Source organism: Athene noctua, chromosome 2 (assembly GCF_965140245.1).
Source record: "Athene noctua chromosome 2, bAthNoc1.hap1.1, whole genome shotgun sequence".
In the NCBI taxonomy this organism is placed as follows: domain Eukaryota; kingdom Metazoa; phylum Chordata; class Aves; order Strigiformes; family Strigidae; genus Athene; species Athene noctua.
Window position 1 is genome coordinate 91,296,947 of NC_134038.1, and position 288,358 is coordinate 91,585,304.

General features: G+C 41.3%; 4 protein-coding genes across 11 annotated transcripts in view; 2 read left to right on the forward strand and 2 right to left on the reverse strand.

The window, feature by feature from the left end:
• Positions 1-210: 210 nt before the first annotated feature.
• Positions 211-44,865, forward strand: ZCCHC2 (zinc finger CCHC-type containing 2). Of its 4 annotated transcripts, none has more exons than XM_074899570.1 (14): positions 211-1,475; positions 15,118-15,229; positions 18,510-18,586; positions 21,067-21,138; positions 24,357-24,469; positions 26,406-26,500; positions 29,827-29,910; positions 31,651-31,708; positions 34,361-34,499; positions 35,999-36,063; positions 36,940-37,034; positions 39,535-39,663; positions 40,352-41,860; positions 42,881-44,865. In XM_074899570.1, exons 1-14 carry the CDS (start codon positions 540-542, stop codon positions 42,946-42,948), a joined length of 3,552 nt encoding a protein of 1,183 aa, XP_074755671.1. In that variant the 5' UTR covers positions 211-539; the 3' UTR covers positions 42,949-44,865. The 4 variants fall into 4 exon arrangements, with proteins under 4 accessions (XP_074755671.1, XP_074755672.1, XP_074755673.1 ...); XM_074899571.1 differs by having other exon boundaries at positions 34,364-34,499; XM_074899572.1 differs by lacking the exon at positions 29,827-29,910.
• Positions 44,866-81,617: 36,752 nt separating this feature from the next.
• PHLPP1 (PH domain and leucine rich repeat protein phosphatase 1) lies at positions 81,618-221,534 on the forward strand. The gene is made up of 17 exons (XM_074899575.1): positions 81,618-83,235; positions 155,674-155,870; positions 157,847-157,972; positions 172,349-172,515; positions 184,803-184,949; positions 185,485-185,715; positions 187,665-187,867; positions 189,503-189,563; positions 191,432-191,527; positions 195,401-195,556; positions 204,414-204,614; positions 205,625-205,787; positions 210,300-210,430; positions 213,892-213,996; positions 214,932-215,126; positions 217,336-217,564; positions 219,468-221,534. The coding sequence occupies exons 1-17, from the start codon at positions 81,870-81,872 to the stop codon at positions 220,590-220,592; spliced, it is 4,899 nt and encodes a 1,632-aa protein (XP_074755676.1). The 5' UTR covers positions 81,618-81,869; the 3' UTR covers positions 220,593-221,534.
• Positions 221,535-234,061: 12,527 nt separating this feature from the next.
• LOC141956961 (MARVEL domain-containing protein 3-like) lies at positions 234,062-255,059 on the reverse strand. 4 transcript variants are annotated; one of them, XM_074897871.1, is made up of 5 exons: positions 254,437-254,503; positions 253,717-253,850; positions 253,063-253,218; positions 249,437-249,606; positions 234,062-234,893 (listed from the first exon to the last, which is right to left on the reverse strand). In XM_074897871.1, the coding sequence occupies exons 3-5, from the start codon at positions 253,176-253,178 to the stop codon at positions 234,187-234,189; spliced, it is 993 nt and encodes a 330-aa protein (XP_074753972.1). In that variant the 5' UTR covers positions 253,179-253,218; positions 253,717-253,850; positions 254,437-254,503; the 3' UTR covers positions 234,062-234,186. The 4 variants fall into 4 exon arrangements, with proteins under 4 accessions (XP_074753972.1, XP_074753975.1, XP_074753973.1 ...); XM_074897874.1 differs by lacking the exons at positions 253,717-253,850; positions 254,437-254,503 and adding an exon at positions 254,976-255,059; XM_074897872.1 differs by lacking the exon at positions 253,717-253,850 and having other exon boundaries at positions 254,437-254,475.
• A 22,357-nt stretch (positions 255,060-277,416) lies between these two features.
• The window catches only part of BCL2 (BCL2 apoptosis regulator), a 92,373-nt gene continuing 81,431 nt past the window's right edge, over positions 277,417-288,358 (reverse strand). The window contains exons 3-4 of one of the 2 annotated variants that reach the window (XM_074899577.1): positions 285,437-285,446; positions 277,417-278,810 (exon numbers count right to left, since the gene is read on the reverse strand). In XM_074899577.1, the coding sequence (XP_074755678.1) occupies positions 278,764-278,810; positions 285,437-285,446 (57 nt within the window). In that variant the 3' untranslated portion in view covers positions 277,417-278,763. The remainder of the gene's footprint in view (positions 278,811-285,436; positions 285,447-288,358) is intronic. The other variant, XM_074899576.1, reaches the window with a different exon arrangement.

The window sequence follows — 288,358 nt, forward strand, 5'->3', positions numbered from 1 at the left end:
AGCACCACCCTTCCCGGCCGCGCCGGGCCGGGCCGGGCCGCGGCGGCGGGCGCCGCGCACGCCGGCGGGCGCCGCGCACGCTGGCGTGCGCGCTGACGTCGTGGCCGCCGATAGGCGGAGAGTCGCGCTGCGCCCGCCCCCTGGCGGCCGTGCCGCCCCGCTCTGCCCCCCGCCGGGCGCTGGGGCTCAGTCCGCGCCAGCCGGGGCCGCGAGAGCCAACGGCCGCCTCCGGCTCTGCGCGCGCACGCGCGAGGGCCGCCGGGGGCGCGCACGGCCGCCGGGGGAGGGGGAACCGCTGCGGGAGCCGCAGCCGCCGCCGCGAGCGAGGCCCGCCCTTCCCCCACCCTCCGCCCACTCCCCACGCGCGCACACGCCGGGACCGTTGCCCCTGCGCGCGCCTCTCCCGCGCCGGCAGGGCCGCGGCAGCATGAGCGGCTCCCCCTGACCGCCGGCCGCGCCGCGCCGCGTCCGCCCCGGCCCGTCCCTCCCCGCCGCCGGGCCGGGCCCCGTCGGATGCTCGCGTCCCCCCCGTGCCGAGGATGCTGAAGATGAAGCTGCCCCTGAAGCAGACGAGCCACAAGGCGGCGGCGGAAGAGGCGGCGGCAGCCGCGGGGCTGGGGCTGAAGGAGCCCGGCGGCGCCCTGGACTGTCACCTCCAGCTGCAGCAGGTGCCCCGGGCGCCGGCCCGCGGGGGCGCCGCCGCGGGGAGGGGGTGCGGGCTGGAGAGACCGAGCCAGCTGCACGGCTTGGGACCGGGGCCGGGGCCGGGGCCTGGCCCGCCGCCCCCCCCCGCCGCGCTCGGCGCTCCGGGCGGCGGCGGCTGCGGGCCCGGCTCGGCGGCGGCCCGCACCGACAAGGAGACGGTGTACGAGTGGTTCGGGCTGGTGCTGGGCTCGGCGCAGCGGCTGGAGTTCATGGTGGGGCTGCTGGACCTGTGCAACCCGCTGGAGCTGCGGTTCCTGGGCTCCTGCCTGGAAGACCTGGCCCGCAAGGACTACCACTGCCTCCGCGACTCGGAGGCGAAGGCCAACGGGCTCAGCGACCCCGGGCAGCTCGGCGACTTCCGCGACCCGGCCGTGCGCTCCAAGCTCATCGTCTACCTGGCCCTGCTGGGCTCCGAGAACCGCGAGGCCGCCGGCCGCCTCCACCGCCTCCTGCCCCAGGTGGACTCCATCCTGCAGAGCTGCCCGGCGCGGCGGCCCCAGGCCGGCGCCGCCGAGGAGGAGGGGGCCGAGGAGGAGGACGTGGTGGTGGTGATGGACGGAGCTGGGGAAAACGGGCAGGCCAGCCTCCCCGCCGCCCAGGGCCTGGGCTTCGGCGCGCAGGAGGAGCTGCTCCTCCTCTTCACCATGGCCTCGCTGCACCCGGCCTTTTCCTTCCACCAGCGGGTCACCCTGCGGGAGCACCTGGAGCGGCTGCGGAGGGCCTTATGTGGGGACCAGGAAGAGGAGGGGTTCGGCCGCCACCAAGCCCAGGTAACGCCGCGACCTGGTCTCTTCCCGCTGCGCCATCTCATCGGGCGGTTTCCTTCGCCTTCCCTCGCCCCCTCCCGATTTTCTAGTTGCTGAGGGCGGCCGCCTGCCTTTTCCCGAAGCCCCCCCATCGGGATGGGGCCCCTCCCGTCTTGCCTCCTTGCTCGTCCTATCTCCCCTCCCCCCGCGGGCAGTATAGGCCCCCGCCACCCCCACGAGCTGCTGGAGGGTGTCTAGTACGAATTTCTTCTTGTAATGTTAACAGTGTCTGACTGTGACGTGGTAGAATCGGGGAGGGAGGGAGGACTTCTTTTTCTAGCCTGCCATGCTTTCTGGAGCACTGCTTTTTGAATCCTGCCTTGCTGGAGCGCAGCGTGCAGGGGACGGCTACAGCTTGACCGGCTGCCTCGTATGCTGTAGGCCACTGAAGTTGTACGATGCAGAAGTACAAGCGACAGCTTGCCTGAACTTCTAAAAATAATAATAATGCTAGATAGAAACCATACGGTCTGAGAGAGTGTTCTCTAGGGGCTTTAAACAATAGAACGCGTTGAGATAATTTTTATATGGAACCTACCCCCCCGCCCCCCTTTCGGAATGAGACTTTGGCTTGGACTTGGCGAGGATCAGGGCAGCAGTCAGGGGTCAGCGGTTCTGAGGCTGGTTCTCTAAAAAGCCATGTTCAGTAAGGTGGCTGAAGACGTTTGGGAAGGGGTGGTAATCATTCTACTAGAGCAGCAAATTAAAATGTCACAACTGGAGCTTCTGTTCGGAGAAAAGCTGATTTTCTGGATGACTGTTGGGAAACAGCAGAGCACATCTTGAAGGCAGATGTGCCACTTGTTGCTAGAAGGTGGCTGTCACCCGGAATGATGACTTTCAGTGAGTGGCACTGAACATTCTCCTGTGCAGTAGCTATGTTTAAGGTTTTCCTCCAGTGCCATTCATTGCTGCTCTCTTAACGAGCATTGCCTTTAAAATCTGCCCCATATTTATGCAACCAAGCTATCATGTTGGAGCTCTGCAGTTTTTGGTCTATAGATGGCCTCTCATGCAAAGGGGAAGAAAGGGCTGGAAGAGAGGTGTTTGTAATGCTGTTCAGCTGAACACATCAGGTTTTCATCGGGTACTTAACAGAAAAAGGTGCAAAACAGTAAGGGTTGGGGTTTGGGGATTTTGTTTCCAAGTTTACTTGCAGTGTTATCCAATTCGGCCACTCCTAGAAACTGTGTTACGTGTCCTGCCGCGCAAAAGGAGTGGCTCCTTTTTCTATTTGGTAAAGACGAGATATGCTCTTGAGGAGTACTCCGAGGAGATGGAGATGAATTTCTAAGCCCTCAAATACGTTTAAGTAAATAAGCACATTTGGCGGGTCAGAAACTAGTGGGTAGATGTTATGGGTCTGAAATCATAATGAATTCCTAGCATAAGTTCAAAAAGTGTTTATTTTGGCTCACTCACCTGCATCAAGTTTAGCTTTATCCCAAAATGAATCCTGGAATGCCATCCTTAGGGGAAGAAGATCGAGTTGCAGAAAGTGGTAAGACTGGACACTGTTCTTGCTGGGTTTAAAGTGCTAATAACTGGAAACATACTTCCTGCCGGAAACTGGCCTATCATTTGCAGCTGTTCAGTGTGTCCCACCAAATGCATGAGGAGATTAGGCTCTCGTGAACTACTGGAATTGATGTTTTGTGCAGCGTTCTGGCTTCAGCATAAAAGCAGCCTTCCAAGTTGTGGTGGTTTTGTTTACTCAGGGAACACTGAGAGACCCGAGTCAGCTTGGCTGAACACGCACATCACATAGTCCCGAGTCCACACAGGACTGAAACAGCATCCCTTCCGTAGGCTCTTCTTCCTTTCTTAATGGTTAAATTGTAAATACAGTGCAGCCTCTTCTGGGAAATAATGGCTGGCAGGGAACGGAGGGATCAGTGGGTTTATGCTGAGGTTTTTCAGTTCAAGTTCGCAGGGCCTGTGGGACTTTTGCAGACACCGGAGGAAATGGAGTTGGTAGAACGGTTGGTGTTGGTAGCACAGTTTAAGACTTCCCTGACAAAATGCAGCTGCACTGTTAAATTGGACTTGATTTAAAATCCTGTCAGGTGTCCACAGGCTATTTATCCTCCTTTAATCACTGAAATTTAAGTGCCTTCAGGGCTCTGCATCTGTGAACTAAAACGGGTCATAAAGACCTCTTTGAATTTTATTTCGCTGGCCTCGGGTCAGGAGGGCAGGGCTCGCTTTGGTTCTAGCCTGCTCTGTGGCCATGTAGGCAGCAGCCGCGCAGCAGGACCAGTTTTACCGCCCGCCTTTGGGGCGTTCGCGGTGCCCTGCAGCCCCCCCCTGGCCCGGGCCGTACCCCCAGGCCCGGCCCGCCGGTCGCCTTGCCGCCGCGCCTCACGGCCGCGGGGGAACTGCCCGGAGCAGGCGGTTTCCGTCGCGTTTTGCAATGGCTGCACCTGGAAGGGGGACTTGAACTTTCTCCTCCCCCGTTAAACAGGGGCAGCCAGATTCTGCGAGGACACAAGAACCGATAAGGGGAGGCGGGGGGGCACGGGACGGAACCCCAACCCGAAGGGCACCGGAAGGGCCCGGCGGACTCTCCCCGGAGAGCGGCCGGGGGGAGGGGGTGACCTCTCGCTTTGTTTGCGGGGAGGACGGATCGATCATGGCGCCTCCCCGCCCCGTGAGGCCGCAGCCCCCGTTCCTCTCCGCCCTCCTCCGCCGTGCCGGTGGCGGGGGCGAAGGGCCCTGTCCCCGGCGAGGCCTCTCCGCGGGTAGGGACGCGGTGACTAATGGTCACCGGGGCTTCCCGCCCCCATTCAAGATGGCGGCGGCGGAGCCTGCGCTCCTGGTCACGTGCCCGCAGGGCGGTTTCCCCTCCGTCCGTCCCGCCGAGGGGGTGGGGGGGAGGCGCCCTCCGTTGCATAACGGGAAGGGTCTCGGTTGTGCCGCACCGACGGCGCGGCGCGTGGGCCCAATCACGCGCCGGCCCCGCCGCCCCCGGACGCCGGAGGGGGCCCGCGCTCCCGGGCGCCCGATGGGAGGGCCTGAAGCGCCCCGCTGGCCCTGCCCGCGCCCCCCTCCGGACACCACCCCCCACCCCCCGTCAGGGCGCTGCCGGCGCGCCGCCGAGCCGGCTCGGGCCTTGGACCGAGGAGTTGTCCCTGCCCGGAACGCCGGGGACTCCGCGGCCCGTCCGTCTCCCGAAGAGAGATCGGCGGGCGACGGGAAGCCTAGGGCGTGGGAAGGCTCCGGGGGCTTTGCGGGAAGGCTTTGCCGCAAGCACGGGCTGTCCCGGGAGGGGCTGTGGTGTGCCTGGTTTGTAGAGCAGATAAACCACAAGAGAAGTTTTGTGCTGAGAGGCAGCTAGCTCAGCTCTGATCTTCCCTTCCTTAGCACTCCCCAGCTTTCTCAGCTTAGGTCTTCTGAACAGTCTGAAGGTGGTAGGAGGAGCTGTTCATATCACCCGTGAAATACTAGGAACCTACGGCAAACAAGGGTGATGGGATATCAACCTACAGAGGTGATGGAGTTCAGACCTGGAACTGAACCAGGTAGTTTATTTGTCAAGTTTAGATTCTGAATTCCTTTGGGCAAGGACTATGTTACTGCACGTGGCACATCTTACAAAATGGCTTGGTTTGAAGGTTTCAGGGAGCTATAACATTTAGCTACAATGAGCATCGGAACTTGAGAAGTTCACCTACAAAGAATTTGTGGGTCATTTACTAGAACATAAAGCAGTTTGCTCTTTCCCCTGACTGGGATTATATTTTTTGCATATGAACTATGCCCACTGGTAAGATTGAGCTCACATTAAAGTGGCTTCTTGACAAAGTATTAATAGGATTGCTGCTCTTTTTGGTCTCCTATTTTAATCATCCTTCAAGAACTTAACATTTCTTAGTGATACATTTTAACAAATTGAAATGGCTGATAAATTCAAAAGTTGCAGGAGATAGAACTGTAGGAGTTGTAGGAGTGGGATGGGCAGAGGTAGGATTGCTTTCTAACTGCATAAACCTTGTTTCTTTAAGAAAGTGTTCTGAAATGCTTTTTTTAACTTAAGGTAGAATCAGTTGATACTATTTGCAGATTTTTAAAGGGTGTAGTTTATAATAATACCTTTTGGAAAAAAGTCATTGGTACATTAAGCTGTGCAGAATATGAACTTTGAAACTAAAGTATAAGAGTATATTGGCAGCGTTCATATCTGTAGTCATAAAACAAGCATTAGTGTGCAAATAGTCTGCTGATACCTCTTTATATATTGGTTTAAGTAACAGAACACATACCTTAATTCTTTTGTTGATTATATCTAATAAGTTCATCAGTTTCAAAGCTGTTTGACTTTGTTGCTTATCTTGCTCCATCCCATCCAGGATCTGAGATCAGAATGCTGAAGTATTGAAGGAGGTCTGAATATGTGCTAACATAATAAATGTGGCTTACGTTAGACACTGGAACATTTAATCAGGCATACTTGACAGTAATAGAACTAAGGTTCTGTTGAAATAAGCAATCTGCTGGAGATAATGGTTTGCTGAATAGTATTATAATTAGCTGGCTGGAGGATTCTTTACAGAAAAAGTCTCTACTTACAAACAAAGGGAAGGTTTCTATTTGCAGAGTATTTTTCTTAGTAGGCTATTTATAGTGTATTTTGTCTGCAAATTAGAAGAGTGCTTTTATAATTGATCTTCAGTGACTTGCAGCAGAACAAGGTAGTAGAACTTAATTTTAGAATCTAAGAGCTCTGTGGGAACAAAAATACAGGCAATCCCATTTTGAAGCTGCAGTGTACTCTTTTTAGCGTCACAGAGTTGAGTATAAAGAAAAGTGTGTCTTCAGAGTCTGGTTTAAATAAGAGATGGAAAGATAAAAAATGTTGATTTACTCTTGGGAAAGATCTTTTAAATGGTGGTATGCTCCAGGAAAATACGAATGTTTTACAAGTTTTGCATACTGAGGAAAAAAAGTATTCCAGCTACCTCAGTGAACCTAACACCCTTGTCTCTGAACAGGAATTTCTCAGACTCCAAGCAGGAGTTAAGCATTTCCAGAAACATTACTGGAAGTCTTCTGGAAAGGAAGTCATGACTAGATAAAAGACAATGCCTAAAATGAAAGACTTCTGTCTAAATGCATGCTAATGCTTCAGGAAATTGCAGAGTAAAAACTTTCACTGCTCTCAGTTGTTTTGGTCCTTTAGTTCTAAATATGAGGTGTTAGAACAAGACAAGTCTGTAGCCTTGCCCAGTCTCTTTATACCAGGGTTACTCAGCCTCTCCCTGTTTTCCATGCCAGTTTCTGGTCCAACATACTAAATGAGCACCGAGGGCACTAAAAATACAACCATGGCTTCCTGATGCTTGCACTTAGATCACTGTTAAGCTGTGGTCCAGCTTTCAGTGTGGCTCAGTGTTGACTTATATATAGCAGGATCTCACTGGGCTCATAGTACTGAGGACACTCTGTTTTCTAAAGGGCTGCAGAAAAGGATGCAGAGAGCAACATTAAGATGGCTGTATCCGTGAAACCACTGAAGTCTGGAGGATTCTGTCTACTTAAATCTCTGTCACCTCATTTACTTGCCAATATCAGTGTCTAGCCATAGCTGCCCTAGAAAATGCTACAGTTGATTCTTCATTAACTATAATTAGTACTAAATGTCTACTTTTCCTCCAAGACTTGGTGAATTTCTGCAGTATTCTCCAAGTCTAAGGGTTTATACTTTCAGAGGCCAAAGCCTGCAGAGGACAAGCTCAGAGATCTGGCTGGAAACTGCATTCCTTCATGAGTTTCTTGCCTTTCCTCAGCCTCTTAAACTTGTCCTTTTTGGGAGAAGAAAATGAAAATACTTTTAATAATGAAAAGAGATTTAATGCCTTGGGAAGTGTCTTAAGAGTGAAGTAAGAATATGACAGTTTTTCTATTACTCAAAACTGTCATACACAAAAGAATACTTTTAAACTATGCTGCTTAGACCTCTTGGGTTCAAGAATTGGACAAAATGACATAGTACCCTTTGCTGGTATTTAAAAGTAGTAATGAAGGCATCGTCTCTTCTCAGTACATCATTGAACCACTCTTAAGGGGCAATGTCTTTTAAATCTTTCTGTCACTCTAGGCCATTGTGAGAATAATTTTTTGTATCAGTCTGAATTAATATATTCAAGTAATTTTCTTCCTATTCACTCAACAGACAATTGCAACAGTACTGAAATTAAACAAAGTTGTTGGGAAGAGCAACCATCTGGCGATGCAGTAACATCTGAACTGTTGCATTGCTGGCTTTACCTTCAAGTTCTGTACTTTGTCATGGGCTAACTAGGCTGTACTGAAACTGTGGTTTAAGTCCAGTTAAAGGCTCAGGTGCACATTAGACTTAGAGAAAGAATGCGCTCTGTTTCTGGCAAACCCCAGCACTGTAAATCATTGCTGTAGCTGTACTTTGGGTGTAATTGCCACAGGCCTTGATACCTGAACTTGTTAATGCTGCATAAGAGGTTGGTATGCCTTTGTCTCAAAATTGTCATGATTTCACAGTGCTACAAGTTAGTCAGTATGTGATTGCTGAAGCTGTCATATGGTGTACTTTTCCTCCCTGAATCAGCTGATGTTTTTTCAGAAGGTTTCTGCCTCTCTCCTATCATTTTGTTTCTGCCTCTTACATGTGAGCTCTTAAAATAGTTTCACTAAACAAATATGTTGTACTCTTGGCCACCTGTGTGTTCTCTATATGCAGTCCAGCTTACTAGGTAGGTGTTAATAGGGCAGTTGCACAGTATCTGTTTGAACCATACATTCAGCCAGTCAGGCTTTTGTTTCTCATATTGTGGGATTTTATGTCTGATCACAGAACCACAAAATGACTGAGGTTGACGGGGACCTCTGGAGGTCATCTTGTCCACCATCTCCCCCTGCTTAAGCAGAGCCACCTACAGCCAGTTGCCCAGGACCATGTCCAGATGGCTTTTGAGTATCTCCAAGGATGGAGATTCCACAGCCTCTCTGGGCAACCTGTGCCAGTGCTTGGCCACCCTCACAGTGAAAAAGTGTTTCCTGATGTTCAGAGGGAACATCCTGTGTTTCAGTTTGCGCCCATTGCCTCTGGTCCCGTCACTGGGCACCACTGAGAAGAGCCTGGCTCCATCTTCTTTGCACCCTCCTTTCAGATATGTATGTGTATATATATACATTTTTATATCTGTAGGTCCTTTTCTGCCAAGCTGCTTTCTATCAGGTTAGGCCCCAGCTTGTGTGGTGCCTGTAGTTGTTCCTACCCAGGTGCAGGACTTTGCATTTCCCCTTGTTGAACTTCATGAGGTTCCTGTTAGCCCATTTCTTCAGCCTGTGATCATGTGGAATAAGTGTTGTTGTTCTGAAGGTTGATCCTGCACGTGAAAAGTTAACAAGGATCTATTAAATGGTTTGTTGGCTGTGATCAAAAGAGAGATCATAAAGGTAGATCTTTGTGATCCTAGATGTTGAGGCCAATTCTGTTCTTGTAGGACAGCTCTCTACTTCTCAAATCAGTCGGACAGTGTCAAAGCTTGCAAACTGGAGCATAACTTAGCAACAATGTCAGTTGGGCAGTTGTATTCATTGTTTGGCTAGTAACTTGTCCAAGACAGTAGTGGATTTTTTGCATGGGAGACAGTCTGTTGCATGGGTAGCTGTCAACATAAAACAGCTTTTGAAGCATTGCTGCCCTGTATGTTTGCGTTTGTGAGTATTAACTTCATGTGCTGGATTTGGACTTAAGTATAAGAGGGCATGAATGTTCTTTCCCTATATCCAAGCAACAGCAAGAATTAGGTGGTAGGGTGCAGGTATAGTTGCACAGTCTTGAGTAAGGCTTCCTCTTTGCTGCTCTTGCCATCAAGAAGAGGGTTCAGCAGCACACAAGTACAGGTGCAATTTCAGGTGATTGTTTCTTCTTAAGAGGTGATGCCTTTATGCTAATGTAGCTGCATAGCTATGCATCTGTGTATCACAGTTGTGAAGCAGTAAGGGTGGTAGCTTGTAAGGATTGTTTTAAGCGAATCACAGCTTTGGTTTTGTAACTAGCACCACATCCGTCAATGATTATTCTGACATCACTCAAATTTCTCTAAGGTACAGATGCTGTAGTTGATAACTCATGATCAGAGTTAGACCTTGATTCCTTCAAGATGCCTTCTTTCATCTGGTTTTGTTTGCTAGTTCCCACTTGTACATGAATGAGTGTGCTGTGCCAGTGTACATCTGCACAGCCTGCAAGGCTAAGTAGTGCTGTCCCTAACAGCGCGTTTACTGAAGTCTTGCAGAAAAATAAGCTTTCATATTTGGGCATGTAGAACTAATCAAGCTGTCCAGCTGCTTTAAGCAGGTTTCCCTTGTTAGTGCTCATCAGAGCTGATGCATGAATCGTTCTTTTATGAAAGTGCAGTGCTAACATCGGAAGACTTATGTGCATCATTTACTTGCACATGATGATTAGTAGGCTATCCAATAACAGATTTCATTACATATTGCCAAACCAATACCAGCATGACATTTTTTGATCAACCATTTACGTTAGTCTGGACATCTGTCATGTGTAGACTAGCTGAGATTTGCTCAGCTCACATATGTTACTTAAACAGAGCAACATCCGAGCAGGATGGCTCTTCACTTTATAGACATTTGGTGCTTCTCTTGAGAGTCCCAGGAAACATCTCATGTGATGGGTGTGGGTTTTTAATATGGTACTCACGTTTAGCCGTATGAGGAAAGATGCCTTGGATAAAAACCTCTGGTCTAGATTGTGAAAGCAGACAATTTTTAGAGCATTCTCTTAGCTCATTTCACTTTCAAGGAGAAATGTAGTTAATCCTCTGTCCTGTCACAAAGGTCTGTGCAATTATCAAATTAATTATCTGGCAACCGGTTTGGGGCCACCCACATTTCTTGCTTCACTGTACTTTAATCATTAACAGCAGCACTATGAGCTGCAGTGGATCCTTGCATGTGAAAGCCTTAGTGACAAAGGCTTATGCAAGAATTAACCTTACACTTGCATGTGTTGTGTGAATACATTTTGTTCATTGACAGGAGATGACTAGCACAATTATCGCTATACAGTCTGACCATTCAGGGGACCTCCTCAGCAGTGTACCCAGTTTTAAAGGACTTGTGTTTGTGGTGTGACTGACACCAGGTAGCAACTCACGATGTCACTCTTAATATTCACTGGCCCCCAAGACTGCCTCGACTTTCCAGTCATGCTGGAGTTATCTGCTCTGACAATGCTACTTGTAGTTACTTGTGAGTATTTGATGTATGACTGTCACAGGAGCTAACACCAAATGTGAAGAGTTGTAATGCAGCTTAAGATATGATCTGGAGCTGGCACAGAAACAACCCTTGCAGGCTGTAAGTTGTAAGGTAAAGCTATGACTGCCCTGGATTACCCTACTGTCTGCCTCCTGCGTTCCACTAGTGTCGTGGTTTAAACCCAGCCAGCAGCCAAACACCACGCAGCCACTCACTTGTCCTCCTCCACCCCCAGGGAATGGGGGACAGAGTTGGAAGGGTAAGGAGACTCATAGATTGAGATAAAAACAATTTAATAATTGAAATAAAATTAAAATAATTATAATAACAGTAATAGTAGAAGATACAATTGATTAATGCACAATGTGTTTGGTCACCACCCGCCAACCACTGCCCAGCCCGTTCCCAGCTAGTGATCCCAGAGAAGAGAGAATCCCAAAACCGCAATCCTGGAAGCGAGAGTGAGCTTCCCAATCAACCTGTATCTATATACTGAGCATGACTTAGATGATATGGAATATTCCAATTGGGTCCGTTGCTCTGGCTCTGTTCCCCCCCCCCCAGCTTCTTGTGTACCTGCCCAATAGCAGGGCATGGGGAGTTGGAAAGTCCTTGATTTCTTAGCAACAACTGAAAGCATCAATGCATTGTCAACATTCATATATCAAGTCCCACACTGATTCCAAACACAGCACTGTTCTAGCTACTAAGAAGAAGAAAAATTAGCTCTATCCTAGCTGAAACCAGGACAACTAGGTATTGTAAAAGCTGTCATACACAGAATACACACAGTACATACTACTGGTTTAACCTTCTAGGTGAAGAATTTTTCAAGTGAATAAATTATAAACTTTTGAATGGTTATGATTTATAAAGTAATTGATATCAGGACTTGTTTAAGTACAGGTTGGGACCATGTAATATTTTTCAATTTAGAGGGAGCCTTCAAATGTGCATGTAGTTTGCCTGGTACAGAACACTGCCACAGATAGAAAAGTAACCATTCTGGAATAATTGTCTGAAAAAATATTTGAACACCATTATAAAGATGATGTGTATGGTAGGTGAGAAGCAGTTTTCTGTTATTAGGAGTTATAGCAACAATATTTAATGCTTCTTTGACATGAGCTGAGCAGAATATATCTTTGAAGTAAATCTTATTTCCACACCTCTCTTCTAAAAATGCTCACAGCTTCCTTAATTTCTTAACTAGCAATTATTTATTAGAATAGACTGTAATTTATTTTTCCATTAATCAAAACAAGTAGCCTGACTTTGAATGCAAAAGAAGGCCTGACTTTAAATTTGATTTGTTTTATATCCATTTGTGAATTTAAAAAAAAAAAGTAATTGATTAGGTAGAAGTCTGAGGAAGTCTGAGCTTGTTCCTTAAAATGAATGAAGCACTGCCTTCAGCTCTTAAGATGGTAATTTCACAGGTGGAAAAAGACATCTTGGAAAAGTAAAACAAATGGAATAGTTTGAGAGCCTCTGTTAGGGTTAATCCAAATGTCTGTCATTTTCTGTATGTAGTGTGGAAGAAAGATATCACAGCTGCTTTTGGCAAAGCACGTGGCTGTAGTTTAAGGAAGACCTTAACACTGCCAGAGAATTGACATTGATCTTCACCAGAAATCTTGGTTCAATTATTTGATTTCATGTCAGGAAGACATTCACTCTTGTACCAAAACACATGCTAAACTTGTTAGTTTATATAGTTTGGACACAGCCAGTTAATTTGTAGTAGTAGTGTTCTTTATGGACAGTCTTAAATGAATCACAGTTTTAACAGGGTAACTTTAATGTTCAAATGCCAGTAGTTTTGCAAATAATGCATGACCAGGAGTTAACACTGAAAGAGCAAAGTGCTTGGGTTTGGTTGTGTCCACACTTGTTACCAAATGTCTGACAAAACAGTATCAATGGGAGTATTAAGGACATCTGAAAGTGGCTCTCTCTAGAATATGCCTGTGGGTTGTTTTTTATTAAATTAAACTTGGAAATTTGCTAAAGCTGTTAAAATGCAATCTTGTTGATATACAGCTGTTTTCCTTTCTTATTCCATGTCTGACATTGTGCTCATAATTTATTAGATGTTTGAAGGATGAAATAGTTTGGATCAGTTAAGTTTGCCGAGATTGTTTACTGAGTTGACTAGGGTCTGGTGTGAGTTTTATCTAGAGGAAACAAAGCATACTCTATACTTTAAACCTGACTGCTTTGAGACCTGAAATTACTGACACTCAGTATAGAACACAAACCGAACACTGATTTAGATGAAACAACTGAAATGTCTTTCAGTTCCTCAGACCATCTGTAGTGCAGTCTGAAGGCACATAGATGTTCACTTGCTATTTGTGTACTAATGTTGATGTGACTGATGAAAGTTAGATTAACAGTACGCCCAGGGCAAGCTTGATGCTTACTTAGTCCTAAATGAGTTGAATCTATTGTTAGGAGTTGCCACAGTTTGTACCCACGCTATAGATGATGCAAAGCTGGTTTAGTAAGATGAAGCCAGCTTTAGTTGGTGCGTCTGTCAAATCTGAAGAAGTTCATTGAAGAATTCACAAACTGCAAGGAGCTTCTGATGTCTTTTGACACTTCAGTGCTTCCTCATTCTGGTCTGCCTGTTGAGACACTCGAGGTCCTCTTTACCAAACAAGGTAGCTAGTCTTGGCTGCTGGCTTGTTCCATCATGTTGCACAAGTCCTTCAGGAAAAAAAAAAATCATATATACTCCAGCACTTATTTTCAGAATCTTATGCTTCCTATATTTAAAAATAAGACTACTGTCTGAAGATTTGTATTTTTCCTTTACACATATTTTATGAAGGTCTTTCAGTTCTTCATCCTGAATGAGAGGAACAGTCTTTAAACTTTCAATATACATGTACTCCAAAATGTATCCATTTCTCTCAGGAATTTTGTTTTATAGAGCTACTAATAAGATACATATTTATTTACCTTCTAGTTTTCATGCAAACCAGTTGTTAAATATTTGTGGTGCATCAAATGTCCTCCATTTAATTTGCTTCTTTTGAAAGCTTTCCCAAGAAACCTACCCTCTGTTTTAGCTTCCAGTGCTTAATAAAAACCAGTATTTCGTTGATTTGTGGTGCTAAACAGAGAACCACCTTCTCTCCTCCTCTGCACTGCTGCCACTGCTGCTTCTGCAATTTGCATACTGATGGCATTTATGTACTTGCTAAGATCATATGTTATACTACTTGTTACAGATAAATAGAGGTACCTCACTTAAATTAATCTCGAAACTTGCTAGTAACTTCCAGTATTTATTAGTTCTTTGTGGATGTATCTTTTTGAGGCAATGTATCATTTCCTTAGAACATGGAATTACGCTGGTCAATTGGCAAAAACAGTTACATCTAAAGTAATTGGACATTTAAAAACATTTCTGAATTTTAGCTTGGTTGGTCAGTTTGGATTTTTTTAACAAGACCTTGAAGAGCATGTAAATCTGTAAAATTCATCTTCAAGGTCCTTCCCAACCTAGTTGATTCTGTGATACATTAATATTTTATCTTAATTTGGGAAAAATTATATAGGCTTTTATTACCCTAGAGGAACCATTTAAAGTCCATGCTCATCCCATACTTTATCATTTTTAGCCTAGTTTGTTCTTTTTTCTCCTGCTAATCTGTCCATGTTATGTCTTGGATGATTTCCTGTTCTGTCTCTCCTTGTGCACTGTAGTCAAACAGTAGTAATTCTTGGCATATAATTTTGAAGTCCACATGAAAGCGTCGAGGGAGATGAACTTTCAGTCTGTCCTATGGAAGAGAGTGTTGGTGGCAACTGGTTGCATTCTGAATGTTTAGTTATTAAGAGGTGCACGGATTTAGCTGTTAGGACCATATGTCCTGACAGACTGTCCAAACAGTTATTCATGATGTCCTGTATAGAAGAGGTAGCAGACTGGACATGAATATAATTGAGGAGAATATGTTTGAGAGTGTAGCAAGTAGATGACTTCACAGGTTAGTAGTTGAAAGAGTTGCTACTAACAGTAAATTAGCACTGAAGTTCTGAGCTAATGATCTTAAATTGTCCAGCTTGAGATACCCAAAAGGCACATGATCTGTCCTCCTGCTTTTAAAATAAGGTCAGTCGAACATTGGAGGTTATAGCTGACATTTAATTTAAAAAAAAAATCTGAAATGGCTAATGGCCATCTTTTTGCCACTGTCAAGAACTTCAGGTTTTTCTCCTGTAGAACCAGAAAGGAACTTCGCTTTTGTAATTTCTGTTGTTTAGGGTAAGTTTTGATAATATACATTTTATTGACACTTCCTTTTTTTTTTTCTTCTTAATTTAGAATGACTTTTCCCATAGTGACTGCATGTCAAGTAATGAGAGCAGTTTGCTAGAACGAACCGCAGCACCTCATGATGGACTACCAATGGCTTCCCATAGACCTCAGCGAGAAGGTAAGTTGTCTGAGGTTTCTTTTGAGGAACACTTTAAGGTTTTTTTGAATGCTAAACTGCCTGGAGTTGTAGAAATCTTGCATCTGTCTTGCTGTTCATCTGAATGAGAACTGGTAAGTATAATAGCTTCTCTGCTGCCTGCTTGGACTTATCTTTATTATAACAAGTTGTCATTCTTGTTAGCTGCTAACTACTAGTGACTGCATGCATGGAAATTGATTGCAAATGGGCTTCCCCATTAAAAAAAGAGGTGGGATTTGGGAGAGAACAAGAACATTTAATACAATTGTATTAACGGTGTTTAGATTTTTGAAGCAAAACTAAACGTGAAGATACTTTGAAACAGTCGATAGCTTTTGCTACTTGGTTCAGTTGTATGGGATTAGTCTTAAAGAACAAAGAAGAAAAAAACACATTAGGAGGTTTCACAGAAGTGGTAGTTTGGAGAAGTGAGAGGCTTTTGGTAGAAGTCATTCTTCTTTTGGTTCTGTTGGGGAGAATGAGGCTTCAGAGTGTAAACAGAACTCTTCTGTGCAATTGCCAGCACAGTTTCTTCTCTTTGAAGAAATGAACATTATTGAAAACAGATTTATTCTTACCCTTTATTCTCCAGCAAGATTAGCAAATCACTTGTCTACTCAAAATTAGTCTATACTATCCTGCAGATAGTGAAGAGCTGGCAGTCTGGGAAAACTATTGCTATTGCTTTTGTCCTCACAAATGTCCTTTTGTCTCTACTGTGGAGATATAATTACACTTTGAAGGCAGGCAATTTGAGAGTTTTAATTCCTTGAAAAAAAACCAGAGAAAGATTATGGCAGATTACAGACAACAAACCTGTTTCAAATCCTTTTATGGAGTTCAGAGTTTTCATATTCACAAATTAGAAACACAAAAGGGAGACTCCCTTTAACAATGCTTTTGAATTAAGTAACAGAAGCACAGAAAAGTTGAATAATTGAATCTAGTGAAGATCTTAAATATTTCTCAGCATTTGTGTTGTCATAGTTAGAAACTACAGTGAAGGATCAAACTAATTTTGTGATATTAGTCATTTGATAGAGAGTCCCCGCTACAGAAATCTCCTTACTGAGTTAGAATTAGCACTGATAATAAAATATTATTTTTATTCTCACCTGTGATGAATATGGGTTTTAGAAATCTGGACTTGAAATGGAAGCAGTGTCATGTGTACATGCTTGACTTAATCATCCTGAATGCGTGCATTTTGTCCAAAATAGATGTAGAGATGTAACATGCCTCATTGGCTTGTATATTCAAATATTTCTTCTTGGTCTAGCCATTTAGAATATTTAAAATGTGATTGTGGAAACAGAATTTTAAAGCATTCTGATGAAACTGGAGCTAAAGCTGTGCATAAAAACTGTAATTACCTGTTGTATCACTTACTACAATGAAGTATGCAACAGCAACAAAGAGAAGGAAGCTCAAGGTACTACATTGTGTAATAAAATTTCTTTATACATGAGGACAAATATATTTAGCATTGAGAACATTCAGTAGTTTAAAATAAACACAATCTCATTAGAAAAGAAGCTTGTGTATGAATGTTAATGGTGTTAGTTTCCATAATTATGTATGCTAAATATATGCATGTAGTGAAATGTAATTTAAACCACTATTCTCTGTTCCAGTCATGGGAATCAACTTTTTAATTAACTTAAGAATGTAAATTCAGCTGATGGTATCAATTTTAACCTTGTCCAGTAAGAAACTTTACTGCAACAAAACTCATATTAGGCCATAGTCCTTCTAACAGTACTTTTATCTCTACTGAACAGGTAAAAATTCAGGTCACTAAACATTTTGGCTTTTCATGGTATATTGATGTGTGTTATTGTCTGGCATCATTAGCTCATCTCAGATTGCTTTGTAATAATTAATCTTCAGTAACTGATAAAAATGAACTGATCATCTAGTGTGCTAACTCCCAGGTAGAGGGTTAAAACCAACGTACACCAGCACACTCCGTATTTGTCTGCCTTTCTACCACAAGGATTGGAGCCTGTAACATATCATTAAGCTTATCTACTGGCTTATTCCTTTAAGGAAACTGCCAGTACTTAGTTGTCTTAGAAATGGCATGTTTGATGGGGATGATACTTTAATTGTAACTTTAACAAAATTAATTTAAGTGAAATGGTAATTAGCTAATCTCTAGGAATAAGCTTTGAAACATACACTTGTTGGAGGTTGATTTTTTTTTTTTTTTATTTATTTTTTAAATTGATATGAGTAGTTCCCAATATATCCCATTTAAACATGCAGTTAAACATTTAAAGGAAGGTGCTAGCTGGTAACACCACCCTCCTGCCACCTCCCCCCAAAAAAGAAAAAGTTTCAAAAGCATTGATGGTGTAGGACTGGTTGAGCTGATTTTTAAGTAAACTTTTTTACATGTAAAGATATGTTCATGCTTGTAAAGGAGTAAAATTCTGTTTAATTCTTAGACCAGCATAGCAGGAAAAGTGAAAAGCCCATCAGCTACATAAGGATTTTTATATAGAATATTGAAGAATGTTATGTGCCCCCAAGAAAATCTCCAGGCCCTGAAAGCTATACGGTACTGCTGCTTACCAGGTCACAACCAGAACTTGTCTATTCCTGAATACAGTAGACTATGGGGAAGAAATGTTAAAGTAGCAAGTACTTTAACCTACCTTTCTTCCTTTTCAGTTCAATTTAATGATACTCCTTACAGTACAATTGTAGCAGCCTTCTGCTTCTCCTCTTCATTTTATGTTTGCTAACACTCATTTCTGTCTCCCTCAGGCCTTCCCCAAGTGTTTCCTTCCACTTTCAGAAGTGCCTTTCAGAAATGTGTGGTTCTTCTGCCTTAGTTTGCTCTCATTACTTACTTGATATTTCAATAACGTGGATGTGGAAGGCACTGTCATTGGCTTTTATCAGCGCTTGTTACTTCTTGGAGTAAAGATGCACTTTGACATCCTTTTATTGTCTTTTCACTTTTAATGGTTATATGGTTGTATTTATGTGTCTTTTGGTCTAAATAAGCTCTTGGGTAATGCTCGGATTTCCATGATCTGTAATGAAGGGGTTGTGGTCAGGCCAGGGAAGTGCTTTGTAGAGAACAAGGCTCCACCTGCCCCCTGCAGTTTGCTATAGTAAAATAGCATCTGAGCGAGAGGGGTTTGTGTGAGTCACTAAGTACCACACGGTGATTCTCAGAGTGGCTAGGTAAGTAGATACATTTTCAAATTGTAATTTTGGCATGTACAGTAAGGTGTTTTTCTTTCAGCTGTACACATTGAGAAGATAACCCTGAAAGGAGTACCAAGAAAAAGGGCTGACAAACATTTGGAGTACACATTCAAAGTAAGTGAATAACCACCAGAATATTAAAGTAACTGTCTTCATTATATCTGTGTATTGTAGATATATATGGCTTGTTTCAAATACCTGCTCAGAAGGGAATTTTGAATTACATTAGGGTCTTCAGAGAGTCTTGGAATTATCCTATAATTTCATGAATTTTGTATGCAGATCAGGTGTGCTGTGTAATTGTGGGCATAAGATGGCAAGGTGTAAAACACCAGCCATAGAGTTGGTGTGTGACATCACTTCAGGGAACTTGGCTTTGGCTTTTGCTAATCTGTGGTAAACATTACAAAGAATTCTAAAACTAGTTGATTGTTTGCTCAAGTGGCATAGGAGCACGGTTCTTGTGTCTGCAGCTATATATTGCTTGGAGTCATATGGTTGTCTTGGATCTCTTCCGTGAATGTTTACCATAAGAGGATGGCTCCTGTGTTTTTTGACAAAACTGAGGATTGGTGTTTGTTTGTTAAGGTTTGTTTGTTTGTGGGTTGGTTTGTTTGTTAAGGTAGAAACAAACAAGCTAAAAAAAGTCAACAACCTTGAAGGCCTAACCTAGTATAGTCTTCATGTAGAATAGTAGCCAGATGCAACATGTTAACCAATTACGTGAGTGAATTTTAAACAGAACTGAAACACTGTTTCTTCCTACTTTGGATGAGAATCTCTCCGTATTGAGGTCTGGTATTAAAGGCTGTAGGTGTTAAATAATAGCTGCTAAGGCTGTTGGTGGTGATGTTCTAATTGAATCAAAGTCGTAACTTTCTTAGGAAGGACTGACTAACATGATGTGTTGTTTGGCAAATCTATACTAGATTTAAAGAGTTAAATTTTACCCTTTTTTCCAAACAAAAGAATGTTTTAGATCAAATATTATAACTGGCCATTTGACATGGGTCATGGGAGCTCTTTGAAGAAGCAGACTTTAAAAAAATGCCATTTTGAGCTGAGAACTGATGTGTGGATCCCAAAGTTTGATACTGTATTCTCTAAATGGATGTGAATTACAGTTTTGTCTGTTCTGGTATTTCTAGAAGCTTAAAATTAGAGTTAAATGGACATGTATAGTATTTCTGGTTTAAGAGTAAAGTAGTGGCAACAGATATTTTGTTGTTGATCTTGTCTGAAGGTGTCATTTGCAAAAAAAGTTCTGCAGTCTTCTTTTGCTGAGGACTAATGTGGAATGTAGCCTTCCAAGTCTTAAATGTTAACTTGCCCAAGTATTTCAACCCTGTCATAGATCTTTTTGGTCAGAATAGTCTGTGAACTGAGTACTAGGTAAAATACAATAGTAGATAGATTTGTACAGAATGCCCATATGGATTATTAATATTTGAAGTCACAAAATGTTTTGAAAATTCAGCACATAGATGGATTTGACAGTGGTTTTGAATTTCTTTGTCGAAGGGGGAATGTGGAGATATTCTGGGAAGTATTTGAGTAAGCTTGAAACTCCTCCACCTCAGTTCTTTTAGGAAAGAGTTTCCTCTCCTCATCTGTGCAGGTATATACTGTGCTCCTCACTGCAGATCATTTTGTGCTTGTCCAGACACTGCTTTTTTAAGGTTATAACAGCAGTTACAGTCATGGCTTATCAACTGAGGGCACCAAGAGTAGTTGGCATTTCTGGGGACTAAGTTGAAGGCAGTTGGTGGTTGACATTATCCTATCAACTCTTGGGAGTAAATGAATGTTTATAATTGTCATGTCCACTCCCATTACTCAGAATCTTCCCATGCACGTAATGGGAATCTGAAGCCCAGAAGTGGGCTTAAAGCCAGGCACCACTCATCTAACCAAGCTTCTCTTTTTTCTCAAAATATGCATGTGAAGGTGCTGTTTTACTACTTGCATGTTGTATCAGAACAATAAGCTACTGAAATTTTATACAAGCATATACCAAAATGCTGTCTGATTCTCGAGTAACTTCTTTAGTAACTTGGAGTACTTTTTATGAATTGTACCCTACAACAACTTCTATATAACCATGTACGATTCAAATCAAAGGCAGATAAAATTATTCTATAAGTAATATAAACAGATTTTTATTTTTTTTTTTTGTTTTGACTTATGATAATGGCAGTGAGGGCTCAATCCAGTGTATCTGACCTGAAGTCCTTTTCTCTGGTACCTGGTTTTTGCAGTTAATGATGTCTGATACAAGTCCTGTAATTACAGAGCCTTCTGCCTGGCTTCTTTCTGAGTCAGTAAGACAGTAATCTTCAGGGACTTCATTGCATTCGCCTGAATTTGTTCATATTCTCTTTAGCCACAAATAACATGAAGGTGATCTTAAAATGTACACTGAAAATATGTATTTTAAAAAGTACACCATTATCCCAGTTTTGCCTGGTATTTACTTATCCACAAGTGTAACTCTTATACTGAGATTGTCAGATTGATGGAAATGTTAAGATCAGCTAACTGGTACGATATTTGGAAAAAGAAACTTTCCTCATTCTTTTTTCTTTCCTTACTAGGTAACCTGGTCCGATCTTTCAGTAACATGTGTAACAAAAACACACCAGGAGCTTCAGGAATTCCTACTAAAAGTATGTATTGAAATACAAAAGTAGTGTTTACACATCAGGTTTATAACTTCACAAGCATTCTGGAAGAGCTGTGATTTCTGGGATGTAATTGCAGAAAAAAACCCATGCTACCAGATTTTTGTACTTTGCAATTGTATTAGCAGTTTAAATCATGTATGTTGTGGTGGAGCGGTTTGACAGATTGAGAAGCTCAGCAGAGTGCTTGAGGAGTTTCCTGGGAGGAAATAATTTGTCTCATCTGAAATTGCTCTTATAGTTTTAATTGAACTACTGTAAAACTACCAGATGAGTTTTTAATATTTGCCATAGAGTTAATGTATAGGTACAAGCACTACTCATTCGCTTATTGGTGTCTCTGTTAGAATGACCTGAAAGGGTATCATTTGTTGGTTTTAATTAATGACGCAGAGCCATGAGCATAATAGTTCTTAATTTTACTGTTGTATTCTTCAGTAGAACAAAGGCAGGGGCATATTCTTTGTTGCAGAGGGTTAAATTTGAGGAGAATCTAGAAACTATTTTGGTGTGTGTGTTTAAAAAAAGTGAAAGTTCTCCAAATTGTTCTCCTCAATGCCCCAAGCAGAGAATGCATTTGTGTGCATAGGCTACATGTAGAGTGTGATGACCTCAAACTGTGTGTTTCATTGTCAGTGTCTAAGATTTTGGGTTCCACCTATTCTGGGAAATTCTACATTTAAACTCCTCACTGGTCAGAGCACTGTAATGGAAGATCTGATTTGGGCATGTTTTGATGGCATCTGGTGTTCTTAACTGCAGTGTTAATTGCAAGTGGAAAGCCAGTTACTGTACAAAGGTCATTGTCTTGTTCGCTGTTTCAGTTATGTTTTCCAGTGTTATAGAAATGAAGCAGTGAGTATTCACTGTTGCTTTAATCTAGTCGGAATGTCTAGCTCCCAGAGCTTGATTTGTGAGGATTCGAATTATGGATAGCATGACAGGTTGCAGATGGGGTGTCCCACTACATAGGGTACATGCATCTGCTCTAAGCAGGACTGTCATACAGGATCCTGTGTAGCTCTGGGTTGAGTGTTCAACTGCATGCCTCCTGTTCTTCTACCTGTAAAGTAAAGATGAACAGTGTTTTCTGAAGTGGACCCTAGTACCTACTTGCTGCCAGGAGGAGGAGGAGCCAAGAAAACAGACAGGATTCAAGAAGTTGCAGAGCTGTCCCGTTTGATGGCAGCTCTTCAGATGTGGAGTGTTCCATGTGCTGGCTTGACTTCTCCAGCAGAGTCTAGGTATATAAAAGATGGCAGGCCAAGAAGGAGACAATCACAGGCTGCTACAAGATTTCTGAGGTGTTCTGTGGAGAATGTGCACAGCTGAAAAATATATTTGGTTTGTCTTGGTTTGATAGCCGTAAGTAGAGAAGAAAGAGAGAATTGTTAAATAAATAAAGCAGCATAAAACTTCTACAGTTCTTTTTAAAGCAAGGTATAATTACAAACGCTGTCCAGTTCATAGGCACTTGTATTTTCGCTTTTTGTTATTCCCAGTCTGCATGGCATTGTTATGTACTACACTCAGTTTCTTAGGGACAGAAAAGAATGGTCAGAATACTTGATAGGAAATTCCAAGGCTGGGGGTGATAGGAGTAAGATAACTGTAAAAACTCTTTCAGAAGCATCGATGGGAAAAACTAAGGTAGTAAATGGGTGGAGCACCTTCTGTTAGGTGAAAAGCATAAAAAGTTTTTTGCATGTAGGAAATTACCCATATATGTAGAAGGACTAATAAGCTTGTAAGTAACTTAAGATAAACACTTAATCTTGGGTTTGTATAACTGAATGTTTAACTACAGAAGGAATTTAATACATTTTAATGAAAGTTTTAAAGAAAAAAAGTTGTGGCTCTTTCCAGAGTCAAATTTAAATATAAAACACGAGGACACGAGGTTTGCTCATCCCCATGCTTTTGCAGTAGCTTTTTGATGCCTTTTGGGTTAATACTGACTAATTCTTCAGTCAGAGTTCCTCAGCAGCTCATATTAAAGCCAAAGCGTTCAGTTAAGAACAGCTGTTTTGAGCACTTCTTTCTGGTTTTATATTTTAACACATTTCAGGTGCTGTAGCACTGTACTAATCTAATACTAACAGCACCTGTCTGTCTGGATTCCAGAAGTTCCTTTTACATATGTTACCAAGCAATTATCTACATTAGACATAGTGTCTATTAGTAGCACTTCATTCATGTAGGAATTACTTAGTGCTTTGTTGTTGCACCACTAGCAGGATGTAATGTCCAGCTGGCACTCTGGATTGAGTGTATTCCAGACATGCAAGAGGAAGGTACTGCTTTAGTGTAAATTACTTAGTGCTGTTGATCATAGCTGATGGCAGATGTTAACCAGATTAGCAGTAGCTTTTAACTAGGAAAAAGCATTTTTGTTATGGCAGCTTGCTTTTAATTGCCCCCAAATTAAAGGACTTTTAAAAAATATAATTTTTTAATATAATTTTTAAAATATAAAGTAACGAATTTGAGCAGCTTTAATGTACTTAAGTACGTTATTTTGGAAGTTGTATATGTGAAAAAATCTTTGCTTTAGGGAATACTTTTCATTTAAAATAGATACACTGTTCAGTAGCAAGAATTTTGCCTTCTGAACTAGAACATCAGAAGACCTCACTTTGTAATACTGGCACTGAGAACAGTTACAGTGAATTTTTGTAAGAAGTTAATAGCAACTGGAGAAGGACTTGATAGTGATTAATCTCAATATTGCCTACTGATGTCTAGCATGTTATAGAACTGAAACAGTCTCTACCCCTGTTTCTTTAAAATAATTGAATCTAGCTAAGTGATGACAGTAAATACAGTGTATCACTCCCCCCAGTAATTTTTTAATGTTCTTTTCAGATCTACTTTTCTGTGTGTGAAAGATTTAAATAAATAAATAAATAAAGGCTGTACATTACTGTGGAAAAGAACAGTGTTGGCAAAGTTCTGAATGTAGTTCTTTCAAATAGAGCTTTCAACCATCTTACACTTGGATTTGATGTGAGGTTTTACAGCAAAGTGTGTCTCTAGCAAAACTAAATTATGATGATTTGTTGTACCTTTGGTTTGTAAATTACCTTACTCAAACTAGAACAATAGATTTTCTTGTTGATACCCAAAGGTATAAAGGCTGGTGGTGAACAAATACAGTCTTTAGAATGTCAGCTACTCATTTTTCACATTAACCTTTTTCTCAGCTCCCAAAGGAACTGTCTTCTGAAGCATTTGACAAGACTATCTTAAGAGCACTAAATCAGGGTTTTCAGAAGAGGGAAGAACGAAGGCATGCTGATCTTGAGCCCATAATAAGGTAAATATTTTAGCAAATAACCTGAAATGCATCACATGAAAAGTGCTTGAAGTCAAACTAGATGACTTTTAGAGATAGTGGAAATTCTGCTGCCTAAACACAATTTGTAAAGAAAATGGGAAGGCAGTGATGAAATAGATACTCTTGACTCATTTTTCTTTAAATTGAGACTCTTACTAAACTTTAAGGGCTTACTTCTTTAGAAGTAATCATACAATTATGAAAGTATTTGTCCTGAGCAGCATTGTATAGCAATTATTTGCCCTTCTGTGAGGGTCTTACCTGCATTATACAACGGTATATTTAGAAATATTAGTAACAGAGCACATATTTTCTAATTTTATAATAGGATAGAATGAGAGACAGAACATAATTTGGAAAGAATAAATAAATAGTAGTAGTGAAGCATGTATTTACAATTAAATGTGGCTCACACATTTGTAAGAAAATGGCCCATACCTCATAACCCACTGTTTAGTAATGGGAATGTTTGCTGAGATGTGAGATGTGTTGGTCAAATCCTGTAACTCAGAACAACAATATGAATTTGGGTGTGCATCTCTGTTCTTTTTGTTTGATACAGGTATCTTGTTACATTTGTTCTTTTCTGTCAGGGTTGTTCAACCTTGTTCAAAATAACTTAAATTATTCATCAGGTTAGGCAGTGTCTCTTGTGTTAGGGTGCTTGTTGAAGAATCAGACACTGCTTTTCAAGCTCCTGCTCAGAATGTATTACAGGTCCAAGTATATCAGACCTTTGGGATATGCTTTAATAGCTTAGCTAGAGAAGAAATGGACCTGCTGTGTGCCTCAACCTCCCCCTTCCCAATTTTATTTTATTTTGATCTGTTAATATTATTTGTCTTTATTGACTTGATTGTCAAGCCAAAAACTTAACCTGTGCAAACAGTTTTGGCTAATAAACTTTCTGGTTTTAGATGAACAAACTTGTTTAATAGAGGTTGATTGAAGAGAATGTATTGTAATACAGAAAGGTTGTGAAGCCTCACTGCACAGTAATTACAAACCCAAGAGATTCAGTTTGAGGGTAGCTTTCAAACATACCCAATCGTGTTATAGTATGGAACTGTCATTACAATTTGCAAGTTATGTTGTGACTATACTAGAATACTACATGAATAATCTCACGATAATATCATTACTGTATACAAATTTCGTTTTCTTACAGTGTTAGTTTAGCATAAATATATACTTATTTGGGGGTCTTAAGTATGTGCCCAGTTGCCAAAAATGGCTCTCCCCACCCCTTTTCCAAAAAACTGGAAGTGTGTGGTGCTTCCTGGCAAGCAGTAACTGAAACCTTGGTGTGAGATGTAAAAACACCATTATTCTTGGCCTTTTTTCTTGGCTGAAGCTAATACAGTTTGTCACTGACCTCTTGGGAACAGACTCAGACCAGTGAGGAGCAATATCAAGATTCCTACAGTTTGCTCTTGGAGATAATTATGAAATTCAAATACTAATCTTACAGATTAATTCAACTTTGCATTTAACCAAATGAGTGTATTTAAAGAAGAGACGCATTGTTTTGGGAAATTAAATGTGTTCTCAGTTAAAAAAAAAAAAAAAAAAAAAAAAAAAAGTTAAAATTACAGTCCAGTGCTTTTTGACTCTGTCCAAACTCCTCTTTGATAAAATGTTACAGGTGGCTAAAATGTCTGAATTGGGATGTCTCAAAAGCATGTACCTTTTAAATTATAAAAAATTCATCATACCAATTTCTTGTACTGGCTGTACTCTGACCTTATACTAGCACTGAACAACAAAGCTCAAAAGTAGCATTCAACATGCAGTTTGAAGTGTTTGTACTTCTTAAAAACTGCCTCCTTTGCTCTTAAATGGTACTGTAGTAAGTTTTTGTATTCTTCCTATGGAATATTACTTACAGTTTAACAAACTCTCACTTAAATTTCAGGCAGCTATTTTCAAATACATCGCAAGCTTTTCTGCAGAATCAGAGAGTATACAACTTCTTCCAGTCAATTTCATCAGAATCTTTGCACACTCACAGTAAGAAATATGCTAATACTGTTTTATATAACAAAATGTCTATAAAAAGTTATTCTTCCTATCGTCCCTAATTACAGTTTTATAATTACGTATTCACGTTACATTGTATTCCACTGGTTGTATTTGAACTCTCTGCCGATGAATAGTTGCTTCAGCCAGATACTCATGCTTTTGACAGTGGGAACATGCTATGTAGCATCATTTCGTATTCTTTTCTTTCCTCCTTCTCCTCTGTACCATCACACTATTAAAATAGGTAGTTATGGATTGAATATGTGCAACAGTTTGGGACTTTTTCCTTTTAAGAAATCTTAAACTTTGGAACAAAATGCTTGAACTGACACAAAAAATAACATCTGGGTTTTATTTGGTTTCTATTGTAGATGAAGCATTTGTCTTGATACTTGAACTAAAATTCGTTTTGGGCACATTAATTTTGTGATGGCCCAGATTTCAGAACACACAGAATCTTGTTCAGAGCATCTGCGTTGCAGAGATTTCCTTGGTTGGACCTCTTACCTACTTGCTGTTAGAAATTGTTTGTGTGACCTAAACTTAGCTTCTCTGTATGGATGTCTTAGGATGTGGTCTTTGTTTCTGCTGAACCTTTTCTTCTTTCGGTGCATGTTCTCTGTCATAACAGTTAAAGCACTGACTGTGAGGCCACTGCCTCAAAAGTTGCAGATGATCTTAGTAAGGAATGGAATAAGTTGGAGTTTTCAAACAGGCTGCTCGTATGTGCTTGGAAGAAAATAGAGGAAAGACATCTGACTTTCATTTGAAATGATGTGTGTGATCTGTGACAAATGTATTCTTTCCATGATGAGATAGAGGCATTGTGATTAGGGTAGAAGCTGTAGGTCATTTTGCGACTGTTTTTTTAGTGACACTTAGGCCATTCTTACATGGCAGTTTCATGAAAATGTTAAGCTAATGAGATCCGGGATGGTTGTGAAACTGACTGGAATTTTTACTGTTGTGAAAATTCTGATAACTCTTGTTGTATTGAAAGGCTGCATGGGGAGGAGAAAGTTTCCAAACTCAGAAAGATTGATGTTGATAATATGCACACTGCACAGGGTATGCATATTTTAGTCTGTAGACTACATATAGGTGGGAAAGACTTGCAAAAGCATTCTTGTATGTGATTATAATTTGAAATGGTCTGAAAAAGAATCAGTGCCTTGTTCCATCTCGACAGACTTGACTGGAGGTAGATCAGAAGGGTAGAATGGACAGGTCAGTTCTACAGGAAGTCTTACAGGTTCTAATGTGATCGTAAATGGGAGGTAACTTTTATAATAATAAAAAATTGGGTACATGAAAGTGTATGAGGATTTCTTGGATCTAGAATGCATGACAGATAGGATGAGGAACTTCATTGTTTAGCAGAGAGGAGTAAAACTCCAATGGAAGATGACTTAAGTCTTCAAATACCAAAGAGTCATAATATAAAGAGGATGATCTGTTCTCTCTGATGGATAAGACAGAAAGCACTGAGCTTAACTTGCTGTGAGGAAGATTAGGACCAGGGATAGGCAAGAATCTGGTGATTACCAGACAGGTCCAAAGCAGTGAGGCAAGTCTGAGGTCAAGGCAGAAAAACAAATCAGTAGGTCAGGGTTAAGAACAGGATCAGCAAGGTATGTGGCCAGGCACAGGCATGGCTGCAGTGCACCCCAGACAAGGGCCTGAGCTCAAATGTGGCTCCCAAACCAAAGGATGGGGGCCCTGGCTGAGGCTTCTGCCAGTTCTTTTCCCAACAGTCTTACTCAAAATTGCAAAACTGCACTGTGTCAGATTGGACCTTGAGCACGGGCAGGGGAAGAGGTTGCAAAGCCCTTTGGTGTGTTTCAGGGCTCTGACATTGAGTTAGATGTTAAGGAAAATTTGGTGAAAACAAATAGTGTGATGAATTTAAGCACAGTTGTCTTTGAGAAGGGGGACTGGATGATTTGTCTGGAGTAGCTAGCAATCACTTTTCCTATGGTGCAGGCTAATAGATGCTGTACTAAGACAAAAGCACTCACCATATTCATTGCCCAAATCATGACAAATTAAGTGGCTCATGAGTTTTTTTTATTATTGGTGGCCTCTGTGTATGTCTAGATTTCCTGTTTGGTTTCCTGGAATCCTACTAATACTTGCAATTGCAAGTTAGCCCATGGTGGCATATTTCGAATGTGGTGATAGTGTTGGGTGAGGGGGAGGAAGCATATATTTGAGAAAAAAATCTCATCATAGTTCTCAATGTATGTACAGAATTAACTGGCAGACAAAGCATTTGTGGTTTAAATTGGTCTCCAGTTGCTTCTTAGAGTTCGGGATAAAAATAATCTTTTTGTGGAAGTACAAAAATACTCTTTCTGAAGGATATGGTTTTAGTAAAACCTATGTGAAAATAAATTCTATGTTCAGTTAAGGGTCTTTATACCTTAAATAATGTTTGGGATTTCACACTGAATAATATGTTCAGTAAGAGTAATTACGCCACCATGGTTACATTAAGGAGGAAATAAATTAGCTCCCTCCTGGTTCATACCATCAGTTATTTTAGACACTTTTTCAGGTTGGAGTAGACACTCGATTCCAACAGACACTATTAGAGCATGATCTCTGGGGACTTAGTGCCTTCAATGCAGATGATATTCAGAAGGATCTTCCTATCAGTGTTCCAAGATCTTCAGCAACAGCTTTCAGATGCTTTTACCTGCACTAACTTGAAACTTTTGGAGAAGGAAAAAGTAGACTCCTAGATTCGCTACCAAACTAAGTCCTTTTTCAGAGCATGATAGTGGTATTTTTGCACCAAAACTGTTAATATTATTGCCACTCCTTTTTCTGTTCCATCTGGCATAAAAAAGGCAAAAATTGTGCATGAAGACTGTGTTAACAGCAGTAGAAGACTTTAGCTCAAATTAAGTCTCTTTGGCAGGTGAATGATTTGATAATGGAGAAATGTAACTTGTAGAAGAATTCTAGTAACTGTTGTTGGTCTCCTCCCATTTCCTGCTGTAACACAAAATGATTAGTAAAAAAAATCTGAATCGCAGGATAATACGTATATTTCTAACACTATAATCACAATCCCAACCTTTTGAAATTGCACCATAATTTAAAAATTGTGTTGTACACTCTTTTCTTCAAAATAAAAGTATCTCTGTAGAGCCTTTACAGATGAAGGAGATGATGTTCAAATTATTGCCACGTGCAAACCAGTAAGTTCAGTCTTCCATTTCCCTAGCTTCCAGTTTAGTGCAAGCATTCAGGAACTGTCTAGTTGTTCAAGATCTATAAAGTTATTTCGTGAACTTTATTCTCTGCAGGTAACTTACAACCCTCTTTGAAGACGGTTAAGGCACCAGAACACTTCAAGGAGGACAGTTCAGAAGCTTCAAGTCAGGAGGAAGGTAGTTGTGTACCCAAAGGTGGTTCTTCTCTGAGAAATTTTACCACACTCAGTTCTGGAAATCATACAGTTGACTGATTTCTTCATTGGTACAAAGCTGAGAGATTTGAATGAAGTCTGCCATGTAAATGAAGAATTTTTATGTACTTTCAGCAGTTTCCTTAGGTTACTATATAATTAGAGGAGTGGAAGTGTTCATGGGCAGCTCAGAGGCAGAAGTTCAGAGCTGTGTTGAGCAACAGTTTACTTGAGCCAATATTGTTTGTAGCTTTTGATGTCTTTACCTATTCTCCAGTTAGCAAGGCTTGAAGTTGAGTGCAGCATTTCAAGAGTTGCAGACTGTTCTGCATTAAATGTGCCAAATTTGTCTAGCTTTCAGTTTTACACAGAAAGGATGTCCGTGTTTTCCTCTTTTTACTCTTAACGTGTGCTGCTTTTATACTCTGGACTGTTAATAAGGACTGTTTGGGACTGCAGTGAGTATTGATTAGAGTCTGAAAGCTGGTGTTTTCCAAATACCTCAAAAACAGTTCATATGTGAAAGCAGCAGCCTGGTGACTGGTCAGTCATTTCATTCTGAGAGGAATGGTAAGCCAGTTTTGCATTGTTTTTGGTAGCAAAAAGTATAAGCTTCTGGTAGGTGGAAAGGATGAGAAATGGGACAGACAGGTGAACACGGACCACTGAACACTTAGACTAGTTTTCACAGAATGACGCCACTCTTATCCTGTTACACATTAATAACCAACAAGAAGCTTGCAGTTGGTCTTATGTGCAATCAGTAATCCACATATGCAGTTGAGACAGCTTTTTCTTATTTAAAAGAATCATTACCATATTCTTGTTTAGATTTCATAACACACCAAGTAAATTTACAGTATATTTGGAAATTGTTCAAATAGTGTTTTATAGACTGTCCTTAAAAGAAAAATGTCTGTTTACCTGATGAAACTACAGATGCATTTCAGAACACCTTTGTGCTGTTTTAGTGAAGTGCTACCAGAAGTTTAAAAACAGTGATTAAAAAATATTTTTTTTCAAATCACAATTTAGACTTATGTGTAACAGTTCAAGCAAAATGATAGCTACCAAGAAGGCTAAGATCATCAACAGCTGGAATTAAGAAAAGTTGCTTTTGTTGAAATTTAATGTTTGCCTTAAAGAAAAGGGTAGACCATGTCTCTAAAGTTGTTGTTTCTTGTTTGAGGCAGTATCTTTCTTTATGTCAAATGTAATTTGTAAAGCTTTACTTGCATAGTGAATTTTGAGGTTCAGAATGCGATACTTCTGTGTAAGATTTGTCTTCACTGTTTAGAAAGTGTGACATAGTTTTGAGGTGAACTTTAGCCAGAAAAAATTACAAAGTTCTGTACTTTTCTGACTGAATCCTTTTTTCTCTCTCCGTTCTTTCATACTGGGTGAAACTCAGTCATACATTTAGTCCTTATGATTGAATATAGAGGTGAGCAAACATAAATGGTTTCTATAGTTCCCATTTTTCTGTTTGATTCTTCTGTGAAATGGAAGGTAAAGAGTCTTGATTATACTGTCTGTACAAACTGATCTGCCCTCTCTTGCAACACCTGTTAATTTCAGCACTGTAAATGAAGCTTAGCCTATTTAATGGAGATGTCTTCTGCTAGGTGTCTGGTAGTGATGGAAGGATGAGTTTGTGGGATTGATCTAAAAGAGGAAATAGGAATTGCTATTGAAATTAATGCTTTTGTTTATTTTTTTCCAGATGTAATGCAACATACAGCAGTTCACAAGAAACATAATGGAAAAAGTCCTGTTGCCAAGTAGGTACTAGGTTGTAATGGGACCACGTTACATTTCTAAACTGAAGTTGTTGGTGCTTTGAGAGTATATGTTTCCTTCTAGATTAAAGCTTGTTTGTGGGGTTTTTGTTTGGCTGGGTTGGGGTGTTCTTGTTTTGTTTCTTCTTGTTTGAGGGGGCTTTATTAACTTAATCTGTATTAGAAACATATTTCTAAATCTGTAGGTCTTGGTCATTTGGAACTCTTCTTTCCCAAATTTTGTGACTCTTTGCTACTTGAATTGATGGTTTGATTTGTGTTTATAAACTGAGTAACATAAATTCATATTGCATGCATTTTTCCCATGTGCACACACACCCATGCATATGTTGAAAATTTCCAGTGCTGTTGATTTTTAGCTTTTCTTCAGTAGCTTCAAAGATGACCTTACAGGAGACAGTAGTGCATTTTTTCTCTTGCTTAGTAGCAAAAGCATGCTGGTTTATGTCCGTTGTAAGTGGAAGCACTTCTTAACCACATTAAAGTAGTTTAAATATGCTTTCAGATATATGAATTATGTAATATGAATTCACCCGTTAATGTATTTTGCCCAGAAACTTTGGATATGTTTGCACATAGTTGTGCAATACTTGAACTATATTAAGAGAAAAAATGGATACAAAATTTATTGTGGTTTACAGTTTTGTTCTATGTCATTTTATGTGTAAAATGTATTTATCTTGGGGGGCAGGGGGAGGGGGGAGAATTGCCTGTAATTGGAATAATTAGAATATAAACATAGCATGAAACAATGTTGGTTGATGCTCACAGATCTTTAACAGACAAGATCCTTGTGAAATTACCAATTGGACAACTTAGTGGTTTGTTTCTGTTTCACTATTTAAGCCTCCTACTTACTCTCAACTTGCATTTCTTCAAGAAGAGAATGTCATCTTGACAAAATCTCTGATTATACCAGTTGATATACAGCCTACTATGAAGTCATAAGGGAAGGATCCAAACTTATTAGCATATAGTTGTTAATACTGTCTTTTCCTTATTCATTGTATAATAAAGTACTCTAAAGCTGACTGTAGTTTAGGATCTATCTTTCAGGTAGGAAAGACAGGAACAGACCTTTCCACAAACTTCTGTGATATAAACTCCTTCTGCTAGCTTTTTTTTTTCTTCTGTTTAAGAGGGGAAAATGTGTTTACTATTGACTGCTAGAGGTCTGTTAGTCCTCTCCTGTTCATGTTATCTGTCTGTTTTAAAATCTGTGCCTGCTATTTATGGGTTCTAAAGAAATGGCTGAATGAAACTTTCTTCTTTTAAATATGTATAAAACTGTCTAGAGCCAAGAGCAGTTCATCTCAAATAAATAGCATTGGTACATTTCAGGAAAGTATCTGTCTACTTTTTGTTTTTATTCAGTATGACAGCCTTACTCTTGAAAAGGTCCAAAAATTTACTGATGGGAATGAGATCAGACATATGAAATAAAAAATTTAATAGTATCACATGTATACATGAAATGACTGCAAATATGACAGCAGATTAACTTAACTCCATTCAGCAGATGTTTCTGAAATGACCTTGCATATTATCTCTGCAGTCAGGGGCTCATGTCTGTATTTTGGGACGTTAAAATATTTTTTTAAATATGCTATTTGTACATCTTTTAAGTCGCTTGAACACTGATTTCCAGAGGTATTTGGTAAGTAGCTGCTGGAACTTCAGAATGTCTTGTGCTTTGGAGTGAGCTAGATTTCTGCCATCATGGGAACTGAGTAACATTTCATATTCCAGTAACCTTCATGGAACAGCTTGCCAACAGCACTGAATTAAAAGGCACTTTCAATTATCAGCATTTTTATAAGAATTTAAGTGTTAACTCTTTTTGCATCCTGTCAGTAGTAGGGCATGGTTTTGTACAATAGATGAAAAACTTATAGGTCCGTGTGCCCTACTGATTTTGTCAGAACCCTGACTGTTTTTTCAGCAGTCTTTGTTGACCAGTGCTCTCAGACCTAGTTAAACATCGTTTCTGACCAGTTACTGTTAAGAGAAGCTTCTCTGAAAGGCGTTCTAAGGTCCAAAGTAAATGCCAAATGCAACTCCCTTTTCCCAGCACTCCAAACTAGCAATCCTGAAGGTAAAAATACAAAGCAAGACAACTACTTTGAAATTCAGACAAACACAGCTGCAGTGTGATCTGTAAGTAGCCATGCACTCCTTTTCTTAAATGTCTCATGAATTCCGAAATAGAGATTAGAAAGCAATTCCAGCTTTGTCATTAACAATAAGGAAGAAAGAAGATTAATTCAGAAAACATTTGGAAAATCTGGAAAATTTCCCCATGTCTGGTATGAAAAAGCAAACAAAACAACTTTGTGTGCAGAAATATCTATGGAAACTTTTCTCTCAAGGACTGTTTTGTACAAATTCTGTTCTGAATTTTGCATCAAATTATAGTAGACAAATGAGAAAGGAACTCCGGTTATGTTCAAATCATTAATACAACTTCAGAGCACAAGAACTCCTGTAATTTGCATCTTTTCAATCTCTTGAGAATTTCTAGGGTTTTCTGAAAGCAAAATACCATGGTTTCCCAACATGATGCTAATATGTATGTTGGTAAGAAAAGCCTGCAAGTTTGTTCCTAGCGGCATAACTTTTGCTTTTTCCTTTCAGCAGCACTAACAGTGCAAAATGTTCTTCACTGGATAGCCTTAACATACAGCACTCTGAGCAAAATGGGGTAATGGACTGGAGAAGAAAAAGCTGTATTGTCCAGCAGCACCCAGAGCACTGTACAAACCTACTTGACCAGGTATGTTGCTGTTTTTTCTTAAAAGCAATATTCTGAGACACTTGAGAAGACTGTCCACTACACATAATTAGATTTAGCTTTAAAAGATGAAGAGCCCTGCTAAAGTTGTACAAATAAGTGTTGAAGTTCAAGTTGCTACTCACTTATCTTGATGAGAAAAACCCTCATAATTACTTACCACTGTCTCATAAAGTTGCATATTTTGTTTATGAATTTGTAAATAAAATTTCTGAGTAGGATATAAGTAAACAGAAAAGTCTAATGTTCATTTCTAGTCAGACACTTCCCTGTTGCTGTAATGTATTGTCATCAGAGAGAATTTCAGAACATCTGAGGAATTTTTGTGTTACTGCAAGGAACAAACTAGAAGCTGTATTAATAATACTAAACCATATTAGTGCTACAGTAGGGATAACAGGTTAAACATATTCTTCCTGCTTTACCTGCATTGTGTAAGTAGCTTAAGTATTAATCTTTGTTGAAAAAAGTTAACAGCTAGATGCATATACGCTTTTTGTGAGATTTGTGTTTCTTCAGTGGTCAATTTTGGTGTGAGTATAGTTGAGAAGAATAATTATTTATAAATAAAATCATTTACTGAAATTGGGGGAAGGTAGGTTGTTCACTACTTATATCTGAAAAACCTTGAATGTTAGAGTTGCTTAATATTATTCTTGCTCTACATGCAGAATTTGGCTATTGATTATTATGTGAGGAATAGCAAGCCAAACAACCAGTTTCCTTATTTTGCAAAGCAGAGTAACAAATTGTTATTTGCTTCTAAAGATGAAATGGTAGACTGCATCAAAGCTTGAAATACTGCAAACTTGAGGCAAGAAAAAAGCAATATACTAAAGCAGAGGAAAAGCTACGTAAAGGATGTCCAAATACAGTGTAATTGGACAGAGATATATCTGAGTTTTAATAAGTACTACTGCTTTGACAATTACGAGATATTACTAGCAACTAGTAATAGTATACTTAAAGAATTATGCAGATGCTGTGTTTTTTCTTATGTTCTTCTATGTTGTATTCTAGAGTTTAGTTTAGCAGCAACCTCCAGTTTAAGGCTGCTTCATCAATATGTAAAAATAATTGCCACATGTACTTCACACCCCCCAACTATGAAATAATTCCACTTAAGTCAATAAATTCTGTAGTGCCTTAAGCCTTGTGATTATCCTTTTTAGCAGGTATGTGATGAAACACATTGGTTTTTATTCTCACGAGGAAAGATAGCATGCAAACAATAATTTGATTTATGTCTTTGGAATATTTACTGGTAGTAATTTGCTGAGTGTTTTGGCATAAACACAAGACAAGATGCACTATTCTAAAGGCCTGAATGCATTGTACAAGTAGTTATTTGTATGGTTGTAGCACCTGTGAGTGCACTAGTCTTGGACTCACCAACCTGTTACTCTAGAAGGGATTTTTTTTCTTTGCTTTCATGATACAAATTCCCCTGTTGAACTGGTGTCTTTGTATTTTCTGTCTAGCATACAGCAGAAAAACGAAGTCTATCTACAGTAAGCAAGAAGAAAGGAAAGCCACAGCTGGAAAAGTAGGTTTCCAATGTAATCAGTAATCCAGAAACAAAGTGTAATGTACTCACTCTGATAAACAGAGTCTACAATCAATTGGGTACTTTGTTTTGCTGTTGTGGAACAAGAGCTAGCATAGTGTGAAGACAGTCCGCATAAAAAAACCTTACTTTATCTCTGAAGTAACTTGAAAAGTAAAATGTAACTGTATGCATTCATTTCTCAAAATATTAGTAGTTATTTAGTAAAAAGGTGAAGGAGCAGAAGTAGGTTCTTAATCAATACCAAAATGTCTTTTATCCCTTTATATTTATTCGAAAGTTAAAATGTGTAAAGCTGTCCGGAAATTACTGGAAGTCAAGTAAGGATTGACAGCGACCTTTAACATTATGCAGTGGGTGGTAACTCGCTGAGATGTTTTACCAAAGATAATTTGCACGTCAGAGGGCTTCAGAACTTCCTGTGGGCTACACAGTCCTGCACTGTGGGGAAATGAAAACATTTTCACCCTTACCTGATACCCTGCCTACTTCCAAGTTGACTTTCTGTCATTTTGTTACTCTGTAGCCAGATGCTTTTATGCTAGTCTGCTGTAGGGCTGCATTACACACATCAGCTTTCAAAGACTACTTTAGTATCAGCTGTACTGGGTTTTTTTGGTGTGTTTTTCTTTTTTAGATCTTTATTCATAGTGTTTAGTAACACTGCTTCCAGTTTAGTTCCTTGTATATTGCACTAACAGCCTTTACTTATTTATTACCTTTATTATATCTTTTAAATATGCATTTCTGGCATGGAGCCGCTGCCTTTGTTTGTAGCGGCATTTTGTGTTCATTTGTGGTTGGTTATTCGTGCCCGTGCATTTGGAAGAAAAACAATGGAAATTATTTACACAGGGAGAAAGCAAAGAAAACCGACTGCCGGTTGAATAACAGGACTAATGGAGTTAGAGTTGCAGCATCACAGCACATCCATACAGGGACAGCAAAAGGTAAGATATTTTTTCCCGGTCTGTTTGTAAGAAACAGAATTTCAAGCTTTGCTGATTTATTTATTTTTCTGCTGTAAAAGGGAAATCACAAGTGTGAAATTGTTTTGGTGCAATTCAGTGTGTTGGCTGTCTAGTCAGTGCTTTGACTTGCTGTACAGAACATGCTAGACTCAGTCTTCTGTATGCAGTTGCTTAGGGTATGTCTCTTTTCATGCACAGCTGGAGAAACACTAGTAAAGTCTCCATAAGTTACCTTATGTGGAGCAGTAGTTGCAGAAACAGTCACTACTGGGCCACTTCTATATGAAATACAGCAGTCCAAGTGTGTGGATGTCCACCATCTTGTCTGTAGTGTTTTCTTTGCAGCTCAGTAGTTTCATCAGCTGCTGTGGAACGGCCCATGAGGAACCTGCATAAAAACCCTCTTGTGCAAACCACCGATGAACTATAGTGTGTAAACCACGAGACTGCTGAGCTACACACAGAACTCTGTATGATGCCCTAACAGGGTTTTCAAGTTTGGGTAATCCAGAAAAATCTAGTGTCTAGGCCAAGACTTGTGTGCATCAGTCAGTTATAAGGCAAAATTATATTTGTGTTCCTTTAGTAAATTGAATTTCCAAGCTTTATTACAAATTTCTGAAGGTCTGTATTACCCATTGACTTTGCCATCTTGATGTTTTCTAAACACTCAATATCAGTTGCAGCCTTGCCCCTTTTATACAACAGAAAGTTGAGAAAGAATTTGGCTTTTTCTACACCACCTAATTGACATAAGTGTTGAAAGGACTCTTACAAATTGCCTTGTCTTGTTCTTGCTTCCACTTGAGGTACAGTTTTGATTAAATTTTCATTCTTTTCTCACCACTTCTCACCTTTGAGAGTTCCAGGTAGATAGGCGGTTTTTGTTACATTCTACAAACGGTATTTGACTAAAACTTTTAAGAATTCACAGTTCACAAATTTAGCAAAACCAGGACAATTTAGAAAGCTATAGCTAAGGGCTGTACAAGCAGAAAATATACTCTACAGGACAGCTTTGCTGCATACATTTCTGACTGATTGCTCTCCTTGTCAGACAAAACGCACTGAGCTTTTATGAACTGATGATAATTTTAAGAGATGGTGAAATTTTGTGTGATGTAGTGCAAAGTTAAATAGGGAATGCTTTGCCATAGGAGTTCTGTCCTCTCATTACCCATGACTGTACAGATTTGAAACTGTATGCCTGACACCGTGGGCTAGTCCAGGTCACTTCAGGAAGAAACTGCAGCCCATGTCCTGCTCAGAGATGAACTTTCTACCTGTGCGTTTGTGTACAAACATCAAAATGTCTTTTGAGATACCCTGTTGGAGACGCAATCCAAAGAAAAAAAATCACGTTGCAGTCTTGAGTGTGTGTCTAGTTTTATATATCCAGGCTTGATTTGAAATGCTCTATTTTGGGTCAGTAACTCTAAACTGTGTCGTGTTTTCTTCCAACTTTTCCTCCCTAGTTTTAACTTTTCTGAGGTATGGGTTAGCTGCACTTGTAACTTTGAAGACCTGATACTTTGTGACTAGCACTTTAGACTCTTGCTTTGGGTGTTGTGAGGTTGTCACTGCTGCTACACATTCGATACTCATTTGTTAAAATAATTTGACCAATTACAGGTTTAATCCAGGAAATTATTTCAAGCATTGAAGCATTAAGGCAGCTTTTTGATGACTTGTTCCAACCTGTTAAAGTTGCAGTAGCAATAATTAATTAATAATTTAGAAATAAAATATTTATTAGAATTAATAAAATAAATAATAGGGCTCTAACTTTTGTCCTGGAGTCAACTGAGGTTTTAGGGGTTGGGGCTTCCTTGAAGCTCATGTCTGGCATACATTCTAAGAGACTGAACTTGAAAGCCAGAGCATGCTAGCTACCTACTTGATTTCACTAAGAGGAGCTGAATCCACCCTGAAAGCTGATTTCCAGCAAATGAGTTTCCCATGATCTCATTCAGAATTTAGAAAACTATAGTACACTTTTTTAGTACACCTCTTTAACAGGTTTTGTTGATACAGTTTGCTTAAAGCCTGTTCTGGAAGAGGTAACTGTAAAAAGGTGTATTTTTTTGATGTTGCCTGCTGAGTTAGCTTTCTGCCTTGGCTACTGTGAGTGAGGAGTATTGCATCTCTTTGAATGGAAATGTTTGATTGCTACCATTCGGAGAAAGGATTATTGTAGTACAGTTTGCTATAAGCTATTTATTAGGGATGATCATTCTTTTCACTTCTCTGCATAAATATCAGTTTTCAATGTCACCTTCTTTAACACCAAGGATTCAGTCATCACAAATTTAGGGACTAGTCCTGAACACTGGGAGTGGAAGTTCTAGGAATATAGGGGACAGATGCAATTAAGTAGGAACCAACAAAAATCTGAAATAACATGAGATGTGAGCAGACTGAAATAACCTCACTTCCATATACTGACATTAAAAATAAAAATGCCAATTTTTATTTTTAGATCTGAATTTGGATGCTGGATCTGGTCATGAAACATGTGGAGAAACATCATCTGAAAGTTACAGTTCTCCTTCTAGTCCACGGCATGATGGGAGGGAAAGCTTTGATAGCGAAGAAGAAAAAGACAGAGGTTGTATTTATGGAGAATGTGCATGAACGACTTTATTCTTAGACTAATCTCTTTCTTATATTAGTTTTAATTAGTTTCTCACTTTTATTAGCTGCTTTTATTTCTGAACTATCCACAGAACATATTTTTCTTTGTGAGTTTCGTGACTACAGTTTGAAGGCCTCTAGGAAATAGCAGGACTGTTTAAAGAGCACTGAGTTTTAGATTACTACATACATGTAGTAATTTTCTGACCTTAGTGGCATAGCTCTCCTGAGAAATTTCAGCAGTACAGTAGTGGGAAAAGCTGTGGCATGAAAGGGACTGGTTTTATATCATTTACATATTGCATGTCTGAGAAGTCCTTCTTTTTGTATTGACAGTTTAGTTCGCCACTCCTTCCCAATTTGTGTAAGCTGTGTTAATGTCTGTCTAGGTAGATGCAAATTCCTAATTTGGTCTGTGTCCTACTCTTCACATTTGCAGATAAACACAGCAGCTAGTTGGGCATTTTGATATAGGCAAGTGGTGGAGATTGACCTAGCTTGATTTGGATGAATGAAAATCATCTCAAAGTTGTTATAATTTGGGAAGACATTATCTGTGGCATCAAACTTAAGAAGTTTTATGTGGTTAAATGAGTCCAGGGCGTGACTCTGTATTGTTTCAGATTCGTTCTTCTGACTGACAAATGCTTTTGTCTCCACAGATACAGACAGCAATTCTGAGGACTCTGGGAATCAAAATACAACCAGGTTTACAGGCTACAGTGCTGTCAGTTCATCAAATATGAACAAATCATCCGCTCAGATCTCTTCGGTGAATAATGAAAATGGAAGCCTTTCAGAAGATCCTTTGAATGCAAAGTTTCAACATATTTCCTTCATGCCTGCCTTACACTGTGTGATGCACAGCGCTGCCCAAAAGCCTGAAGCAGTTGTCCCACCACCCATATCTGCAGATGGTAAAACAATGGGAATGCTTGTTACCACGCCTGTTGCTGTCTCGCCAGTGAGAGAGTCTGCAAATTCCCCTCCTGGTGGAATGGGCCCGGTGACCTCTGGTGAACCTGAGAAACGCCTTGAGCTGATGGCTTCCCCTTTGCCAGTCCCATCCACTTTCCTTCCACATTCTGTCCAGCCTGGTAGCCCTGCTTTGCATTTGGCAATACACAGATTGAAAATGCCCTCTCCGCAGGGATCATCGGAAAGTTGCACAGTCAATGGACCACAGCAGCCGACAGGAAACTTAAGTATTGGATCACCAAATACTGCCTTTATCCCAGTCCACAATCCAGGTAGTTTCCCAGGATCCCCAGTTCCTACTACAGATCCCATCACAAAACCTGCATCCCAGGTGGTAGGACTGAATCAAATGGTGCCTCACATTGAGGGAAACCCAGGAGCAATCCCTCAGCCTACCAATCTAAAGGTAGTTCTTCCAGCAGCTGGTCTCTCCACAGCAGCACCGCCACCTCCACCAGCTTCCTATGCTTTGCCAGGCAGTCCTCATGCTACCAGTGTGTTGCCCAACCAGAATACAAACGTGCTAAACACTGTAGCAACTTCCTCACCACCTCAGTCAGCTGGTTTAGGTGTTGGCCAGGTCCAGTCCACTGTTCCTCCTGCAATACCTACACATACGCCAGGTCCTGCCCCTAGCCCAAGCCCTGCTTTAACACACAGCACTGCACAGAGTGACAGCACATCCTACATAAACGCTGTTGGAAATAATAACACTAACGGGACAATGTTACCTCCGCAGCAGTTGGGATCTGGTCCTTGTGGTTCTTGCGGACGTAGGTGTAGCTGTGGGACCAATGGAAGCCTTCAGATTAATAGTTATTTTTATCATAACCCACTTCATGGACAAGTCTACAGAGTTCCATCTTTCTTCACTCTGCCATCACTTTGCAATGGCAGCTACCTCAATCAAGCACATCAAAGCAATGGAACACAACTTCCTTTCTTCCTGCCTCAGTCTCCGTATGCAAACGGGCTTATGCATGACCCAGTGATGGGGAGCCAAGCCAACTATGGTATGCAGCAGATGGCAGGATTTGGGAGGTTCTATCCTGTATATCCAGCACCTAACGTAGTTGCCAACACAAATGGGTCGGGACCCAAGAAGAATGGGAACGTTTCATGTTACAATTGTGGTGTAAGTGGACACTATGCGCAGGACTGTAAGCAGTCATCCATGGAGGCCAGTCAACAAGGTAATCATGATAACTCCCAGCGGACTTGCTTTTGAGTTTAGCAGTTTCTCTTTACCTTTCTGAATGTGCTGTTTCTGGTCTTGCAGAAAGGCGTGCGTGCGTGTGTATGTTTTGTGTAAATGGTTGTGCACTAGTGACCTGCTCTAAAACTGCAAAGTATCTTATCTCTGCCTGAAAATTTTGTAGAACAGTGCAAGGGAACGGGGTTCACAGCGTGAAGTTGAAAATGGCTATGATTCAGAGCTGGGAAGTCAAACTATATCAGTCCTAAATTGTCATTCTTTTTTCACTGGTTTGGTTTTGACGTTATGTTGAGACTTGCATGTTGTTTCAACTTTTCCATTCCTATTCAGTGTTTTTTTGGAGACAATTCATTGACAAAAAGTGGGAGATATCAATTAACTGTCTATGATACAAACTTGGATTCTTAAAACTTGTGAGAAATTCAAAACCCATCAGACTGGCCATTTGATAATTTAACTTTTCTAAAGCTTACCTTTGCGCAATCAGCCATCCTTCTGTGCCCCATCATGCCATACATAAATGAAACATGCTTTAACTTTTCAGACAAGTTGCGGCAAAAAGGCAGAAACCAATTGGAACTAAAAATCAAAGGAATGGCTTCAGTCTTACGTGCCATTTCTCTCTCCATGCAGAAGAATGGGGAAAACGCAGTGTTTGCATAGAGCATGAACTGTTTTTGATTCTTGGCCTGTGCTCATTCTGGCTTTACTTGTTTGGTCAGACTGGAACAGGAAAGACGAACCTTGATGGGGGTCGTCTTTTCTTTGCATTTTTCCAATAAGGGTAAAGTCCTAGATCTACCGTCTATATATTTTTTAAACTTACAGTTTTAGCAAGCAGATGAAAGAAAATAGTATAAAATCTTAGGACCTACTTTAAAAGGACTGGAGGATGATAGTGCCTTTTGAAGAGCATGTCCATTTTGATACCTTGTAGTGGTTTTGTAATCCATTTTAATTGTGAGCAGTGACTTAGTAGTTCTCTTTCCTGTTTTAGGCACTTACAGACTGAGATACGCACCTCCCCCTCCCCCTTCCAATGATACCTTGGATTCTGCAGACTGAAACAAGTAAACATTGCCTACTTAAACTGAAGCTTGGGGAATTGGGGGAAGGTGTGTGGGGAGGGTGGGGGGGTGGTCTTGTGTTTTGGGACATTCCCGGTTCTATATTCTTTTGGAATTTTTCATTGCTTTTGCACCTCTGTTCCATACAAAAGAAGAAAGCTGAGTCCCTGGTCTCCTCCTGGTTCTACAAAAGGCTTGCGTAATGCATGTAATTCAAACACACAGCCAAACAATCAAAAAGAGCATTCGAACCATGCTTTTGCACTGAAGACTTGAGACATGTGCAATGTTTACTGCATTTTTTTAAAAAAAGTCCTCTGACCTCTGACATCACTGGTGGAGCAGCCATATGGTGAAAGAAGAAACTTGGTCATGTTCCCCACCACAATCTTCTTCCCTCCCTCCCTGTTCTCCTTATGCTGCTGTTTTATTTTCTTTCCCTGTTTGTCCACGTGGATTCGTTGGACTTGCATGAGTGTTTAGCAGTTCATACAGACCCTACCCGTACTCTAAATTAATGCTCATGAATTGAGGGGAGATGGTCAAACGTCCTATTAGGAGAGTCCAAAGGAACACACAATACTGTATGTGTACTATATCCGATAATAATACATAGACACAGCTCTTGAGAGACCCAAATACATGAAAACACATAGAGCAGGAAGGGGCTGAAACTGTGTGGACTGGAACAGATTTAGAAAAATGAATGAGCTTAAATTGACAGATTTTTCTTCCATTGTAGCTTTTTAGCCTGTATGTTCAGCAACAAAGGTGAAAAAAATGGTATGAATGTTGTACTCAGTGTGTTTGCATTTGTAATGAAAGTTGACAGCATTTTTTCCTTTTTTAAAGCTATTCTACATCGTGTCAACACAGAATGAGCATTACTTGATTGAATATTTTTTTCCTAAACTATTACAGTGTTGCATTGTACTTAGAATGTAAATGTTTTATTTCAAACTGAACAAAAGCTATGGTTTTCTACAAAATAGTCAGGTATTAGTATTAGAACCTGTCTACCAAATAGCAAAGTCACTATTTTATAACAATTTACCACTATGCGTAATTACGGTATAATGTGAAAGACTGAAATGAGTGTTAAGATGGTATTAATCATGTCAGTATCATGAGTAAGTAAGTTTAATGCTGCTGTATTTTTTATTTTATTTTTAAAAGCCAATATATGTACTAAATTGCTTCCAGGTAATATTTGATTTCCTAAAGTGCACTGAGGTTATCTGGAAGATGAGTGTATTTTTTGACTGCTGCATTCAACACCGATGAACAACTACCACTGTATATCCATAGGGTTTGGCATTCCTCACAGTTCATGGCAGAAATGTTTTTTCTTAAAATCAGACCTGGTGTCCGGTAGAGGGATGAAATAAAATCAATCTTTGGTTCAGCCGTCTAATAAATTGCTAAACAAACAAAAAACTTGAAGAAAAAAAAAAAGCTTGATTACTACATTTCTTCATAGGTAGCGTTTATATTTATAGCACCAGTGTACATTTTGAAACTTTTTTCTTGGAGGGGGGGAATGGGGAGGGAGGTAGATGAAAGCTTTAATTTAAAAAAAAAAAAAAGTTTAAGTAGTAAATGAAAATTATTTTGATTAAAATTTTTATTTGATCTGGGTATTTTTGGACCACTTGAAATGAATGAACTGCGTTTGAGTTGAAGTGAGGGTGTTAAACCACCAATGGACTTGTATTGTGAATTACCTGCCAGTTGTACTTTATGGAACTTATTTTATGATTTAAAATACTGTACTGTAAATAGGAGGTATGTTACCTTCTCTTTATTTGTATGTTTACCATATACTTTGATATTTGAAATGTACTGGAAAGGTCACTTATATTTCTAGAAGAGATTGGATTTTATGCAACCTTTTTCCTTGAATTAACAGCAATAAAAAAATGAAAAAAAAGAAACTACGTGTGTGCAAGTACTGTCCTTTATCACTGAGAACAACAAAGTAAGTGTGATGCTCTGAGTATAGGTATAAGATCCTGGAAGATTTCAGCAATCCAGCTCCAGTTTGGTTGGGATCTGTTGCTTTTAAGACAAAGCTGAGAATACTTAAGGTAACGTCAGTCTTGTCTCTGAAGTCTGTTGATTTAAACATCTTTAAGATAGATAGATCTCTTGGGAGAAAGAGGATGACCTTGCATGATAGACACAGGACTTCGACCTAAGCCCTTGCAGAACAGTTAAGCCTGTTTTATATTCTGAGAGCTCCTGTATTTGGGCTAAAACCCACTTTTTACATGCTTTTTTTTGACTGCAGTGTCAAATGTGTGTGCCAGTCATGAGTAACTAGACAGTGAGATCTTTCTTCCATCTGCTAAAATAGATTGAAGGACAACAGGAGTTGCTGGGAGTAGAAAAGCAGCTTAGAAATGTGCAGATTACAGCTGAAGGGTCTGGTGTGGATGTGCTCAGGTAGTGCTGAGAAAGAGAAGGATACTAATGACTCTGTCACCTCGCTTTACTGTACAGTCACTGCTTCTAATTCTGACTGCTTACAACAGCTTATCTACAGAGCTGAGGACCACAGACTGTCTTAGATCTTTATCCCAGCTTACTCCCCAGAACAACCTACTTCCCAAGAAACCAACTAATGGGATGAGAAGGCTCAAAGCTGCCAGTGAACCCAACCTCTTTTCTTCAGGCAACTCCCATAATAATGGGGGGGGGGGGGTGTGTGTGTGTTGAACCCGTGTGTCATGCAGACGTCATCATACAGCTTCCATTTCTGCACATGTTTTCTGTCCCTTTCCTGGATGCGGGGAAGTGCATACACCTGTATGAGGAATTTGTGTATTAATGTAGTACTCTGAAAATACAATCTGCTACTTGCTGTGCCATCCAGCTTGCTGATGCTCTCATTTGCCTCCCTGCTGCAAGCAACCCTGACTTTAATAGATCCTTGTTGGATCTATCAATTAAAAAATTTAAAAATGCATACCCTCTGGCACAGCAAACGGTATAAAACCCCTCATTCTTCTGATGCTAGTTTTGCTGGAGGCCTAGCAGCACTCACACCTAGCTGTTTTCTCTGGCTGCACCACTACTATCTGGGCCATCAGGTTCAGCTACAACTGCTGTTCAGAGAGAGCTGCTCTTTCCCACTGAGTGGCTTGGAAACAGTCAAGTGCCCTAAAAATACATGAGAAACTGCCCCTAGCTGCTTGGCCCGGGCAGCTGTCCAAGCTGTCCAGGAGTGACTCCAGAGTACTGCACTGCTGCTTTGTATTGCCTGCTGCAATGCTGCTGTGGGTGGAAACCTATTTGTACAGACCATTTGGTTCCTAAAACTGGAAGGAAAAAAAATGAATGATGAGGCAGGCACAGGCAGGATTGGAAAGATGAGAGCATAAGGGAGTGCAATGATGCACACTGCTTGCTTATGGGTGAACAGATGGCCTCATTTTCCCAGCTAAGCCACCCTAGGATGGCAGTGGTGGCCTAACACCGAGGTCTTGATTTAGCTGTTACTACTGGAGAGGTGAAGGAACAGAGGGCATATGTGTTGTGCCAAGGTAGACAGAAAGGGAAAGGTGTGGAAAGGTGCATTAAGAACTGTGAAACTGGACCAGTGCTGAGCTACTTCAGTTGTAGAGAGATGGAAGTACCATCATCATTTACTCCAGTTTTGCTAATGGCTGCCTCTAGAGGTCTGCTGAGCTGGGCCTCCTGCAGAATGCTCTCCCGAAATAAGTTTGCCTAAGTTCTGTGCACGCAAAAAACCAGCCTTGTGCAATAGTGCTTCCTGCTCAGGGCTGGTAACTATGGCTGCTAGGATTAGGCACAGTACATATGAAGGGTGTGTGCACTGCACTTGTGCTTGGGAGGAAGAAGAAGAGGTGTCCTAAAGACGTAGTCCTGAGTTTATACTAGGGCTCAAAGGCTGCCTCAGTTACAGGGCCAGGCCACATGTACTAACCTACCCTTCTGTGTTCCCCTCGCAAGGGAGGAAGGAAAAGCACATCTCAAAGCATTACTGCAGGGACATTGTGGGCGGCCTCTCTACCCATGGCTGTTGTGTGTCTCTGTTGCTAGTCGGGGTAGAGAAATGGAGTTCTAGTTTTGATCCAGCCACTGAGCTGACCGCTGCAGGCAGTCGAGTTCTGTACGTTGCTGTACATTGGAGTCGCTTAGAGATCAAAATATATGAACATCTGTATTTGGTCAAGCTGAAAGTCCACCTATACCTGCATCCCATCTCCAGCAATGAACAGTAGCAGATATTCTGGAAGAAAGCACTCTGAATTTAAAAAAAAAAAAAAAAGACAAGCGGTAATCCTTACAGATGTGTCACCTAGCAGAAGGAAATAAGTCTCTTAAATTCATCTTCACAATAGGTGGCAGCATAACTCTACCAGTGGAATATTTGAGAGCCTCCGAGGTACCAGGTAAGATGCTTCAGTTTTATTTAGTTATAGCATCTTTGTGCTATCAAAGTAAGCTTATTTGCAGGATTTCTTTGACTTGTAATTTTGTAACGTTAGTTTCTGTATATTTTTCTCATGTTTATATGCTTTCTCACATGAAGAGCATACTAATTGTTGGCTCTCCAAAAATTAAGCATGCTAAATGCACATCTGAAGTATTAATTACGTAGAGCTAAAATAGCCCAGGTCTCATAGCAAACATTGAAAACCTAGAGAACTGCAGCCAAATGTGAAAACTGTATCTTAAGAATTACTGAGTATTAAAGTGGTTCTAGATACTTGTATTCATACAGTGAGGAATGCTTTCTGAAGACCATATAGGTTTTTTTGCAAACTAGGATAATTCCTGAGGGAGTCTGGTTATCTTTCAGGATAATGACTCTCTACTCAGTCTGAAGGTCCACAGATCAGATACTTATCTGGAATATCTCATGCTCAGGAACATGTTGCCCAAGAGATTGACCACAATAAACCCATTATTTTTAATATTGATATATGCTCCCTGACTAGTGTAAAGGGTCACTGTTTTATGAATGGCTCAATAAAACAATGTACAAAAGCCCAGCCTGAAAAAAAATTGCTGAACTTGGCAAAAGGATAGAACAGCTGTATCTTAACCAGTATTTCATTCATTTTAGAACTCTCCTCTTTGATCTGAAATGGCCATTTTTTTATTGATTTCTCGGATATGTTTTTGCCTGAGATGGAGGATGCTGATGACTGATACAGAGTTAAGAATTAACTCCTATGGTGCTTTGGTGTGACTAAGGAAAGATGGGGATCGTTGCCTAAAAAACTTATTTACCATTCAAGTTTGATTTTAAAGTACTGGTTAGAGACTCCTTAGAAAAATCACTACTATATATAATAAAATATTATTTAAATAATAAAATATTACATTAAAATAGTCTTATTTTACATCATTTGTCATTTGAAAGTTTAAACCATGGCAATTTCAACAACTTCAGATCTTGTTTTGGCTGAAACTCAGTTTTGAAACTAATGGCATGTCTAGGTAGAGCAGTCACTGTAATGTATAAAATTAATTGTGTTGCTATCAAAATGCTCTTTTCCTTTTTTAAAAAAATTTTTTACAGGATATGCACATGCCCCAGCAAAAGAGCAGACAGCTTGGCAGTGGCAAGACTTCTGGATGAAAACATCATAGGACTTACTTTAATTGCCCTTAAAGACCAGATCAGCTCTGAGGTGCATATTGACAAGGATTTCTAGGTATTTCAAATAACTGAAAATTATTTGAATTAAAAAATAATTGATATACATGATAACAAAATAATTTATATAAATAATAAAAAATAATTTCAAAATAATTTCAAAAAATTGAGGATGCAAATCCTGACCTCTGTCAACATAAGAAATAAAAATCTCAAATGAAAAGATCAGTAGCATGTAAGAAGGGGAGGAGAAAGCAACCGCAAAACTAAAACATTACCAACAGGCTTTGGGGTGTGCTTGAGATGAGACAATTCTCACACATCACTCGATTTCTTAACGCAGCTCCTATCTGTTTCATAGCAAAGAACTTCAGAAAGTTCTTTGCATTTGTTTGGTACAAAACCGGCTGAATTCTGCATTTCACCACAGTGCAGCTGACCATACAAGATACATACAGAGGAGATGGATGCTCTCGTCAACCTACACAAGGCTAATTTACGTGGACTTAGAACAGACTCTAATATATTTTAAATCTTACTGCGTTCATAATTCTTACAGCTATACAAAGTTATCAGATAGCCAGATAGCTAACGCCCTTTAGTGTCATCTCCCTTTGATTTGTTTTCCATTTTAATTTATGTGTTTGCCTTTTTTTTTTTTTTTTTTTTGTCTTGTCATCTTGCTTTTGCCCTGATTAGCCTTTTAATGCATGCTAGAACCATGCACATAATGGAGGGCCATTTGAAATGCTTTAATCTATGGTATGCAAACTCCCAAGCAGTAATATTGGAAACTTGCTAATCCAAAATAAAATAACCTGTGCAAGGGGATAACTATTTCAGTGCAGGCCTGTGCCAGTACCTGCCATTGTGAAAGCAGCTAAATGGAAGCTGGGACTTACCATTGCAGTTTGAAACATTTTTTCTTCCTTTCTAAGGAAGGATATCTCATTTCTAGCTTGTTCTCAGGCAGCAGAGGCAAAGAACAGGATGTTAATTTAGAGTTAGACAGGAAAACAAATGTGCTTGGCTGCTCTACAGCTGAAGCGTGATGCCCAAAGGCTGTCACGCCTCCAGCGCCACCGGAGAGAGCAGCTACCCTGAGACGTGAGGTAGCTGTCACTTTGTCCACGCCAGAGCTGTCTAGACAAGTTACTAGAGACTTATGATAGTGCTTTCCTAAATTTTGTTCTTGATCGTGGAAGAGAATACTCTAATGCTTTTATTGCCAGCAGGTTCCTAATGCCAGGGCCTGCATGGGAGAAACGGAAGGATAGTGCCCTGCTTCTCCAACGCCTAGCGCAGACCTGGCAGGTTTGCAGAAGCAGGGCAGTAGCATCCTGACCAGCACTCTGCCTTCTGGTTAAGGACAAGGGGACTGCTGCCCAAAACCTGGCACAGGATTTTAAAGAAGGAGGATGCTGATCAATTTCTGAAGTTCTTTTTTTTTTTTTCAGGCACCTGTGTGACCTGTGTTCTCATTTGCACCGACAGCCTCATCATTTCTGGCAGAGACAACAGAAGCAGGAGGTGTTTAGGGGTTGGAAGATTAGTTCACTTCAGCAGTGACCATCCCATGGCTTACAGGTTACATCTCAGCCTGCATTTACCTGGTGACCTGTCCTTACCTCCCTGCTCTTCCCAGAGCACCTCAGATCCCTGATCACCACCTCCTGGCCAGGGGCAGGTGACAGGCACTGCAGCTAGATAGGTTTAAAGCAGGTTTTGATTTGTGCATGGGTGGTGGTATGTAACATGCCACAGACGATGGCACAGGAGTGGGTGCTGGGATCAGGCGGCACAGAGGGCCCAGGACTGCTCAGTGGTGGTCTGTGCTGCAGAAGCTTAATTTCTGAACTTCAATTGGGTTTGCTTTTTTTTTTTTTTTTTTAATTTTAAAAGCGAAACCTTCCTTCTCACAAGCAAGCACAGCGAGAGTTGGGACAGAGTAGGTCAAGCCAGCCCAACAGTACCGACGGTGTGTATAGGCAGAGTGTGGGCACTTAGGAAGTTTAATCACTTATTTGGGCCCTTGCTATTTTTTTTCCAAAAAAACCCCCTTCTTGGTTAATGCCTTAAAGTTTCATCTTTCAGCTCTTCAGTGCACATCTTTGACCAGTTTTAGACAACTTCCATATTCAAAATAAAATCAGGCCTTCAGGCTTACTCAGGCAGGGGGAAGGCTATGTGAGCCCTCTCCTCTTCCCTCCCCACTGTGCATTGTCACTCACCCCCTGTTTTTCAGCCTTTGTTTGGAAATGTATCTAGTTTCCTTCTGAACTCTTTAAAGCTCCTTACTCCTATGACAGACGTGGGTAACATATTCCATATGCTGGCTTTTCTTTGGTCGGCGTGCTCTTCCCGTCTTTGTCTCTGATGGAGGGACATGCCAGGCTTCTCTTGTTGCCACTTGAAAGCTGGGAAGAGCCTTTGGTTCTTTAATAAAATTAATTTAGCTTCAAACGCTCTTTCTCTTGAGCTGTACACTGCATTGCTTTGCTCTGCTTAGGTGTTTGCATATTGTGTCGTAATTGTTTCATCCGTGCCAGGATATTATTTTTACAGCTGGTCATGCCTTTGATACAAGGAAAGTTTAAAGGCAGGAGAGGGAGCGATGGTGGGGAAGCCACCGCAAGCTGTCTGTGCCGTCCCCAAGTTGGGAGCCGTGCTTCACCAACCCACCATGCACAGCACCAGTGGGATGTTTTCAATAAAGGATGAGGAAAAAACAAGCCAAAGCTAATGCAGAAATAAACAGCTGGCATCATCAGGGTCTTGGGAGCACTAATAGGCCTTAATGAGCCTGCCCAGTCTCCCGTGGGGCTTCCACCCACCCCACCCTGGCCCAGCAGCCTGGTTCAGCTCATCTGGGGCCTTTGGTGCCTGCTAGAGTGATGCTGTCTTGGGTGCCTCATCCCAGTTTAGGGATGGACAGGTCTTCCTGGGTGGGTCTCAGACCTGTGTTAGAGGTGTCCCCCCTCTCCTGCTTCTTGTGGACCCTGGACCCGCCCCATCACAGCACCTGGTCCAGTGCTGTTTATGGACATATGCCCAGCTGCTGGCTCTGCTGGGGATTGGCGGGGTGGCCAGGGTCACTCTCCCTCATGGGGCAGCCTCTCTCTTCATCTGCAACATAATGTCTGAAAACCCCTTCCAGGTAGGTAATGGTTCCCTTCTTACTGGTTCTGTACCAGCCATGGGCCAAAGGACAGTGGATAGCAAGTAGAGATGGAGATCATCCAGTTTGCAGAAGACACCATTTTAAGTGCTTGATAATTGCAGTAAAACTGAGGAGCAAAACACAGCTAGGGAGGGGGAGGAAGGGATGGAAAAAATCAGATTAAAATGTAGCTATTAGAGTGACTAAATATTGTTTATTTAAGGCTGGTTCAGGTTCAAATTCAGTCTCAGGTACTCTTGAACTAATTTCTGTCATGCAATAAATGGAAAGCCAAAGCAAAGCACTGCTGATTGAGCCAGCTGTGTCTCTCCAGTGAAGCAAAAAGGGCCTTTGCAGCTACACTTTTATGCAAGTATTTTTGCAGCAGTGCGGAAGCCATTAAACTGTGTGGTTATGGATTTCACCACTCATTTGAGTCCTATTAAAATAAGGTATTACATAGGGTGCCTGAGGCAGCAGGGACAGGTGAAAGAGGGCAGATTTTGCACCAGACCACCATTGCCTTATCAAAGAAAGCAAAATACATTTCTCTAATTTACAGATACCGTAGTCTCAGTTAAAAACTCATTTGCCAGTGCTTGTCAGCACTCAGGGTCTAAAATGTCACTTCTCCTTCCCTGAGACAAAGAGCAGCAGTAATCCTGTGGCACTGCCTTACAAATGCGAATGCAAATGAATTTTGAGTGAGGGTTGTTTTATTGACTGAAAGGTTTCAAGCCTATGGGCTGCTTATTCCCAGCATACGGCTTTGCCTGCCCTATGTTTTATCTGTTAAGAGCAGAGCAGCCCCAGCTGGGCTCTCACAGGTGGGGTGTGTAGAGAGCACTTCCTAGGAGCAATTTGGGCTCAGCTGGGCACAGTTATCCAAATGAGAGAACAGGCAGTTTGTTCCCTTCATCTCTATTTCCATTGCACTGCCTCTGTTGGGTCTTCTCTCATCTTTCCGATTTGGTCTTAAACCCTACTGTGGTACCATCTCCCATGTTCTTCCTTCCACCTGTTTGCTTCTAGTGAGGCAATGGGGTCAGCCATAAAATCCCCCTTTCCAGGCTTGCTGCTAGGTGTGTTGGACAACATTTTCCCTTCTCTGGTTATGCTGTTTTCCTGTGGTTTCCTTCTGTTTCATCCCCTTGTAAATGCTGTACTCTGCTGTTTGCCTGCCTCAGTGCATCCACAAGGAACCCTGCTCTATCCTGGTTTTTTGGATTTCACTGGCTGTAAGTTATTTCTCAGAGCTATCTTTTCATTCGTTTGTGTATCTTCTGTGTTGCGTTATGTTAGGATGATGTCATGTTTTGGGTTGAAGAGCTTTAAAAGTTCAAAAAATGTAATAAGGATCAAGCTCGCTCTCTGGATTCATTTTGGCCTGAGGATCAAGAAGATTGGCCTTGCCTCCTCACACGTTGTAAGCATCAGTTACAGTGGGGAGTCAAGGCCTGCTTGTGTCCAACATGGGACGGTGGACAGGAGCATAGGTGTAGTTTCTGCGCCTTTCAGGATTTAAGGGAAAACTCGGGCACAGGTGAGGTGATGACTTGGGTGGTCCCTGGAGCTAGGTGGGTGGCAGGAGGCCAGCAGACCTGTAGACTAGTGTGGCACGAGGTGGAAGTACATGTGTATTCAGGATTCTTCTGCATCCAACATTCAACAGGCCAAACCAGAGCTGAACTTGTCTGTGGGAAATGCAAGGCTTAGACACGAGCAGCAGTGGAAATCTCACCCAGCATAACAGGCAGATCTTGGTGGCTCTGCTGTCCCCTTGTCCTGCTTCCTCTGCCTGGAAACTGGATGGTTCTCCTCCCCAAGGTGCTTGGGGCAAAGGACCTCTGAAGCCACCATCAGTGGTGGGGGTTGAGGGTCTCCTCCCTTGACAGTGTTTCTCTCTTCTATTGAAAACAAAACCAACAGCTTGTTTTTTGAAGACAGGCTGAGAGTGCTTCTCCTTTCCTACGAATTTTTCTGTCCTCATGCTGAAGTGCCAGCCAAAAACACAACAGCAGTAAAAACCTTTCAGATGAACGTATGCAAATGAATTGCAGGCTAAGAAAAGGGGTTCACTTTTTCCCTGCCATGCCTTTAAGGCGCTGAATGGCTTTTGCTCCTGTACCTCTTGCAGGTCCTACTGCCAGGCTCAGCAGCTCCTGGTGAACACCTGTGAGGTGGGAGCATGTTTCCATCTCCTGCCCCGATCCACCCAGTTCTGTGAAACCCACAGGTCTCAGATGTCCCCCAGGACTATGCTTCAGCTTATGGCCACTCATTCCCATCACTGATATATCCAAGTGCCATCTGTAAGCATGCAAAACAAGATCTGTGGAACATCCCCCTTCTAGATTCATCATGACAATTCCTTAATGAGCTACTATCTCCTGTCCTACGGTGTCTGTTATCACTGTAGACAGGGGGCTTGATTCAGTAGCCTATGTGTAGATGTCTAGTGTTGCTTGAGAAAGCTTGGCACACCTCAGGGGGCCTCCAGCTGCCTCTCCAGACATGTGCATGTCTCCTGTGTGTCTTGAACCTTATTTTCTATCCCTGTCTTGCTGCCGCAACTAGCTGTAGGTGACTCAGACAGCAATGAGACACCCCAGTGCAGGCAGCTGAAGGAGGCTCTTTCTGCATGCCCTTTACAGCGGGAGCAATGGGCAAAATTAACAATTATCAGTCGATTATCAATTTTTCCTCTCTGTTGTGCTAGCTACAAGTGGAAGTGCATCTGAATGAAGATGCACGTGCTGGAGTCTGATAGCTGAGCTTGGCACCAGTGCTTCTGATGGGACTCCTTTCTCTGTCTGGTGCTGTGTGTTCAAGCCCTTCTGTTTCTCTTGTCTTTTCCTCTGCTCTGAACATGTCTTGTCCCCTGTGAGGATGGTGTACGCAGCCATGTACCTCGCTCCCTGTCCTGCTCAGAGGGAAGGCTGTCCTGTTCTGTGTCCTGACAGTATCCAGTTGTGGGGAAGTATGTGGCATGGGGCTTTTTTCCTTCTCTTTTTAAGCCTCAAGGACGTAGCTACAGAGTGTAGAGGAGTCCTAAAAATCAAGTTATCCGAGAGTGTAGAGGAGTCCTAAAAATCAAGTTATCTGAGCACTTAGGAATTCTTTCTATAATTAATTCCATCCCTCTGTGAGACACAGAGTTGCTTTTGTCCCCTGATTGTAAACAGAGGTACAAAGCTGAAGGCATAAACCACATTGTGTGCAGCAGGCATTGGCTTCAGGAGAAATGCAGGCAGCTGTTGTTAGGAGCCCAGGGCTATGTCCACGCTCCTAAATCAGGCCTGTTCCCTGACTGGGATGGGGTGCACAGCGTTGCTTGACCCCAGGCAGCTGACCCCTCTGCTCCAAGGTGCACGGTGGCCTCCCTGTGCTGCCTCCTGGGCATCTGCCCACCCTGCTCTTGGGACCACTGATGGAAGGGCACAGCTGGGCTCTGGCAGGGTGATGCTGCAGCATGCACTGGTGGGGGACCCGAGTCCCCTGTGCACCTCCCAGACCCGCGTAGGTACATCTCTGCATCCTCGATGTAGTCAGAGGCGTGGGAAAGTCAGGAAAGGAAAGCTGGGGGATGAGACCACCTGAGTTATATGCCAAATGTGAGTTTAAGAAAGAGTGTGAATCCCCTCTCTCAGAGAACAAAAAAAATAAAAAGAAGAAAGAAAAGCACTGATGAGTCATTCTGTAATCAATTAGGAGAAATTTCTGGATTGGTAGCCCTTGTCCTTACGGTAGATTACAATTTCTCAGACATCAGCTGAGAATATCATGCTTCTCTGATGAGCAGGTCTTGGAAATTCTTGAAGTTTGTAGGAGATAACTTCTTGTCACAGGTGCTCAGTGAGCCATCTAGGAAAGATGCCTTCCTAGAGTCGTTATTTGTGAATAGAGAATGACTTGTGGGGAATGTGATGGTAGGCGGCTGTCTCGGCCACAGTGACCATGAAATGGTTGAGTTTAAATTTTTCAGCATATTGAGAAAAAAGGACAACGGATTTGCTACCCTGGACTTCAGAAGAGTGAACTATTTAACAGGGTGCCCTGCGAATCTGCTTCTGAGGGCTTAGGAGCCCACAAATGCTGGTCAGTCTTTAAGAAACACCTTTGAGAATCACAGGAGCAGGCAATTCCACTGTGTTGTAGATGCCTGTGCAGGAAGAGGCTGGAAAGCAGATGAAGTAGGGGGGGATGGAGGGCCATCTGCCCTGGAGCTTGCAGGTTGTTTGACACTGTGTGAGCTGCTTTTGCTCATCCTGGTGAGGTTTCCCCTCAGAAATCTGAGACAGGTGTTTAAAACACCAAAACAAATTACTTCCCTACCTTAGACCCATTACATTAACTTTCTCCCCTGTCACTATATGCATTGACACAGCTGCCAAGAGAGGGTCAGTGTACCCGCTTCAGCTGTATCGTGGGTAACAAATACAGTACTCTTTCCCCCAAACGTAGTCCTCTCTTCCCCTCTTTGAAACCTGAAATGAGAAAAGATCCTTTAAGTGACAAAATAAAAAAAATGAGAAAATAGCTGTTTTGTAGACAAAACTGGCTGCTCTCTAAGAGTTGGTGGTGGCTTCTGCAAAGGCTTCCAAAATCTATAGAATATAGAGGCAGCTCCGCTGTGCACTTAGTCCGAGGTGCAGCACAGGCTGCGTAAGCTTGGTTGGCCAGAAATAGAGGGCAAAGTTATCCCTCCTTGTGTGCAGCCTTTCTGAACGGGGAAACAAGTACAATAGTAACTGGCTTAATTTCCGTAATGCTTCCAGTTTGCCTTGCAGAGGGGTTTTAATGCTTTTACTCATGGCAATTGCTCCTGTAAGTGCTGGGTTGGTGATTTTGTGAGCGAGAGACTTGGCTTTCATTTGCTTCCCACTCAGGGTCCCTTCACCAGCATAACCCCCTCTGCTGCCAGTGCCGCTTCCTTGGCTGCGTGTGGTCCTTTTGCCGAATCCTGACATTTTTTATTTTTGGTTAACATCAGAATGGAGCTGCAGAATAATTGCTTTTTCACTTTCCTCTTAAATAGGCCATGCTGCTCGTCTGCATGAATGTTCTCTTCATGCATTTTGTCACTCTGCCTCGCAGGCTTCCTTGGAGGGGAAAAAAAAACCAACCCAGTTTATTTTTTTAAAAAGATGCCTTTTCTTCCTCGTGAATTGCCCTTGCTCTGTATGATAGCCAGCAATTGGCCCCAAAGGATGAATACTAAGCAGCTTTGCCAAGGTGCAATTCAGCTATAAGACATCCCATATATCCGGGGCTGTCCTGGAAGACCTTGAGGGCAGGGGGATTGAAGCCGGGGAGGAAGGCCACCTTGGCAGCTCCACCCTGCTAAAGCACTCGACCTAAAGCCAAAGCCAGGTTTTAGCCACTGGTGTGCAAATCCTGGTGACATGGGGGGGGGGGTGCGACACAAGCTGCGAGCTGCGGATGCAAGTCAGTCTTCTCCAGCATGAAAGCTTTTGCTGTCAAGCTATTCAAAGGGAAACATCCTGAGGCTGAAATCTGCTGGTGTGCACTGGCTCCTGCTCTGGAGGCCGGCCGCGTGCCTCGGCTTGCCTCAAACCTTCAGGGATGGAGGGACCCTGGGGGGAAGGGTAGAGAGGAGCAAGACAGGCTTTGCAAAGCTGGCTGCACTGCCTCTGCCCTGCTTCTCCTTGCCTGCCTGCCCAGAGGCAAATGTGATCATCTTAAATGCGATAGGATTTGGCCACAGACCATGCTCTAGCACAAAGCATAGTACCAAGGAGTTTTTCCTCCTTGCTGAAGTACTCGCCTCAAGAGTTCACACACTGATTGTGTCTAATAATGTTTATGCGACCTGATTATTTATCAGAATAAAAGCCTGCTCATCCTTCAATGCTGGTTAGCTTCTAACACGATGTTTTCCCAATGCACAGATGTCACCCTGAAAGAAAGGCATAGGGAAGACCAGACCATGTGCTATGCTGTGCTGAGGCCCATGTCATTCCTCAAAGACGAAGTGGAGCTTGTTACCCCTCCAAAAACAGGTCTAAGTCAGGGTAAAATGAAGCATGTGGAAGAGGAAGGGTGCACATGGGAGCAGCACCTATGCCTGGAGGGGTGAGGAAAGTGGGGTGCCAGAAGTTGCTTGTCTTGCCTTGCAAGACTGCATATTCGGAGAAAAAAGGAGTGGCACAAAAGCATGACCTAAGACAGCTGCTGTAGGATATGCCTTACTTTACAGGGATTGAGGTAAGGGCAAGCATGGGTTTTGCATTTTAAAATGGTGAAGAGGAATGTAGGGGCTTAATAGACATCCTGAGACTCCAGGCCAAGACTGCAACCCCTACCATCACCCACAGATCACTGTAGACTTCTGTTCCAGACTGCCCTAGCTCCATTACAGAGGCTGGATTTTGTCCTTCTGCTCTTAGTAAAAGGTTGTTCTGGAGCCTCCTTGCTCTGATGATTAGAAGCCAGATAAGAAGACGAGAGCAGCCACGTGGGGTCAGCTGAAGGATCCTTCTGAGTATCATATGTCCAGTGTTAGTCAGTGCTGTATTTAAACAGGAAAAGCAAAATCTCTTAAATTAAGATAAGTTAGAATACAGCCAAACCAAACAAACTATTGGCCTCTCTGGAAGAAAACACATAGTATTTGTGAGGCCACATCTAAGTGTGCCGTGCCCAGTTGTAGGGTCATTGGTACAAGAGGAGCATTGACATACTGGAGCAAGTCCAACAGAAGGACGTGGTGTACCAGGAGAGGACAAGAGAGCTGCGTTTGCCCAGCCTGAAGAAGAGGCTGAGAGGACACCATGCTGCTGTCTGCAACTACCTTACAGGAAATACAGAACCAGGGTCGTCTTGGAAGTGCACAGTGAAAGGATGAGGGGTACCAAACAGAAGTCATATACAAGGAAATCCCCATTAGGCATTAGGAAACAATTTTCACAGGGTTGGTGCTCAAACCATCTCTTGCAGAGATGTGCAAAACTCTCCAAGACAAAGGTTTGCTCTGACTTTGAAGTTGGCTGTGCTTTGGGTAAGGTGGGCCAGACAGTCCCTTCCAACCTAAATTATTGTGCGATTCTACGTTTTGTTTATAGGTACACCTGATTTTATTTTTTCATTTATATGTATACCTGTAGTTCAGGCAACTATGAGTGTAATCACCATTGTCCAACACCTCCCATAATAAGACCTCATTTTCACTTTCTTGTAGTGTTACCAAATGGCATTCGTTTAGGTTGAAATTGTCGGAGAAGCGCTTTGCACAGCATCTTTTCTTTCAGTAGGTCCATCTCTTTCCCTTTGCTGTCTGAGTTTAGGTGCCCTCACCATTTCAAAGAACAAGATTTCTGAAAAAGTCATGACCAAGGGCCATGTGGTGGCTTGGAAACCAGGCAGCATGTCCAGCAGGTGTGGCTTACAGGGTTATCAGATGACTGACACTCCAGCTATGCGGATAATCAAGGTCCATGCCTGAGCTCAGCTCCTGGGTCTCCTTTCTGTAGTAGTCCTCTTCTCTGGAGGGTGGCACCAACAGCTGTGTGCAGGTGTTTCTGAGTACCAGCTGGTGTTGGTGGGAGCCCTGCTCCACCACCTCCAAAATCTGTCCCCAGCCCAGAGGATTTGGTGCCCAGAGGATGTCTGTGGACACCAGGTCCAAAAGAAAGTAGGTTCTTCCCCTCTGCTACCTGCAGTAGGCCAATTGCTCTGAAATCACTGCTCTTTGAACTCAGCTGCACTGTGCTAGGTTAAAATGGTTATGACCTCCACACAGCCCTCTCTGTGCTGCTTTAACTACATCAGGTGAAAACCAGATTTCAGATGAAACTGGTGGGCTTTGGGGCATAAGCAAGCCCTCCGGCATAACTGTCCATATCGTTCTAACACTTCAATGCAGGAGGTGGCACTTAAAATGGACAGTCATACCCGAAGGACCATCACTCTCACTTGTGAACCCTTCATGAACCCAGAAAAAAAATCAATAAGGGGTTTAGAAAACCCAACAAAATCATATTTCATCTCTTCTGTGTCAGCAGATCTGCAGAGCAGGTTTAGGGTCGTTGTGCATCTAGGATAAAAAAAAAATATAATTGTAGTGTAGGGTTCCCTGTAGGGGATTAGGTTTTGTTTTAAAACTTTAAACAAACACAGAAATCTTAGCATAAGCTTCTCAAAGATTAAGCGTTCTGGCATGAATTTAGGAAGAAAGAGCATAAGGCTGGGACTTAGGAGACTTTAGGATTACTGTCTTCTCTACCACCATGCAAACATGTTGTGGCCACCTCCTGCTTCATTTAAGCCGATCTTCCAGGCTAATTTCTGCCTTCTGATTTCAGTGAGAGCTGACGACTTAAATACTGATAGAAGATCTGCTTGCTCAGTTTTCTCTCTTTCATTGCTGCTTGCTCGTCTTTGAGGTGTTGCAAGAGCTTTAGGGTGAGGAGTGGTCCCTACATGTTCGTAAAATGATGAACTCTGATTGTTATTGCTCTTCTCTGAGGGATATTATAAGGAGTTGAGTTGTGACATGCTGGTGTCCTCACTTCAGCTGTGTCCAGCATTACTGACCACAGCTTGAGGTCTGTGGCTGTAAAGAGCAACATCGGTGTTAATGACCCTGGGGTGGGCTATGGTGAATTGTAACCAAGGGCTGCAGCAAGGCTGAAACACTTCATCATGTTTGTGACCAGTGCTGGAGCCCTGAGCCTGCTGGGAGCCACTGGCAGCAGCACCCGTCCCTGGCATGCGCAGCCCTGCTCCTTGCACAGCTCCGCATCCTCACATGCGTGTCCACAAAAATTAGGTCACCTCTTTTTTTTTTTTTTTTTTTCCCACGAAAAAAAAAAAATTATTGAGTTAAGCTTGACTAGGATAAAAAAACCACCTTATTATATCAGATCATGGGTTACCACCCCACCACCAACGGCCCCAGCAAAGTTGACACTCACTTGGTCCCCCAGCCAGGGCCAGCACTGGTGATCCCCACGTGCTTTTGTAGAGCAGTGCCTGACTTGCTCCCTTCCCTGGATCAAGCAAAACATCTTGCATGGCTATACCTCCTCTTCTGGCCCCGGGTACAAAGGTTGGCCAATGCATGTGCGTAGGCAGGAGGAGCAGGTTTCTCCTCCTCTTTGATATGACATAAATGGGAATGACCCAGGGAATGACCCAGGGTTTATGAATCCCAGGTGGAAAAAAGATGGGGGTGGAAAGCAGAACCGGTCCCAAAGTCACAGACCCGACAGGCAATTTGTATTTTCTTTTGCAAGACTCATTTTGGGCATGTGAGGCGTGGGGTTTCGGTACTTCAGGGCAAGGGCCAGTTGTCTCTCCTGCACGTAAAATGGCATCCACCCATGCAGTTCAAATACAAAATCAAGGTGGTCATGGACCTACTTCAGCTGCTGACCTCATTTTCCTCCTGCTTTGCAGGAGAAAGGGGATTGTTCTCTGTTTGTCCAAACGAGCAAGCGATGTTTGGTGTGTGTGTACCTATACACAGTTGGGCAGGGAGAGGTGTGTATGGTGTACAAATATGCTCGTGCTCACAGTACATCTTTGATTGCATAGTTGTATCGCAGATGGAGGTGACACCAAATAATATTGTGTAACAACAGAAGGTTTTTCCAGAGTTACACAATGTTTAGATCCTGTACTGGAAATCAAGAAACTCCAACTAACTGATTTTAGGTAATGAAGCATGCCAAAGGCACTGGAAACTTCGCACATTACATACACCGCCACCACGACCCCCTGAAACTGTCCCAATATTTTAATTTGTTTTGCATCAAGATTAATGTGCTTGGCATAATTGAGGGAACAAAGATAACACTTCTGAACTTGGTGTCTACTACAGTGGAAAATGCAAGGTGTCTTAATAGCCTTTCACAGAGCCTTTCCCCATCTGTGAGCAATAGGGAAAAAAAGTTGAAGCAGCAGCAAAATCTTGGCTAAGTTCATCAGATGGATGGTGACATCTTGACAAAGCACACTTTTATATGTGGTCACAGTGAAGCCTAGATTTCCCTCTTTGACTAGCCAGGGGAAGCAATCCCTGTCAAACCTGGCTTTTCCAAGATATATCAGCCATATGCAGAGCTGCACATGCTGCCACAGGAGCATGTCCTAGGCAACAAAAAAAAAAAAAAAAAAAAAGGGAGAAAATAAATGAAAAGTATTAGCTGTTCCTATTTATCTGGCTTATAGAAAGAGGGACATTTCTGAAGCAGCGTCCAGGTGAGCTCTGGCTTTGAATCCTTTTCCCATCGCTTCTAGAAAAATCCTGCTGTAAATCCCTTGCAGTTGCAGTATCTTGATTATTTCTGGGGGAAGATGAAGTTGCCATCTTCTGACGTGTCCCAAGTAGACTCTCTTCTAGAGGACAACCATCTCCAGGCAGATAGGTTCGGCTGGGAGCCCCAAAAGACCAGAGTAGGAATGCTAAAGACTTTTCTCTGCATAACACACATTTGCAAGGCTTTTAGCAAATGCGCCATAGCTGCCACAGCCAGTGTTGGCAGCCTCTCCCCTGCTGCAGTAACACCCCTGCAAGGCAGCACTGGTGGCAAATATAGATTTGGCAATATAGCAAAAAAACCCCACACACCTAAAGAACAAAGGTAGGGTTATCACAGAGACCCAAGTTACTGACAATTCCAGGAAAATCAGAAAATTATTTCTACTGTACATGGGAAGCCAGGGAGAGTCAGGTGGGAAAAATGGCCAAGAAAGAGGCCATGCTCCCAAGTGAAGCCTTCAGCCATCAAATACCCTGCTAAGGAGGTGAGGTTCACAAAGATGAGGAAGGCCGCTATTGTGATACAAGGTTTATTTGCCCCTGGAGCTGTAGCATGAAACATGTGCAGATATTATTAATTGAAAATGTGTGTCAGGACTTATACGTTATGGCAGTAAAAGCCAAAGTCAGGAGTTGTCCTCCGTCACAAGAGAGGGTTCACGTGAAGTCATGAGATTTCACCTTTTGTTTGCAGTGTGTGCATTTTATATCAACTCTCTGTGACCAAACTAAGCATACAGCATGGTTTTACGGGACAGCCTGAGCTTTTCATAAAATGTCTTGGCAAGACAGAATTTTTCTGAAGACATACAGTGGAATCAGCAAGGGTTTTTTCCGTAACCACAAAATAATTGTTCTAGATATATTACTGTACCGAACAGAACTGTTCTCTTTATATCTTTTGTTTCTTGGTAAACACAGTGCTCACTGCAATGAGGAACATTTGAAAGGCAAAATATTGAGATAGATGTTATCCGAGGTATTTTTGTGTTCACAGGGCACATTACTGACAGTTGCTCTGTGCTTCATGACAAGCTCAGAGAATAATAAATTACCAGGAAAAATGTTTCTATTCCAAAAAACAGTGTTTATGCCCCTCAGCCAGAACCTGGATGTACTTACTAAAGCTGGTCAAAAGAAATATTTTTCTGCATATTTTGTAAAACTTTGAATCATTTTTACTTCCCTGCATTTTTTTTAACTTTTCTTAGAATCTTTCAAAAAACCCTTTCCAAATCCTGTGATCTAATTTTTTTTTTTTTTTAGAAGAAGCACCAAATGCCAGAGGAGGATGTTACCAGGACTTACAACGGACCAGTCCAAATCTGTGCTCTGCCTCAGGCAAGCCAAATTCCCATTAGCACTTGAGGTTCAGCCAGCGATGCTTTTCTTATTTTCCTTTTTGTCCTTTTTTTGGAACTGATTCACCACCCTTGTCATCCCCACACACCAGGTCAGCTTAAGGATTGTGCCAAAGGAAAACAGTAAATCTCTGAGCTGATACCCAGAGGAACAGCTTAGTCTGTTCTGACAGGAGTGGGAAGCATCACTCCTGCTACAAAAGAAGTTATATGATTGCATGTGTTACAACTGGGATACAGAGGTTAGAAAACCACTTTCAGACAGCGATTGTTGCATGGGTACAGTGTATGTGGAAGAAGGTAAAACCCCTTGTGTTATAATTTCTTGTCTCCCTCATTTTCTTCTTTTCAAATCCTAAATGACCCAGAAGGAAAGAAAAGTGCCTGTGCTTCGCTCACCCATAATTAGGGAGGAAACAAGTTTAAACAGTGCATGCTTGTGTGTGGCAAAGGGAGGGCTCATGCTCCCCAGTCTGTCCCCAAAATTACTCCTAATAGGACTAAATAACGTTTTGCAACAGGGCTCTCGGCAAGCAATAAGCTGCCATCAGAAGGCACGCCTGCATACTACTACCAAAACACCAGCGTGCTTTTGCATGTATCATGCTATTGTTATTATAATGGAAAATAACTAGCTGTAAACAAATCATATGACTTGATACAGCCCTTTAATGAGTTTAGCTGCATACCTAGTGGTAGGTAAAAGGTAAACCAACAGCACTAGACAAGTAATTTCTGGACCCATTACAAGTAATTTGCAAGCACAGGCATCCCAGTTTCACAATCTCCCTCATCTTCGTTTCCTTTGAACCCTGTGTCCTCTTGCCAGCATCAGTGTGCTCTGGCTTCTTTTTTGAAAAGGATTGCCTTTACTCAGCTCTCTTGCTCTGGCTGTGCTTGCGCAAGCGTTGATAAATGTTTAACTCCATTGATACTTATAGCACGGAGTAAAAGAGAGAAGAAAGTCTTCTATGGACAGGGATTAATATTTTCCCCTAAATTTTGCCCTTTTAATTATTAAGTGGAGAAATTAGGGTTATGTTTGCCTAAAGGTGCTACTTTTGCTACCTGCTTTGCAAGTGCCTGACATCTTTGCTCTAGTCTTCACCGGGCAATTTTAGCAAATCAGAGCATGTTTCTGAGCCCATGCCTCACTACTTATCCCCCTGCCTCGCGTTTTCGTAATCTCCCCTACACGTAGGGAACTCCCTAGCAGACAGCTGCAGTACATGGGGATCCTGACAAACAAAAAATGAAAGCAAAGGGATGTACTCAGCTTGTAGCTGTTGTGCAAGATCCGTTGAGTTTGGGTTGAGGAAGCCAAAAGGTGTATGGGTTCCTGGGAGGCAGTTTGATGAGGGGGGGAATAAGGGCATGAAGACAAACTGCGGAAGCCGTCAGGACCCCCAGTCTTACCGTAAAGAAAGAGGAATCCACATGCTGGCAAGCAGTCGCCAAATAAAGCAGTACACCTATACCTAGGATGCTGGGGAAAAAAGCCTGGCTGTGGAAAGGGTACGCTGTGCGGTTTAAGGGGTGAGGCAAGGCAGTTGTTTTGCCCCAGGTCCTTATATCTATGGGCTCAGGACAGGTACAGGTCTTTGCATCACAACACAGCCCAGTGTAAGAAGGGTCCTGGCTCCATCTGTCATGGTCACCCCGGGGACCCCAGTGCGGAGGCACGGCAAGCCCTGAGCACGCTGTGGCTTGCTGGGGGTGGCATGACAAAGCCTGGTGTGACAGTGTTCACTGGCTTCGCCTCCCTGGGAATCTTAAAGCGTTTTTGAATCACTAACCCATTCCCTGGCCTTTACAGAATATTTTCTTAGTGTTTTTCCTGATGTTCTGGGAAAAAAAAGCCCAACACAAAACAAACCCGGCTAAAGCCAACCTTCCAGCTTAGGAAAACTACACCGGCTTAGCTGATCTTAAGACCAGGAAACACTGGCTTCTCCCAGAGTGGTGTCTGCTTTAAGAGTCAAAACTAGAATAAGGAAAGGGTGGAATAAGAATAGAGAAACCACACAGACTGTTTTGCAATAAGAGTTTATGAACGTTTACCTACAACAGCAGTGCGCGCACCAGCCCACAGCACGGCCAGGGCGAGCAGGGACCATCTGCCAGGTCTCTGCTTGCGCACAGCTGCAGGCGCCTTGAAACAGGAGTGAAACCCTCTCCAAAACCTGGCTTTGCTGTCTGGGGAAAGACAGGTGCACACGCCATGCAAAATGTAGGTCAGGGCCACAGGTAAGTCTGGGGTGCTCTGCAGGGACTTGAGAGATGGACTAGCCAAGTTGCACAAAGAGAAAACATATCAAGATCTCGTATAGCTGGTGTCTGTTTGTATAACTTATTTAATATTTGATGAATGCTAACTGCCTAACCTACTTTACCCCTTTTACCTACCATGGCGCTGACTGGCTTCTCCATTTTTCTCTATTATTGGTGCATTTTGAGGAAAAGAGTATCTCACGACGAAACAATCATCTTAGATGTGAGGAATGAAAAAAAAAGGAGATAGAAAAAAGGAATGTAAACCAGAGACAACCTTAGGAATAGGAAAGTGATGTGTGGGCAAAAGAAAATATAGATTGAGTGGCAGGACACTGTATCACCAGTTTACAGTAGAGAGGAACTAGCAGTGTCTGGGGATGTAAGTGTATGGAGAATTACATTCATTTTCTATTCTCTCCTAAAAAAAATTTGGATTTCACCCTGGGAACTGCATGTCCATTGATTTTATTGATACAAATATACAGAATTGCAGAGGAACTTCATTTTGTATGAAATTACTCATTGTAAAATTTTAAATTCTGTACTAATTCAGAGTATATGTAGTTTTGCTACTATAAATATTCATGAAGGAGAGAAAAAAGGGGGTGCAGGAGGGTTTTTATGTGACAGGCACCTCAGTAAGGTCAGTCATTGTTCTCGTACCACTGAGAACAGAGATCGCTGCTCCAAGGCACTCTCTGGCCTTGTCAACATCAGGGAAAACAGATGAGGAGCAATAAAAAATAACCCAGAGTTACATTGGATGAAGCCCCACAGCAATCCTTGCTTTAGTATTTCTCAAGTCAGGGTTCAGTTTAATCAAGTGTAGGTCTCCTGAGCGGAGCCACTTGTGGCACATCTGAGTAGCTGCGGCTCCATCCCCAAAGTGCCATTTTTCTGCATTATAACAAAACATGGTTGGTTTTTGTTTGGGTTTTTTTTTTTTTTTTTGTCAGCCAAAGAGAAGAAAGAAATGGTGCTTAAGTGACAAAGAGCCACTAGCCTTTTCCAATGATGATATAAAATATCTGTACATTGGCATTCCTGTTACCTGATCCCTGTGTGCTGCCTTGGGGATGTCCCTGCTCCCAAGTTCAAAACAGCAGAACAGCTCTGGCATTAATCATACAGCCGAGTGTCAGGTTTCCTTAGGGCTGATTTACACTCATGTAGAAGACTGTTTTTCACTTTGAACCAACTCCTTTCAATGCAAATGGCACTGAAAAATCAGCCTCGTCAGTCCTGGGACAACTACATTTATGCAGATCTGTGGATCTGTGTATCTGTTGCTCTGGTTCTGTGAGCAAAGCCTGGGCCATGTGGTTTCCATGAAACCTGCTGATTTATTGCTTTATTTTTAGTGATAGGTTCTAGGGCATGATTCACTCATTTGTTGTCTAAAAGCTCCACCTTTTACTCTTTAATTGTCGTTGTCTTCCATCCCCAGCACAAGAGGGATGTGGCCAGGAAGAGAAGACTTGGTGAGCTGACAGGCAGCACATACAAAGCAACACCCCAGCGTGCAGGGTGGGCCAAGGAGTAAACCCAGATGAGATTAGCAAAGGACAGCAGGAAGGCCAGGTATCGTTCTGTGGGTGCAGTGAAATAAGAAAGTTTTCATTGCTTTCCTTCCTGTAGGCAAAGTGTTTAGTGCCTTTTAGTTTCTACTTCTCTTCCCCAAAACACCGGTTGCACATGGGTGGAATGCAAATACCAGCAGTGCCAAAGGGTAAGATAAGTGCCTCTAATAAGGAAGGGACAGGAGAAAGAGTTCATGCAGAAGTTAATTATTTGCAAATTGGCAGCTATACTTTGATCTCAGATACCTGAAGACCTGACTAATGACATCTCTGTGCCATGAGTAGCTGGTTGTCTGTAAGACTTGATGGAGGATGAGTCAAACTGTGATGGTCAGGAAGCACAAATAGTGTGGCTGCCTTTAAAACTGGGGGAAAGGAGAAGACTGGCCAACTTCATTTCAATGCCCAGGCAAATATCGGAGCAAATAATCAAATGGACTTGTTCACACTTGATAAAAAGAGCAAGCACTAAATGAGCAAAAGCAAGTTTACCTCCTTTTCTAGCCAGTCACTGGTCTTACAGAAAGGAGAGAGGCAGTAAATGTCATGTATCGTGGCTTCTGAGTACTTTTGACAGTGTCTCTGATGTCATTCTCATCATAAGTAAGCTCAGAAGAGAGATTTATGAGTGTGATGCAAAGGTTGTTGGGAAACCGTAGCAAGAGAGTGAGCAGCAGCGGGCATGGTGGTGAGATGTACCAGGAAGAGCAGGACAGGCTGGTGCCAGGGCTGGCACCACTCTGTGTCATCACTGGTGCTGCCAGGGCAGCAGGGATGCTACGGTGGTCTGCACCCCCACCCTATGGGGTGGGACAGGGAGAAACAGAGGGTGCAATTCAGAGCAGGGGTAAATGCATATGAGATGGTGTTATCAGGCAGGAACAATGGACAAATCCAGCTGGGCAGTAGCCTGGCTGGCAGATGGCTGGGCAGGACCCTGGCTTGTGAGCCACAGCGTGGGAGCACCGGGCTTCCGAGAAAAAGACAAACGCCATGCTGGGACGTACAAACAAGGACACAGCTTGCAAGGTAGGGACAGAAGACCTTGTGCTCTACCCTGCAGGGGCAGAGATGCAGCTGGAGGTCAGGCCATTGGTTTTGGGGTATGGCAACCCAGAAAAAGTGCACCCCGGTTGGACACGGTGTGGGGGTAGCCATGGGGCTGACAGGGGGCCTGGAGAACGTCATCTATGAGGGAAGACCAAATGCACTGAAGTTGTTTGGCCTGAAGAAGGAAAGAAGAGTATTTCAACATGTGGGGCTGCAAAGCAAAAGGGAATTACTCTACTCTCTGCCTGTGGGGCAGCAAGGAAGTTTCTGGTTAGTCACTGTGAAATAATTATAGCTGGTAAGGGCAGTGAGGCAGAGGGCAGATGACAGCAATGGACGCAATGGAGCCTCCATCACTGCATATCTTCAAAGACAATCTGTTGGAACAATGTGGGTGCAGTTTATATATTATTATTTGCATTATACTATAAGTAATATTTTTGTGTGGTATCACCCACGCAGAGCTCAGCATGAATGCCAAGTGGGAAGTAAATGCCACTGCAGTGCACTAGCCCATGCTCTCCAGGCACAGGACACATCCAGCTTTGGGCTATCTGTCAGAGACTTCAGCCAGTCAAGGTTTGTAGAGAGTGAACTGCAGCAGGGCAAAATCTGAACCACCCCTAAGTACTAAAGCAGCACAGGCCAGGGACCTTGCACAAATATTTGCCTATGGATCAGGGAGGTATCGTTTTGGGTTTGGAGCTCTTAGGGCAAGCTTTGCACACATTTTCAAATGCATCCCCCTTTCTTAACAAGAAAACACAAAGTTTAAGTCCTTACCTAATCACAGGACTCCAGGAGCTGGAGCTTTAAGAGAAACAAAGTGATTTGTGACTCTTGCCATAGATATGGCTGCTGGACATGTCTGTGGTTGTCTCTTCTCTTGCCCGTGTGCCCAGGGCAGCCCAAATTGGAAACTTGATTTGGAGGGTGGTTGCAGATGCTCCGGTTTGCTTATAAGGGGCTGCCATCAAGAAGAAATAAGTTGAAAATCTTTCTAGCTGTGGCTGCATAGCTGGCCTGTGTCGCTCTGATTTGTATGCCACTACAGTGAACTACATTCTAGGAATTACGCTTTGAGCTGTAACGTTTCCACCAGCTAATGAAAGGCATTTTGATAATTACGTCAAGCATAAGGGAAACATCTCTATAGTTACTCAGTAACTAAGATACTTTGTCAACAGAAAAGTGACAGCGTTCTTATTGTCTGGTTAGTTACTCAGAAAAATTGAACTATTTACAACAGAGGCATCCAATATATTGTATTTGCTAATGCTGCATTTCAGTGGTACAGCCATGGAAATCAAGATGCCTTAATAGCCTACAGTTTGTCATGTTTGAATCACGGTGGAGCCCCTTTAGAAAAAAAGTAATGCTTGCAGGGAATATTTTATAGATACAAAGTGAATTTTATTGAATGGAGAATTAAACTGACATAGTGAATCAGAGGCCATTGATATTGTGAAGTTACTGATCTTCAGCTCCCAAATTATTTCTGAAGACATGCAACACTGTGCAGTAATGTGTACCACTAGGGACATTTGAAGGCCCCTGAGTTTATTCAAGTCCGGGTAAAGAAAGAAATTTCTGGTAAATAGGGCAGAAGAAAGAGTAAAGGTTATTCACAGAGGCCACCTTCTGTCTGTGGGTCAGTGAAGTTGCCTTCTCCTAAGCATCAAGAAAATGGAAGCTGAGCTTTGAGAAAACAGTGATTTAGGAGGATCCTTTTAAACATGGATGTGGCATACTGCTGGGAGGTTGGCTTTTTTTCGTTACTGTTTCACTACTTCCTTTTGATTTATTATACATACTATTCTCTCTCCCCTCTCTGTTTCAAAATGAGTGAAAGAGATGTGACAAGTAGTATGGGGAAAGCACGCAGGAAAGAGGTGAACCTTTAAAGTATAAAATAAATCACAGTATTCAATATTCAGCAGTTGGATTTCATTAGGATAATTAATTGTTGCTCTTTTGCAAGTGGAATGAAGTGTGCAAAGCCACAGGCCAAAGACAAGTGGTTTGATGGGGCTGGCAGAAGGGAGAGAAAGCCACCAGCTCCACCACAGGCCGGCAAGAAGAGCTCCCCTCGCTGCAGAGGGTGGCAGAAATCATCGCTGCCTTTGCTCAGCTTGCCATAACCGTATATTCCTCAGGCCAACCTGCTGGGCTGGGCCTGGTCCGCAGCTTCCTGAGCTCACACACACCTTCCTCCGCCCCATCGACTCCCAAATCACAGGCACTGCCTTCAGCCACCAGTCCTGGCAGCAGCTCGCCCCTTCAGAGGGATGAGGGGGGGCTCCCTTCATTAAAGCTCTCTCTAATTGGCAGCGAGCGTGGAGCATTTTGCAAACAAATTTCACTGAAAACAGGGAAAAGAGGAAACCATAGGAAAAGAAATTACAAGGTCCCCTGCTGCTCTGAAGCAACTCCCCTGCTTTTTCTAAAGTAGGCTGCATAAATATTGATCTAGCCGGGATATGCCCTACATTCATTTGCACAGGCATTATAAATGTGCTTAAGAATGAGAAATCAATCTCGTTTTCCTGCATGGTAAACATGTACAGCCAAAAATGCGCACAGATAATGCAAATCACAGCTCTCAGGCTTGCCACTTACACATCGAGTTGGAAAAGGTGTCCTTGGGGAATGCATGAAAAAAAGATCTTCTTACCTGTTTGTTTATTTTCAGGTATTTCCATTAATCCCTATACAGACCATGTAAAACACACTCCCACTCCAATTCTAGTTATAATCTATCATCTAACTAGTTTTCTGCATTTTGCCTGTTGAATTTGTTTAGGTTACTTTTTCATAACCTTCTCCAAGCAAGGTGACATATAACCTTAGGCATCCCTGTAACTTTATTGCTCCCTCTGCCATTAGCCTTCCATCTGGTTGAGCTTTGCAACACTGCAACTGGGGAAATCATATCATTAGGTTGCAAAAGCTGTAGAGTTCCTGCACTAAAGAGCCACAGGCTGGCTTCTGAATCACTAGGCTATTAATAATTAATATGTAATTGTTGGATAATCTGTTTAGACAGTCACAGTGTAGGAAATTTATTAGTATTTTCTCTGGAGAACACTGCTACTAAAATAATACAATTTTAACAAGTCCCTTCTCATTATAATGCTACTGAATTACCAAAATAGTGCAGAGCTGCCTCATCTTGCTTCTGGGGAGAAGACAGCATCCAACCACTGTAGTTTTGAGAAAAGATTTCTGAGGCTGGTTATCTCACACCATCTACCATCACAGTTCTTGCATCTTTCCTTGAAGTGTGAACCATTTTGCAGCAGAACTCTATCTAGGAGGACCGGTGGTCTAATCCACTTATATTCCTGAAAAGATGTAGGTAGGAAATCTTACAAATTATTTACAGATAATTTCTACATCTCTACTCTTGCAAAAAAAGAGCCGTTGGTCAGGTATTTGACAATCTGCCATTACACTTGTTTGACATTGGCCACATTGACAACCAATTTCTTGCTGCGTGACTCAGACCGTTAATTGCAGCCTGTCAAGTCTTGCCTCACTTGGGTTTTGTGCATGACAAGGCCCTGAGCGATGTGATCTCACTTTGACATTTGCCCTGCTCTGAGAAGAATGACTTCCAGAGGAGGTCCAGGGGTCATCCACCATAATGCATGTTACTTAGCAATACTTCCCCTCTGTAATGAGATGTATTCATTGTAAGTCTCGCACAGAGGCCTTCCAAATTCCTTGGCTTCCTTCAGTCCATGCATCCCTCCACAGTTACACATTGGTCATGGAGCAGCCTGCCTTTGGGCCTCCCTGGCTTCTATTGCTCCACGGTGACTCCGGAGCAGTGTGATAGCTGGTCCGCTCCCTGACAACGAGAATCGGCAGAGCCTTTCTAGCCACTGCTTTCTGCATGTTCTGCACAGCTCCCCTGAGAGCTCCTGAGCCTGGTTGCTGGTTTTGGAGAGCTACATGGTCCATCTGATTTGGAAGAGCATTCATTCTCAGAGTAAGCAGGCATGTCTGAAGGTAAATGTTCCCTCGAGGCAGCAGAGGTCAGGGGCTAAAGCACCTGAAAACAAAGTGTCACACACTGGGAATGAACAGATACTTTTTGCAAGCAATGCCACCATGTGGGGGGAATGATGTAAATGGTTTTCCGTCAGTCACCTAAGAATCCACTGCAGGTTCCTTGTGCACCACAGTATCTGATACAGAGAAAATACGAAAGGGCAGCCAAGAATGGTAGGACACAAAATATTTGGCTATCGCACAGAAATGCATGCAGCCCAGCTGTGCTAAGTCATGATTTGATGTGAGCCCTGCCAGCAGCCCATCTGCAAACGCTGTGGAGAAAAGCTCTAAGGCTAGGTCTTATCTGCTATACTATAGACCAAACGCATGGAAATAACATCACCGCTTTGGGTTTTTTTTCAAAAGCCTGATTGCTCATGGTCACAGGTACCAAGCTGGGTCCCTCCCTCTGCCTCTTCAACGCTGGGAGAAAAACCTTCAGCATATGCTCCAGGCGACACCTTTGTCAGAAAATGCATGCTTGAAAGCTTCGGTGCCTGGCAGTATTGAATCCCAGACCCGCTTCCAGAGCAGGACTGATCTGTTTGGTGTGGCAAAGAAATACATCAGGTAGCTGGAAGCTGAAGTTTGTGATACTATTATGAAAACAGCTTATCGGTATCTGTTGGCAGAAGAAATGTTCCTAAAAATCCAGCTGACTTTCAAAGCACAGCATTTCCCAACTGCACGGGGGCCATTGATGGGTTTTCACATGTTCATCGCCTGTCTTCTCAAGAGGCCAATGAATATTTTAACCACAGGGCAGGTCTTGATCTGTGGAAAAGGTAGGTCACAGGCACTGAATATCCTGGAGAGTATGCTACCAGCCAGGGCATTTATGTGCTTGGGAAAACTAAGACTTTATTCTGCTCTAGCAATGAGAATTCACATCAGTTTGGAGAACCTGGTTTATCCTTGCTCTGACTGGAGCAGGTGGAGTCCCACAGAGCATTCAGCTCTGTTCTTGGCACTTACAGAACAGCAGAGGACACCTTTGGAAAGGCAGCATGATGCCTCTGAAACAGCTTGGATGCCAAATAAATGCACACGACTGTAGTTTGCTGTGCCCTGGCCAACATCTGCAAAGCTAATGATGCAGAAAGTGAAATCTGGACGCTAAAATATTAGCTGTTTCCCCTTTCCTATGTCTTCCCTTCCCTCTCTTCCCAGGCCAGCTTCTGCACGGACTGACAGAGAGCACGGAGCAGAGCCTTATAGTGACCTGGGTTACTGAAGGGGAGCCATATGATCTACTGGTGAAATGGTGGACTTGTTTTCCTGGAAGTTTTGTCTGGCCTCACCCATGAATACTGGGCTCATTCCCACCGTTCCAGTGTCTTACTAAGAGCTCTCTTAATCTTATGCAACAGCGTGGCACAGCCCTGTGACTACACACTCATACCTGAAATGACTGAGTGACCGATCAAGGGAGGGGTGAAGATTTTAAGCCAAGGCATCTTTGGTAGGCACGCTCATGTGCCGTTGACATGGCACAGGAGGGTGATTCTGCACAATGGTACATGGCCGTCTGCCTAGAAGTCAATGGGCATTTTGTCACTGTAGTAGCTAATGAAAAAATTACCTGCTCTCCTAGATTTAACTCCTTGTCCTTTTCACCAAAGACAGCTCAGATATGTTCCCTACTGATTTTCTGAAAGCCCTTCTGTGAGGTCTTCTTGGTGAGCTGCAGATGCGACAGTGAGCTATTTTAGTATTAACTTCTGGGCTGATCCTGGCAATATTTTAATTGTATAAGGCTTTATTTTATTAATCTCCTCAGAGGATTTCTATGTTTACTCCTAACAAGATACACTTTTGGTGTTGAAGAAATAAAAAAGGCTCCTTCAAAGGGCACGACGTTTATACTTCCACTAAATAACTGTAGATGCAGCTGTTGATAGCACTCTGTACTAGGATAAATCACCAATAACACATATTTTGAGAGTTTAGCTTCCACTATGCTATTCTCACTTCAGTGCTTATGCCACTCAAATAAATAACATGTATTTATGTGATAGATTTTTACCGTATTAAAGCAATACCTGAGATTCTTAAAGCATAATTCATTTTAATGGAGAGTATTTCCATTACCTGGCTGACAGTGCAGCTCCAGTCATACTGGCACACTGGAGTGGGCAACACACTGTGCAGAAGCGGCAAATACAAGTGAGTACGGGCATTAACTTTCTAAGCCAACTTTCTTGCCAAATCTGCTGTATGGCAAAAACGTATCTCCAGTCTTGCATGAAAGGCTTTTATGTACAGCCTTTTAACACCAGACAGTACCCTCTAAGATATTTACAAGGGAATTAATGGGATATGACTAACCTCATGAAAAGCTAATACCAAAAATGTCTGAATCTCTTGGGTCACTTCAAATAAGCCAGCCATGCTATTTAGGGCTATATATTATGTAAACCCATTGCATTCAAGTCACTGTGTTGGCTGCAGCTTAATGAATCCACATTAATCCATCTCTATCAGTAGTGATGAATACTGTACCTCGAGGAGTTGTAGGGCTCTAAAACAAAAAGGGCTTAAACCAACATATGAATATGAAAGATAAAAAGAAATAATTACAAGGAATGACTTATAAAGTTCTGGAAGAGAATCTTTTAGTGCATTGATAGCTAACAGGCAATGAAACTCTCTTCAAAAAAAAAAAAATCACTAACAAAACACATAGCTTAAAATGGAAGAGCCAAAGACACAGTAAGAGGATTATCGTATAGGGGTTGCTGAGTCTACTGGCAATTACAAGGTCTGGCTTTGCAATTAGTATCAATAGAAATTAAAAACAAAATCTGTAAAATACTGATTTAACTTTAATACAGGGTTTAATATAACACTAGAATATATTATATATATAAAATATTTAAAAAATATATCATATAATACTGTAATCAATCAGATAACAAAGTGGGTGTTTGTTTTTCTCAAATTTGTTTCCTCTGGTCGTGGCTTCCATTCATATGGTTAACTCAGTGTCAGCTACTCATTACCTTGAGCAGCAAAGGAGATGTTGCTATTTACTTCTGGAAATTGCCTGCTTCATATGTGATGGGAACAAAAAGTTTGTGCTGGAGGAGAAATTTCGAAGTTTGCTAAGGAAGCTGTACCTCCCAACTGCAATGCTAACACAACTCAGCCTGTGCGTGTCACAACGGGAAACACTGGTGTAATCGAAGGATCTCCACAACGCGCTGCTGCTGCTGGCTTAGGAAAATCTTACCTTGCTGAAGACAATACAAGTTAGCTTTACAAGAAAATGAAATTCAAGTGGCCAGTGTGTAAACTGCATGTCAGTGTGAACAACCTAACAGCATGATTCTGCACCCCACTCCAGCCCCTCCACCCAGAAGAAGTTGGTACAGGACTTTCATTCAGCAAGAAGGGACCTTCACAGTCTGGTGCTCCACTTCTGGGACACAGGGACCTGACTTCTGTCCAGCACCTTGAGAGGGGTTTAATGTGCAACCAAGTGGGAACTTACCTCTTTTCTCCTCTCTCTGTGTTATGGAAATAATCACACTTACTCACATTCATAAAGTGCTTTGAGGTGCACTGCTGAAGAGCATGTAGTATAGCAGTGTCAATATTACTTGTATGGAAGTGGTTCTGGAATCAGAAATACAGATCCATCTTTGCTGAAAATTATTTAGGGGGATGTAGGTACAAACTACCTTCTGGGTAATGCAAGTCCAGTATTCCTGAATATATAAACACAAGAGCAACTGTTAAGATAATTTACAACCCGATTCTATTTCAGGAGTCAGTTAACAGAAACTTCCCAGTTCGAGAATAGTTCTTAATCGTATGCTCAATCTAAGGACATATTTAAACTCAAGAGTTTCCCTGAATAAGCACCATCTTAAATGCTTTACTACAGGCCTTACATGCCAAGATAAGCACAACAAGCACAGAATGCATACACACTGTTGTGCTCAAACTCACAGCTGGAGCAGCAATCAACATAAATTTTCAGTTCCTTGTTATCTGCATATCCAATTTGCTCCTACAGTTGTGACAATTGCACATATGGATGAGGGATACAGGTGCATACCTTGCATTTTAAAAAATGAAATTAATCCCTACTGATAAAATTAAGTATTATTTTGAGAACAGCTTCCATATAATGACATTCAGCTTATCTTTACAAAGAAAGGCATTATTGTATTGTTTAATTTGAAATGGTCCCTTTGCTCATCCATCTCCTGGTCCCTGAATTACTTGTACAGTGGCAAATGTTTTGTCTTTTGCTCCAGCATCTTGATATTGAAATCAGTCTCTTGCTTCCTTGTCTGTAAGGAAATTCTCCCTTACAAAAAAAACATGCTACTAAAGAAGAGAGCTGAATAAGCTCCCTAATATTTTGCAGGGTTGAAGGACATTAAGTTCCTTCTTTCTAAGCTCCCTCCCCACCTTTACATGTTAACTGGAATCACTGAAGTGATTCATACCTTCTGAAAGCAGGGATGAACATTTAACAGCACCATTGATGATGACTTACAGCAGAGAAAGTGTAAATATAATCTTTCCCACACTAGTATTTCTCAGCATTCATCTCAGCTTTTGATCCAGAACTGACTTGTCAGTCAAGTTTTCTGTAGTGAAGGACTGGGGATTAAACAGTTCCTTAAAAAGGAGGGCATATTATTCTGAAAAAATATCTCTGAAAGCAAAAACCAATCTGGGTAATCATTGCATATTTTATATAATTAAAAAATTATCTGTGAGTATAATTCATGGTAAAACCACGTCTAAAAAGCCTGTGTGCTGTTTTTACTATCCCATGGCAGCAGACATTTCAGAAAAATTAAGACAGTACTAATAAGCCATTGTTGAATTGCCCAGCAAAATATTAACTGTAGCTAAACCAAGGGGTTGCACGAAGTGAAATGGTATAATGTTAATGAAGAACAGAACAGAGCTGGCAGTAATATGAATTGAAGCTGGACCTGGTCCTCTCTTCTGCATTCACAATGAAAGAGTAAGGAAAACCACAGACATCAGATGATGCTCATAATCTGTCCCTCCCCTTGTAGAAACATCTACTAACAGCACAGAGTATCCCTGAGGGCTCTGCAGGAATTTGTGAGAATTGGGGGAGGCAGATTTCAGAAGGAGCTGAACAGGAGTTAACATCCTCCAAGTACCACTGCAGTTACTCAGTCAGCTCCACGGTTGTGTACGGCAGTCTGATGCCTCCTGCCGTAGCTGTAGTAGCTGCCAGCAGGGGTGTACGCAGTGAAGATCACAACAGCACCGACCTCTGCGAGGATTTCAGCTAAGCTTTGGTCTGCTCTGTCACTCAGAGAACCCTCTAGCTCTGATAACTCTAGATATAAGATCATCCACAAAAGTAATCTTGTCGTTTCAAGATCTTTTGGCATTTTCCTGCCACCAGTCTCTGGGAGTTTATGATTTCTTCATTCAGTATAAAGAGTTTTGGTATGGAGTCATTTATAGTAATCTGTGATAAATTGCCTTTTATTCCCTTAGTTTTTGTTGACAACTCCTATAATGAGAAAACTCTTCTTCGGGATTGCCAGATTCTGGTTGGAAAAGTGCAGATTGCAAACCATCCTGTTTCATTTCACCTGTCTTCCAAACAGCTGTCATCAATCAAACTTTAGAAAAGGGAAATCTGTATTTCAGCCTTCCACTTCCTCCTGGCAAACATCAATTTCATAAACTTCGTTCCCATGTCTCACAACAGCAGGTAATCCTTATCAAAATTCACAATTCCAGGAGAGTTTAAAAGTATCCATCAGTTACTGGGAAATGGAGAATAGCTTCGTTTTCTCATAAATCTGAGAGTTCAATGTAAATATGCATACACTTACAGATTTCAAGTGCACTTCCCTGCATAAAGCAAAAATAACCAGGCTTGGTACCACTAACATTTGGAGACGCTGGGTCACTACAGAATCTGCTGCCTTCATGTTTGGGAAACTATGAAAAGTGACAGTCCCCTTTTTTACTGGTGGTGCAAATCAGGGCTCACAGAATGCTGGGAGCCTTATTTGCATCCCCCAAATTTCACAGGGCAGTGATAAATCCAAACATTTTTCCACCCTCAGGACTTCAGTACTGCTACTTCGGTTTTTAATTGCATAAAGCTCTTCGTTAGTAAGGCCGCTGGTAGTGGTGAGTTAGCCTGGCAAGAGGGAGAGCAAGGTCAGCTCAGTCCCCGGCCAATTTTCCGAGTTGTATCACAGACGGGGGCTGCTCCATGTGGACTCAGAAAGCTGCGGCGTAAATCCAGAGCTGGAGCTATACCAGTCCACCCCACCAAGGATCTGACCCAAGGCTATTTAAATGACCTTAACTGCATGTTCCTACACTATGTGGACTATCTCACCAGAGGAGACAAAGAGAGCATGTTTAGTCTATCAGAGAGAGAATATGAAGTCTGCAGGAGATATCATTGCTGCCTATAAGTCCCTTGGGGGTAAACACTCTGGAGTTTAAAAAAAAGACCTCTTTGAGTCAAAGGCCGATGCAATGCTGGCATGTGAGCAAATGGATGTAGACTACCCGTGTGCAAAATTCACATTGAAAATTGGAAGTTCCCACCAGCGAGGGCCCAGTGGCCCTGGGACAGTCTTCCACTTAGCACGGAGGAGAAACCAGCTCAGCTCCTTTCAGAATTATGTTCAACTTGTTTATCTACTGTGTTAGGGGGACCTCACTAACATGTAGGATGCACTCTGTCCAGTTACAAGGGAGAAAACTGAATGTCCCAGGAGACTGCTCTGGTTCCATGTTCCTAAGTAACACTGAAGAATCTCCGTGTTCTGCATTTTTTTCCATGTGTGCATGAACATACAAGTATTTGAACCATTTGGGAAAAGTACAGTTTCTCCCTCTCTACTCCCTCCAAAGAAGAGAAGGGCTGGAAAGTGTTTTCTAGAAACTCTTTTATTTCAAGTACTACTGTTAACAATAATGTCCCTAGACCTGGCTGTCTCCTTCTGAGTGTATCTGTGTGTGTGTCAGCACACAGAATATTTCTCACACATTTAAATCAGGAGACCTGGTTAAATCAGTAACCTTCATGAAGTAGGTGGCATGAGGGTGGTGCAAAGCAGTAGAAATAAACCAGAACCAGAGCTTAGTATACTCAGGGCTGCGTTTCCGCTGTGCACTACTACTGTCAAAGGAGGGTTTGGGCACCAGGTTAAGCCTTTAACGGCCAAGTGCTGCCGTCATCGTCTGTCAGTCCATGCTGTGGACGTGGTGCTGGCTCTCTCGCGCAGCAGGAATTCCAAAGATGCTCTTGCTGGTGATTGCAACTCCAGATATGGGCCAGTGAAATGCACAGTCAGACCGTAGTTAATTTACAAATTGTGCTGTTCACAAAGTGGGTGGTTTCCATATAAAGATAAAACACCAGTTTCGTTGTTACAAAAACTTAAAAGGTAGTCACATATTTCCACTGAAAGCTCCTTGGAGAATACCTCTGTTTTCTGTGATGCATTTCAGCTGCTGGCGTGGGGCATGAAGACAGTAACGTGGAAGCGTGGAGGAATGTTTTATTAGGAGAGGTAAAGTTTAGTTTTATTATGGTTCTGGTTTATTTCTGGTTCATGTACTGTACGTATGCACTACCCCCCCCCCCCCCCAAAATAGTGTTTCACTAAGAGTTTTTCTTGGGGTTCTCAGCGATGGTTTATCTCCCCCAACATTGATGTAACCAGTTAATTGCCCAGAACTCCGACTTTACTGCAGTCTATAGAACTTCTGATGAATGTCTGGCAAGGTGTTTCACTGTGATTTTCGAAAAGATATTAAAAAGGAAAGATCTCAGGCAGTTACAGCCCTATCCAATGGGCATTACTTAGCTAAAACATCCCCAGGAGCGTGAGATTTCTCTGAATAAATACTGTAGTATGGTCTCCTTACAGTAAGAAAATTCATGCTTTCACACTGCTAACTGTATTATTCAATTTGTAATATTGTAATATATTACAATTGTAATTTTCCTCTTCAGTAATTCATTTAAAATTACATTTGGGGGTAAAAATGTTGCTATTTAATGGCTGCTTCTAAGCAATTTTAAGAAGCATTTTCAGTAATTTTAGTCCCTGAAATACAGCGACAGATTAATAGCCCTGAAACTTTCTCTGTGAGTCTACTCAAAAAGCAAGTCTTTCTCAGTGTGTGCGCGTATATATCTATATATATGTGTGTGTATTTCCCACACTCACATCCATGTCTCTCTCCATCTTGGGTCTGAAGAGATCATCTCTCTCCTCAGAAAAAAAGATTGCCTGGGTTCAGAGCTCAGGTTCTGCACTGAGACAGCCAACGTGGAGAATGTGTCAGTTTGGAGTGGAATGGTACAGTCACTGAACGTGTAAAATCTTTCCGTGCGTGCTGCCAGGTGGCTATTAGCCAGCAATTACTGCTAAGCACTGACATTCCCACTGAGGCGCAGCACAAGGGTGACCATACCCAGGTCTCATTATCAGCGCTCCAGGCCGCCCTTTTCCCTTCATTAGCCATTTCTGTAAAACCTTCCGGTAAGACTTAAGGAATACAACCAAAGTCCTGGGAATATTTTAAAATGGATTCACCATCATGCCGCAAAGGGTGGCAGCACACTACGCCTGCCCGGGCCAGCGAGGAGAAGCGGTGTGACTTCCAGCACATTCCAGGCTCTCGCCCTCGTGCTTGGCTGGCCAGCGGGCTATGGCTCTGGAGGCTGCTCGGCCCTTGTGGGTGGTGCGGGTGGGAATCTGGCCGGCAGATCACGGCCACGGTCACGGTCAGGGCAGCAGTAACGCACGGCGGGACGCGGGCCGCCCAGAGCTGCCCCCCGGGCCTCCGCACCGGCGCGGGCAGCGGCCGTTACGGAGGGGCCGCAAGGCACCATGTGGCGCACCGTGGGGTGGGTGGGCCTCGGTCACTCAAGGCAGCGACCCCCCCCGCCTCCCCTTCTAGGAAAAAGGCCGGGGACACCCGCCTGAGGGAAGGGAACCCGCCACCCCCCTCCGCGGCCAACGGCCGGACCGCCGGGCGCGGCGGGGAACCGGGCAGCGGGGGCTGCCGGGACTTGTAGTCGGGGGTAAGAGAAGGAGGGGCGCTCCTCGGGACTACACTTCCCGGCAGCCCCCGCGTCCCAGCCCCGGGCGCGGTCACGTTGTGTTTATCGGCGAGGCCCCGCCCCGCCGCGCGAGCGGTGGCGTCACCCTCGCGAGCCTCCCTCGCTCGGCGGCTCTAGTCAGCGGCCAGGCGGGGGCTGCTTAATATTCATGAGGCGCGGCGAGCGGGCGGGCGCGCGGCGCGCGGCGGGCTCACTCGCTCTCGGCCGCCCTAATGGCGCTCGCGACAGCTGGGGAGCGGGGCTGAGCCGGGCGCGCGGCGCGAGGGCACCGGCGGAATGCGCCCCGCTGCTACGTAACCCCCCCCGGGACGCGGCGCCGCGCCCCGCTCGGCCCCCCCCGCGCCGCGCCGGGCCGCCGAGCGGCGCTCCCAGCAGGGCGGCGGCGGCATCCCCGGCCCCGCGGGCAATGGAGCCCGCGCAGCAGCGAGCGAGAGAAGCCCCGGCGGCGGGCGGCGGGCCGGGGGAGCCGGAGAGCGGCTCCCCGGGCAGGAGGAGCCGGGCAGCGCCCGGCGCGGAGAGCGGCGTGGAGCCGTCGGGCGGCGGCGGCGGGCAGCTGGACGGCAGAGGAGCCGGCGGCCCGCGGCGGAGGCGAGGGGTCGCCGGCGGCTTCGCGCCCCCGGCGGCCGGCGGGACTCCGGCGGCCCCCGGCGGGGTCGGCAGCGCCAACTCCCTGCTCCTGCGGCGGGGGAGGCTGAAGAGGAACCTCTCGGCCGCCGCCTCCTCGGCCGCCGCTGCCCCCGCCGCCGCGCTGGGCACCCGCAGCCTGGACAGGAAGGCGCTGCTGGCGAAGCCGCCGCGGCAGCTGCAGCCCCTGCAGCCCCCGGAGCGGGACTGGGTGCGGCGGGACCTGCAGCGGGGCTGCGTCCACGTCTACGAGCGCCACATGAACTGCTACCTGCGCCCGGTGCTCTGCACCCTGGAGACCACGGCGGCCGAGGTGGCGGCCCGGCTGCAGCAGCTCGGCCACCGGGGCGGCAGCAGCGTGGTGCGGGTGCTGGGCAAGGCGGGCGCGCCGCCGCAGCCCCCGCCCGAGCCGCCGGCGGCCCCCGCCGAGGCGCCGCCCGAGCCCACGGCGGAGGGGCAGCGGCCGCAGCCCGAGGAGAGGCCGAGGAGCCGGCGGGGGACGCGGAGCGGGCCGGCCGGAGGAGACTGCGGGGAAGCGGCGCGGCCCGGCCGCTTGCCGCTGGGCGGCAGCGCCGAGGAGAGGGACGCGGCCGGCGGCCGGCCGAGCCCGGCGCCCTCCGACCTCAGCCCCGGGGCGCCGCCGGCCGAGCTGTACCTGGCGGGGCCGCCGCTCTCCTGCCCCTCCCTGCTGGGGGAGCTGGGGCCGGCCGGCTCCGACAGCGAGAGCTTCAGCCCCAGCGCCGAGAGCGTCTCCGACCGGCTGGATCCCTACAGCAGCGGCGGCGGCGGCGGCTCGTCCTCCTCGGAGGAGCTGGAGGTGGAGCCGGTGCCCCCCGACGGCGCGGAAGCAGGTGCGGGGCCGGGCCGGGCCCCCCTCCCCTGCCCGGGGGAGCTGCCCCCGGGGCGGGCGGGGGGGGCGCCGGCGGGCGCGGCCGGCGGGCGGGAGCCGTTGGCGGGGGCCGCGCCGCCGGGGCCGCCCGCCCTGTACGTGCAGCTCCACGGGGAGACCAGCCGGCGGCTGGAGGCCCACGAGAAGCCGCTGCAGATCCAGAACGACTACCTCTCCCAGCTGGGCTTCCGGGACCTGTGGCGGGTGCAGGAGGAGGGCATGGACTCGGAGACCGGCTGCCTCATCCGCTTCTACGCCGGTGAGCGGGGCGGGGGCGACCGGAGGACGGGGGGGGGTGCGGTGGGGGGCGACCCTTCCACCCGCCCGCTGGGCGCCCGGGCTGAGGGGAGGGCGTGGGGGCGAGCGGGCGCTGTCCCTCCGCCGGGGCCGGCCCCGGGGCCGTCTCCCCGCCCGGGAAAGGTGGCCCGCGGGCGTCGCCGCGCCGGGGAGGGGCCGTGCGGGGAGGTCCCCGCCACCGGCGGCGGTGGTGGCGGGCAGCGCTGCCCCGGGCCGGCTGCCGGGGAAGCCGGGGTGTGCGAGCGGCGCTCGGAAGCCGCGGGCTGCCCCGGAGCTGCCGCTGTGCCAGGGCAGCCCCCCCGCCCTTCCACGCGTGGGTAATGGAGGTCGCTCCTCTGTTGTTCCCCGCTTCCAGCAGCGGCACTGGGCGTGCGGGGTTAAATCAGCCTTCGTCTGCTGCTTTCCCTGGCGACTGGAGACGCTTCGGTGCCGCTGCTGGGGAGGGAGGGAGGGTCGGGGGCCGTTTCGGGGCTTTGCGGGGTGCCGGCAGCTCGCTGGCGGGGTGCGCCGAGACAGCGGGGCCGGGGCAAGGCGGGCTTGTGCGGGAGGGGAAGGCTCCGCGCAGTTTTGCTCCTGAAATAGGCTGCAACTGTGCAGGGCGCGCAGATTCCTGAGCTGAGGACGGGGCGTTCCCGCAAACAGAATCCCAGACTTACTTTCCCGTGGTGTCAGCGCTTGCCATCAATCTTCCCTTTTGGTAGAGTAGCGAGACTTCACGGGGAGGCTGAGGCAGTAAGCGAGGAAAATGGGCAAGTACACGACACAGCCTTTGAGAGCAGGGTGCTCAAAACCTTGGTAATAAAAAGGTAGAAGCTTTTTAGTGCAGCTTTGCTCTTACAACTTACAGTATAGAATTTGGGGAGTACTGGGTGGAAAAGTTAGCTCCCACGTTGTAATTATGCAACCTTCTGCAGTTTTGGAGAGGTTTAAAAATAACTTGTGTGTCAGTTGAATTAGTCTGTAGAAAATACATTCTAATCTTGGAACTCTTTGGGGTTTAACTGTTCTGCCCATCTCTCCAAGGAGAGACTGTTTAATGTCCCAAGTAAGCGTTCAGATAACTAGTAACGTGGAATGGGTAAAGGGTGGTATCCAAAGATAAGGTCCTGATAGCAAAGTAGCAAATGCCATCCATCGCCTTGCCAGGTTGGCTGAGCTGAGTGGTCCTTCACTGAACCGTGAGAATTCAGAGCTTGAACTCTGAGAAATACAGAGATTCTTCCCTCGAGTGAATTCCACTGAATGCCAAATAAAGGCGGTAATGGTGGGGTGGGAAGGAGAGCAATACACTAGATAAGTGCCCTTCTTTATTCAGAAGAGAATGTGGGAGTGGTGGCGAGTGGTCAATTCAGCTTTTCTTCAGATTTCGCGGTCGGTTTTATAATGACCCTGTCATAAAGAGTGCAGAAGTAGTATTTGTTCAAGGAATTGACAGAAATACGTTGGGTATATTTGGGTTAGAAAGGAGCTAAAGTATTTTTTTCAGGTGATTGATGGTGTTCTGCATGTTTCTCCACTGCACTGCTGAAGGTGGAAGTCAGCAGGTGATGCTGGAAGGGTTGTTGCTTTCTTTATTTCCAGTCCCACCATCAAAAGGGGTTGCACAGACACGTTTTAAAATGGGACAGCCGTATGCCTCCTTTCCCAACAGGATGTGTTCTAAAGAAAACACAATCAGAAAGCGTAGCTAAGTCTTATGCACAGTTAAGCCTGTTTGCATTTAGTTTTTATGCATTAAATAATTAATTCTATATGTTAAATGCGGATGTTCCAACTCTGTTTTATTTCAGTGTCTCAACTTGATTGCTAGCTTGTACTGATTTACGAGCTTGTACATTTTGGACTTCCTTGTACAAAACTGCTAAATAGAAGTGCATTTCTATAAGTGTACATAGGAGTAAATTAATGCAAATTTCTTATGCAAGTTCATATGCTAAGAAGTATGCCTCTGTACTTCAAAAGTGCAGTGGTTTTTTTTTTTTTGAAATCCTTATCTCTTTGAGGGGATCTGTGATCAACATCTGCAACACCTGTGATCAGGTGCTTGTAGCAGAATGGTTGCAGCATCTAATGTACCAGACCGGCCAAAAACAGCTAAGAAAATATTACTGACATGTAATCAAACTGATTTTATGTAACTGTCTTGGCAAGTTATCCCTGCTTCCTTATTTTAAATATCCCTCCCCCCAGAGATGAAAGGGAGGGAAGGAGAGACACTTAAAAAGAATACACATCAAATTAAACTGGAAAGGGGAGTGGGTTTTGGCCCCAAAGTTAGGGTGTTTTGTTTAGGAGAAGTGCCTTTTTTATAAATGATCCTCCAGGACCGTACCCTAAGGAAAGCTTTGAAACAGTGATTTCCTGTTTGCCTGGGTCTTCATTGGTTTAAGCAGCCTGGCTTGTCCCAGTGGGTAGAGAACCACTAGCATCTCTATCCCTGTAATTTCCTGCGAGCTGTCTCAGTGGGATTTGGCTATCATGGTCTTGTACTGATGTAAAATGGCATAAACCTAGGCTGGATTTATTGCATTGCTTCTAAAAAGAATTCTTTCACCTAATCCCCTTGGACTGGGGAGAGAAGAGAGCACAGTGGTGACTTTCAGGCTTTTTTATTTCTGGGGAGAGACAGTTTTAAGACTGGAAGATTACTGTACTGAAACTTAACATTGCAAATTCCAAATAAGATGATACAGCCAATGATTTTAGTGATTACTGTAGGTTGGTAATTTCTCTAGTTCTGGAGCCTGGGAAATACAGATTAAAAAAAAATTGCTAGGAGAACTGCAGAGAATCAGGATTTTTTTACTATGACAAAACAGCTTTCTTAGTAAGTAGTAGTCCGCAAACAGTCTATAAATGAAGTATCTGCTCTTTTAACGCAGAATTCCAAATTTAAAAGCCCTCCAAACCAAAATGTGACACTAGAAATGTAAAAGTGCTCCCGGTACATTGCCTTGGTTTGTTTCAGAATGTGGTTAGTGCATCTTCATTTTGGTATCTCCTCTCCTTTTCTTACTTAGGGTGTGGGTGTGGTCCATTTCTTCAATCTCTTGACTGAGCATTAAACAGATAATGCTGTTGCTAAAACAAAGACCCTTACAGCTTTAAGGGTCTGATCCTACTCCCTGTAACATCAGTTGGAGCTGAATTGGGCATTAGTCAACTTTTCTCTCTGTTGAAATCTATCTCAACAACAGATACTGTCCTCAAAGTTTCAAATACCTAATCTCTATTTAAAAGGATATGGTTAAATAGCTTTCTGCTGAGATACTGTGTTACTGAGTTATGGAATTGTATAGGAATCCATAGTGCAATTACAGTCATGATATTGTCTCTGGGAGACCGATTAGGTCAGACTTAGTAAACTATTCCTAAAACCATGAGTGGCTGTAATCCAGAAGGCTTCTCACAAACAAGTTACAATATTCCTTACTGCTCTGTAAAAATCATTTTTGTTAAACATAAGTTATCTCAGTGGCCTTGACTTCTCTATAATTTGCATGTAGAAGGAAAAATAGACTAATACATCAGTCTCGTCATTTAAGAACTGCAAAAAACCATCCTGCTTATTTTGAGATTTTAGATCAAAAATAAGCACAGAATCATATGCAGTACTGTGTTCTGGAGCATCTGCATGGCAAGGAGCACAAGTAACATGATCTTGGTCTTGAAGACTGGTTCAGTACAATGGGTGTTTGAGGCTTTTTTGTTTTACTAGTGAAAGGTGATGTTGTTTGTAATTCTGGCACTTGGCCACCATTAAATTCTCTGCTCTTTGATGTGACATAGGGCTTCTGCACCTGCTGGTGTCATCAAATATATCACTTTTTGGTAGATCATTGCCTATAAGCAGACTATTAAGAAGTGTCAGATGTAATTAGGGGTGTTAATTTTGCAACTGGCTGTCAGATTTTTGGGGGGAAGAGAGGCTTTTTGCTCATGTGACCTTTTAGAAAGCTGTGAGGAGAAATAAATCCAGCTTTGTGTTAAAGTTCATTACAAGAAATGTTGGTCTGTCCAGTATGAAGATAAGGATGCGAAGATCTAGTGTCAGGTCAGTTGCAGTGATCTAAGTAATTGGCTGGGTTTTTTTAAAAAGTGCACTTGGTAGTTGGGGTCACGCTAAGACTTCAGCTGTATGGATGGAAACATGGTTTTAGAAGCTTACTCTTCCATGAAAACACCGAAGGCCTGGTAGTGCTGAGCTTTGTGAAATGTGACACGTATTGAATCGCTAGCTGCTTGTTGTGCTACTTGGTGAATAACTCTGTTCAGCTATTTAATACATTGGTAAACTCGATTTAAGATGACTAAGTGCCGTTTAAGTGGGGAAAACGTGCCAAAGACAGATGTGCTTCTTAACTGAGGGTAGAAGAACAGCCGTGCTTTAAAGAGCTGCCTTTGGAACACTGACTTTGTTCTGAAATCCAGTATCTTTATTTAATGTGAAAGAAATTAATTCACATTAATGTGAATAGAAATATTTTTACAGATGTGATTGGACAGGAGAGGTCTCTGTGACCTTGTCTGAAACCAAAAGGAAAAACAACTTCTGCCTAGGGCTGCCATGATCTTGGATATTTTTTTTTTTTTCCTTCCTGATGTGACTTGGATGTACATTCTTTAACCTTGTAATCATTTTTTTGTTGGCATCTCTTGCAAAGACCAGTAATACCTGAAACTTGCAACTTTGGGAAACTATCTCATTTCAGTTACAGTGTGTTTAAATCCAAGCTTGGTCCTTGGGGGGACCAAAGTAGTGAAATTTCTAGTTCTGTTCTGCAAGAAAGTTTAAAATGGCTGCAGTGCCTTTGGCTTGCTCCACCTGTTCATGTGCATAGGCCTTTGTTTATCTCCTCGCAGTTGGAATGGGGTCTTTTGAAGGTAGGCAGCTTTCTGGGGCTCTGAGAGCACAGTGGCCTCTCCTCCTGAGCAGGAGGAGCCCTGCAGATAATGCTGGAATGCTGGTGAAACCGCAGCTGAGCGTTGGTATGTGACAGCTGTTAAGTACAATGGTTTTTGCAACTTTTAAATCTGTTGTACTCCTGGCTATCATCCATAATTTAAGTACGTGTGAAGTACCAACACAGGAGATTTCAGTGTGATGTACATAAGAGTTACTATATATACTAAATATGTAGTACCTAAATTGGTACATCCAGGAGCTGAATTTTATCACTGCTGCAGTATGGAATGCAGCATTCTTTTTTTTTTATTCTTTTCTCTGTATGTATTTTGATACCTGTCTTTCTATATTTCACCAGCTATTTCCTTAAATTATTATTTTATTTAAACTGCATAAACATTCTCTTGGTGATGGAACTGCTGATACACCTAAAACTCCTTGTGCAATTAAAACATCCATCTGTTCTGTCAGGACACTGACAGACTGCTCTGCATCTAAAGCGACGATACTACTTAATAGTACAAAAAAAAGAGAAACATTCATTCGAAACAGTGTTAGCAACCGGTATGTGCTGATTTACTACCAAAACCTACTCTGTAGTTTTAGAAAACAATATAAAGAGAGATTTCTTTGTTGTTGAAGTGATCCTTTGGAAAAGAAGCAAGTATAAAACACCATGTCTGAGAGGGTCAGTCTAAAAAGTATATGTGTACAGAATTCCATAGAATAGAAGCTTAGAGGTAGAAATCGTGAAGGGTGCTGCTTGTTACACACAGCTTTTTAATTTGGAGTGAACCTGTACCTCGCATGCTTACAGCAGTATTTTCCTCTGCATTTAAGGGGTGGTCACTTTGAATTAACCGCTTAAGCGGTTAGTACCTTGATATAGGGAAAAAAGCCAAAACAACAAAGACTTTCTATTTGCCTTGGACAGTAGAAGCAAAGACACTGACTTAATCTTCAGTGTTTCATTATTTCATTGCTGGTAGAATGGGCCACGCTGGTATTTTAGATCAGATAAATCTGTGTGTGTACTTGTTTTCAGCTTCCCTTGACTCAATTTTATTGTTCTATTTTAGAACTTTCACTCAAATGAGGATTTGCACTGCGGGAAGCTGTATGTCTGAAATAGCCCTGTAATAACTTTTTTCTTTGACCCAGAGAGCAGAGTGTTGCGTTTACCTTTGAGGTTTGGGGTTTTTTTTTGGTAAGGTTTCTTTTTTTATTTTTGGTGTGGATTCAAATGGAATAGACTTTGATGCTTGGAGTCAGTTGTAGTTTGCGTGGAGAAACTAACTCAGGTAGAAGGGACAGGGTGGGGTGTACTAAAGCCTCATGTTTTTAAAAGCTTCACTATTTTGGCCCTGTGATTCCAGTTTATTTTTTCCTTCTCAAAGATGTTTAAGAGAAATTCAACCAACCTTTGTAAACAACTAAAAAGTTTTAAACTCGCTGAAAAGTTATGTCTTAAGTTTTTCTAGATTTGGCTGTAAGACAGGAATTCTGAAACACTGAGCTCTTCAGAAGATATTTAAGAAACTTCACAGGAAGACAGTGCCCTCACTTTTAAAGTAATAATGTCTTGCTTACAATAATAATCTGTGAGATTGGAAACATAAGTTAAAATTCCAACTGTATGGTAATGATAGTTATGTATAGATTTGAGGTAACCCTATATATTTTATGTCAAACTTTGTGTGAAAATTCTGGATTTTCAGCTTGATGCTTCATTTAAAAGTGCCTCATTTTATTCTTTAACTTCTGTCCTCCAAATGGCTTTTCTGGACAACTGCGTTAGCTGCAGCATTACCTTTTTGTAGAGAATAATTTTTACAGTTTTCACTATAAAATAATTTGTATCTGTTGTAGAATATTTTTTTTTTCCAATTAATCTGGCATTTGTCCAGTATGCTATGTTAACATAGATAGCATTTTCCAAAAATAACTGGTGGCAAATTCTAATTCAACGCTTTCCCACTGATTGCTGTTAAATACTGGAGCCATCTTGGGTATTAGAGAATATTAAAGTTAAGTCTTTTTATTTATGATATATTTTAATTGACTTTTAATTTTTATCGTATGTATGCTAGGTGATAAAATGTTACATGCAAGGAATAGACATCACTTTCCTGTTGGAATGCAGCAGCAGTCCTAGCAGCACGGAGGGATGTATGCGGGTTGTAAATGAATAGCAATATTGTGTCCTGCTGAAATTCCCTTCAGGATTTCATGTAGGGAAAATTAATAGTAAAATCAGTTTTCTGTGGTGTCCATGCTGGCACACACACTTTGGTATCTGCTTTTTTTTTTTTTTTAAAAAAAGCACTGTTAGTAATGGCCATTTGGTGTCCTGTCTGTAAGTTACTGTGGTTGTGGTCACCCCCTCTTTACCCTCTGCCACTGTCACATAAAATCATTTAGTTATGTAAGTTGATAGTCCAAGTTCTTTATGCCAGTTGCCACAATCAGGATTCCTCTTGCTTCCCTGTTTAGCTAGCTAGTACTGACCCTTTGGGTCTGATGGCTGAGACCTTCTGCTCCTCTGGTTGTGGTTAAAATATGTTGAAGAATGGGAGTGTTGCTGAATCTTTCTTTTTGGGCTTTTGCACACACACCCCCCACCCCCATTATTTAAGGGGCAAAAATTGTTCTTTAAAGAACATTGCATTTAAAAATGACAACTGTTAAATCAGGAAGAAAGACCTCCTGGAGTGAAGAGTCATTTAATTTCACAACATAGCATACTATTCTTTGAAGCTTTTTCTGTTGATGTGGAAGTAAAATTTCTTCCAGCTGGCTTTGACTTATTTGGAGGGATGCTGAAAATACTCATTGCCCAACTAACTGTGTGTTCCTCGGTTTGACAGCTAAGAATAACTATTTACATATTGATGTAAAATAACTGAGTTTCAGGGGATTTTTCTCGCCAATTTTATCTAGCTTAGTTCTCAGTGTTGAAGGAAATTGAAATTGTGTAAGTGGAGAAGATTTTTAAAGTTTAACTCAACATTTTTTTTGGTGGGCTAGAGGTACGTTTGGCCCTCTGCAGGGTATTAATTGTTCCTGGTCTTGTCCAATGGCAACGGGAATTTTCAAACCAACTTCACTAGGCTCTGAATTGTATTCATAATTCTCAAAACCCCATAATAGCCACTTGAACCGGTTCCTCTCATCTGCAAGCACTCCAAGTTCCATGCCAACTTATTTAAATAAAGACAAAACAATGGGCCTTGGTCCAAGGGGTAACGAGGAGCTGGAATGCCTTTGAAGTTCAGGACCCTAGGCTGTAGGTGCGATTTACATAAACCTCATTATGTAATCTGAATGCAGTTTCTCTTCCTGTTTGTTGAATTCATGAAGCTTTGTGTCCAAAGAGAAAGAGATAGCAAGACCTGTAATTAAGATAAGTAGTAGGCCACTCCTTTTCTGAATGCATGCTCTGGTGAGGAGAGAATTTTAGATGCAGCATTAGGGGTAGGACAAAACCTGTGATTCAGGCACCTTCAGTTGATGAGAATAATACCAACTCCTTTCCTTTGAAAAAAGCTGCATGCTTCTTTAAACAATAACTATGCGTAGATTCGACCTATTCTTTGCTTTAAAATAAATGGTACAGAAAAGCTTAATGTTCTTACTAGCAATGATTTTGTTTTTATGTAAACCATAGATGGTTCTTATCTAAGTAGCTCTCATCAGTTTAAAAGCTACCTTGAAACTAGTAGGTTTCTAAGTGGACAGTGAGTTTTCTGATCAGAATTGCACACAATGACATGTTGTTGTTCTTCATCAAACACTTGCTTTTTCTTCCTGTCTGATCCTAACTTTTTTTTAAAAGCAGATAATAATTAGTAGCACTGGATTTGGGGTAAGAGTCCTGCAAGCAGCAAAGCTAACTATATATGTAGTCTACTTGCTCATAACATAATTGGTCAGATCTACCAGTGACTTCTTATCATGTTATTTTATGATTATTGACTCAAATTGTAAGCGATGGAGGAATGTATTTTTCCTTCCACTCTGTGTTCCTTAGTGGGATAGACAGACCTCTAGGGGACAACAGTCTCCATTAGCAGTCATTTTATTTATGAAACTTAATTATGCCTGAGACAACCTAATACTATTTGTCGTCATTGGCTTTCTGCATCTACATATATTTTTCTTTCCTGCTATAAAGCTTGCCTGTTGGAATAAAAAAAAAGCTAATGACAAAAACTATTATGAATGGATTGGTGGAACACCTGGAAGAAGGCTAGCATGTATAATGTACTGAAGTTAACAGGCTAGGAGCTCTTGATCTCTTCTGGTATCAGTACTACCTGGCTACAAATATAAAGGCAAGATAGTTTGCGGGTTGCAAATGGGATGTTTCTCAAAGTGAATTTTATCACATGTGTGGGAGATGCAATTTAACATTTCAGAAATACCAACAGGAGCTTGTTGAAAGCTGTGTAATATGTAATTATGTGAAAGGGTTTTTTTTCCCTGTTTCAGTCTTAGAGTTGAGGATATTTAATGTACTGTCTTGGTAAAAGCATGGAGCTCACAGTGTGGCTGTGTGGATTAAAATTTCAGTGGTTAGAGGTAGACCTGAGTTTATATCCTTTCAGGAGCAAAGGACTAGCTGAGAATGAGAATCCGAACTCTTTGAAGTGTCCAAACTCTGTGAAGTGGCTGTGGACATGTCTTACGTTTGGGTTTTTTTTTTTTTTTTGGTGACATTAATATCAAGTCTCTTGTGTATATCAACCAAAATAGTATCTGCAGTCTGTATATTCCATGTGAATAAACCCAAGATTAATGTGATACATTTCAGACTATTAAATACAGAGTTTTTCCGTTTCATAACTTCTAGAACAATGGTATCATCTGTATTCGTTTCCCTTAAGATTAGACCATAGATAGCACTCAGAACTCCTTGGTTTGTGTCTCTTTAATCTTCTTAATCAAATGACAACATTAATTCCTGCTAATATGAGAAGACTAAAATATTTTACTTTATTTTGCTTTACATATTCCATGTTGGAAGTGTCTCTTGTAAGAAAAATGTTTCTGAATGTTTCTTTTCCAAATCTGTGATAAAAGATCTTAGTTTATTTTGCAACTTCCAGCTCCTTTTGTTTTTCCTAGAATGAAAATATGTTGGTCAGTATCGCTAGATATCATAGTACAAAGATTAAGACACTTTGTAGCCTGCAGTGGACTAACTCATATTCCTTCTGTCAGTGTCAGAGTAAGTGTTTCTCTGGAGAAAATGGTCTACTAGTGCCTGGGGTATATAATATATTTAATTTGCAACAATGGGTGGGGTATGATCCTTTGTATAGTGCTCCACTGGAGTGTGAGCAGTTTCAGCACCTCATGTGGCCTCGGTTTTGCATTAGTAGGAGGTGTATTTTGAGTTCCTGGCAAATAACTGATATTACTTACTTACACTGTGGAAATGGGAGAATGCAGATTTGACACCTTAGTTGTGAACAGCATGTCTTGAGACTGTCAGCAGATCGCAAAGCATAGATCAACTGTAGATCCTTCTAGCCTAGAATATGCAGCCAAAATTTTTCCCCTTTTTTTCTTTTAATTTTTCTTTTTTCCCCTTTTTCCATCGTTCCTTCCGTCCATCTTTTCTTAAGTCCCAGGTCACATGTATGTTCTTCACCCATCACTACATCTCTTGCAGATGTAGGAGTTTAAGATAATGAAAGAAAGGGAAAAGTCTAATGTGGCATAGTAAGAATTATGGCTGACAGTAGAAGAGTTCATGCTGTTACAGCCTTTGAACCTAAAATTGAGTGTACTGAATTTTGTAACATTGGACTGACTTGTAAACAGTGGTATTACAGGTGGCACGTACATAAGGCTTGTGCTTTTTAGGAATGTGTACAGCAAATGTGGAGGAGACTCAGCGTTTGGCACTGCTCTCTTGCTTGCTCTCACCAGCAAAGCTAGGCATTGATCAACTGGTCAAGTTGAAAAAAATGCACTTAGCAATCATTGACCTTTCTGAATTGTGAAGGAAGGTGCTGCTGAGGAATATGGTACAGGGCAAGTCTAGTGTCCTCTTGTAGCCCTGAAAGAGGATGGCTTCCAGATAAACAGGTTCTGGGAACACGGTGTGTAGACTTCTGTCCAGGAGAGGATTGCATAGGTGTACTCATCAGCTTACTTAAAACAGGTGTAATTTTGATAGGGGTGCACTGTTCTTGTGCCTAAATATTGTCTTCATTCTCTGAGGTTCTTAACCATATTATGCTTAAAGAATAGGTAAGTTGTCTTTCCAGATGTGGTATTGTTACTTCAAGTTTCTTTGGATGCTGTGCATAGTGGCAAGCCTTAATCAACAGATGTTATATGACAGGCCCTTCAATAAGTCTTTGGCCGTTGTGCCTTGGTGCTGTATGGGTTTTTGGTTGCACTGGCTTTTTTTCACGTTCAGGTTTCACTTTTGCACAGCTCTTTATTGTACATACCCACTAATTTTTCTAAACATGTAAGGCATGTACTGAGCTGAAAATCCTTTCTCCATAGATAAGGCTATACTGCTTTTCAGCAAAATGTGTAGTTGCTCAAAGGTGGTTGGAGGATAATATCTAACCATCATACCTAATGTAGATACTGCCCCTACTAAAGCAAATGCCATGACATAAAGCTAATGCCCACTAACCTTTTCTTAGCAGAAATGTCTGAATATAGTGGTGTCTTCATCCACAGTAGAAAGGCAATAGCACAAGATCCTTATTTCCCTAATGAAAGATTAGGCAAACCTTGTCTTATAATTTATACATAAGCATCCTATTTTGTCTTTTTGGATTCTCTTGAAGATTTGCTTCTCGGCACTGGAGTTACTGTTGTCCTTTTGGCAATTCATGCTTAGGAGAATGTACCCCGTGGGACTGTCTGCAGGCAGGCATGCCTGGCTTCTTTGCTTTGAATGTGAACATTTGTTTGCTTCCTTTCATGTTAGTGAAAAGCATGGTGGTAGCTAGTTATCAGTCTCATTAAGCCATGTCGGCATGGCCACTAATCTGAGCATTTCGCTGAGGTTTGGATTGATGGAGGGCTCTCACCTTTCTGGCAAGGCACAGGGATGAGGTGCTCTTATCAGTAGAGGTGTCACATGTAACAGGCTGAGCTTCCCAATTGTAAGCAGGGGTAGCTGAACTGTAAAAATTAGTATACTGTGCTCTAGGTCACTTCAATCTTCCCTGCTCTTTGCTATTCTGACCCTATCCATTTTTCTTGCATGTATGTGAGGCTGTTGAGAGATTTGGTGAGCAGCAGAGTCCTCTGCAAGAGGAAGCTGCTTTGATTTTGTTTCCTAATGACCTGTAAGGCAATTTGCTGAGTGCATTCGTTCCTTGCTAGTTATAAAGGGAGGGAATGTAGCACATGATTGGAAAAAAAGTAGAGGTTTTGGCAACTCACTATTTGCTGGCTGTAGTTACTCTTATTAATGTCTGCACTTTAATTTTTACTGGAAGTAGTTGAAGTGAAAAGAGGATTTGAATGCTGACCTATGAGTGCATCTAGTCAGGGGTTGAAGGTACAGAGGTAAATACGGTTGTAGCTTGCTTGCAAGTGTCACGAGTTTCCCAAGTGAATGAAGAGCAAAGGTTAAAAAAACCCCAAAACGTTAAGGAAGCGGGGTTTGTCTCAAAACTTGCTGGTGAAGGCTCTTGCCTGCAGGTAGAGCAGTGCTCTGTCACCATCGCCAGCTCTGAGCAGAAGCGTGGTGGTGACATTGCCCTGGGGAGAGAGAGAAGGTTAGGCAGAGTCACTGGGGCTGCTTGTTCTGCACAGGCATTTGGGAAAGGGTTTCTTTCGTGTGCTGTCTAATAGATTCAGCCTTTTATTTTATAATATAATTAAATAACTAAGCCTTTGTGAGGCTCCTGAATTCCTTTAATTTAGCGGCAGCACAGAAGCTGAATTCAGAGCATTCATGGGCCTGTACTATCTCCCTGACTACTTGCCAGGTCTATTCATGCTGTTCTGAGTGCAGGAAGTTCTCACATTCATTCAGGGTTGGGGGGGTGGGGGTGAGAGGCGTTGTGTGGTTGGCTTTTTTTTTTTAAGCAAGGGAAATGGTTATAAGGAAAATTCTTCAGCGATTCCCTGGGACCAATTTACCAACTGTTAATCTGTGAGTAAATAATGGGAACAGTTTATACACTTGGCAGCTCTTGAGAAAGAGCAAAGAATCATGAGAAGTTCACAGTCCACAGCCCCAAGATAGCTGAATACTTTGGTATGTTAGGATTTGTCTGAACAGGGATAGACCAGTACTTTTTTGTTAGTACATGTAATCTTATATATTCTGAAGTACTGAGTTTGATGAGGAAGACTTTAGTCTGGCATGTGGTAGCTGACTCCTTATACTTAATTTGCTCAAGTTAAATAATTCTTTCTCTACTCGAGTTCTAATGTTCTAGCCAATGTTTGTGTTCTTTTACAGACTGTTACTAATGCCCTTTTACAGACTGTTACTAATGTCGAGGAGGGGATGAGGAAGTGTATTTGCTGCCTGGTTGAAGGGGGAAAGCTGGTAACAAGTGGCTTTCCCTTGGTTCAAGGAAAAGGTAGAGATAGGACAACAAGGTGAAACAAAACTGAGAAAGCAATGAGTAAATCAAAGTGAGTAGACAGGAAGTACAAAATGCTTTGCAAATTTAAGCATTAATTTCAATGCTTTGCAAATTGAAGCATTCATTTCACTTCCTAGGAGCTGTCCCACATCTGTAGTCTGTGGTATCTAATCTTTATAACTAGATACCACAGTGGTAGACATAATTGACTTGTGTAAAGTGCACAGGAGAAAGGAAAGTGACTTCTCAGTGGGGGTTTTATGCTGCTACAACTGATGCATTGTAGGAAGTGCACAGCTATCTATACTCATGTATAGCAGGTATTGGACAGTTGCATTTTCACCAAAACAGAATTGAAGTAGCACAGACTCTGCTGCAGAGGTGGTGCTTGCTTGTAAAGTTCTGTGTCTGGATCCTCTGTTTCAAAATGGAAAGGAGGAGTGCTTAACAGAACAGTGGGTATATACCATTTGGTAACTGTGAAAGAGCAGGAAAGTCCATAGCTGAAAACCTTTTTATGTAAGCAGGGTAAGTTATATAAAACATGTTCCATCTGGAAAACAAATTGGAGTTGGGGATCCCAGAGTGTGTGTCTCTGGCTTATAGGATGCCCTGAAGTACGTATTTTTATGCTGGGTTATAAAACTTGCAAGCCTTACAAATAGTATTTTAAACTGATTACCTTAAGGCTAAGTAATCACCTTTGTAAGATTCCACCTTTATTGGGATTCTGGCGTGCATAGAACTTAATGATTCCCCTGCTAGGAGACTTAATTTGCTACTGTGATGTTGTGCTACAACTTCCTCTTCCCCTGAAAACTGAAATGAGTTTTTGAGTTGCATTCCTTTCCTTTGTAATTTCCATAAGGAAAAGCATTGATCTATATACTCTGACAGTGAGTATTCGGGCTCTTTTCTTTTTCCATCCTCTAGCTTGCAGGTTTTAGAGATCAGTCTGAATTCCTCTTCATGAAATTAAGTGTTGTGAGTGAAGTAGTTTTCTTAAGGTGCTGTAGTTTCTGGAGTTGTGGTCTGTAAAAAACATTTACATATGGATTATGTCACGTGTTGCCACATGTGCAACTGTGTGAAAGTAATGCCAAATGTCTGGATTATTCTAGCAAAAACAAAGAAACAAGGAGTGTAAAATTACTGCCACTGGATAGCCTCTTTATATTGCTCATTTTTTCTTTAGAACTATGAGTTTTGATTTCTGTTTTACATTACAAGTAATGGTGCTGAATATCTATGGCAGCTTTTTCCTTTTAAAACAGCTTAACATTTTAAGCTATAAAAGTACTGTGACAACTTTGCTTTTTACAGATTTATATTAAAAATCTTCTGCTTGCCTGTATGTATAAAATTATATATAAGTTTTTAGTCTCCTCAGAGTTTACAAGACCATTACTTAAACTTATTTTGTGAACCTAATTTCATAACAAGACTAAAAAGTGCATGGAAGAACACATTTGCTTCAAGGTTGGTTTTCTGGTATTTTTTTAACAGCTTGTGAAAGTCTTTAGCAAAATGAGGATAAATAGCATCAGCTATTCGACATGTTCTTGAGTAGTGGAGGAGGGTAGTATGTCACTTGAGGGAAGGTTTACAAGTTAAAACTCCTGTTGCCAGGCAGCCCAAGAAATGAGTTGGCATCACTTAGAAATGAGAGCAAATGATGGGGTTGATGTTGGAGCAGAGTGGACAATGGAGAAATAGAGAAAATGAAGAGGAACTGGACTGTCTTTAAATTAGCTTGTTTCTGCTTCCAGAATACAAAATATTAAAGAGAAGGTAACTATCTTTGAAAGTCTAACTGTATTGTGAGTAAGAGGAGAGCTGGGCTATGCTGGAAGTGTAATTCGCTTCCCTTTTTTATTATTGTAGTATGTTATGGTGAGTTAATGACTGCTGTTACAAAATGGGGTGTTTGAACATGTGTAATTATACTATTGCTCCTCCTAGCTGCAAGAGTTGTGAGTAGATGAATTCTAAGAGTCACCCTTTCTCCTGTAATGCCAAGTCTTTTTATCTAGCTTCTGGTTTATCTAAGTGAGTTTAGCATTTGTCACAAGATGCTTTGTGCAAGATACTACCACCTCTAAATACCAGTCTCCATAGGATTGTGTTGTTCCCTCTGCCTTCGTAATCTTGTATTAGGGACCCATCACACAGGTAAACTAGCAGTCAAAGATTTACTGTGTGGATGAGCTTTACGTGTAAAAATGTCTTGTTTTTTAATGAAAGCCACTTCTTGCATGTCTCTTCACCGTCAGTGGTGTAGGATTTGCTCTGTTGAAACATATGCCTTTGTAAGATTAAACTTGTCAGTGTGCATGTGTTTAACAGAATGTTGTAAGATAGTAATTAATGCTGTAGCCATCATGTGAATGGAAAATACTTCTGCAAACATGTCTATGTATCTAGATACTTAAGAGGATAAAATTAGGCTTTGGAATTTCCCTCTGATCCTGTTTAACTTAGTCAACTCTTAGACACATTTTATTATGGCGATAATGGTTATCTGCCATAGTTTTATTTTTAATGTCAACGTTGCACTGTCCTTTGCAGGAGTGTGATGTACAAACCAGTAGTAGTTGTTGTAAATCAGGACAGTCAGATGGGGGTTATGTTGTTATCTTCCATCATCTGGAAAGTTTTTGTCACTTCTTCAGTTCCTTTGTGAGTTTAAAAACTTGTGATTGTTGTATAGCACCTTTCTTGAAAAGGTTTTAATATTTCTACTTCAAACCTTGAAAGTTGGAAAGTACAATATTATAGAAATATATACATTCACTAGTCCTCAGTGTTTGCATTTTATAATGAGAGTAAGACACTGATTTAGCGGGGACTGTAACTTTTCCTAGGATTCTTGCATCCATACAGGATAAAACGTAACTGTATAATCTTATTGATACAACAGTGCTGTGTTCTTCTTTTGGTCTGCATTTTTTTGTGGGTAGTAAAACCTGTGTAGGCAACTCTTGTTGGTGCACCATGACTTCTGCTTTTTTTTTTTTTTTAAAATTATGTTTAACTTTTGCTTAAGTATTTTTAGATAAATTATTTAGGAAAGCTTTGAGCTAGATGATGGAATTGATGACACCTGGTCCTCCATATTGCTGAAAATTGTGAACAATGTTGTTTTAGCACATATATATATTACATAGTTCTGATCCTAAAACTATGGGGGGAAAGTGATGAATTACTTATTTTTGTCTTCCCTTTCATTTTGCTACTTCATCTCAAGCAGTAAGCATTCCTCAAAATAAAAAGGGGTAATGCTATCTTCTTGAGCAATTCAATAGTAGAAAAAATGAGGTGACAAGGTAGTGGTTTTTGATGGCTGCCTATGAAAGGAAACATGGTCGTTTGACAGAGCAGTGGCAGCCACAAGCAAGGTAGGTTCCAGATGGCATTGGTAAAGCATGTGTGTGATGAGAGAATAGTCTCTCAAGGCTATACACGCTATTCAGCTTTGATTGCTGCAAATAACAAGCACTGAAATCCTGTGTCCCAGGAGTGCTCAAGTGCAAAGTTCATTCTGTACTGAAGCTTTTCACCCAAGTATCTGTGATGTGTCTTTCTGCCTATAGCAAGCATTCCTGCAAGTAGGAGGAATGCTAACGGAAAGCTAACTTCCTCGCTGCACATGGAGGAGCTTTCCTCACAGGAGGAAAACATGTACTAGATGCATGTTACTCCTTAGCTAACTTGCCTTTTGCAAGCAATCTTTGCATGGGAGGGTTTCCTTTCATCACATTCAATGCAGTTGCCTGTTGCATCACTGCTCCTGCTTGCCCCTGAGCCCTCCCCAGGCTTCTCCTGGCTAGGGTTTTCTGTAGCACATTCAGAAACCTCTGGGCTCCTGTCCTTCTGTTGGGAGTTCTGTGTTGGATATTGGGGGAGCAAACATTTGCAAGGTGGAGATCTTTCTTTTCTTTTTCCCCCTTGCAGTGGTATGACTTGTGACATGATGGACAGTCACAAGAGCAGCAGCCTTTTGGTTTCTGCAGTGTGAGGGTGGGCAGTGCTGCAAGCAACAGCGTTCACCTATCTTCTGAATAAACCTTCCAACAAATTGGCTGGGAACTGTGCTGTGCTGCTGCATGGTTGTCTAAAGCAGTCAAGCATTCTTCCATTTTAACTGATGTCTGTCCAGAGCAGCGTTTGGGTTGTGGGTATTAACACAGATGTTAGACGGGGCCCTGATTTTGGAACTTATAATAGTTTGCATTAGTGAGTTGCTAGGCTAAATCATCTAAAACTTCAGGGCTTAATCATCTAAAACTTCAGTGGCTGCAAATCTCTTATTTTAATAAAACTTCCTGTTAGCTTCTAATCCACTGTGTGATTAGTTGCAAGAAGTCATTGGAGCGCTTTTCCAGCGTCTTAGTTTTCTGAGGAATCAAGTTGTCCGAAGGACTCAGGTCTTCCTTTTCCTTCACTTCTGCTTAAAAAACATTTAGATGTGCAAGCTTAAAGATTCTAAATGTAAAATTCAGAATTAAAAATGGAGGAGGTGGGAGGGGTTTGAAATTCAGAAATTGCTTCAGGTCCCTAAAAAAACAGAAAGAAAATGTCTTTTAACATATTTAAACTTTATTTCTCCCTAGCTTCATAACAGGCTAGGTAAACACTACTGATCAAGTATGTTATTATAATTTTTGTACGCTTTAAACCTTAATCAGACTTCAGAGTGTTGTTTTCAAGCTCAGAGGCAATTATCTAGATTACTGAGATTAAATATTTGTGATTGTTGGAGTTTTACGCAGCTTTTTTTTGGCTGTGAGTACTTTGTACTGCAGAAGAAAAAAAAATGCAGTCATAGGCAAGGGCATTGCCACTGTAGTGGCTTTAGGGTCAGAGAAGGGGGGGTTGCAGAGAGCAGATACAGAATTTCCTGGGGGGGGGGGCAGTGCAAGCTGCTCTGCCATCTCGATTGCTCTGTTGCCTCTTAAAAATTACTCGTTTTTAATTAAATAGAAGATCATCCTTTTTAAAATAATGCAGCTTGGTTTACAGCAAGGGAAGGGTTCTTGAGTGTGGGGGTTTTTTTTTCAGTTATTTCTGAAGAGATCTTGTGCGCTGTCCTGAACCACTGCTCTTGGAGGCTCTGGGGAGTCTGTCACTGTTTGCACAGCTTCAGGGAAATCTGACCCTTGAGTGCCAAAGGGTTGGTCTGGGCTGAATGAGAATGAAATCCGTTTCCTTTCAAGGGATTTCTTTACTGAAGGCAGTGCTGCTACATTTCTTCTAGAAAGCTTCTTGAGGCAGTTGCTTTCCGAAGGCCTGGGTTTAGGTGGGGCTTTTTGCTCAACTCTTCTGGATATCCATTAGGAGAACACACTGTCTTGTGCTTACTAGACTGCTGGGCATGGTTAAGTAAAATGTATATGGTCTGTGACTTGAAGAATCTTGTTATTGTTATTTCTTTCAATCTGTAGAAATACAGGGGGATGGGATAAACCTTTGGGATCTCGCTTTGTCTGAGTGGTGTATGTGGTGGCTGGCTTTGTATTTTTTTCTGAAGTTGGCCAATCTTTATAATGGATGATATCAGAATTTTTGTATCAAGGAATCTTTTTTTCCCTTTTAAAAATTTTCTTTATTCCTTATCTTTGGTTGCAGTAACAAGGTCTTACTTTGAAATTGCTTAGAAGTGGTTCCTGTTGTTGAGTTTCATGCAGTTGATCTTATGTGTTTTCGTGGGCCTGATGCTGCTCACTAAGACGTGCCACTTGTAGGTTGCCTTCCATAGGCAAGTTCATCCACCCTAATGTCTGAAAGACCCTGAGACTGAAAAGCATGTTTCAGGGGGTCAGATATGTAGTGTTCATCGGGCAGTGCTTCTCATCATCTCCTTTTTTTCAGTATTGGTACTTGGGGGTTACAGAGAAATCTTAAAATAAGGTAAATAAGTGTGATTTAGGATTAGACCCGGGGGGGCGGGTGGTGGTGCAGAGAGCAAATACAGAATTTCTGGGGGGAGGGGAGGCAGTGTGGGCTGCTCTGCCATCTTGATTGCCCTTTTGCCTCTTAAAAATTACTCATTTTGAATTAAATAGAAGAACAGATCATCCTTTTTTAGATAATGCAGCTTGGTTTGTAGCAAGAGAAGGGTTCTTGATTGTTGTTTTTGTATTGTCACTTGGGCCTGTGGACATCTTTTGCATAGCTGAACAGGGAGTGGTGGTGTCTAACCGTGCCCTCTTGTGCATGTGCATTTTGTTCTTAAAAAGGCTCTGCATAATGAGGACTGCAAAATCAGATGGTACTGATGTGACATTGCTTTTAAAACATCTTAGAAATCTTGGGTTTGAACTATCTTAAGTGAGGAGTTTGCCTCTATCTGTAGCAGTTGTTGAATTCTCACAGGCTTCTAACTTAAGCCTTCTTAAAAATAAATGTGTAGATATTTACACGATTCCTTTTTTCAGTGAATGTCCTCCCACATCTGCTGCATACCATCCAATCCACATATTACAGGCTGTAGTTAGTAATACATTGGACCTGTGCAGTTATTCTGTATTGAGTATGATAATAATGTAATTTTAGCACTAATCAAAAACTTTAAACTCGAGGGTCTTTCACCTTTGTTATTTCTAATGTGTGGATGCTGAAAAGCCAAATTGCATGCAGTTCAGTCCCTAGCTCTTATAGGGCTACAGAGGGACAAAGCTAGAACACAGAATTCATAGTGGTTTTGCTTCTTGAAATTTGGAGACCCTTCTGTCAGCTAGGCTTTTTTGTATAGGAATCATAAAATGTATATAAAGGCTTCACATAAACTTATTTTCTAGTAGAAAGGGAACTGCATCAGTATGATGGGTAAAAGGAACTTGTATTCCTATTTTAAAGAAACTCCTCAAGGAGAAAGCTGTTCTTCTCTTTCCTTCTCCTTCCAGGTGCTGGGTTGTCAGCTTGCATGGAAGGTTTGCTAGTTGTGTAATTAGTGTTTTGAAATACGCTTAACTCTGCAGAAGGCTTTCTTACTATAGAGTATTGCATGATGTGTTACAGCTAACAAAACCAGTTTAAAAATTCTTAAAAGACAATTAAAAACGAACCAGTGATGTGGAGGAATTTGAAATAAAGATGATTGCACTTCTAAACATAAAAATCGAAGGTTAAGCCTGGATGCCCAAACTTGCATGTCTTTGAAAGACTTAAGCTCCAGGCATAAACATAACAATCCATCCCGCTCTTCTCCAAAGTAGCGCTTGGTGCAGATTAGAGGATTGCTTTAGGGTAACTTGCACAGTAGTGGTAGTATCATGTTGACGTATCTACTGTTATCCTCTGGATCCAGAGGTCAGTAGAAAAGACTCAAAGGTAGGAGAAATTGATATGGTATTAGGAGGTTGATTAAAACTAAGCATTTTGCACTGCTGCTGGTACTTGCTTTTTTCACTTGGGTTTCTCCACAGTGTGCATGGCTGAAATGTTTGGAGGAAGTGCTTTTGCTTTGTTGATATGTGTTTGTTTTTCCTGGGATACCCTTTGAGAAAAAGGTTCTTCTGACTTGCCTTGCTGAAAAAGAAAGCACAGCACCAGATAGAAGATTATTCTGCAGGAAGAAATCATCCCTGTTAGATATTTTGGAGTTCCATATTTTAGCTGGGTATCTGGGTGGTATTTGTGGCATGGGGATTTTTTGGGGAGGGAATAAAAAAAGCCTTATTTTGGTCAGTCTTACCTTCCTGAGGTTTATCTGAAATTCATCAGCTTGTGTAAGTTGTCCCATTACTAAGTAGTGTTGCTGTTGATAACTGTGTAACCCCTTTTGCCAGCAGTTTTGTTGACATGCAGATGAAATGCTAGCACAGAGTGGTGACTTGCATAGTATAAAGTGTTGGCTGTCAAATACAGATCTTAAAACACAAATTTAAATGGGTGGGTGTTGTTACACTAATCAGATGTGCTTGCACAAATTTAAGGCAGATGTATCCTGAGAGATTTAAGAAGGTTTTTCTTCTTTCTCTATCTGCATTGTAGTGGGAAGTATGTTGGGGTACTTACATGAGCACTCTTCAATATATTCTGAGCTGTGTTTCCTCCCAGAAGCATGATTAGATAGGCAATAGACTACTTAGCTGCCCAAGCTACCCTGTTGCCATTTTAATAGGAGGATTGTATGTATTCAGATACTGTTTTGAAAGAAGCTGTGTTGGTTGGTTGAAAACATTGCTCCTGAACTTAATTGTTCTCCCTGAAACTCACTTTCAGACTATAGCCAAAATCAGTTGGTGGCTGTTACCTGTTTGTTCTTATGCTAAGATTCTAATGCTAAGAAGGAAAAAAGTTTAAGCATAGACTCGGTTGGTGAGGAGGGGGAAGGGTGAGAAAAGGAAAAAGGATGTGTGTTACATTGTCCCTTTATCCTCACTCGTTTCTGTGATGAGCTCTATTGCAAAGACTAGAAGGAAACGCTCTCGTAAGACTATATTGGTTAAGGTGTTTATATATAACAGGGCAAAAGAAATGTGCTGTACTGATCCCCTCAGCACTAGTTCTGGGTCCTTCTCCTTGGATGCAGGTGACGTGTAGAAAAGGACTGCTTCAGGTAGTTGAGAAAGGGATTTACAAAGTTGGTGGGGGTGTTACTTTAGATCCCAGCAAAATGGAGGTATGGGAGGATTTGATCTAAACCTAAATGCTTGGCTTGGAATACAGTCCAAAACTCGAAGTGCTTTCCTCCCATCTAACTATGTTTCAGCCATCTCTGAACTGTAAGCTGAAATGAAATGTAAGCAAAATAAATGTGATTTGACTCTGATGTAAGTGAACATTTGTTAGGAATATGTCTGTCTCACTTTCTCAGCTGCTTCTTGTAATGAGATTTTCAGAATTAGTCTGCCTTGGAGACAAATGAGCTGTGCAGGAGAAAAGTACATGTTAGTTTGAGCATGTTACACTCTCTTGCAGATGCTGATGTCCTCTCAGTGCTGCTCTACTTCTTAGCATTTAAGATCTTTCACATGTAAAAACATGGTGTTCAATTATTTTCTAGAAGAAGAAATTAGTCTGATATTACTCTGCTGTTAGTGGGATGTGTTTTACTTCATTAAATGTAGCTTGATTATCAGTTAGAATTAGCAAACTTTTGAACAAAAGACTTTCTTCAGAGGAGGGCATACTTTCTTTGCCACGAATAGGAGTCAAATACCTGCACACTGAAGACTGAAGCAAAGACATTGGAACATAGGCTACCTTAACCTTACATCTGTGCTCTCACTGAATCACCTGCTCTGGTCCCATTTTCCAGCCATGGTCCCATTTTCCTTAGTGTTTTGGGAGTTACACAGTACTAGAATGATATTTGTTGCCCTTGATGTCCCTTGCAACCTCAATTCCAGATGAGCTTTGGCTTTCGTAACACCATCCTTACAAGCCTGGGCACTGTTTCTGAATTCCTTCTTTGGAGCTTTGTTCAGGACTTCCTTGCTTAAACAACTGGTTTGGGTTTTTTTGTTATGTCTACTTGTTCTGCTGAGTATGGGGATGGACTGTGCTTGTGTTTAGAGGTTGCTGCTGTTAAAGCCCTGACAGCTTCCTTGAGCTCCTATGCCCTTCAGAGCTGCCTGTCAGGGGATTCCACCTACTGGCTTCTTGAATAAGCTAGGGTCTGCTTTCGTGAAGTCTGTGGTTCGTGCTCTGCTTCTCTCCTTCCTCAGTCCTTTCAGGATCTTGAATGCCAGTGTTTCACAATCACCACAACCACTATTGCCATTGATTCCTGTAAACCCAGTAAGCTCTGCTTTGGTGACCAGCAGATTAAGCTGGTAAATGATAGGAATGTGTTTATTGAAACTTCCCTGAAGTGTCTGAACCTGCGAAGTCAGATTTTATATCTTGAATTCTCTTGTGGTTGTTTCCAGTGTCCCTGTTTGAAGAAACAGCAGTGAAAGCATTTAAATATCAGAGTTGCTTGTAGAATATTTCTCTAACTACTAGCTACTGTCAGATTTACTATGTGCATTTAGTAGTTCACTTCTGTTTCTTTTTGCCTTATCTAGAGGACGTATTTGGTGACTAATTTCATGTTTTGCTTACTCCTCTCGCCCCTATCCCCCAGCATAGTTTGCCTTTTGTGTAACTTTTTTGGGGGGATTGTGTGTGTTTGGACTCTTTTGTTTGTTTTGTGTTTTTTTTTTTTTTTGGTGTGTGTTTTTTTTTTTTTTAAAAAAAACCCCACAAATTATTGATCCCATTAACTTTTGCAGCCTTTGTTCAGCCTTTTCATTTTCAGTGGTTGGGGGATGAGGAAGGCAATGTACAAAATGTCTTAACGGGTGAGTGTTATGGGGGCAAAAAGCTCAGTGTTGTCTATTGCATTGTTAGCAGTTGCAGGGTTTTGTTTTTTTATACAATGTCTAAAGCCACTGAAGTGTACTAGAACTGTGCTGGGAGGGAGAATTGGTGATTTGCGAAATTTCAGTAATATTTAACACTGTATTTAAAAAGAATAGATAAGTAAGAATTGTGTATATGTATGTCTATGAAGGAGCAAAAATACAAGTATAAAATTACGATGTTAAAATCAGATAAGTTTGGTTGCCTTACTAATGCTTAGGTCTCAGACCTTTTAGAGGTACCCAGGAACACATAATTCTTCTGTTGCTGCCTTTTATGAGGAGTAAGTTATATAGATAAAGAGGAATGTGGGTACCTTGGATGTCAGACTTACAGTGAAGGTACCTAGAACCCTCTCCTCTTTAGGAAAATAGGATAAAGGTTCATTTTCATAAATACTTCTATAAGTATTAATAATAGTTTATGTGGTTACTGATTTTTATTTCATACCATGGTTTGTCGAGTTTCTTTTACCTTTTTTATCTGGTTGTCTGCTATCTGTAGAGGTTAATATGTTTGATGACATATACAAATATGTTGTCTACAGATACAGAGCATTATTTCTCTTACAAGCAAAGGTGAAGGTTCAGCTGTCTCAGGCTGATGCAGAAGAGAATGAGCTTGTCTCAGGGAATGAAGCAGTTCCAGACCAGTCTTCAGATAACTCTGAAGTGCCATCAAACTGGTCTGGCAAAGCTGGAAGTGCTTTTATACTCAATTTCAATTTCCCTTCTCCCTTTTCTGTCCTGTGTCTTGTGGTGAGTCGAGGACTTAACAGCATCGGGATTTACATATCGTCATGCAGAATGTTCTCTGACTCTTTCCTTTCTAGCCAGCCAAGGACTAAGCACTTCCTTCTTCTGGAAGCTTGTTTCTTTTTAACCTGGATGTTCCAGATGCTTGTTGGAAGAATATACCCTTGCAGAGGCTGTTTGTAAATGTAGAAAATGGTGTGCTGCAGGAAGGTAAGACCATGGAAAACCAAATTAAGTCTTTACATAGCAGCGGATCTTCCTTGTTATGGTAAGCCAGGTCTGCCCTGCTTCTTGGGCTAACCGTGCCTTCATAGCTGGTTTTGAACACTGGTTACAGAGGTGCTTTATTGCTATTAATATTAAACTTTTGTGTTTCTTTCATTAGGAGTAAGTAGGCTCTCTTCTTTTTTTAAAGTTCTGATCTCAAAGGTTTTATGCAGCATGAGTCTATACTTCTGTAGTGCTATGAACATAGCATGTGAACTTGTAGCTTAGCTGAGAAAGCCAAACACATTTTCAGACTTGTGATCTTCTGGCGAGGGTCATTCTTGCCTTAAAAGTTTGCTTGTGGGAAAGATGTTGAGGGCTGTTTCAATCTTTTTGTCCACCTTGAGTCATTGTGGTGGGGGTGGTGTCTGGATACTTCCTAGAAAGAGGAAATAATCTAAAAGGCTTCTAAGGATCTTTGGATAGTTACAGGTATAGTTGTAGCTAGCAGATACCTTGCAGTAAACCTCTCTTAATGAGGTTTTTGGATTTTTGTTCAAAGATAGAATAAAATAAAATACGTTTTGCTGTCTTATTTCTGCTGGATTGATTTGGTGCTTAAAATGTTAGCCTTTGTTACCAATGTGACAGGGCATCCTTGAGGCTGTAAGTTCATACATGGACTCAGAAATGTTTCCAACTGGATTCTAAATTTCTGTTACTTTCATAAAAGATTATTTTAGGAGGGAGGAAACTAATTGCTAGATGAGTGCTGACTTTGGCCAGCTGAAAAGGATGAGCTTATTGTGTAGAGGCTGCATGGAAACCTCAGCAGTTGGAAGTAAATTGTTCTAATCAAAGGTTATATAGAAGGGATACTGCACAGCAAAAATGGATACGATGCTTGAGTTTTTGAAAATAGACTTACTTCTCAGCTGACTCCTCACAAATGAGCTGTGTGTGTATATGAAAGTTGGCTGAATATAATGTAGAAAGAATTGGGAGACAGAATTGGACAGACTGTTTTGAGGCTCTTCCAAGAATAGAAAGCAAGAGGAATACCATTTGTATGTGTAGAGCTGAGGGAAAATGGGATGCTGGATTAAACAGGTCTAGCTACAAGGTGTCCTTAGAGTTCTAGGAAGTACTGGACAGTGGTGGGTCTTCTACTCTTGCTTATGCATGTAAGTGCTGTCTAATAATAAAAAGGAATCTCTTAAGTTAGATTCTGAAATCTGCATATTAGAGAGAAAAATACCTTTCCAGGTTTCTGATCTTTGTATAGCTGAGTTGGAAATCATCTCTTGTGAATTAAAAGTTTAAAATTCATCAGCATTTCTGCATGGAAATATATTTTCTTGCCCAAGTTAGTACATATGTGCTTGTGCAAAATTTCTTTCAAGCTGTTTTAAGCAAAACTTTCTATGTTACTGGATTCATTTCTTGATATTTTTAGAATATGGTGTTCTGCCTTTAAAAGAAATTAACTATTTCAGAGTTGAAGAAAAAGTATCCCAAAGAGATTTGAAATAACTTTGTGGAACATTGGCAAACCTTGCAAAAGCATCATGCTGCTTTTGCAGCAATAATTAGAACTGCAGGGATCGTTCTCCAGCACATGACTGTTGTAGGTCTTCTCTTATTCTACAGCTGTTTTATTGAAGTAAGGGAGTTGAGAGGTATGTGGTGAGTCATTTGTATATTGAAGTTCACCATGGTATTATCTGTACCAGCATCTCCTGTAGGGCTCTTGTTCTCCATTTTTACTACTTAAACCTATCTTCTGTGTACATTTTTTAATAGCAGAAGCTTCAGATGGAGAATCTAGACAAGTAGCTTTGCATTCTCACAGAAGACACTACATCTGACATGACTGCTCTAGATCACACTGTTCAGGTTCTTTTTAATACATAAGATCAGTGGGGAATTACCATTTATTTTAATGACTTTCCATTCTGTGAATAGTATCCTTGTCAGAAATGAAGCTTGAGTCAGTATGGACTGAAATTCTAGTATCTATTTCTTTCCAAGTAGTTACCCTTTGTTTTTATGTATAAATACTCTGCATATTCTTTAAAACAGCTTACACAACTCTTATTAAGGGGTTATTTAATCTTTATAAGGACCTGTCTAAGATTTATTTTACCTTGATAGCATGGGTAAGCACACTGTCCTCAGTAAGCTGTGGTAATTACATCTTAGATAAACCGGTCCTGTTTTCATCAGTTTACAAAATTTGGTATTCACTGCAATAGAAACAATACTGGCTTTGATTGTTTTAACAGTAATGATGTTTCATCTAAGTACAGGTAAATTCAGTCTCTATTTACCAAAAAGACCCCAAAACCCAATACTTGAAAATGCATATCTTGAAGGGCTTGTGTGCCAGTTTTCTCTAGTTAAAGAGTAGGGCCAAAAATATGCCTGCCTGTTGTCTTGCAGTGCATGTGACTGACTTCACATCTGCAGGACTGTGTCAGGAAACACTCTTAAGATTGGTGCTCAATGACTTCTGTGACTATGCAAAAATTAATTTAAATTGTGATATGACTAAGTACATAAATCGGTCTTTAATTTGGCTTTTTAATTTCTTTTCTGAGTAAGGCAACCTGTGTATCTCATTTGAAGAAGTAGAGACACCTAATAAAAGCCACCTAAAGCCTCACTGCAGTGGCTTGGTTCAATTTGTAGCTATATGCCGAAGTAATAAGAATATTACAACAAAGATTGAGAGGATTAACTTCTAAAATACTATAAATCCATTGAATTTTCAGTATTAATTCTTGTCTTTGTACGTGATTAAAATCTTCCTTTTAAATGGGACTGTAATGTCTGAGGTGATGATTATTTGCTACTTGAATTGTCTTAATGCCTTACCAAAGTCTTAAATGTCAGTTTTATCTGATTCTGTCTTTAAAGTACTCCATCAGAATCTTACAGTAAACTTAAAATAGAGTCCCAGCTGCCTGGCCCTATAGTTTGTGAGCTCAGAAACTTCCAGGAAGAGAAGAGGTTGAATCAAAGTGTTGTTCTTACTTAAAAAAGAACAAACAGTGTTTTGAAGGTGTTATTGCACAAATTTTAAGCTCTTGAGAGAATACTTAAGCTTGTCTGTTTAGTGGTGAACATAATTGATTCACCTTCTTATTGCACAGAACGTAACTCAATTATGGTTGGAACAAACAGTGTCTCCAGAGATACAAGCTTGAGTGGATATATGAGATCCTGGCCTTCATCCAGCAAATGTTGCCATGACTTCTTTTCTAGTGCTTAAAATCTTGTACTAGAGTCCTGCAGGAATTAATGCAAACAGAGGGGAAAGGGAAATGAAGTATCTATCTGTTCAGTTTTAGCTGCCTCGATAAGACATTGCAGAGTTTAAGATGTAACATGGAAACTTGTTTTTATTTGTGCTGTTTCAAGATTATTACTTATCTCTGTTGGGTATGCAGACAGTCAAGGGTGGAGTCTTTTTTTTGGTGGTGCTTTTGTCTTTGTTTCTTGTTGTTGTTTTTTATGCATGAACTCTGTTTTGGGACCTTTCTGCTGTTGGGTCTTGACTGCAAACCAGGTGTGGGATTTTTTATTCTTAACAGTCTGAATGTATTTGACATATTTAACAAAATGGGCTTGTTGCAAGAGTTTAGTAATAACTTTAGTACTTCAGCTGCAGGTGTGTGGGAAAAATGTGTTTGGGGGTTTTGCTTGGAGGTGGTTGTTGTTGTTGTTAATCCCGAGTAGACACTAAATTCTGAGAATCTTACTCTGAGAATACAATACTGAGGCTTGTTTCAGAATGACCTGTGAATCCTTTAAGCAGAGTGATTGCTGTCCTTTTCCACAGTACTTCTTTTTCTGTTGTGGCTCTTAGTCAATTTTTGTCTGCTGAAACCAGAGGGTGGCAGAAGCATGACCTAAAGCAATCCCAGACTGCAACAGTCCTTTTGTTTTTATTTATTAAAAACCAGAAGATATAATGTAATTGTGGAATACCTTGGGTCAGAAGGGACCTCTGGGCCTCAACTGATCCCACTTCCCACTCAGAGCAGGTTGAGTCCAGTTAGACCAGGTTGTTCAAGGTTTTGCCTAGTGAAGTTTGCAGTTATTTCCATGGAAATGGGACAACCTGCAGTTGAACTTTGTACCTCCGATCACAAGCCTTGAGCCTGGTGGTATTGTCCACTTATTCAATCCATATCTCAACAAACTAACTGAGGATGCCACAGGAGACCAAGTGAAAGGCTTTGCTAAAACAGCAGTAAACAACATCCACTGCTCTTCCATTGCCTGTAGAGACCCTTCTCGTGTCCTAGAATACAGTCACGTTGGTTGGGTGCTGTCTAACCTCATGCTGGCTGTTCCCAGTCATGACCTCATTCTTCACATGCCTAGAAATGGCTTCCAGAAGGATTGGCTCTGCAGTGACTTGGGTTGTGCTGGCTGACCCCAGATACAGCTTCTTGCAGATGGGCATGTTTGCTATTCAGAGAGGATGGTGGGACTAATGGTCTCCAGAGATCTGCTCCAACTGACATGTCTGTGACCTTACACGAGTGAGATAGGCAATACCAGGTTCACTGGCAATCTGTTGCTGGCACCCAGAACTTCTGAGGAACTGGCCTTTCTAGCCTCCAGGTTTGAGCATTATTTCACATTTGTGATGCCTCAGATAGTTTTTAGGCTTAGTTTTTAATCTGAGAGCTGATTCTAGAGTAGCAGAAGTCTTGTTTTGGGCATCTAATTTTAATGGTGTTTTGGTTCACTGGGGAGATAAACCTTGCACAGATTTAGTATGGAGCCATAGTTCTTTCATAAAACTTCTGTACTTAGCAATAATTCAGCTCCAGAAGTACTTTCTTTTGAACCTACAATAAAACATATAGAGAGTGGACTTGTTTAAATATCTTTTTTAGTTACCTACTTTACATACTGCTGCAAATGGTAGCTTGTCCAAGATAAAAGTACAGTATGGAAATTGTACCTGTTTTGCAGAAGGTCATAGTAAGAGCTGTAGCTGCAGGTGGTTTGGCTGTAAGTGTATTTCTCTGTAGGAAGAACCAAGATACAGACAATTGTCTCCTGAACCTATGTGTGGCAGAAAGTTGAGAGAGATGAGAGTTACAAGATCTTGGGATTTTGAGGAAGGGAACTCACTGGGGAAGTCTGACTTCTACTTTAAAAATATATTTTTTGTGATGCAGATAAAATGGATTGTCTATTAGTGGTGCAGCTGTTATAGTAGTGTATGGAGAAATGTAAGCACTGGAAGGGGAAATACAATTTTTTTCTGTGTCTGAGCTGAAACTTTTGAGATGGAGAAATTTAGTCTTGACTAAATGTACTCTGATTACTCAGGATTTGTAAGCTTGCTTAAACTTGTGTTTGTCTTTGGGAAAATTGGTTCTCCTTTGTGAATGTACTTCTGGCTTCAGGGGTCAAACTTTCGAAGCTGAGCATGAGTAACTTGAACAGTGCTTGTTTAGTCTATTTGTGCTGTTACAGTTGAGCTTGTAATTACATGTTCAGTCTAGTGTGCCCTTCTGGAAAAGTATGTGTTGCTGTTCTGCAAGAGTCCAAACAAGTATTTGTATTCAGCTGATTGCATTCCTTCAGCCAATGTGCAATCTTTAAAAATAATAATTAGGGACTGAAATATACTGACCACAGTAAATTAAGTAGAACAGTTAGTCTCCTCATTTGGAATAGAATATGTTTAGAAAAAATGCTTATGAATGTTATGTATGTTTCTGTAATAGAGGAAAGGGTGAATTATTTGTTGATGTTGCTTGAGTTTCTTACTATCTCTGGGTGGGAGGTTACCCAGAGATGTATAGAATAGATATTTTTTGAAATCCTGTTGTTTCTGTTGTCCTCAAGATGGGACAGGAATCTTTTTGTAGCATGGGATAAATGCTGCTTTTTCACATTTCCCATGCAGTATCTCAGTGTTGTTGGACTGCTCTCCTTTGCAGAAGCTTAGGCATGCAAGTAAATGAGGGGGCTGGCAGCTCACACCAGTCTAACTAGTGCCTTTCACTCTTGCTCTTCATGTAAACAAGGTAGCTTTTAAGATGCTACATGCTGTTTTAGAAGATTGAGTCAGATGCTTCCTAAAATCCTGTCTGGCAATGTCAGATAAGAGTTTTTTCAATTTGAACTCCAGTGTGGGTGAATCTGGTGGTGTTTTTACAAGAAAGTGGACATTGGGGCAGGATTTGTGTGTGTATGAAAGTCTGTGATTTGGGAAAGTCTAACCTGGTACTGCTGTAGGATGCATGGGGGGTAAAGGAATTTGAATTTCTCACCTGGGAAGGATATGGGACGGTATCATCTTGTGTTTTTTAAAATTTAAGATTAGGCTTCAATGTTGAGGAATTTGTGAGGTATCCAGGTAGAAAAAAAGATTCTTATGTAGATGCAGACTTTTACATCTTTGTTGGTTACGGACTTCTGAGTTCATAATGAAAACTTGTTTCTAATGATAAACATGTATGGGCACTCTTCCTCTTTATCAAGCCTGTGTCTCCAACTTGTAAGATTGAACTTTAATTACCAGCAGTACATTACAATGCTTTAAATATTTCTCTGCTGCTTATTCTCTGACTAGCTATGCCTAATGCTTCTTCGGTGAAATTTGGGTAAATACATGCTCAACAGATAGTTTCCTGGGTGGCTAAACTGTGAGTTGTGGGCCGAGCCTTAGTGTACTGGTGTTTGGGATTTTGCCTCTGATTTCTTCTGGGTAGTACTTTGAGTTCTTGAGCATTTTTATGCTGTCTGTTCTGTGTGTGATAGCCTTAGATAAATGCTAGATTGTAACACTGATGGTAACAAACAGCTATTGTACTCAGCTCTCCAAAATGAATGTCTGCTGTGTTCTGTAATTACTCAAGGGTAAAAGAGGACACTTGAGTTCTTAAAGTAAGCCATTTTCTGCTGCTTTCCTGGGTAACACTCATCTAGGCTCTAGAAGAGAGCTTGTGTTGTCACTTAATGCAGAAGAGTATGATACAGGTTAATTTCAGTCTACTCTTCTCAATTTGCCTAGCAGAAACCTTCATGTATTTGGACCTCATGCAAGTTTGTGTTTTGTTGTTGTTTTTTTGGGGAAGGTGTGTGGGGTGGAAAGTAGCATGTAGCATACCAGTAAGAAAGCTATATTTTAACTCCTACTGTGGCCTGGGACTGACCGAGTATGTATTCCTGTGTGAATGATTCTGTCCCTGTGTTGTCTTTATTGATGTGTGGTTTCGCCTGGAAGAGTTCTGCATTGGGACAGTTGAGCATCAGCACTTTGGGATCCTGATCTTCAGTAGATGTTGCTAGTCACTATTTCCTCAGTAACTGTGCAACAGCACGATGGATGTGTCTTCCCAGAGCAGTCAAAGGTGTTCAGTACATACATTCCTTTGTTACCTTAAGCCTCGGGAATTCATTTGTGTAGTCCTTTGAGTTGAAAGCTAGCAGTGTGGTATGAGGGGGAGGGGGAGAATGGTTCTTGATAACATTCACAGCAGCTATATAATAGCTGGGAATTTGGGTTTCTCTGTTCCAGTGCTATGTTTTTTTACTTAGCTGTTACACTGTGTGAGAACTAATGGGCGTCCATATGTTGTGATAGATGCCTTAGACCAGAAATGAATATTTCATCATGCCTCCCAAAAGATAATGTGTAGTCTACTAAGCAGCTTTTTTACAGCAAGTTAACTCAGCTTTCTGAGAATATCACAGCTTCCAAGTGTTTGTCTTTCGAGGGAGAGAGAGCTTGGGCTTCAGACTCTGCAGCTGACAACCTGGGGTAACCTAGTTCTTGCTCACCAATCTCGTGTGATCAAGATAAGCTGTGGGTCTGACTCTAAAATGATGCTTAGTTACTGGAGATATTTAACCTTACTCCTTATTTTTTTCACATTAGTTATTGGCACACTTCGGCAGTTTAGCAGCTAACCTGGAGGTAAAAGAGCTTTATTGTGGTGGGGTGTTGAGTGGGCTTTTTTTCTTGTTTCTTTTCTTTAGTTTGCTTATTTTTTGTTGATTTTGGGCTTGTGGGTTGTTTTTTTATCCTGAAATGTTGCTGGAAATAAATAACATCTAACTTGTCACACGACTTTGTGACAGGGTAAAAACAGTGAGGGTGCACTTCCTGGCTGTGGTCTCTAATCACAGCAGCACTGAAGTGCTGATTAGTTTCCTTGAGAAGCAGCTATTGATCGTAGGGTTGGAAACCCTGTTGTTTGAGGAATGGATGCAGTTTTAGCAAAGAAGGGTTAAAAGGATTTCTGGTCTCTGCTAGTGGGGGATTTGAAGGCTTACAAAAAAACTATGGACTGTCTCAATAGATGCTCATAGACTCTTAAGTCAGTCCTCTGGTTCTTCAGAATATTTTCTTCTGCCTTCATTCTCAAACAGGGAAAAGGCAAGGATTGACAGGAACAGTCCCTGCTTTCACCAGACATCCAAGTGCAGGAAAGCATTGTTGCTCTTATACGAGGGTGCTGACAGGAACAGGCACTGAGAGTGTTCTCTCCGTCACTGAGTACTGTGAAAGAGCCCTGATGGAGAGCATGGGAGGAGAGTGCTGGACAAAGTCTATTTCTTCCCGAGGGCTACCACTGTCGAGTTGTTTGAAGTCCCTCCCAAGAGGAGTTGAGTGTATCATGTTAAGGCAATTCTGTTCTGATCTCTCCTGTAGAGATCGTGCTACTTAGCTTTTCGTGATCAGTGTTAGAGGCAGCTGAGGTATCCATAGTGGTACTGGTGTGTATGAGCACCAATTGCTGTCTCTAAAGATGCCTCTGCTTTTATTTTAGGTAGTTAAAGGCTGACCCTCTCTTTAGGGCATATGATTCATAAGTACTTTTTTCTGTTTTGATTGATTTCATCCTGTAAGTTAAAAAAAGAAGTGGAGAAGGCTTTTTAATAAAACACAGACCGCGATGTCTGGATTTACATCCTCTGCAGCAAATAGCTAAGGTGGCAAAGGAAAAAAAATGGGATCTTTGAAGCAATTAAAGGACTAAAACTTCTTCATTTTATGGATTGTACAATACAGTCAAAACTGGTAGTGATCCTGCATTTGCTTGTCAGGCAGCTTTCCCCTATAAGAGAGTGGTGCAATTGCTGGTAAGATGGACAAACTGTTTGGGCTTATATTTTGCATACAGAGTGTCTGCTTTATTCTGATCAGTTTTAGAAAACCTGATGAAAAATATTTAAACTACTTTCAAGGAAGATTAAAGCAAATAATATTTTTTTTCCTGTGGAAGAGGTAGGGCTGTATGTTTGTATGGTGAGGGGAGGAGTGTTAACAGCTTTAGTACTGATGTATTCTGGGGAAATAAAAATTTGCCAGACACTGTGTATTTTACTCTTTCAGTGAAAATCTTTAAACTTCTGTATCGCTTTTCAAGCAACTGAAAATCTTACTGTTCACATACTTGGAGGAAATGTAGTTTGGAAACTGCGTTCTTGAAGATAGCAGCTGTGTGAAACATTGAGCATCTGGCCCCCCAGAGATGCTAAGAGGATTTCTCTGACTGCATGTAGGATACAGAAAGTGCTGCTTTTGTATAGGATGCAAGTGAAACCAAGGATATCCTCTTCCTTTTCTTTTTCTTTTTTTTAAAATCAACTTTTCAAAGACAATATTGGGAGTTACAAGTTTGACTTGCAGATGGGAATGAGAAACCATCTTGGTATTGCCTCTAAATTAGAGGCTGTTAGACATGCATTATATTTCTGTGGCTGTGTGCTGGTTTTGGCTCGGATAGAGTTAATTTTCTTCACAGTAGCTAGTATGGGGCTATGTTTTTGGATTTGTGCTGAAAACAGTGTTGATAATATAGAGATGTTTTCATTACTTCTGAGCAGTGCTTACATGGAGCCAAGGCCTTTTCTGCTTCTCACCCCACCCCACTAGTGAGTAGGCTGGGGGTGCACAGGAAGCTGGGAGGGGACATGGCTGGGACAGCTGACCCCGACTGACCAAAGGGAATATTCCATACGGTCTGATGTCATGTTCAGCATATAAAGCTGGGGGAAGGTGAGGATGTTTGAAGTGATGATGTTTGTCTTCCCAAGTAACTGTTATGTATGGGAACCCTGCTTTTCTTGGGGATGGCTGGACACCTGCCTGCTGATGGGAGGTGGTGAATTAATTCCTTGCTTTGCTTGCATGCGGGGCTTTTGCTTTACCTATTAAACTGTCTTTATCTCAACCCATGAGTTTTCTCATTTTTACTCTTCTGATTTCTTTCCCCTATCTCACCAGGGGGGGAGTGAATGAGCAGCTGTGTGGGGCTTAGTTGCTGACTGGGGTTAAAGCATGATAGGCTGGTGTTCCATTGCTGGTCTGTTTGGCAGGTTGTAGATCTTTAATTCCCAAATGTATATTTGGGAGCAAAGACTTTGAGGTGTAACCAACTTCCTTCGATGAAATGTCTTCAGTACTGCGTTTTGCCTATATTGGAATCTCATTAAGTTTCATGTATATTTTAGGTTTAGGAAATGACTTATGCTTCATGCAAGCTTCAAACAGTGTGCCAGTGGTAAAGTCTTTCTCATGCTACAACCGTTGGACTCTGTAGAGTCATGGATGTTTTACTCTAAAACAAGGGGAGGAGTAACTGCAAGATTTCTGGCCAAATACTTAATGCAGTCTTAGAAAATGAGTGAGCTTGACATGTGTTTATTGTGGGAGAGACTCCCCTGGTATTTATTATTACAAACTGGAATTTAAGTCTAGTTTTCCTTACCACAAAAAAAAGAAAGCAAGTTGCAGGCTTCAGATGAATGAATTTTAACTTTTTTTTTTCTTCCCTAAGTTAGGCCCTTTCAGTTAGACTATTCTGGGGTTTTATTGATGCTGGAATTTCCAATTGAGACCCTTCATTTATATCTAGAGAATCTCTTGTAGAGATTTTTGGACTGTGAAAGTGACTTGAGATTTGGAAGGAAGAGGAGGAATTGTCTCGCTGTCTCAAATCTTTCAAACAAATTTAACAGTTCAGACACAAAGCAGTTGATTTCAGCCCCTCTATATAAGACAGGTGGGCCTGATGAACATAACAGTGTGTTTTTTCTGTGTTGTTTATAGTGTAGTGCTCAGCAGAACTTCCAGAAGTAATTTTTTTTGTACATGAACCTGGAAAAATACTAGTGTCTTAACCAGAGTGGATTATACTTCAGAATGTAACTGCACTCTCTATGACATGCAAAACAAACAGATTATATGGTTCTGGTTTTGTTAAATAATTGTGTGGTTTCTCTTCAGATGTAGCTGCTATAATTTAAAAAATAGGATAGGATTGCTTTGAGAAATTGAGTCATGAAATCATGGAAAAGAGAAGGAATGAAGGGAAAAAAATCACTCCTTTCAGCTTCTCTGCAGCTCTTCAGTGAGAAAAGAATGGTATTCGATGTCCCTGGGAATTCTTTCTAGTGCGTGCTTTTGCTAAGTTAGCAGTGTACAGAATAATGGGGAATTCTAGTAATTGGTACCTTTTCTATTTAGGCTTGCAAAGACTGATGACAGGTTTCTAAATTTAATTGCAAACCCACGTCTGAATGTTCTTAAAGAACTTGTTAGTACCATGAGCTGCTGGAATAGCGGTTTCTCTCATACAAGATGAAGTTTTGCCAACAATGACGTCTTGACTGCTATGCAGAGAGTCCTCAAGATTGTGTTTTATGAGGAGGGTGAGAGAAATTTGGATGGGTCTCAGCAAAATCTTTAGCAGGGAGTGGAGAAAATCTGAAAGAACTCCCCCTCATTTGCTCCCTGTTGTTAGATTTAAGATCACTTTTCATTCCATATCAAATAGTTGCTTCAGCTTTTGTTATGATACAATATGAAGACCAGATTTTACTGAACTTGCCAACATAACTAAGCCAATATTGGGCAAATTCTTGAGCTGCTTCTTGGTTTGTTTTCTGTTACTGGGGAGATTGCTTATACTGAGAAGGAAAAAACCCATAGTGGGCTGACCAAGGTTAGAAAGTTGAAAGAATAACTTTTTTCAGGTCTGAAAATGTTGGGACTTAAATAGATGCTTATAATTGTAAAGTGAAAGAGGAATATCGAGCGTATTTCACTTACAGACAAAAGGGATGATGAAAATATGCCAGAGCTTGCTTGCTTGTTCTAACTAAATGGATTTTGTCCAAAAAATGTTCTCATTTCTAAAACTTTGAACTTCTTTAGTAAGACAGAGGAATGCTGTGAAGGTAGAAGATTGTGCTGTTTGCTAGTCCTCTTCCGATTGTACACAGAGTTTTTCAGACACAGTGTCTAAAGACATGCTTCTTGTTCAAGCCATAGAGTTCATAGGCATTGTGCAGCTAAACTTCTTTCTCCTTTTTAAAAAAATTAGTTATTTTCTATATGCCTCTTCGTCCTGTATTCAGCCCAGCCATCATTTGCTGGAGCTGATTGTTACATCTTGCTAAAGGATTGCTCAAAGCAGGTGAGAAGAGGTGAGAGAGACCTTTCCTTGCTTTGAATTATTCAATAGTGGGTCTCTAGTTGACATTTCTAATATTAACTTTTAATGGAGGCTTCTGTCCTATGGTAATCCATCTGGATTGCTTAATTGGGTGACAGATTTCTATTTTTTTTTCCATGTAAGTCATGAAATCAGTTAGTAGGAAACCTTCTGCAGCCTTCTGTAAAAGGCTTCAGTCTGAATGTCACCTACTTGCTCTTAAATTAATATAGCACATAGATTTTCATTGTTATAAAACTCGCCACTAGCATGTGGCAGGCACATTTGGAGTGGTCACCAGCCTTTTAAGGGGACAATATGAAGTAACTGGTAGTGGCATTTACTAATTTGTGAAGTCTCCTCTTCACTGGCCCACACCCCTCTTAGAGCAGTTTTCATCTGGGATCCTGGAGTAGCAAAGCTTCAAATACTTCTAGAGAAATACCCCTTAGCGAGGAGCTGGCTGATTACTACTGGCTTCTGTGCAGGCCTGTGTTGGCTTTTCGGCAAATAGGAGGAGACCTGTTTCTCTGTATGTGTGTGTGTATGCACTCTTGAGTTGAGTGATGTATCATCGTGGGCAAAACTGAGAGGAAGAAAGACTCCTTTATAATGCCATCAGCCCTCTGGGAAACTGTGGCTGGTATGCCTGCTGTTGTCTTGCAGGGCAGCTTTTAATGAACCTTAATAGATTGTATATACAGGCAAAATCTTGTTGCAAATAACAAACTTCTATGTTGGAAAAGTAGCAGGAGTCTCAAGTCAAACTGTTCTCTTAAGACAATCAATGCTCTTTAGTGTACAGGGTGCTGTACTGATAGCAGGTTGGGAAAACAAGGTTGGTAGTCATAGATGGAAGACTGGAAGACTAGGGTAACTTCTGGTGTTTCTCTCATAGAAGCTGGGATTCTAGAAAACAGGAAAACTGTAATGAAGGGTATGGGAGAGAACAGAGAAAGGATGAAAGGGGAAATATACCCTAAGCATACAAATTGCTGAGTTGCCACCTCTTTTTTGTTTTTGTTTGTTCCGCCCTCGTTTGCACTAAATATACATAATACCCATAGCACAGGAGCCACACAGACTATGAAAGCAACTGTTACTATTTCAAGGCAATACTTATGAATATGGTTTTAATTTAGCTTATTTGTCCCATCTATGTTGCAGTATTTTGTCTGATGAGGAAAATAGGTAATGCCTTTCTCTTCTTATTGTGGAGACAATGAAAGCAATTGTTACTTATCTTCAACTCTGTCACTTCAAGGGGGAAGCAGTCCAGTGTGTGTTTACTGCTTTAAATATTGTATATGATAGCCCCTTTAAGCACTGCTTCAGTCACTGCCAGCAGAAGAGTCTGATGCTGATGAGGAAATCCTACCAGGAAGACTGCAGTTTAGGACGGAGCAGCCAAAGTGTGCAGTTGAAGGGAGTCTTGCTTTTTCTGTCAGCAGAGACCTTGCACTGTGTCAGGGTAGCTTATAAAGTCTGATGAGCCACATCAAAGCTGTGAATAAGTTGGTAAAAGCTCTGGTGCTACAGCAGTACTGCAAGCTTTGTTAACCCAGTCATATGCAAAGCAATTACCATCTTAATGTGTGTTGCAGTGTCATCTTCGAAGAGTTGAAAGCATTTTTTCAGTAACAGCATATTGCACATTTTTAAAAAGAAACCTTCATTTTAAATTTGCAGTGTTGTCTAGAGATAGTCTTTGATGCTTTCTTTTTTAGTCTCCTGTTTCTCTACTGCAAATGAATTAGAGGTGCAAGAACTGCAGAAAGACTTGCATGTAAATTGTCACCAGAAAGAAACCATTGCTGTCACCAAGTCCTGAAATGCCTAAGTTTCATCCAATTATTACATGTTATACTAAAAATAATACTGTTGCAGTCAGCACTTTGAAAACTGAAAGGGAAACTAATACTAATTTTTTTTTTGTAGGCGACGTGTAGATTGTCCACCTTTTGCAGGCAGCATAGAAGGCTTTCTGTGCACAAATTGGGCTTGTAATGTCAAGGAGACGGTTTGAGTTGATGCTTTATTTGTGATAGAAGTTAAGAGATGGAATGACAGCTAAAGCTGGGACTGCAGACGAGAGAATGGCTTTGTAGTTAACTCCATAGGAACAAATTATTTTATATCTGTATTTTTTATCAAGGCACTTACTGAGTTACTTAAACCACAGGGTTTTTGGAGTTGTTAGTTTCTTACTTTCTAGATCTCTCTTTTTAATTAGATACACTTTAGCTAGTCAAGATACAGTTCTTAAGACAGTGGGAGTCTTAACTTTGCTGTCTGAAGGAAGGAGCTGAGGAATGAGAGATGAGATCCTGCTTCTACCACTGACTCATTGTGGCCTGAGGCAAGGCTGCCTCTCATTTTAACCATCTGCGGGATGATGAAGATGATACTTGTCTCATGGTGGTGATTGGTAGCATGTGAGACAGTTAATGTGGTATTGGAGAAATGAAGTGTTCAGTGCATCTGAGGGGTAAATTAGGCAGAGGCTGCTAACTAGAAGAAGATAAAAAAAAATTGTCTCATTTCCAGAGCAAGATCCCTCTTTTCTGAGGTTAGTGCTTTACACAAGTAAGCTCCCTCTTCCAGAGGTGTGAATGCTCTTTTGCAGAGTGGAAGACTCTTGCACTGCAGCCTTTCTTTTCTAATCTCTCCCTTGTGTACTTGTATTAATTTTTACCTGATCATTTGAATAACTTTGAAGGGCTGATCAGTGGAGGCTCAATGTGTTGATTACTACTCAATATAGCATGTGACTTCTTAAATTTGAGAGTTCATGGTAATTGCAAGTCCAGTGACTTCTGATATTTAGCAAAGCTTGTGAGCAAGCTTGAGCTTGTGAGCTCTCACTGAGCACATAGCACAGTAAGACGGTTGAATAATGGGAGATGATGGCTATAATGCTTGTGAAAGGAAGAAGCCATATAAGCTTTACTGTTTCTTCATGTATTGAGTCCTCCTAACATCTGGGTAGTAAGAAATTTTTTTTTTGCAGTTGCTCTTAGTATTGACAGAGTTGATCTAGAACTTCTTTTGAGTGGCTACTGCTTTGGCAATGCTCATTATAATGCTCTGATCAGACATTAAAATCAATGTTTTCAAAACTGTTTTCAGGGAAACAAGTAGCTGATGACAGGCAATAGTCCATGCCATAGTATATTCCTAATATGAATCCAACTTCCAGATCCTAAAAATGGCAATTTTCCTGTGCCAAGATTTCTTCCTTAGCAAATTCAGAAAGTTGTAGTTGTTGGGGAAAAAAGTCTTGTTTTCTGAGAACACGTGAAAGGGTGGACAACACTTGTATGTAATGTAGTGGAAAGTGTGAAATGGGATGTTTGCTTCCCTATCATTCTGGATTTCTCAGAGTGCATTTGGAGTGTGACTGAGGTTAGAGGGCATAAAAACAGTAACTACAAACTAGAATTCAATTTGCCTGACAATTATTTTGTCAGTTGCGTTATACACGAAGATCTAAGTTTGTCAAGTTCTTCACAGGAGTATGGAGGCATTCAGGGAAGAGGTGGCCTCGGTAGAAGCAATCTGTTTGGGACAGGCTTCTGTTCTGTGTGTGCACATGTGCCTTGAGTTTTTGTTTTTGTGGGTGTAAGTTTGCTGCCTGTATTTAGATATCACCTAGCATAGTGGGTTCTGTGCTGTGGTGAGGATTCCTAGGTGTTACAAAGTGAAATAATTACATAGAAACAGTTGAAGCAGATGGCTTAGATGAGAAATGTTGAGAACAGAGGAGGTATCAGCAATGTGGTGAGAGCACAGTGGATATGAGTAGTGAAATATCTTTCATCGTATCTTGCTAGTGTGTGGTTTTTTCCTTTTTTGCTTCTCTAAAGAGATCAGAAGGGTTCTGAGCTGGTTTACAGTGACTCATTTTAAGTCACTTAATTCTCTGAGTTTCTGTGTGTAGAAAGTACATCCTTCTAAAAGCTATTGGCCTTCCTTTCACAATCACATCAGTTTTCAAGAATGGCCTTTCCATGTAAAGAAAATCAATGGACTTTAGTCCCTGTGGCAAAGAGTGTTGTTTCTTAGCTTCATAAAGCTTCCCTAGAGCTGTTCTGGGTTTCTTCTAGGTTTCTGGCATTTTTGCATGCTCTTAACTTACAACATATCTGATATAAGGAGGGGAAATGAAACAAGTTCAGTGATGGTAGGGGAAGGTAATATACTAATTTTGAATTAATTGTTACCTGGAATGTTCTGTGATGACTGATGACAGCTTCAGCATTACCTGGATTACCTGGCTCTGCTGTTCTGTTTTTTCTGTGATCACTAAGGCTGTTTTTCCTTTTCTAATTTGGGTTCTCAGAAAATAGAAGGGGGAGTCTGTGTGGAACCCTGATCCTCTGCAATGTCCTTCATTTGAGAAAATAAGCAAAACACTGCTTTGCTGATATCTGGAAGGGACTGGGTTTGTTCTTGCAGCAGTCCAGTCTGGTATGAAAGCAGAGGGGATACTGTTATCTTTTGCTTGCGGGAGCAAGAAACAGAAAGGGTGCTGCATGCTGCTTAGATAAGAGAGTTGATAAGGAGATTAAGTATTTTAAATTCTAACAACATACCTGTGTGTGTTATCTTGTCCATAAAGATTTTCATCTGTATATATTTTTTAAAAAAAATGAAAGGGGGAAACATTGAAATTTGGTATCGGGTTTTTATTTAGGCAGAGTATTAAGTTCAAATCTGAGTGTGAGAGGGGGAATTTTTCTAGTGCAAAATCAGAATCAGCCATGCATGGAGGACAGATACTATAAACTGTTTGCAGATTTCAGAATGACTTCCTAAGTGGTTCCTTTCATTGGTTTTAAGTGATATTTGACTATCGTTGTTGTTACAGTTTCTAATGAAACACTGAAACATTTATTAGCAAAGCACATCTGTATTATTCTGCTTCTAAAGTTGTTTGAACTGGATGCTTTGGTGTTAAGGCATTACACACCTGGGAGAATGCACTTCTCTATACAGTGAATCTTTTTAACATCTGTGTTAGAAATCATTGTAACAACTTAAACTGTTGCTTTGGTTGATAATGACTTTTAGGTTGAGATGGAGTTTTTTGAGACACCAGCCTTTGAGGATCTGCAGAGCACCTGGACTTGAACACCACATTTGCTTTAACAACACATATTTTCAGCTCTTTGTTGATAAGCAAGGTTCTCTGCCATGAGACTGCACTCAATCAGAATTGCAGAGTGTGTCTCTGTGTGTGTAAAATGTACCTCTGTCTTCCACAGAATTCTCAGGGACTTTTAAGTAATTTCACCATGAAGAAAGCACATATTTTGCTTTGTCTTGTAGTCTAAATATGTATAATTTCAACTTCCATCACTGTATATAGTAAAATATTTCCCAGACCGAAAAGAGTTCTTGAATTTTTTCATCTACAGGAGACTTGAAGGCTGAGTTGTCCCTTTTGCCTTTTAGTAGGCTAAATATAAGGAACTGTTCCTGAATTTCACTTAAGAAGATTGAAGATACACCTTTATTTTTGCATTTTTTTCTTGAATCACATCTCATTTCAGTCCGAGTTGTGGATTTCAGACCTGGACATAGTATTTCACTACCAGTTGCACCAGTAATACAACACTTTTAATCCTATTTTGCTATTGTCTATTTATATTCTCAAGGATAAAGTCAGCCCCTTTGACCTAGCAGCATGGAGCTTCAGGTGGGAAAACAGACCAGATTCATGTGCCTAAAATTGTTACACAAGGATGTCAAGTCTGACCTGTTGTCAAGACCATGATGTGTCTCTGAGGTTAGCTACTGCAAGTGCATTGTGAATGTTTGTATTTTTCCCTGGCTGTCTGGAAGTAAAATGAGGTCTTTCTGAATTAAATTGCTTCAAAATATTTCATGTACTGTCTAATGGCTGGCCATCCGTCCTTGGCCAAAAAGATCTGAATTTCATCTAGTCCTGTTAAGTTTTCTGGAATAGTTTTCTGCTACTTTTGCAGAACTGTCTTTTTCAACTATTTGTAAACTTACCCTGCTAGAAATTCCTGCGTGCCCCACCCCCACCCCCCACCTGATGAGATCTTCCATTGGCACCACATCTCTCCTTGGCTGAACCTCTCTAGGTCTTCACAAGATCACTTTCCTTATGCCTCTTTGTGGATTTATACTGATGTTCCAGTAGAAAATCCACCCACAAGACTGACAGTCACCAACTGAGGTAGAGGTAGTAGTTGCTGGGAAGGCAATCACCTACAAGTTATGTTACAGTTGTCCTTGGTAGACTGGGCTCTGCCTGTCGATGGGGTCAGCTATTTTGTCACCTGAACCTGCGTGATCATTTACGGCTTCACATTTTACTTGTTGACAGCCATATGGTTTTGTCCTGTGCAGCTAATCCAGTTGACTGTATTGATGACCAGTCCTTTTAGTTACTTGCTACTCCCTCTGACTTCTCTCCTCTTACTCTAGTTATTGAAACCATCTCTACTGGCCCTCACTAGACTTGCTTACCTTGAATTTTCTGCATCTTTTATGGCCTACTGACCAGTTAATTTGATACTGTCTTACTGCACAGCATAAAGAAACTATCTATTGAAAGCCTGCTGGAAGTCTAACTTTAGCAGTTTTCAACTATACTTGCAAAAGATCAGTGTTTCTAGAGGGATGAGTTTACATCTGTTTTGCTTAAAAACTTGATGTGGTATGAATGGGCTTATTTTACTGTCTCCTAAAACACTATGTTTGAAGACTGTTTCAGCCTAGAAGGTGTTAAATACGTGGTTTACTTGGGTAAAAGCATAGCTTTCTTCCAGTGCCACAGAGCTTTCCTGATTTTTTTTCTTTCATTTCTTCTAATACAATAGCATTGAAATAAGTAGTAGCTGTAAGATGGGAGTGAGGTGGAAGAACCTTCAGAGCAAGAGTATTAATTTTTTGGAGGAGAAAAGGGGCGTGGGTTTTTTTGGTATGGTAGTAGGGTTTTTAGTGGTGTGATGTATTAGAGTTTTCTTTCCCTTGTTATTTCTCAGGATTTTGGTCCAGTGTTTTGGTGCTTTTGGGGGGTGTTTGGGGTTTTCTGTTAGGTTTTTTTTAAGCTTCACAGTATAAGCTGTCTTTTTCAATAACCAGAGTCAGGAATGTTGCTTCTACCGAACTGTTAATAGCAGTAAAATTGGTATATAGGCAAGCTGACATCTAATAACACATACTACAGAAGTGCTTGTGAGTAATTGGGATTGGGTTCCTGCAATGTTAGGCATTGTACAAAGTATTAATTCCTGCCCTTGAGATCTGTGTATAGGCAAGAGAAAACCAAGGTAGTTCAAGCAAGCATAAACAAGTGGAGTGGTAAATGTGGTGGGGCAGGTGTGTTTGTTAGGCAGCTTGCTTTGCTTTCTGTTCTTGATTAAGTGTGGATTAACTTAATGGAAAGAGGTGAAGGTGAGTTGCAGGGGAGCAGGAGGGAAGGGTGGGAGCAGTGTTGCAGTTGTTTATGGAGGAGCTCAATTTGGAAAGAGTAGGGGAGAAATCACGTCTGGCACTAAGAACCAAGCCACAACCTCTCAATGTGTCAGAGGGAGGGCGGGGGGAGAAAGGGGAGCGAGGGTCAGACTAACTCATGAGGCCAGTGACTTCCTTGCAGTCTGAAATGACTCCACTGCAAGATACGCTCCTTCTGTCCTTTGGACTGTGAGAGCTGTTTCCCCAGCTTTGTTTACTCTTCAGTGTGAGCTGTGGCAATAAAAATATTTGCAGTAATTAGAAAAACTAATCCTTTATGAGAAGCAGAGGCAGTGATTACCCCATTTACAAGTTGTCCTTATGCACTTCCTAGTGTGATGAAAAGCCATTGTTTATTTGTGTGGTACTCCTTCAATCCTTTCTCCATTCCCTTGTTCTTTGGTAGCTGAAAAATAAATACCTTCTTCCCTGCCTCTTTTACAAATGACTGCTTAGTGGCAAGGATGTTTCTGAAGAACTTGCTTTAACAGAGAGAGGTTGGTCAATGATGTGTGGAAGGATGAGAAACTGAGTTTTCTCTCCCTCTGGGCTCCCACCTTACCAGCAGTGAACCTGGAACCAGTGCTCTGTAGGACATGGAGAGTCCCCTGGAGCCTCTCTTCTTTTAAGGGGCCTACATCTGAATCACAGTTGTCCCTCTTGTGGTGCCTGTGAATCATTATTGCTTTCCTAATGATGGAACACTGGTGTCCTGTGATTTACTATAATAAGATGAGTCACTGAAATGTTACCTAATCGCTGTTGACATGTCTTAAGGTATAGTTAACTTATTTATTCTAAAAGTAATGCTAATATTCGTCATCTGTAACTTACAATATATTTAGTTCCACAGAATCATTTGCTGTAGGTACAGACGCCCTGAACTTTAGAGGAGTAAAATCTGGCTGCTCTGACTCCATTGGGCTCTAACAGCCAAAGTCTTGTGGTGGTTTTTTTTTTGTTTTTTTTTTTTAACTAAGAAGGTATCTGTTAAGAGTAGCCAGAATAATTAGTGTCAGTTGCTCTTCTGTAGGTTGGTAGGTCAAGCATGATGTTTTTCTCTTTGTGTGACTGTGGTATGCACGCACTTCTGATGAGAGGTGAAGTTGGAGCCTTTAGAATTCTCAGGGGCAAGATGATTGTAAATTGAGGGTGTAGCAAACTAAAGAATTCAAGATCTGCCTCCAGTAATAACACCTATCAATATCTTAAAGACAACAACCTTCTTACCACATATCTGTGTGACCCTTATTTTTTCCCCAAAATGGAAGATTATGGCTGTTACGCTACTGGTTGCATTTAAAGCGGTGTTTGAAATTGGTTTGTGCAAGCTACCTTGAATGTGACTACCATTCCTTGTTTGGATTTGATGCTTGAGAACGAGACAGAGAATGCACAGGGAGTTTTATAAGTTCTGTTAGCCTTGCCTCTTGCTTTGACATAATTTTTCTGTGTCCTAGGCTTACTCTCATTCCAAAACTAGTGAGAATGGGTGAGGTTCCAGGACAGATTTCACTGGTGTTGGAGGGCAAAGCTGGTGAGTTCATCTCTGAAGAGAGGAACTTTCTTCCTAGCTAGTGGAATGATTTTAATGTAGATACAGTGAGGTAATTAAGTATTTCCAGCTCAGAAATGACCGAGAAGTACCTGGTCCATGTTTTATTGCTTCTGAGAAACACCGTTTCTTGTTCCACTGCGTAGTGGATGGAGCAGACTGTTAAGTGTAATCTCACAGTCCTGCAACTTCTGTATTTTGTATTCTGTGTTGCATTGTCTCCTTGATCAGTGATGGAAGAAAGAAGGTCATTTCAAACACTCTGTAGTTGTGCAAAATATGCAATGCGTGCTATAGGTAGCAGCTTAGTGTTTAGAAGAAGCAAGCATCTTAGCTATCAAAGCTGTGAATCTCGGAGCCTTGGTATAATAGTTTGCAATTTTCTTTTATTTCTCATGCTCATAGGATAGGAGGGTAGGGGATGTGAACAGTGAATAAATACGTGGTTGCATGAGAGGGTTTTTTTGGAGGGATATTGTCTTTGAGGAAAGTAACAAATTATCTCCATATTGCATCATAGAAGTGTACTGTGGCTCTACTAAAGCAGGATTGCTGCGGGGTGGAAAGGGCATTGTAGCCTGTGCTGTAGGCCTTCAGTGTGTGAAGGATCCCTGAGTCTCTGGCAGGGAAAATGCTGCGAAGCATGGTACAGCATTTTTGCTTTTCTTCACTACATTTTCTGCGGATAAATCTGTGCCCCTTGGAAGAGGCTACAGGAATATAACTGGCCCAAGGCTACCTGCATCTGTAAAGCAATCTCTGGTGTGTTGTGCTGTTGGCACTAGGCTAAATACTAAAAAGCGAGTTTAACCAAGAATGGGATATACCACTAGGGAGCTGTGGCTGTTCCATCTGACTCTTCAAATTAATTCTAGATCTCAAAGAAGAAGTTTGAGAGCAAGCAGCCTGGAGGCTCAAACAATAAATTGCAAATTGAAAAGTGATATTTTAAGAATTTTGTTTTGGACTAAGGGAGTAACATACTTGAGGCGTGCTAGTATGGATGAAAGCCTGTTTTTTCCGTGGAGGGTTGTTTTAATATGTATTAATCTTTTGACACCTTGTCACTGGGTTGGGGGACAATTTAAAAATTGTATATGAATTCAGTGAAATTTTCCTGTAATTCCAGCAGTTTGACAAAGGAGTTAAATGAAAGAGCAAGGCTTCGTTTAGATTTTCAAGGACATTTTGTCAGATATCATGGTTTTGTAGCCTTTATGGAAGAGAGGGAGCACCTGTTTTAGATGCTGTAAGATCTAAGAAAGGGGAAAGAAAAAAAAGCCATAAGCACAATGAATTGGAATAATCTTTGCATTCATTTATTTGTATGTGACATTCAGAACTCTGAAAACTTTGGGGACGTACTTGTATCTTCTAAAAGGTTTTGTAAAGAGTTTGATGCAAAATAGTGAACACAAAGGGTAAGGTGAATACACCAATGGAGGAAGTCCTCAAGGCTTCATCTGTACTTAATTTCTATGACAAAATTTATCATCTAGCTACTCATATGAGAAACACTTTGGGATTACAGGAAAAATAAGGAATTTAATATTTTTGCTGTTCTGTTTTTGCTCTGTTAGTCTCTTTTTTTCCCTTGTGAGAGGATCACACAGTATCATACATGCCTAGCATAATGTGTTTCCAGATTGTGAAAACTGGACTCAAACAAATGTTGCAACATTTTGCCATTGTTCCTTCTCTTGAACCTGGAGCTAAAACCAGTGTTCGTTTGATAAACATAATTGCAGACTGTATAGTTTGCCCCTAGATTACTTTAATAAATAAAGTCTAAAAACCAAACAACACACAACAGAAGCAACCAAACCAACTTCAATGCCAAACCTACAGTGCAAGGTGTCTGTCATTTTGGGGCTGCTACACAGTGAAATCTAACTGCTGCTTTTTTCCTTACATCAGTTTCTGTGCTGAGCCCAGTAAGCTCTAAACTCTTTTTAAGGTATTCAAAACAAAAGCCAGCTTGGAGCAAATTTAGAAGAGAAACAAATGGAGGAGGGAGTGCAGAGGTGCCGCTGCTGACCCTGCAGGTGGAATGGAATGTGTCTGTTTAAAGCAACATAAAAATAACCCTGCCAGGAGACACATTGCTGAGGCAGGAGTATCTGTGTGACGCTCTCCTCTTACTTTATATCATTCTTAGGTGGGCAGTACAAACTTTGTTAATGTCTGTGTTTATTAATCCAATATAAACTGAAGTTTAAATATCTGATACTTACTCAAAAGAGCCAAATTGTGTCAGACTGCTGTGAGCTATCTGATGGAGATGCTAAACTGTTATATTCAACTTCCACGACTTTGCTTTTCAGTGACTTTTCTAGCAGTTGTTTTTTCTCCTAGTCAATTAATACAATAGCACACTCTTCTGGAACAGCATTTGTCAGGGCACTAAACCTATGGGCAGGGAGCCCACAGAGCATTCAAAAAGCAGGACATGAGCTCCTTTTAGTACATTCCTGTAATGTAACTTTCTGCATTGCTGTTGACTTATTCAGAGTGGCCTCTCAGCTCAGCAGCCTTTCTACTTCAGAGAATGGTTTGACACATTTAAATCAGCAAGCTATGGTGGAGTGTATCAGCTGGAAGGGTTGTTTGTTTGAAAAGAGTAATATGGAGACTTTTGTTGCTAAGGAATAGAGACCTGCATTGGAGTTGAGGTTTGGAATGTGCTGGCTTTAATGCTGCTGCATTCAGTGATGCCTTGTTTTGTAGGCAAACATCTCGTTGAACAAGTTTTCCCCAATAAATGCAACCTGTAATATAATGAAGACTTGTGGTTGATTTCTCCCTTTTTGAAACACTATCTCATGTAGGTTTTGTGATCCCCTTTTATAGACATTTCAACTAAAATGTCTTTTGTGGAAGTGTTTGGGAGTTTTCTCTAGCAGTAGTTTGGAGACCAGTGTGTGCTTTGTACATGCCCTAAGCAGTGTTTTGGCATGGGAAGGATTCACATTTAGCCCATGTGGTTTGGATATGTTACATACAACTGGTTGTTACTCTGAACTTTTTTGAATTGGTTCCCAGATCTTAAAGATTACTTGTAGAAGATTGTGATTTGGATGTTGACATGCAAATAAACATGTGACTAAACACATGTAGCTCCAGAACTTCCTGCCTGTTTTCCTTCTACATGCCCAGTTAACGGAAGCTTCTTCTGTGTCTTCTCCTAGGGTTGCCACTTAAAACTGCACATCGCAATCAGTCTGCAGAAGTGATGGTAGTGGTATAATCTTGTGTGGTGGGAGGGAGGAAATGGAACACTGTGTAGTGAGCATGGTTTGTTTGGGGATTTAGATCAAAAGTATTCAGTTTATGATATTTGCCACCTGACCTGTTGTTACCTGTCTGAATATTTACATGTGGGGAAAGTCACCTGCAAACAGCAGACATGGAAATTACAAGGTGGGAAGGAGATGGGCAAGATGTTGGATTGTAAAAGGATTCAGTGAGCAACAGTAGCTTAGAAAAACTCAGAAAACTGTAGCAGGATAATTTCATGTCTGACCAACTGTGTGTCCCACAAACAAATGTATGGTCATGACTGTGGGTGGTAAGGAAAAGGAACACTGGAAACAAACTGCAGAAGCAGGGGTAGAAGGGATGAGAGTGCCTTGGACAATTCTGCTGCTGAACTGGACATACGGTGTCAAGAAACCATGATCTGAGGAGGAGCCATTAAGGGAATTCTTGCTCTCTTGTATTCAGAGTGCAGAGGCAGTGTGTATGGTGGTTGCATAGGGAGTAAATAGCCAGGTTTTTTTTTTTCTTTTCTTTTAGGGGGTGGTGGTGGCTGGTGGTGTTTGTGCTTGTTCTGTTTCAGTATTGCTAAAGTTAACCGTTTCCTGGAAATTCTCGATTTTCGCTGAGCAACATGCAACTGATGTCTGGGCATTTCATGGAGAGATCATATGTGTAAAGAGGATCTACCACCCAGTTAGCAATCCCTTGTAACAGGAGGGAGGGAGGAAGTGTTGCAGAGGTGAGTTTGGGAGATATCAACCCTGTGGTGAAACAATTTTAAGTGCTTGTATGGAATAGAAAGAGCCAGACACACGTCATCTCTCTCTAGTCTACATGACTCTGCTTGCCTGGACGTAAAGACAAGTGGCTGAAGCAGTCTTCAAAACTCATGTTAGCATTGTTGATGCTGCTCTACCCAGACCTAGTTTATGCACTTTACTGTTGAAATACTATGAAAAGATTAATATAATGCTTCACTGTTGTTGACAAAACACCCCATAGTAGTGACAGAGCAACCTAGACTGCCTAATGCATGCAACAACATAAACGTACACTTTCTTCCTAGAACATGAAAAGTATGTTGTACTAGCTAGCGTACTTTGTGATCTGCTCTAGCCAATGTTGAGTATATCAAATGCTTATCCCTGCTAGCAGTTTTAAGAGTGACTTCCCTGTATACTGCATTAATGGGAAACTACTTAAAATATTAGTTGACCACTTCAAAAAGTTGTCTTCAGAAGTGTTAAGAGCATGTCAGTTCTAATATAATTTCTTCCTTTACATAGGAAGATGAATTAGGTTGACTGTACTGTAAAAATATTTTAGGCTGCTACATTGATAATTCATGATCAGACAGTTTTTTTAATTCTTCTCGCTCCTGTAGTTACTTCTGTCTGCATTCCTCACTAAGAGCTGTGGAAGGTGAATGAAGAAGAGACATACATAATCTTATATGTGGCAGGTCTTTGGTAGGAAGGTTGAGAGAGGAGGAGAGGAGAGCAGACAGGTTTTTAAGAAGCAATATTGTCATTTCTGATTAGCTGGGAGGATGTTTCCTCTGCTGCTGAGCAGATCAGCTCTTTCAGCATGGGCAGTGTTTGTTGATGCCACTTCCAAGGTAGCTCTGAAAATACTGAACACCAGCAGCCTTCAGCTTTTGGGTGTTGGTTTTTTTTTGTTTTTTTTTTTTTTCCCTTTTAAGTGGTGAAGTTGGTCTACCACTTTGAAGTGGTTTTAGGAATCTTGTTTTAAGTTACTCTGTACTCTCTTTCTGGCTTAAAAATGTTACAGGGATTTGGGGACAAAATTATGGTTTATGAATGTTGTCTCCAGAAAACCATAGATAAAGATTTTTATTTGGAACACTTCAAATTTGCAGGTAGTTCCCTGTGTTTTACTGAGTAAGTTTAGTTTTATGTCAGAATCAAAATAGATTTATTTATTTAGTCCTTAATGAAATACTGTGCTCTAGACTTTGAGACTGTGCTCTTAAATAATCCTTAAACTTGGGGATGAGTTGGGCCATCTCTCCTCTTCATCAAAATTGTGAGCATTACACATAGGCTGTTTTTGCTAAGGAAATGTGATTTCTTTTTTATGCAGCTACTTTGAAGTTCTTTTGCAAGCATAGTTCATGCTAAATTTTGAGGTAGCTTACTTCAGGAAAAGAAACATTATCTGAGCTGGATTCTTAGCTGCAGAAGTTTGTCAGCATCAAGGCCCTTCAGAAGAAGGGCTTATCTGTTTCCAAGTGACAGATTTGCTTTCTGTTCCTCAAAACCACAAGATGGGCTGTGGAATCTCATCTATGTTATCTGAAGTAACGACATCTTTCATCTGAGCATGAAGCTGTTTTGTTTAATGCTTCTGCCTTTCACTGGCATTTCTAGAGCAAATAGAATAGTAAGCATGCAAGTAAGATGTTGAAACTGTTTCCTTGTGTTTCCCAGTTCAGAAATGAACATGGGCAAACTAAGCTTTCTAGCCTTGTGTAATTCTGCCTTTTTGTGTAGACTTTGCAAGAGATGAAGGCAATCGATCTCAAGGAAGAACTTTATCTTGAAGCAGGTGACTTCTCATTTTTCTCACCTGCTTGTAAGAGTTTAATACCTACTTCCATATGCTTGAAGAATGAAGTAACACATTAGTATGCCAAATAGGGCAGAGTGTGCAAATAGGTCTTCCTTCATCTGTATGCTCTTTGGATAGCTGAAATCATGTGGGTATCATTGCCTGTTGTCTGAGTGCCACTTCTCTCATCATGGTGTGTTTCTCCCCTTGTGCATAGTGGAGGATTGCTGGCTCTTTCAGTAAGAGTGAACTTTGTGCATGCCTGGTGATCTCTGTAGGGGACAGTGACAGCATAATCTTGGACAGCAAAGATTGGTAAGAATGGGGTAAGAAGCAAAAGAAAAGAAGCTCATGTAAACCACATATAGTGAAACTTGGCACAGCACTTTCAAATCTGAAGCAATATCCTTAGAATAGATTTACCTTAAGCATCTTAAAGCTCTGGCAGCTGTATGGTACTTGACACTGAGGTGGCTGACCTTGGAAATTCATGTTAGTGCTAGGAAAAAGGAAACAGAGGAAGGGTCTATGCCACTGTGATTAGTTTTGGTATAAAATTACTCTTTTTTTCTGTTCTATCATGTGACCCGGCATAGCATTTGTATTCCAGGTGCTAGGCTCTGTACTGTGGCATGTGGAAAATAGTTTCAAGTGGCTGCAAGAATAGAACCTACCAAAAGGAATGATCCAGAAATAGCCAGGCTGGTCAGAGAATTGGTATTTAAGATGTCTGTCTGGTGTATATCTGTCCATTTTATTAATAAAAAGAAAAAAGTGTGGGGTGTTTTGGGGTTTGGAGTGCGGTTTATGGAGTTTGTTGCTGTGTATAGCAGCCTGGCTGAAGGTACTGAATTGACAGGATTGGTATATGGGTGTATTTAAGCGGGAGTACCTTATCCTTTAATTGAAGGATGGGAAATTCATGCAAGTTATGAAATGAAGTAGTACTTATCCCTGTAGTCCTGAATCACTGTCCAGCAAAATCTGATGTTACCTCTTCTCTCCCCAAGTTCTTAATCCTAAATGAAAAGAACTAAACATGGAAATCCCATTTCTGGATGTAATATCACAGGTAGGGAATTCCTGAAGCTGCATGGCTTGCCGTTTATGGATTTGGTCCATCTAAAAAAGTCCAGGGATGTTAAATGTAGACTCAGAATTGGGGGCAGAACCTTACTTCCGGGCTTTTTGAGGGCCAGTGGCTTGCACATTTAGGCACCTCTACCCTGTTGTGTGTATAGATGGTGGTGAGAGCAGCACTTAGTGCTTCGAGGGATGGGCAGTCCCTAGAAGAACATTGTTTTGTTCCAAAATGTGATTTACCATTAGCTCTTCACTAGCTTTGTCTCTTGAACAGCATTTTCTTTCTGCAATAAAAACTGAAGTGGGAGGAATTACTTTCTTGAGTACTGGAACAAGAGTGGAACTAACTCCTCCACTGCCAGCAGCAATTCTTTGGGGGAAGTACCTCTTTACTACAGTGCAGACTCTTGTCTGTTTCTGCACCTACAAAAAAAACTTTGTGGTCTTGATATAGGGGTTCAGCAGGGATAATTCCTGTGCAACTGATGAAGTAGACTTGAGGAAGTTTTTTCTGATCAGCAGCACACATTCCTGTTTAAATACAAACTGTTGTGGTAACTTTTGTGCAATTCTGCCAACCCATTATTTGAACTTAAATATGCATGAATATGCATGCAAGAAACTTCTTAAAATAATAAATCATGTTAAGAAGGCTATGAGCAGGTATGTAGGCTTAGGCCAGGTTTGGGGCCCCCGTTGTTTTTGAGAGTCTCATTGTGGAAGAGTGAGTGAGCGGGTGTGCGGGCCGTGCAGAGCAGCAGGGACGGGCATCGGGGCTCCACCACTGCTGCGCAGCTTGTGCTGGTATTACAAATCAGAAATTTCAGTGACCTTGACAATAGTTTTTGCTTTGCAAATAGGCGAGGGGAGAAATGACTTGGTTAAATTTGTCAGTGTAGTCTGGCCCAGAGGTATGCATTTTCTTAACCAGTTGCAGGAACCTGTTTTTCTCTTTACAGTATCAGGTTGTGAAGCAACCACAAAGCCAGTTTCCCATTTACTTGTATCTGAGAGGTGTGTGTGTGTATATATATCTCACTTTATAGTAAGATATATATGTGTGTGTGTGTGTGTGTAGTGAGCTGTGGGAACCAGGTTTAGGATCCCAGATATGATACTATTACCCTGTAAACAATAATGCATTTAATTTTCCAGTCTTTTAAATTCTGTCTGGCCTACATACTGCACCTTGCTAACTGCACATCCACAACCTACATATTTTCTCACAGCAAACAAGTCCAGAGGCTAACTTATTGCTTGTTTTCTGTGGAAAATTTTCCATCTTAAATAGGTAAACTGAAAATGATTCTCAACAGAAGAGCTCTGAGAATGTACTCACCAGCTCAGGGAAGCTGCTTGCTTTCTTCAAATCCAAACAAAGAGCAGACAGTGTATATTTGAAAGCCTTTTTGTCATGATTCAGATCACTTGTCCTAGTTTCCAAAGGCCAACTCAATAATGTCAGCTCAAGACTTACAATGAGATATGTCAGTATTTATTCTACCTTTTCTCCACTTCATAACATCCTAGTCCCATTATTTCATCCCTGCTCTCGTCCCATTGTTAAATAGCTTGATTCTGTCAGGTTGAATAAATATCTAAATTCTGTCCACTGGAAAATGGCTCAGTTTCATCAGCAGATATAAATGACCCACAATATCTAGAAAACGGAGCAGCACGTTGTTGCTGCCTTTGTCTGTCTGTGGGCTACCCCTCTGCACAAACCCACTAAAACTGAGATGAAGTGGTAAGAACTACAGCTCCTGGTCTCCATGGGCTCTACCTTTTGTGCTCTTAAGTGAGCAGGCAATTGTGTGAGCCTAGCGCCCATGGGCTATATTTTGGCCGCCCATGTGTTCATATAATATGGGTGATGGCAAAAAAAATGATTTAACTGTTGATTGCTGCAGACATGCTGAAGTAGCATGTTGCATTTTGTAAATACGATTTGGAGCTAATGAAGCAGATCAGAGAGAAGCAGCCTTTTACATAATGCCATTGCTTCAGCACTAATATGACTAATCTATTTGGACAAGTAACGATGAACTTCTGAATGGCTTATTGCAGGATGCTTGAGTAACTTAAAAACAACAACCTTTGTACTGGCATGATAATCTTTTTTATAAGAACAAGTGGCTGGGTTCTCTTCAGGAGTGTACTATTTTTGTTTCAGAGCAGTGGGATGACAAGTCTTAGGGCAGTGCATTAATAAAAAAGGGAATAAAATTGTAATTGCAGGCTGGAAAATGTTATTTGGATCATTATCTGTGGATACAGAAGAGAGGGAAGAATGGGACTGGGGTTGTATAGTGATGCAGAACTTCTGCTGACAGATAAAACTACTAATGGCTGCCTATAAAAAGTTTGCACCTTTTGCTTGAAAAAAGTTTAAGTATTTTATAGTTTACCCATAAACTAAGGAATTAATAAACAAAAAAAAAAAGCTCTAAGTTTCAATGTACTTGGGTTTCCACAGACTAGAGAAATCTGCGTTAGTTCTAGGTTGAGGGGTCCAGTGGCTGAGTCTTTTTGTATTTGGTGGATTCACAGACTCGTTTCACCTTCCCAAGTGTGTACTTCTGGTACTATTCTAGCACAGCACATAATGTAGATAACTGAATCTCTGATGATGATTTGTTTGAATGCACTCTTTTCTCCACAGACTGGTGTAATGCTGTTGGCTCATGCACATTGAAATGTTATTTGTGATGTGCTATCCTGCAGTGCTGGCTAACTCTCAATGAGAGGAGGCAATAAATCAACTTACATAAAATATGGCAGTTGGTCATATCTTTATAATTTTAATAAACTGAAGCTGCTTTTTGTCAATAAGAGCGGTGTTGTGGCTTTATGCTTATTCTGTTGAAGCTAGGTAGGTTTATTTTAAACCTCATAACAAGACAGTACACCAGAGGCAGACATTCTGGTTGGGCGGGAAGCATGCAGCAGTATTGGAGCCTGCAGCATTCCCTGTTTTTCCAGCCTGGTATGGCCTTTGTTTTTGTCAGGCGTACATCTGCAGCAAGAAGCTATCTATGCCATGCTGGTTAAGTCTTGTACTTGATAGCATCTTTTATCTTTCAGTAATATACCTCGGAGAAACATGTTTTAAATGTGTTTTATTCTTTTGCTTTCATTAGTAAATTTAATAATGCCTAGGATCATTACTGTCCTCTAGCCTAAGGAGGAAGTTAGAAGACTACACCAAACAATGGCCTTATTCAACAGGAATCTTATTATTTGCCTAAGAGTTGTATGTATAAAGCTGAAGGTGACTTGATAAGGAGTCCTGCGCTTTGAAAGGACAGATTTGCTGAATGTGCTTTTTCATCATTGCAGTCTTGTGGCCAGATCTCCCTCTCAAACTGCTGCTGCCACATTTTTACCTTTCAGCAGACTTCCTTTACAGAAGAGTTATGAGCCTGTCTGATGCATCTCTGGAAAGATTACATTTAGTCATGGGGAAAGTATCTGTTGCAACTATTTCCAAGAAATGTAAGAGTAGTCCTGAACTACTGTACTGGTTATAATTGTGACAGTCCTTAGTTAGGACTGTGAAGTTTGCACACAGATTTTGAAGAAAGTCTGGTCTGACTTGCTGTATTGAGTTGTATTTACTTTACTCCCAAACAAATTTATTTATTTTTTCCCCCTAATAAGAATTGGATGAACACAGCTGCTCTGCTTGCAGCTTGCATAGCTTTAAAAGTAATTTTGTCTGTGTGCTTTTTCCTGTTTTTTTGTTTGTTTTTTTTTTTTTTTTCCTCAGATGGTAAACAAAGCATAAAAATTAAAAGGCAAGAAAAGCTGGGGTTAGAAGTTGGTGTTTCAATTCAGTATCCTGAGGCCTAGCACAGTGTTCTCAGATCATTTCCATGTTCTCCACAAGCGAACTTTACTGAGGCAACATGAGAATTTTCTTTCCATGCGTTGAATCCTATGTGGTGAAAACTTAATACCACATGTGGATTTAGAATGTCTTTTTGTATTCGCTTAAAAAGTCTTAGAAAAGAGTACCTTCATGTTCATTATGAAATAACTGTTTCTAGTAAAAAAAAAAATCATTGTACAATTTTTTTCAGAGGCAGTCTATGTTCTTATTTTAAAATTACTAAGTTATGTAGATTTGACTGTCTCACATTGAGCTTATAGGATCAATATGTCTTTCAGCTTAGACTTTGAAGGGAAAAGTTTCTAAATTAAGAAGCAAAGGAATTCATACAAAAAAAAAATTATTTACTTCCTCTAATGATCAGGTTCTGGTGTAGTGATGAGTTTATCTTCTGGAGATAATCGGAGGATTTTGAAACTACATGAAGGCCTGAGTCTGCTTCATGCTTCAGTAAGACAAGACTTCAGTGACAGCTGCTAGCTCATGGTCTCCTTGGAGCTGAAATCTCCAAGTGAAAACTCAAAGCCTGTTTTTTTGAGAAGAGCGGTCAGTCTTCTTCCTTTAGCAAGTTCAAATTTGAGTGCCTTTTTCCAAAGCTTCTTGGGACAAGTTTTCAGTTGCTTATTTCAGATGTAGAAATCCGTCAGGCCTCTGTGGCTGATATGGCACTCTTGGTTCCTCATTGAGCATTGGTCTGGTAATGGACTTTGTATAATTTTTACCATGAATTTAAGGTAGCCTCGAGCAAACGATCTCTGCCACGTTCAGTAACTGTGATCTTGGTGTACACAATAAGCCTTCCTAACAGGACTTCAGTATGTTCATTTCATTCTTGGGGAACATGTGAGCCAGGGGTGAGTTCTGCCCTGGAAGTAACAAAGCCTGAGGCAAAGGAATAGTGAAAGCATTTCAAGGTGGGGCGGAGGGGGGGTGAAGATAGTAGCTAACAGTGATTGTAGGGAAAAGATTTAATTCTCCATGAGAACAGAGGCCAAGAAACTTACAGGAGTGATTTTTTTGTTGAAATGCTAAGTTGTATAAATGAGTACAGCTACTGTGCTTGTTCAAAGTCTCTCTTTATGAGCAGTCAATAAGACAACTGTATGTTTTAGTAGGAAAAAGACAATTAAAGTAAATGTGAACCAAAATATTTTTAAACTCACCTCATGAGTTCTCACATATTAACAATTCTAATGACAAAATAGTTCAGTGGAGCAGCAAGAGAAAGTATGTCTAAACAGCTTTTTATACTACAAGTTAGTATGCAAAAGGCAAATTGGATGAGGTAAACTACACAGTTCCTTTCCCTTAATTACATTCCAGGTCACTGGCTTGCTTTGCTTTAAAAACCAGCAGGAGGGCACTACAAAAACTCAGATTTATGAGTAGGACTTTGAGCAAGACAAGCAGTCAGGGAAAGTGTTTCACTTTCTGGCATTGGAGGGGCAATTCTCCCTCTCATCCCTACTTCCCATTAAACCTTTGCAAATGTTCCTCTGGTGTATGACTGGTCATAAGCCTTCCCCTCATTCATCATTTTGGTTTGGTTTCAAAACTGAAATACTGATGCAGGTGTCCTTTGAAGCTGAAAGCAGTTGATGATGATGATGGTTGCCTTTTTCCTGTGTCACCGAGCAGCTCGTTCCCTAAGCTGTTGGACAGGTGCTCCTGTGGGTGGTGGCAGCAAAGGTTCCTTTCTCAGTGCTCCAGCCAGAGAGAGCCTGCTTTTGGGGCCTCATTCTTCTCCCTGTACACATGCACATGTGCACACACCGCCAGGCAGCCCCGGGCAACAGTGACAATAGCCATTCCCAGCTCAGCTAGCACAAATCCAGTTATTTGGGCAGCAGTAGCTGACTGAGCAGCTGTTCCCCATTTTCTATAGTGAAGTGGCATTGGCATGGGTTGGGGGATGGATTTGGCAAACTTGTCCTGTTGCCTAATACCCTGAGATGTTTACCAACAGTAGTTTAGGTTTGTGAGGGCAGAGTAATGGACCTGCACTGGGGACTTAGGTGAGTCCCCTGCATCCTGCGGAGAGCTGAGAGTTTCATCAGCCATCGAACAACAGGCTTAATTTAAATAGCTGCTGATCAAATAATTATGTCTAATTCCTATTTTTGCCGTGTCCTTCCTTAGAGTGCCATCTCCTTGTGTATGCCTTCACACGTAGTATGCTAGCCAATGTATGATCTTAAGTGTTTTCTTCTATTCCTGCTTTGTTTTGCTTTAGATTTAAGGGACACTGTCTTCAAACACATATTCTTCAGTTTTAGGTTTGTGCTTATCCAGAATATGAATGAAATACAGAAGAAAATAAAGCTAGTTGCTTTCTTCGTCTTTTACTATTTTTGGTAAAAATATTCCATTGAATAATTTTATAGTGTCTTATCTTAAGTCTCATTGTCCTTTACACAGCTGAATGTGATCTGCCTAACATTCTAGAAATATACTACTTAAAATGCCTAGAAATTAATTAGAGTATCTATTAAATGAGTTAACTTGGCAATACTATATAGGAAAATCACATTAAAAATATTCATCAATATGAATACTATTTTTCTCAGGTATAATAGAATTATTTCCATTTGGAGGTTGGCAACATTTGGCATTTTGTACACAACATGCTTCCCTTGTACAAAGTAAATAGTTCAGTTGTAATTGAAACTTGTGATTGTTTTGCTCCTAATAATAAGTTTCACCGAACAAATTTTGTTTTTCTGGGATCATATAGATGAAACTAAAGTGCTGACAATGAACAGAGGATTAAAAAATAGCTTGCAAGTATAATATATGCTTGACCTTTTCCTTCCCTTTCTTGCTGGGGTGGAGTTGAAGATATTTGGACCATAAATAGTGTCAAAACCCAAAAAAATCTTCAGGAGTCTCAGTTCTCCCTTAAAGGAGGGTGAGTGGGCAGAGGAATCAAAAAGTTAGTATTTTGGGAAGGACTGTTTTAAAAATCTATCTGGATGTTTTTAAAACTTAATCCTGTGAATGTTTGTGAATGAAAGAGCATCACAAACTTTTCCTCTGTTTTTTTGACAATGAAGCTTCATATGTGTTTTAGAGAGATTAACTCTAGTAGTGATGTCTAGAGAATGTCTTATGTTGTGGATCTGTTCCTGTGTCTAGCCATGCCATAGGTTTCTGGAAGGGGGAAGCAAAGGAGAGGATTGTAATCCACCTTCTGTTGTTCCTCCTTTCTATTCAGTCCAGTAAAGAGGTCAGTGACATAGCATAGGAGAGGTTTTCTGCCATTAGGGTATGTGCTCAGGAAGCCCAGGCGATTGGCAGTCCTCTGCATAGAGGTGACTTGTGGAATGGATCTCAGAAATACAGATGTTGTGCGATGCCTTACTTTGTAAGGACTTGGGCACAACTGGTCAGTTAGAGTGGGTGGATCAAAATGGAGAGCCTGCTTAAACAAAATCTTGCATATTTTAGGTTTTTACCATGATTACAGGGTGGAGGGTTCAATACAGTTTTAATAAGATGAAGATGTACTGAACTTTAAAATACATGTGCATTGGGGGGGAGTGATTTTATTTTTGTGGGGCGTTTTTGTGTTTGTTTTTAGATACTAGTATTGGACACGGATGGTGAACAGTTTCAGTTGCTTTGCTTTTTTCGAAGTAAACAAAATACAATGTCTCTATAGCCACAATATCTTTTTCTGATGGTAGAGAAAGCATTCATTTCTGTGGCAGAAAAATGAAGTACTATTATGGTCTGACCACAATCAATATACTTAAACAGACTTTCTTCTGCTGTGTATTATACTGAACACTGTCCAGCTGGACTGCTCTTCCCTCTTGGTATTGAGAAGTCTTGGATTCAAATGCCAGTAAAGAAGGTGCTTGACTTTAAGGATGGGGTCGTCAGATATGTGGATGGATACTTCAGGCTCTTCTGGGTATTTTCACTGAGAGAAGAAAGCTTTGACAAGTAGCCCCAGCTTCAAGTTGATCCTACCAGTGTTGTACAAAGTACTCATGATGGGTATTTACGGATCCCTTTCTAAAATTATCATGAATGAGAGTTAAAGTGGTGCTCTGATGAATTTTCAAGTTCCTGGGGTTGTTTTTAGAACACTCACTTTCCTGTCAAAGCTGAATTTACAAACTTGTTTTGATTTCTCCTAGATAACTTCCTGACTTAAAAGAGACTTCAGGAGCTCTAAATCAGACTGTGTACTTGTAAAACTGAACCTTTGTACAGGCTTTGTCTCCTCTTGCTATGAGAGTGGAGATTTTCAACATTTTTCTTACAGGGATGTGTAGCCTGAAACAAGAAACCTTAGAGTGTAGTCAGCCTTACGAGCTAGCACTTGTGATCATCCTTTTGCAGACCCATGGAGTGCTTTGGACAGAGAAGTGATAGGTTTGGGGATGACTCAGATGTGTGATAGTTGATTTAATTTAAAAAGGGAATGGAAAAAGCCAATCTCTTTTGTTTTTAGCCTCTCCTTTGTTATAAAACCGTATGACGTGCACTCCTAGACAATTCCCATATGCTATCCAGTTACTTCTAGTCTCTGTGGTGGAAAAGAGAAGAAACGGTGACAAACCCGGTATCTGTGGGCATGTGATAAATCTTGCCTGCATCTGTTTCCAAGGGTAGAAGGGCGTTGGGAAAATGTTCCCTTTCATGTTTCTTCATGATACATATCTCTCACTCTGCACTGCTTCCTTCTTCTCACTTTATAAAATCAGCTTTCCTTCGTTTTTTCTCAGAAGTGCAGTCTGAAGTACAGAGTTTTGATACAAGTTGCCTTTTACTGCTGTGTATTTTTATGCAGTGACATACAAGTTTACTGTATGTCAACATAATCCAACTTTTGTCATGTAAATTTTAAAAAAGCAGACGAATGACAGAAGTCATTCTTTGATTTAGAGCAAATCAAAGGGTGTATGTTCTTCAGCAACAAAACAAGGTTATCGGCTGTAAGCAGGCAGAAATTGGGGTAGTGAAGCTTTCCAAGAGTAGCTGCTGATCCTCTCTCTCCTTTTCCATCATCTGGGCTTCTGTGTGATTCTTTGAAGCTGCTCTTGCTGATAAGAGAGAAGTGAAAAAGGGCTGTTATGGGTGTTGTTAGGAACAGTCTCTAGTGGAGTCATGGGAGAGAGGGGGAAAGAGGCAGAGAGTCCTCCTGGCTTATTGCAGCTCTCAGTTTCAGCTAAAGATGTACTCTGTGCCACTTACTGAACTCAAAGCTTCAAACCAAAAAGGCTCTTGCTTTGGCTAGCTGTTTGGAAAAAAGGTTTGTGTAAACATACTACGTGGAAACACATGCACACACAAATATTGGCTACTCTTACATGAGGAAAGCAGCCAAGGTATAGAGACAAAATGTATGAACTAAGCTTTCCTAGCAAGTTATGAATAGGCTGGCTGATATGATGGAGTAAGATTGACTTATAGGGACATTGCCCAGCCAGAATTCCTTCCAGTCATAGCATCAAAATCTAATGTTAATGAAGCTGAATTTGAAATATTTAGTGTTTAAGACTGACAGATAATTCTGACTAATGTGCATGTGCTGTTTCTTCTGAGTTTTATATTTTTCTGTCTTTGTGAAGCTAAGCAGTCAATCAGTTTTTACCAAGTTACTTTTTAAAAATTATTTATTAGGTAATGCAGCTTTTGATTGTAGGTGTTGACAATTCCAAATCCAGCATTCTTTCCTTCTTTTTACAGTGCTGAACTTTTTGGACGAACTTGACAAGATAGCATATACATCTTTAAATATTGTTCCATATCACAATTCAGGATTTTTTAAACTAGACTTAATGGAGATGTGCTAGTAATAATAGCCTTGCAATACTGTACAGAATTGTTTTGACATAAGCTGCTTATTGGTTGGGTCCTATGATAAAACTTGAGTTTAGATTTTGGTCTATACAGTAATGCTGGTGCAGTAATCTATTGTAGGTAGTGTCATACTTAAAACGTTTTACCTTTACAAGTATTTAGATTACCTCATGCTTTTAGACATGTTGTAGAATACCTGACTTCCTTTCTTCTGATGAAAGGGCAAGGAGAAGATCATTGTACTTGAACCAGAATACCTTTAACACACAAAATAGTTTAGTCGTCTTGTGGCTGGTGGAATTTTAGTCTAGAATATATTGAAAATTGACGTTTGTGTTATATACAAAGTTCATCCTTGACCTAGTGTGTGTAATTTGTTCCTCTAGCTTTTTTAAAACATTTAACTGCCTGCATCTTTCATCCTCAGGGCAAAGCAGGTGGGTGCACGAGTGTATGGGGGTTCACTTAACATTTTCTGCTCAGGAGCGTGGGTTTCTATCTTTCTGTCATAGTACTAAGACATACAGATGAACTTTTGTAAGGGGCTGTCATTGTTACTTCTCAAAGGAGTGTGCATTCAGGTAGTTACTTTGAGCTTACATTGCTGTGCTTCATGTTGAACATCTAACACTGATAAAACCTGAAAGCCTCCATTAACTTCACTGGAGTCATCAGTGCAGTTTTGTTCTTGAATTCCATCAAGATTCCAGCTTTGCCTAAAACAGTTGGTTAGCTCAGAGCTTTTGCCAATACAGCAATTGCTTTAGACAGGGTAAGTATCCTTTGGGATGCCAGGGATTTTACTGTGCTTGTGGCTTTATTGTGCATTGGGAGTATAATAAGTAGAGTTCAATGTTGCATGACTTCACAGAAATAAATGTGCATTTCCAGTATTATGTTCAGTTGTGCTTTATGGAGACTGAGCTGGGGAGAAAGGGGAAAGACCAGTTGAGCATTCATTGGGTCCCATCCTACAGAAGCTGTACACGCTCTTATGCAAGTTGTGGTGCTACTGGCAAGTTTTTGAGCTTAGCTTTTTGGCTGCATCTATTAAATTTTCATGCCTTTAATATCCATGCATACAGTTGTAAAACTATTCAGAAAGTTTAGTTTCCTGAGGCCATTTTAATAAGGGATAATTTGGAATGTGTTGCTAAAGTAGTCTTTCTAAGAAACGCGTGTAAGGGATGTGATCAGATTCTGGCACAAATCTTCTCAGTATAAGACTACTTTAAATTTACTTTGAGCAAAAATACTTGGTAGAAGATCTCACTGAAGAGCTTCTTCAGTAGCTACTTTAAATAAATCCTAAGCTCAGGATGAGAAAGTTGTTTTAGATAGTACTTTCTGGAAGCCTCTAGACCAGTATTAACTTTTTATAACTTTGTTAAAGCACAGAAGAAAGATTACTTTTTTCTTCTTGGTTCCTTCTCAGGATATTTCAGTTCTTATTCCTTGCAAAGGTGGCATACGGTGCTTTTCCAAAGGAGTTGGTATTGAGTTTTGATACTGAAGAGCAGGCAACTCTTATCCCCTTTATGAACTTCCTTCAAATTTAAGTATTTGGACATAACAGAATTCAGCCTGCACCCCACTGTGTTTCTAAGGCAAGCAGAAGTCAGGACATCAGGGGCACCTTGAGAGCCTCATTGCTGCTGAAATACAGACCTGCCTGCATGTAACTTGCTTGAATTTCCTGCGGACAAGTGAGGTGGGTAGGGATGTGTAGGGTTGAGTTTGTGTTAGATGTGAAGGACCTGTGTTTCAGCTGCAGGAGTAGTCTGTAGGGATAGGTGGGCTGAAGAGTTTAAGAAAAGGTGGGGTTTCAATCTGTTTGGCAGAGGGGAGGGAGCAGACAGACACTGTTTTTCTGGGGTTTTGCTTACACATGCTATACTCAACTGTAAAACCTGCCAAGAGACAGTGGAGCAGCTAGATCTGGAATTCACTTGTTACAGTCAGAACAATTGGATTCCAAGACTTGGAGTTTGCTGCCTCTGCATAGTAATCCAGATGAACTTCCACTGTGCTTCCCTTGTTTGCTTTTAATTGCAAGTAGTGTCCTGTTTACCACTACATATCCTCCTTCAGCCTGTGCCTTTATTAAGTCATTCTGGTGCAGAAATTGTGCTGGTTAACAGTGACTCTTAAATGAATTCTGATAAATCACTATTAGGGTTTTCTTCAGAAACTTTTGGTTTATGCAAGTTGATATTTAGCTTTTGACATAGAGCTATTGCAGCCATTTTCCACTGATAAATATGTGGCATGATTAGAAAAGCTTTTTTAAAACAAGGCAATTAAAAAATTTTTTTGCCTATGGTATCCTTTAAAATGTTGATACCATGGTTTTAGGGCTCCTGTGTGGAGGTGGTGAGTCTTGTGAGAACAAGGTACAGGGAGTTACTAAGTGAACAAACATTCATCTCTCTGAGGGGTAAAGAGAGGGATGTTTTCTGCATTATGAAATTCATACAAACCTTTCCTCCAGTGAGGATTTAAGTGGAAGGCAGGATTATTGCTATAAAACTAGTAACTGTTTTATTGCATGACATCATACATGATAATGCTTGTCTTTAAGGATGATCTTCCTGTGAAGTAGGAATATGTTTAACAAAGGCTAAAGGCTTTGTCTTCTAGTCTGCCAATGTTGTCTCATAATGAACGTTTCTTTAAAGAAAAAAGCAAGTTAATGTTTGTGGTCTGCTTTTGTTTCTCCGCTGAAAAGGTAACAGCCTTCAAGCAGTAAAGCTGGAACTGCTGATTCCTAAAAGAAAACTACTTCAGAGCTTCCCACAGCCCCCATATTAATACATAGTACAACAAAATGGAGGAGTATAAGGAGTAAAGTCTGTACTAAAAGTTACATGCCCATAAGAACAGAATAATTGTGACTGAGCCCCTCTTCCATGGAGCAGTACAGAATCAGTTGGTAGCCTTGTGTTAAATCTTACAGGAATTTTTAAGAGTCTGAGTAGATTGGAGTGCAGAATTTCAACTGCTGATTTTGGAATGGTTTGCCAGGTGAAATTTTGCTATATGTATATACTTGGTCTGTTACCTCTGCAAAAGCATCCTCAGTTGGTTGCTGGTAGACTACTAAGTGAATCCTTGATCTTAGTTAAATATAAAACCTGTTAATTCTGTGCCTTTGTTCTTGAATTATGACAGTGTGGATCTTCACAAGGGAAAATGCTTCTAAAAAGCATGTAACTGTAAGTGGGCTTTCTTCGTAAGTTTAAAATAAAAATGAGAGCAGTACAATAGCTTCAGAGTTTTTACTTGTACTTTTCTGCTTCCTTTGCCCTCCTTTTTTTTTTTTTTTTCTTTTTAATCCAACTTGCTGCTTTATTTTTATACATCTCATTGCGCTGGGCCTTGCCTGAAGTCATCACTGCTGTCCCTAGTTTGACAAGAATGCAAGGGGAAGCAACCTTAAATGACTGAGAAGCTTCAAAAACATTGCAGGCTTGAAGCTTCATCTGTATTTAATAAAAGGGTTTGGGCAACAGTAGAAATCTGCAGAATGATCTGGCGATAAGGGTTCAGCCACAGCTATTGTGGTACAGTTTCCCAAAGGGTGGGCAAAGACACTCAAGGGTTTTCAGTGTTTGAGCTAATTGAGGCCTCTTCACACATATTTAGGCAAGACCGATGCTATGCCCCAGTTTGCAAGTAAGGGGGCTTTGAGGTGTTCCTGATTTCAGTTCAGAGGGGTGGTGGGGACGGTGCTCCGGGTGTGAACTGAGAGGTTGCCATGCACCCTGCTGACTTCACCTGGTCAGTGAGGAAATAGTCCAGCTTTGCTTACTGGATTCAGACCAACACCTCCAAAACTGACTGGTGGGTTTTGGGTTTTCTTTTTCTCCAGTGCATACAGGACTTGATGTTCACAGAATGTTAATGTGTGAAATATCTTATTTCTGAAATGGCTTGCTGAAAGCTGTGGGTGGGTTTACATATCTTCTCCAGCAGCAGCCACTGTGTTACAGCTCTGGCCCCTACGTGCCATTCCTCTGCTCTCCATGCTGAACTGCTCACCATGAGCTTCTGTCAAAAAGAGTCCTAAGGCTTCTCAGTCGAAAAGAGACACGAGAAATTAAAGCAGCCTGTTTTGTCTGCAAGGGCCTGGGGACAGTGTACGAGGAGCAGCTGATGCAGTGGAGTTGATGCAATGCTGGCCATGGGCCAGGGGCCCAGCAGTGTGCAGCTGAGGATGATTGACCTCTGTAGCTGGCCCAGCTGTAGCAGAAAAGGGACATCCCTAAATTAGGCTCCCAGAGTCATTTAGTCACTTCAGAAAAACCTCAAACTTAGACATTATTCCTACTGAATAACTGAAGTCTTTCTTACCACTGGTGAATACCCAAGACAGGTCAGGGTGGCCAGTCTCTGCAGCTGACTGGTCTGGCTGCACCATGCAACCTGTTCAGCTTGCGGAGAATTTTTCGTTTTCATTCCATCACACCAATATTAGTAATAAAAATAAGACCCACTGCACAGAAGTGAATGCATTTCTTATGTCAACACTTTTCCCCACTCTTATTTTGGTAATGTTTTAAATCATTCTTTAGAGGCGGTCTTTATTGGCTGTACTTTTCAAATGGGGAAATAATAAGTACTTGCAACTTAATCAGCCGTATAGCTACAGAGGTTTTTTTTTTCCCCGAGTACTTTTATGTCCCATAATGAGCTGGTATTTTATAATGTCTGATGGTAATGTATTCCATATGCCTTCCATCGCTGGGTTAAAGAGCTTTACTCCAGAATCCAAAGCAAGTGGCTGTGGGTATTTATTTAATAAGATTTTAAGTCTTTGCACTGGGTGGGATGTCAGTATGTTGCGTACCTGAAGCATCCTTGGACTGTTCGTGGTGAGGTCTCAGTTCTTTAACATCATGGAAAGATCGCTGGTGTTGCTTCCTGCAAAGCAGGGTACGGTTTGTGGTTCCAATGACAGTCACATTCCCTGCTTTTCTCTGTCCTTGTTTTACATACCACTAGTTTCCCTCCAGGTCTTGGGACAAACTAAAACTGAGAGGAATTCAACCATGAATGTCAAGATAGCCAAATGAGTGGTCTGCTCATAATTCCTTGAGGCATCTCCTCTAATGCCTTGTGCAGAACAGAAGTCCTGTTGTGGGGGTACTTAGGAGTTGCTGTAGTCTTGGAGTCCTAACAGGAATGAAAAATAATCTTTTTATGGTTTCTTGCTAAAATACTCAAACTGCTCTGGTTGGGCTTAGCATTTGAAAAACATTTTCTGGTATGAGACTCTTCTAGATGTTCTGGCATATTTGCCTCCACTCTGATGGAGACAACAATAAGTTTTTGGCAGGATTTAGATTTGTGTTTCAGGTCACAAAGAATTATCATTACCATTTTATCTGCATGCCTGTCAGCTTCAGTATAATATCACAGGCCCCTGTGAAAACTCATCTGCTCCCTTTGGGTATAGTTAAAACAGAAGAAATATGTGAATGTGAATCTCACGCAGTCTTCTAAATCTTGAATGGGAGGTCTGTGAGACAGATTGCAGAACATAATTTTCCAGAACTGCTGATGCGTTTACTGAAAATAGTGCTTCCACTGGGCACTGGTAGGTTACCTCGTGGGGACGCTATGTTTATGTCATAATTTCTGGTCTTTGATCCTTAGCCTAAAGGAATTCTGGTGAAGTCTGAATTGCCCCATTCCTCCTGTAAGCTTGAAAGACAAAGGTCATTTGCCATCTCATTTGATTATTTTTTAGGCCATAGAAAAGTCAGGTACACTTCTGAGCCCTTTCTTTGTTCTCTGCTCCCCAGTGTGTCAGGGATGAGCCCTCTTGCAGGAGCTGCTTTGTGGGGCAGTCCGAGACCCAACCACCTGCTGCTTTCCTCCCTGAGCCAGCATTAGGATCGCTTCACACCGTTTCCAAGTCCTATCCCATTTCTGTTGTGGTAGAGTTCGCTGTCATTTAAACGTTTTCTGCTTTTATGCTCTCCTGGCAGCAAATATCTGAGTTCTTTAAAGCTGTAGCCTGTACAAGCTTATCTTTCAGTAGGTAAGGCTGCTTCTTGTCAAACAGCTTTTGCTCATGGTTACCTGCGAAACTTAATGTGGATTTAGGAATCTGGTTTCACAACTAGTTGGTATGTTCTTGAATAACCTCTACTTAAAATGAAAATAAGATAGTGGCTTTTAAACACACACCACACCACACCACACCCCCCCCCCCCCCACACCCCCCCCCCCCCCCTTGCATGATAGTAGTACACTGTGATCCTGTCAGATCACATTGATAACAACCCTTTAAGCAGGAAGAAAACTGAAATGTGAGCAGATTGCATCTCGGGCAATAACATGTGATCCAATGTTAAACATGGGTTTTTCAAGTTATAGCATCACAGAATCATGGAAGAGCCCAGGTTGGAAGGGACCTTGAAAGATCATCTGGTCCAACCAGATGGTTGGTTATGGAGTGAAGTAGACAAGAATAGGAAGAGAGAAACGATTTGCTTTAATGAAATAGGCTCAGTATTTCTTTATGTTCTCATCAGGAACCTTCTAGCTTTTATGTAGCAAGGGGTAGTACTCGCTGGGAAAAAGCACCTTAAATCCTTAGAGTTTGAAGGGACTGTGTAATTTTTTTTAATACATTTTTAGGAATAACTGAAGAGTCTTGCCCTGGTAGTTTTCCCATCAAATCTGGATTTTGAGAGAAAGTACATTTCATACCTAGCATGAATACTTCTAGGGATAGCTCTGTTCTCGCTTTTCTAGTAAACATTTACTGATTGTTACTGTGACTTGGGACTTGCAACCTGCGTGAATGTATATGAAATTTGAAGAACTGCCTTTTAGAGACTTCTGAGTAGTTTTACAGACACAGTTAGACCTAACTTAATGTTGCTAGTCCAAGAGAGTCTGGTCCTAGAAAGCAGGTTTCTCAGGCTTCTGACTTTTTTTTTTTGACCTGTAACTTTTCTGAAGACTAATTTGTCAGTACCCTTTGTGCAGTGTGGGCACCCAGTGTGGTAGTTGTTTTACCACTAGACTAGACAGGGTAATGCTACTTCTCTCTTGCTCCTAAATGCTGTAGTGTTTCTTGCAACCCTCTTGGCTGCAGCACTATAGTAAGCGCTCATCTTTGTTATTCACCATAATCCTGAGAACTTCTGAAGTTTGATGTTTTCCAGGACACAGGTCTGCCCATATTAAGTGAGAATTATGCACTTGGTTTCTCAATGGGTAAAGTTGCATTCAGCTGTATTAAAATGCTAAATGACCCTGGCTTCCCAAGGGATTGAGGTTGTACTTTGCAGTTCTAAGGGGTGCTATCAGCAGTGGGTTGTGCTTTTCCAGTTAAGTTAGAGAGTATACAACCAGAAACAGGCCCTGGAATATGACTGTAAAACATGATTTTTGAGGTGAAATTGCCCACCCCCTTGACAGCTAATCCTTATGCAACCATACTATTAAGACTTACCAAGCACTTTCTACTCTGTTACACAGATGTTATTGTTTCTGTGTGTGGTTAATTCTTTAATCAGCGCTTTGCGGCATGGAGTCCATTGTTCTGCACAGGCTAGGTAAATTATCAGTTACTTAAGCAACCACATTTTTCATATTCTAAATGTAAACTTTGATTCAGCTTTTGCGTTTAATTAAGGCTGAGTTGCTCTATTTTACTCACTTGTATTTCCTATCAGTCTTTGTGTAGCTCTGTATAGAGTGGATGTCCCCTGTTTCCCTGTTGGGCAAAGTGTTTATCCACAGCTTCTGTTGTTGGATTTGAATTTACTTGGCAGTGAAATGACTGCTTTCTCGGGGCTCCTATTTTTGTATTAGATGCTGATGCCCTGTGGGCATTAAAGTTTCAGTCTTTTAGCTTCAAGCAACAGTGATGTTCCTGCATATCCAAACTGGCAGACATTGGTAGCCTAAACGCTAGTGTTTATTAGAGCAGAGCAAGGCTTGGGGGTAACTGTGCCAAGTCTTGGCTCATTAAACCAGCAGGAAGATTCAAGAAGTCTGCTTTTAAAGATAAGGGCAAGCATTGGCGCAGGGTGTAGGTGTGGATGAGAGAATGGCAGTGGGTAGGCCATGTGGTAGGTGTCTTCTGTCTTCCCATAGATAATTTGAAGGCAAGAGCAGACTCATTGAGACAAATGAGCTGTCATACTAGCAGGAGTAATAGCAAGTTGGAGTAATAATGTGCAGCACTTGACAGTGCTGCAGTTTAATTGGCAATGGTCTGAAATACTGGGGTTAGAAGACAGGATCAACTTTCTGCTTTTCTGGAGTCCTAACTAGTTACTAATTCCCTGATTTTTAGGAATTTTGGTAAAGATAAATGTAGGAAAATGAGTGATGTATCTTCTATCATGATGAGGAAGCTACTTGGAATTAACATAGCCTTTGGTTCATTCATCAAGAGGAGCTCCTCTCCAAAGTTTCACCCTGGTGTTCTTACAGAAATATTGAACTGGTTTGACTTGAACATGGTTACCTCTTGTCTTTGTTTGCAGAAGACTTAGTCTATTTGGATGACTCAGATCAGGGCTGGGCTGTTTAGGATTTGTCATTGTAACCTGGTGTGGATAAATACTTCAGATTAGAATGAGTAAACTGTGCTTCTTCCTATTTATATTCTAAATGAACGTGGTCCTGTAAGAGCAGAGATGAGAGATGCTTGTCTTTGTGTTGCCATTGTTAATGATGGGTTCTATAGAGTAGAATCTTATTAATAGATTAGATTAGTGGAGTCTGAGCCATTTAAAGTAATTTAACAGATTTGGTCTAATTGGTAGTCTTGCTAATAATCTGAATTATTATAAATAGCTAATTCAATGTAACGCAGACAGAAGAACTTGACTCTTTCCAGAGCTCTACTCAGTCTGAAGCAGAGTCTTTGAGGGGTTTCATCTAGGTTTGATCTGTTTACATTGTCGCTACCTCTGCTGTGGTGCTTAGACTGAGCAGGGTGGGCTGGAGAGAGTAGGAACTATATTCTTTGGGAAGCTATTGAAGCTATTCAAACCGTGGCCTTAAGGATGGCCAGAAGAGACACGGAAGTGCAAAGGTGCAGGCCAGCGTACAGTATATCACTCCTTTTACGATTACCAAACAATCAACGTGAACTCAACAGTAACCAATTACTGCTGACAATGAACATTTGATTTCCAGGTCCCATAGAGAAGACTGGTGCATTAACTGGTACTTCTGTGACTATTGCAGATTATTTAATGAGGTCTGCTCTCCATGATACCAACCTGTCATATACTTCTCCCTATGAAAGAAACCTGTACTGAAGCTAAGTTACCTGCTTGCATGGTTTTGAAGCTGTGTTTTGTTTGTCGCACTGCATTCTGCATCTTGAAAACTTGCTGATAAAGTCTCAGGATGACTTGATTAAAAGAGGTAAAGATTCTCTGTGATTAAGTAGATGCTTTTGTTTCTATTTCAGGAAAGCCCCACAGCATTGGCAGCTCCGAACGGATTCAGCTCTCAGGAATGTACAATGTTCGCAAAGGGAAAATACATTTGCCAGTCAACAGATGGACAAGACGCCAAGCTATCCTTTGTGGAACATGCCTAATTGTCTCATCAGTAAAAGAAAGCCAGACTGGAAAGATGCATGTCCTCCCTTTAATTGGTGGAAAAGTAAGAAATATTATTTTATGTATTTGCTTGCTTAAACCTTACCTCTTTACACAGAGAAAGTTGCATTAAATTATGGTGATTCCGACTCCCCAAAAGATTGTTTCTATAAATGGGTTTATCAAAGTATAAATGACTTTTGATTATGGTCAGAGCCACGTTTAACAATTTACAATGTGTGGATTAAAATGCTAAAGAAAAGCAAGGGAAACAAATTCTGGGGTTTGTGTGTGCAGTGTTAAATGTTATATGTGCAGCAGTACCTAGCCAAATCTGTACCATGCCTCCTCACTGAGGTTTTATGCGTGCTGAGTTACTCTTAAGATCTGAAACTTAACCGATAAGGGCATGGGCTTATTTTGAACATTGGGGTTTTTTCTGAGCGTTTAGCATTGTATGAATAGTGATCTGTTGTAAGTGAACAGCAACAAACATTTTTACTTGTAAAAAGCTGAAACTAGACTTTTTTCTGGTTAATTACATCTGAAACCCAGGAGGTCCAGTCTGCACACAAGGAACATTTCCCCCCCCCGAGGGTGACCAAGCACTGGCACAGGTTTCCCAAAGAGGTTGTGGAATCTCCCTCCTTAAAGATATTTAAAAGCCATCTGGACACAGTCCTGGTCATCTGGCTCTGGGTGGCCCTGCTTGAGCCAGGGGGTTTGGACCAGAGATCTCCAGAGGTCCCTTTCCACCTCAACTATACTGTGATTCTGTGAAAGTTTAGTGAGACAGATTACAACGTTACTATTTAAACCTAGATAGTGTTTCAGAACACTATTATTGACTTGATTAGCCAAGGTAATGGGAAGAGAATCATCATCTTGAGAATGAACTTAGACCAGAACTAATGCTCCTTTACCTTCCATACTGGTAAGTTTATTTCTTAAGAGACATTGGGAGAGAAACAGGCTTCACAATCGTGTATATGCAGACTGGAGTTGATTTATTAATATTCTATGCTAGCAATATGGAAAGTAGTGCTGCCTTCTAGGAGCTGTTTTTCCTATCTCCTTTCATAATTCTTCAACTCTTCCCTGGAGGTACTGAAGTAGAGACACTGTCCTCTTTTAGCAACAGTGGGTGAACTCTGAGAGTGAATTGTATTCCTGGCTGTAGCACACCATAGAGGACAGTATTGAGGTCCCCACTGGCCTTCTCTTTGAGATGAAAAAAAAAAACTTTTTTTTAATTTATAAAGAGAAGAGATTGTGTACCTTTTAAAAATTTGTTTAAAATGGAATTTCTAAGTTGTTTTTGCACAGAAATGCCTTGTGTATTGTAAAACATGCAGACTGTGTTAAGCAGAAAGTTGACAACAAATTTTAAAAGAAAAGGAGTACCAAGCTGAGAAAAATGTGCTGAGAGCTTCTGCTGACAAAGCTTGGGAGGAGGATGCTTGGCACAAAACTAAGTGTTTTTTAAATTATCACTCAAAAATATTCTTCCTCAACCCCATAAATACTCTGCACTTCCTGGTTCTCAAAGGCTTTCCAGAATGCAGTGCTGAGACACTGAGACCATAAGTTGTGTGGGTCTTCTCGTGTATGGTAGCAGAATGATGTATTCTGGGTGTTTTTTAGCAAGTTGAGAAATGCCAAAGAATTTAATTGGGCTGTAAGAGAAGCATTTTGTTAAGACTGTTTTTAATAACCAGGAGTATAAATTGTACTTACATAGGTTGATAAAGACAGCCTTAAATGTGTTTCACTGGGAACCTTTTATGGTGCTCAGTCTCTCTTAAAATGTTGATGTGCTTGGTGTTTTTCTCTTTTGGATCCTTCATCCTTCTGCTGTCATTCCTTGCCTGTGTAGATTTCATGAATATTTGACAGCCAAGATCCAGCTTGAATGTTTGAGAGGGCTAGCCCAGCTCTACTTGATGAGCTCCTCTTAGGTACACTTTAATTTTGCCCTGGGGAGTTCTGCAAAGAGGCTTTTCATTCTCGTTCACTAACAGTTTTGTGTGTCTGCTGTAGGTGGAAGAAGTGAAAAAGCACCAGCACTGTTTAGCATTTAGCTCCTCTGGACCTCAAAGCCAGACCTACTACATTTGTTTCGATAACTTCACTGAATATTTGCGATGGCTTCGACAAGCATCAAAGGTGAGAATAATGCTAATTCCTGCCTGAATGGGATGTTTGTAGCATTTGCCCCAACTCTTGTCTCCTTCATGCAGCAATATAGTACCTCTTCTGGCTTCATTGTCATGAACTGCTGTTGCTGCTGTTAGTGTTGCATCAAAAAATTTCAATTTGAGAGCTCTTGGTAACAGGCAATAGGGAGGTGAATTTTTCTGCATTTATACTGAGACTTCTTTTTACCGTGGTTGTGTAAGCAAAGTGTTGGAATTTCTCCCTTTTCCAATCCTGATCCAGCTGGATGGATGGAGTAAGATCATTAGAACAAAAAGGACAACAAATACAACTCAAAATTTCAGTTTAAGAAGCTTTGTTTCAGTGTTAATAAAATGTAAAATAGCATCAGTTTTTTAATTCATTCTTTACACGGAGCCTAAAGGTATAAAACTGTTAGAATTAAAGAATTTTTTTCTTGCTTGGAAATGTTGCTGAATCTCTCTTTAGTTTTATAACTACTTGATTTTTGTTTTTTTTAATAAGCAATTATTTTATGTCAGGAAAAAAAAATTGCTAACTGAAGCCTTCATAAACTAAATTTTATACTGTCTTTAGAGCACAATTTATTTGGGTAATCTAGGTCCTGCATTATTTTGTTTGACTCTTCAGTTCCTCTTTGTGCTGCTGTTACTTGTTTTATCTCTTAATCCCTGTCACTTTTCTCTTGATAAATACTCTCTAAAGTAATATAAGGATGTTTTGTATTTTTATATTTTTAACATTCAAGTTCTTTTGCTGGGCTCTCAGCACTCTTTCTTTGGTTTTCTAGTTGGGCCTAAACTGTCCATTAGTTTTATACTTGATAGGACTGTCCATGCTCTTTACTATATTAAAGCAACTTGGTTTTATGTAGTACTACTTGAAGATACTTATGGTACACTAGATCTCTTCTGTCTTTTTAGATTGCAGTAATATATTATCCAGCCTATTGTTAGTGGTACAGCCTGGGTTGTGGGCTTTTCTAAGAAGTTTGATTATTATGTCAAACTTTCTTCGACCACTAACTATTGCACCTCCCAACACATGTATCATTTAAAATGTCCTTTATTTTTTTTCTAGTAAGTTTTAAAATTCTTTTTAAAGACGCTGTTCTGGCATCCCTGCTCAGGTCTGTTAAGCCTCAAGGTAAAAATCCCCAAGGCGTGTTTTGTGAGATGGTAAGGTATGGTCTGTCAGGTTTTTGAGTACTTGTGGCTTTTGTGATTCTCTCTGGGAGAGTAGTGCCCTTTCATCTCCAGAGGCTTTGACATCAGATAAATGAAAGGCAAATCTAATGAGTGTGAAAAACAGTGGAAAACAATGAACTTCAGAAGTAGAGATAAATGGCCAGAAAGCCCCTCTGAATTACTGGCAGTGTAAGCTCATTCTGTGCCATGCTGTGCTTCTCTCTTTCTGGTTCACCCAAATGACTAACAGCATCGGGACTATAGCCAGCATGAGAACATATCCCCATGCACTCATGATAACCTCCCATTTTTCTTATGTAAGAGTAGAAAGAAAATACATAGTTGCAAGTGTCTTTTTCAGACTGTCAGAACTGAAGAAACTCACTATGCTGTTTCTTTTGTTGATGAAACATGCTTCAAGGAAAAAATAAATGATGCTTCATTTTCCTCAACTCCCCACCCCCAGCCTCAAAAACTGAGACTTGGTATTCTGGATTCCTGGATTTTGAAACAGTACTTTGCTGCTTCAAGTTGCTTTTTTAATGTTTGGGTTTCCTATACTTGGAAAAACAGGGACAAGCATGATTGTATGCAAGGCAGTTGTGTGGGAAGTACTGTGCAGTAACTGTTTCTGAAGAAGAGAAACAGAGAAACTGGTAATGCTGCAAAAGTAACTCAAGTTTCCTCCAGCTGATATTCGCGTCTAAGTGCTTAATTGTAAGGTACATCATCCCTGATTTACATTTACAAATAAATGAGAAAAAGTTTGATCTTCAGCTCTGCAGTTCAGGCAAGCTAGCGTTCTCACGCAGGAAAAAAACCTCACCATTTATATAAGGTACTCTGCCTCAGGTGTTTGGAAGCTACTCAGATTCAGAGAAATTGAAATATTCTTGCTAACCAAGAAAATACCATGTAAAGCACTGCATGTATGAAGGCAAGCAAATTTAGGAAGGGAGATGTTCTGGCACTCTTAACTGAGCTTGTAGTTGCTGGTTATGGGCTAGGTCACATGATGCTTTCAGATTCTTCTTTAATCGTGGTGTTGTATATTATACTTGAGCTTTTGTGAATTATTATGAATAACATTTAAGATTGTATTTTAATTATGGATGTTATTTAATAGCATTTGTTTTGAAACTGACATTCTTGTTAATTTATGTTTAGGTGTAGTTTTTCTGCAGTCCTTCATGCTCCTGATGCATGCTGCTAAGACTGAGGTTTCTGATACAAGTGTTATGAAAGCTTTAGTTAGACATTTTAATGCAGAAGGAGATCCCTGGCAAAATATTTCATTAAAATTGCTCAATTCAGTTTTTAACTATGAAAAGAATTTTCATGTCTGTCTTCTGTATACTTCAAAAGACCTGGAAGATGATGTTGTTTTAACTTTTAAATAACAAGCCTAATCTTGAAAGGAGACTTTGCAAAGAATGCTTGCTCTGCAGTCTTTCTCCCCACAGAATATTGGCAATGTTGACTTTTTACTGGTGTTCCAGAATAAGACAAATCCTAGCACATTACTCCTGCAATAAATATGTGGATGCTACAGAACATTTGAATTCATGTTTGCAGAGACTTAGGCTCAATTTGATGTAAAATGAGCATTGCTCCTGTATAATCTGATTCATTCTAACGGTGAAATATGTCTTAGCCAAGACAGCTCTTGTGCTCTGCCCCAGAAGTTTAGTAAATTTTTGGAAGGAATTTGTGAATAGGTGTTAGGATTGTTTTTCCTATACACGTTGTGTCCTGAGGTGAAGAGAAATCTTGTTTCCAGGATGAAATGGAATTACTGCATGAATGCTGACCTAAATATCAAACTTGGTGACATACTTACTCCAAATAGGTCACTTTTAGATATGCTGATTTAGGCTCAAACAGAATATTTTTAAAAGCTGGAGATGTGGCTTGTTCATTAATATTGATAGCTCTATACCACAGTGCATTTCTTTCCATTTACTTTCCAAATATTGGAGTCCTAATTAAGGAAGCTCAAAAGGAAAACAACAAATTTGGTCCTTTGTGATCTAATATGTTCGTTCTGTTGCCAAATGTTGAAAAATAAGCTTATGCAACTGTGAGGGAGAGCAAAGGGGGAAGAAAGGGACATCTTCATGGCTTTAAAGAATTTGTCTGTATAAAGTTGACATGATGGTTTTGGAACCCACACAATTACTTGCAGAGTGATTCTGATCTGCCACTGTTTACTACTTGAATATCAAATACAGAAGGACAGGCAAAGAATATGCAGTTAACAGTGAAGAGGACATGATGAGGGCTTTCCTCATTTGCCACTTCCAAAACCTGAAAAAGCTACACTCTTAATGTCGAAGAAGAGAGAGAGGTTTTATGTATAAGGTGTTACTGAGTGGTGGAACTTTCTGTGTGAGGCTTATATTTGGGGTGTGGTGGCGAGCTGCTGCTGTTTGACACTTCTCACAGCTAAACTTAATTTCACATTTTTCAACATGTGAAATTGCTGTATAAGTGTTAACTGCTACACAAACCATGACATGGATGGTTTGGCTAGAATAAAAAGGGTTATCAGTTCTCCATGTTCCAAGGCATGCAATTAAAATGGGATGTCAACATCTGCCTCAGCATTGCAGAGCTTAATCAGGGACAGAATTTTATCTTCTTGGAAATAGCATGTATCACTGGGCATGCTGGGACGGGTTATCTGACCCTACAGGACTTCTCCCCTCTCGGGTTTAGGAGAGCAGGAAGTGTGTCGACAGCTTCATGCGACAATAATTTCCTGCTTTAGTGCTCGGTTCAACTGGGCAGGTAGAGGAAAAGGTGATGACAGACAAGGGCTATAAATAATGCATGACTGCCTCCCATAAACTGCCTGTGCGTGGCCACACTATACGTGTTGGTAGGCAGAGATGTACAGGCACACAGCCGTATGTGTGTGTGCACCATTGGCCTCTTCCCAAGCTGAGTTGCGCAGCTGTGGCTGGAGAGACAGCAGGTTTCTGGGGAACAAGCTGTTGTGTGGAGCTTAGGTGCCAGAGTGGATTTACACCTATACACAAAAGAACCCTCCTGTTTAAAACACGAGGAATATACAAGAAGAGATCATTGATTTAAAAACTATCAAACTGAAGAGTTTTCTCCTGTGTGCCTTTGTATTTTCCCTTCCCTTTTTCAGCCACCTTTGTCTTAAAGTCTACAGTTGAAATGCATGTGGTGTTCCGGATGACCCTAGCCTGATGTGAAAAAGGAGGGACTAAATTAGGATGTCAGTGTACATTATGTTTAAAAAAGCTAAAACCAGCAAGAATAGCAAATTCAAGGCAGAAGGGCATGCTGCCATATTGGTCTTACTCCTTTAATGTCAGTGCAGAATGCTCTCTTCACACATTTTTTTGCATCGTGAAACTAGCAGAAAATAACAGCAGATTTGAATTTAGTTTATGCTATACGAGTAAGGAATGCAGGAGCCTCTACGGCAGTAGTCTCCATCTTTCCTCAACTTGTATAGAGACCTACCTGAAACAACAGTACAAAATTAATGGTTTAGCTTTTTTTCTCTAAAGTTACCTAGTTCTGATCAGCTGTCTCTATATCTTTGAGCTATTTTTTCAGTACAAGTTTGACAGTTGTCTTTGAAGACTACATTGTAAAGTGTGAGTTTGAACCGTGTGAAAAGGACAAAGCTTATCTATAACAAGATTTTTATTTCTGCTGAGGAAAACTGCTCTGAGTTCTGCCTGCACACAAGCTTGGTGTTACAGGCTGTATTTATATAAATAAATTCTATAGAATTAAAAAATAAATTCCTGAACTTGTTTGCAGTTCTGCAAATATATTTCCAAAATAGAAGACCAAGATGATCAGTTTGTGCCAGTGTTTTACAGGAACAATGCTGAGGAAATGCAGTGAGCAACAGTTGAGCATTACTGCTGGAGGTGTACCTGCTTTTCAGCTGTGCTTCATCCACCTTTAAGCTAGTAAGAGATAATCAACTGTGGGACTGTTGTTTCCTTCAGCACAGAAGATTCTGCTCATTAATTAAAGTGACGGGTAATAAGCCGTATCCACTTGTGCATATAGCTTTCATCTTTATTTCAGGTACTGTCAGATGCTAATGTCTGACTTTCTTGTATCAAGCATGGTCAACTAGGAGAAAGATTAAAGTGCAGGTTCCAACTTAGAGTGGAACACAGACTTTGCAGAGCTTTTTAATACAAAATATGAACTTCAGCCTGTAAATGTTTGAGGCCACTAATCTCATGGTCAAATTAGCTCTACATTGTATTTGCCTTGGCTTGCCCACTAGCTGATCAACCTGTTTCATATGTGTTTCTAGAGAGATAATGAGCTGTAATGTTTTTACAGAGTTCATCGTCGTAGGGATTTTAATTACGAAACCTCAGTTGTATCTGGCATCATTAAGGACAGGCTTTTGTAATGCTTGCTGGTCAGAACTAACACAGAATACCTTTTTCTAAAGCCTTGACCATAGAACAATGCCAGTGGCAAGTGTATGGAAGAACTATATGCAAGAATAAAGTGGTTTAAGTTATTTGGGATGTTACTTACTATAATGTTGCTAGTTTATACTTTAGTCAACTGAATACAGCATCTCTGCTCCATGTGTCTGTTTAGCCTCCTAAGCATTGGATATCCTTCTTCTGGAGGAAAACCATAGAAAACTTTACCTTAGTTTCCATGAGTTATGAATGTTTGCTTTACTTTTGGCTATTGGTTATTACCTTTGGTAATTCTACAGTGAATTGTGTGTAACAAGCATGCTATTTGTGTTGCACTTAGAAGTTTCTGACATTTTCTTATAACATTGTAGTCTTAGTCCATGTGTTTGAATGTACCATTGTGATTCTGGGCCTACCGTGTTTATGTGTGTATTGGGGACAGGTTGAAGGTCAGGGGTGTGCTGGTTGCTGAGAGGGTGACCATGCAGTGGTTGGTTTATTTCTTATGCCAGTAATTGGAGGCTTGAAAATGAGTCTCTATATTAGTATGATGTAAAAATGAGTTTAGTATAATGCCAACATCAGAGGCATCTTTTGAAAGTAGCCTTTAAGCAAATCTGGGGCTCAGCAAAAAGCTTGTTTTCTTTGATGATAACAATTATCCAGGTTTTTTTCACATTTGTGAGACTTAAGAAGTGCCATTAGCCTGTTTGTAACTGTTGGTTCAACATCTAGTGAAGAAAAAAGAACCCTGAAAGATTTTCTTATTTTTCAGTGGGGCTTTTTTTGAGCTGATCCTTACTTACAGGAAACGTGATGACTCTAAGTTTAGTACAAGGAAACCATTTTTTCCTCTAATACCATAAAATGACAATATTGAGATAATGCTTTCTCTAAAAATAGATCCCTGAAAATAAACCCACAGCTTCCTTTTGGCGGTGATTGCAAGTATCCGAACATAAACAAACCTCTAGTTTCCATGCGGAACTTGACTTCCTTTTTTTTTTTTCCTGTGTGCAAAGTCTTCAATATTTGGGACCTTTGCTCTGCAGTCATATCTGGTCATTCTGTCTGTGGGTGGCTTCTTGTCATCTCAAACTGAAAGCAGAAGATGAAGCAAAGCAAACTTGAAGCCAGTTTTGCTTCTCTTTTGATTGTAACACTTGAAAGTGTTCCTCCTCCTCTTTCCCCACAAAACCTATTCTTTTGTGCCTTTTGTTGTTATAGGTTAGTTGATGTTTTGGAAATGAGCTTCTGAGTGTGTTTCAGTGTAGATTCTTTCTTAATGATTTGTGAGGGAATCTTGGTGTTTTGGCTCAGCTGGTTAGTTTTTCATGTCAGAATAGTTCAGCTGATTCCAAAGTGGTGTAATTGGTGACTTTTCTGTTCTACAGAAACTATGGTTCCACTGTTCTAATTTTCTTTTTCCTTACTGAAATTTAGATTCTGTGGTCCTTGTTTTGGACTTGCTGCCTTCAGTTAATAATAGAGTAGTTACTAAAGTACTAAAGCCAAGAGTGAGAATGGAAAACTAGGTATCGCCCACACATCTGGAATAGCTTTCAAGTAACATCTTTTGAAGTCTCTAAATCGGGTTCTGATATTATTGAAGCTGAATTTATGCATCCCTTGCATAGAGGAAAGCGTCGCCATGGCTTACCACTGGAAGCTCAGTGAGGTGTTGCAGATGTTACCTTTTAAGGTGTGTTCCGTCCAGGAGGATCCCAGAGTTTTCAGTCATCTCTTGGGGTAAAGGGGTGGGAGTGAGCAGGGGAATGTAATTTTGCTCTTAATGAAGCTCAGGCAAACTAAGTGTCTGTGGTGAGCAGATCCCATGAGACTGGAGGGGATTGCAGGGACTGACATGTTGCACAGCACTTTGGTGCATATAGGGTGATAACTGAGTCAACTTTCAAACTGAATGGCTCTAACACTCAGAGCCTTTCCAAGCAAAGTCTATCAGGGAGTTAGAAAGGAGAGGAACTATTAACAAAAATTAATTTTAGAGATGGTTCATCTCCTTAGGCTGCTTCTGTAGTCAGTGGTGAAGGAGGAAGGTGTCCAGGGAGAAGAGGCAATGAGTGCTGGAGAGCAGTTTTAGGCCTTGCGCCAGTAAAGCTATATTCATGATTGTATTATAAAACACTTGGGTCAGAAGGCCTTTCTGAGTTACTGTGAAATAATGGCATGAAAAGAGTTAATCTCACTGTGGAATTAATCCACATGATGCAGCTGTGTAGGATAACCTAGGTCAGAAACTGAGGACCTGGCATAACCTCTTATTTAAAACAAACAAAACCCCACTACCCTCTCCATGTGTGGATGGGGAGATGCAGACAAGCCAACATCTAAAGGAAGTCTCATGAGCAAGAGTCTAATCTATAGTAAATGGGGAAAGAAAATCTTTCCTGGAAGGCTGCTTGTTGTAAAGTCTGCTTGTTGGCAGTACAGCAGCTTGTCTCGGTAAAAAAAAATTAGTCTAATGCAATTCCTAAGAAGGGATATTTCTCAGGTTTTGTGATATTTACAAATGAATTGGTATCGGTCAAGCTGTCTTAAGTATGTTAATATTCCTTTCTCAACCAATGGAGATTCACGTCTGAATTATAAGTAGCTTAATGCTATATCTAATTACTGTCCCTTAACTCCATGTTGCATCTTAAGCCTTGTCCTTGCAGGGATCTTATCAGTGTGAACATCCCAACGTGACTATAACCAAGGTAACAGTGTTGATATCACTCCCTATGTAATATTGGTACCAATACCTGATCTCTAAAAGAACAACCCTTTTCCTCCTCGAGGAACAAAATTACTCATATTCTGGTAATGACTTCAGATAGCAGCAAACATTTCCAAATGACAGGTAATGAATGTCACTTTTTTCGACAAATTCTCATTTTCAAGATCTTGATGCTAAACCTGGGATGCTGACTTTCATGTCTGTGAAATTTCTTCTGGAGTCCTATCATGAAAGGCTAAAGGAGCACAACTTCTGCTTCATTACCTCCACATTTGCCTCTCCACACACACATACACAGCTACTGTTTTCATTTAAGTTGTTAGAGCTTTGCACAAGGGCCAGAAGTAGAAGTGACTTATTTCGGCATGCTATGTAAATCTTTGTTCAGAGCTAAGGAGGGAAGAGCAGGGACAAGTTAAATAATCTTTCTGCCCCCGAGTCTCGTTGGCATGAGGTGCTTGTACCAGAGGGTTTTGGCTGCATTGGCTGCTGAGGAAAGATGGAGCAGGAAGCACATGCCCTGTGAGCGCTGCCACACCAGTGTGTGCTCCTGCCCTTCAGCTTAGTAGGCAATTATGGCTCTTACCAGTGGCATTGTCTCTTGGGTTTACGAATCTGAGTGATGTGCTTTCTGGCCTCTGCTGAGTTTTTTCTTTTCTTTGCAAGACCCTTAGCTTGAGTTAGCGTGCCTTTAATTGTATGTTTGAAAGAAAACCAAAAGGAGAGGCCAGAAAAGCCATTACCTTTTCGCCCGTTGGACTGCACCTATTTTAAGTCATTTAAAAATTAAAATATAGGGCTTTAAAGAAAAAGAAAACCTTTTTATTTCTCCCCCCCCCCCTCCTTCATTAAGGTTTTTGGCATCTAGCATGTTTACCAGTCTGAACATTTCCTCATCTCTTGGCTGTGACTGAGAGCACCAGTGTGTTTCCTGGCTGTGGAGTTCACCTCGGTGGAGGGAGGCCCCTCTGCTGAGTGGGGCTTTGATGTTCAAATAGAAAGGAGGATTAGGATTTGAACCAAGGTTAGGTCTAAGGTGAGGAGAACCTGTTTGCTCTAAGCAGTTAGTTTAGATATTTCAAGCGTATTTATCACTGTTTAGTTAAGCCTTATGCAGGCATTGGTGGGATGTAGTGATTATTAAACTGTTTAAAAACAAATCCTAAAGAAGAAAAATTACAGTGCCTTTACATTAGCATGTCTACAGCAGGTGTAATTTGACATGGTCAGCTCAGTTCAGACAGACTGGGAATTTGGCTGCCTGTACAGTGTGGGCTGTGTAGTTATTTTAATTGTCTTCTATTGAAGTCCTAAATAGTAATTTCTTATCTGAATAGAGCTATAGGGAGTGGGATGAGGGTAAACAGGAAAAACACATAATTACATTGGTTTAAATTCACACCACAGGTCACACCAAAAGATGTCCTTGTGTAAACAAGGCTTGTGTTTGTCCATACAGCTGACTTCAGCTGTGTCTATTGCTGACATCCATTGTCAGCAACAGATCATTTTTGTAGCATAGCCAAGGCTTTAAAACAAAGACAGTAATCAGTCTTGTTGCATAGCTCAGTGACAGAGGTGGCATTATACTGATGGAAAAAGCAAAGTGTTTTTTTAGCCCTGTGTAGCAAGAAGAGGCAAGAATATTGATTGATACAAGTATTTTCCTTTATTTTTGTTGTCAGCTGCTAAAGATTTACAGTGAACCCATACCATACCTTCACCAATCTTGAAATAGCTTCCTTTTTGAGAAGAATAATAAAATTAAAATTGAAACACCTTGGCAAAACTTTTTAAAAAAATTTTTTGAAGGTAGTGTTGGCTTTTTGAATCATTGTTTATACTTGTGTTACTTGTGCCATGATAGTACTTAAGTGTTTAAAAGTGAGTTTTGGTATTTGGGAAACTCCTAGTTCTTTGCCACGTGTGCAGCTCTTAGGTGGGGAGTAGCAGAAGACATACTGCCCATGGGAGAGGGAGACCTCTCCGGTAGCATTATTTGTGGTGGTATTCACAGAATAAAGCTGCATTTTATTGCTGCGCGGTGAAGATTAAAAGCACAGTGACAGCTTTTTAGTGTTTGCAGTGGGTAGATTCAGGGCTTTTTGTAGCACACGTGCTGTAGTTGTATACCACTTCTTTGAAACTGTACTTCAGTATGCCATACTCGCATGGAGACTGGAAAAAAAAATAGATTAAAGCACTGTAGGCCAGGGCTGCATAACTGAGGTTGCAATAGGAACTGGAAAAGAAGTCTTGCATTGGACTTTGCAGTTTGATGTGCAAAGTTGAATTTGACCTTACCCCATTACTACTCCTCTGGTATTACAATGGGAGACATTGCAGTACAGTGATTGATCATAAAGTGTTTAAACATCATATCCAGGAATGGAGAAAACCACATGTTTCATCTTGTTTCTTATATATTTGTGATTATTAAAAATCTTAGCTGAAAACTGGACTTCAGAAAGTACAAGATGTTTCTATGTGTTTGAGCTACCTTGCTGCCAAACTGTTGCATGTCTTTATTTCTCTCACAAAGATGGGTGTTGACTCTGCCAATTATGATGTAGCTGCCGTAGCTGAGAGGGTGTCATACACCATCTTCCAAGAAGGGTATTGCCCCAACCATTTCCCTCACATTATTAGTACTGGAAATGCAACAGTGGTGGGTTTCATGTGGAAACAAGCATTAAGGATATATGCAGTTTAGGATGTGATGAGATGTTCCAGAGGGGTTGGTCTGAGCAATGGCTGCTTCCACCAGGGGAATCGTGAATTGTGCTGCTTGTGTTTTATTTTTATGTATGTATTTAAAGCATATAAAATAGTTATACTTTTAACTTTTCCCATAAGAAAATGCTGAACAAGCCATAATGAGTGCTTGATGCAGGTTCCACATGTATCTAGAAAGCCTTTCCCTCTACCATTGTTATCACGCTGACTCTCCACTATTTTCGTTGGCGCACAGGTCAGTTGAACCCAGCCAAGATAACTTGTTGGGGTATTTATTTACAGCAGAATGCCTTGAGGTTTTTTAATTCCAGTGGAAACCATACTTTCTGCAAATAATGTCCCTTCGTCTGGATGCTTTTTATTCTTTGACTATGAGGGATATACTACTCAGCATTTTCTTATCCTTTATCAGCTTATCTCTGCAGTGATTCACAGAATCATCTAGGTTGGAAAAGACCTTGAAGATCATCTAGTCCAACCATTAGACCATTCTCAACTACACCATATCGCTAAGCGCTGTGTCAACCCAGTTCTCCACAGTGAGTCAAGGAAACCCAGTGCTTTATTAAAAACTGTATCATCTTCTAGAAAAATGCTTTGCTCTTAATAAACAATTGCAAACATATAGAAGCACAATCTTATTGCATTTAAGTCAATTAAAAGCAGTTGTAAAATTGAAATATCCCTTTATTGTTTGGTTTGGGAACAATGTAACTTTGGAATTTCAACTTCAAAACAACTGGTGAAAGTTTATGGTGAACCAAAGAAAGTATTGTTATGATGATGTTCTCTGTTGTCACTATCTTTTGTTTTTCATCTTGTTCCTCTGTTCTCTAATAATTTGTTACAGAACGGTATTGAGCAATGAAAAGTCTTCCTCCCTGCTTGTGAGAATAACTTTGTATGAGTATTCGTTATAACAATTCAGAAGTTAATTCTTAGAGTACTGTTTTGCTAACAAAAAAGACTTCGATAAAATTATAGTTGATTGCAGACCTAACACCATTTAAAATGTGGTTTCAACTTTTATAGTTATCTCTCTGGTAGAGGCATTATTCATTATATGTCAGTTGCATGAAAATCTTAAATAAATTCTTCATATAACAAGCGATTCCTTTTTTTAAAAAAAAAAAAAGGCAAAAAATAACCAGAACATACAACTTGTAAAAACAAAACTACTTTTTGTTTACTTGATTTTTTTCCCACATGGCTTAATGATTTTAAGAAAAGATTTGCATGCTTTCTTGAAACTAAAGTAGAATTTTGATTTGTTTGACTGCTTTAACATGATTCACGTACATTTACCAGTTTAGATATTTTTAGAATAACATGCCTTGCTAAGCACTGCTGGGTTTCTTATTACTGTTTGTATCACATTCCAAACAAATAGTTGCAGCAACAGTGTATGTAAGCATTACACCTGAAATTACATTCTCCTTTTAATTTAATGGTTGTCAGCATTTTTTCATCTCTTGTGTTTTCAGTGTGATGAGAACTGCACTGTACCGGGCAGATTCTGGCACATAAAACAGAGTGAATACCTAGCATTCAGAAATGACTGCTCAGAATACCCTATGAATAATTTTTCTTTCCTACTACAAGGGGAAGAAAAATAGTAGCTACAGTAACAAAAGGACTGAACTAATTGAGTAACAAAAATTGGAGCATTTTAATGGATGTGGGAGGACTGGATTATTAATGGTCGCGTTAGAGAAAAACACCACACCGTCTGTTCCTCTTGTAGCTTATGGTTGTGTGTTTATAATAGAGACCACTTATCCTGAGGCCATGTAGCTTTCATTGGAGAGAAAAAAAAAGGGAGGAAAAGCTCTTGGCCTTCCTTTCAGTGGCAAGCTACTTCAGTGATAGCAAAATCTGATGTCTCTAGGCTCAGGGTACTTTATGGCAAGGGTTATATATCTGCTCAGAAGGTTGGGTAAAGTCTCCTTCATCAGTTCAGAAGCTCTTATACACTGCCACTGGGCACTGATTGTGAGTTGCTGGGTGTTTTCTTTTTGCTGTCCCTTAGATGTAATGTTTGTACTTCCAGAATCATAGCATGTGAGGCCAGTAGAAGTGCCAATGACCAAATGAAATGATTGCTTCTCTTGCAGTGAGCAGCTGACAGACCATGTAACCGTTTGAGCACTGTTTGTGCAGTCCAAGAAGTCTAAAATAGTGGTGAAGTTGTTTGCTTCTCCTCCTTTGATCTAAGCCATGCCTCATCTAAAAACACGTTCTCTCATCCTTCTAGCATTTAACCCATCCTCCTTGCCCACCATCTGTGCTGCCTTGTACCACTGTGTGTTGGTGCTTTGTGATGTCACTAGCTCCACAACTCTATAAAAGGATATTTTTAATTATATTGGACAGAATATACAGGAATTCTACATTGCAGTGGGGTTTTTTTTGGCTGGTTGGTTTTTTTTTTTAGAGATTAGTGAATAAGCAGAGTAGCAGGATGTAGTTCACCCAGCTGTATCCTAGAGATTTGGTAAGGGCCACAGTTGCTGTTACTTGAATTTATTGCTTACAGGTCTCTGTTGAACGATGCTAGCTACTTGTAGTGCTAGCTGGTATTACTTCTTTAGCCTCTGACACTATGTTTACTTTATCTTCCCCTTTCTAGAAAACAGTGTTAAATCCCAAATCTCAGTTTTGTTGTTGTCACATTTTTATCATTCTTGGATGGTTTTCTAATTTATTGAGATGAGTGCTCGGTGCTTTGCTGCTATGATTATTTTTTTTTCTTTTCCTCCAGTAAGATAGGAATGGGATAACACTTTCTTCTGCCATTTAATATCTGCTCTTGATCCTTGAAACTGAGACAGGCTGATTGTTATCCCCTCACCTCCACCCACCAGTCATGCAGCAGTATAGAAGACTGGTTTTGCTGCTGTTACTTGCTAACTAAAAGACTAATGTAAAGTTTATGTCAAATCTCTTTATCTTTTTTTTTTTTTCTGGTTGTAGAATATCGCATAACTTCACTGATGACAATCCGTATCACTTACTAGTTTGACAAATTTTTATGTATTTCCCCCTGCTACTCATCTGTGGACCTGGTTTTAGCACCGCGGCTAAGCAAGAGATCATGGCATAACTTTCAGCAATGATGTAAACTTTGTTAGATCAGCCATATATGCCGACACTGACTACTTCTGCGCTTAGAAACAGTTTATCATGTGCTAATAGGGGTGAAGCAAATGTTCTTGTTTTATTACAGCATTAACATATTGGTGTACCTCTTGACTTCCAGGTTGCATCACAACGCATAAGCTCAGTGGATCTTTCATGCTGCAGCCTGGAGCACCTGCCTGCCAACCTGTTTTATAGCCAAGACCTCACTCATCTCAATTTAAAGCAGAACTTCCTGAGGCTAAACCCTAGCCCATCCACAAGTCGAGCACTTACTGAATTACAAAGGTAAAGTGGTATGCTTCTATTGGTCTTCCTCAGCCCTTGGAGTTAAGTGACCACTGCTCTGCAGGAACTTTCCTAAAAAAAAATCTTACCTCCTCTTGTGGAGGATTGGCGTGTCTTGGCTGTAATGCTTCAGAAATTGGTTCACCCTGTGTGTTAGAAACAGACTAGCTTTCATAAGACACTCAATGTTTTTCTTGTAAATAGAAGGCTATTTTCAATCCAAAATGCAGTTTTCAGAATGCATTGTTTCTGTCTACCTACTGAGGCTAGACTGTAGTTCTTCAATCTTTGATTCATGGGAGTGAATATGAGTTGGTGAGCTGCCTATCAAAAGGATTGGATTCAAGGTAGGAACAGTACCGCATGTGACTTGACTTAAAAGTTTTTTGTTACCCCCAAGCAAAGAAAGCCCTAATTTAATAAATTCAGCATGGTTCCTGTCCTCTTTCTACTCTGTTCAACCCTAATTCTTCTTTCCCAGTAACTGTGACCTTCCAGTTGTTCTGTTCACTGCAGCTCATCCGAGAGTGTAACAAATGGGTAGACGGCAGCATGATCGGTGATCTGACTGATTTAATGTTTGTGTCCTGTGGAATCAGCAGGCTTTCTGTATTCAGAAAGATGAATGTTTCCAAACTGAATATAAAACTGATTTTAATTTCAGTGGTAGCTGGAAGTGCAGAGTGCCTCAAGGATTATATTTGTGGATGGTCTTGGTCAAACGAAATGTTTTAAACCACGTTTCTAAATCCCTTCCTCTTTGAAAAACTTCTGAAAAATGCAAGATGGATTATGTAGGCTGTTGTATTTTTATATAATTCCAATTTCATTCTGGAAAAACAAAAATTTGGCATATTGGTAGATGAATGAACCCAGCCGGTCTGCTTCACAAACAAAGCAGGCAGTGATTCCAAGATCTTATGAACAGTCTGGAGAGGAGTACTGGGTTAGATGTTCTGTGAATGTTGGTAGAAGTCTTCAGATAGCAAGTGGAATTTTAGCGTCAGTTAGGTGATGAACATGGACAAATAATGAATGTATTTATTTTAATGAATTTTTAATCATTTTTCCTTTTTAAAGATCAGAAAGTGTATAGGAGATACTTGATTATATTTTGTCCATGTACATACAGCTAATTCTGTTTGGGATTAGAAAGCATTTATAAATAATGTGATTGGCAACGTTTATTGTCTGTTTAATGTTCTCTTGGTACTGCAATTGTAGGAAGAGCTGAAGAGTCTTACTGCAAGTTAATAAACTGATATATTTTTTCTCACTAATGTGAGCATGAATGCACAAGAGTGAAAGAGTTCAGGTGACCAAATAAAACTTTCCTGTTTTCTGAGATTCTGCATCAGGAAAATCTGGAGAAGGGGCATATGCCTGAGGTGGAACAATACTGATTGTCTCATTCTTCTGAGAGCTGGTTCTATTCTGTCAGTGAGTAAGTCTGACCAGCCTCCATTGCTTTGTGTCTTGTCAAGAAGGCATGGGAAGGCCTGTGAACTTCCAAAGCAAAAAACTGAATGATTAGGAAGGTTACCTGTCACTGTTGCCGTTGATCAGAGCCAGTGCCTCATGAACTCCTGTCCCTTGACACCTTCCCTTTGCCACTGCTGATGTGCTCCAGCCTTATCTTCATCCAGCGCAGGTGGCATCACCCAGGCAGTGAGTAGCTGGAAGCTGATGCCACTGTTCCTGTTGTTGTGCCAGTGGAAAGGGCTGTGTGAGTTGGTAGTTTCCTGCTGAGGGTTGGGAAGAGCAGTGCCCCATTGGTTATCTTTTGTCTCCCAACAGCAGAAAAAGCATGAGCCTGGCCCTGGAGTACTCTCCCCAAGCCACGCTCCTTCCTGCCCAAAGAAACACTGTGGGCTTCTTCCTCCTTAGGGTGGAAAAACTTGAGTTTTACTTGTGCTGCCAAAAAGCTTTGGGCCAGCTCATCTGCTACTGAAAGTCAGATTTTCTGTAGTAAGTAATATACAAATATCTAACAAGAAGGGCAGACTGTTTCTTTTTGAAATTAAGTGAATCCCAGTATGAAAGCAATGTGCAAAGTAAGGGAAGCTCAGTCATTCTTGAGAAAACATGTTGTTTCTGACTTGTTTTTTCCTTTTTAATCTGATTTCATAAACCCATTTTCAGATCTTTTGGGGGATATGCAAGGTAAAACTTGACTCAATAGACCAAAAGTCTTTTTTTGTTTACCTATGTTCTTTCAGACCACTGCAAAACAAGTACAAAATCTGCTGTTCTGATTTGGTACTCTTGGCTTCTATACCAAATTCTCAGTTGCTAAATTGCAGCCGCACAGGGCACAACACCAGTGAATCAAGCCCAGAAGTATTTAAGGCTCCAAAATAACCATGTGTTTGGAGTTGTGAACAAAATGCATTGGCATTTATATACCTACCCTTCCTCATACAATTTTTGATTAAAATCTGGTTAAGAAGGCAGTCTACCAAAATTTGTCTCGCTATAGGCAGCTCTTAGTGCTAGCAGTTCCTCTTAATAAATCACTTCAGGTGGTAATTTAACAAATGTTTGTGAATGCTGGATTTCAAAACAAGACGTTTGTCAAAGACAGAAAAAAATACCAACTTTTCAACTACCCACTGAGTAGACTTGCAAGCAGCTGGGTCATAGTAATGAGATGCTGACATATGCACTGATTTCGTTGCTATAGTCAGGAATGGATTGGGAAAAAACCAAGAATTCCTGCTTTTGCTTATGCAGTTACTTATTTCATTTTTTAAAATAATGTAATTTATTGCATTTCTGAATAAAATATTTAGTCCTGCTCAGTACATGGCATAAGTGAAAAACCTGTATCTTAGGAACTAAATTGATGGTAGTGTGTGAAGGTTTAGAGATGTAGATGCAGGTTTTTTTCCTCAGTAGCTATACTTGCATTGCCTTACTGTCCACTCAGACTTTTAAAAAGTTCTATTGCTTTAGATACTCCACAGCTCTGAACTTTCATAACTGAACTGTCTGAATGTTGAAAGGTATATACGACTACCTGTATTTTTTTCCTACTTACTAGGGAATACATATTTCATAATACATATAAAAGTAGGCAGTCTGAAAATTCATCTGTATTGGAAAAAAAAACACAGCAAATGTTTGTACTTGGTTTCCCTCACAGTAGTGGTTTGTTTTTTTTTTTAAAAGATAGGAAAGGGTGTTTTTCATTTTGGGGGGAGAGGAGATTTCCCAGCTGAAAGATTGCCCAGCTGTTGCAGTATTAGAAGTGGCTTGACATGTCTTGTGATAATATTGAGTCAGAATTTACCTTAAAGCCCTTGGTATTTTAGCTCCTGTGTACTATAAATGGAACTATTTAAGACATTCTGTTGTTTTAGGTTGTCATAAATTTTATTGCTTACACTCTTTCAATGTTTGTGGATTTTTTTTTTTAACTATGAAGTTGAGATTTATGTGTACACTGTGTTCCCAAACCTCAGTCTCCCCCGTATCTACAATGTAACTTCACAGCTCTTGTCCTGAAATACAAACAAGAGTTTAGGCTTACTGGTTTTGCAGGGTGCTGTTGCTCTAGGTTTGAACCAAATGAATAAACCATAGTCCTTATTTACTGTTGCTCTGCTTCACTGGGCTAAGCACACTTTATATGTAATTGTTTCAGTCAATGCTGTTGGAAAAAACCTGTTGGCATCAAGAATGCTGTTTGCTTGTTAATATTGAAAAGTAAGTTGCCAGCACCTGCATTTTCAATGTCTGTTGCAGATTTTTTAAAAAAAAAAAAGGGGGGGGGGGGGAGAAAGGGGGGATGCAATAAGCCACAAGGTTTGTTTTAATGATAAACAAAATGATGCTTGCCAATTTTATCTGAAGAACAAGTTGTTATTCTGATTGTGGTTGTTAATTATTAACAGTGATTATATGGATTTTTATGTTAAGATCACTTGGTATCTTTTCTCTCCCAGAGATTCCTCAGAAATTAACTGCCTTCTCTGGTATCTCAGCTGAAACTCTTCTGGGCGGGCTAGTGGCAGTGACGTGGAGTTGCATCTATAGGGTATGAGAAGGCTAGAGGACTCTTGAGATATTGGTGCAAGTGTTTCTGAAATCCTTCACTAATTCCAACTGTAGGGTTTTTACCTGAAAACCTGGAATTGGGGTGGGGTGGGGTGTGTCTTCAAGCTCAACCCTCCTTACAAACCCATGGTGCAGTAAGTAGGTAAATGGAATCCAGTCATTGCTCGGGGAATACTTAGGTTCCCAGATAGCAAGGGGGGAACACTATTAGTGACCCAGCTGGTGTGAACCCAGCACATAAGCTTGCTAGAAGTCAGGGTGAGATGCAGTTTGATCCTGGCTTGTCCCTAGAGATTGAGGAACAGGGAAGAAAGTCTGCTGCCTGCCACTTGTTCGGTCTCAAAGTGCACTGAAGTGCTTCTTGTGACTGTTGCTTTTAGTGTATGAAGCTGAGGTTAGCAAAGAAAGTCAGACAGATTAATGACCTGCCAAGTATACATATTCCCCCTTGCCAGGCCCCACAGGGCACCGGCAGTAGATGCACTGGAAAAGATTTGATCTTTCTCCCCCCCACCCCCCTTTATTTTTTGGAGGGGGGGGAAGGGGGGGGAGTGGGGTTGTGTGGTGGTGGTGAGGTGTTTCGTGTGGATTGGGGAGGGGTTAGCTGGGGTTTGTTTTTTTGGGGATGCTGTTCTAGAAAGAAATTTGGTTTTAAATGTACACAGTTACTGAAGTTATTTAAATGAATCTAGCTAACGTGGGGAGTGTGCTACCGCAAGGAATGGAGTGCCCCACAGTGTGGGAAGATGCTGGGAGCTTTCTCTCACACTCTGATGGTCTCAGAGCCAGGGAACCTTACTTCTATAGTCGTTTCTCCTCTTTCACTTGCAGCTGAAGACTGAAACATAGCCATCTAAGCAGTAGAGCAAGAAGGAGAAGTTGGCATGATATTGACAACCAGAAACCTGCTAGTAGCAAACACAGTCCAGTGTTTATACTGTGTTCTGGTGCTACCTTTATTTTCTCAGCTATGTAGCCTTAAAATATTTTTTTGCTATTTATAATACTAAAGAAGACACTTGGAATATGTTGTTTATGTAACTTCACTGCTTTTTTTTCATTCAGCTTGTGAAGACGTTGAAGGAAGAGTTTAGTTTTGTTAGTGCATCTTTCTGGATATTAATGACTATATTCTATGTAGCTTCTCTGTACCTTTCTAAACTCAAGAAAGTACTTTCATGTTAATACTTGGCAAAATCAGTGACATTTGATTAAAGAAAAATAAATTGAAAAAGGAAGTTGCTACAAGTGGCCAAGTGGGGAAGATTGTAAAATTGATTTAATGCCTGAAATACATTTGATTTTTTGGATTGTTTAAATTGGAACGGTGACCTCCTTAATATCGGTAGGAGAAAAATAGATGGCACTAAGAAACATGCTACGAAATAGCATTTTTAAAAATAGTGTAGTCTAAAAGTAGAAATTGCAGTTATTAATTGGATTCTTTTTAGTTGAACTATTAGGCAAAGTACAGCAGTATCTCTTCCAAGTACTGCTTCAGAAAATTGGAAACATATTTATGGAATCCAGTTATTGTGTATCAGCTTACTCAGATTTACTTGTTTATTACTTTCTGATATGGCTTCTAAAGTAAGTGTTCTCTTTTCATGTATTTAAACATGTTTCAGTTTGGAATCCCAGCCCTAGCTAATGTTTTTGTATTTCAAACATAAATTTCCAGTACAGGGAGGGAGAATATATTTTTTACTGTCTAGGAATTTTGTTCTTTCTCTGAGGATAGTCTTTCCACCTCATAATGAAGTGTGCACTAGGTATGTTGTGCAGCAATTGAGAACTGCAAATTACAGTAATGTAGGTTCAGATTATTTCTACTAACAAAACATACATTTTGTTTTTCTTGTCTTTATGGTGGTTTTACCAACTAGGTAATAGCATAAAAGCTTTATTGTTGTCCTGAGTTTGGAAGTAGTCTGAGTTTGACTTAACACCTGTGATTATTTGTATACTTTGAAAAAAACCTGCCTAGATTTAGGGTTTACTCCTTTTTGTGCAGTGCAGTCTGTTTTCTTCTTTTTTTTTTTAATGCAATCTACGTATTAATTTTGGTACATAGACACAAGTCTCTATGCCAGAATTGTTGTGCCTTTTTATAGTTTCAAATGCAAGGGAAAGAAGGGCAGAAATATCAGGATGACTGTTCCTGGTGTGTTGGCAGAAAGGGTAGTGAAGATACCAAAACTGAGGAATTCTGCTCTTTTTCTTTATTTCTTTTTCTTTTTTTATTTTCCCCCCCATGGGGTTTACAAAAGGAGGAAGGAAATAAACAATCAGATAAAATGTATGTTTTAATTTATTCATTCAGCTAACAGACAAATTGATAATTAATGGGTGAATTTGTTCAAGTTTCTTCTGACTTGACCAGGATCAATCTTTGCCCTCAAACTAAGTGACCCTCTTTCCTGAGATGACTTTACTCCATCTGTTCATTGCGGTGTGACATGAGCTACATAGTTTCTGGACGAACAGGAGTCTTGTCCAGAGAAATGGATTGGAAAATACCAGCAGAGCTCCTCCTTCCTTCTCTCTGTATTATCTATTGAAAACTCTTCTGTGCAAAGCCTTCACCTGCAGCACCCAAGTGAATCTCCCTAGCTGTTGCAGAAACAGTCTACCTTTGTTTAGCTGTCTCGACAAATTTAGCAGGGCAAGAGACCTGGAATAGTTTGTTTAATTGTCTAACTATAAGCCTTTTACAATTACACCTTTCTGAGAAGGGAAATGCTATGACAGTATTTCTGGCACCAGGCTAACTGCTCCCTTAGGCAGTAAGGCTGTGGATGGGGAATCTGATGCAGCTGCAAAGGGGCAGTAAATTGGGCCTTTTGTTTTCCAAGGAGGAAATTGGTGTGTCGGGTTTATATGGAAATTCTCTTCATTATTAAATTACTGGATTAAGTAGCAGGCATTCATGAAGGTGGCAAGTTGTAGTTTACTTCCAATGATTGCCACTATGCTACTAGGTAAGTGCCATCGATCTGCTCAGAAATGGTGCTGAAGCTGAGAGACAATTGTGCTGCTGCTTGAAATGATGTAACTACAGCATAGTCATGAGACAGCCCAAATACTGGAGATAGTTTAAGGAAAACAATCACATTCCTAATACTGAGTCCCTTATTAAGCTGTGTCTTCTGTTTCAGGTGTAGTAAAATACTTACTTTTAATTGCTTTTGGTGAGAGTAGGGCAAGATTGGTTGTGTCAGACAAGTCTGTTATGGCTGCAATTCAATGACGGTGTATGGCCAACTCGAATATACTATTCCCCCCCTCCAAATATAGCAGAACACAAATGCTGCACTGTGTAATGTAAATTCCTCTGCTGCGTACATTGGGTAATCTGAATTTGAAATTAGCCTGTCATTTCACTGCTTTGCCATGATACTAACTTCTCTTGTTAGTCCCTCTCCTCATTTTGCGTATGTCAAACTAAAATCACTCCTGAAGTGGCAGCTTCAGGATTAAGTGGGCTTTTTTGGACTCAATTATGGCAGTTAATGTTCGGTCATACCGTATGTTTAAACCCAAGGGTTGACATGTTAACGTTTTGCTCTAGTAGAACTATTTTTAGTCAGAGAAATGACTGTTTATATATTGGTAATTACAATAGAAAGTTTAGTAAGCTAACTGAATAGTGTGTTGAGAGATGCTGTTCCTCAGGTTGACTTTTTTAACAGATAACATTCTAGAACCATGGAAGGAGAGAGAAGAGGAAGGAAAGCATATGTATGGACATGACATGAGGTTGTTAACACTGTCATGTCTCAAACAATGTTGTGCCTTTTCTTCTTTTTAGCAACGCTGTGGGGGCAACATCAATGTGTGCCCCTACTTCTGGTAAGAGTAAAGTGAGAAAACAGTGAAGATGTTGCTTTGTGAAATCTATTTAAAGCTTGACAGTGTAAAAACTCAGCAGTAACAGAAAACTTGAGTGTTTAAAATACTTCTACCTTATTTATGTTGGTGCTACAAGTGGTACTGGTGCTACTGACTGTAAATCTAGATACAAGAAGCTCTGTAAACAGTTCAGCATTTGATATGTGCAGCATGGCAGTGCTCCATAATGAAAGTGCACCAACCAATTTGGGATGTGGGTAGTGGGAAGTGAGTGACCAAAGATGAGAAGTACACTTAGATCTTAACTTTGAGCAAATACCTGCTAGTTTGGCTTAGTAATGTTCTGTACTTGACAGCGCTGCAATGAGAAGAAATGCAACTTTAGCATTTGGTAAATGAACATGTTTACAAAGGAGGAAGAAAATATCTCCTTCCTACTAGCTGTCTTAATCTCTTAACTTTAAGCTTATGGTGTCTTTCATCTTTTCTTTAAATGTGATTTAACAATGAACTCTCCATTGTGGATTATTCAACATCCACTTACATGTGCATTTTTAGCTTCTGTATGAGTACATCCAATACTGGATGTACTACTCATCCTCCTTTACATACTATATAGACCTGTTAACCAGTTCAGTTTGTGTATTTAGTAATTGGATTACTCACAAGACCCTAAATAAACACACATTAAAATGCGCATTATGATAATAGAGATGTAATCCAGATACATTGGGGGGGGGCAGGGTGTGATTTATTTATTTTTCTCTTTGACCTAGAACAACTACACATAAGAACATGCACAGAAAACCTTGAAGCTGAATGCTGAATTGGAGTTACTTAATGTATTTCTTAACTTCTTCACCACCACCCCCAGTCCTCTTTCCCCTGTTATTAGCTTGATATTCTGCAATATTACCTCAAGATTGTTTTTGGGGTCTTCTAGTAGATTGTAGTTTAGTGGGCAGAAGCCCTGAGACACTTGTTCTGGGACTCTAGAGTGCATTTCAGTTCTAGGATCAAAATTTTTAAGCCCTTTCTCTCAAAAAAGAGGAATATGAAGCTAAAGTGTTCAAAATGTGGTGGTTTTTTTCTGGATAGCATCCCTCATTAACATCAGCTGGCTTACCCTAGCCTCCTTTTTATTTTGCAGTTCTCCCTCTAGAGATATATTAGTCATTGTTTCTGCACAGTAGCATTTTTTACCCTGCAGCAGTAATTTGATTGCAAGATTTCATTTAGTTTCCATCTAACTCTGTTCCAAACTTCTGCCTCAAGCATGGCACAGAGTTTTCAAAATCTGTGATAACTCTGGCCATGATTTCCCCCCCCCCCCCCATCTTTGCACCAAAATACCAGTAGAGAGCAGAGCATTCCATTGCTTGCTGCAAGCCTGGGTAAATGTTAAGTGTGTTTACAGCCTGTCTTTTGGGGTAGAATTGACACTTAACTTACAACCTCCATTGAAATGTGATATGAAGGTGCTGCTTACCTTGAGTTTTAGTCAATGACATGAGTTAGATTTAGGCTATACTGAAGGTGTGTGCCAGTTGATTGTAGTAGTTGGAAAGGAATTTTAAGAGCCTTTTGATGTTAAAACTTTTAACTTTTTAATGCTTGATACATTTTCTGTGATTTCTGGTCAGGGGAATGACAAAGTAAGTGCTTTGAGGCAGGAATGTGCTGGGCTGATGTGGAGGCTATGGGTGCACTGGCACATGCTGTCAGAGATTACTTTTGTGTGGAATAGCAGTGTTCATAGGTGCAGTTTTGCTTCCATCGCTGCGTTATATAAAAGCCTGCTTGCACAAATAAAGGACTTGAGCCTTAACAAAAGGAAAATGAAGTCTAAATAAAATGTCCTAGTGTAAACCATGCCAGAAAAGAAACTTCCTCCCATCTATGGAATCTGACACAGATCTTTTCATTCATCTTTTTACTTGCCTTTAGGCATACCTCCCAGTGGTTGTTAGGCAACCTTAATAATGTTGCTGAACATTCAGGCTGGCTAATTGGATTGTTCCCTTCTTGAGTTTTTTGTTCAAACGGTCTTGGTCATCTTTAATAAGGCAAATACATGCAAGTTGCTTTGTTGGTTGATGTGATAAACTTAAGGATCTTTTAATAGTTCCATGATATGTCAAGGTCAAAATTTTGAAATCTATGTGAGCTTTGACAGCGTACTTAATTGAAAGCATAAGAATTCTGTCACAACAGAAGTCTTGCTAAGTTCTGCTTTAATTCAGCCAATTTCCCAGTTGTATTCAAACCAGCATATTCTAATGAGAATTTTTGGTTGAAAGGCAGTATTTACTCACATGAATGGAGCTCAGCTACACCACAAAAATTTAGTGTTCAAATAGAATCATAGAATGGTTTGGGCTGGAAGGAACCTTAAAGATCATTTCTTTCCAGCGCTCCTGCCATGGGCAGGGACACCTTCCACTAGACCAGGTTGCTCAAAGCCCCGTCCAACCTGGCCTTGAACACTGCCAGGGAGGGGGCAGCCACAGCTTCTCTGGGAAACCTGTTCCAGTGTCTCACCACCCTCACAGTGAAGAATTTCTTCCTTATGTCTAATCTAAACCTACTCTTTTTCAGTTGAAAACCATTAACCCTTGTCCTATCCCTACACTCCCTGATAAAGAATCCTTCCCCATCTTTCCTGTAGGCCCCCTTTAGGTACTGGAAGGCCAAAATAAGGTCTCCCCAGAGCCTTCTCTTTTCCAGGCTGAACAACCCCAACTCTCTCAGCCTGTCCTTGTAGGGGAGGTGCTCCAGTCCACAATCATCTTTGTGGCCTCCTCTGGACCCACTCAAGCAAATGAGTCCTTATGTTGGGGCCCCCAGAGCTGAAGGCAGTACTCCAGGTGGGGTCTCACAAGAGCGGAGCAGAGGGGGAGAATCCCCTCCCTCGACCTGCTGGCCACATTTCTTCTGATGCAGCCCAGGATGCAGTTGGCTTTCTGAGCTGCGGGTGCACATTGCTGGCTCATACTCAGTTTTTCATCCACCAGTACCCCCCAAGACCTCCTTTGCAGGCCTGCTCTCGATCCACTCATTGCCCAGCCTGTATTTGTGCTTAGGATTGCCTTGACCCATGTGCAGGACCTTGCACTTGACCTTGTTGAATTTCATGAGGTTTGCACGGACCCACCTCTCAAGCCTGTCCAGGACCCTCTGGATGACATCCCTTCCCTCCAGTGTGTCGACCACATCACACAGCTTGGTGTTATCAGCAAACTTCCTGAGGGTGCACTCGATCCCACTGTTCATGTCATGACAAAGATGTTAAAACAGCGCTGGTCCCAATACTAACCCCTGAGGAACAACAGTTGTCACTGCTCTCCACTTGGATGTTGAACCATTGACCACAGCTCTTTGATTGCAACCATCCAGCCAGTTCCTTATCTACCGAGTGGTCCATCCATCAAATCCATGTTTCTCTAATTTAGAGACAAGGATGTTGTGCAGAACAGTGCCGTATGCTTTGGTCAAGTCCAGGTAGATCATGTCAGTTTTGCTTTCCTTATCTACCAATGCCGTAACCCCATTGTAGAAGGCCACCAAATTTGTCAGGCACAATTCGCTCTTAGTGAAGCTGTGTTGGCTGTCACCAATCACCTCCTTATTTTCCATGTGTCCTGTCATAGTTTCCAGGAGGATCCACTCCATGATCTTGCTGGGCACAGAGGAGAGACTGAGTGGCCTGTAGTTCACTGGGTTTTCCTTTTTTCCCTTTGTAAAAATGGGGGTTGTGTTTCCCCTTTTCCAGATAGTGGGAACTTTACTGGACTGCCATGACTTCTCAAACATGATGGATAGTGGCTTAGCCACCTCACGTGCCAGTTTCCCTCAGGACCCACAGATGCATCTCATCAGATTCCATGGACTTGTGCACCTTCAGGTTCTTTAGATGATCTCGAACCTGATCTTCTCGCACAGTGGGCTCCATATGCTGAGAATTTCCTGCACCTTGTAACCAGTGTCACTAGGGTAGTCTTCCTAGCAAGAAGAGTGTTCAGAAAAAGAGCAATGCTTTAGTACAGGATGAGATGTCGCAGAAGAAACAACATACTGTAAGGATGGCAAGGGTTTTGTTCTTTATTATGCTCATGGGAAATAGATTTAGCATGTTGTTCAGGAGGTCCTGTTTCTCTATGCTGTCTTCATGTGAGTGAACTCTTGTAAGTGGTGTTGAACTTGAGTATCTGGTAGTTTCCATGGTTGTTCTGGGTATATAAACTGAAAATGCATGTGATTTGTATTTAGACAACCAAACTTACTTTGTATTAATTAACTTGCAAGGCAGCTTGTGTGGTTTATGCTCCACTTATTTGTCACTTTTTTTTTTTTAATTTTTTCTTATCTCACTGTAGATTCACCAAGTTGAAGAGCCTTAACCTTTCCAATAATAATTTAGGAGATTTCCCACTGGCAGTCTGCAGTATCCCAACCCTGACTGAACTCAACGTGTCCTGCAATGCCCTCAGAAGTGTTCCAGCAGTTGTAGGCGAGATGCACAAGCAAGTACTTTTAAAAAACTTAATGTACACAGCCTGATAATAAAGGCAATAAGCAGTTCATGACTCTATGTAACCTTGCTATGAGAAACAGTTTAAACGTACTGGGTTTTGTCAGAGCAGACTGGCTTGTAGATCTGTATGGCAGCAGTTGTGAGGTGCAGATGGAGGGGGAACACACTTGTGTCTTGAAGCTGTTTTAGTCCCTAGTATTTGACACGAGGGTCACCTTCATGGTGAAGAAAATCTTTAAATCTCCTTGCTTATGTGCTTCAACCATCACACAAGGCACAGTTCTTGAAGATACAACTGTCTAACACAGCCTACATTTCATAGCTGCCAAGGCTTTTAATTATTTGATCGATGTCTTCTGTAGCAGATGTTAAAGTGTTATTCCTTAACATTTTTGTTCTTCTGCCCTTTTGCATGTTTCATGTCACTGTAACTGCAGCAGATCTGTGTGTTTATAGGAAGGAAAAGTGATTTATCAGGTCACTCACTTTCTTCACTCTCCCTTCCCCTCCCCCGCTTTTAATAGCTTGCAGACATTTTTGCTGGATGGCAACTTTCTCCAGTCCCTTCCTGATGAATTGGAACATATGCATCAGCTCAGCTATGTGAGCCTGTCCTTCAATGAGTTCACCGACATTCCAGGGGTGCTGGAGAAGCTGACTGCCATGGATAAACTCTGTATGTCAGGAAACTGCATGGATGCCCTGAACCTGCAGGTGTTAAAAAGGATGCCTCATATTAAACATGTGGATCTAAGGTAGGTATTTGAAAGAGGGGAAAGATAAGTGCATCTAAATTATTGGTGTTGAAATGGCTTCTCCTTGCCTGTCAGAATAGCCCCCAGGTATGAATCTCTTCTTGTTAGCCCATTGAACCATGTTTCTGGTAGCATTAGGTAACTCACAGCACTTGCCTCTACTTAGCAGTCTTCTTAGAGGAAGAGGTAGCATTTAGGGGGATTGATAGATAGGAATATGAGTTCTGGGGGAAATTAGTATTTACACCAAAAGGTCAAACAAAACAGAGCCAGGGACACTGATGATTCTTGCAGTTCTTGTTGTTGTAATGTTAATACAGTATAAATAGCGTTCCCTAACTCAAAAAGCTTCTGTCTGAAATGTTACAGATGTGTGAGATGAAGAAAAGGGTGGTAAAGATGAAAGAACAAAAATAGGTATTAATATTTATTGGTACGTTAAAAAGCATAGTCCACCATGAGTAACACTATTTTATAGATGTCCTCATCAGAGTCCTTATTATAGATGGCTCTGGTATGAGGTGGTTCCTTATTCTTATGGTCTTTGGGGAAACCAGCTTCTGCAATCAGCTGGGCAAGGCTCAGTTCTGTGCCTGGACCATGAGGTCCAAATAATGATGAATTCTGGAACCATTTAGTTACATAAGCTATTCTAGCTAAAACTTAGTGTACCATACTGCTGTGTAGCGGTCAGACTTTGCAGTCGAGGAAGGGTCAGCATAAGATAAGAAAATGGCTTAAATAGATGGATGAATTCTGAAGCATTTATAGTGGCATCAGAGTAGGGATGCTGTGGCTGAGCTGACCATGAATTCCAGTGGTGCAGTTCCAGCTGTCTCATTGTCTGCTGCATCCTTTCTGCACCAAGCTGTGAACAGTGGTTCTTTGTAATGCTACCTGGAATAGTAAATGTCGAACGTGTTTGTAAGTGGTACTTGCTGCACAGTGGAGTGCTTTGCTTCAGTGAAATCAGAAGGAAGCACTGCTTGTAAATTGAAAACAGGAAAATTAGGCTATGGTGTCGGAGGGAGCATATTACCTGTTTTCTTATAACTGGAAAACAGAGCTACTCTGAAAATACAACTGCTACACAGAAGGTAGCTCTCCGAAAGCAAGAGCCACAACAGAACTCTAGGTGTTGTACCTTGTCCTCACTAAGTAGGCTTAACAGGCCAGCGGAAGTTACTATACTGATTTTAGTGTTCTGATCAGAGCTGGGAATTTGAAACTGAACTCTTTGGAGTGCTCTGCAGTCTCAAACATTGCTGGGTTAGAGATCATCTCATTCAGTTGTAACTTCTGGGGAGATTACTGAGTATTGGCTGTGTCGATGTACTGCAGTGAAGATGTGATAAAACCTGTTCTCTTCATCTGGCAGACCCGCTCGTCTTGGGCTTTTGCTTTCTTTTCTTTCAGCACCCATTTTCAGGTGTCTGAATTTGCTTGCTGTGAAACATATTGACAGAGGAGGTGAATATATGGCAACTGATATATCTCAGTTTGTCGTTTCAGTAAGGCAAGAGACTCCCAATATCTGCAGGTCGTATCTGCCAGGCTTTTCCAGCAGATGCTCATGATAGGCCAGCAGGAACTGTAGAGGTTTTCTTCTCCAAACTATTGGCACAAGTAACAACCAGATCATCTTTTATTTTTATAGGCACAGTAACAGTAATACTTACCTTCTTGCAGAGCTTCCTATCAGTAGATTTCAAAGTAGTATAGAAAGTAGCTTGATGTCATCATTTCTGTGTCATAATGGATAAAATGACAAAGTAGATCCACCTTGCTTTTAAAATACCATAACAAAGGGGAAAATGTTTAAAATCAACCTTGATCAGAACCTGGAAGCATGCTAGTTTAATCCAGTGCAACTGATTGTAGAATGAGCATTGGTTTGTTAGCAGGAGGTTGCAGCGTAACTACACTTAATCTCCTTTTTTGTCTGCAAGACTGAATTCAATTAGGAGATTGGAGGTCAATGAAATAGATTTTCTGCATCATGTGACCCAACTGGATCTCAGAGACAACAAACTTGGGGAGCTGGATGCAACAGTTTTTAACAATGTTGAAGTGTTACACTGTGAGCGGAATCAACTGGTGACCCTCAAAATCAGTGGATATTTTCTCAAAGCGCTGTATGCTTCCTCAAACGGTAAGTGTGTTTTCAGGGCAGTTGTGGTGTTGTCATCTGACTTCTGATATTGTACCTGTTTCTCAGTGGGATGCTTGTGGAGTGCAGCGGATGTCATCAGGAGGAGTAAGGAGGCTCTTGATGTGACCCTTGGATAAAAGGGTTTCACATGCGCTGTGTCATGCTACTGGCAGTTCTGAGCTTCAGAAGTGACTTTCAGATAACACTGGACTACTGATTTGGGGGTCTTAAAACTGAAAATTTTAGAATTTGGGCTGAAATTCCTCTCTATGCCAGCAGGGAGGAGTCTTGAAGTTGTCAGTTCTTTGGGCTGTATTACTATGTTGCTTTAAGGCAAATAAGGAATTTATTGCTTTTCCCTAGAGTTGAGAAAGTTTGAATAAGTGGCTATTTGTGAGACAAACTAAAATAATATATATTTTTGCTACTATCTCTAGCTGTTTACTCTGGCCAGAAAGCTACGAAATCTATGAGTAACTTCATTTGTATTTGGTAATAAAAATAATGCAGCCTTTTCCAGTTGAGTAACTCCTGTGTTCCATGAATAGGATTTGTTTCATCTGTCTTTGGAAGCTGCTGTTACTTAAAATACTCAGTTTTCACCACCATTTTATTGTTCGGAGTAGTTTGGTATGGAATAAATAAAATGCAAGCTCAGAGAGCTGTGAATTTGAGGAACAGTCTGAACTGCCTTTAAAAGGCTGTCAACGATATCCAAGCCTGTGCCTTTATTAAGTATTCATGCCAGGCTCTCTGTAGCTGAGAAAAGTTAACATAATCTGAGCATGTGCTGTGCAATGTGAGCTGAGAACCCAAGTCAACCTGTATCTTGCAATCAACTGTCTATTTGGTCTTGCTGTTCCTCCTGGATATCCTCTCTTTACACCTGCAGCCATCTTGTTTTAGTCTTATCTTCCAAAGCAACCATGATGCTTGTTACACTTTCACTTTACTTGATTTTATATAGGCTTAAATAAATGGCTGCTGGTTTTGTTTCAACCTTCATTCTAAGCATTAGCTACCTAAAAAACTTAGGATATGGAATATTATTGAAGCAATCAAAATACAACATTACTAGCAGTAGTTGAGATGGTATGGAAGGTCTGTAAGGCTGCCTGCAACCAGGAACACCACAGGCATGCAAAGGCTCATATAATGTGTTGAAAAATGCTCTTGATCTTGACATGACCTAGAGGACTCTGGAGTATTCTGTAGTTTGCTGTTCCAGAGTGGGGAGTCTTCCTTCCTGTGCCTGTACCATTAGTGACCAGTGGAAAAAAAAAGTAGAGCAGGTTTGTGACTGACTGTACTGGGCAGAGGGTGGTGGAGGTGAAGTTACAGCTCTGGGACAAAAATGGAAAAATGAGAATTTGCCATGAAACTTTTAAAATCATTCAGTTTCTCCTCTCTGATCAGTTATGCAGTGTCTGTTACAGCGAGTACAATGTAATAGAGCAAATGTACTCAGACAATAAAGAAACAAAACTCAGTTCACGGAGATCCAGATCCTCAGAAGTTTTTTAGGTTACTGACTTGTTCTGAAATCTCTGGGTGTTAGCTGCTTTAAGTAACTCTTACGGAACAGCTATTTAGGTGCAAATCTTTATCACCACTTTTATGTATTTTTCCCCCTAGAACTTGTTCACCTTGATGTGTATCCAGTTCCCAATTGCCTGGCTTATATGGATATTTCTCGGTAAGAGTGTTTTTTCTTGGGCCTTTAAAATTTGCATCAGTGAAGCTTATGGAAAAATGACATTCACTAGTATTTTACTGTAAGGGAGTGGAAACAGGAATTGTACCTTGAGATATGAGAAGACTGATTTTTCAGAGTTAAAGAATGGGCTTTTTCCTACTGTCCAGTTCTTCCCTGTTTCCTTTTCATAGATTGACTTCTTTTATTTTTTCAGTCCTAAAAGCAAAATGTGGCTTCATAGTTGAAGAAAGTGTTTCCCTGATTTAAACATTTCCTATCTTATAGAGACATAACACAGTGACTCAAACGTGCACCAATGAGAGACATATGCAGAAGTTTCTTTCTGAATGTCTGTGTTACAAGCCCAGCGTAGGTGATGGTTTGATAGTTTACTCATCAGTTTGGCAGCTCCTGCAGCTCATCCGTGTTCTCTGTGGCCTTGGTTGCTGCAGGGATGTCTGCAGCTGCCATTTGAACACATCTGTAATTCTCACCTTGAGGGAGGTGAGATGAGGAAAGAAATGGAAAAGGGGGGGAGTGGGGGGTGTTTGCTGTACAATTTAGGGACTGAATCCGGAAAACACTTTATACATATGCTTAATGTCTGTCTTATTTAAGGAATTACTCATCTGCGCATTGAAGTGATAATCTCATTCATTAAAAAGCCTGTTTAAAGCATGATTAAGCTGTTGAGGGTGATCATAACAATTAGTGAGTTAACCTAGGCAAGTGGCTTTCAACTTCAAAGTTTCATCAACCATGAGTTACTTGCATTCTGCACCTAAATGTAACAGAAGTGTGACTGAACTGTGATGTATTGAAAAGCATTCTTTGTAAAGCTGTATTCTCCATTTAGCTGTAAATGAAATTGGTGCAGAATGCATGATTTTGATCACCCTTTTTGTGCCTCAGTTCAGTGATGGCATTGTAACTAAATGGGTAGGGTGTCTTTAGCTTCTTGGTGTGCTTGGAATTTAGAAAATTTGTTTGAGCTCGAAGAGGAAGATATCTGAGGATGAGGGGTTGCTATTGTGTATTTTGGTTAAAGGCTATTGCATGAATAAACTATAGGATACAAATACATGACTGACCATGAGAGTAGATTTATGTTCATGCTGTCTAAGGGTCCTGTTCCTGAACTTCAAGTCTACAAGTGCCTGAATATTATGTGATGCCCAGTTTTGCATCTGTGTATGCTAACTGAAGTAGTAAGTTATGTGAACGTACACACACAAAATCTTTCCTGTGTTCTGTGCTGCTGATTTTTGTCTTTAAGCAGGATACATGGGTGCCTCACTGTGCCTAGCTACATGTTTTCAGTGCAATATTTGGAAGAACTTACCTCTAAGAACGTATTTTTTAGAGGGCTTAGCTTCTGTGAAGACAAATGCAAGAAAAGCAAAATGCTTAACTTCAGAGATTACGAAAAAATAAAAGCCTTTGCTCTAGTCAGTGAGATAGCTGAAGAGTGGTAGAGTGATCCCCCATAAATTTAATCCTGAAACCCAGAGAGGTGTGTTTCAACTGTGTAGGGTGTGAATGTCTTCTGAGGAGCATCTCACAAATTTTATTCTTTATGGAGAGACTTCTTCATCATTGATACTCTGATGCTCTTAATACTCCTTTCCCAATAATTTGGAAGCAGCATTTTTTTTCATTTTCTTTGTGGTTGTACATCTAGGGAGATAAGGACCTTACTCAGGACCTTACTGCACTTAGAGAAGGAGGGGTGATAGTCTCATAGGAAACATACTATTGAGTAGATTTATTTCATGAAGGTATCTGTGCCTCTCTTGAGGCTGTATTCTTAATAGCCTTTACATCTTGATTATCGTTTAGTTCTTTAGCTCTGTGTTCTTTATTCATAGAAATCACCTGGAAAACCTGCCTGAGTGGGTATGTGACAGCAGGAAACTGGAAGTGTTGGATGTTGGCCACAATCAGATACGTGAGCTGCCTGCCCGGTGAGTCTTGCAGACCAGTTGCACAATGTGGAACAGGATAAGCAATTCAGAAATAATTGCTGATTCAGTGTTTAGCTTGTTTCAGTGACTGTCAAGCTCGTTTTATCTTTTGTTTGATTTTATTTTTACCTTGTGGGGTGTCGTCATGCCTGAAGCTTCCACCCAGCCTTTCTTCTTTTACTTTCATGCAGAGAAAACAGTGCCTTTGAACTCCAGGTGGAAGTTTTGAAGCTGTTCATGTGGCTGTTCAGGCAGGAAAGCCCTTCATTTTTAATACTGAATATTAAATATTTACAGCTATAACTTTGCATGACACTTTAGAGATACAGATCTTGTAACTTAGTTTCAGTGGTGCCTAGAGACATCAGTTCACAACCCCTTTTCAGTGAAAATGTGCTGGGAGGAGAAGGTAAAGCCTCATCAAGCTAGCAAACTCCTGCAAGTAGAGCGATTGCCTTCACTACAAGGCTCTCTTTTCCAGGAGTCTAAACTTAAAATTGATAAGTACAAATGATAGGAAAACAGGTGAACAGGAAGGAAAACCGGAGTTGAGTTTAAATAATGACTAGCTCTTACTAGTTTGTTTTTTTTTTTTTCCTAGAGACACCTGTACCAGGTGAATATACTGGTCAAATGCTGGTATGGATAATTTTTAAGTCCCTGACTTCACTGGAAGAGAGCTGTCACTCTTGGCTGCTCTGTATGCTTCAAAAGAGATGTTGAGAAAGAGGGAGAACATACTAGGCACAAAGGGTGAAATTGCGTGGGGATGTGCAGAGCAATTGAAGATTGTAGACAGCTAGTATATGCTGAGCTATTAAATATTTTCCTTACAGAGCTGTACAACATGAAAGAGCATCAGAAACCAAAAAGGATAGTTTTGTCTGGGTTAGATGAATGTGCCGTATGGTCTAAACTGGCAGTTCTAGTGTCAGAAGCGGGAAGAGAATAGATTTCAGAAATGTGGGCAGAAAAGGATATGAGGAGATTTACCAAGCAAACTAATGGGCTAGTGTGCAGACTATTAATCCCTCTGTTTTTTCACTGAAAATGAAACTGCCCACTCAGAAGGTGGGGGCAACAAAAGTTCATTTGCACTTCATAACTGCAAGGCATACCGGATATCTTTGGGAGATTAATGATTAGCTGAAATTAGGTACAGTAAACATCCCACTTGTCTCTCCTGACTTCTTATCATTAACTCCAGGAAATAGTTTATCCTTGAAAACTCTTCTTTGTAGTATGTGTCTAGATAGCTTAGCTCCTAATATGTCAGCTCAGTTTTAAGGCCCAGTTCAAAACATAGGCTTTGAATGTCTGTTAAATTTAGGGAAATTTGGGTCTGTATTCAAATGCAAGTAACTTGGGCACATAGACCTCTGCTGTTAAGTTTGAGGTAAATACTGGTGCCCAGCGTGTTCACGTGCACCACTGTGTGCTTTTCCTTCTACATGGAATAGCACTCTGAAAACCTGTGGAGTGAGCAGGACTCTCCTATGAGGGTGCTTGCATCTCTAACCACAAACGTTCAAGCGTTGACTGACCAGCAGTTTCCTGGAAGGCTGAAGGTTGCGTCTAATCTAAACAAACTACAGTTGGTGCTATGTGTGTTTACCTCTTGAAACAGAAAAACAATCCTTGAAGACAGGAGTTGAAGCAGTTGAGATAGAAGACTGTTTACTAATGTTTGCCTCAAAGAAAATGGGAACTATGTAGGTTTGGCTGTAATGCAGCCATTTCTGCTTTGAAAAATAACAAAAAGGGTACTTAGTCTTAGCTATGCAGAGCAGTTCATTGTCATAAAACTGATGTTGCCAAAGATTCCCCAAAGAAAAGGAAAATGCTTCAATTAAGAGTTGCCAAAATGACCTTGCTGCTACCAGTGAACAGATGTCTGTATTTATTTTTGTTCCATTTTTGTCTTATTTTTTAGAAAGATCTATTTGTATTCAACATTGTGTTCTCCTGAACAGTTGCTTACTGAAGGAATTGGTTGAATGCTTTCACCAAACCATGTTTTCTTAGAAGATGCTGATGCTGAGCAATGTGATTGTCCTTAGAATTTTTTGATCCCATCAATGCTTCCAGTGGGAGTTTGGCAAATGAGGAAGCTGCCCATGGGGAAGAGCAGTCCCAGAGTCATGTTTCCCCACCCAGCTTGGGAACTAGGTGTCTCGGGCTCATCAAGAGCTTGCTTAGTTAAATGTTGGTGATTCAGTCCCCCTTCAGACAGCCCAGTTCCTTGGTGCTTCTGTAACTTGGAAAGTAAGACGAAACAATAAAAAAACCCAAACCAAAACAGAAAAAACCCCACACTTACACAGTTCTTCTGAATTATTTCATAAAATCTGTTTTCATGAAAAGGCTAATTGCTAAAGTTTTTGCCCTGACTTGAACTTTTGTTATTTTAAAATGGCACTGCCCCCACCCGTCCAAAAAAACCCCAAAGTGATACAGTTTTTTGGAGACATTGTCAGTCAGTTCTGCTTTTTCATGGGTTTGGTGTTGATACTAGCCAGTCTTGATTAGGAAAGGAAATAGAATAGAAAGGCAAATCCATAACTGAGAGATATTTTCAAGTAAAAGAGGAGTGAAACAAAAATGGTTAAATAATGAAAACATAATAGATAAGTTTATCGCTGTATGGTAAGTCTTTTCACCCTGTGTTGAGCCTTCTGGAATGATATGTCTGGCTGTTGACCTGTATCCATGGTCATAACACAGACGATGCAGCTGACTGAGATAACTGTTAACACTGGCACACAGATACGGAATATGACTGTATCTGTCAAGGGGAAAATACTCCGCATACTTCATTGATTATTTTGGCACAATAATCTGATGACCTGATGTGCTGTAGGGAAGGGGCAGGGAGGCTCTTTATGTATATTTGGGTCATTGTAACAGAGGGAAGAAGATTTTTGCTTTAATGCTGAGTAATGTGAGAGTCTTTGATTGAAACAGGTCAGCATGATGCCCAGGCTCGCCAGGTTAAACAGTATGGCAGCAGGAATGTAAGACAGGTGGCAGATGAAGAATAATCTTTTTTTCTTAATTTGCTGGAAGTGATCCTGTTCAAAATCGAGAGTTGCTCCATTTTTGAGGTCTTTAGGTGCAGATTTTAAACTCCTTATTTTGTGTTTTACTGCAAATTTTAGCTTTACTGTTTGGTCAGAACAGCTGTTTGTTTTTGTCTCTTTACATTGCTTTCTTCTCCCTTTCCCTTCTTCCTCACCCCCCCCCCCCCCCCCCCAAAAAAAAAAAAAAAAAAAAAGGAGCAGGGGGATGAGACTCCAGGTCATCTATTGCTTGTAAAAGCTCAAGAAAGTAAAGCCGATTAGATAAATTTCATTTGCTGTAGAACTGGAAAGGAGGCTTTATGTTAGTCTGGTATTAACAGAAAAGGAAAATAGGAGGGTGGGGAATTGCATTGGATTATGAGTCAGCACATGATGAATAGAGGACTATGAAGCTTGTGGGGTGGCTGGTGATTTCACCCACACTTCTGAAGTTCTTCCATTAGCTAAGGGGATCCCACATGTGCAGTTTTCTGTAGCCATTGTTAGCAATTACCTCCTTCACTGTCAGGCTTCTGTGTTCATGTTTTTTATACAGTGCAATAAGATAACCCTCTCTCACTAGTTTCACTCCTGAATCATCCTTAAACCTCCTTCCCTGTCTCTGAACAACCTTTTCAAGAAGTTGGTGGAGAGTGGGAAGACATTCTTGGATCTGTGCGTAATTAATACCATGTCTGCTAATCAGTTGACTGAATCACTTTCTTGTAATAAACTGTGATAGTGCACCTAAATTCTCAAAGCAACTCTTTGGTTTAGATTTTTCTCATTTTTGGTGTTTTTTATTTCTCTCAAGGTTGTTTTACAATAGTAGCTTGCGTAAGCTGCTGGCAGGACATAACATGTTAGGAAGGCTACCAGATCGGCTCGAGCGAACACAAGTGGAAGTCCTGGACGTGCAACACAACCAACTTCTTGAACTGCCATCTAACTTGCTTTTGAAGGCAGACAGGTAAATACAAAGAAATCTGATCTTGACTTACGTGTGAGAACCTTGCTTTGTGTGTTAACTGCCTAGCTGAAAGGGTAATCTGAGGTTCCCCTAATTTGAAAGTTGCCAAGCCTTGTGTGGTAAGAACAGATGTCTGCCCAACTCACCAAAACACATTCTTTTTTATTCTGGTTTTGTTGCCTTATATGGTTGCTTCTTTTTCCCCACCAAGCTACTGCTGAACACCTACTTCTTGAAATCTAGCTGTAAAATGAAGCACATGCTATTTTCTACTACATACACTGAGATGGGTTAGTTGGCAGTTTCTTTAAATAGATATTTCTTAGGCTTGTTTGATGGAGTGTGAAAGCTTTTTTTCCCTTTCAGTCAGAGGCTAGAGCTTATTTATACCTGTCAAACAAAACAAAATCTGTGCATAAGGCTGTCAGAATAACTCAGTTATTCCTCTGTCCTTGCTTTGTGAATTTCTTTTATGATTTTAAAATGTTTGTCACTGATTTAGCTGGTGTCACCACTTGATCTGCTTTCTGGATTTTTTTATTTTTATGCTTTAGTCTCAGAGTCTTCATAATCTTTCTTCCTGGGTATGAACATATCCTGTAAAGTGGCTGTGATTGGTAGCATAGTCTGGGGATGGTGGATGGGCTTGCCCTGCTTGGTGTCAACATTCCTTGCACCTCTGTGCTTCCACATACAGTAATGGGATTTCTGAGGGCTTGACCCATGCATAATTTAACAGACAGTGCAATTGTGTGCTGTGGGGTTTTATTTCTGATCCTTGCTGTGGCAAAAGGAACACATAGCTCCTGGGTTTCTTGAGAGGTGAAGAAGCAAAAGTAGTGGTGATCCCAAGGTTGCAGCTCCTCACCCAATTAAGAGTACTGCAGGCCACCTAGTTTTATACTATTGTTCATTCTACCATGAACCTCTCGTTAAATTTCCTGGGATTCACAGCACTGGGAGAATTAGGTTGGTGGATGAGATAGTTTCTAAATAATCTCTTGAGTTACTCTTGAACAGTAATGTTCTGAGGAATTTATCATTCAGGTTAAAACTTGTCTTTCAAAAGGTAAACTTTAGTAGGACAGGCTTTTGGTTCTGGGAGCCAGTATGACATTTCAACCTTGATTTGATTTAAAGAACCTTTAAAGTAATTAAATAATTCTTTTACTTAGATTTTTTTTTTTAACACTATTACATACCTGTCCACATTCAAGTCTGTGTAGGGCTACAATCTTTGGAATAGGAATAAATTACCAGCAAAGTTATTCTGATGTTCAATACTGCTTCATCTGAGACTTTACATAAAAGTGCAGTCAAACTATTGAAATTTAACAATGCTGCTACTGTAATAATGGAGATTATCCGGCACATTTCTGTTTAAAAGTGGTAAGATTCATAGCCTGTTTATGTGGCAAGGATGTTTCACATCAACAGCTATAATTGTCTTGTGGATAACTTTTCAAAACATTGTACATTAGAGATTATATGAACTTCAGAAATGAAACCTTGTAAAAAGTTTTTTTTTTTTTACAGGAAGCTGCAAAATTAGGTTAAAAAAAAGGCACTATTTACAGGTCCCAAGCTGCAATTTCTATCTGTTAACCTGGAAGGGAAAGAAACCTTTAAGTAAGTTTCAGAAAGCTACTGGCATCTTTGAAAGCAAAGAGAAATAATCTTGTAAAATTTCTATGAAAAACAGGTTGTAGATCTAAGATGTAGATCAGTGTGATTTTGGCAGTGAGAGAGAACCTGAATTTTTTTGTATTGCAGCTTGTCTTTTTAAACTGAGCTGTAAAAGTGTAGACAGCTCTTCATTATTTCTTTGGGGGGATGACAAAATGAACAAGTACAGGCTAATACCAGAATTAGGGGTAGATTCCCAGAAGTTTGCTAAAAGTGTGCTGAGAAGAGGCAGAATTAAAAAAAATATATTGAATAACAGTATTAAATGGCTGATTCAGGCTTGAGGATTTTTTACCCTGCTGCAGCTTTGATGTTCTGCAGCTTTCGAGCCATACAGGACACACGTTTTCAAAATCTTCTACTAGTATTAGCAAGGTCAGGAACTATTGCAGGAGTTGAACAGTTCACCCATTCTGGCATCTCATCACTACTGCAGCCTCCCTCGCTTGTGATGTTAATAGAAATATTTGGCTTGGCTGGGGTTTTCTCCCATATTCCCTACCCCTTTAGTGGTTTGGGTGACTTGGGTTGCAAATGGCTTGTCCATGCTGGTACTCTTGCAACTGCTGAAAAAGTGATAACTGTGAAGGAAAACATCAGTGCAGATTAGTGCACAAGGTCTGAGTTTTAAGTTTGGAATTTCCTACAGGAAACATCTTTTATTTTGTTTTCAAATGTTTGCATCTGTCAGCAGCTAAGTGTCAACAGAAATGGATCTGGACCAGGGAAAGGTGTTAGGGGGTTTGTTTTGTTTAAAAAAGGTAAATGCTGCTCTTCTCCAAGCACTCCCTGGGAAGCACAATCTGTACTGCCAGACGTGCCAAGAGAACTGGGTTTCCTGAGTGGTCTGCCATGGTCTGTACCCAGCGTGTAATGTTGGACAAATCACTTTACCTTACAGCACCTTTATCTCTCCATAAAATGACTTACCTTTTGCAGCCTTGAAAGATTAGTTTATTTTTTTGGAAAGGTACTCAGGTCTTTGCAACTGACAGATGTTATCTTGTCTGACTATGAAGCCTCATGCTGTGAATTATAAACACTTTTTAGAAGAAGTGGGTGTGAAGTGCCTTGAGCGAACTGTAGAACAAGCACTGGTGGGGTTTGACATCTAGAACATCTGAGGAAGGGAAGGAAATCAGTGCATTGGTGCACAAAGAAAATATCACTTCCATCAAAAAAAAAGAGGAAAAAATACTGGAAAAACTTCTGTTGTCTTCATAGAAGAATCAACAAACATTGTTTCTCTGCCTTAATCCTTCAAAAACCAATAAAAAGGTGTCTTTCTCTGTTGAAGAGTATAATTTAGGAATATTTTGTTGTGCTGGTTTTTAATTAATTTTCTATTTTAAATTGTTACTTGAGGAGAAATTTAAGACTAGCCTATGAAACATTCCTCTGACCAAGACAGAACTTGATTCTGTTTATTGCACTGAAAGTATGCACATCTTGATCCTGTTAGCAAGGATTTCTCCTGTAGGGTGGGGATTTTCTTGGCAAGATGAGTGCCACAGAGGCAGCCAGATAATCTCTTCATTTCTCATTACCAGATGCTGCAAAAACAGAGAATTCATGCAAGTGCTACGGGTGATAGGGAATATACTCCCAGGCTGAGACCTGAACCTTTTCCTGTGCACCTGCATTCCTGCAGCCTTTCCTTTCTATCCAGTGCTTCATCTCCTGCAGTGCCTTTCCCTCTCTGTCCAATTCTCCTACAGATTTTTCACTGCCTTCCTTGACCAGCTTGCAGCAAACTACTGTTTAATGGCATGAAGACTGTTGTACAAAATGCTCTTTAGATAAGATGAGCAAGCATTCAGGAGCTTTAGCTGGGTGTGATGGAAAAGCAGTGGCAGTGGTTGGGGGGGGTTAAAAATGGGGACATGGTGGTGAGGGGTGAGGGTTTGCATCTTGCCTAAGCTTTTTTTTTTTTCCTGTTAGGGTGAATGTTTTCAGTATAAACCCTTAAAACAGTCATCAAAGCAGCTGTATGGTGAAGAAGTGTAGCTATGATTTGCACACCTTAAACCTTGAGTTTTGTTTTCTAGTATCTGGTAGCAGCCAGCTGTGGTGGCTAAGCCAGTGTCAGATATTCAGAGCCCATCTAGGCTCTAGTCCGCATGATTCTTGTTTTCAGCTTAGTTCAGCTGTTCTTATTTGTTCTGAATTTTCTGTTTGTTTGTTTCGATTTTTCATTTTGGGTTTTTTCTTTTTATTTTTGCTTGAGTTCTGGAAGGTGACCCAGTTAAACTTGTTCTTGTTTGATATTTGCTATTTCCACCCACTGTGGCTACTTCTTTTTGATGCAAATATTCAGTCCTGTCCTGGATGCAGGGGAAGTGAGGGAGGAAACAAAGTCAAATGAATGCAAAGAGCTATTTGAGTGTTTGATGCACATACTTTTGCTGCAGAAATGCTTAGCTGTATTTGCTTCTTTGCTGGTAGGTTAGGGTTTCCAACTAGATATATTAGAAACTGGGGAAATCCCACTTAATGAAACAGCTAAAGATAGGTTAGAAAGTAAGAGCTGAGGACACAGCAGCAGTTAAGTGTTTTTTTTGGCAGTCCATCAACAGGAAGGGGATTCACTTGAATGTTTCCGCCCTTTCATTTTTTATGTGTGGTTGTTTTGGTTTTTTTTTTTTTAATTTTAAAGGAGAAGAAAGACCTTCTTCTGCATGGGCTGGCAAAACTGCCTTGATTATTGTTTTTATCCTTTCTTTTTCCCCCCAGTCACACTTAGCTTACAGAATTCTTCCTCACACACCTGCTACCACAACCATAAATTATTTTAGGATTAGGCAATCAGAGATTGAGGGCATGTATCTGCAGAAGGGACTGGGGAACAAATTTTGTATTTTGATTGCTCTGTGCTGATGGAGATCTTGGGGCACAGGCCAAACTGGAGATCTTGATTTCTTTGCATATGCTCTTTTTGCAGCTGCAGTATTCTTTCCAACTCTTATCAGTACTTCCAAGCTAAGCACAGTCGTTTCGATTTTCTGCTGCTTCACCATTGGATGCAGTTGTCTGTGTCGCTTCTTTTAATGCTGAACATTCCTAAGCTTTTTGAATAACTTACATTTTTCAGTGGTGGCTGTGTCTTACCAGCAAGCCACGTTTGCCAAACTATCTCAGAAGACAATGAGGAATTGGGGGATCCTGTATTCTTACAATTGTCTGTATTCAGCTTTTGTGTGTGCTAGAGGGAGGCATTGTTGTTAAAAAAATTCCAAACCTGTTGCAATTTTCAGTAGAAGATTTTCTTCCTCTGCAATTGGAAGTTCAAATCGAGACCAGAATCCTCTGGGTTTAAATAGGGAATGCATGTGACTGTATATTAGGTCTGTTTTGTTGGTTAGATCCATGTCCTTGATTCTAGCCTATTCTTTGGGGCAGTCTTTTTTTCTGTTTTGTCTCTTGGAGAAGTTAAATCCAGCAAGGGATTTTACTTTAAAACCCCATAAAACCAAAGGTGACCTATTCCGGCTGGAGATTAATGTTTATATTATTACCCCAGAGGAGAATTTGCACCTTGTCAAGCTGTAGAATTCTGGCATCTTCCTGCCAGCGCCTTCGTTTCTTTCTTAATCTCCAACACTCTTTTAGTACTTGTTAATTCATGCTCTCCTTGCTATATTATGCTCTGGTATGTGCGCAGGCTGCTGAATTCAGGTTTTTGTAGTGATGCTGTACTTTTTTCATGAGCTTGTGGTATAGTGTGTGGGTGAAATTGGAAAGGGAAACAATTAATTTTGGACTGAGCTTTAATACTTGACATTCTGCTTCCATCTGATAAGCAATATGAGTGGGATATCTTCAAGGAACATGAATCAATTAAAGTCCATGCACAACAGAGATGGTAACAGTTGTGCCCAAGTAAATTTCCACTCCTCTGGAGGGCATTTGTAAGATTTGCCTTCTAAGGCAGTAGCTGGTGCATTTCATAAGGATAAAGAAAGAGGAGAGTGGAAGTAACCTGGAGGAGGACTTCTGTGTTAAATCAGTGTGAGGAAAAACCTGATGGCCAAGTACACATTTGGGTTTTGTTGTGGGGTTGTTTTTGACATAAAATTATAGCACAAAATTGACAAAGCTTTGGCAGTAGCAATCTGCTGGTTTGCTGGTTCATTCTGTTCTACGCCCAAGGAATGGTATCCTTTTTCTTTTTTTTTCAATCCAGAGAATATCTTGAAAGAATGGTTGTTTTGGAATGTTTTTATCGTTTTAATGTTACAGCTCGTCAAAAAGAACATGTAAAGAAGCAGCGTACTCTTTTCTTAAAATTTAACTTAATTCTAATGATGCCAGCTACAGGCAGAGATTAGTATGAGACTATCCTGAACCTGACTGTTGAGTGAAACCCAGCTATGAGTTGTTATGTATGGGGTAGGTGAGATACCCTGCTACCACAGGGTTCCCATTTGAGACTGTTGGCATGATTTTGCTTAGCCACCTAAACTTTGCTCACATCAAGGCACTAAACTGTAGGTCAGTGTGATGGGGATTTATTTCCAACACTGTTATATCACTCTTTGGAAGATTTGGCAGAAGGGTGAGAGGGTACAGAGCAACAGCTCTTTTTTCCCCTTTTCCCATTGGAAAATGCATTAAAACCTATTTTTGGCAGGAATATGCAGATTCCAGCCACTTTTAATACCAGTAAGGGAACAGCTTGAAATTTCTTTTCTGTTTCACCAATGTTGAAAGTTTATTAAAAACATGCAAGAGCTTTTGTTTGATTCATTTTTTTCTTTTGAATTTAAAATTGATTCAGTATAGTAAACTCTACTAAATTTATCAGAGCAACATACCTTTACTTACTCAAAGCTTTCAGCAGTGTTTTGGGCTAGCTGTACTGGAGCGAATATACGTTCTTCTGAACTTCATAGCCATAGGATGCCCTCTAGGATGATGTTTGGCTCCCTTTGGTTATTAAAAGAAAGTACTTGTGAAACACTCCGGGTTATTCTGCTGCAGTTTGGAAGAACATAAGTAAAATACATGTTGTTCCTCAGAGTAGTGGAACATGCACTTTCTTGGGGGATGCTTTGCTGCCACACCTCCTCATGCCCATTCCCATGAAAACTCACTTTTCCCAGCTGCCTTAAACTTTTTTATTAGTTAAGCCTTTCTAGACTGAGCTGAAGACAACCATTTTGTATTAGGAGTGTTAGAAAAGACATTGTGGCTTTAATGTTAATCCAAGTGCTCTTTTTGTGGACAGAGAAGACTACCATGTGTGTTAGATTGAAGCTGCCAAGCTAATAGTTGCCTGTACTTCAGCAATAGGTGTGCTTGCTGGTGTTTGTTTAAATACAGGAACTGTTGATATGGTACGCTTCAATTTAATAATCCAACTTTGAATAAGCTTAATATATTTTTAGTTTATAACTAAAGGGTGAAATTGAGCAGGATCTTTTTAGAATAAATAAATAAAACCCTTTCTGCTGCTTATTCCCTTCTCTGTATTAATCCTCCCTCTCCTCCCTTCCTCCTCTGGAGTTTTACCACCCTCGTGAATAATGAATGAGCCTGAGGATTAAACTGTGTTTCTCCAAAGTGGACTCCTCTGTCTGTGTAAAACAGCTAACCTAGTTTCAGTTCTGTGCAGTGCTGAGAGATTTTTGCTTATAATGAAAATAGTAGGTTTTTTAATCCTTTGGCATTCCACGTGACTCCTCTGTAGCATGTCTGACTCTTATTTGCTGCTGAGCAAGTTTCAACCAGCTACAACTCTTGCAAATCCATTTCATTCATTAATAGACCTTAAAGGTCAGTGTGGATTCCTGCGTGCATGGGAGAAGCTATTAATATTTTATCATTTAAGATCAATGACAGGAGAACACCTACCTTTTGTGTCCTAATGGGTGGCTTTGTAGGCTTCAGCCAGCTCATTTGAGTCTTGTTTCTTGAATGCAGCTTGCCCATTGCAGCTGCCCATTCCCATTAGTTGGTAGGAGCAGTACAGCCTGGTTTGAACACAGTCACTGCAGACTGGCAGGCACACACTAACTTCTGTACCACAAGTTCCCTTAAGACAGCCTTTTCTGAGAAGGGGAGGAAGGGAGAAAGAGGTCTTATTTCTCTTGAAAAGACATGGTCATGCCAGAGGTGGTTACCAAAGGATAAATAGCCTTATTTTTCCACTTCTTTGGAAGGTGAATTCTAGCCTTCAAGATGTCTACAGTGAGTATTCCTCCAGTGTTGCTGTGATCACCAAACTCCCCTAACAAAACAGCAGTCCTCTGCCCGCAGAACTTGACTGGCAGGAGTGGGCAGTGACTACCTCAGCAGGTCTTTTTCCCATCCTGGAAAAAGTCCTTTGAGGGAGAAATAGTAACTTCATTTCTGTGCTCCTTCAGTGCTTGCTGCTTGTGGTGGGACTGAAATAAATATTGAAAGGGCTTCTGCTACTTCAAGGATTAAGGGAAGTGCACTCGGGACCTATGTAGAGATCTGGCTGTCTTGCTGCATACATCAGCAAGCAAGTATGTAACTTTTAAAATTTAATTTACTATTTGCACTTTCTCTCTTTAAAATCTAAAAGGCAAATTATTGCTTGGTCTCAGTTTGGGTTGTTTGTTTGGTTGGTTTTTTTTTTAATTGGTGCATCTTTAGTTATACAGATATTCAAAGGGTACTTTTTCATATTTCGTAGTTACTTTTAGGCCTGCAGGTTTAAACAAAATACTGTCTGCACCCTTGTCGGTATTTAAAATAATGAAAAATTGTCTGGCTTTTTTACCAGCGATACTTTTAGTCACTTGAAGGGCAGCTTTACTCTTACGGTTCATTGATGATGAATTCTGAATTCATTTTTATGTGGAATGAATATGGAAATGATGTGGTTTGTTATTGCTCTTACCTGTAGGTACATCTGTGGTAATATTGGAAGTACCTGAGGTCTTGATAAGGGGGTAGAGGCATTTTGACATACTGATTTTGCTGATGTTTTGTTTGTACAAATGTGTTCATGTAAAAACATGATCAGACATTTTGTTCATATAATGCTAGACTTTCAGTCTTCCTGTCTGTTGTTGTGAACTTGTTGCTTTTGACCTTTGCTTTATAACTATCTTAAGTCTTTAAAACAGAGATTTTGTGTATGCTTCTAGACAAAACCTTCAGAATGTTTCACTGAACTCCATTATGCGACTTCTCTTTGCAGCCTGAGATTTCTTAATGCCTCTGCCAACAAACTGGAAACGCTTCCTCCAGCCACTCTTTCTGAAGAAACCCATAGCATCTTGCAGGAGTTGTATTTGACCAATAACAACCTCACAGATAAATGCGTACCCTTGTTAACAGGCCATCCACACTTGAAAATCTTGCACATGGCTTACAATCGCCTACAGAGCTTCCCTGCAAGGTAGGTAACTGGTTTTACTGCCTCTGGCCCCACTGGTGAGTGGGCATCATGAAACATTTTCACAGAGAGAATTAAATTGCACAGAAATGTGGTGGCACAGGCTGTATTTGGAATGTAGTGATACTTAAGTGCACGGATTCACCTGCTATGCCGTCTTGCACGTTGCTACCCTCTCTTGCATTACACAGACAAGTGAGTGCTACATGTCAGTCAGTGTGTTTTGATTGTGCTTGAAACTCTGCAACTGGACTAATGCAGCATGACCACAATATGCTTCTGAGGCCAAGCAAGGAAGTCTTCTGTTTTCCCTGGCTTGGTCACTTTGCTTACACCTGGCGGGCTTCTCCTTACAGAAGATTTGTGAACGTAACAGTCTGGTAATGTCCTTTGGAAGTGGACTAGGCTCCACTAGGGAAAAAACCTCTCACACCAGAAGGAGATTCTGCCTTGGCAGCAATTTCTGTGCTTTCAATTCACTCTACTTTAATCAGAAGTCTTTCAAGTGTAAGATATGCTCTAAAGCTGATGGGGTACAACCTTGGAAAAGAGATGCCCATAAATAAAGGAAGAGACATCTCTGTCCTTGTGTGATGTTCTGAGAAGCTGGGCTTCAACAGCAAAGGGGGATGGAGGGAAATAAATTAGGGGGAAGGGCTGAATGGGATGTCAGAAGGTGGAGAGGAAAATCTGGGAATAAGTGAAAAACTAGGGTTGAAAGAAAGGAGAAGGAAGGAGGTAAAAGAGTGAAAGTGAGCTGGTGAGAAGGGGGACTGTAGGCAAAATAAGTCATTTGAAAGGTGGCATTAACAAAACATTGACAGAAGCAACACATGTTTTGTTCCACAACTGGGTTAGTGACTGATGTGAGGTGACAGGCACTGCTGTGAACAGGGATCAAAGTCTGCAATTTTATTTCCTTAAAATAATGAAAAGCACTGCTCTTATCACCACTTCAAAATAAAATATGCATCTCTATTAAAAGAAAAATTCTCATACTCTTGTTTTCATAGCAAAATGGCCAAGCTGGAAGAGTTGGAAGAAATTGATATTAGTGGGAACAAACTGAAAGCCATTCCAACAACCATCATGAACTGCAGACGTATGCATACTGTAATTGCTCACTCCAACTGCATCGAAGTCTTCCCAGAAGTCATGCAGCTTTCTGAAATAAAGGTAAGGAATTAATGTGTTTTGGAAGAAGCAAGTATAATGCGACTTCTCCAATTCTGTTCTCTCCTCGTGTCTCTCATTGCTATGGGATAGTTTATTCTCAGAAATTATGGAGGTGCTTTCTCCTCTGAGGTCATATGCAAAATATTTGCCACTCTGCTGCCTTAGAGTACAATGGAAGAACCACCTCAAAATCTGATTTTACACTCACCTTCACCAGATCCTATCTCCTCTGCCATAGAAGTGTTAGTTGTCTTCCTCTGACAGTCTGTTATGATAAAACTTCAACATTTGGCAAGAGCTATGCGTAATTAACTCTTGCTGCCTTGGCAATTGGTTGATTGTGTAGGAATGAACTTTGTTTAGAGTGCGTGTTAAAAACTGCTGAACCTGCAAAATAGGATAGGCCTTGGGGACAGAGATAAATTCCAGGAGCACAGGATTTGAGTACTTAGGCAAGCTACTTTAATTTTCCTAATTGCAGTCATATTTTGTACAACTGGAGGAATGCTTAATATATCTCTTGTATGTGTTTCCAGAAGTAAATCTGTACTTTCCCTGACACTTCTTTTTGTGGGACACATTCTCTGCTTGACTATGCTGAAGAACACTGCTGCTTACCTTTTGTGAATTGAGTTCCTGCTTCTTGTCTGGCTATAGTGTAGGATATTTGCACTGTGTGCTGTTTCCGCTGGCCAGAACTGGGACACTGTTAACTCACAGCATACAAATCTTGTGATACAGCAGAAAATCTGTCGTTCTCTGAGGCTGAGAACTGATTACCTATTTGCCAAACTTGTCAAACCAACTTGTGTCCTTCAGGCACTCTGTAAAGTCAAAGGGCTAAGTTCCCAGCCTGCCATGTGTGCCTCAGTGTCTGGGGTCAGGCAAAGCAGCAGGAGCAATAATTCTCTTGGACAGTGAGTACATGTAAAGATGAGTTTTGTGGTTTTGCCAGGAAATCTCAAACAAACTTGTGGGTTTTTGAATACTCCTCCCTCTTTGGAACAATGGCCAGAGGAAGTGGAAAGCCATTTAGAATCAATCAGAAGCAAAGCCTTTTTTCTTAGAGGAAGAATTGGGGTGGAGGAGCAGGACTCTGTGCAGTAAACATTTCTTTAAAAATATGAGGGTGGTGGTAATGGAAAAAAAAAAGTAAACAGGCCAATAAGGAACAATCCACTTTTTCCTTTTGTTTGTGCATTTTGGGGAAAGCTGAATATTTTATTAAAGCGTCAGTATTTAAAGTGCTACTCTGCCACAACACTTAGCAGAAAAATGCTATTGGAAGACCTAGTAGTTTCTTCCTGCTGGCTCCCTACAGTTATTTAATTCTTTTTAGCAGAAGAAAGAGGCATGGATGTCAGTAATTGGTTTGGGACTGCAGGGTTAGTGTGTGTGACTTCACCTAAGAGGGCACCATGCTCTAGGACTCCATCTTTGTAGGAAGAAAATGCCTGGTCAGTACTCAAGCTTGGGTTTGACTTACATGAGATAAGTGCATATAGTTGCCAGATGGGAAGGTGCCTTGTCGGGCATAGCGGTTCTGGACTCCTAGTGATATTTCTAGTTCAGGGTTGGTGTTTGTCAGTTTGGAGGTCAAGCTTGTGCTGCCTGCCCTGTATCTGTTCAAGTTCAGAATTAATTGCTTAAGTATGGATTTGGTCATTTAATGAAATAAACTTGCTTGTAGTAAAGCACAAAGTTGTATATTCTCATGTCACCTTTGTAATTATATCATATTTGATGGTTAATTTTAACTGAGGTGGCATTCAAACATGCTAAACTTCTTGGGAAACTCGAGGTGATCACTGATTTGCTTTTGTATTTAGCCTGACATTTTATGTTTTTGGAGTCAGTGGTACTGGAACAGTTAGTAGCAGCATTTACTATACTGCTTGAAATAATTTCAGAAAAAAAAGCTAGGATAAATGATGATGCTTTTACACTTGCAGTAATTCCAGGATTTCCAAACACAAGGTCATTTTAGTGATAACAGTTGTCTCAGCCTTTTGTACACACTGTAGTCAAGGCTGCAGAATTTATGTGTTTCCTCTGTGTTAGAGCCTGGTGGATGTCTCTGAGATCTTATACAATACATTTTTTTAGCGTTTTTATTGTATTTTATGACAGTTATTTATACTGACAGGTTTATCTGTGCACACTGAAATGTCTTCTGCAAATTGTCGAGCAGCTGAAAGCACACACACCTGAGTCAATGCCCCAGCAGACTCTTCCTTACAGCTGTTGTTTGACTTCAGTTTCCTTGCCTTACAGAATTAAAAAAGGCACTTTTAAAATGGTTATCCAGCATCCTGGTGTTCTTTCACAGTCACCCAGTTGAGTAGCCCTTATTGCTTGAGCAGAGCTCAGCGACCCAGGCTTGCTTTTTCCCACCTGCGACCTGGCTTTACTTTTATCATCCAGTTTTTGTGGACTGATCAGTTGCTTCTCTTCCATGGTTGTCTTGCTGGGCTGCTGCAGTGAGGGTGATACAGAGGTTTCTTGTCGCAGTTTTTAGTTAAACTTGGCTTTCGTAGGAGCATTACCTTGAAATCCAAAATAAGTGAAGATCTAGTAGCAGTAGCATCTTAAAGAAAAAACTCAATCTCTGGTAGTTAGTTTTTCTCCTAGTTAAATAAGTTAGTATCAGTATGCTCACCTTCAGTCACAACTGGAGATAACTCAAGTCATTTCCGGCCGTGAGCAAAACTGTTACAAAGCTGTAAATGCAGCGTAAGAAAATGCGGAATACTTAAACCCCGTCTTCCAACTGACCTGTCCAGTGCAAAATCCTATGTGCAATTGCAGGAGTTACTCCTCTGGTGCTACATGGGTGTGGCTAAATGAGTTGCGTTTAAAATAATGCATGAGGAAATGTGGATTGGTTAGGAAATAATGGTTTCCTGCTTTCCTGGGGAATAGAATAAGGAGTAAATTTAACAGAGACATGCAGAAAGGCCCTCTTAGGATTTTCTGGGCTTTATTTGTCCTGTTAGAAGAATAGGCTAACCTGATAAATAAGCTATCTTCACTAGTGCCTAGGGACCAAGGGATCTGCTGTAGAGGGTTGCTGCCTTTGACGTATTGGGCATCTAATGAGAATCATGAAATTACTTTACTGATCTTTATACTTGTTACTCCAGCATGCTCTTCCATCAAATTTGTAATGGCATTGAGGTGTTGAACACAGCAAGGCCTGCTGGCAGCTTCTTTAATCTGCAAAGTAATTACTAGCTCTCTGGAAGCAGCAAGGAGTTGCGCAGAGGAAAAAAGCTCCCTGGAATAACTGTTCTGTTAAGCTGTCTACTATTTTATTTGCGTGACAGATTTAAAGTCTGATTTCCTTATCAGGTTTAGATAACGTCGGCAGTTTATTCTTCATGGATAATGCCTCCATATTAGACAACCTCAGGATTCAAGATTTGGCTTGGAAATCTGTTATTTCCACTGCGTATATTTAATAAAGTGTTAGGTGATTTTTCTCTTCCAGGTTTTACTAGGTTATCTTAGGTCTTCTTCCAGCTCAAGACCCAATTTCTTTGAATACATCTACAAAAATGAAAGTGTTTTGCTTGTATCAATGAAAATTATGTAATGGTCAAAATGTGCAGATAGGAAAAGGTTCCTTCCACCCCTTTCAGCTTTCTGTTTTATTAAAGTTTTTTAAGTCTTTCTCTTTTTGCAGATTGAAAGTAGAAAATGGTCTTTCTGAAAAATATGAGTAGCTCTTCTATCCTTTGTTAAATACCAGCCTGTTCTGTCCTCTTGATGATTTTTCTCTTCAATTTTTGGTGCATGCTACTCTTGTGATCCTGTAATAGTGTTTGAAGAGTTGGTTTTGTTCTAAAATGCCATATTTTTCCCTGTGTGTTGACTTCCATCTTCACAATTCAGATTTAAATTATGTTTGAGGATTTTGTCATTCTATCTAGTTCAGTTGTTCTAGCTAATTCGTGCTTAGCTGGTGGATAGCCAGCAAGTTTCTCTGCTCTTTTCTATTTTTTTTTCTGAAATATCTAAGCTTTCATCTTTTTGACTCATTTTATTGACTTTATATTTAAATATGAATTAATCTAAGATGACACAAATTCAAATCATGTTTAAAATGGCTCCATTTTTTTTTCCCTTTTCCTTTCTACTCTTCCTTCCCTCTGCTTTATTTATTAAAAGACTGGTTTGATCAGTAACATTTTTTCTGAAATACTTGAAAATACACTGACCGTCTTTGTCTCTGTGAAGAGCAGACAAAATTTACTAGTTTTGTAACAAGATGATGCCTGGCCAGAAATGGAAATGGAGGGAACATATTTCTAGGTGTCCCAGACATCTGGTAAGATGGCTAAATGCCATATGAATTTATTTTGTAAGAACTACTTACTTAAATGAATGGTCTTCAGTCTTAGTTGCAGCCTTTATTGTTCAGGAAACATGCATTATTACATTTAATCAAAATTTGTATGATCTTGATGACAGTGGAATTTTCTTGCTTATTTGGCTGCTTTCCTTTTGCAGTGCGTGGACCTAAGCTGCAATGAACTGAGTGAAGTCACATTGCCTGAAAACCTGCCTCCAAAACTACAAGAGCTGGACCTGACTGGAAATCCCAGATTAGCCTTGGATCACAAAACCCTAGAGCTGCTGAAGTAGGTTACCTTACAGAGTGGGGAGGGGGAAGAACAATTCCTGTCACTGGGATGTGACAAAACCACAATACATGGAAGTGTAAATCTCTTAACGAGTATGACTCCCTCTCGTCAGTGGATCAGAAAGTAACAAATTATGTGGATAGGTCAGAAATTGATGCTTTTTAAAGAGGATGATTTACTGACTTCAGTGCAATTGCTTTCAGCTGTAATTCCTGAAGGGATCTGTTAGTCTGCTATAACCACTATTGGACCAGTATGATCTCCATTTTACTTCTGATATTAATTCAACCAAAATACTTATTTTATTCTACTGTTGAGATGTGAATAGCAGCTTACAGTACTTTTTTTGCTCACATTCATCTGCTTGGGTCTGTCTTTGCCATTGTGTTGCTTTTTACCTCTTCACATACTACTTCTTGTTACCCTTCGTAACTCTCTGCTTTTGTCCTAGAAATTTGTATTAATATTTAAACCTCTCCTGAAGAGTCGCGTCTCCCATTCTGCTTGCAGCAAAGCTAGTTCCCTTGCTTTGGGACCGTCTGTTTCTTTCCTGTCTACCTGTTTGTTTCCTGCCCCAGGACCTAAGTGTCATCCATAACTGAAATTGGCCAAGTGGCTTGTGCCTCCCCCTGCAGTGTGTTGGGAAACTGTCATGCTAAATCAGATCATTTGTGGACAGTGATGCTGCCTTGAGCTTTTCTAATGTCCTGAAGGAAACTGCACCAGCTCTGAGTTTCCTTCTGAGTGTCTTTGATCCTTAAATATTGAGTGATTCCAACAAGGGTTGATTTACTTTTTAAGGCTTGAGCAGTTGCTTCGTGGTGTTTGATTTTAAATGGTTAAGATCAGACACTGGAGTAATAAACATCATCTGTTGTGCAAGCAAGGGAAACTTACAGTGTGAGTTTGCTTTTAGCTTGAATCAGCAGATTTTATCAAATTTAAATGGAAATTTGAATGTTGAGTTTTCACAGATAAAAACAAGAGTCCATGGTATGCAGCAGACAGTGGGGGAGAAAAAAGGGACATTCATCTACCTTAAGAGCTGCTTTATTGTATACAGGAAACCTTCTTGAAGAAGCAGTGTGTAGTGTTGCTCTCATTCACAGGGTAAAAAAAATAAAACTATATAGATTACAAAGCTAATTGAATTGTCAGAACTTGAAGTGAAAATCGGCTTTTCTTGTGTACAGCACAGCAGACAGGATGGGCAAGCCAGTCTTTTGCCACTTTAGTATTCAGGCATCATGCCCTTTAGCCATATTATACAAATTTAAGTGCTAAGTAGTAGAAGAGTAGTGTGTCCCAGTTACATGTTACATTTTCACTAGTGTATGCATTGTCTTTAATTCACAGAAAACTTTTTTCTTCTTATGTGTGCATTTTGTTGATTATTTGGGGTTTTTAAAATAAATTATGCTTAAGACCTCAGGTCTATTATCTTCCCTAATATTCATTAGCCACAGTCAGGTGTTTGAGGCCTTTTGAGGGGCTTCTTAGTGTCTGTACTGATATACTACACTGACTTCTATGGTATACTGCTATAATTGACATAGAGGAGGTACTCCTTTCACTTGTTTTTTGTGGCAGGCACAAAAATACTTGTGCACTTAGAACTTTTTATATCTTCCTTATGCATGTAATAGGCAGCTCTCCATCTGTGCCCTGGCAGGATTCACGCAGGTAGTAGGTTAATATGCATTCTCAGTGCTGGTGAGAAGAGTCTTGTCATGCATGCTTGCTTTTTTTAATATGTATGGAGATTTTAAAGGAGGCTTGCATACTTAGGAGGATGTTGCCAAGTGATTTATTGGATGTAAGAATTTTCAGTAGCAACTAAAAGGAAAAAAAAAAAAAACACAACAAAAAAGGATGCTGCTACTCAGATTTTGAGGAAAGAGCATCTAGTTCAATCGTAACAATCATTTTAAATTAGGGAGAAAATAAACCATGCTGCCTCAAGCTTTGGACCATATTCCCTGAATAGGGTGTGCTGCCTGGATATCATTCCTTTCTGGGTACATGGTCTATTTGTAGTAGTGCCACTGAGGAAGCTGAAATTGAGGTAGCTTTTTTCACCACTGCTGGAAGCCTTGAGACAACTCTGGGTCCTTGACCTGCCCAGGAACCAGGGGTCAGTCAACTCAGTTAAAAAAGAAACAAACAGAAAAACCTTTTTGATCCAAGTTCCTCTGCCCTGGAGGATAAGTGCCTTGTATGAGAAGTCTGTGAAGAAAGTGTGTTTGCTCATGTGTGTAGTGTTCCGCAGGTGCAGATGGAATTAAAATCTCTGCTATTTTAGAAGAGATCCAGGTTTCCAGTTTGATTTGGGGTCAGATAATCTTTTCTAATGCTTGTGGTGAGATGTTTGCCTCCTGTTTGTGACAGAGGGCTGCAAAACCAAGGGCTTAAAACACCAGCGGCTCTAACGTTATTTATATCATTTGTTTGCTTTTAATCTGCCCTCACTGATGTACATCCTGACTATTAGTGTAAAAAGAAATTGAACTGGATATGACAGGACTTCAGGTTATTTGCGGAAGACTGCAATACTGAAAAGACTTTTCTGCATGTTCAGGTCAGGTGGGGGTTTGGATAGAGAAAAATGAATGCTCAGAGTGAACAGTTAGACCTTTCTGCTTGTGTTCTTTTATGATTCATTTGGTTCATGAAAGGTTCGGTTGCCTTTGAAGTGTCTGCAGCGTGTGGGGGAGCTCGCTTTCGCTGCCTTTGGAAGAGAGCGGTAGGGAGCAGGCAGAAGGTCATCTCTCCCCAGCAAAGCAGGGCTATGAAGAGAAGGGTATAAACAGAGAGGGCTGGGCCCTTTTGAAGTCTTTACTATGCTGCATGAGTTAGCCTTTAGCCTGAATTTCAACTATGTTGGTAGTAAATTGGAGAGTAGAGGATCAAGGGCCTTAAGTAAAAATTGGACTGCACAATTGGGGAAGACAGAAGGGCTGTGCTTGCTGTCAGGACCGCTGGCTAGCTCTTGCAGGTTGGTGCAAGACCAGAATGGAGCGAATTTCTGGTTTATGGGCATTTTCATGGAAGGCTGTTACTACATGTTGCTGCTGCTAAAGTCTTTTTTTTTTTTTTTTTTTCTCCTCCATGTAGGGGATGGTGTGGGTCGTACAGGTGGTTTCGTTTCAGTACAATGAAAAGAGCTCAGAGACCTGTTAAAATGGGTGGGAGAGACGCTTAAGTTAAAAAATCACTCCCCTGTACTGGATTTCATCAAGCTAGTGATAAATGTGCCTTGTATTCCTACTGGGCCAGGTTTGAAACAAATAGCTCAGGGGTGAGGGCAGGGAAAGCAAAGCCAGCTAAGCAAAACAGTGGAGCTGACACCCTCATAGAGGCTCAGTTATTTACTGCTTTTTTGTTCTCTTGACATTTCAAGCTGGATCATGTCGGCACTTCAATCCATTGCATCTTTCCCCTTTCCTTTCTCCTTGCAGCAATATCCGTTGCTTCAGGATCGACCAGCCCTCAGCCGGTGATGCTTCAGGAGCGCCGGCAGTGTGGAGTCACGGTTACACAGAAGCATCGGGCGTTAAAAACAAGTATGACCTGGAGTGTTTTTTGATACAAGCATCCTAGCAGCAGAGTGCCTCTGTGCCAATACAAAGAAACCCCTTTTTCAGTAAAAGTTTTGGGGACATTCTGGGCCTCACAAAGGCAGAGGCTGTGCTGTGACTATATTTGTATACTGGGCCCCTGCCTGGCTCCCCACTTTGGTCTTTGTTAGGGAAGTTGCTAAGATACAAGTGTAGCAGACACATTTTGTCTATGCAGGACTTGGGTACTTGCAAAAGATCTAAGTGTTTAAAAGCATTTTCCTCTTTGCAAGGCTGCTTTATCTTCAACCAAAGGATGTTTACCAAGCAAATCAGAGATACTAAAGGAAGAGACAGAATGGCCAAAACTCTGAATATTCATAGTGTGCAGAGCTCCTGTGACTAAGGCAGCACTTGACAAATAATGTACTAAGAGTCTGCTAGTTTCTGTGTTGCTGGCAATGTGATGAATCTTTCTTTGTTCCTTAAATACCTTTTTAGAGATCTTCTGCTACCTAGGTTTCTGTAGCAAGTGCCAGCAAGCCTTTACTTATTGTTAACTGATGTAACACACAGCTTGGTCATCAGCATGTTAAATTACAAGGATGGCTTTCAGAGGAGCAAGTGCAGTTTAAACTGGTGTTGTTCCAGAGATACTTTTCCTCCTATTTCTACAAATAAGGGACTTGTTCACATGTTGAAAAGGAGGAAGAATCCTTAGGGCTTGTCTTGAACTTCCAATATAGTTCTTTCCACATCTTAGCACTGTTGATGGGCCTGACTCTTCTTCACAGCTCAGAAAGCACTTCGGAAATGCTTGTGAGCAAAGGTGGTCAAAACTACCTCTCAGATTAGGCCGCATCTCTCTGATCTGTCTTGACAAGATGAGAAACTAGTAGCAGGTAACAACTTCGATGTTTTCCTGCTTTTTTTTTCACTAGGCTGTGCGTGGCAGCACTTTCCGCCAATAACTTCTGCGACAACCGGGAGGCACTTTATGGTGTGTTTGATGGTGACCGCAATGTGGAAGTGCCGTATCTGCTGCAGTGCACAATGAGTGACATCTTAGCAGAAGAGCTTCAGAAAACAAAAAATGAGGAGGAATACATGATCAACACTTTCATTGTTATGCAGAGGTGAGTCTTGGATCTGAAGCTTTTTTTACTTTGTGTATGTTTACTGGGCAGTTTTTTCACTTTCAGGTCAGACGCCTAAGACACCTGGGGTTTTTTTCCAAAAAAAAAGAAGAGAAAAAAGACTTGGTATCTGGCTATGGCTTTTTCTTTTATTGCTTGCTTTGTGAACGTTGCCCCCTGTTCCTTTCAGGTGTGGGGAGAAAAACCCCAATGCCTCTCCACCCAAACAAACAAAAACCCCAACAAAAACAACAACCAAAACACACACCCCCAAAAAACCCCACCTGCAAAGTTACTAAATGCTCATGAATAATGGTGGCTGGAGGTTTGCTCTTTTCTGTTATCTTCTTTAAAGTCTTACTCACAGTTGGCCATAACTAAGTCAATGGTATGAATCTCTGGATCATCTTCTTCTAAACTTCCTTACTGCTACTGGCTGCAAAGCCTGGGCTGATCATTTCTGATTCTCTGTACCAATTTAGGTTATTTAAGGCTATGCAAATATTAAAAACATGTAGTCTGACTCCTTAGAAAGTTCTGTCTCCTGTCGTCCGTTTGGCCTTAGAATATTATTTGAGCAGGACCCATCCAAAGAGATTATGATATGATAGCTGCGAGTCTAATAGTAGCTCTGTGTAGTGGTTTGGAAACCTCTGTGCATGCTGTTCTTGACAGAAGAAATCGTGCCTGGGGAGACACCAAGTGAAGGAGGAGTACGAAGGGAATTGAACAAAGAGGTCAGGGAAACAAAGAAGAAAGCAAATAAGCAGCTTAGAGACTGAGGAAATGGATCAAGTTAAAAGGAGCATTATTTATCCTTCCATTGTTGCACCTTTGGAAAGGAAGAATACTGAAGTTCTGGTATTGGAAGCAGTAGGGTGGTATTGAACCTTAAAAGAGAGAAAATGCTTCCTTCCCATAATTGCTAGTAACAGTGCCTCAGACTGGTAGCTGAGAAGATGGTTGCTGTATACTTAAAATATTAAAAAATAATAATACATGTGAGTATCAAAATACTTAGTAAGTGGTTTTCTTTACTACTAATGCAATTTCACAGGAATGGGGCATTCTTATGAAAAGCTGCCTTTTTTTTTCCCTGGGTCTCAAGTCAAAATAAGCTAACCCTTTCTTTGGAGAAACAGAAACTATTCATTCCAGTGGCATTTAACCATTTATTGACGATTATTACAGATGATACAACACCCCTGAAGTGTGTTTTTAAAAAAGAAAATAAAAGAGCACATTGAAGCTTGGTTACAAATTTAGTTGTGCATTCTCTCCCCAGGATTTTGAATCAGAAGTTCTTGCCAGCTATACCTAGACTTAATACAAATTTTAGTAACCTCCATAATTAGCTCTCTAATTACTGTAATTCCTAATTACTGTAGGAGAAGACCCTAATAAACAAGATGCTGAGAAGGATGGATGGTTTTTCAGTCTAGTGTTGAAATGAATTTACATTCTAATGATAGGATTCTGAAAACTTCTGTTTCATCCGTTTTGTTGTTGTTGTTGTTCACTGTGACTCCTGCTAAAACAACTGGCTTAAATATTTCTAAGAACCTATTTAACAGGTTAGTAACTGACAGGATAAAAATGAAAAGTGTGCCTTCTTATAGTGGAGTTAACAGCCACAGTGCTTTCTTCATCGTTATTTGATACTTTAAGAGCATTATTCTGAAGACATCACAAGCCAGTGAACCTCTGCCTTCTGTTTTTGCTCAAAATTTGAGTTTTTACAGTTAGGAATATTTTCATAATAAAATCTGTTGCTTCAGAAGCCAAAGAACCATCTGGATAATATGAACCCCCTTTTTAAGCTCCTCATGGACTTATTTAATAGCCCTCGGTACTTTTCTAACCCTCTCTGTTTCTTTCCATCTGCCCTTTAAAACAAATTTCTTTAAGATGTAGGGGAAGAGACACAACTTTGCAGCTTGTAGAAGTTCAGAGATTTTTTTCATTGTTTTTGTTCTAAATTTGAGTATCTGCATATGTGTAAATGACACACTGCCTGCAAGCTGCACGTGATTTCTCTGCAGTGCTGCTGTAGTGTCACAGTTTTCAGCAGAGACTTTTGTTTCTGTCCCAGTGATCCAATAGAGTCAGTGTTCTGAGTGCTTGTCGCAGAACAGCGGCTGTTTCTCTGTAGTACCCGTAATGCTTGTTTTTCAATTAAAGAACAATCATTGTTTTGTTTAAATTCCAGGAAACTTGGAACAGCTGGACAAAAACTTGGAGGCTCTGCTGTCCTCTGCCATATAAAACATGATCCCATGGACCCTGGTGGATGCTTCACACTAACCTCAGCAAACGTGGGGAAGTGCCAAACTGTTCTCTGCCGGAATGGAAAACCTCTGCCTTTGTCCAGGTGTTACGTGATGAGTTGTGAAGAAGAGCTGAAGAGGATTAAGCAGCATAAGGCCATTATCACTGAGGTTAGAGAACAGTTAGGGACGGTTGCAACTTGCAGCTTCCTTGGAGAGCATTTGCACAGCAATGCATGAAATTCTGTGTTGATATTAGTAACCTCTAAGAGGTAGTGTTAATGATATGAGTTCCAGAGTTGCACTTTTCCTTTCAAGGTGATTCATATCATGCATCAAGTTGTTTTCCTTCCTATTGCTGTGCTGGATTTTGGTTAGCTTCAGAGAGTGACCAACTGTGATCATGTTGCATTGAAACAGGAAAGCAGACACCCTCCTCCTAACGGGAAGAGGAATTGCTGTGTTGGAGCTGTCATAAAGAGCCTCTCTGAGCACTTGGAGCAATGCTGTCCTTCCCTTAGGAGACTCCTTGCTCCTGGCAGGATGACTTTGCTGTCTGAGCTCCTGTGTTCCCAGAGCTGCCTTTTGACAGGCGGCTCCTGAAGAGAGCACTTGCCCAAAAGGAAAACCCATCCTGTGCTCAGCTGAACTGTGAGAGGGGAGAAAACTATTTGGTCCCTTCTTGTAAGCTTCACGCCACAGCTGTCAGTGTTGCTTTGCCTTGTGTGACACATGCATAGGAGTAGGTAAACACTGAGTCCTCTAATGGTGGAGGAAAAGGCAGAAAACCCACTGCTGTATGTCTGTGAGCAGGGTGTGCATGTGGGGTGGGGGGCAGTGTGAAATAAGTCATGTGCCTATTGATCTTGTCAGGGAAAGGTTCTAAAACGTGACAAGCTGGAAGGGAGTCACTCCAACAGTGTGCATCACTAAGGCACGCTCGTTGTGTTGTTCCTTAGAGAAAAAGGGAAATTTCTGTTCTGAATCTCAGGATGACTCACTGATTTCACACATGTTGATGGTTTATCAGGGCTGTCAGCCTTCTAATGGGGAACTTAACAAGCCGACAAGGTTGGGGTTTTTTTTTCCTTCTGAGTGGTTTTAAAGGGGAAGAATTTTTTAGTCTTGGTTCACTTTTCTGTGGTTCTCTGCCTTATAATAACCACTGCAGTCATCAGCTGGACCAAATGAGTTGTAAATCCTCACCTTGCTTGTTCTTCTTGAGCACGCAATTAGCAGGGTGCAGCTGTTCCCAGCAGGCTGACAGATAGCCAGGCTTGCTCTTTCAGACACTTGCTCTACTTACTCTGGCAGTTTGGATTCTAAGCAGGACACGATCCTGGGATTTGGACATGCATGGGTTTTAATTCTCAAATATGTCCATTTTTACTGATGTTTTCCCTTCAGATATTACTACTCCTCCCCTTGGAAATGTCATATCTAAGTGGAAATGTAGTAAGTAATTGGGGCATGTAAAACATTTCACTACAACTCAGCTGACTGAGAAATGCAGACTTGCTCTCTGCTGCGTTTGACTTGCATGCTTCATTTAAAGTCTTTTTTTTTTTTTAAATGAACTTTTGTTTCTGAAGTGATGAGCGAAGATGAAACCTATGATTTACAGCTGCAAGAGAAGTCATAACTGAATGACCTGGCCCTATATCAAATGGAGCTGTGTGTGGCTTTGCCCTGTATAAAGCCAGATATCGTGGGTGGAGGAGGGATAGGTCTGACTCACTAGTAAAACATTAGTCCAGTTGCCACTCTCAGCTGCAGGACCAGAATAGATGACTCTTTGTTGCAGACTTCTGCTTTGTTGGTCTGAGCATAGGTGATGCTGATGACAAATCAGTAGGGTGTAGGAGGCGTAGCACAGGATTGCAAACCAGCCATTGCTGCGCTCTAATCCCAGCTCTGTCACCTCCTTGCAAGTCACTTTCTTTTCCATCTTCTTGCCTGTAAATGGCAGTGTTGGGGGTACTGCAAAACCAGCCATCAGTAAAATGCAAGGAGATGCAGGTGCTGTGTACCTGAGTCTGCTTTGTTTCCAATTTCCTGTCCTTTCTAATTTCAGGACGGCAAAGTGAATGGTGTGACAGATTCAACAAGAATCTTGGGGTACACCTTCCTTCACCCAAGTGTTGTGCCGCGTCCTCACGTCCAGTCCATCACCTTAACTCCGCAAGATGAGTTCTTCATTCTGGGGAGCAAGGGGCTGTGGGACAGCCTCTCGATGGACGAAGCAGTGGAGGCAGTCAGAAACGTGCCTGATGCGCTGGCAGCGGCAAAGAAGCTTTGCACTTTGGCCCAGAGTTATGGCTGCAATGACAGTATCAGCGCTGTCGTGGTTCAGCTCAATGTGACGGAGGACAGCTTCTGCTGCTGTGAACTTAATGGGGTCCCACCCCCCAGCCCGGGCATTTTTCCCCAGTCTGTCAACGTGGTCATCAAAGACAGGCCAACAGACGCACTTGGGATGCCATCTTCCAGCAGCGGCATGGCTTCGGAGATCAGCAGCGAGATCTCCACCTCCGAAATGAGCAGTGAGGTGGGGTCCACGGCCTCCGACGAGCCTCCCCAGGTAGCCATGAACGAGAACAGCCCGGCCTACCCGGGGGAGCAGCGCTGCATGTTGCACCCTGTCTGCCTGTCCAATTCTTTCCAGCGGCAGCTCTCCAGCGCCACCTTCTCCAGCGCCTTCTCCGACAACGGCCTTGACAGCGACGATGAGGAGCCGATCGAGGGGGTGTTCACCAACGGCAGCCGCGTGGAAGTGGAGGTGGACATCCACTGCAGCCGAGCGAAGGAGAAGCAGCTTCTCCAAGTGCCGGTGGAAGCCAGCGACGAAGGTATTGTCATCAGTGCCAACGAAGATGAGCCCGGCCTTCCCAGGAAAGCTGAACATTCTGCCACAGGCACAATAGGGCGCCGGCGGGGCAACGGTTCTGTGGCACCACAAGAGAGGAGCCATAACTTAATTGAAGTCGCAACAGATGCGCCACTCAGAAAAACAGGGGGCTACTTCGCTGCTCCAGCACAGCCCGATCCTGATGACCAGTTCATCATCCCACCAGAGCTTGAAGAAGAAGTCAAGGAGATTATGAAGCAGCACCAGGAACAACAGCAGCAGCAACAGCAGCAGCAGCAGCGGCAGTATCCAATGGACCACCTGGCAGACTATTATGATACACCACTATGACCCACTCTATTTACTGCTCAGAAATAAACTAACAAGGAGACTTGAGTGTGGGACCCGGTGGGCTCGCATTACAGCAGGGTTTTTCCTTATCCTTTTCCTTTATATACTTCCTTTTCCTTATCCTGCCACTACAAATAACTGCAGCTTTTCAGTTTGCTAGGTTTAATATTCATTGACTTTCTTCTAGAGACGCTTGACCAGTAAAGTTTAAAATAGTTAACCTTCCCTTAACATATCAAGTGTAAAAACAAAAAAACAAAACAAAAAAATAATAAAAAGGTTTAATATATTGCTGAGAAACAGATGATGATGTAATATTTTTTAAAACGGCTCGTTTGTTTTGTTTGAAAAGCAGGGCAGTAGCCAGTGCTAAATGATTTAAGTAATATTGTAATACTGTATTTCTTTGAGAGAAAAGGCTTTTTTTGGTCTTGAAAATGATAGACATTTGTAGAATATGGAGACTAACTCCTAGGAGTTGCTTTACTCTTTCAGGTGACTTAAGTCACTGAGATTCACTAATTTTCTCTGAGAGAACAGTTGATTGGGAAATTCCTGTAAATAGCTCAGTGTTGTATAGTGATGCTTACACGTTTTGTAGCCTTGGCATTAAGGACACAACCTGAAAAATTGACCTTTTTTTCTTAAGTGACTCTTCGGGCCATGGTCATTGAGCGTAACAGACTGAGTGGCTGTGTACAAGTTAGCTAGAGCTGAGATGGTGTAGACCATTTAAAGAAACCCACTTTTTCCTCTGGTCTCTTTCTTTCCTGACTTTTACAGACATGTTTTGTTTGTGTTCCTTACTGCTGCCACAACCAGCATGATTGTATAGAGCTCATTTGCTGTAGAACATTTACATACCAAGAGTTATATTAAAGCCGAATGCACAAATGAACATGTCATAATTTTTGTTATAATAAATATGAAATTTACACCTGATGTCTGCTTTTATGTCTGAATAGCTGCGCAGCAGCTTTCAAACAGTAGTTTGCTGTGGTTGATCAGTGTGCTGCTCAGTTTAAACCAAGAAGTATTGAAACTTTTTTGGCTCAATCACATTTTTACATGAACTGTAGAAGCTCATGTGTACTTTTAGAATTTAAAGGCCATGCAAAATGGCCTTTAAAAGATACGAAACAACTCTGAGGAATTGACCTGCTTCTTTTTTTCTTTCTCAGTACTAATTCAGCACTATTGATTTGCCCTTTGCCACAGTATTGACAATGTCAGAAGACTGAAGAGGAGCGGCACTCTGGCTCTGTCCCACTGGGACTGAGTAACTGAAGATAGAAATGATGAAGGGATAATGCAGGCTCAGAAATGGGAGAAAGAAAACATTGGATGCAGAGAGAAGAGGGAAAATATAAGAAGGTGACAAAGTGAACTCAAAGCTACCTATGTAAACTCGGACTTGCTCAAATGTGTTGAATTAAGATGAGTTCGATGGTAGCTTGACTTTGGTAGCAAAAGGGCATTTTTTTCTGATTCCATTGGGAAAGGAGCAATGCCCTTTTTCAATATTCCCTCCAACCATCTGCTCCATTTTACTTGTCACTCTTTAAAAAGCTGAATTAGTGTGTGATCATGACAGTGTCTTGCTCCTGCTTGACATTTGGTCTGTATTTTGGGAGAGGACTCTGGTATCAGGCTGTTGTCCTTATTGTATTCTAGGGTGAAATAGCCAAGTTAGGACAGGATTGCTGTTAACAAGAGATTTTGAATTTCTTTTCCTTAAATAATAACAGCAGAGAAGCAAACATGAAAATACCTGGTTTGGTAAATGTTTATAGCACTGTCTACTGTAGATCTAGAAGATTGTACTTTATTGTAATTTGAGCTTCAAAATATCTTTCTTAAAACTCATTAAATAATGTATTTAAGCAAAAAAAAAAAGTTTATGGTTTATTGGCTAGTGACTCTTAGGTGTTCCTTGGTAAAAAAGTTTGTATATTTCAAATTTTGTTGAACGGTTCAATTTCCTTGGTGACCTTGAAAAGTATTATCTTTTTTTCCTCGTGTTCAAGTATTGCTTGAGGTTGAAGATGATAACTCTCAAGAGCACTACCATGGCCTAGGCAAGTCATTACCAGTTTAGGGTTTCCTGAGCAAGCTGGAAGATTCTCTGTACCTTAAAAAAAAAAGTCAGTTCTCTTCCCCGTAGCACCCACTGCTAGTGGTGGATTAATTTTGCTGCCACTGTCTGTGGTCTCTGTTCATGCTAAGGTGCCTCTGGTATGCTGTACGTGTGGTACTCCAGAGAGATGAGCAGTAGTCAGAGTAGGGGTGGAAGGGGATCCATTTCATGTGAGCTGAACTTTGGCCCAGTGCTGAGAAGTGACATTCGCTGCTGTAGCCTTTTTTGTGTGTGACTACGAGTATGTGCAGGCAGACTTCATAAAGACTTGCCCTTCCCCGCATTTGAAGGACAAACTCCAAGAACTTGCCAGCCCCTGTGGCATTAGCAGCTTACAGGCAACAATGTGGTTTCTCTCCTGATGCCTTACCTTGAAGCTCAGATGGTTAAAACCCACCAAACCCTGCCACTTTCAGCATGGTACCCTCTGTAAATTTAATGATGGCATTCTGGTGTCATGGCTTCTGTAGCATCAAAGTGACAGTATTTTGACAGAGGAGCTGTACCTTTGGATTTCTGGTCTGCCTGAAGAAGACATTTGTGGTAGTGGCTTGTCTTAATAAGTCATAATGAGAAGGACTGATGCATTCATAGAGAGAACTTTATCCCTCTACTGGGCTTTCCATAACTTAGTGAACTAGATCAGTAGGTTGGATGGCTAGGGCCATCTTTGAGAAGTTCAGCATTTATTTTTAAACAAGGGCAAAGGGTATTTTGTTCTGGCTTTAAACTGGAACTTGGAAAACAAGGTACAGTTTTTGCAACTACCAACATTTCTGGACATCACTGTCTGCTTTTGCAAAAAGCAGTTAGTATGTTCTTATCTCATGAGGACTGAAGGTGAAGTCCTTGATTTCATCTAGGTATAATTACTATCGTACATGATTTTATGATTATGTGCACAGTATATTTTACACAATTTTGACCGACCAGGAACTACCTGACTCGAACAGAGAAGTTCATTTGTTTGCAGAACTTGACAGCTGCAGCATGGGCAAAGGTTGGGGGCTAAAAAGAAAGGAAGGCTTTCAACTGGGGAAAATGTAGAGCTGTATTACCTTTATAATCAAACCTCTTGTGTCTTTGGAACTTGCTGATAGCCCTATCAGAAACAAGCAGAAATGCATGAACAGGAGGAGGTAGACGGCTGGTGGCAGAAAAGTTAACATATTTACATTATTTGCTGGAAGACAACTTTAAATAGGAAGCTATGATGGTATTGAGAAGAAACTGAGTTGCTTGTGTGCTTGTATATGTGAGCCTTTCTTCATGCATAAAAACTTTTTTCTTGCTTTCTGTCACAGTGCTCTTAACATAATGCGTTTTGTTGTGCATGATTAACCTGTTGGCATTCTGCTTGTGTGTTCAGGGCGTGGCACCACCATCATCTTGTGGGTAACCAGTGCCATGGTGGCATTGCCCACCTCTGCATTAATGCTCTCAGAGTGCGCCAACTACGTCCATAGAGGTTGTCTCCCTCCCTACTAGAAAACATAGATGTGTCGCAGCTGCCACACCCTATATGCTACCCTTTAAGGAGTCTCTTCATAGCGTGATTGCAGCTCTATCACTAGCCATCATGCTTACAACTCATAATTTTATAGCAAATTGTACAGATTTATATTATGTATAATGTTGCTACTTTGCGAGCACATCTACGTAGGGGTGGGTGTTAATGAAGTGTCATACGCACCTTTGGAGGTAATTTCTACATCTCTGCACTAGTCATGGACGATGTCCTTTGGATTCAGCCTTGCAGGTCTGGGCTTTCAAATGTTCACTTGAGTAGGTTGGCTGGGATAACATAGTGAACAGTTAACCAATCTGGGATGTAGAAGGACTTGAATTGATTCAAGAAGAGCAATAGGATTCAAAGGAGTCAACAGAACAGTAACTTTAGCCTGGTCAGTCTGATTTCTGTGGGCACTGCCTGCCATCAATGAAGAGATGAGCTTTCCTAAGAGAAGGCGGCACTTAAGCCTTAAACTGAGCAGTTCTTAGCGCTGCTTGTAGGGTCAGGTCCCCCAGAGCTTTGGCTGCAGGGGGAGCTGCGTGGCCAGAAGTTGGTAAAGGTATCTTTCCGGCTCAGCTGGAACCAGGATGTCTTGGTGTCTGTTAATGACTCTGCGTTTACTTTTTTCTGTTAACCTGCTTTGTTAATTCAATTTACTTGCTCCAGGGCCAACTTACTGCACTATTGTTGGATTAATTGATTTGTTTCTTACTGATTTAATTGTTACCTGTGTGCTTGAACTGCTTGCAGTGAGGATTTCGTGGAGTGCTGCATGAACCAATCTATTCTTCTTGATTGCTTGTATTTTGGTGAGGGGTATGCTGCGTCCTACACTGGTGGTGTAAGCGTTCAAATGCCCTGTTTAGCAAGACTGCTGCTTCTTTGGAAAGTTTAAAGTTAAAATTCATCTGCTGCCTGAGAAAAAGTAAAACCCTTTGCAGCCATTTCAAACAAAAGGTGGGGGTGGAAAACCCCTAAGTATTTCATACACTAACAGCAGCCCCAGGGAAGAATCAGTGTACCAGTTATCTAGGACATTGGTGGGGGAAGAAGTTCCTTGTTTGTTCCCGGTTGCTGGTTTAAATGATTGGTCCCTACTTTCCCTAGACTTTTTAATATATATTTCCATTCCTGTTCAGTTCAATAGTTCATCCCTTTAGATCACCCTTTCTCAGGCTGACAAGTTGGGATTCACCTTGACTTGGGATACCTCATCCTACCTTTTCTCTCCTGCAATGAGCTAAGCCTGCCCTCTAGGTTATGACTGAGGCAGGATCTGAGTGGGGCAGACGCTATCTCATCTTTTTCCATATTTTTTTAATATTGAAAGCTGAAGGGAGATGCTTAATCTGCAAGAGCTTGTCAGGAGCATGACGGCACTGCAGTGGTGAGGAAGCTGTCATATAATAACTGCAGTGTGGCACAGATCTGGGATGGGCAGGGCTGGTCTGCTCCCCAGCAGGGAGACCCAGGAGTAGACGAGTCCCTGAGGTTTTCTGCTATGGGAGAACTAGAGAGCTTGGTTTCTAACCAAAGATCGTGGGTTCCTGCACCTCCCGCTGGGTGGGGAGGGTAAAGTTGACAGTACTGAGGTTGGGAGATAGCACCTGCTGGTGGATGAGGTTTAGCTGGCTCTTACTGCCCCATCCCCCATTAGGGTCTCAATTCCAGTGTCCTGTTGTTGTCCACAGCCCTTGATGCCTGTTTCATCTTGTCACCTGAGCTTGTTCTTCTGTGTCACTTTTCAAAACCTAAGCAAAAAAAAAAAAAAAGGATCTTTTACCAGTGGTTCTGTGGAATTGCCTTTGGAGGCCTGTGTTTAGGGTATGTAAGTGACTTAGGGGTCCCAGGGGCCAGCAGTGGCCAGGGATGGGGCTGTGGAGGCTTTTGGGAACCCCCAGTGTCAGCTGGGCTGCAGCCCTGCAGTGGAAACCTGGGCAGTAGACATGATGCTCTGAGCACAGCAGGCCCTTCTCCCCCCTGTCAGATTAAGCACAGCTGCACCAAGAGAAATACGTGTATTTTAACAGTAAAGTTGTCAGTATTGACTCACAGAACAGATGGAATTGTTTTGCTAATTAAATGTATGCTGTGGAATGCTTTAAAGAAAATTGGGATGCAGAACTACGAAGGAAGTCTGGTGTAGCAGAAGTATGTGACTTGGTGACTTGTGAATATGATGCTTTTTCATTGTATTCCCTCCAAAGGAGAGAGAGATGCCAGCATTTGGGGGGGGGGGGAATAAATTTGCAGTAGGTGCACTTACAGTTAGTGATCTTGATCCTGAAAATCAGCATATATAAGTAGAATTACAGAATATATAGTGGCATACTGTGCCCAGAATAGTGCATAGAGTATATAGTGATGTACTCTGCTCAAATGTATTTAAAATTGCGTGGCAAGGGAGAGCAAAAACCTGCTGTGTCTTTTTGAAGTGGCCAAAGCCGCCCTCCTGAAAGGACACTTTGTGAGCCCTGTTGACAAGTCACCTGTGGTAGTGTCATTTAACAAGGGGTAAAGAGATTATCCCATTCTCTCATTTCTCTTGGGCAACATTTGACAGGGCTATTCAGAGTTAACTTGGACACAAGCAAAGTCTTTTCTCGGCATTGTTGGAGTGCCTTGAAATGACAAATTAGATGGAGAGCATGGGAGAACGTGTCCAGAGTCTGTTCCGTCCCGGCCTCTCTTCAGAAATGGGGACATGGGAGGGGATCCATAGCAGGTGACCTTCCCCTCTCCTAGTGATCTGTGGCTTGCACTTGTTTGAACCAGAAGCAATCTCCTTGTGAAGAAGATAAGAAATGGCTTTCAGGCCTTCTGTTTTTTTCTCATTAGGAGCTGAGCCTTTGTATTTGGGGTAGAAAAAGGTGTATTGCTGCTGCTTCTGTTAATTCAAAACTGCAAGAGCTCCCCCTCGTGTTACCGCAGGACAGGACCAGAATTGTTGCATCTTCATCCTTGGCGGGTGCCAGTAAAACGAGGGCATCTTACACTCTTGGCTACACCATCGTGTGGAATCATGCAGGAACACCAGCGGTCCGGAGAAGCCTTCCTTCAGCCGAGCAAAGGGCATCGAGGCAGCAACACTGCCATGTCAGGTACCGGCTTCGTACAGGCCAAGGGCTCGCATGCACCCTGAAGCCCCCTAAGCCTTAGAAGCGATTGCTGCAAGTCTAAATAAGGGTGCGAGGGCTGAGGGAGCCAGGGAAGCCAGACCTGCTGCTGCTCAGTAGAGCTTTTGCAATGCTGCCAGGTAAGAAAATGGTCTTGGCGAGCTCTCGAGTAGTCTTAGTGAACGGGCAATGACCTTGATCAGAGTGCGACTTACTCATTTGGACCAATAAATTGCCTAATGTTCACTATCGGACCTGATCCACAACAGAGTGAAAATCTGAATCTCCAGTTGCTCAGGGACATAGGGTCATCTTGTTGGGGGCTTATTTTTGCAATATGCAGGAAGGAAAATATCCTTTTTACTGTTTGTGCCCCTGCTGTGGTGACTAGGAATGCTAGCTAACCTCTACTTACAAAGCCTTAAAATGACTCATTTTCTGTTACTAGCTCTTTCAGTGTCACGTGGCTTCCATCGTTTGGGGCTGAGAATCCTGTCCTAAAATACGGAGTATTTGGAAGTTGCTGTGGTGGGTCCTTCAGGCTTGCAGATATGGGCTGCTGTGGTGTGGGCGAGAAGTGATGTGGGTGTGCAGATGATAGTACAGAGCTATGCTTACATCTATAAATCTGGGTATGGTGGGAAGCTCATGAGTAATGTATATGCAATGCACATAGTGCCTTCACAGCTGATGAAATTCCGATTTTCACTAAACAGCTGGGCAAATTCAAGCCTCTTTTGTGTGTTTTTTTTTTTTTCCTCCTGCATTTCCATTATCCATATTTATCTTGGAAGTCAGTATGGGATAGCAAAAATTCAAGGTTTTCGTATACCTAAAATGCCTAAACACTTCCATTATACAGTTTCTCTTAGAGTTTTGAAAATAATATATCCAAACCACAATGGAGTTTTCTAAAGCTTGTTTAAAACATATGGTTCTTACCTGTGTGCGTCTGTCTCATGAGCCTTTCTAGATCCTTCTGAAAAACTAATTACCTGTAAAACTCACGTGTGCGTTTCCCTCACTTGAGCTCTTCAGCATAGCCTGAGAGTTTGGGGAAGTCCAGTAGCAGGTACAGGTCTGTGTGCAAATAGCATTGCTGGAAATCAAGGGACCATTTGTAGTAATGAAGGGCATCCTCTGACTTGCCCGTTTTGCACTGTCACATGCCAAAACCAGTTACATCAAACGCTCTGACAGCCTGTGGACCTTGCAAGGAGTCTCATGTTTTATTTATGGTGGGTGATGGTGAACATCTGCGACACTTTTTAGGCTGTGCTGGCATCAAGCCGCTGCGTGCAATACACCGAGTGCCACCTTTCCTTGGAGATGGATGTTGTGAAAAAGATGAGTAATGACGAATGTCACAGCTGTCATAAACAACACAGTCATAGTGCCCTTCAGTAACTTACCTGAGTCTTGAACAAGAAAAGGAGACGCTCAAGTTCTGCAAATGTAACTGAGAGATCTGAGTTACCGAAGGTCTGTTATCTACAGCTTTACTTAACTTACGGTAAATGTAAACTGTGGTGGAAAATTACCAGAAAAATAACTTTAATGAAGATAAATCTGCACTGGGAGTAAAATACATGGATTATGAAAGAACAATTTCCATTCAGACTGTTCTTTGGTACTCTAATCCATGTATGTATTCTCATCACTTTAAAGCAGTTTCTCATGTAAACTGAGATCCCAGCTTTTCTTAACGCTAAGCCTTGAATTCAGTTTCTGCTGTTGCACAACCGGTTTGTGTCCCTGCTTTTTCTTCATATCAGATACACTCAAACTCTTCTGAAGAACTAATGGAAAAAGCTTAAATTTTGATAAAATTTAATATATTCTAGGAATGTTTTCTTAAACTCCTTAAGAAAATAGGAAAACTAGTTGTGCTTACCTGAAAATTTCCTTTCTGTGAATGGGTACAATCTTCCTCCTTAGAGCTGATCAGCAGCAGGAGGACAATGCCCGAACACATGCAGATCTTCCAAAGCAACAGTTTCAAATACCTGAATTATTCGGTGAAGATTATGTTACGCCTGTTTGGAGGAGTAAATATCTTCTCCTCTCCAGCTTCACTCCCCTCCAGTTTTGCCTTTTGCATTGTCAAACAAGGTACCTTGTCTTTGGATGCTGATTTGCTCTGTTCTGGACAAGATTTCCCCCAGACTTGAACTATTATTTGAATAAAGGAGCATTCAGAAAAAAGGGTGCTCAAAGATACACAATCCAGCCTGACAAAATTTTCATGGCAGTCTGCTCAATGGTGGGTTGCAGAATTGGGGGGGGGTCTTTCCTTTTTTCCTTTTTTTTAATATAGTCATCCTAAATATCTTATGCCCTTTGTTTCCCCTTATGGATTAGGGCATGGAGACACTTTCCCCCCCCCCCAGATTGTTTTTATCCAAGGCTGGGGGGGGGGGGGGGGTGTTGGGAGAATGTCCCTTTGTGGATAGTTAATGGCTGGGGAGCTCAGCTGGAGGTTTTGCTCTCAGACTGACTAAAGCTGTTTGTTCCTGTGTTGGAGGAGACTTGCAGATTGATGGTTTAAATCCAAAGGGGCTGGCTGAGAGTGTCTCAGGTAACTCTGAGATAAATGAGCTACTCAGCTCATGCCAGCACCTTGCACTGGTGACCTATCATCTGCAGCAGGGCTTTTCTCCTGTCAGGCAGCTCCAGTTCACCCTGCAACCTGCATCTGTCTCCCAGCATCTCCAGGGAGAGAGCCATTTTATTTCTCTCTGTAGAGGTTCAGAATAGGCTTGGCATGCTAGAAGGCTTCCTACTGCACCAGTGGTGGGGCCCCCAAGGCTTTTAGGTTGAGAGGCCATACTGTCTACTTACAAGGCAACCTCTTGGGGGAAGCACAGATTTGACCTTTGCTATCACTGTTTCCCTTGCAGCAGGTGACAAACTGACAGTGGTCACGGTGAGCAAGCTGGATCCACCCCGAGGATCCCTCTCACCACAGAGGGGCTGAGGGTGATGACTGTGTACAGCCCTCTGGTTGCAGGTGAAACTGGGCTGTGAGATGCTGCTTCAAAGAAACGGATGAGTTTATTTTCAGTGCTGACCCTGAAGGTTGCACATAGGCAGTGCATGTGTGCACGCATGGGGCGGGGAGCAGGGAAAGGCTAAGAAAAATGGTAGGGCTCACAGGAGCCGTTTACCCTGCTTTTGTTTACCAGGCCAAATAAGGATTATTGTCCCATACCAACTGGCAGTCCCTGCACAGAGGTGACAGTGGGGCACAGCCACCTGCAGCAGAAGCGGGAAAGGCTAATCTGCCCTGGAGGGTAGGACCACCTGCAGCGGCAGCTGGGGACAACAGCCTGTTGCAGCTTTAGTCGTGTGTGTGACATAAAATCTCAGCACGCTCTTCCCATCACCTTCCCATCTTGCACGGTAAAGATTTTCAAGTCTGCTGAAGGATACCAAGCATGGTGGTCTTATGATCAGAAAGCAGGGTTGGATTGCTCTGATGATATATAGCTCACCCTTCGGGGAAGGAAAGCTGCTTTTTCCCTGCCCTAATCCTCTGTGGTGTATTTCTGGGACTTTCTTCTCTCCTCTCCTACACTTCCCTACACTGTGTCATCATGTCAGGTTGACATCGCGCTTAGGGATATGGTGTAGTTGAGAATGGTTAGTGTTATGTTAATGGTTGGACTAGACGATCTTCAAGGTGTTTTCCAGTCTTGATGATTCTGTGATTCCCTCATTCCCTCCATGGAGGTGAGTGGAGGAAACAGCACTAATGTTTATTTTCTAGTGCTCCTTATTCACAGTGGCAGGGAAGGAAATAAATTTGAGGCACAAGCTTTCAAGAAGCTGGCAATCATCAGGCTTTGACTTTCTTTGTGGTTGCCTTGTTTGCAGTCAGGACCTCAGCAAGTGTGTGGATGATGGCAAGATGAGTGGTGCAGTTGGTATGCTGCAGTATTGTCATACAGAGGGACCTGTCAGGCTCTCAGGGCTTGAGGAGATGGCCCATGTGAACTCACAAAGTTCCAACAAGGCCAAGTGCAATGTCCTGCACCTGAGTTGGGGCAATCACTGGTACCAGTACAAACCAGATGATTAATAGATTGAGAGCAGCCCTGTGGAGGACTGGGGAATACTGCTGGATGAAAAACTGGATGAGAGCTGGCGATGTGTACTCACAGCCCAGAAAGCCAACCATATCCTGGGCTGCACAGAAAGAAGTGTGGCCAGCAGGTCGAGGGAGGTGATTTCTCTCCCTTTATGCCACTCTTGTGAGAACCCACCTGGAGTCCTGTGTCCAGCTCTGGAGATCCCAGTACAAGAGAGACATATGGACCTGCTCGAGTGGGTCCAGAGATGAGGGCCACAAAGATGATCAGGGGGCTGGAGCACCTTCCTGATGAGGACAGGCTGAGAGCTGGGGTTGTTCAGCCTGGAGAAGAGAAGGCTCTGGGAAGACCTTATTGTAGCCTTTCAATATATGTGCCTTCTGATAAGAAATATGGAGAGACTTTTTACCAGAGCCTGTAGTGATAGGGCAAGGGATAATGTTTTAAACTAATACAGGGTAGATTTAGATCAGATATAAGGAATAAACTTGAGGCTGCAGAGGTTAGAAACACAAGGGGATGGTGAGTGCAGGGAGGCAGCTGGGTGAGGAGCGGAGAGAATGTGACTGGGACCGACCGGATTCTCAGGGCAGCCAACAGGTCCCAGGAGTCTCCAACCAAGCACCTGTAATGAGCAGCTACTTTTTGAGTCTTCCTTTAAAATGGATAAAATTGCTCTGGTTAACAGGAAAGGGACCTAAAATGGACTGACTGTGAGGAACCCAAGTGCCCAAGGGAGGAATGCTACAGCAACAGTCCACAGGGAAACTCTGCACACCTTTTTCTAAAGACTGAATCACTTTGCAACAAGTGAGGCCTTTACCACCCACACAAGCAAAAAAGAGACAGAATTGAAGCTTACAGAAGACTGTTGCTATTGCAGTGATGGCAGGCAAGCATTCAAAAATGAATGGGGCAGAGTAGGAAGCGCTGAGATTAGAATTCATACTGCACACATATTTAAGGACTGTGTTAAGATTTACACATTCTTATCTGCAGCCTTTTCAAATGTGTCAGTTCAAGGTGCTGCTTTTTGTTGTTTGTCTAAGTTAATAACACTGTGTCATCTTGTAACTAAGCTTGCATTCAAAATGTGCATGATGTAGAGGTAGCGCAGGAACAAGTGTGCAGGCAGAAATGCCTGACAAGTGGTTAGCTGTGGCATTAGCTGCACACCAGACACCCCTGTAACAGACCTTCCAGCTGATTGCCTCATAACAGTGAAGGTCTGGGTTTGGGCAAAGAGCTAGAAATTGAAGTCTCAATTTCATGACTCCATCACTACTGTGAGTCATCACAAGTTTGGAAAAACTCTTCACCCCTGTCTCTTCATAAGCGTAGTAATGCTATGAAGCTTGACAGTGCTATGAATGCTTGTGAAGCATTAGAGATGTTTAAGGTATTATATAAATGATAAATACTCATTATAAAGGCTCATGCAATCACTTTAATCAGAACTGTAACATTTTCTTGTTTGGTTTATATTATCTCAAACATAATCCTTCGAGATCTGCCTCTGTTCTATATGTGTGTATATATATATATGAAGTATATAATAAATAAGCTCTACTGTGGTTCAAAAGAGCCTCATCTGGGCAATGACTCCAAGTCAGGCAAAACTGAAAAGAGTGAACACTGCCAAAATCAAAATTGCCTCTTCCCTCCTCTCAAGCTGACCAATCTTGCGTACTTCAAGAGCAGCCTTTTTTTCCTCACTCTCTCATCTATGAAGACCAGCAATCTATTTCATCTGCCTCAAACAAAGGACTCTTGAAAGATGTTCTCTCAAATATATTTTCTCAACCCTGAGGGCATACAATTACTGCTGTTCATTCATGCTTTGTGTGTTTAGATATTGGAAGGACACACGTACTTTCTGTCATTGTTACAGCATTCCCATGGAAAATTCCAGGGCAGCCAGCATGTTCCTGACTCAGGCTCTGCCCACCACTGGCTGTGCAGTCAATAAGCCAAACCTAGTTTAGGTGGTTATAGAAGCAAGCGGTATCTTTACTGATAGCTGACCAGTATGCTGCCTCTCAGGTTCTGATCTGCGTTTTGTGAGATGGGGAAAACATAGCAGGGAACTGGAGGAGGACCTAAATGCTGCCTTTGAAATTGCAACTAGTTCCTTCCAGCAGCATTCCTCAGGGAGCATGATTCGCATGTGTCGACTCCCATGACTCAAAAGATAAAACGCTTTACTAGTCCAAATGAAACGGGTCTCAAGAGTAGCTTCGGCGGTGGTTCAGAAAAGCATTCAGTATCCTTTGTTTTGTGAGCAGTGTGGCGTAAGGCAATAGGATGCATCAGTAGGCACAGGATCAGTTGAAGGCTGCCCACTATAGCTGTGTACTGAATTTCTTACCTCATGGCAGAGGAAAGGATGTGGTGGTTTGCACAAGTCTGGCAGCACTGCAGCTGCAACCCGTTAAGAGCCCACTGCTGTTTGGATTTCATCTGTGCAGGATGCAGGATGAAACATTACAGTCAAACACATTTTAAATGCAGGAGTCCAGCTTGAGAGACTGATGCAAAAAACCTTGTTAAAACATCTGCTCAACATCAATTTTATTACATCGTGTTACAGCAGTATTGTTACATTTGGTGATTCAATACACACTTCAGCACCTTGTAGGATGATGCATTGTGGAGTGGTCGCCTGTTTAGCATGCAACACCCTGCGTCTTGTCCCTTGCTGAAGCTCCAGCTCTCTGGCACAGTCCCAGAGCTGACTTCACACTAACGTGGCAAGAGCCTGGATGTTGTGGGAGCTTTTAGAGGGCCTGTGGGCAGTGTGGTGGTTTTGGACACTTCTGTCTCTAATGATGCTTTTGGGGCTATGCTGAGCCTTGGTCGTGTGGCTCTGGAAGGCCCGGACAGTTCGGATAGCAAGGACGCAGACCACAAAGCTTGCAAAGTACAAACAGGCAGCAGCAACGCCAAAAAGGCCAACAGCTGCGTCACCGCCCTGGACCACGCAGTTCATGGAGGTGTAACCACGGCGTGCATACAGCCTCTCACGCCTCTTGCAAACTTCCGTGGAGTTCACCTGACTGACAAAATGCAGGTAGAGGCCGACCGCTGCAATGTACGCCACGCCGGCCAGCAGGTTGAAGGCACATTCGCCTGCCAGCAGCCCCGTCCTGAGCTGCTGGATGGGTTTTGCCCCCACGACAAGGAAGACAAGGGTAAGTGCTGCTGCTGTTAAACTGAAGGCTACTCCGCCATACACGCAAGGGGCTCTCATCTGGGTGAACTGCATGTCCAGCTCCCTCACCTCCTGGAGCTCCGTGCCCTCAAAGGGGCTATAGGCAGAATTCAGGCTAAAGGATCCGGTGCCAAAGCCACCAAGGGAGGTGAAGCCTGCAACAGAAGCTTGGGCAGCACCCACACAAACCAGCACCAGGAGGTTAACCGTGATTTCCACAAACTTCAAAATGCCTGTAAGGAGCAGAAAGATGGGAACAGGTGTCAATATCATGTCTTGTGCAAACTGGGGGTGACAGAAGTATGTGAAAACCATACACAAAGACAGCACTGTTACTGAGATGGTCCCCTTGGCTGCAGTTACAGAAGAGTGCTGCTTTAAAAAAAAAAAAGAAGCATGAGCTCTCATGGGTACATTTCAGAGGTTGGGCAAATTACTTTTTTTTAATTTGTCAGTGTGCTTGATAAATGGATCTTCATGCGGGGAAAGAAATCCATAAAAATTTTACCGTGCTTGTGTTATTGCCAAGGCAAGCACACAATGATTGTATTTTGGCCTGTAACTACTTGGCATAAACACACTGAGCAAGAAATATCCAGTATGAACAAAATTCTGAGGTTAAAGCTGACAAAAACCTAGAAGCTTCCAATGGCTTAAAAACTGTGCAAGCTATTTAGGTCCTTTAAAATGTGTTTACTGTTTTAACTTACAACCTTTTTTGTCAAAGTGTTAATTTAAATTTATTATCTAACCAAATGCAACTTCCACTTCATCTCCTTCAGAGATAAAAATCTCTTCATAAATCTGAAGAAACTTCCTGACTGCACAAAAAAAGGAGGAGGGGAAGGAGGCAAAAACCACTTTATATGCGAGAGAAGTTAAGTGAATTTGATACCAGGTCATGTGTTCTACATCCCCACCTTCAGAAGAGAGCCTTATGACTTCTGAGCTGACTCTTCTCCTCTTTTCCTTATGTTATGCTACTGATAAATGTAACCAAGGTTTTTTAAGAAAAAAAAAAAGTGGATAAATTACTTCTTTTTGTGGTAGTTGCCTGTCAGGAAGGCGCAGCATGTTAGATAAATCTGATTATTCTGTGACAGCTCACTAGGGGTCAGACTAAGATTAGTAAACATGACGGATGTTCAATCGTGGCATAGCTAGAGTTGCCTATTTGGGAAATGAAAACCCCTAGTGTATCACGCATGTTGGTCCTCAAGTCCTGAAGTTAATTACAGGATTGTGAATCTTATTATTCCATTGCAGTCCAACAGCCAAGAACGTAAGATGCTTGACACAGTGGTCCTATATTAGCCTTTGAAATAGGGCAGGATCTGCGGTTTGCATACAGACTTTCATTTTATGCTGCTAACATTGATCAGCATGCCATTTGAGCAATGGCTTAGTTGCTATCAAGGCTGTACAGGCTTGAAAAGAAAGGGCTGAAGCAGCACGCAAGGGAATTAGACAAATTCCTCTCTTGTGCTGCCAGATGCTTCAAACCAAAGAAAGCCAGTGACAACTACCATGAAGGATTATTGGATATTCCCGTTCTGCCCATTCTTATTCCCTCCACAGAGGGCTGAGGTAGCAAGCACCTTCCTGCTGCTGGTTGCGCTTCACAGGAAGGTGCTCGCAATGGTTTGGCAGGAGTTCCTGCTTCCCCTTGTACCCAGACTGTCCCCTCACTTCTGTAGGTAGGTACACATTCACATCATGGCCTTGCAAACCATCCCAGAAGCACAAAGGAGAGCAGTGATAATGCTGGTAATACTTTGGAATAGAATATCTGAGGCTCAGCATGTTTCAGTTTGTGCGTGTACATATAGATATATGTATATACATATACCCAAGTGCATACATATAGATTTCATACCCTAAAAAACCCTAGGTAGAGCAGGCAGAGAAGACAAAGTGCTCTTGTTGAGGAGGAACTAAGCGTGCAGTTCTATGTATGTGTTCTTCAGAGGTGATGCTGATGGATGGGGCAACCTGATCTGGGGGTGGAACCAGATGATCTTTAAGGCCCCTTCCAACCCTAATCATTCTATGATTCTCTGGTTTCTGCATGACAACATGCCTTTTCCTCGACCCCTCTGCACAATTCCTGTGAAACAGGGCAATAACTATGTTGGTTATCAAATCTGTTCAGGAGGCTTCAACTATTTCAAAGGAAATATCTATAAAGCTAAAGGTAAAGAGAAATTTACATCTTGGTCCTTTAGACAGGATTTGGAACTCCTTGTACCAAATTCAAACACTGCAGCCAAGAGACTCAATGTTTTTAATAGGTACAGAGTCATCACTTTACCAGGACTGTTCAGAATATTTTGAAAGTGTAATAGCTGTACAGGACATTCATTGGAACTGTATCAGATATTTTCTGTCTGCTCGGTCGAGCCTTCCAAATACAGGGAGTCAATTTAGGTCCTCAGGGCCCTTGGACAGTGTTGGACACAGAAGGCCACTTCCCTTTTTAAGGGCTGACTACTGATTTCATAGATGGTCCATCAGGAAGTGGCTCTTACAAGTCTACAGGGAGGAAAGACCAGTTGATTAAGGGAAACATAAATTTTAAATATGTTTGAGAACTTGAAAGTTGGGAATTCATGACCGGTCAGCTTTCTTCTATGCTGCTTTCAGAATTTCCTCTTCATATATGACTGGTGAGGCACTCTGACCTCCTGAGCATCAACTTTTCCTGTACATCACCTTGCTGAGCTTTAGAAAAGGCAATTTTCTGCTGTCAAAGTAGTCAGCATCTGCTGCTAACCTCCCCACATTTATAATTTAGCGCAATCCTCAGTGACATTGCTCCAAAACTTCCTATGTATTCTCACAAATTCTGTATGCAACTCCTTAACTTCACTGAGCTGATTGCTGGCACCACAGTAGGGCTGGCAGAATGTGTCGCTGTGCTCATGAGATGACAAATATGATCAATGCCAGCCTACTGTATTTTGAACTGCAGCAGTAGATGCTTTCATGGCATGCTTGAAAAATTCCCTTAGACAGGGCATTCAGGTTGGACAGGTTTTGTACGTACCTGCACAGTTTTCACACATGCCTGCTGTAGAATTGATTAGAGTAACTAAACAATGGAGACAGGTTCATTAGCAGTTACTCCACCAGTTATTTGCATCATTTTTTTTTTTTTTTAAGTGCAATAAAAAAGCTTCCTGTATTAAAGAAAATCATAAAATGATAAGCAGCATGTAGAATGAAGCTGTGAATTACAGGACTATGACAACAGCCAGTAGGGTTTGTGAAAGCAGACAATTAGTGGAAATCCCTAAGGCCTTTTACAATCATCAGGGCTTTAAGGGAAATATTAAGCCTTACAGTATGTTCAGATCTTGACCCAGGCAGCCCAAAAACCTCATGCAACCTTGATCTGTGACAGTTACAAGCTGATACCAAATCCTACTGTACTAGTATAAACAGGATAGACAGACTTGAGAAATAAGGAATAAAAGGACAGTTAAATTTTGAATCTTAGCTCTGTCAAGGAATGCTAACATACACATACTAGCAGTGACCTACATCAAGCAGTGTACTGCTGACAGAAAGGGCTGAGTTAAAAGCCATGCTTCTGAGTCTGTGCTGCCACTCTTGCTTTCACAGACCAGTTAGCTACATCATCTTAGAGTTATAGCTGCAGAAAACAGACTGCCAAAAGGTCTTCCTACAGGGAAGTTACTTGCCTCTACAACTATTCCCTAATCCCATGCAATGAACGCTCTGCAAGACTTGAGTGTAAAATGACAGGAAGAGGTCTGAAAATTTCAGAACTCCACTGATCTGGTTATTTTTTCCTTTCTCAAGTTCAAAATCTTGGGATATATCTAAAATGTTACTGATTTGTATTAAATTTAGCACAGTGAACAGCTGGCTTTGGGACCTAACCCTCTCTATACTGAGCAAGTAACACGACTCAGGTCTCGGCTCCTGGATTTCGATTTCCTTTCCCATGCATCTTCCCTTTATTGCTTTTTAGCACTGAAGGTGAGGAGAATGGCTACAACCTAAAAGACAGCGAATGCTGTTGGAGCCTTCCAGAGAACTGTTTCATCATTCCATAAAATCTAAATCTGCAATGGTGTCCTGGTTCAGCTAGGATAGGGTTAAGTTTCCCCAGCAGGGAGGGGGAAGGGATCTCCCGGCAGCGTGGGAAGCTTTTTCCTTTGTGGCTTTGGTGGTGGGGAGCACGCGTGCGGCAGGCTAGCTGTATCCTTGCGGTATTTCTCTGTATATCTTTTGTCTTGTTTACTGTTATTACTGTTTGTTGTTGTTATTATCTCTATTGTTGTTGTTCAGATCGTTTATCACATTGTTGTATTAAATTTCTTATCTCAACCCAGGGTTTGTGCCCTACTTATGTCCGAGGGTGGGGGAGGGACAACGACAACGTGGTCTCCGGTCCTGGCAGGGCTTAAAACTATTACAAATGGATAGCAACTTCACTTCAATGTATCATACTTGTTAACTTCCTTTGAATTCAGTCTTCTTTTGCTGTGAGTAGGCTTCCTGCTGTAACAAACAGCAGCCTTTCAATTTATACTATTAATCTACTATTCCCAGAATCTAGGTTGGAAAAGACCTTGAAGTCCAACCATTAACCTAACACTGATAGTTCCCAACTACACCACATCCCTCAGCTCTATGTCAACCCAACTCTTAAACACCTCCAGGGATGGGGACTCCACCACCTCCCTGGGCAGCCCATTCCGACGCCAAACAACCCGTTCTGTAAAGAAATGCTTCCTAATATCCAGTCTAAATCTGGCGCGACTTGAGGCCATTCCCTCTTGTCCTATCGCTTATTACTTGGTTCAAGAGACTCATCCCCAGCTCTCTGCACCCTCCTTTCAGGTAGAGGGTGATGAGGTCTCCCCTCAGCCTCCTCTTCTCCAGACTAAACACCCCCAGTTCCCTCAGCCACTCCTCGTACGACCTGTGCTCCAGACCCTGCACCAGCTCCGTTGCCCTTCTCTGGACACAAGTCATTCAGTGTCCTTTTTGTAGTGAGGAGCCCAACTTTTCACTTTGCCTTTCCCTTCTATACCCGGTGCATGCTGGGCTGTTGCCATGGTATTAACCCACTGGTCAGTGGTTTTGTCTTCTATCAAATGGTGGGCTCAAACCTTCAGCAAAGCAGCCAGGCAGGTTGTTAAGGGCACAGATCCACTGGCAGCTCACCTTACTCTATCGCCTCCTACCCTTGCCTGGGCAGTCACCACTTTTCTCCCCTGCCCAGTAATAACTCCAGCCTAGCATTAGGCCCTTCCAAGAGCTGTTTTAATAAATTAAAATAGCAGGAAACGATTCAACTCTCTTCTTGTGTGCTGCTGTTTTTTCCTGCAACTTTAGCAATTCAAAGTGACTCATGGTGTATCTGATGAGCAATTGTGCTGGCATGAGTTTAGCAGGGAAAATAACACAGTCAGGATGAGAGAAAGACCAGAAACTCTCCTTTTCAGGTGAGGTGAGCTGTTAAATCTGCATGCTCTGCCTCATAAAACTACACTGTGGCTGAGTCTGTGGTACCCAGTAACTCAACTGTGTGCTCAAGTCTCATGTGTTGGAAGCTGTGAAGAGGCTTTTTCACTCAGGCACTGTGACAGGATGGCCCCACTGTTCAGGTGTGTACGTACGTGTGTACGTACGTGTGTACATAAAGTAAAATGGTCAATTCAGGTTTGTTTCTGTTTCTGCAGCTGACAAGAAGCAAACTGTAGGACAGTCAGTTCTAATAGCTGTTGCTGCTGAACTCCTCTGACCCCACAAGGGCCTGACTAGTGGAGGAGGTGTTCAAAGTGTCTCCCTCCACTGTGTCTTGGCTCAGTAACCACTTTTTTCCTCTGTTGAGTGCACATGGACTCTCTCTCCCATATCTTTTGGTATCATTCCCTCCTCTTAAGTTAACATCCTGTACTTCTATGGTATTTTATGTTTGTCATTCTCCATTCTGGCTTGCTTTCTCCCCCTGCTTCCTTTGCAGGCCATGTACTACCAGAGCAGGGGTGCCCAGCTACCCCTCTTGGACACCTCGACCCCAGCGGCAGGGCAGAAGTGCCAGGAGCCACACAGACCAGTAGCCCTGTGCCACATCACATTAGGGATCACTCCAGGAGAAGGGAAGAAAGGAATGAGAGACTACAACACATATATTAAAAACCATTCTCCCAGCCGTTCTCACTAAAAGCTGTCTTTTGGGTTTTTTCACAGTTTGGGTAGCTTTCTGCTTTTCAGAGGTAATTTTTTTTTTTCCCCCAAAGGAGCAGACAAGTATTTTGACCATATATAGTGACTTACAAAAGCAGCAGACAGTCCTGAAAAGGATCTCAAACGCTGAACTTCTCTTGCCGGTGCAGGTTTGGCAAACCCCAGAGAGTAAAGGCACAGATCAACATGCAGCTTTAGTCACCTCTCTGCTGAACTGAGTCAGTGGCGGGAAGAATATATAAGGCAGAAGGAAGAGGAAACACCAGAGGAAAGAGGGGGGTTGTTCTGTTTTTAAAAGGGGACAAAAAATGTCACAGAAGTGGGGAGGAACCAAAAAAGTGGAGGAGAACTGAACAAGGGAAATGAAATGGAGACAAGAGTTGCAACAGATTAAAAATATTAAATCTGGATGCAAAATATTAAAATATCTTGCCAATGGTATTATTCCAGTTATATGTACCAGTACAAAGAAAGATCTTACTGAAACCAGTAACAAGAACTCAACCAACTTCACTGATGCAAGATCAGGGCATTACACAGCTTTGTGTTAAACAAACAAATGGCCCCCAAGCCCCCACCCCACCATTGTTTTTGTAGGTCTCTGTGTTCTTCAGCCAGTGGTGGGATTTAGCTTTCACTGAGTTATGCTAAAATCTCCCTAATGGAGTAATGTTCAAAGGTGGAAAAAAAACACAACCCAACCCTAAAACACGAGTGTTAGGCAATGTAACACCAAGAGTTATTCACTGAATCTTGGCTTTTCAAAGGACCCAAAGGAACTGTGTACTTGGATCCAACTGAATTTAAATGGCATGTAAGTGCCCGACACATTTATGCTCATTTGAGATAACCATCTTACTGGAAATCGATGGAAAAAATCTAGGAAAATTAAATGTGCTCTAGAAAGCAGCATTATTATTCTCTTTTAATAAGTTGTCCCTCTTTAGTCAAGACAATCACTCCATCAGAAAATCTCAAAGGATGACCAGCCTTGTTTTTGATGATTCAGAGAAACCTTATGTTCAGAGTCAGAGTGCTCAGATCCAAATGTACTGTCCTGTTTTTTGTGTGTATCATCATCCCTTAAAAGCACTACTGTCCCACTTGCTCTATTCCTTCTGCTTAATACCCTCCCATCCTCTAAACAGTGCTGTCCAATTTTCATAGGAAAGGGTGGACTTAATTTGTAGAACAACTGCATCAGCCTTTATCCCCATAGTTTCCCACCACTGTATGACACTAAGATTTACTTGCCACCGAGACACAGTTTCAGTACAGGCAAGCCCCTGTCTGGGAACAACAGCTTTGGTTTACTTGTTCCCAGTAGTTCTTTAAAGCATTACTTCTAGCATGTTCTTTATTTCTCTCCTGTTAACTGAGCATGAGTCATCTTCCAAAATTTTGGAGAGGGTGGGAAGCAAAAGGTCTTGCATTAAACTGTAACACTTGGCAATAGTGATTTAAATACAATGCCTGTAAAAGGCTGTACATGTATTTGTAGCACTGGTAGGTCTCTGCACAGTCACCTTATGTTCTGTGTTCCAGAAAACAGACTTTTTTCCTCCTAATGTACACATAGTTCTTTCAAGTAGTCAACAAATATCTTGGTATCGAAACAGACTTGCAAGTTTTTTTAAAAAGAGTTCAGAAAACAATGAAACACTCCTGTTTCTTATGCCAACTTTCCATAGCCACTCCCTCTGTTTGAACTGAAACTGATCCGCCTTCAGAAAGTGCAAAGATTGGGGTGTTATTGCTCTGTAAGTAATCATTGTCTGGCTGAAGTGGAGAGTAGGTCGGGTTGGAGTCACCTGTGAACCCAAGCTTCTCATTCACTTTATCAATTGTCAGTTGTCACACTTGGTGAGCAACATTCCCGACTGGGTGGATTTTCTCCTTTAAGTGAGGTAAGATCACCTGCTCAAGAAAGAGCTACATTTAGTAGACAGTCAGTCTGCTGTATCAATTAGCTTTGAGACCCACTTTTTAAAGAGAAGAGTTTTTCTTAGTTCCCAGAATTTGTGTCAGATGTGGGAAGACAAACCCAGTGGTCTTAAAAGAAAGATGGTGCAACTCTTACTCTACGCTGGTAGAGAGCAGGCTTTCAGATTTCCCAGTAGGGAAGCACGGACTAGGGTCTAACACATACCTAACAGCTAACATCAACTTTGCCCGTATCTTCCCCTGCCAACTTAAGTGAGTCTTCTCAGTTGTAGTTCTCTCCTCCCTAAAAACAATAGTGTACGTGTTAGCACAGTGCCAAAAGGTGGATGAAAAAAATCTGATATAAACACATGGGCAGAGTGGAGTCTCATATGCTGGCAGAGCAACAGTTTTGTAAAGGTAACATCTGGCATCTGCAACGAGTGTAGCTCCCCTGCATGTTTTTATAGAGCTAACTGCTCATGGCTATTTGCATTTCAGCAAAGAGGACTTGCCTCCAAGTGAAACACTTTTAACTTCAGAACAGGGAGGTTACCTGCAGCTCTGTCACTGTATTTTATTACTGTGCAATTTTAATTAAGCCTTTTGAATAACTGGGATTATTTTAATCTGTACAGCGCCATCCAATTCCCACTACTAATATCCTTTGTCTTCACAATTACAAGATTAAAATTTGATGGCAAATTCTGTATGTTAGCCACACTGTATTTAAAATATACTTTGTAACATATAGGAAGGGGAAGCCATGTAATTACAATAAGACTATAGGGGACCTTAGTGATCCCTTCTTACAGCAGAAATATGTTGAAACTAACTGCCACAGGAACAGTGTATGACAGCTTTGAGCATCATTTACAGGAGCTAAGCATGGCAGACTGTAGGGGCAAAATGTGAAGATGGTGACTGAAAAATGCAGTTGTCTCTAATCCTATTGGGTGTCTCCACAGAAATGTAGGTGCCCTGCTGACCACTGCTGAAAAGATCTAACATGTGCAGCTGAACGGACTTTTCAAACGCTTGTTTTCATCCACGAAGTTACCTGCATTATGCACATTTAAAGGCCCTTCAGTGTTTTTGAACATTCATAACTGAAGCTCCAGAAGGTCTTTTACTTCAGTCCAACGCCTCTTGCAGACCACGACTCTCCCCTAACATCTCCGCAGCACTGGAAGGGATACAGGTGCTTTGCAAAATGTTCTTCCCCTCCTGCTCCCATGTCTGACTCCAAGAACTAAGGTATCAGGATGTATTATAACTGAGCAACATAAAAGCAGCAGTATAATAGTTATAAACAATGGCATAACTCAAACAGAGTGTCTCTAGTGTGAACCCTGTATTTGGGGTGACTTTTTATCTCAGTATTTTTTCCAGTCTATGAGTATTTGCCAGCATGCATAGCTACAGGAAAAAAGTTCAACTGTGTTTTATAAAAACAAAAGCTGATAGATGTTTACATTTGAATTAATGCTGGCTTGTTAATGCATTAATATATCCTGGAGAAAGTCATTGTTACTCCCTAATTCTATTTCCTCCTCCAAATAAATTCAGTTTGATATTTCCTCCTGGCTATGCTTGAAATTGGAGACTTTTCTTGTAGTTACAAACCATAATGCTTTCTTTTTCCGAGAGGAAATTGGTCTGAAGGTTTTAACAACTGTGGATGTTAGGATGTAGGCTAAAGGCATGATTGTTTGGAAGTGCCTACAATATGCTTAAGAAATCTGACACTATTCATGGTGCAAAGCGCAAAGCTGTATTCATGACAGCAAAGAACAGCGATTCAATTATCCTTGCTCTCCCACAAACCTTTTTAGTGCTGTCTCCCTTAAATGCCAAGTGGGTTGATGAATTTAAAAAAAAAAAAAAAGTTATTAGCTCAGAAATTATGACCAGCACAGTACAATTCCATATAAGGCTAAAGTGCAGGCATTTCCTGAGTCACATACTGACCGAAGATGGGAGAAACTTAGTTTACCTTCACTGTTCAAGCAAAACTAAAGGAAGCATTATCCTGAAATTGCATTGCTCTAGCTCTTTCAGGCCAATATACATCATCAAAAGAAAAGTTTTCAAGGTCAAGTGACCAAATATCTATGACCAATTGAAGATCAGCAATTCACTCTTGTGTTTGACTCAGGTTTTGCTCTCTCTAAGGTGAGGGAAGCAGCATGGCAGCCAGCCTTGAACACACCTCTCATTCTCTCTGGTAACCAAAAGCACTGAATCTGGTTGTATTTTCAAAGGACCGGGGGTGGAGTGGGGTGGGGGGTGGTGTCCTTTGAAAGGCAAATATGATTGCTAATGTAGTTTTTCTACACAGAAGAGAGAACTACAGAAATTTTACCAAAACTCTTGTCATTTTCAACTATTGTATATAAGTTGTAAGTTGTAAGAAACGGTTATTGCAAGAAGTAGTTCCTTAGTTGATGAAAGGTTTATCATGAACAGTTTATTTCCAACTCTCATATAATTATACAGAGCACCTAGGCAGCTTCCCACCAATCTATAAGCTGTTCCTTAAGTCTCCTTCACTACTACAGGAACAGAAGGTGGCAGACTTCAGTGTTTCTGTTGCCTTTTGAATCTGTAATCTGCAGATCCATGATGTCCCTACCAAAAAAACCCATACAGAAATTAGACATAAAGATAGCATAGTAAGGAAAACTCAAAAATTTGTTAGAGGGAAGTAATTTGAAAGAACCAGCAGATATACGAAGAAAGGCAAGCCAAGTGGGAGTGCTCTTAAATGACACAAGGTCCGGTGAGATCAAAGATCCTCTCACAGGTTAGCAGTGGTCAAAAAAAAAAAAAAAAAGAGTAAGAGGAAACAACCAGTTTTCAAACAAATAGAGTTAAGAGGGAAGTCTCTGTTTTGTGTTGCTTGTCACTAGTTATGCCCATGTTAGCAGTGCAATGGGAGTGGATCTGTGGAGTTAAACAGTTGACCTCAGGGATACACGATAGACATTTTCTGGGGTACTTCATTTTAGCTCTAGTTTGGTCCAAAGGACACAGGGCCTGCTGTTAGTTACAGCTCACTCTCTCGTTTAGTTTTATCTGAAGGAAATACATCTTGTGCATCCTGAGACTGCTCTGCAACATGGCCCAAAAAGCTGTAAGTGGGGACTCCAAAGAGATTCAGCTCAAAAGTACACACCAAAAAAACTATGGTAGATAAACAGACTAATGAACTGAAAAGGCTGAAGTGTGAGATGGTGAAGTTTGTTTTAACAATAATCACAAAAAATTCTTCATGATTGCCAATTCTAAAATTGGTAGGCTGGTGAGAGCTCAAGCTCTTGAATGAGAAATTAATGAAATCAGCGCTTAATAAGCACCCTGACACTTCATGCATGTACACACTCATCCCATCTTCAGAGCACACAGATGGGCTCTAAACAAATAATTTCCACTCAGGAAAGACATCAGGTAGCCTTCTCTGAAAACATCAGCTCAGTGTTTACTGATAGTCAAACACCACATGAAAAGCTAGGAAGCACTGGGATAGGACTACAGAACCCGAACCTTTATGCAGATGTCTGATTCTTTTGGGAATTTATCCTGAATTCTGAGTGAGGTTCTGGTCAGCCCATCTCAGAAGGGTATGATGGATCTGGAAAATGTATAAGGCTGGCAAGCTAACCAGAACTGGAGAGGCTTCACTCATTGATAGGAACAGAACTGACTATTCTCCAATCTATGAAGAAGTGATACGAGCACAGTGACAGGGAGAAAGGGAAGACTTCACTCTAAAAATAATAAATCTCATGGAGAAGGTGAATATATGAGATTATCGTTAGGTATTTTGAATACCACCAGAATCAGAGACACCTTCTTTAACATATTTTAAGGAACAAAACAGTACTTCTTCAAGTGGCACAACTGTGGAGCTCCTTGCCATAAAATATTGCGGAGGCCAAACCTTCAAAAGGGGATTCAGAAAACGATTAAACAAACTTGATAGGTCTGTAAAGAGGTATTAAACAAAACAGAAGTCAATGCAGTTTTCCAATTCAAAGAATTCCACCAATCTGAAGTTTGGAGAGTTTTCCAGAGGACAGCTCACTCTCTACTGGTCCAAACTCTGATGGTCCTCCTAAATTTGCACCCTAGTACACTGTTTGAGAGGACGCGTTACGAGGTGCCTATATGATCCAGTACTGCTAGCCACGGGATCACACCTGAACGGCTTTGAATAGGTATTTCTCATATAACATTTAAACAGACTTTTTTCTTTCTGTTTTCAAGATGAAAGGATTAAAAAGGATCAGAATGTTTTGAAGCTTCTTAAATGGCATCAAATTTTCCTGTTGACAAAAGGGATCAGCATTGGTTGTTTCTTCCATTATATTTGGGTTGAGTTTATTTTCTTAATGTGGTTGTAGGGAAACAAAAGGGGACGGGGATCAGGGAGGGAAGGTGGGAATAACAAAGATAGGAGAACAACGTCCCTTTTTCTGCTGCTGCTTACAGCTAAAGTGTTCAAAGGATCCCTGCAAACATAACTGCTTATTTCTGAAACTCAGCTTTAGCTTTTTGGGATGTTGCTAGTGAAAAGCACGGATGAAGAGGGCAGTTTCTAGGTGAAGGAAATACTTTTCAGAGCTCTGGTTGTTTAGAATTCCTCTCTAGCTTGCCAAACTGGTCAACGTGTACAAAGAGCATAAGTATATTTGTTGGTCAAAAAGAAAAAAAACCCAACAAATCATAGTGAAAGTAGAGTGATGCACAGTCAGAAACTAAGGTTTACATTTCAGTTGTTGCTTTGGAAAAGACTGGTACATCACTTGATTTCCCAGCTTTGTTTGATAAGAGTTTATTTTAGAATTATGGTGCTTGGGAAGGGGGAATTTCACCAGATTGCTGATAAATCACTGGCAAAAGAGATGGTCAAGAAGTATTTACAGGAACTTTCAATCTGTAAAGAAGCTGTAGCTTGCATGTACTGACTTACTAAACAATTCATATAGCTTTTCATGTACAATATTTATTATGACTGCAGGGAATACAGAATTCTGCAAAACAATTCTAGGAAATTCTACTAAATCTTGGTACTTTCAAAAATTAAAACAGTGGAGTAACATTCTTATAGTCTAATCAACCTCCAATATATTTTCATTTTTTGAAATAAAACTGCTAATAAAAGGGTTTATTTTCTACATGATATCTTTTCCCTCCTCCACTGCAAGATCAGACATTAAATTTTTGGAAAATACTGAGCAATACCTGGGGGAGGGGTGGGAGTGAAATCATCATCGTCAACTGATGCATCCAAAACTAGGACATTTTGAAAATGTTAATGATGTTTAATGCACTGAAATAATGAGAAGCAAATGCAGGGGAAAAAACCACAGCAAGTCATATTAAGCTACCCATAAGTCTAAACAACCAGTGAAACTGAAAACTAAAAATAACTTGCCACTTCATTTTTCTGTAAGAAATGCTGTGATAAAATAAGGCATGGAGTTTTCTAGAGCTTCTCGGACAAGTTAAAATAATTTAGTATTGTTGAAGAAGAAACTGCTGATACAATTTAATCCCTGACAAAGTATCAATATGGCTTTGTATCATTAAATATGCTCTACTAACTGCTGAGTTGAATCTCCTCGAGATGAAAAACAAACCACGTACAAATACACAGAACATACTTATAAGAGAAAGTAGCTCACCTCACTCTTTAAACTGTTCACATATTCACATACAGAGAAATATTAAGAGCAAACTGAGTGTGTTATTTAACTTTTCTTCATGGAGTGAAGAAATAATCTAACATTATGTATTTTAATTTACTTCCAACAAATAAACTCTTCATTTGTCTCTCTGCTGGAAGACACTGAAAGGCTGTTTATAGACTTCAACCAGACTTTGTACCTAGCTGCAAGTTTCAACTCGGACTGCAGTGGGTCCTTCCTACAAACAAGGTGAGAATGCTCATTGTCTGGAAGAGGGAAAACTTGTAAAGGAGTAATGGATATTTTAATGGCATTTCTTTTCAGTTTATGGAAATGAGTTTACTAAGTGTTAAGGCTGATTTCCTCCCACATTAATGCTCATCTCTCTGATTGCTGTAGTCACTTTCAAGCTATTAAAAACCCAAGTTATTTCTCAAGAGCCGTTTTATTGAATTCATGTCCACAAAAGCTTTGTCTCCCCGATGTTGCTTTATAAAGATGTATCAGTGATGACTGAATTAAATTTAGAGTTGTTAAAAAGTCTGAGAAGAACATGTCAGAAATAAACTAGCATCAACGCTTCAACAGCCATCTTTAAATTGCTTACAGATGCAAATATCTATTTTATTCCTAAATCCCAAAGGTTAACTCTTGCTGTACACCCTGGGTGATTACACACCACCCACTCCGATGCTCTGGATGTATATTCTGGAGCTGCATTTTCAAGTGTCTAAATATCTCTATAACTCTTGCCTTTAGATGCCTAAAACATGCTAGTAACCCTCAGTTATGTCATTCAGCAATTTTAGCTCTCTCAGTTTTGTTTTGTTTTTTTAATTATTCCTCTAGCTTTACTTCCTAAAGACAGAAACCAAAACCAAGACAAGTCCTCGGAAGGAGAGGGGTGGATGGCAGGCAATAAGAATCTCACATACCTCTTGTTGTGCATACCTTTGAACACTTCATTGACAAGGTTTCCTTGGGAGGATAACACTCTGGTGGTGGGCCAAAATATTCCTGTGCTGCTACTGAGGTTTTAGAGTAAGGGTCTGAGCGAACAGTAGAAGTCCTTGAGTGCTGGCTACCTTGAATGTCTTCTGTTGACCTACAATGGAGTAAAAGACTAAGGTATATTATTTAGCTCATGCTCTCTCCTGAACATTAGAACATGAGAAAATGTCAGACACTCCTGTTAGGGGAACAAGCTAGTCTGCTTCATAGGTATGTGATCTTTTTTTTGCTTGCATGTTTTGAAAGAAAGTATCCAAATACTTGCATAAATCCATGTTCACAAGGATATCTGCACTTGATTGTTCTTATTTTGGAAAAGGGTGCACTCACTGCATAGGCTGGCTGAATTGTTTAGGTTACTTGCAAAAGGTAGAAGGGAGGAGGGTGTGGGAAGAGTTCCTGCTCCCATAAAAACAAGTAACAGCTTTTTCATGAAAACCAAATGTTTTTAACTAGTCCATCGCAGCCCAGAGAATAAAAATGAGAAATATTTTCACAGAATAAATGTGTAAAGTAGCACAACTGTTTAATGGGTAAGCATTTTGTCAAGTTTGTACTTCTAATTTCCGTGTTTCACAAAGATGTCTTTTAGAAGAAGAATGAAAGCTATTAAAAGAAACAGATAAAGATTTCAAAAGTGGTGAAAAAATTGCCTATTCAAATATTTCTCTGAGGGCTTTTTTTGAGGTCTTTGCTAATATTCAAAGAGAAATCTAAAATTGACCCCCAAAAAATCAATTTCTTATGTCTCTGATCAGATTCATTCGTATACTTCAAAATGGATTTGTCCACTTGCTGTAATGACATACAGCTACACATCTGAAGCCTGATGGTTTTTAAGGCTGGTGAGATTTAAATTCTTCTATGGGAAACGTGCAATTTGCCCTTTTTAAAGTGAGTTAACACTCAGGTTAAAAGAAACATTGGCTGTAAATTGTTTAGTAAGTGGTCTAATCTAAATGTTCTGTCTCATTAGAAGGAGAATTGGAGCTTGCCTTTTTCAAGGTACAGATAGATGATTTTGTTATTAAAGGATATTTTAAGTCTCATTCAGCATTATTATTTTTAAGCCTTCTATGCAGTTTTTATCTTGAATTTCTTATCCACAGATCAGCATTTTCAGCTGTAGTTTTGTTTCCTAGCATCACTGTACTTCACTAAGGTTTATCTTCATCCAATTCCAGATTCAATTTACAAATATTATCTCATTCATCTACATTAAATCATGTTCTTTGTAGTTTTTACATTTTAATTAAGATGTTCAATAACAAGACCAATGCTAACATCTCCGCGTGTAGCTGCCAACAGCTCTGTTTGGCTGAAACATTTCTGATTTTTCTGACCTTTGTCCCATGTCTTGTGCAACCACCAAAGCATCCTGCGCAGCTGTGTCACATAAATTAAATAAGCTGTGTGATTTATAAGACTTCCAGTTAACTTGAAAGCAATCCCTTTGGTACTTCTGATGCAGCTGCTTCTCTCTATTGTATCCTGCTACTTGCCAGAAAACAAAACAAAACAAAAAAATCAAAACAAAACCGCCCCTAATGTTCATCAACAGGGTACAATTACGAAAAAAATATTATTTCTTTTAGACTTTTTTTCTCACAATGGCCTATTCTGACCACCTTTGCTCCTGTTTTCCTTCAGGACTTTCCAGTTCTGGGTAAGGCAACTCTTTCTCCTCAGCAATGAGAGGAAGCTTGCTATAGGAGTTTCAGACAGAGATGAATTTGGAAAGATAAATGCTCTAGCTAGAAAGTCTTGTTCCTAAGGGATGAAAGCATTAGGCACCCAAATTACAGCTTCCACGAAGCTCTTCCCATCTATTTCATTATAGTATTTGAAGGTCTTTTGGTCAATCAGCCTGAGTCTTCACTAAAACAGTGAAATTTCCTTACAAAAGCAGCTGGTTTTGTTGTGAGAGCTGAGCAGAGGAATTGCTATTAGGTTAAGCCAAACTCCATGAAAACAACTGATGGATAATCTTTTCAATTAGTTGTAGTGAGGGCAGGTGCCCCCCAGATTCTCAGCTTGACTCTAATTATCTCCATGGCTATTACAGATCTGTAGCTGCAGCTCCCCTTCCTCTAATCCCTGGTGGATACAGGCATGGTCTGTTGGTCTTTAGGGTCTGGCCACCAATTTTCACTCTACATGTCCAGTCATTTAAAGCTAACAGCAAAAACAGGAAGTCCAGAGAAGCACTTTATTAAGAAGTGGTGGTTTAGTTTATAGCTATCTTTTCACACACTGCTTATATTATGCTGTATATGAAAAAAAAAAAAAACCAACCAAAACCCAAAAACCAAACAACCCCAAAACAACCACACCACACAAAAAAAACCCCCAAAACCCAACACTTATTTTTTCTCCCTCTCCACAGTGCAATTAATAAATTTCTGGAATTTGTTGCTCTCACTTCTAATATGTTAGACAATTTAACTATATCCCCTCCTGATCTCTGCTTTTGCTAAGGACAGTCATTCAGCTTACTCTGCCCTTTGTTCCCATTTCTCTCCAATTTTTCATAATTTAAGAGAGACAGAAGAAAAATTAATTAGCTATTTCATAATACAGCAGAATTACCACCATCCAAATGTTTTATACTTAGCCATAAGTACTCCTTCTAGTCCACACACTCTTGCTTTTTTTCTCATCCTTGGTTTTCTTGCTAAAATGCATCTTACCAGGGAGTACTTCAGTATTTCAGCTTTTCAATAATCTTAATTATATTTATCTCCTCTCCCTCTTTGCCTCTACTCTTAAACTGCCCTACAATCATGCCCCCAAAGACTAAACAGGAGTGATGAACACTTTACTGCCACAGTCAATTTGCCGGTGGTGTTCAGAGCTACAGACCTCTCTCCTACAGTGCAGTCACTGGCATGCCCTTAAAGCAAAACAGCCTAAACTCACATCTAGTATGCTGTAGGCTGTCCAGGTTGGAAGGAGAAGTGTAATATCCTAAGTTTACTGTCACTCCAAACCTATCAGTTGATCTGCTTATTGTAGTGGTAGGGGTTGTCACACTATCAAGTGCCACAAAGAGCTTTAGTCAGTACTCATTTATTGACTGCGGCTACTGAAATTAATTTTGTTTTAGATTAATACAAACAGCAACCTGAGAGTTCAATAAGTCTCTGGGCTGGTCTCAGTCACATAACATTCTCATTTAAACAATGCATATTTGGCAAGCCATGGCTTGCCGTCACCTGCTGACCAGCCTCTTTACGAACTGTACCAAGTAAGACACATGGCCACACTTCACCTACTTGTGACCCAACTTGATCCAGATAACGTCAGGAAATTCACATCTCTGTGTCATGCAGCCTATCTTTCTGTCCCTTCTTGAGCTCAATACAAAGATTAAATTTCTACACTGTAAAACAGCCCCCCCTGATTCCAAACACAGCATGCTCATGCTTCATGATTTCAAGGCTGAATAAATGCTTTTTTTGCAATAAGAAGGTATTTAAAAACAAACAAAGGAGATGACAGACATTATAGACCTGTTGTGATATGTTTCTTTAAGATTATAAAGATGTACCTTGCATTGTACAGGTATGGTTTTCTTGTTCTTCTGTCTTCCTCGTATCTAGCAGATCCATGGTTCTGATGGTGCCTGTATAGCTTATCTTGGTATCGTCTCCCGGCATGAGACATCTTGTTTCTTACATGTATTCCTTCCTTCTAAAATAACTTCCTGAGCCAGAGAAATAAAACTGGTTCATTTTATAGCTCTACTTAAAAGTTATTCATTGACCAGCACTCACATCCATATCATGCTGATTCAAGACTTAGTACAGACTTCCTTAGAAGAGAAAGTAGTAAACCCCTTTAAGCTACATGTAAATAACTTCATTAAAGAAGGAAGCTTTTCATTTTCCTATTCATCAAGTAATTGTAATGTTTCTACATTGCATGTTGATTGTGCTTATTTACTACGTCTGCTCTGACTCTCTTGCCTTTGCTACAAGGGCAGAGCACGGGGTCCACTAAGAACGTGAATCTTGGCTTCTCTAACGTTGTCTCTTACACAAAGTATTAAACCCAGCAAACTCCAGTGCATTGCATGAGCATGCATACACCTGCCACTGACGGCAGGGCAAACCTGAAAGCGCAGGCTGTGTGTGACCTTTGTACTGGAAGTTTTCAAGAGGAGGGCACCAAACATTGCGTGATTTGGATAAACGTTAGGTACCGGCAAAGCTGTGCTGGGCCGAAAATACGTTGGAGAGAAAATACATCCTTGATAATTTGGTATTAAATGGTACAGGGATGTTATTTCCTGAAAATGTCTTTACCCGCCCAAGTGCAGTACGCTTAAGTCCAAACCTGTAAAATATGGAAACACCGAGTCTAAGCATCTAATCAATCTTTATTCTTATTTGCCTTCATCACAGCCCTTCAGCATTACTGTGGAAGTGCCTGCAGTCCGTGCATTTAATTTGGACTGATCAAGCTGAGGACTTGCTTAATGACTTCCCTTCCGTCTCCTTAGGGTGTCACTAAATAAATAAATTAACTTGGATTTGTTTACGGCTAACAAAGAAAGAGAGAGCGCCTTCCTCCGGAGGAGCTCTGCCCCTCTGCTCCGCGCAGAGGCCATTTAGCAAGAAGCAGCCCCGCACCTTTCCCCACGGGCGCTTTCTGGTGGGGGTCCCGTCGCCTCAGCGCCACCACAAGCCGAAACCCGCCTCACCCGCCGGGAGCGACTCTGCCGCCGGGGCCCCGGAGCTGCGGCCGCGGGCGCTGCCCCTTGCCCGGCGTACACCGGGCGCCTGCCCACGTCCCCCCGCGGTCGGTGCGCCCCCCGGCCTGCAGCGGCCCCGCGGCCCCGCCGCCGGCTCCTCGGGGGCGGCCCCGCCCCTCGGCACCCCGGGGGCGAAGGCCAGCGGCCCCCGCCCCGGCCGCCCCTCACCTGAGGGGAGCGCCGAGCTCCGGCCCGCCCCGACAGCAGCCCCGGGAGCAGGCGGGCCCGCCCTCTCCTTCCCGGCCGCCCGCCGCCGCCCCTCCCTCCTGCGAAGGGCCGGCCCCCGGCGCAGGTGCTGCCCTGCCCGCCCGCCTCGTCGCGGGGCTCCATGGCCTTCCTGGGGACCATGGCCGCGGGGGAAGGAGGGGTGCTGCCTCCTGCCCGGCCGCGGGGGAGAGCTGATGTCTGGGAGTGTGGGACAACCTGGGCTTTTGTTAAGAATCATAGAATCATTCAGGTTGGAAAAGACCCTTGGGATCATCGAGTCCAACCATCAGCCCTACTCTACAAAGTTCTCCCCTATACCATATCCCCCAACATCTCATCCAAACAACCCTTAAACACACCCAGGGATGGTGACTCCACCACCTCCATGGGCAGCCTGTTCCACTGTCTGACCGCTCTGTGAAAAATTTTTTTCCTAATGTCCAGTCTGAACCTCCCCTGTTCAGTTTAAAGCCATTCCCTCTTGTTCTGTCACTAATCACCTGTGAGAAGAGACCAGCACCAACTTCTCTACAATGTCCTTTCAGGTAGCTGTAGAGAGTGATGAGGTCTCCCCTCAGCCTTCTCTTCCTCAAACTAAACAGTCCCAGCTTCTTCAATTGCTCATCATAGGATCTGTTCTCCAGGCCCTTCACCAGCTTCATTGCCCTCCTCTGCACTCGCTTAATTTAGTAAAATGAGGTTCCTGTGCACTGTGGTGCTGAGGAAGGATCTGCAAAGCCCTGAGAGGATATAAAACCTGAAGGTTAATAAAGTTAAAATTCAAGGTACCCACCCGTTGCCTTTTGTTTTTGAAGAGCCAGCCTCCTTGACTCGCAGCGCTCAGGGCAGGAAGCCCTGCAGTGTGAGATGGATGGAGAACAGAAGGTGAAAGAAAATGGGGGAAACTTGTCCCCAGGAGCAAGTGGGTGGGAACAGGCCATGTTACACTAGGTGGGTTTAAAAGGGAGGTAAGTGACTAAACACTCCTCTGGTGTAAAGCCACATTTGAGATAACTGATCATTTGAATGCGTGAAGCCTTATTTCTTGAAGCTCTGCTGAAATCCCTTCCTTGTGGTGGATCTCCAGGGGCTTTGTCTCCTTACTGCCAGCCTGTGATGTTTCTCTTACAGAGGAACGATGCGCTGGCCCCCTCAGGATGCTTTCTGTTGGGGATATACCTATTTTTGTAGAGAGCCTGGGGCAGACCCATGAACCAGCATTGCAACAAATGACTTCTGCATTGTGCAGTCCTGTACACAAAAACAATCCGTGCCTGAGAAGCAGGACAGTGGTGTTAACGTGGCACCATGCCCAGCTAATCTTGAGCCTTGGAAAGCTTCCCTAGGCTGTGGCGCTACCCTGCACAAGAGCTGGGACTAGAAAATCCCTTTCCTTCCCAGGGCTCATACAGCAACACTCTTAGGGTACCAGTGCCTCTTGAATTTGGGCCTGAGATAAGTAACTGTTAGTGCAGTCCTGTGCTAGGGCTAAATCCAATATCCCCTTTAAGTAACATGCAGGTGTCAGAGGAACAGCGGTCCCTTAAATGAGGAGATGTCTACAGGAACTGAATACTCCAGATAGGTCTTTTGTAAATTGCTGGACCATGGTAAAACTGTGATTCCCTGCTCTGGTTGAGCTCTGTTAACGGTTTCTTTGGCTGTTTACTGTTCTCACCTTGCCTGGATCTCTTCTGCTCTTCCTGTCTTCAGCTGTAAAGTTCATCTTCTCTCTGTCTTGCACCAACCCTAGTACTCTCTTGATCACATAACGAGCTAATTCAGCTTGCTTTCCAGCCAAAACCAATTTACTTTTTGCTGGTTTAGTGAGTTGAATTGTCTTTCTGCTGCAATCAAATGTGCGCTGAAGCAAGGACTTGGCAGAAGCGTATGTCCCACAGGGAAGAAACTGGGGGAGGGATGGGGGGAGAGGGCTACCTCTCTTGGCAGCAGTGAGTGGTGAATGTAACTGAAGCCTTAATGTGAAGTTGCAGTTGGAGACACTACTTACTACCAATCAGTTAGTCGCTACGCCTTCTCAGTTTGGGGCTGTCATCCTGCTAGCAAAGGCAGTCTAACAGCGGGAGTGTTCTACTGCTTCATAGCTCTGTTTATAATTCTTACGGTTCCTATTTAAAGGTAGCTTAGACTAGTTTGGCAGATTTCACCCTGAAGACGATTAAGGTGCCTGCATGAATTCTGTTCTCTTGTCTAGATAATAAACATCTGGGAAGAACATTCTTCACTTGCATCCAGCAGAGGATGTCTGCTCTTGATGGGGGGCATGAGGAATTACAGCCCCCTTCAAGTAGGCAGGTTTCATACAAACAGTAGAAAAATCACAAGGAGACATGGCTGGAAACAGACTGGGAGGCAGGGAGGAACTGAAAGTACCTTGACAGCCACTGTCTACAGCATAACTCGTAGTTTTATTAAAGCATTTCTCTTTCTGGTCTGAAAAGGTTTGGGTGTGGTCATTTTGGTTTGATGGACAACTGGATGGCACTGAAGGGATGCGATTATAGACTGGGGAAAATTCAACGAAGCTGGTGGGTAAGGTAAGTGTTTAAAAAGTGGTTAAAGTCACTATTGGAACCAGGTAGTTGAAACTGACCCAAAATTACATGGTGAGATCTACATTAAAAGCTTAACTATGTGACCATAGGGATGGTCCCTGGGACCTCATAAAGCAAACACAAGGCATTGAGGTACTCATTGCTGGAGTTGCCTATGTATGACATAAGAATCAATGAAACAAGCCACAGAAAATGGTGCTGATTAGGGAGAAACAGCCAAAGGTAGCAAGCAGTAAGAATGTGTCTCTAAGGAGAAAAAAGTAGAAGGAGCTCGTGAAGGGATTTGATATGGTCCTGGGTGAATTTGAATGAGAATCATCACAGAAAAAGATTTCATCATTTGCTCTTACCTTGTTACAGATAAAAGGATGCCGTGTTGTATGTAAGCAGACAGGTTTGCATTAAAGATACACCTGATTCTGTCATCAGTTTCCCCTTTTAATAGAAATAACTTTTGGGACTGAATTTTGGCTAGCTGCTGAAGTCCAGAGGGACTGATTTACAGAAAATGAAGTGTGAACCATTTTGATTTTTTTTTTCCTGGTAATTTACTTGAGTAGGTCACATCTGTGTCTTGGATCAATGCAGTCCTGGTCACTTGCTCCAGTGTAACAAAACAAAAACCCCTCTAAAAATCAATCTAGGTATAGGGTAAAAGGTGCCATAAATAGACCTCCAGGGACAGATTTCTCCAGCCAGCCAGGCAGACCAGGGCACCACTGGAGTCTGTTCAGAATGACTGGAACACTAAGCTCCTGAGACCAGCAGGACTAAAATTAGCTTTGGAATATTTTTTTTTTCCTACCGTCTCGGTGTTGCTTTTACATGAAATCTGTTGTTTGTTATAAATGGCAAGAAAGGAATTTGGGTTGGAGGCTTCCTTTTATTTATTTTTTTTTAATTTTCTTAAAGACATTTTGAAATCCCTGGTCTGGAATAGGAGGTAAATTGAGTTTGGGAACTAAGTAATTGGTTATGTGTTGGTCAATTTTTTCTGACCTAATGGAAAAAAAAAAATCACAACGCCAAATATTGCTTCAGCAAAAGAATCATGACTGATTGAATATTGTATCCTTGGTGTGCTATTACAAATACTTATTTTTAAAAGCAATGGAAACAGTCCTTGTGTTTCTTTTATTGTTGTCTTTGGTAACATGTGAACTGTTTGGTTGGTAGTTCCATCTTTTCTAAGGTTGAGTCCTTCCCAACATCTTCTGAGTAATTGCCTAGTTTCAATTTCACGATCTTACAACACAGTGTTTTGAAAAGTGGGATTTTGTCACACTGAATCTAGACTCTGGCTGGGGAATAGCCAGCTTCTGGGGCACATCCAAAATGGTCTGAAGGCAGTGAGGATGTTTCTATCGGAGCCTTGAATCGTGAAAGATCTGTGGGCCCCTTCGTATTTATATCGACTTGAAGTACTGAGCTGTACCACCAGCCCTGGTAATGCTCTGCATCACCACAGCTGTCACTTACATGCTGACTTTCCTCAAATTCTCCTATTGCTGGCCACTCGAGCGGTATCTGAAACCTTATCATTTGTTTTCTTTTGCCCTGTTCTTAAGCAGAGTTGTAGTAGGCTGAAGCCATTTCTCCTCTTCTAAAATGATGAGTAAAACCAAAATGGCTTTTGAAATCTGAGAAACTGTTAGTATTAAAATTTCTCCCTCATTTCTCAACAGTCCTTTCTCACAAATTCCATCTGTGTTCTGCTGAACTTCAGGGAACCCCTGTTTTAGTAGCTCTTGAAGACTATCTGCAATCCCATACTTGGCTTTCTATAATAATTTACCATGTAAATGTAAAAGTATTTCAGGACTGAAATTTGCTTTCAGATGACGTCTGGACCCTGTGCAGATCTTTGCAGTCTTGACTGCTCTAAAATTCATACTGGTGGACCTTTGTGAGCTCCTTTGTCCTGACTGATCTGGAGACCTCTGTAGTCCTGGGTTTATGATTCTGGGTGCCAGCTTGCAAACTGCACAAAATTGCAGCAAGAGGAGCTTTGTGGGAGCTCATGGCATTTCCCTGTCTCCTGGCATGAATGCATTACATTCCATTTTATATTACTAAAATATTTATAAAGTTTTATTAACATGGTAGGAGCTCTCGCCTCTTTTAAAAGAGGTAGGAATTACGAGCAGTCTGCCTTCTCTCTCAATCTACTCTCTCATCTAGTGTTTTTCTTTTCTCATCTGGACGTAGATAAAATCCAGTAACAGGGAATATTTGTTTTGCAGTCAAAACTATCAGATTTGGAGTCAACACTACTGGCAGTCAGTGGAAAGATTTCTTGTGCATAGAAAATTTATGAACACATGGAGATGCTGTGTTCAGTATCTAGCCTTGAAAGGTATCCAAACATTTTGTTCCTGATCAAAACACAATCCTGTGCAGCTCTGAGATATTTACATCTGGTTGGTCTGTCTGGGGCTGTAACATTGACAACTGTATGTGTTAAGCAGGTAAAAGAGGCATTAAATTTAGGTGTCCAGGCAAACAATTTGTTGCCGTTTCTTTTGACCTCCTGAAAAAGAAATGCAACAGTGGCATCCTGTGGCCCGAGCAGTTCATGGCAGGTGGGTCTGGCGTAGGGCAGAATCTGCCACCGAGGTCTTCCTGCACCGACCGGGAAACGGATCAAGATATTTCTAAGTTAGTTTACAAAACAAGTCCACAGTATGTCAACCTGGTGCACATTTACAACCTGAAGTACAAAGCTTTTGTCTCCTTTTCAACAGGGGCCTTCCACCAACTTATGTTATATTCTGCTGCTTATTTTTCTGCCAAACACTTTGGTGTTTGGGACTAAGAGGATGACTTCAGTTACCCTTCAAGGAGACAGGACTTCAGTGTTGCTGCCTTTGTGCTGCTGAACATCTCCTCAGAAGAGGAGAGACTGCAAGTGTCCTGCTTTCAACTAACCCAGAGTTTAATGCGGCATATTTGTTCTAAAAATGAATGTTTCAGGGAAGTCCAACGAAGAGAAGACTTTAATAAGAGTTGTTTTCTCTTGCACCTACATCATACCTGAGTGGTTACTTCCACACACTATGTGTGTGCATGTGTGTGTGTCTCTTGAGTTTTTCAAAGCCCTGGCCTTTACTTGTTTAAATTGGACAGACCATGATTTGCTTACCTCCTTAACAGCAGATATTGGCAGCCGTGACCACCAGGCTCTCTGAAAGATTGCAGGCATGCCAGAAGGCGCATTAATGAGGAATATACAGGCTCACCTGCACTCCTGTGAACAGTTATCAGGGAAGTGGCTGATAGCCTCATTTTTCCCTCTTCTCCTCCCAGTTTTACAGTGTTGTCTTTTCTGTAAGAGAGGAGATGTTAAGGCGGTGTCTTTTAAAGCCTCTCCCTTCCTACTTCTTACCTTTGTATGTCGAGGTGTAAATGCTGTTGAAGGCTCAGCATCAGGAAGGAGTGAAACAACTTTGAAAACGAAACAACTTGGTTCATTTATGTTTGCATTTTCTTGTATCTAGAAAGCTTTGCCTGTTTTGGGTGATCTACCTTGAGAACTGGAAAAGCAGAGTAGGGGCAAGGTTGTCCCCTGCTGCTTGTGCATGAAGAACTTGTGAGCATTAAGTTTTCTGTTGTGTGGGAAAGTCACTGTGATCACCTTCTTGGGATGGCTGAAGCAGGAGGCAGGGGAACAAAACCAGCAGCAGGCAAATTAACTGTTGCCTTTAATAATGAGTGAGTACTAAGATTTTTGTGAAATTGCTTAACTGAGCTTGCACCACAGTTTCTTGCCAGTACTAATCCCTGGGCTGCCTCTTAAAACATGCACATGCATGAAAACAAACAAATGTTAAGACTGGCTGTGGCTCCAGTGATGTTAACCCCTGCTCCTTTTTGTCAGTTAAACTGACAACCAAGATAAGAAGAGCCGGTGTTGGTATCGTCTCTTGCATAACAAACCACTCTTGACAAAAGAAGCAGCCTCCTGTCAAACGAATTTCCTTTACAACTGCCAAGAGGGGACTATTTTTAGTTTCATCTGCCATTCTTTACTCCTTAATCATCTGGTTCACTTTTCTCAGTTTTTCTCCTTTCCCCTTCCCCACCAGGTCCGATACCAGGTACTGCCACTAATCTGTGGAGGAGGAGGAGAGCACTGGGCTCTAGGCCGTACCCTGTTACCATGTGTCTGCACCGGGATGCCACCGGCCTCACCGCGTCCAGCTTGGCTCTGGTGTGTGAAAAGGAGGTATCCTTCAGAGAAATGCAAATAGACTGCCCTGAATCTAGACAAGGGATCGCACAGACTAGCAAGTAAATGAGATTAATTCTTGTCAGGAAAGGGTTTTAGTGAAGGCTGCATTCAGAAAACATGCTTGAAGTTGCAGGAGGGGAGCTACAAATGGCCATCATTGAAGCAATGTCACAGGTATACTGCATCAGGCAGTGAACTCTTCATATGCCATTAGCAAAGCAAGGCTGAGCCTGGCTTTTCCACTGGAAATAAAATTAAAGTGCTTTAGGAATGATGGTGTTTATTCCGTAGGTCTTGACTCTATGGTACTGGCTGCCTTCCCTTTTGGTCTATTTGACCCACTGCATGTTTTTAGCCTGTTGAGCAGCAGAATGATTCTTGTCTTCTGGCTGAGATATAAAACAGAAGTTCTGCGTATCTGTAATCCATTAGAGATTTTGTGGTGCTATTTGCAAGAGTAAGAGAGTCTTAAAGCTTTGGTCATTCAGGAAATAGCACTGCTTTACACAGTTGCACATCATAGTTCAGTCAAGACCATCATCCTCTGCAGCATCTTGCTAAATCCTAATTCATGTGGGTGATTATATATTCTATACCTTCTTCCTCCACAGTATGCAAGAGCTTCACAATAATGAGTAATTTTATGTCTATAGTGCTTCTGTACATGTTGCTATAATACCCATTTTATAGCTAGATTTGAGGAGCATACAGGCAAAGTAAATAGCTTAAAAGTCAAGAGGGAAGTCTCTGGCAGCAGAGGGAATTATGCCTCTGTCACCTGAGTGAACATAACAGTATTGAAGTTAGCGTACTAACTAACGTTTTCCAGGGAAGTGCCACAATTCTCATGACGAAGGAATCACTAGAAATGGTCAAAACTTTTAACCATCTCTATTTTCTTAATAAACGTGAGTTTTCAAATGATACAAAATATTTGCAGAAAATGCAAGTATTTTGAGAAAACAAAGTGAAATTTTTTTGATTCAAACCAAAATTAGTTAGGTTTATAAGGTAAATGTTCCAACCAATCTCTTTTTCCTTGGTGGAAAAAAAAAAAGGAAGAAAAGCTTCTGAGGAGGAAAGCAAAAAAGGGACCTGGTTTCTCGAATGGGATGAGAACACAAATGTATTGTTGATAGAAGAATAAAAACTACTTTGCATCTTTTCTTCGGGCTTTCCTCTCTCCAGTCTTAGTCTTTTCTTTTTGTCTTCTGAGTGTAACTGAGTAGTGCAAGGGTGACCAGTCTCCTTAACTCTAAAAAAGTGCACCAGCACTTTGAACAACACTCCTTAGCGGAGGAAAGTTAGAGTTAGGAAGAGGTCTTGTGGCTGACCACAGTGGTTCCTTAGGTTGCTTTACTCTCCAGTGGGATTGAACAGGGATCTCCTTAGCAGTTTTTGCTCACTCACTTCCTTCCACTGCTTGGGCTCAGTTTGCGCAGTAGCCCTCAAATTCGTGCACCTGTGCTGAGAATTGCCTAGTGTAATCCCAGTCTATGCATAGCAGAATTATTTGTGTGCTTCTCCAGGGTTGGTTACCCCTGCTGTGACATACACTGCTGTGCAGTTTATGGGCTGACATAAAACTGTTCCTGTTTTTCTTTTCCCCTTTATTCCATTGCTTTTGACAGTGTAACTTTTTAGTTTCCGCTTTCTTTATCAGGACATTGGTAAGCTCTATTTCTGATTCTGCTCTTTTCAAGCCCCTGAATTAGATTTTGGTTTAGAAGCTGGAAGTGGGAGAAGCACTAGAAGCAAGGTTTGTTTTGCATTTTTGAAGATGCTTGAAAGTCTGCCAGAGAGCTGTCAGGTTAGTGATGGCTTGTGACATATCAAAGCAGACAAGCGAGGGTTCATAATAATTCAAGATCTGTTGAAAACCAGATGGAAGCATGGCTAGCAGTGAGGGCTTTTTAAAGGAAAATTATTATTGTGGATTTTCAGACTCGTAAATGTATTTCAGTCCTTGCTGTGGGAAGAACCTGTCATTATAGCTTCACATGCATACTTTTGCCTCTCTTATTCAAATTTTCAGTGTTTTCATCCCAGTTCATCTGTCACATCTCTTACCCATGTGCCTGGTGGGGACACTGCCTTTACGTGCCTGCACACATGGACTCCCGGTCTCCCTGCCACCTGTGCACATGGAGCTTTTCTTTCAGGCATTTATCCCCTTGCTCAGTAGTCCAGTTCTCTGCCTCTGTAGGCTTTTGTTGTTCTCCAAAAAGGTGCAGTTACATCTTCTCCAAGATCAGTGGCATGAGAGGTAGCAAGAAACTTATTGGCAGAGAGCCTAGAAAAAAATCATTCAGGTTCCACCGGATGAAGATGGTCTGACCTTCAAAATTTCTCATAACATGTTAAGAGGTTCTGGGCAAAGATGTCAGGAAGAAATGAGAGCTTTACTTTCAAAATGGCTATGAAATAGGAAAGCCAAAGAAAAAAGCAAATTTTCCTCTCGCACTGTGTAAAGGGCCTCTATGCTGAAGACATCACCAGCTGAATGCATATAGAAAGTCGCCAGCAATCATTAAGCTCAATTAATCTTATTCTTGAGCCCATGATAACATCTGTGGAGTTTTTAAACAAAGCTATGGTGGGCAATCAGGAGAGGAAAATTAAAGAAAAGAGGTTCTGCTGTGAACACTCGTACCATCATCACCCAAGCGACGCTGTAATATAGAAACTGGGTCAGAGACACCCTTCCCCCTCCACACTGTCAAAGTTATTTGAGCGTCTATTGAAACCCTCACAATAGAAGAGTTTGGCTCCTGCATTAGCTAAGCAAAACTGATTTGTGTTTCTTGGTTCAGAAAAAGCTGCGGGGTAATTTTCTGTGCGGCTACAATGCAGGAGTTCAGCTGATCCCTGAAAGCTGATTTCTTGGTGATTTGTTTTTCGTTTAATAAGGCACCACTGCTTTTATTTAACATTCTAAATTGACATGCTGAATCTGTGTTTAGAAGCCTTAAACTTCTCTCTTGCCTGCATTAGTTTTAAGAGCTGCACTAGGAGCCTTCATTCAAAGTTCAAAAGATTGCTGTAAGTCTCTTGAGATGTCACTGGCTCTGTTGCCTTACTGATGATATAAATCTAAGTTAATTAGTTTATTTGCTTCTAGTATAATTGAATTAAAATATATTAGTTTGAAAGTATGGCTTGGATAGATTCAAACACAGTGGTCTTCTGGACTCTTCCCATTGCCCTTCTTAATCCCATATATGAGTCTTTCATCCTTGTTTACATCTGTCCCATTAGCTGTCTCAGCTTTCCATTGTACTCTGCTCTGGTGTTTTTTTGTCTTGTTTTTCTGGCTTCTTTCAGGGAGTTTCAGTGGCTCTACCTTGTCCTGAAGAAAATGAAAAGAAAACCAAGCTGCACTTCATGCTCATAATGATGGTCTGCACAGGTGTCAGTGAGCTCAGAACCTGGGAATTAGGTTGTCAGGAGAGACATTTTTTGGCAGTGGTCATAAGCACTTATTCCAAAGGAGACACAAGTGAAGCAAAATAGTGGAGTCCAGTCCCCTCCCTGTTGCCCTCAGCATGTACTTTCATAGAGTGAGCACATGCCTTCTCACACTTTTTTCTCCTTACATAAAAATTTTTTTCTTGAAAACTTCCTGACTTCCTGACTTGATAGACAGTGTTGCCTGGAGGTGTCTGGGGGATGATACTTATTGTTATCAAGCAATAGTGAGAACTTTTCTGCTCAGTTCTGATTCTTCATCATATTGTGTGTTTTAAAAAAAAGAAAAGAAAAAAAGAGGCCAGTTTCTGCGTTAGTTTCAACAGGGGACAATTCTTGAGGTATCTTTCTTGAACAGGCACACAGTTCTCTATGTCATCATGTTTTCCTTGCATCCTCACAACCAAGAAGAAGAAATACAAATTCTTGCCATTGCACCCTGTTGCCCAAGTTTTGGGAGAATCTCAAGAAGGGAAGCCACTTCCACCCTGAAGTCTGAAGGCAGAATGACTTCTCTTGTTATCAAGGCTAATCACTTTCTAGCCCTGTCTCTGGCAAATGCTCCATCTGTAATAATCAAGTCAGTGCATATGACATAGTTTTTTGACAGGTCAATATTTCTTAATAATTTAGCAGCATCGCACACACACACACAAAAAGTTATAATTAGCTCTCATCCCTAAAGTTGGAAGAGCTTTTCAATTCATTGAAGGCTGCTGGCCAATTCTCTTATCTAATTGGATGAAGTTCCTACTTTCTCCCATTTCTATGATGTCTGCTTTTACACAGACTCATTAAGTGCAGCTGTACTCAAAAGTTTGTAACAACAGCCCTACTGAAGACTAGGCAGAAGTTTAATAGCCATTCTGTTCTCTCTTTTTCATCTGATCTCCATCCATTCTGGTGGTTGATGTGTGCCCAAAGCACATTCTGGTGGATGATGCTTTCCCTAGCACCTAATTCCCCCACCTCCAGCTTTTTATTATGAATTACCTTACTAATTAGAAGCCAGGCAAATTGCATAAGATTCATCTGTCTGTTTTGAAACTGGAGAGTTTACAGCTTGCTTTCAAGGAAGATGGATTTAAAGCAATTACTTGTTTCTGTGAGGCATACTGAAGTGATTTTTTTCCCTTCATTTTAAAGCTGGCATTAAGGTGCAATCATATAATTGCTACACTATTCTTTAAATCTTCAGAGGCATTGAGCTGATTATACAGGTAGAATAGCAGCACCATAATTAACATTACATTAAGCTTTTGCATTTAGATGGAATTTTTGGCAAAATAAATACATTTTTAAAAAAACAACAAACACTTTTGTCAGTATGACTGCTTTTTTTCTCATGTTCTTATGTATAATTTTGAATTTCTACTGAATAGACTATATACAGAAATAAAAAGTCTTAATTTGACAGAACTTGGATTTATCTTACTGTATTGCCTACATATATTTAAATGACAGTTATGAAGAAAGATTCACTACATACTTCATGCAATACAGATATAACAGTTTTAGAAATGATTTTATAACTTCCCTGGATATTTTTCTTCCACTGGAGAACTATTCCAAGGTTTCCTGGGGAACTTCCAGCTGTACAATTTCCTCCCCTTACCATCTTCCATCTTCCCATCAAACAAGGTCAGGGAGGCTGGAAGAGAGAGGAAAACTCAGGGGAAAAGTTGTCTCACAACACTGTCTCATGGGGGCACTTAGCTGTGACAATAAATGATCCTTACATAGCCCAGTGACAGGGACACCTGTCCAACAATAAGGACCCCATCGGTGCTGGGGTCTTAAGTTACAGCTATGTATGTGCACGCATCTGCAGCGCAAAAGAGGGGAGACAGCAAAGGAGCAGAGTGAGACACCAGTGGAGGGATTCAAAGCGTCTCCATCCTAAGCCACATTCCAATGAGAGAAATTCCCTTCTGCCAGTGTCCTACCTCCTAGCATTGATATTCCCTTCAGGTTGTAGTGCTCTCCTGGCTCTGAGGTCAACAAAGGCTTGACCTTTCTGAGGTTCACAACACCCTTAGCTCCATCTAGGGTTTAAAGATGCAAACTTCTTGCAAAATCCAAAGCCCAATATGAGTAGAGAGGACTCATGAGTAGGGAGGACCAAGTGAATCCTACTTGAACTTGCTCTACCTATAGTCTTCCCTCAGTTCAAGTAATCTTAAAGAGGTACCGGAGCTGAACATTTTGTTTCTGTTCCTGTGAGAGTATGAAAAATGAGCAGTGTTGTAACCAAGTCCCTGACTATTGCTGTCAGTAAACCTTTACGGCAAAGATCATGTGTGCAGGTTGATTATCAGCCTTCTTAACGATGATACAAACAGGTGGTTTAATTGATTGTTCTAATATAAAACTTAATTTCAGCATGAGTCATGAGTAGTTTTGACTGATAAATGTCTTTACTCAAAAAATGAAATCTGCTAACATTGGTCATTTTTAGATAGTCAGCTCCATCTGTAGACATGTTCCATCATGTGCTCAGCTCCTGTTTAGACAAATATGAAATACAGACATTCTTCTTATTTACAGTCCCATAGCTTTTGTTTCTATTTGAGGCTGCCGCCCCATGTGTGCATAAGATAAGCTTACTTGACATTCACGAGTGAGAACATTTAGGTCTCTTCTACCCAGTAAAGTTAATTTTTATAATTGATCTCTACCACCCTGTTGTCTTCTGAGTATACAAACTTATTTTTATAGCAAATACTTTATGTATTAAAAGGGTTCACATAACGCTGGAACATTTGTTTTTCCAGCTAAAGTCATCACGGTCACATCATTAAAATGACAACGGTAGCTGCTCTGTGCTGTCTAATTTTGTAATGTTTTGACAGAATTTAAGACATGAATGTATGTTTGTGCTACTAGTCATTGGTGAATCATACCACTTAATTGGATGGGTCAACAAGATAAATAGATGTGGTCGTTGGGAAACGAAAATGGCTTCTTTCATTTGTGACTTTGAGTTTGTTTGTACACTGCTTTTGCTGGAAGTAGCATTAGCTGATGGAGATTATGGAAAAAGCGGTGACTTATTTTCCTAACACTTGAGTGAGTGGTGATAGTTGTTGGAGGATATGATGACAGAAGAAAAGCGGCTTTTAATTTTGGTTTTGAAGTGGGTGGGGGCGGGCAAATGGATACTCAAGACACATTAATGAAGTTATGTTGACAACTGTTAAGTGTGAAGTCTGTCATGTATCTCATTGCAATGAATGTGTCTTTATGAGCAAACTGCATTGGAGACATCTGTGCAATTGTCAGCTGTAATTAAAAAAAAGGATGATTCGGCAGTGGACATGCAGTTGAAAATGAAGGACAGGATTTTTTTTAATGTAAGTGTGTATACTTCTGTTTGCCAAAAATGACATATTTTTTGACTAGCTGATTGAACCAAAGAGACCTTTTGATCATGTCCATGTTGGTGGCATTCTGGAGCTGCATAGAGAAATTACTTCCAGAAAGACTTGGGAAAGCATGAGGTAAAATATCACTTGTCAAGCATGCAAAATAAGCAAAGAAACTGATACCGCTTAAACCAGGGTGCATCTGTGTTTGCATGTGTTGTGCTCACTTGTGATACATGGCACAGCTGTGTGTCATGTTCCATTTTCCTAATACCTTTCTGACTGTATCACAGGTTTTGGTGTTGCTTTCAAAGGGGCTTGCAAGTATTGTAAAGGGACAGCTGGGGTTTTGTCCTCATAAGGGATGAGCAGTACTTGGGATGGCTCTCTGATTTTTTTCCAGCCACAGAGCTTCCCTCCACAATCAACTTCAACTTAAGAAGAGATATTTGAAGAAAGATACGTGCTTTTATCAGGTAGTTGAATAACCTTGTGTAGTAGTTAAAGCTGTTCTGCAGCTATCAATGGCTCCACTTCCAGTGCAAGTACTAAAATATCTCTTCCTAGCTACAGTTGATATTAATGAGAGTTTCCCAGTAGATGGTGATGGGAGTCATTCTTGAGCTGGCAGCATGCTTTGAAAAGAGTGTGATGTGAAGAGGACCCTAGACCTATCTGAACCTTGGATGCTGTCTCATCTATTGCTGGACGTAGCTGTATAGTTTTTTTTCCTTTTATACTCCTTGAATATCTTTTATGACCTCTGGACTGGCCTTCCTTTCCCCCTCCATCTTGGCAGAAAACAAGGAAGCAGCCGCAAAGCAACAGGATTGACGTCTAAATCCAGAACTGGAATCTGTGACTTGGATACAACTGGAAGCAGTGCTGTTTGTCCTTGGTTAAAGATTGATTTTTCTGTCCCTAATGATAACCCGGGGACAATTCATCGTGCTGATTCAGGTGGTCAGCGTCTAGAGAGAAGGGATTATTAGATACCTTGTCTGTGAGGCAGAGGCGTGAGGGGGAGCTGAAAATGATCACCTTTGTTTAAAATACATCTGTTTCTTTTCCACGGCCACGTTTTTTAAGTGTAAAATGTATCAGCTTCTTTTAGAGCTGTGTGTTGGAGGAAGCTGTGCCTGCTGCTAGCAGTAAATGAGTTACTTAATGGGAAGAATGTTTGCAAAGCCTAGAGAGAAGTAACAGCTGCTTTTTTAAGTGCAAAAAAACCCCTATAACATTTCAAAACTGTAGCAAGATCACGGATTTTTTTATTTTTTTTTTTTAAGGGCTTGGATGAAAGGAAATTAGTAATGTGTAGGGGGTGCTGAGTGGCCCAGGCACCTCACCTGTTTTTTTCCTAGCGGTTGAGGGAATTCAAAGTTTGACGCCAGATGGAAAGCAAACCCAGAGCCACATGAACTACTAGCCAGTCTCCTTCAGCAACATTAATTTACAGTCTCATGAGAAAACACCTTGGTCTGCTGCCAGTTTTGGCTTCAAGCGAAATTATCAGAGGACAGAGCAATGCCAGCAGCGGTCCCTTTCAGGCCATGCTGTCGAGGCGGTGGAGCAGACGGCACAGACTGCTGGCTGGGCTCTGCTGCAAGCCTTAGAGAGTATGTCTGAGCCCCGGCTCCCTGCTGAAAAGCAACATTAATTATACTGCAGCACTGTGTCTTCTCCTCTGCCTTCTGGGTGTATTACAGGGTGCTGGCATCTTTACACTACAAAAGTGGGCTGCCCAAAACTTGCATTTGAGGTTGGTTGATGTGTTTTGCATTGCTGGGTCCTGCTGGTGGGTTCCTCAGCTGTCTGATAGGCGGGGGACAGTGGAAGTGGTGCAGGTCAGGGAGAGGGGCTGTTTAGTCAGAGACACTTTGCTGTTTGCCGTGCTGTGGGATCACACAGTAACAGGTATGGAGGTGTAACGCCTCTGTTATTTTCCAGTGATACTGTCTTGAAGGAAGCACATTTCCAAACTGCCTTGTTGCCTGTTTCTGTTTCTCACATGTTTCATGGGTTCACTTTCCAATCTCTTGCTGTTTTCTTTCCAAACTATCCAGGAGTCATAGAGTAATTTTTTTTTTTTTTTTTTAATAGTTCTGAGGTGCTGTTAAGATTTGAGATGTGTAAGATCATGACAGGACAAGGGGAAATGGCTCAAACTGAAAGATGGTCGATTTAAATTGGACATAAGGAAGTAATTTTTTATGATGAGGGTGGTGAGGCACTGGAACAGGTTGCCCAGAGAGGCTGCGGATGTCCCCTCCCTGGGACAGTTCAAGGCCAGGTTGGACTGGGGTTTTGAGCAACCTGGTCTAGCAGAAAGTGTCCCTGACCATGGCAGGGAGGTTGGAACTGGATGATCTTTAAGGTCCCTTCCAACGCAAACCATTCTATGGTTCTAGGAAATGTGACACAGTTTGAATGTTTCTAAGCACACTCAGACAACTAGAGGTATGTGCTGACACAGAAGTATCTTGGAGGGTTGAAACCTAGAAGAGAGCAAGATGTTTTTTGACGAGTGAGTTGTATTCAGGTTTTTTTGAGTAAGCTTTTAGTAAGCCAGGGATGATTATTTACAGTGCAGCAATAATGTACAGTCTAGTTTTTCATCTATTTTAGTCCTAAACGCAGCATTTTCTCCTTTCACAGTTTCTGATGTAGTTGCCCCAACAAAGACAAAGATTAAGGGTCTATCAAAGCTGTTGCCACCCCAGTGTGAATGAGTAACTTTGTGGCCTCACTCAGTGGTCAGTAATAGACTGCATGCATTGACGTTTTATGTGTTTGCATCAGATATGCTTGTCAGTTCATGTGTATAAGACATGAAGCTTACTGTGTTTCAGTGCTACAATAAATCCAATTTGGGGATTCATGATACTTGACTGAAAGAGCAGTTTCTGAACGAATATGAAGTAGTTGCATGGCATGCATTTACACAAATGCATTACACTAAGTGCTGCTCCAGTGTAACCCCTGCTGATTCAAGTTGATCAAATTTTTTTTTCCCCTACTGTAAATTAACTTTCTGCCACAGGGATTTATGGTGAATGGGATAAAGCCTGTTTATGCCATTCTAACTAGATGATGCTGGATCAGGTATCATTCATTCCCCTATAGCCTGAGTAAATACCTTAGCATGGGCTGTGGGTCCTTTGACAGAACTGGCATCAGGTGTCTTTTCATAATCTGAATGAAACTATCTCAGCTTGGTGGTTTAGCAACACGAAAACCACGACAATGCTTATGATCACAGTAGCATAGCCTGAGATACACACATTGGACATTATTGTTAATAATCCACTAATAGTGTCATCCACATATATTAAACCTTATCTGCCAAAGAGTCGTTAGTGTTCCCTGAGAGGTGAGAACAGTAATATTCTGGAAGGCACAAGTGGGAAAGAGAAAAGTTTACTTACTGGATATATTGAGGATAGGTAATCTTTTTAGAGTGGAAATGTACAGGTGGGGAGAGATTTAAACCTGCATGAAACTCCAGGTGACCTCACAGAAGTCACTAACCAGGGCATTGGACAGCATCTCTGACCACATAGGCAGGTAAGTGTCTGTAGCTTATTAGGTGGACAAAGGAAGGGAAGGAGGTTCCTTTTCCTGTTCCATCTTCAAATAGATTGGCTGGCGCTTTTTTGTCACCTGTGCCTTTATAAAGCTTTGCACCAGTACTGTCTGCTCCAGATGCACGTTTTTATCTGCATGACCAGGACCTTGTTTGAGTGCAGATTTCAGAGATTCTCACTACAATCAAGGCACTGCATTCCCACCGTCGTGGTCATGCTTGTAATGGGAGTTCTGGAGGACACATGCAGAAGAGGGCACAGTAATATATTTCTCCAGGATATCCAAGAGGCAACTCAGCACATTTAAAATGAGTTGCACAGGTCAGTACCAGAATAGGTATCCCCATCAGAGAGAAAGAGACATCTTCTGGCTGAAATGACCCAGACACACCTTTCAGTGTATGGCAGGATAGCAAGGAGCATGCCTGCACCTTGGGAAGTCCTGAAAAGATTAGATACTGATGTTTTTCACTGATTTGTGTATTTATCCCTCTGAGGTTTCAGAGGGCCATTCTGAACATTTTCAGTACTTGCACTCAATTGTAGTGGGGTGTGGTACACTACAGACTATGAAGGGATGCTTCAAGAGCTGCTTTGTTGTTTGTCGAGCTGTGCAAGTCAGCTTCTTGCAGTGCACAAATCTTGACTGTTTGGTCCTTTGCCTTGAGTAAAATGTCCTCAGAGGCAATTTGTTATCAGAAAGGTACTTACAAGCAGAAGGCTAACTCCTCTTAAGGTCAGGTGTTATGTGAAACTTCAATGGCATGCAGTTGTTATCTGGCCATTCATACTGGAATAAACTTCACTTTGTATCATTTGCAGTCTCCCATTAAATATTTAATAAGATAGGGGGGAAAAAGCAGGAGCTTATAGGTACTACAGGACTGAGAGCCTGCCACCGCAGAGGCACTGCAGCTCACTGCCAGCAGTGCAGCTTCTGTGGAGACTTAGAGTGCTTGAAACCATTTAAGTATATTTTGAGAAGGGAGCTTTCTGGTTTTGGCCCAGCAAAACTTGTTTTAAAGGTGCTCCTGCCTAATTTTCAGATAGCCAAAACTCACCTTAGTTATCAGGTCTAACATTCATTTTGTCTTTATCCAAGACATCCTCTTCCCCACCTGTTCACACTGCTTGGTCCCAGTGGTAAGGGTAGGTAAGGTAGGTATTTAATCATGGGTGCTTATCTGTTAGCTTTTTAGAAAAACTGGAGTCATCTGACCAGGCAGAAAGAGGAGAATCACTGAACTAATTCACCTGGTTTTGCTGAACTCCATTTGCCTCCCTAGGGAAACTTAATCCCATTTTCCTTTCATAGATTTTAGCTAGAAAAGACAGTGCTGAGGCTACTTTCCTGCAAGTCCTTTTCTTCTTTTCAGTTTCGCAGAATAATGGGGGGGGGGGGGGGGGGATATGCGGAATGGTAGTACTTGCAGAACTGCAAATTTGCTTACCTTCTGCCTTGAAAAGCATTGAGTAACCTTGCTCTCTGTCGGACGGTTTAAGCCCAGAGCCCAGAGGACAGAGTCTATTAGTTGTGTTCTGCCACTGTTGGTTTTTCTTTCGGTTTCAGGCTGACTTCCTCCACCTTCTCTGTCTTCAGGGACACAGACAGAGGGGTAGATGTTTTGCAAATGTGTCTGAATTGTCCTTGAAAGGCATTAAGCTACTAACTTCAGGCACTCACAAGTGCATCCATACTAGCACAGTGCACATGCTGGGCTGCAAAACCCACTCAGGAAGCTGGGTAAATTCTTAGGGCAGTTACATACTCATCACCTGAACTCATTTAGCTCTGTTCTACATGAACTACAGCCAAAGAAGTCATGTGGCAACAACTGCGATTTGAGGGCCAGATAATATGAGCCTTTAAGAAGCAAAATACCTAAATACCAGCTGGAAACCAACCGTAACTGCAACAAACCTTCAGCAGTAACAAAAATACTTCTTTTTCTCCTGTTGAAACTTGCTAATATGCTTTTCCAGCTCCTTTCTACAAGGGCAAAAAGTATTCTCAGCAAATAAATCAAAGAGTCTTGCTGCACTTTCCACAAGACATCAGACGTATGGGACAGCAGAATGGGTGACACTGTCCTTTGGGTCCCAAAGCATATGGTGCACCTGTGGACTGTATTTCACATAGCAGCAACTTATCAAACCTACGTTACTGCATCTCAGTGCACAGAGGCCTTTGAGGAAGGCTGGCAAATACTGAGCAAAACATATCAATACAACTATCAGGAAGGAAACCTTACATTTCACTTACAGGATTACACTCAACATGTTTGAGTAGTTTTTTATCAACAAATCCTAAACAATGCAAATACAAACCAAGTAACTCACAGTGTGCTTTATTATTTTTTCACAATATTAACTAGACAGACAGGGAAAGTTTAATGGCAGCATGTTCTTATAACATTTTAAGGACGAAGAACAACATAATCATATTAAATGATGATAAACGGACAAACTACATTACCATACATACATCACCCAAAGGTACTGGATAAACAATATCTGCTTATGTACATTTATGCTGGTGATAATTAAAATTCAAATATTCAGAAGAAAAAGAAAAAAATAGGCTATTTAAATTATAAAAATATACAGTTTTTATGTGGAATTCTTAATGCTATATAACTTTTTGAAAAATATTTCATTGTGTGATGAAGCTGCATTAACTTAGTATAGGAGTGTGATTTAAACCAAATACAGATTAAATTAGCTCTTTTGTCTTTCTTGTATTTAGCTTTGTTTGGAAGAGGAATGAAAAACAAAGCTGTGCTTTTGCAATGAGAAAGAATTTTTATACTCCTAATCCAAAAGATGCTTCATTTTTCATATAGTACTGAGCCATAAACTCCTAATACAAATGAGTCATTTTGCTAGCTTGTTTAAAGATAGAGGGAAAACAAGATAGACTTTAAACATACTACTTCACTATACTTTTGATCAATAGGACTTCTGGGTCTGTGAAGTGGTGTGGGGGTGCACAGCTAAGCACAGTTCTTGTGCTTCAGGCTCAAAGCATGCAGTCCTTACGTAGAGCTGACTCCCACTGCCTCAGCTGGGGAGATCGTGTACATGCAAGGATTGAGGGTGCTGGGTTGTATTCTTTGAACTGCATCACTTTTGTGTTTCCTTTGCATATCTGGTTTCAGAGAAACATTCCTTTTTTCATAATGGTTCCTTATTAGTGCAACCTTACTCAGGCTGTGTAATCCCCAATCACAACAGCAAATCTATGAACTTTCATAGTGATCGAATAATTTGATAATAATTTACAAATAGTTTTGTAATTGAAGATTTTTAGTAATAATAGTCATGTAGGGCACACATTTGTAGTTGTCTTTAGTTAAAATTTATTTTCAGACCATCTTGGGTGAACTCCTGCATCATATGAAACTCAAAATTTCCTTACATAACAATGTCATTCTCCATATCTTCCAGTCCCCTTCCGTATCTGTATATTCTCTGTTACCTCGACAGCACCATTACTCCTTTGGTGGATTCAGTCCTATTAAGGAATGTCCTCTGTGTCAGCTCTGATTTCAGAATACTTGCAGATTTTTTTTCTTATTTTTCCATCTGTTCCTAAGTTACTGATCTATAACAGATCTTAGGTGACCTCACAATTTTTTTTTCAGAAGCAAAACATTTTCCTTCATTATTTTCTTAATAAATGGAGTGAAAAAGGATTAATGACAAATACACCGAATACAGCAAAACCCCAAGTATTATTCTTAAATTCCTATGGATTTCCTGTTTGGCAAAAGACTGCCTTCAGAATTAATGGAGTATTACAGTGAAGAATAATTGTGGGGTCTCTGTAATTTTTTACTCTGCTCTCATATCATCCTTTTTCGAGGGAAAGGATGAGAGATGAACAAATTCCAGGTAACAGTCATCTTTAACCAAGGAGATATTTCAGTGATCTCTTTATTTCCCTCCTTTCCTTGACCTTTTCCTTGGTTGTCCTCCGATCTTTCACACCTAACCAACTTCAGAAGTGCCCCTCTTTCTTTACTTTTTGCTCGTGCAACTTGGATATGCTAGGAGTGGTCAGCTGTGTGTGCATACATAGTGACAGAGGATGCATTTTCATTGAAGCGTAGTCTTGGAGCATGAAGTCTGTAAGACATTATGTGGGAAAAAAGAATCTTAGGTGAAAGTGTAATGAAGAATAGGAAAGACAGGAATTATTGCAAAAGAAAGGCGGGAGTGAGAGGAGAGGATTTTATTGAAGAATTTCAAGCTTTTATATACATTCAATATTTCTAATATGTTTCTTAATAAACGCATTATCAACTATCATTATACCTAATGCAGCCACAATACTGTACTATTCTGCAGTCAGGATGGGAAAACTCCATTAGCTCTTTAATAAAATAAAATCATCAACAGTCATCATGACTTTTTGCCTGGCATTAACTAATACACTGGGAAGTCCAGTGAGTAGACACAACAGAACACAAAATCCTCAGTATTTATTTAAATGCGTATCATGTGTCTTCTTCATATTATTTCTAAAGCAGCTTTAAAAAACTTTTGCCATTGGAAGGTATTAAAAAATAAAACCCATTCAAATTATCCTGGTAGTATAGCAGCACTGGAATTGATAGTTACTCTTTTACTACTTTTGACAATGTAAACCTTCAATAAAATAAACAATATTGAAACAATTTGAGGTCTAATAGTTCATGAACTTTAATGGGCATATGGGCACAAATTGAAACGAGGACTAGATTGTGAAATGAAACATCAGCTTGATACCAGCCAATTTCCGTTGTGAAACTGGCTGCAGACAAATTCAGCTTGGAAGCTGAAAAAAACCAAAGCCCACACTCAATCCACAATATTCGGTTGCTCCCATTTCAAATATTTTTCATACAAATTCTACATAAGCATGCCCACTTCTGACAGAAGCACTCTGGAAAAATTGAAGGTTTTTTGTTTGATGGTGGGATTTTTTGTTTTTCTTTAATCAAGCATAATTCACATTTTTGTACTCTTAGAAATATTTCCTTTCTATGTTTCTATAAAATTAAAAGTAATTTCAAATTTGAAATGTAAGCTTGCTCCATCTTTGCTCATACAAAGTGTAGGTGCCACGACTAAATAGCAGTAAAAATGCTGAGATGTACAACTCTTAAAACGAACAAACAAACAAAAAAGCAGCTTTCAAGACACAACATCGACTACAGCCTTAACATTGAACATATTACATTCCCAAGTTAATGGAGATATTCTGTGTATAATGCCACAAAGTTACTTGATTGAAATCTTGAGGTTGAATCTACAGTTAATTCACTGTATTTTTTTCAGCCTTAGAGCACTTATGTATTGAATGATACATTTATCCAGAGCTTTGCAACCTTTTCCTTTTATGTCTGGACGTCCATTTACCCACAAATCCCAGATTTCAAAAGTTTCATAGAAAAAATAGGAGCGTTTGACTTAAACATTTGAAGATGGACATTTCCACGACTTGGAGCAGCCTGTAGGACACACTTCAGACTCTTCGGCTTCGTCGGGACTCCTGGCCCCCTCCGACTGCACAGACAGCCCCGCTTTAAAATGCATCGACACATCTGGTTTGAGAACACAGGTCTGTTTATAAAACTGTAGAATGAATACTCCGCACTAATTTTACTTGAGTTGCATTTTGTAACATGAGCAAATGACTTCACACCCCCCCCCCCCCCCTTTTCCTCCACCCTATTTTCACTTCAAACGACAGTAGGCACCTGTGCAATTGAGGTGTCAAAAAGTCTCTGTCCAGAGAGAGGATTTGGAGTTTCTTTATCATCATCTTTTCTTCTGTAGACAGTCTTAGGAAATTATTAGCATGAAATAATTTTGAGGTCGAGGGGCAGGAGGATAAAGCTCACTTTCTTTTGCTGTTAAGAAAATGAACTTGAATTTGGTGTCCAGTTTGATAAACAAGGATAGCCAGAGCTAATCTGTAACTCAGCTGAGGTCTGCTTCTTGCCAAATAAAATTAAGATCTTTTTCAACTTTCAGGGATTTAGAAACCGCATCTAATTGGTTTCAAACCCCTGGAGGAACTCAGTAAGTAAACAGGATTATTTGCAGATATGAGCCCACTAAAGTGGGACACAGGTCAGGTCTTCAGACTCCAGCTCTGCTCTGTTGAAGCAGGCACTTAAGGTCTCCTGATGTTTCTGTGTCAGTAGCCGCAAAAAATGTTTTACTGCTGAGAAAATCATTGGAACAACAATTTCCTTCAAGCCCCAAAGATTTAACTTCACACTTCCATTAAAAAAAAAGTATTCGAGTTGACATGTATTAGGGTATTGTGATTATGATGTGATGGCACAACTGGTAACTTGAAAACACATGTTTACAAGGCATAGGCAATCATACTGTTCTCCTGGAGGGATAGCCAGGTGTCCTTCAAGAAGTTGCCATCTTGACTCCACGTATGTACCATGTTGAATCGTTTACTCTGTCAGTTCTTGCCAGCAGGACAGGGTGAGAACTTTGTTCATGCTGACCTTGTCTTTCAGATCCCTCCCAGCCACCCAGAAAATACATGAGAAATCCATACAATTACGCAGCATTTAGCAGCTCAAGTAACTGCCCTCATACGTGTAAGCAGGTAGGTCTTTGTCAGTATATTTGCTCTCCTTGATAAAATAATCCAGCCAGTTGCATTAATTAAAAAAAGAACCAAAAAGACTTTGGGGCTCATTAAAGTTAAGAATAACAACATGATGTGATGACAGATACAACTTGCAGAGTTTCTGAAAATAGCAGGTTAAAATGTAAATATCTTTTAATAAATAATTTTCCTGCAATGTAAAAATAAATGATATTTCCTTTGGCAGTAATAGCTGATTTAATCTTTAGCTGGGAATTTGTTTTGCTCATAAAATATCATTGTGCTACAGAAAAAAAAATATTATTTTGTTGTTTTGAAAAACTTTTGTAATCCATGTTAAACTGGGTGACTCTACTTATGTCCGAGATAAGCGCCAAGAGTGATGCAAGCTCCCACCAGAACCAGACTCAGGATAGTCTTCAGAGAGATCCAGGAGAAATCAAACAAAGGCCTCACACTGTTGCCATACAACTCGACGAAGGCATCCTAGGAAGGGAAATAACGGAATATCAGAATTGCAGTAACTTTTTCAGAGAGGGAGGTCAACTTCTTCACACTCAATGGTTGTCCAGAAATCACGCCGGCACAAAAAACCCCCACAAACCTATTAAAATAGTGATTTGGGAGCTACGTTTTCGTGCAGTTAAATATTGCTGTAATTACTTGCAGTCGTGACTTCTACTTTAGGCATGTCCAGTGTAAAATATAACAGCAGCGTTTTAAAATATGAATACCACCATTTTGGCTCCTGAATGCTGTATATACAAACATATGCAAATGAGGTAAACAGACCTTCATTCCCCAAACCTTTCATTTCCACTGGACATGGGGCATCTATATTGCCGGTCAGCTTCACTGAAAATAAGGCAGTATTTATCTGGTTCCCTTGGGATGGGTTCAGAAGACTACATGTAGTAGCCACACATGCTTCTTCCATACAAACTGAACCTGTTAGGATTGTGTTACCAGTTTGATGGTCTTTCACAACTGTCACCAAAACAGGTGACACCTTGGTCCCGTTCTCCTACTAATCATGCCTTGGACGTGGTGGTGGTCTAGGCGTAGGGTGTGTTGGCATACCAGCTCATCTGAAAGCCCTGCCTATAAAAGAGCAATCTAGCCATGGGATCATCTTGTCAGTCCGACTTGCCCTCCAGCCTACAGACAAGACATTCAGCTAGAGGAAGAGGAGAGGAGGTATAGAGTGATGCCACTTCTCATGGCTGCCCACAAGTCACCTGGTGTGAGGTGGAGGGGGTGTTCTCTCCCTCAGCCCAGTCCAAACCACCCTGCATTCTTCCTTCAAACTGCAGCCCTCCATGTTTGGAGAGCTGTTTTGTAAAGCTGCTCTGGGAAAGTCTGGAGGTGCTTGCAGGCACTGAATGGAAAGGATGTTTAAAGGTTTTGTGACTCATAAATACAATGGGGTTTGACTGGGTTAGTGATCAGATTGGTGATACTCTGCACACAACGCCTTTCTTCCAGGCTGCAATTTCTAATAAGCATGAAGCTCCAGAGCATTAATGAGAGACTTATTTACAGATAAATAATACTCTAAGGCAAGAAAGCCGTAAATAGCGAAGCTGAATGACTTGAAAAATGTGACAAAACCCATAGCATCGTTAAGGGCAACTCTTATTGTGCAGCCAGTCAAGGTCTGCTCCCTACAGAGATAAACACATGAAATAGATATCTAATGTGGGAGGTTCTGTCTCTATCTTTATTACTCTAGACTTCCCATTTTTGGTAGAAGTTAACATTCTCTATGTTTTAGCGTCTTTAGCAATTTTGTAATGTTACTGTGCTAGGAGGTAACCTGCTTTCTAAAAATGCGCCTATGTAATGCTTCATAACAGAAATTAAGGAGAGAAAGGTATCCATTATTAATATAAACCTTTCAGCCAAGTTAGTTTTCTGTAAATTATGTAGTTAAATTAGCCTACATCATTAGCCATCTCTAGTTATTGTAAGAATAAGAGCATTTGTTGTTTTACCACGAGAGGGCGTGTAAGGTTTTTTAATATTTTGCCATTTTGACTCCTGTTCATAGACAGAGTGAGATTCAGACTAATAATAAATATTTACTTCCAAAATACGTTATTACATTAATTAATATTAGTGTATGCTGTAGGTAAGAGTAGGTGTCAGGAGGTAAGAGTCGTTAACAGAATAGCTATAGGCTTTGACTAACAGATTGACCTGAAAATACATCTGCCTCCTGCTATTTCTCAATGTTTGTTCCTCCTGGCAATCATTTTCAAACTTGGGTTTCCAAAGGTATATTCTTAAGTGAAAGCAGCTTAACCTTTGGGGGGAATGTTTTAATGCAAACTCTTCATTCTGGAGAAAATTTGGCAACTTTTGCTTAGCTGCCTGGGACATTTGCAAACTCTGGCCTTAATATTCTGCTGTGCTGTTGCAGAGCTGAAAAAGCACACTCAGTTTGCTGTGCAGCTCTTTGGAAAGCTGCTTTTATTTCTCCTTAAGGCTATGAAGTAACACAATATCCTAAAATGTTACAGACTGGGCTAAATCCTGTTGTCGCCAGTGCAGACTCACTGACTTCCATGGGAGCTTTGTCTGTATAAGGAGTTCAAGATTGGGCCTTATAAAAATAAAAGGGTAAAGTTCAACACTTAGTGATATTATTATGGGTGGAAAAGAGAGGAAATGAAAAAAAACCCCCATGGAAATGCAAGTCGTGAAAACATTTTAGCGTTAAGATTTTCTTTCTGTGGGGAAGGTCTCACTTCTGTATATTCATGACAGCCGATGCATAAACAGTATCAATATCAGAATGAGCATATTTTGTGCCTCCCTTCTATCCCAGTTTAGGAACATTCCTCCCAATTTGTCTGGGAGACCATTTCTAATGATCCAGTAGAGCTCCTGGCGTTGGGTATGAAGATGGACGGAGGCTTACAGTAAAACTTGAGGACAAGGCAAAAGTACAGCATAACCTATGTCTCAAAAGAGGAATGTTAACAAAAAATGTGCAGCATGCAGTATTTTTTTGTCTGAGATTATTACAACAATAACATGAACCCAACCTAATGGTGTCTGCACTATATATTACAAGTAGCTCTTTATGATCGTTCCCCCTCCCCTTCTCAAACATCCTGATTAGGCCTATTTCCGAAGCTTGTTTGAACAGCCTGTCACTATTTGTTTAAGTTTCAAACCTGTTTTAAATAAACACATGTCCATTTTATGTACTAAAACAAGGCGGGGGGGGGGGGGGGGGGGGGGGGGCGGGGGGGAAGTATGACCCCTTGCTGAAAGCTATTTTAGCACAAAGAAAACCCTAAACAGAATCTCAACTGTTTCATAAGTTTTGTACCCTTCTATAAACCGATGTATTTGTCGCTGGATTTTTGTCGCCTAAACCAGTCTGTTTAAAATAAAAAGAATCTCTGCTAAAACAAATAAGATTAGGAAAATTGCTTGAAACACTTGATGTCCTCTGAAAAGCACTCTTTATAATGAAAGCAAGGGTCCCCTTGGCAAATAGACTGAGGCAAGTTCTGGCTTGGTCAACCTTTCTGAAGTCTTGCACAATTGGAAAGAAAATGGTTGCAGACCTTGTTTTTAAGACCCACCTATTCAAAAGTTAATGGAAAGTTATATCCTGGATGTAAAATTATATCAAGGTAGTTAAAAATTATATGGAAAAGAACTCTTCATTCAGTTCTGTGAGTTTTTAAAAAGTAATTTCTTAAGAAGCTTTTATCAAGTCAAATAGGTCCATTGCTGGTTTACTGTGCAACTTTACGTCGACTGTTTCTGTGAAGCAAGAAAAGTGGCAATGGGGAAGGGAAAGATGCTCTGCCTAAGCTCCTTCTAGCACCAAAGCACCTGAGATGCCTGCCTCACCTACCTGGTCTTGATTGGCAGGCCAGGAAGATTGCCCTGAGGTCACCCCTCGCTGCCTTCTTGCCTGTTGAGCTACATGCAGGGAGGACATAGTGTGTTCCTGGCTGGAGTTCCTGGGATTTGCAGGGAGCCCAGGGCAAAAGTGGAGTTTGTCACCCTGGGAGGATTAGGAGGCGTAATAGTGCACTGAGTCATGGCAGTCTCAAAACAAAGCATCACGCTACCCGCTCTTCCACTGGCCCAAATTCGGCAGCTCTGATCCAAGAAACAAATATCATCTTTAATTACACAGGAATTCTTTGCTTTTGCATTGAGCTGAGTTTGTTCAGTCTCAGTCCTTTTGCAACACAGCCTTCACCCCTGCTTGAGAGGCAAGGCATAGCTTCCCCGCCGCAGAGAAGTACATACTTCTCATAGGCCAAGCCCAGCGCAGCATTGCAGATCTGACAGCTCCTTATTGAAAATATGGAGGGAGAAGGCAGTTTCAGCCTGGCATTTCTGACTGAGGGGGCGGTGAGGAGAGCAAACATGAGGAAGTAAAGGTTTCCTTTTTCTACCTGAATCAAACAGCTGGTGAGGAAGTGACTTTATTTCCCTCGTTATCATTGGGTTGGCAGGATATCCTCTTGAGCCACATTGTATTGAATGAAGAGCTGGTGAGACTTCCATTTTACTGAACGGGAATTGCCTTGCGGCTATTTTACGTTGCCCTCCCTGTGACTCCAAAACAAACAAATAAACACACACTAGCTCCTAGCTTTTGAAGAAACTTGCACAGGTCTGAACAAGGCAGCTTTGCCACATGGTACGGGGCAGGAGAGGGAACGGCATAAGCTCCGATGCCAAGGATTAGCAGCTGAATGACTTTTCCTTTACCCCTGCCTCCATACAAGCAACACGAATTCTCATAAAAGCTTTTATTCTTGAATAGTAACTCATTTCAGAAAGAGTTTCAGGAGGGAGGGAGTTGACAGAGCTGGTTAAATCGTCCCGTGTTTTCAACGCAGTGAAACCTCATTAAAATGTCATCTTGAAGCTAACAAGAAAAGTTCTTGGAACACAAAAAGTAGACAAATCTGTAGCTGTTATTTTCCCAAAGAGTTTATGGGTCTTTTATGCAAGCCTAACTTGTGAGTACATGCAAATAAGGACGGCTCAGACCTTGACTGTGTTGTGCTGAGGTGTGGCTTTTCATGACATCGGTATCTTTAGAGAGGCCGATATCTTTTTATGCCTGGGAGTGCCAACATGCTGGCAGTCCAGCCAGGTGCACGTTATCGAATTAAAATGGGAAGGAAAAGAAGGTGTCACCACACAAGCCCTGCTGACCACAGGCAGAGAAGCTGCCTGGGGAGTGACTTCAGCATGTGCACCCCTGATCAAATCCCCATCCAGATTTTTCTCTTCCCCCCTGACCTTTGCCTGTGCTAGAAATGGGTCTGTTTTGAATTCTCTGTTTTCACAATATCCGACACAGTCTTAGGTCTGCAGCTGACGTGTTAGTTGCTGGTTGCATACCCTTTTCTTTTTCCAGTGATATCTGAAGTTTCTGACCTTGGACAAAACTGGTTCTCATCACAGTGACCTTACCTAGCTTCTTTGTTCCTTGTCCTTGCTATCTGTTTGTATAAATTCTTGCATCAGTGAGCCTGTGATCTTGGGGACATATCTAGCAACTCCTAGTCTTGCCAGGATCTTACAGAAGTCTGTGTGAATTGAAATTGGTGACAACACCATTTGCATAAGGCTGACTGAATATGGCACTCAGATGGAGACATCTAAGGAGCAAGGATTAATCGTGATTAGGTTTGTTCATGAAAACTGATGTATATGCTTAGAAATATGTAAATGTGAGTGGTTATACTAACGAGGATGACAATTCCTCTTATCCACGCTCCCAGAGAATGTCCGTGCTAGCAGGCAGATTTCCTCCAGACCTGTGAGATGAAGGACAAACCCAGGCTTTGAGGAATGATCAAGCCATCTCTTTAAACACAGGACTTGTAAGGTGTTGAACATTCAGTTTGCATGGAAACCCATGCCGTGTTCAGACTAGGCTGCATTCTTGTTAAACCAAGTCAGCATGAGAAATGTTTCAGTAATTTAGTCTTGGCATCTCTACTTAATTCAGTTAGACATGGCTCTGCAATATGCAAAAGCTCAGACCTAATGGAGGCTGCCTTGTTTTCTTATTCCTGGAAAGGCCCACACTCCAATGAGGTATTTCTGCCATCAGCATAACAGCTGTAATGTCACTGCAGCAGCTAGCTGGTGTATTTAATGGGTGCCACTTCTGAGGGAGCAATATTAGCATTAATGAGAGAAAGAAGGAGAGAAGGCCTTCTGGGCAAAATCCCTGATGTTCAAACAACATGGTCAAAGCTGCTCTACTCAATCCTTCACAATTTTCTTTTCACACCTTTTGTGGATTGATAATCCTATTCACCTAATTTGCTGTTTGTTTGCATCAACATTTAACAGTCTTAGTTTTACTTGCTGAAGGTACCCTACTTAGGCAGAGTGCTAAAAACTCTGTGTAACTCATACCTAGAAGATCAATGTATCCCTGCACATATTTTCAGGAAGCTTGGTTGCACTGAGAACTGTTCAGTTTTAGGCCACCTTCTTCTCCTTCTACTCAAATCTAACAAACCTGTTCTAGAGGGTTTACATTCACATACAACAGTAAACTTAGCAAACACCCATTTACGGATTTATGGATCACTTTGGAGGAGAGAACAAATGTCACAGAGTTTCTGGAGGGGACTCATAACATCACTCTTCCACCTGCATCCTCTGAAAAGAAGCCAGATGCATTAAGATCCCTGTCAAATATCCAGAATGACTTTAAAATGAAAATAATGACAAAACAGGTCTGAATGACAACACGGGCCTGTTTGTCTCAAAATCTTGTATAAATTCTCTGTCCTGCTTGTAACTTACTTTCAATATGAGTGCTCTTACACTGGAAACAGCCTACCTGATTTAAAAGCCCAGATCTGAAGATTTGGCTGCAGTGGGTACATCAGTAGTAGAGGGAAATGTGAACACTTCCCCTGTTACGTTCCCTGCCTTCTCCAGCTGCCTGTGCTGCTCTCAGACCACTGCAAAAGAGTTAAATCATGTAGATGCCTGAGAAATAGGAACTGAAAGTAGCTGCTTGTAGAGATGCTCAGCGTGCTGTGGCACAATGTTTGTCATCAAGGCCATGGAGGGTTTTATTTAACAAGTATGTCCACCTGTACTAGACTCGAGGCACAGGTATTAGCGGAAAGACAGAGGGGAAAGCAAGGCTGTCAGTCTGGCAAGGACAGCCTGGCTTCGGGCAGCCTCAGCCAGGAAAGGCAGAGAGTACATGTGAATGAGAAGGGTGAAGTTGAGCCAGTCTGAGCAAGTTATCCCATCAGCTGAACCGCGAGGGACCCGTCATGCATTTTTATACTTCTTGTTTTAACATCCCTCAGGGAACCAGTCCATCCTGCATTTGTTGTCTCAACACTCAGTTCTGATCCAAATCCCTTTGGCTTGACTGACTCGCACTTGGCACTGGGCAAGAGTAACACAGAGCAGGAGCGGTGGCCTTGGTGCTCCTTGGTACTCCAGCGACAACATGTCATGCAGAGCCACCAGCACCTTCTGCAGAAGTGCCATCATTCCTCACATGACCTGAAGCAGGCTCTCATTTTTTCTAGATCTTGTGACAATCAACTGATTTACAGGGGGAATGAGACAACACAGCTAAATAAAGTAATAATAAAGTAACCTCACAATAAATCTGCAATTTAATGAATAAGCACAAAAAAAGCTTATGCTGTAGACTTCAGTGGACAGTTACACTTCTACCAGCAGCCACCTGGAAAATATGAATTTGTGCATGTGTTTTCTTTGGCAGCCTACACCTCATTAGCAGCCCAAACCATTTCTGCTCACCTGTAAAAGCCTCACTTGAGGCAGAGAAGAGGCAGCATTTTTTAGTCATTGCTTTCTCTTGCCATTTCCTAAGTCAGCCCTTGGGTGCTGTACTCCACCAAGTACTGTGTCTCAGTGTTAGCTGCAGGGGAGGCAGGCATGTCCTGGCTGTCAGGCAGCCTGATGGAGCAAACTGCAAGTCCCCACCTTCCAACGCGATGCACACAAGAGTGGAGGCCTCTTGGTAGCTTGCTCTCTGTTTTCGTCATTTCACAGCTAAGTGATCATGGGAAATTAAAATAAGGGAAAGTTTCAGGTCTACATCTGCTCAGAAGAGATTGGTTTTGGTCTGGGTGCCTCCTCTCCACTCCTCCTTCTTGTCCTTTCTATCCTGTTCACCATGTGTGCAAAAGCACATGACCTGGGAGACAAATGAAGGATGAAGGAGCAGGGAAATGAACAAGGAGAGTCTGCGCAGACTAAGGCAAGTGGGAATTTAGACACATTGAACTGTCTAAATAGGAGAGGTGAAAACTGCTTGTGGCCACAATAAGCAGAATCCTACTTTTAAGCCAAGATAGCTTTATGAGTTGCCTTGCCCTACTGGGGGTGCTCATAGGTTGGGGTTGGCTGGTAAACCTTGAATTTTGGGGTTTTTGTTTTGTTATTCAAAACAGCTCTTAAATTCATTTGCATACACAGTTGTAATCTAATCCGTTAACTATGACCATTAGGTTTATTCAAATACCACCACGCAAAACCAAAATATGACAACTTAATAAAATGCAAACCACCTCTGCCCCTCCACCTCCAAAACCAACACCAAAACCAACAACGGGCATCCTACATGGGAACTGGGATCCTCCTCTCCTCCAAAAGCAAGTACCGCTGGGATGTTTGAAAGTGACACAGCTCCCACCCATATTGTATACTTTAATTCTTCTGTAAAAAGAAATAATGTCTTGTTGATACAAGAAAGGGCACAAATTCTGCATGTTTCCTTTTTGCAGGAAGCTTTAAAACTGAAAAAATGTTAGATGCTAGCAGCAGGAGAAAAAGGGTTATTCTGTACTTCAGGGGGTTTGCTGGTGTCACTGTTCTGCCCAAATCCCTCGATGGAGACATGGCTTATACCAGTTGAAGGAGTCTGCCAGCATGGTTGAAGTACCTCCCAAACAATGTGAGTTATATTGGCAAAAGGACTCCTCTATTTGGTGTAAGTCTACATAGGTCTACTTAGTGCAGAAGGAAATCATGCCAGAATAGTTATCTTTGTAGGCTAGGGATGTGATTTTTTCCCCATGAGATAGTTATGCTGGCCAGACGTTGTCATGTAGACCCTAGGAACTTTTATTTGCAAAATAAGACTGTAATTTATTTTAACCAGATGTTCAGCACTGATCTCTGTCTGTGCATTCACAGCGCACTCCAAGTAATTTTTACTGTGAAAGACATATACCTTGCACACTGGTAAGATTTTAAAAACATAGCGCTGAAACTTTAAGGCTGAGTTTATCTTTCCTTTTGGTGGTGATGTGTAGTTCCCAATGTAGTAAGCTGGTGTCCTGGGTCTTGAGATTTGCTCCTTCAGTTGGATCCTCTACAGGTCCTGTAAAGCAGAAGGCTCAGCTCTACCGTGTATCAGACATTCACATCAATTGCTGGAGCAAGTCACGCAGTTCCTTACAACCTAATGGTTGCTGGGAATATAGGGTGAGAGCTGAGTTGACCTAGGATCTCTCTTTTTAGGTAAAAAGCAGGAGGTACGAGTGCCAGTCCTTTGAAACAACAAACCCGTCTTTGTTTTCCTTCATGCCTGGTGTTCCTGAGAGGAGGCAGGGGCTGGTTCTGCTACAGGACAACGATCATCAGAGTGATCACATAGCTGTCACTGGAGCCTGAAGTACCTACCACTATCAACAAGTTAACATACACATCCTTGGGAACAGCTGAAATACAGCTTAGCCTGCATTCCTATGGCCAGTCATTCAAAACAGAAACTAAAGGATTTGGTTAACTGCTGGGTTTTTTTTAATAAGCCTGCATGTCCTTGCAGATCATTCACAAAGGGCTAAGCATTTACATTTCCTGTTGACATCCTTTGAAAGAGAGAATGCCAATGGAAATTGGATCTTTTAATGAACAATTTCTGTGGACAGCAAGTCAGATAAAAATTCATGAAGGACTTAAATCTATCACTGTGACCTTAAACTAACAGCACGAGGAAGCAGAAGGCCATTAACTTAGGCAGG

Coding starts and splice junctions, on each gene's coding strand:
- ZCCHC2 (XM_074899570.1), top strand. CDS start 540: ATGCTGAAGATGAAGCTGCCCCTGAAGCAGACGAGCCACAAGGCGGCG. Junction 34,500..35,998: donor GTACAAACCTACTTGACCAG/GTATGTTGCTGT, acceptor TTTTCTGTCTAG/CATACAGCAGAAAAACGAAG. Junction 41,861..42,880: donor CATGGAGGCCAGTCAACAAG/GTAATCATGATA, acceptor TTCCTGTTTTAG/GCACTTACAGACTGAGATAC.
- PHLPP1 (XM_074899575.1), top strand. CDS start 81,870: ATGGAGCCCGCGCAGCAGCGAGCGAGAGAAGCCCCGGCGGCGGGCGGC. Junction 187,868..189,502: donor GCTGTATGCTTCCTCAAACG/GTAAGTGTGTTT, acceptor TTTTCCCCCTAG/AACTTGTTCACCTTGATGTG. Junction 189,564..191,431: donor GCTTATATGGATATTTCTCG/GTAAGAGTGTTT, acceptor CTTTATTCATAG/AAATCACCTGGAAAACCTGC.
- LOC141956961 (XM_074897874.1), bottom strand. CDS start 253,178: ATGTCTCATGCCGGGAGACGATACCAAGATAAGCTATACAGGCACCAT. Junction 249,607..253,062: donor CCATACCTGTACAATGCAAG/GTACATCTTTAT, acceptor ACTCCATTGTAG/GTCAACAGAAGACATTCAAG. Junction 234,894..249,436: donor AAAGGTATGCACAACAAGAG/GTATGTGAGATT, acceptor TGCTCCTTACAG/GCATTTTGAAGTTTGTGGAA.